The 288,358-nt window shown below is 41.8% G+C and overlaps 8 protein-coding genes across 24 annotated transcripts in view; 7 read left to right on the top strand and 1 right to left on the bottom strand.

The window, feature by feature from the left end:
* Positions 1 to 1,316, top strand: part of sike1 (suppressor of IKBKE 1) — a 6,953-nt gene extending 5,637 nt beyond the window's left edge. Inside the window, exon 5 of the mRNA XM_030055626.1 lies at positions 95 to 1,316. Within this exon, the coding sequence (XP_029911486.1) occupies positions 95 to 235 (141 nt within the window). The 3' untranslated portion in view covers positions 236 to 1,316. The remainder of the gene's footprint in view (positions 1 to 94) is intronic.
* Positions 1,317 to 2,421: 1,105 nt separating this feature from the next.
* Positions 2,422 to 4,376, top strand: micos10 (mitochondrial contact site and cristae organizing system subunit 10). Its single transcript, XM_030055627.1, has 4 exons — positions 2,422 to 2,556; positions 3,475 to 3,522; positions 3,906 to 4,012; positions 4,150 to 4,376. Exons 1-4 carry the CDS (start codon positions 2,493 to 2,495, stop codon positions 4,156 to 4,158), a joined length of 228 nt encoding a protein of 75 aa, XP_029911487.1. The 5' UTR covers positions 2,422 to 2,492; the 3' UTR covers positions 4,159 to 4,376.
* A 1,504-nt stretch (positions 4,377 to 5,880) lies between these two features.
* Positions 5,881 to 10,557, top strand: htr6 (5-hydroxytryptamine (serotonin) receptor 6). The gene is made up of 3 exons (XM_030055628.1): positions 5,881 to 6,909; positions 8,576 to 8,710; positions 10,201 to 10,557. Exons 1-3 carry the CDS (start codon positions 6,004 to 6,006, stop codon positions 10,555 to 10,557), a joined length of 1,398 nt encoding a protein of 465 aa, XP_029911488.1. The 5' UTR covers positions 5,881 to 6,003.
* A 372-nt stretch (positions 10,558 to 10,929) lies between these two features.
* Positions 10,930 to 22,898, bottom strand: tmco4 (transmembrane and coiled-coil domains 4). The gene is made up of 14 exons (XM_030055624.1): positions 22,468 to 22,898; positions 21,725 to 21,875; positions 20,481 to 20,655; positions 19,761 to 19,788; positions 19,531 to 19,660; positions 17,629 to 17,726; positions 17,045 to 17,188; positions 16,804 to 16,923; positions 15,520 to 15,684; positions 15,142 to 15,278; positions 14,778 to 14,862; positions 14,416 to 14,533; positions 13,743 to 13,860; positions 10,930 to 12,373 (listed from the first exon to the last, which is right to left on the bottom strand). The coding sequence occupies exons 1-14, from the start codon at positions 22,505 to 22,507 to the stop codon at positions 11,702 to 11,704; spliced, it is 2,181 nt and encodes a 726-aa protein (XP_029911484.1). The 5' UTR covers positions 22,508 to 22,898; the 3' UTR covers positions 10,930 to 11,701.
* A 13,652-nt stretch (positions 22,899 to 36,550) lies between these two features.
* Positions 36,551 to 45,573, top strand: vwa1 (von Willebrand factor A domain containing 1). The gene is made up of 6 exons (XM_030056800.1): positions 36,551 to 36,902; positions 40,725 to 41,282; positions 42,244 to 42,573; positions 42,765 to 43,040; positions 44,378 to 44,653; positions 44,907 to 45,573. The coding sequence occupies exons 1-6, from the start codon at positions 36,818 to 36,820 to the stop codon at positions 44,933 to 44,935; spliced, it is 1,554 nt and encodes a 517-aa protein (XP_029912660.1). The 5' UTR covers positions 36,551 to 36,817; the 3' UTR covers positions 44,936 to 45,573.
* Positions 45,574 to 87,151: 41,578 nt separating this feature from the next.
* On the top strand, positions 87,152 to 118,921 carry ralgapb (Ral GTPase activating protein non-catalytic subunit beta). Of its 11 annotated transcripts, XM_030055162.1 has the most exons (33): positions 87,153 to 87,305; positions 88,328 to 88,548; positions 89,531 to 89,733; positions 90,313 to 90,479; positions 91,969 to 92,155; positions 95,065 to 95,196; positions 96,452 to 96,630; positions 96,895 to 96,963; positions 97,477 to 97,628; positions 98,643 to 98,874; positions 100,358 to 100,559; positions 101,333 to 101,500; positions 101,980 to 102,094; positions 104,173 to 104,320; positions 104,454 to 104,518; positions 104,628 to 104,772; positions 105,400 to 105,530; positions 105,908 to 106,090; positions 106,868 to 107,016; positions 107,324 to 107,511; positions 108,326 to 108,429; positions 109,142 to 109,297; positions 109,426 to 109,491; positions 110,143 to 110,352; positions 111,446 to 111,604; positions 111,842 to 112,010; positions 112,600 to 112,722; positions 112,853 to 112,989; positions 113,105 to 113,213; positions 114,102 to 114,180; positions 114,763 to 114,911; positions 116,624 to 116,860; positions 116,902 to 118,921. In XM_030055162.1, exons 2-32 carry the CDS (start codon positions 88,372 to 88,374, stop codon positions 116,815 to 116,817), a joined length of 4,647 nt encoding a protein of 1,548 aa, XP_029911022.1. In that variant the 5' UTR covers positions 87,153 to 87,305; positions 88,328 to 88,371; the 3' UTR covers positions 116,818 to 116,860; positions 116,902 to 118,921. The 11 variants fall into 11 exon arrangements, with proteins under 11 accessions (XP_029911024.1, XP_029911029.1, XP_029911022.1 ...); XM_030055164.1 differs by lacking the exon at positions 116,902 to 118,921 and having other exon boundaries at positions 87,152 to 87,305; positions 109,145 to 109,297; positions 116,624 to 116,817; XM_030055165.1 differs by having other exon boundaries at positions 105,409 to 105,530; positions 116,624 to 118,921.
* Positions 118,922 to 121,597: 2,676 nt separating this feature from the next.
* prex1 (phosphatidylinositol-3,4,5-trisphosphate-dependent Rac exchange factor 1) lies at positions 121,598 to 228,959 on the top strand. Of its 2 annotated transcripts, none has more exons than XM_030055520.1 (40): positions 121,598 to 122,223; positions 147,021 to 147,086; positions 147,711 to 147,833; positions 155,552 to 155,656; positions 158,118 to 158,219; positions 159,003 to 159,164; positions 163,210 to 163,343; positions 164,120 to 164,235; positions 166,528 to 166,677; positions 170,820 to 170,967; positions 176,016 to 176,116; positions 177,684 to 177,787; positions 179,216 to 179,265; positions 182,168 to 182,243; positions 183,733 to 183,805; positions 190,226 to 190,371; positions 195,219 to 195,311; positions 199,131 to 199,279; positions 199,381 to 199,466; positions 202,115 to 202,254; positions 202,417 to 202,564; positions 203,192 to 203,367; positions 204,410 to 204,571; positions 205,672 to 205,882; positions 208,313 to 208,598; positions 209,279 to 209,497; positions 212,984 to 213,072; positions 213,761 to 213,843; positions 215,208 to 215,298; positions 215,458 to 215,586; positions 215,706 to 215,747; positions 217,431 to 217,648; positions 218,685 to 218,787; positions 221,400 to 221,543; positions 222,204 to 222,318; positions 223,325 to 223,391; positions 225,242 to 225,417; positions 225,633 to 225,735; positions 226,469 to 226,536; positions 226,636 to 228,959. In XM_030055520.1, exons 1-40 carry the CDS (start codon positions 122,080 to 122,082, stop codon positions 226,676 to 226,678), a joined length of 4,941 nt encoding a protein of 1,646 aa, XP_029911380.1. In that variant the 5' UTR covers positions 121,598 to 122,079; the 3' UTR covers positions 226,679 to 228,959. The 2 variants fall into 2 exon arrangements, with proteins under 2 accessions (XP_029911380.1, XP_029911379.1); XM_030055519.1 differs by having other exon boundaries at positions 202,402 to 202,564.
* Positions 228,960 to 230,181: 1,222 nt separating this feature from the next.
* LOC115361976 (potassium voltage-gated channel subfamily KQT member 2-like) lies at positions 230,182 to 257,297 on the top strand. Of its 6 annotated transcripts, none has more exons than XM_030055714.1 (18): positions 230,182 to 230,480; positions 241,644 to 241,734; positions 241,979 to 242,105; positions 242,487 to 242,662; positions 243,688 to 243,813; positions 244,055 to 244,165; positions 247,238 to 247,333; positions 247,443 to 247,537; positions 248,132 to 248,191; positions 248,596 to 248,625; positions 250,884 to 251,089; positions 252,273 to 252,320; positions 252,608 to 252,625; positions 253,533 to 253,638; positions 253,855 to 253,986; positions 254,686 to 254,754; positions 255,730 to 255,823; positions 255,927 to 257,297. In XM_030055714.1, the coding sequence occupies exons 1-18, from the start codon at positions 230,182 to 230,184 to the stop codon at positions 256,782 to 256,784; spliced, it is 2,742 nt and encodes a 913-aa protein (XP_029911574.1). In that variant the 3' UTR covers positions 256,785 to 257,297. The 6 variants fall into 6 exon arrangements, with proteins under 6 accessions (XP_029911574.1, XP_029911575.1, XP_029911576.1 ...); XM_030055715.1 differs by lacking the exon at positions 252,273 to 252,320 and adding an exon at positions 249,919 to 249,972; XM_030055716.1 differs by lacking the exon at positions 254,686 to 254,754 and adding an exon at positions 249,919 to 249,972.
* Positions 257,298 to 288,358: the final 31,061 nt, after the last annotated feature.

The following is a 288,358-nucleotide window of genomic DNA, read 5'->3' as shown; positions in this document are numbered from 1 at the left end:
CCGCTTCACGAAACAAGATTTATCTCATGTCACCCAAAAATTAGTTGTTTTTTTGTTTTTTTTTTAAGATTGTTATGTTTTCTGTGGTGTACAGATTGAGAACAAGGAGCTGCGGGACCTCATGACCATCAGCAGGAGCTCGGTGAAGGCAGCTAGAGATGAGAGCAGCCAGCAGCAGCACAACAACCACCACCTCCCCAGCAAGGCTCCAGTCAGTGAGCAGAGCAGCCTGTGAGCCGTGCTCGCAGCAGGACCACCACACAGGGTCTTCACCTCTGTTCCTCCACCTTTCTTTTCAACATAAGCTGGGATTCAGCCAAACCACAGCATTGCAATATATATATATACTTTTTTTTTTTTTGCAGTACAGGCCACTTAAATGTGTCATTCTGGAGACTGGAAGCGTCTTCCTGCAGATATCTGAATGATAGCCGTTGTAGCCGAAGTTTTTCTACGTGTTTTATGTGCCTGGAGTGAATTCCAGCTAGACTATGTCGATTGACGAGGTGTATAGCGCCAAAAAGATATTTCAACCGAAGTTAAGAATAAAAAGCTATGTTTCACACAGGATAGGATTTTTTTCATTGTACTGAAGGGGTGGGAACATTTTTTCCCCCATTTTTTTTGGCCAGAGAAGCACACACTTGCTTTTAAGGACACAGTTTCTACCTCTTTGGTGTCCCTCTTCTGTTCACACGCACACACACACTCACACACACACTTGTGTAAAATGCTCATAATCAGCCCTGCTGTGACTTCAGTAGAAGTCCAGTGGAAGCTCGGCTCTGAGTGTGCATCATTTTAAAGGAGAAGGTGGAATGCAAGCCTTACACTCACTCTGGCACCAAGACGACTATTGGCTGTTTGACATCAATAAGTCAGTCTCACTTGTCTGTTGAGGAGTGACAGTGGATTATTTTTTATGTAAATGTCTATAATTTTATGTATTTGATACGTTTTGTGGAAATCTGTTTGTAGAGTTCATATGTAACATGTTTTCCATGTTCAGTACTTTGATAACGTGTGTCTAACACCAGTTTTCTAGTTTTCAGATTTGGATGCAGGGTAATCGAGTATCCCAACTGGTGACATGTTTTTACTTAATTTATGGTAACCACAGTTTGCCAGAGTATGCCAACTTTTTTTGTCGAATAAATAGCAAACATTTGGGCACTGTATGTAGTTTGAAGTTGTAATGTCATCTCAGGAAATCAGTGTTGATAAGGTGAACATGCTGTAATAAATTCCATGACACTATATTGATTTGTGTCAATTAAATTTCATTCAGAAACTTTAAAATAAAATTGCATTATGAAGTTGTGCGTCACTGGGAGCTTTTTATTTATTACATTTATGTACAATGTAGATGAATGATAATGCAAAGTCGCCCTGCTTCTTGAGAATATTATTATCTTACCGCTTGATGGCGACATTGTTCTCCGTGCCGGACATATCGCGAGCTTTTCATTGGTAGTAACATTAGATGCCTTCAAGGACCCTTCGTAACGTCCTGTTTCTACTAATTTCTATACATTTCATACACATTTCTACTGCTGTTCAGGTGCTCCGAATTTCATTCGCTAGCAAAAATTTATCATTTTATAATATTTGTTTTTTGGAAGCTGATGTGTAATTTTAGATAACTAGTTGCACAGTTTAATATTGTGTTGCATTACTTATAGCATTAGTGCAATAACATAAAGTGAAATATTTTTTTGCTTATTTCAGATGCTTAAAACTTTATTTTGACCATAACTGTTCGTATCGTATTTTTTATCATTTGCATGTATACTTCTGTGCATAGGACCTCACTGCTGTACACAGGGCCATTGCAATCCCCCAATCGCTGCTATTAACGTGTACCATTTCTAATTATACTGTGTATGTCTTGTTATAACAGGTTACAGAAAACATGTATTTTTACGTATGTATTTTAAATTTTCATATTGAACCTTAAATAGTTCTTTAGTTTAACTCTTAGTCATTAGTTTTTAATATTTTATTCTATCTTTGGTGGGGTTGGGGTGGGCTGGGGCGTGGTGGGGTGTATGCCTGGAGTGTATGCATGTGTGAAATATGTTGTACTTGTGTGTGTGTGCGTGTGTGGGTGAGTATGAGGGGGTGGGGGATTAGGGTTGTATGTATTTTAATGTAAAGCACTTTGTGTTGCATTTGTTTTATGTATGAAAGGTGCTATATAAATAAAATTTGATTTGATTTGATTTGATAATATTTTATTTTTTTAGTTAGTTTGAACTCTTTCTATTTTTAATGACAATTATGTGTGAATATACCGTCAGGGGGACTGCTACTCAGTTTCGCTTGTACCTTATGCAGTAACAGTAAAGGACCTTTGATCCTGATATCGTAATTATGTCTGATGGGTCGTTCTTATGCGCTCAAAGTCGTAAACGTCACATTTCCTACTGTCCCTGAAGGCAGCAGCAGACCTGCATTTGACATTTGTAGCTAGCCTCAAGCTAACGTCCGGCATGTCTGAGAAGGAGCTGGGGAAAAAGTGGGACCGGTGCCTCGCAGACTGTGCCGTCAAAGTCGGTAAATAGTCCAACATCATGTGCGTGTAACGACACAACAAGGACGTGAGACAGCCACCAGATAAGCTGCTGTCTTCACGCTAGTCCACTGCTGTCATTGACTTGGGAGAGAAGCTAACTAGCTAGCCATTCAGAGGTCTGGTAAAGGACGACTGAATGGTCTATCAAATGGAGTAACCTTAAGTTACCTTGCTGTCCTGACAGGTAAACCGTGGCTTCGGTTTGTTGCAGTAACAGCATGCAGCTTGATTCAGGACTGCAACCCCGCTATTTTATGCTCTAACATTACTCATCATCATGGTATCTAAATTATTAACGTTGCCTGGTGTGACATTTTACTGTTTATTTTTTAACGGTAAAGTTCACATTACCCAGAAAACGAAGTAAAGTGTTTTTTTGTTTGTTCTGTTTTTTTGTTTGTTTTTTTAATGACACAGGTTGAACTTTTAGAGTGTTCCCCATCAGGACAACGTTAGACTATGGGCGGCAGCGACCACTGAGAGCCAAACCTAGAGGAGCTTACATTCAAACTAAGCACTGCTTACTGAGTCACTGCTCTGCCGAATCGAGCCGCTTGTCCCCGGATTTATTTTCAGTCTGAAATCACGTGACATAGGATGTTTAAATGTGCCTAAAAGCAAGGTAGATTGAAATTGCCATTTTTTAAAAATGGAGCCTGGTTAGGCGTTTTCCCCCGTTAAAGTTGAGGCAAAGAGCAGCGCGCGGGGTTGGCTCATGTTTCAGAGAAGGCGTGTTTTGACTGTTTCTTTACACAGTTGTGAATGGATCTGCACAGAGAAAAACTAACGGGGGAAACATCATTCTTCCTCCCCACTATCCTACTGTATGAATCAGAGAAATCTACACTGGTATGATGTTACACCGCCTTCATTTTTAAATGTTTGCTCTCCTTTTCCAGGTGCTGGCCTCGGGTTAGGAGTCGTGTTTTCTGTTGTGTTCTTCAAACGTGAGTACTTTGGGACTTGATGCTCCACTGCCTGCTAACCTTTATAACTCTTAGGTCCCTGTTAGGTGATGCAGGGCTGGATGCCATTCTCTGTGTGGCCAGCCACTGCACCATCTAGGACTACACATCTCCCTCTGCCAATCAATGAAAACCTTTTCTCATAAAAGTAAAAACACATCCTCGTCTTGTAGAACACATTCATTCGTCTATAAATACAGTTGATTGAGCTTTTTTGTTGTCATACCTGCCACAAAAACGACCATCAGGACTTGGCATTTAAGTTCAAACAAAAATGTCACCGATTAGAGTGGAAAAGGGGTTTTTCCACAAGTGCTTTTTGCTCTCTTGTCTGGAAGGAGATTAAATACACGTTTCATTTGTAGGACACACATGGCCGATTTCATTTGGCTTGGGAACGGGACTCGGCATGGCATACTCCAACTGTCAGAATGACCTGAGATCACATTATTTACTGCACAGAAGCATGAAGGTTGGTTGGTTTTCATGTTTGTTTATTCTATTCAAAAAGACCAAAGAAAAAAAACTTCAAATTAGAATAACAACTATGTCACTGTTTTTGGAGATCAAGAGCTTCTGTAACTGATTCCTGTTTGTCTTCTTCAACAGGAGCAATAACTGCATGTCATCGAGGGACTGTCTTTTTTATTTTATTTTTGTTGACCTGTTTTATTTTTTTCTTTTTTGGGGGGGGATTGAGCACTTTCAGTATTTGGCATTAGATTTGTCTTGCTGTTGGACAGTCCCTTCCCTGTATCGTTCAGTATGCTTTGTATGTGCCTGAACAGGACAGTCTGTGTTTGTTTAATAAAATAATTATGAGGACAAAACAACAATGAGCTGGTCATTTATTTGCAAGTTGAATATGTGACATAACTATAAAAGTATGTGACTCCTCAAGATTTCATCTTTACAAAGTTCATTATTTCGCAGTCAAGTGCTGTTAGTGGGAGGTGAATAATTAGCCCTGTCACAGAGGTGCCTGGGTCTGCATACATATGCAAAACACAATTTTCCAGTAAACCTTGATTTTATCTTAGGCCTTTTGTGTGTGTCATTATTCAAAGCCCAAATTTTCATATCACAGTCTTCTTTAGCTTAAACAGCACAAGAGCCAGGTGAAATGACTGCGTTGCTGTCTGGTAACTGCTACACAACTACTTAACTTAGCTAATTGTAAATAAATGAGTCATGGTAACACTGTTGAGGTTAAGTAACCTTCAGTTCTTTCATTCTGATTTTCACTCATGTACCTCTGCCTGGTGCTTGGAGGTTTATATATTACTTATTTACTATCTGTCTATTCATGCTGTCAATTAAAAATGACTTTCCACTAGTACAAAAAACAAGAATCCCTTAAAAGAGCCTGTATTAGAATCTGCAGTGCTTTAAATACTCACTAGATCCTTAATTGCACACGTACAAGGAAACTTTACAACATCAGAGAAAACCCTTTAACATATTGGCCCAACTTTTAAGAGAATGAAGTTGTTTTAAATGCAATACAAAAATACTGTATTGGTTGTATACCAATAGTAACCATGATCAAACATGGGAAAAAACCACCCACACTAGTTCTTATTATGTAGAATTAGCATTTCTTGGCTGTGATTGTGCATGGTTATGCATTAACAGCTCAATGCTTTGACACGCTCCCTCTCAGAAGCTGTGCGCCCTGGCTGGGAGGCGAGCTGGAGTGGCCGACACAGGGATTAACAAGAACGAGGGATCTAATGACGGCGTTACAACAACCATAATACCTGTAAAGCACTTGTGAGCAGAGCCTTGCTTACAAATGAGAGCTGCACAGTTGTATTTGTTCATTTCTGCCCCCCCCCCCCTCCGTCGATACACAAGCCATCTAGGCTGTTTCCCAGAATTAAAGGACTTGTGAAAGATGGTGTGGTTCCAGTGCAGCAAAGGAGCCTGCGGAAGTTGCTCTGTGCCACTTCTGCGAGGTGAGGCAGAATTCTGAGAACTGGTCCTCCGCATCTTCAGTGGTTTCTCTCTCTCACTGGCACTGCTCTTGTATGCCTGGTCGAAGCCTACCTCTCTGTTTTCCCTCCCCCAGTGACTGTCATCGTCGTGACATGCTGCTCTGAAACCCACTGTCAGCCACCGAATGGCTCACTCGGGCTCTTAGCTGTGGATGAAACAGGGACGTGCTTGGCAGGATGGAGAGATGGAGGAAACTGTGTTTGTAATTTTGTTCGCTGTAGTAGTGGCGGCGGAGGGAAAAGGTGGACGGGACCAGGAGGTATTCCAATCACAGGGAGATGGCTCTTATGACCCATGGGGACAGGCACAGGAGTGGATGGCTTCTCAACACAAGACCTGAGCGGCTTCTCTTTCTTTCACATTCTCCCTGATCTGAGAGCGGCGTCTGCTCTGGCTGGAATCAGTCTGTAACATTTGGTGGTGCCTTTCACACCCTTAAAGAAGACGCAGAGTGCTGTCAGCACCATGGATAACTCTCCCTTGCCTGGCTTGGATGGAGCCAGGGCAGGTCTTGAGGCCGTCACTAACAGCAGCTCTCCCACCTCTAGTGCCTGGAACATCAGTGGCAGCGGCCCGTGGTTGCTGGCGTTCATGCTGACTGGCATCATCCTTTTGACAGCCTGTGGCAACATGCTGCTCATCGCCTTGGTGTTCGCCCATCGCTCTCTGCGCTGCACCTCAAACTGCTTCCTGGTGTCGCTGTTCCTGTCGGACCTCATGGTGGCGCTGGTGGTCATGCCCCCGGCCATGCTCAACGTGCTGTGCGGGGCCTGGGTGCTGTGGCCCGGCTTCTGCCCCGTGTGGCTCTGCTTTGATGTCATGTGCTGCAGCGCCTCCATCCTCAACCTGTGTGTGATCAGCCTGGACCGTTACCTCCTCATCATCTCGCCACTGCGCTACAAGCAGAGAATGACCCCACCCAGGGCCTTGCTTCTGGTGGGGGCTGCTTGGGGGCTGGCAGCGCTCGCCTCCTTCCTGCCCATTGAGATGAAATGGCACAGCTTAGGCCATGGGGTCAGCAGTGCCAACATCAGCTCCTATTCTGACACACTGCACCCAGCATCCTACTTTCAGCTGTCACCCTCTGGGGGCCTTTCCTTCCAGTGCCGCCTGCGGGTCACCCTGCCCTTTGCTCTCGTGGCCTCTGTCCTCACCTTCTTTCTGCCTTCCAGTGCCATCTGCTTCACCTACTGTCGGATCCTCCTGGCAGCCCGGCGGCAGGCGAGGAGGGTGGCAGCACTCAGCCACCCACCGTATCCACATCACTCTCTTGGGGAGCCGTCCCGGCCTCCTTCACCCGGGGCTGCTGTAGGACACCAGGATGCAGACGACTACAGTCACCAGGAGCCTCCTGTATCTCGCAACGTACCGGTAAGGAAGAGTGAGGAAAGCGTAAATTAACAAGGCTAGAGCAAGTATGAGGATGCTCAAAGTAGGAGTGAGGTTTTTCTCAGCGTGTCACTGAAATACTACAACCAATGGTGTTAATGCAGAAACAGCAGATTGCCCCTTTAAGAGGAAAAATATGTTAGGTCGGCGGGCATGTCAGTGCACAAATAGAAAAGTATAGCACTGAGATCCCCATTTATTATAATATTTAAAAACGACAACTTTATTCTTGTGATTTTCTTTGCACTCTTTGTAGCAGCATCCCTCACCATTCTCTTACAGGACTTACAGGATGCTGGTGATTTTACATGTTTTCCGTAGGATCTACAAAATATAAAACTTCACCTTTCTGCTACGCTTCTCCCAAAGCAGTCAGTCATATTTTAGAGCTCCGATATCATTTCTCCTCTCTTTTATCCAGCTATTGGTTTCCGTTCATTCTACTAAAATATGAAAATGAACTTTCAGAGACTTCAAACTTTCTTTGCGCTAGTTTTCATTGCTGTAATAAAGTCCTCCCTATGAGTTTTCCTAAAAGCAGCAGAACTGTTGTGTTTTGATGACTTGAAATTGTGTGGAGTAAAGCGGTGCCTCCACCAGAGAAAATAGTCTCCGGGGAACGCTCGCTTTACACAGCAAATTATCAGTTGTGTGGTTTGTGATTGTGGATGACTTTGTCAGCTGCAGAAGCACAACATTATAAGGTGGTGGCTGTTTCAACCTAAAATTAATAATGCGTGTTTTTTGCAATGTAAAATGTGGGTAAACTGTAGTAAACAGACCAAACATTCGAAATTACTGGGATGGTCCTTACCATTTGTCTACGTTTAAAATGTCACCCTAAGTTATGGATGATTTGGTCATGAAAGGAGGAACAAGTCTTCCCTTTTACAAAGAGGTCTGCTTGCCTTTATAGCTTTTGTCAGTTGTTATTGTTAATCCAGTGGGATGAAAAGAACTGGAGTGTGGCCATTAACTGAAAGAGGATTTAAGAGACTGAAATAAGAATCAAAGCATTTGGAAGGCAAAGTAAAAACCGACAGGAGCGGTTAAACCATGATGAAAATCTGTGGGACAGTAAAAATCTACTGAAGTGTTTGTGTGTCTGTCTGCAGTGAGTCTTGTCACATCGCCAAATGAACAAGATGTTAGACCTTAAGAGACTGGCATTTTTAATACTGACCTTAACTCTCTCGGGAAGAAGGGAAGAGAAGAGCAGAGAGGTGACTCATATTTCCAATAAAAATGACGAGCAGTGAGATTCATTTTAAATCAAAATGGAAACCTCTGAAATGAGCATCTTAAGGAGAAGAGTTAGAGTGCTCACATTCACTGGCTGCAAAGGTGGGGGAAAGGTATTCTTTTTATGAAATTATACTTGGAAGCTTTATTATTGGGCTGTAGCAAAGAGCCAGTAATAATTAGAAGTCATGTTTAAAAACGCTATGGCTGGTACATCAAACACCTAACCCTAAAATGGTCAAGGAGGCCATGCCAAAGGTCTTGGAATAGCTGTCTCATGCCAAAAATCTTGAAAAAATACCAGTCTAGGGCATAGGAATTAGAAGTTACCTTATCAATCAGTGGGTGATGTGCCAATATTTCTGTAATTAACTGTTTATTACTTGGTGTGCTATACTGTCCACAGCTGTCAGTGAACAGTGAGCGTCGTCTGGCTCACAGACAGGGTCGGAGGGCTCTCAAGGCCAGTCTGACACTGGGAGTCCTGCTGGGTCTGTTTTTCAGCACATGGCTCCCATTTTTCATCACCAACATGGCTCAGGTCAGTACGTGCAACAGAAACAGACTCGACACGGAGACATGGAGCTGTGGTGCAGTGGAATTTAACTTGTAGTTTCAGACAGTCATAACTGCTCCGTGTTGGTTCGGAAAGAAATAACATTTCACAAATGCCAACACATTGTTCTCTCCTCACCATAGATGGCATTTACTTCATCACTTTGAGGTTGTTACTTGCCTCATTTGGAATCCCTATCTCATATAGCTCTGTGATTCAGAGGGAGGTTTGCCAATTTTCACACTCTAGTATATTTGTGCAGCAGTGGTGTTGTGTGGTTGGCCACTGAAAGAGTGTGAAATAAATGGGGAGAATCAAGAGACTTGGATACCAGTCTATTTTAGCATTGTCCAGCCTTGGCGTCATTTCCTGGCTAAGCTATCCAATGAGGAAATAGACTGGGTGGCTGAGTAATTTCAAGACAAGAAAACAACACATCAAATTAGCATTTATAACTGAGGTCAGGTATTCTAGTTTTGATTTGATTAGACAGAAGATAAACTCATTAATCACAAAATGAACGGTCAAAAACATGTAAGGCCACGAAAGAGGTACATCTTCACGAGTAAATAAATGTAAAACAGCTTAATCTAAATTGGTAATTACACTTGTCGTGCTTTTCATGCTTTCAATGATCCAGTCATTCTGATTTCCCATCTGTGCCCCCTCACTTCTCTACTGCAGAGCGCAGAGCACAGAGACTTGACTATCTGCGCTCTCCTTCCTTTTCACAGTCAATGTGGTGTGTGAATGCACCCCTCCCCTTCCTTACCCATTCCCACCGCCTCCCTGTCTCATCTCAGTAGTATTGGAAACTCTCCTCTAACAGCTGTCTCCTCCTTCGTTGTCCCTCTCTACTCAACCTGATGATTCTGTTCCACATCGGCAATTCAAACATACAAATAGATTTACAAAATCTATTATGGGATAATATGCCTGCATACTAGAGCCATCATAACAAGAAAAAAATTACAAGGGCCAGGGGAGGGGTGTAATATTCAGAGATACAAACTCCACTTCCGAGATTAAAGTTATATTTACAAGAAAAAAGTAGAATTAGTAGAATTTGATGAGGTGATCGAGCCTGATATACGGCGAGCAGCAGCGACTGCAGTGTGAGGCTGATCCAACCTCACAAAAACAAGCCATTTGCTTCCTTGAACAAAAAGTAAAAGTTTTTTTTTCCCATAAATTTGAGACTTTATAGCCTCAGAATCTTCAAGTTTTTTTCTAACAAATTTGAGCTTTTTCTTGCAAATACACCTTTAATCTCAGAAATTGAGTTTTTTTTTTTTTCTCAGAAAACAGTTTTCTTGGCATTTTTATGACATTTTTTTTAAAGTATTTTCTAGCATTAATGTTTCTTCTTTTTTAAACTTTTTTAAAACTAGTATTTCTACTATTTTTGAAAGAAATACATTTGCTCAGGTTTTAAAGGGTGAATACAAACCATTCTCTTTGCTGTCTTCTATCAGGCGGTGTGTGAGTGTGTCCCTCTTGCGCTCTTTGATGCCATCACCTGGCTGGGCTACTGCAACAGTACCATGAACCCCATCATCTACCCCCTGTTCATGAGAGACTTCAAGCGAGCTCTGGGGAAGCTCTTGCCCTGCTGTTCCTCTCGCTCTCCCAGAAGACCTTCGCCGGCGCTCTCCCTCTCCCTCCGCAACTCAGGGGAGCCCAACATCGCCAGCGATCCCCATTCACTGCTGGCCTCCGATCCCGCCCATCCCCCTGTCACTGCCACCGATGCTGTCAACCTGTTGGATGCCGAGCATGCTGGGATGGAGCTGCCTTTGCTTCTGCCTAATCAGGTGGACACGCTGGACTAGGTGTTGGATGCAACAGCCGGGCAAAGAAAGTCAACTGAGATGCTGTTTCACAAGTCAGGACGCAAGGTGGACATTTGATTAAAGAGAACTGTTGAAAGATAAGGATTTATGAGTTACTCACCACAATTTAAGAGGTTGATGTGAGATAAAGGAGGGAGAAATCTGAACTGCTTCCTGTTATGAAGATAGCTAGGAAGTGTAGAAAAATCTAGATAATCTAGATATGTCCCTATCAACATAGTTCACTTGCACCCCTTCAAGTACCCAAATGAATTACACTTACTGGGAAGCAACCATGTTACTGAAAGTAGTTGGAAACCCCGGAGTTTCCAACTAGTTGTTGGAAACCCCGGGGTTTCCAACTACAACCCCGTATAGGGGTTTCCAGCTTCTAAGTGGTGTAAGTGATAGGTTAAGACAGTTTCCTGTCAATATACAGAGTAAATAAGATCTCTCAATCCTCCTGAACACAATGTTATAAAGTGATGCAGGTATGGCATCTTGCATTTCAGTACAAGTACAGGCTGGCTCTTCCCACTGGTAGGGACTGAATTAAGAAGAGAAGGGACTTACAGACCTAAGACTCACACTGAGTGAGTTGATTGCCACTGGCCTGATGGGAATCATATTGCTGTGATAATATCCATGGCAACCAAGCCAAGATAGGAAATAAAGATGAAAGGAAAGAGGACGACACCTGCTTTGTTGCATCCACTGAAATCTGCAAAATATATGAGTAACATTTACAATCTTTTGAACTAACATCCTTATTTACAGGGTAAAGGACAGGGGAAGGCAACAATGTGCCACGGAGAGCCAAGAGTCTGCAGGTTCTCAGGGGATTTCACTGATCACTTCAACTTCAAGCAGAGAGGAGGAACTAATCAGTAAAATCGCCTGCAGTGCAGTTTTTGGTTGGAATGAAAACCCGCAGACTCCCGGCTCTCAATGGCACATGGTTGTCTGCTACTGATAATGGACAATACTGGAATAAATTATTCAACACTGCTCTATTTACAGTTTGTAAAAAAACTAATTCATTTGTAAAAATCTAAATTGTGTTATTAAATTGATAAATGACTCTAAAAGCACTTATTTGGGTTAGACAGTTGAGTTTGACATGAGTTAATTTAGGCACTTTTCTTCAGTCTAAGTTTCCATTTGTGTCCTCTGATGCCTTCACTGCGTCTGGCATGTCACATTGTTGAGAAGGGAGCTGAAATTTTCTGTGAGGCTTTGATGCTGAAGTATCAAGTTTAGAGGAAGAGATTTTACAAAGTGGCAGCTGGTCCTGTAAAATTTGCTCTTTACAAGTTTGGTTGCCTTTGTTTGTGTGTGTGTCCAATGTGGTCCAGTGTGTATCATCCCAGCTCCAAGATCCATGTTCATTTTCTCTGTCAGGCTCCTCTGCACTGTCGCGCTGGCTATTAAAAGCAGTAAACGTGTCGTTGTTAGAGGCATTGTTGTCACAGCTAAGAGGCAAATTATTCCCAAGGCCTTTTTCAGCTGCACTGTCTCCATCATTGAGGGAATCCAGAAGGTCTGAAATATCAGGGATATCCCAACCGTCACCCGTGGCTTCTGTCTCTACTACCTCTTGTGTGCAAGTCTCATCTTTCCCACCTGAGCTACATTCAAGGTTTTGTGTCAGGGTCACTTGCTGTTTGGGTGCTGCCCCAGGGATGTCCACTATGCCTGTGGTATTTGTTACAGCTTGAAGAGCAGCAATGGAGGCTCCTGGGACTTCTCTGGTGGGAACTCCTACTGCCACCAAGATGGTGTCCATCTGACGCATGTAGTCCAGGTGACCTTTCACCTGGACAGCAGAAACAACACAGTTTAAATCTTCTTTACAAAAAGAGTGGCATATATTTCAGTGTAAATGTTCAAATTCTTCCTTTCTTTTTAAAGATATTTTTAGTGTTTTGGGGGAATTTTGAGACCTCTAATGAATTTTACTCATCAACTAAAACATCACCTTTGTGTAAGGTGTGTGTAGCAGCTGGACTTGGCAGTTGGAAACCGTGACAAAACATCAATTACGTTCTAATTGAAGTGAGGAACAACCACAAAAACAATCACAGCTAGGTCAACAACTGCTTCAATGCAAGCAGCAAAGCTACAGCTATTATAAACAGAAACATCTGACAGAAATGGCCTGGTATATAATATCACTTAATAATCAGCCACAGGAAGTTTGGGGTAAAATGGTGGATAAAGAAGTCTTGTGGATCATCATTAATTTTAAATGGTTCTGCTACAGCATTTCTTTGCCAGTTTGGCTGTGTAAAGATGGCATCACATTTCAAAAAATAACTTACAAGCTCATTTTCAATGCAACATGATCAGTAATTCATTTATGTGAGCAGTCACTTCCTACTGTAAGCTAATGTCATTTTTTAAATTGAAAACCTGTCTATTTTGACTATTGCTTTTTCACTTGTAGTTGCTGTTAATGATCACTTTCTTCATATAAAATTTTCAACTTCACATATTAGTGGTATTTGTTCTGCTCTTAAAATTGCACTTTTTTTAAATACATATGGTGCTTCACACATTTTAAAGTTCTTTCATTACTGCTCAGTTTATAGGCTCGTTAAAGCCCTAATGCTTTGTGTTTAAGTGTTAAGTTTCATATGGAATCACACTGTTTTATAGGGTGGCAGAGAGGCTGAGCATTGCTGTAAACTTCAATGGAACCAGCAGTGGCCTTATTATACTGTATAAATATTTTTTCCTCTTTTAATGTTATTCAATTAATTGAACTGTCTCTTTCTGGTGCACTAATAAAATTCAACATTTGATAATATCAAATCCCAAAATATCTCTTTGGTGCAATATTTTAATCACTGTTGTCAATGCAGAATTTTGTATTTATTTACTAAAATTCATTTCATTAAAAGCAGCTAGACTTGGGCATGAACATGGCAGAGCAGCTCCAGAAATGAGATACAACCTACTGTATCTCCATTTCCCCCAAGGCCACTAAGGAAGATACTGCAGCGTTTAGAGAACTGGTATTATTTGTTGTGTTGTTATTCACAACAACTGGGCACTGATCCTTTGTAAATACTAAATGTGTCAGCCTTTACGTTAATTTCTTTTCTATTTACATTTAACGTCTTGTAACTACTGAGGGGAAAAACTTTTTAGAGGCCCTATTGTAAAAATGAGAGCTGACTCACCACAGAGGAAAGATCCACATTGATTATGCGCCGATCGTTGGCGTTGATTGGCTGTAGCCCAGCAACAGATAGCTGTGCAGCTGAGCTTCGGTACAAGAACCCCAGGAGCCAGTCCCCTCTGGTAAGTGGACAGTTCAGAAAATCATTACATTCGTGGATCATTCCACCTAGGAAATCCTGCATTCAATCCTGCATTTCATGTCAGATTTAAAGTGTAATGATTCCTCCTCTTTTATTCTTGCTCTGCCTAACTGGCTCGTTTGAAAACTGTGATTCTCTGGGCAGAGAGAGCAGCAGCAGAAGGGGAGGAAGAAGCAGCTGTGAAATCAGCCTGACATTCACCTTCCTCAAATTTTATCTGATAGCAAAACCTCCATAATTGTTTCAGGATCACTTTAAAGACCTGGTGAGGTGAAATAAAGAGGTTTTTTGAGTCTTGGAGTGACTGATGCAATATTTTGGTAGTCCAAGAAGAAGATAAATAAAAAAACATCAATCAGGAAAAGATGCTGAAATGCAGTATTCGCACCCAAACAGCCAGTAGGTGATTTTTTTCTCCATTCTTTTCTGTAAATACACTGACTGCCACAGTAAGGTTGAACCTTTGAGTCTATTATGCAGTAAAACTATTAGCAAATTTTTACTGCAACTCCACCAGTCTCCTCTATCTTACCTGCAGTAACCGTTTACTATCTTGCCAGCCACTACTTTTGCCATTTTTTCCCAGGCCTTCTCGGAGCCATCCACTGGGGCCCCCAGCAGGAACACATCCTCCACCACTCCTTCACTGCCTGGGAAAAACAAACCATTCAAAAGCATTTCTTCATCTACTGAAACCCAAGAACCTCACATCTGATAAAGAAAGCATTTTTAGAAAATCTAACCGATTCAACTGTTCTGGCAGGGTTACAGATGAGTGCAATGAAAACCCAAGCATGAATGTGTTCCTGTTACAATATGTAGTCCCAGTAAAATTTTTCTAGGGAAATAACAAAAAATATTGTATTCTAATAAGGTGATTGTGTATAATCATACCTTGGTCTTTGGCAAGCTCCTGTAGACAGAAGTAAATGACTCTGGCCCCAAGACTGAAGCCTATGAGACTGACAGGGCGCTTCCCCTTGGCATACCAAAAGATGGAGAGAGTCAAAGACATGCACCACTTTGAAAAATAACCTGCATTTCATCCTTCTACTATTTGGTTCCCATTGACATCTTTCTAGGAAAGAAACCTGAGCTGAATCAACAAAGATCAGAAATATCATAAAGGTTGAAGTGAGACAGGGTTTCCCTGTGCATACAAAGATCACAGGCTGATCTTGAATGAGAAGTGAAGCATAAGTGTGGTACACTTCAGTAAACTTTGTGTTTGCATTTCTTAGAGGTAATACGATGATACCTGCTGTCTGCTTCTCAAAACCTGAGCCAGATGTTTCCCCACCTCTGCTGAGCGGCTCAGGCAGACACACCAGGGGTTGTCAATGACACTTGCTGCAGCCAGCAAAGATGCAGGCCATGTCAGAGCTGTCACAATGCCTGGAGGGTGTACAACACAGTAGCTGAGTGACAAGAACTTACACCCAGCAGAGACACAGATCAATACAATGGAGGGACAATGGCTAAGTGAGATAGTTTGGATTGATGGAGAGCTCTTTAGAAATGGCCACATCTTATATCACATTACCTAAGTGCAGAACAGAAAATTTATTAAGACACAAGCACATACACACACGTGTAAAGGTCAGATTGCTCCTTCATTACCACAGACCACCTCTACCTGAGAGGATGGTGTACTTGAGAGCCTCCTGTGCCACCATGCTGACAAGCCCGTCCAACAGAGAGGCCATGGCTGAGCCCAGATCCCTGAGGAAGCGCGACTCCCACACGAGGCAGTACTGCTCCCCACTCTCCCCGAGGCTGCACCACGGAGCCTGGAACGAACCTGAGGAGCAGATTCAGCACGTCTTACACCTCAAGTGTTTTGTTTTCATGGTATATGACAAACACTGGGCTTGTTTTGGTGGAGGAAGAGAACTACAACACTCAGGACATGATGGTCAAATTAACTGTGATACCTTGGTATAAGTGCCATGAGCAAATGAGACCAAACAACTGGTGGCCTCTATTATATTTCATTTCATTCTTGTTAGTGGTGATTGTTCTGAAAATTCATACACATTTCTTGTGAAGAAGATAAACATGTTGCAAGATATTTTGTTCATCAGTCTTTCATTTTTTCCACTAATTTCAGTTACCAGAAATGCTGAACACCTCATCTCCATTTGTACCTCCCTCTTCCTATATCACACTGAAAATCAGATTTCCTGCAAAATCTGCCCCAGTGTGCAAAGGGTGGCATGATGGATAATGTCACTGGCCACTGGCAATGAATGGAATCTATTAGCAATCTCTATATTCTTCTTGATGTCATGACAGTTTATTTTGGGGGAAAATCTGTGCATTTAATGGACACTGGAAACGGACTTTTCTTCAGTTATTTAGGCCTATTTCTCTCCTATATTAACTAGCCTGCTGTGAGAGTTGTTGTAGTCAGTGAAAGACCAGCAACATGTATTTGTTTATATTTTCAATATATCATTTCACTATGTTATCAGTTATGTAACCCTCCATCTGGTTGTTGGACAGTTTTACACAGGCAGAGGCTTTAACAACCTAAGGGGCTGAGGGCAGACATGTGTGACACCTTGTGGCTAAGCCTTGTCATTGTAATGACAGACGTTAAGATCAGCCATCCTGAATGTGCAATAACAACGGGACAATTTCCCAACATTTCAATTAACAATAACCAGTGCTCTTTCTTCTGCAAAGTGGTAATAAAGGAAATGCAAAAAAGAAATAAACAAAATATAAAGCAAAGTGATGTAATGTAAAGGTGTTTTACACTCTTAAAGTCTTAACGTTCAGGTATCACTACATTATGATGACTGAAGATGAACGCTTCTGAATGCAACATGTTGGTTTTATACAATTATGATGCAATGCAAAAATATATAAATGTAACATTATTTGTGATGAATGTTGTAGAATGAGGCTGGATTACTATATTTGCCGCTGCATAGCCAACCAGTTACAGCTATTGTCAGATGAAGATGCTTCACAGAATTCAATGGACGGAATTCAAATTCCTCTATTGCTCCAACACGTTTGTTCATCTTATAACCTGGAGAGAGAAAGAAAGAAAAGGAAAGAGTTGAAAAATCAACAAGACAAAAAGCATTTATTACATTTTGAAGGCAGCAACTTATTGTCACACATAATCCTCTGTCTTCCAGTGTTCTTACCGGTCAGTCCGGCTCCTGCTGCTCCAAACAAGGAGGCCATGATAGCAATGCCGGTGGCTGAGCCCAGAGCTGCAGCTCCTCCGGCCCCCAGCACAGCGCCGGCCCCTGCTGCCACCAAAGGTGCTGCCAGCCCACCTGTCACACCTGGCAAGGGAGCAGGATGTACAGTTGGTACAGAAAAAAAATGGGCATTTGAAACCACAAATATTTTAAAGGGAAAATATTATGCATGACTTTTAAATGTGTGTGCTAAAGAGAATTGGAGCACCTGCAGTCCGTATTAGTAAAAGCCCACGGTATGAATTCAATTCAGTAAAGAAGTAAGATGCGTCACTGTATGTTCTTTGGAATATTACACAACAATCTATCAAAAACATTCAATCAATAAATTATCCAATCAGTTTCAGCAAAGAGGGTTCACTTGATTAGCCTTTGATTATAGAACATGAAAGATTAAATGTTCATGATATATCAGCATATTTATTGAATCAATGTACAAACGTTTACACATAAGAAAGGTTCAAATGCAGTTGTCTGGATAAATTACTCACAGGCAAGTCAGTGGCCAGGGCAGTAACACTAACCTATCACAGTTCCCCCTCCCACTGTGGCCAGGCCGATGAGGAGGTAGCGCCGTAATTTCCGTCCTCTCTCCCTCCTCAGCCGCCGAGATGACTCCTCTCTAATGGATGCAGAGCCAGACAGATCATCAGAATGAGCTGCTATGATCTCATATTGATTTGCTCCAAAAATAAAAGGTGCTCAAAAGCCTATGCGGCTAGCACATTGAGGGTGGCTTCTTGAACACACAGAGCTGCTTGGTTGTAAGACAGAACTCTCTCTGCTGTGGTTTTGGATACAAGATGGAGACTCACTGCAAAGCTCTGTGTGTTTGTCTTGTTTCATTAGCCTTCAGTCTGTTGAGAAGGGCAGCAAATATTAACTGGACAGAACATATAAAATGAGGAATTTTGTGTTGGAAGAGCACTTGCAGCAAACTAAAGGCTACATGAGAATCTAGCATTAGAGAGCATTTATGAATTGCACTGGTCGAACTTCTTATGTGAAAATTCACACCTTCCATCAGATTACATCAATAAAAATCAGAGCTTTAAAATATGACTTTGCTTTGGGAAAAGATGAGATGTGAAGTTTACACATTTTGTAGATATTTCACTACACATGAAAATCACTGGTCCTGTAACAAGTTAACAGATGATGTAGCAAACACGTCCATGTGGACATGGTGCACTGCAGACTAATATGAACTTTTGTGCCCTCTGTTATTCACTAGAGTGCCAAAAGGCAGTTCCAGAGATTACTTGGTAGAAAACATATTGACGCATGCAGACAGTGCACAGAAATACATATTATTTGAACAGCTATCTCTTGCCTTTTGGGCCAGCAAAGTGCCAAAGTGCCAAACTCAGTTTAGAACAAAACAACATGCAAAACAACAAAATTATGTGTTGTAACAAAAGTAATAAAATGTAGGAGCATTTTAAACACAAACAAAAAGACTTACGGTTGAAGCCAGTCCTGATTGAAAGCAATAACATAAAGAGACACAAATTATGTGCTATCCATGCAAAAACATCACTCTCTCAAATGTATACATATTGTTAAGGGGGGGGGGGGGGGAGGGGGACAAATAATTCACTTAAGTAGCGCAATTCTTTCTTTTTTATTTTAAACAATTTTCTAATTGATTTTTTTAATCACTGATTGATTTAAGTAAAGATCTTGGTATCATATGAAAGACGGCCTAGGCGATCTAAGCAATCTATTGGTACCAAGCATGTCACGCTAGATTGTCGACAAGGGGACTAAATATTGCTCCAGAGACTATATTTTTTCCAAAGGAAAAACTGGCATTTTCATCAGGGTGCCTTGACCTCTGACCTCCAGATGTCTGAATGAAAATGGGTTCTCTGGGCAGCCACGGCTCTCCCCTTTGCAGACATGCCCACCTTCTGCTAATCTCATGCAGTTTGGGCCACAAACCCTGCAGTCCACATGTGTTCTTGTGGCCTGTTGTAAAATGGTGTGTTTGTGCAGACTGGGGCCTAAACAGTCTTGGAGCTGCATCAGTTGGCTTTGACTGGAAAGCTGAGACTCTTGTGGATTCAATGAACCACATTTGATTCATGTATGATGGTGTTAGCCCCAATAGCAGCCATTTCACTGCAGTCAGAGCATTTTTTGAAACTTCGTATCATCGTATAAAATAACCCATTGTGACCCCTAGGATAATCAGTTTCATGAAACTACAAACTAATTAATTCAAAATACAAAAACTGTAATAAATCATATTATACATAGTGAATTGACGCCCAGGTATCATGATAGTACTGACTCAGGAGATAAGCATATCATCCCAGCCCTACTAACTGTGATTCCACTCTTCTTCCACATCCCAACCCATCTTCACCCTCTCATTCTCTCACAGTCACATCTGTCCATCCCAACATTCATCTGTTGCTTACTCGCTCTCCTCTCCTGCCTCCTGCAGCCTCTCTCCCAGTGTCTCCTCAAACTCCTCCAGCCTCTGAGGAGGGACTCGCAGCAGACAGCTGACATGACGGATCAGCACTCTTGCTCTGGCATCATACTGACCTGAACGTGCATGACAGCACAGTTTATGAGCACAGGGTTGTATGCTTTCACCACAAACTCCAACGTTAAGTTGTAATCATTTCTTACAAAGGACTCTTACCGTCTTTGACAGAAAAACACACCAGGTCCTGCAACACAAAGTGAGAACCAAGTGCAGTGGGTATGTCTTGACAATTGAAACACAAACTGAGTAACCAGATTTCATAACAGACAAAGCAAGAAGGTTTATTTGTGCTATAAACATAATAAGCTATGCAGCAGGAACACCAGTTTACAAAATATATTTGTATTTAGTAATGCTTCCCTCTAAAGAGCCACATCATTTTGTAGAAGTAACTGAAAATATCTGATAATGTGAAAATACTCTTTTACAATGCAAAACCTAGACAGTGCCCGTACATATTTAAGTGACTGATGCTGCTGTAGATGTAATGCACATTTCACACATCCTTTATGTTTGCTACTAATAGGTCCTACACTGAAGATAGCTTGATTTTATTGTCGATTTTAGCGCTGTGTATAACTCATCTGTTTATATTTCTCATATTTTCTTCTTCTCTGTGTTTCTATGTTCTCCATATGAGATGTAGTTAATTATTTTCATTTACATATTTCTGCTGCATACAGATACAATTCTAGTAAATATGTAAATCTCATTTGTGTTATATTAGCACCACCCATTTGTGCCAATTAAATTGCTTGTATGCATTTTTCTTTGCTGTATCCTATTACTGTTGCAACTGTCTGTACATCTCAGTACAGTACATCTCTACAGTATATCTCTGTACTGAAATTATTTTAATATAAAGGTGGGTGTTACCTGTATGATGGGGGCAGCCCCTGCTGCCAGCAGTGGCTCATCCTTGAGGATGGAGAGGAAGGTGTCTGAGCCCTCGAAGCCCAGGCCTGACAGGAAAGCCCCCATGACAGGCATCACCGACTCGTCCAGGTCCAGCCAGCAGACCAAGGCCTCCAGGTACTGCTCCCTGAACGCCCTGGACAACAAACAACAATTCATATTGAAAGCATTATCTTTAATCCATGTGTACGGGTGTCAACTGAGAAAGCATGGTTTGGTACAAATTACACCTTCTTTGAATCTCCTAACATCTCTCTTCAACTTACATCAGACAACCTTCTTTCCTGTAGTTTCCTCCTCCCCCGGCACACCAAACAAGAGGAGAATCACATATTTAATTCTTTATTTTGATTTGGCTGCAAAAGATCTCGGCACCCCCTCAGTCTTGTCAGAGGAACTGCAAGATGAGACTGTTTTTACCTGATTTTACTGAAAACTGAGCTTGCATAGGAGGCTTTCAGGACTTAATTGTTGGCACTCATCATTGCTGGTTCCTTGCAGCGTCTCATTGGTAACTGCTGCTCGGCATCCACCAAACTTGTCTTTACTTTACACTACAACAGTGCAGCAGATTTTGTGTCAAACATCTTTCCAAATCTCTGGATGTCTGAGATGGTTTAAAAAAAAAAAAAAAAGGGTCAGACTGCCTCTCTGTCCCACTGAAACTTCACAAGCTTCAGTGACAGCTGCACGCACTGAGTTGGCTCTGATTTAAGGATTTTGTCTCAAATCCCAGCAACTTGTCTGGGACAGCTAAACCAGGCCAAAAGTTTTATTGTGCGCATCTGACTTTAGCCCTAAATTTGACTTGACATTTTTTTTATCCTTAAGGAGGAGCAAAGGTCAAGCAAAAAACATCCCCTTAAAGAGGCATTCAGGACCAGTGTTCTCTTGATGGTGTGTGTGTTTAGTGACCTAGGTCTGATATTCATCACATTGGCCAAATAACATCTTGCCAGTATGTGCTTCAGCTGCCCACAAGAATTTAATCAATACATGAGGCTTTAAGTTTTGATGGTAAGTGATTAGATGCAGGGTCTCTGCCATATTTCAGGGTGGCACTGGACGCAGGTGAAGATGGGTTCTCAGTTTTCCTGAAACAAGAGCTGGAGCAAGCACTATTTGAAATTTGAAATAGATGTTACAAGGACAAAACAGTCACAACCAAATGCTCCGACAAGACACCATCCTGCAAGACTTGTTACCTGTTTTCAAGCCCAGGAAACAGCTGGCCCAAGGAAACCCCACACAGTGCAGCATAGGCGAAGCGGCCTGGCTCAGTCAGCTGTTTGCCAATCATGTCCTCTGGGCTCTGATCACATGGGCCAGCTTGTCTTGCTCCTGCTCCCCCTGGGTCTGGGGTGATAATGTAGATTGATGATTAACTTAGTAGCAGTTTGATTCAGCCACACAATTCAACACTGCGAATACACACTTGGCACACGAACAAGGTTTCAAAGACACATTACTTGCAGAAAAAATGTGGTAATGTGTTAGTTATGTTTATCAAGTATTCTAACACTTGGCTATGAGCAAAACAGCATCAAACTAACTAACAGATTTAAAATAGTTTGTGGTGACGTCTTCTCCTTGAATGTATTAAAAGTGCAGCTAGAGGAACTTGAACGCTGCAACACTCCTCACCCGGCCCTTGTGATGAACGGACAGTACGTTCACTTTGACAGGCGACCGAAACAAAAACAGAAATAGCAATAGACATGGAAACAGATGTGCTTTTTAACTTTAGTCCTCCATTATGCTTCTGCATGCTGAGGAACCTTGACTGACATAATATATAAGCACTGAACCACTTTCCCCTGACTTCTGCCGTTAGTTGCCCACAACAGCTGGTTGTTGTTAGCCACGCTATGCTAGCTAAGCAAGTAGTTTTATGATAAAGTTCGTTTATTCACTGTAATACCGCCACCGAGAAATGACACAAACATACCTGGAGTAAAATTTTCGTCCGCACTTTGTTTTTTCTCCATTGCTGTTGTGTGTGTGTCAGTGGTCACTACTCTGAAGTCTGAACTCGTGCTGCCTTCCGTGTTATTCGGAAAATATCCAAGCGGACATTACGACGCATGCTACGTTCAAGTACTTTTGACAGGAAATAAGACAGTGTGGTAAAAGGCCATTTGTTGACTAGTTTTGGAAACTGTTGTCGTATAAAGTTTTGAAACTATCAATCGGCTGTAGGGTATCCAAACTGTAACTTCCCGGTTCTGTTGACCAGTTTGTTGGGTCGCTCATGCTGCTTTTCTTACAGTCCTTGAAGACATCATATGTTTGCAGCTTGTGTGTGACGCGGCCTCCACGTACGCTCCCTTCAGGACGCGGCGGAGGGCGCGTTCAAGATGAAAACGTTTGGGAAAACGTTTTTGTTGAGAGAAATTGCCGATTTGGAATGAATATCTTCAGCTCACGGATGAGCAGACACGTGTCTGTACTTTCTCATTCAAGCCAAAGGCGACAGCAGCTCATTTCTCTGATTATTACGCCTGCAGCCGGAGAGGAGGAAATTACAGTGAAATCAGCTGATCGCAAACGTTTCAACTCACAGCTAGTACCATAAGTGGCCGCTAGGTGTGAGTGTAACATCCTTTATTTAGCACCATATCTTCGTGTCAGGTCTCCCATCCGTCTGCGAAGCCATGGTTAGTTTCTATTCTAGGTGATATTATATTGATTTCCTGAATTAATATGCTTTTCTACTGCAGGTGGTCTTGGTTGTATTCTCCTGTAAGATATGAAATTGTGATGCAGCCATTCATGCCCAGACAATATGATTATTTGTCTTCACAGAAGGACTTCAACTTAGTTTGGTAAAAGTATGCATTTCTCGGTCTGCCAGCATGTCAGTCTGCTCTCCTCTCTTTCAGATTTATCACACACAGGGTGACTCCCTGCCAGCCACTCCAAAAAAAAAAAAAAAAGACACTGTGCAAGGAAACACATTGAAATCATTTGACCTGGTGTTACGAGTGGCTCCGAATGCAACAGAAAACTCCATTGTTCAGTGGTTTGCACTGACTCAATGAGAAGAATAGAGAGGGGAAAAAAACAAGAAGGAAGTGCCTAGAATAGAGAAAGGCCACATTATATTAAGAGCAGCATTTGATGGGATGCAGAGATGATTCTATGATCATAACTTCTGAAAAACTCTAATAGTCTCAGAAATTAGACTTTAGAGTGAGGTCATATGAGGTTAATGCATTAATGTGGGGGGAAAAGACAGCTATGTGTGATGGACTTTACATTTCTGGATTGATTGTGTTGTGTGGTGCTGTTTTTCTTACATAAGACAACTGGTCAGAGGTAAATAATGCCATGTCACATTTCTAGTGTATTTACAGTTAAGCTTGGTAGCAGAAAAAGTTTCAGCAACCTGAAAAAAAAATATTATTTTGATCTCTTTCCCTCAGAATCAAAGACCAAGGGCTTCTTTATACAGCTCTCATATTGCGCTGATGTTTTTTGTCTATGACTTAAACTTCATTGAAATTTTCAGCTGCCGTGACAAACACACACAAAAAACCCATTGCCCTCTATATATTACAACACTATTAGCCAAACCATTAACACAACAATAAGGGGAAACACATATAAATAAATTCCAGTAATAATAACACATACCACATAAAATATATAACACATCAGTAAAATCTGTCTGCTCACCATTATAGCAGTTTGGATTGACTCTGCATTTTCACAGTCGTTCTCCATTAAAAGATCTCCTTGCACATATAACCTGAGTCTTAGCACTGTATTGTTTTTTAGTAATTTTCTGTACGCATATATGGATTTTTTTTTCTCCAAAACTCCTGTATTTGGGGTCACTGCTACAAAACATGAGTTAGAAGAGTTTTCAATTGCACTGATGTTTTTCAGAGAAATCCACTTTATAAGAGACCTCAATAGACCAGATTGTAACACATGTTTTGTTTTGAGTACGGGGTGCAGGTCTCTGCGGGAAATGAAGGAAACCACTAACTGAAGCAGTAGAAGATGAGGCAGATTGTGGCCACTCATGAAAAACAAAAACAAAACAAAAAAAAAAAACAACCCACCCTTCATCACCATATAACTCCTTGAGTGGAGTGATCAGTGTCCAAGGATGGATTTGTCCTTGAAGTGCACTTTTCATGTGGCCATTCAACGTGTGATTATGAATTCTCAGAGAAGGAGCCACTGTGCTTCAGTCAGCATGTAGCTGTTTTCCCCAATAGACATCAGCCTTTCCACATCCCCTTAATTCCTACTGATTTTTGACTTTTGCCTGGCTATTTTCAGCCTCCCCGTCTCTTTCCCACTGTCTTCCTGTCTGCTTCATCAGCTCCCCCTTAACTACTTGGCACCGCGCACACACACCCTCACATCTTCCAGTCTGCATTCTGTACAATGACCAGAGTAAGGCAAACACAGGAAAAGTGTGCGGGGGCGGATGAAACTTCCACCGGGCCTTCATGTGGAGGGACTGTTAGTACAACCTGGGTACTTTGTCAAAATAATATCCTGGCCTTGTCACAGAGGAATCTCTGAGTCTACATGTGCTGTGTTTGTCTGTCTGAGCGAGGCATCCTGTTTATGTCGCCTACTGTTCACAGCCTAGTGGATCATAAACACATCTCTATATGCAGCACAATCTTGTGTACCATAAATAGTGATTTATGCAGCAAATATAGCCTATAAATATACCTGTTTACACCTGTGTGATATGTATATAAGAGGAATAAGTTTGAACTGAGTATTGCTGCTGCGATGAATTTTCCTTTTATAGTCTTGACCTTTTCATCTTGCCTGGACTTGTGATGAGGGAAACATTAAAGCTGCGAGTCTGACTTTGAAGACGTTGGCTGCTGAAAAGCAGGGAGAGAGATGATCATTCAAGGGTTTCCCCTCCCATCCCTTGGCAAAACTCACCTTATGTATTTGTACACCTGTGCACAATTCCCCACGGGCAAACAGTGGTTGGATTCTCGGGAGCTGTTATCATCAGCGTATTGACTTCACTCCTGTTTGCAATGAAGGATCACATTTTTGGCATCATCAGCCAAATCAGCACTCTGGATAATCCAAAACCGTGCTCTAATATATTACATCACATACTTCAATATTGCTTGGTTTTCCACATTTGCAAAAGAACTGCAAAATATTTTTTATGCAGCAAACTTATTTTCATTTGCAGATGCATAAATCCCTTGCTTAAAGTATTTTTGGATTATGTCCAATGTAGAAGTTTAAACTTTACTCATTTAAGTTTCTCAATAGAGAATTGTAAAATTGGGGAAAGTAGGGAAATTCATGTTGATAATGAAGCTACATCTCTAAACAATGTCAGAAACAAGCTTCTCTAAAGAACCCAACTGCCTGTCTTGTTTTCCTGGTGTTGTCCTTGTAGCTTCAAAATATATACATAAATGCATACATCCATAAATAAATTAAATAAATTAAAAACACCCAACACATGCAACCTCCTACTCAGTGGATTCATTTTCATTTTCGTTTCCACATCATCATGTTTTATTTACTTATTTATTTAATCATTGAAACACACAATATCTGAGTTTCTAATAACTTTTACTTTTTTATTATACATTTTATATATTTTACTCATACATTTGAACCATCAAATAGTTTTGTTTAGTTAAGCTTTTTTAGTTTGAAATATTTTCTGTATTTAATGAAGTTTGTTATGAGTGAATGCACTGATTGCTACTCGAATTTATAATCCTTTTGTTCTACTTATTCTAATTTTGTACTTATCTATCATATTTTATTATGGTTTGTTTCTGTGCTTCCCTGCTTTGAAATTTAACTTTGATTGTATTTAAACCTAAACATCAATCCTCAGCCTTTTATTTCCCTGCACACAAAATACGACCTTTAGCTAGACAGTGTCTGCAATGCTCAGGTGTTTCAGAGAAAAGGCAAATTCAAATGTGTTGCAGCTACTGAGAGATGAAAAACTGGTAAAAACTGTATGCATATCTACAGCAACGGGAGATGTGGCATTTCAAAAGTCGCTGGGGGAATTAAGTCATGCAAGACTGTGACATTTCAGTGATTTACAGTTTTTGAATGTAATAGTGCAAAAATATTTTGCTGATGTTAGGTTATTGCCACAATCCACATTGCTGATACTGGGTGGAAAACTATCTCCAAAATGTCTATTTTTCAGGGACTCAGAAAAACAGCTTTATTCTTAGCATGACTGCCTTGCATTTTTTTTTAATTTACCCAGTGGGTTTGAAAGGGTGCCATTAGCCCAAGAGGACAGATTTTTTTTCAAGCCACAGGAGACCATATGACCCTCCAAGTGAAGCAAAAACATGAAAACTGTGAAACTGAAAGGAAGTTTGGAGCTTTTCACGTCACAGCAGGGGAGAAATACAGAGAGACTAGGGTGGGAGACTGATAAACAACTTGTACAATCTCTTAACAGTTCTAGGTTTATAATAGCCTACTCCCTGGCCGCCGTTATCAAAACTGGTTTTAATAAGTTTCTGTTTCATACACACATTCCACAGACTTCCACAGAAGCTTCAGCGCTTTCACAGGGATTTTCCTGAAGACAAGACAGCCTCTTTGACCTCAGCAGAAGCCTTCAAGTCCCAGCCATCGCCCATCGATCTCCTCGGGGGTTGAAACGCCTCTTCCTCTCCTGCACTTGAGCTCTGTCATACAATCTGCCACAGTGTGTGTGTGTGTGTGTGTGTGCGTGTGTGTAGCCTTACAATGGATTACTCATTGAAAAACAGACAGGCCGACAGGTTGAGCTCATGGCAGACATGTTCAAACAAGACCCCCCCCGGCCCCCAATACCATATCACTAACAGACAATGTCAGGTTTCTTTTCACTTCTGTCACCTTGACAGTTGACAAGAGGGGAGCTGAGTGAAAATAAGGCAGAGCGGACTGCCTGACCTCTGGGCATTCGTGTGTGTGCTTAAGGTAAAACAAGGCAGGAAGTAGGAAACGGATAAAGGAGAGAAACTATGTGTGTGTGTGTGTGTGTGTGTGTGTGTGTGCAAGATTGCGTGGAAGTGAAACGAAGGGAATTACAGGTGATCGTGTTAACAGGCAGGATGGGCTGGGCGGCGAGGCTGTCATCTGTCTGTCGTTAAACAGCAGCGGGCTGTTCGTCACATCTGGTGAGGCGCATGAGCTAACGGGAGTGCAGAGCTGCACACACACATTCACGCATATACACACACCGTTCGCAGTTTTTTCCACCATCGCTAGAGTTGAGCGCAAATGTCAGCGATGGTAATCTGACTCAGCCAGGTGTTCATACCCGAGCTCAGGAACAATATATGAATCTTTGTGCTCAGTCTGCCTATATTTGTGCACGTCCTTTGAGCGAGCAGATATAAGATAGTGGGTGGGTTGACATACTGAGAGCTTTGACAGGCTGCCCCCCACCCCACACACACACACATACACACACACACACACACCCCACCCTCCTGCACTTCTACCTGCCCTAACAGATTCCACTGCGGATGCACTTATAATTACAACACATCCCTGCCTCTTTAAACCTTCAGACACAGCACAAAAGTGACTTCAGCCCCCTTTTGTGTGTGTGTGTGTGTGTGTGTGTGTGTATGCCTGAAAGTGTCCTTTTGTGAGTGTGTATGCATTTGTGTCAGTTTACTTGTGAGGGCCTGCATATGCGCGCACATGTCTGTGTGTATTTGTATAGTGTTCATGAGTGTTACTAAGGGTGGGAGGCGGCTGGAGCTGCCAAGGGAGAGTGTGTGCGTGGGGGATAAAGAGCAGCGAGGGTCGCACGGTCATAAAGGGGGGAGTGAACGGAGAATCCAGCTGCTATCAAATGTGGCCAAAACACACTAGAGAGGCATCTGAGGGGAAGAGAGAGGAGAGAGGCACATGACAGAACAGACATCAGTATTACCAATATTGAAAACAGTTGGGGAGCGAGAGAATTTGAATATATTAAACCAAAAGGGAACGGGTAGAAAACAAGCTACTGAAGCACAAGAGGAAAATGTGGAAAAGATGAGACAGAAAAAGAGCGAGAACACAGAGGCTTATTGGAATCCCTGTAATGCGTTGATACAAACAGCCTTTAGCCCAGTATTGAACTGTGTGTGTGATACCGAGGCTTGTTCCATCCAGTGAACTGTACCAGCGTCTTTCCCACAGGCTGCCTCAGCGGAGCCACAGCTCGCAGAACTCTGACACCAATGAGTCACTGCTAGTGACCTTTCTCTTGTGGTGACTGAATAAGTGGGATTTAGGACTTCTCGGGTTTTATGAGGACTGTGAGCTTCTTTGGGGAGTTTATGCTTTCGGATGGACGTTTTTCAATTCATACAGCGCAAAGAGAGAACATTTTGGGCACAATGAGCCTGCGAAAGGAATTTCCTTTTAAGCTTTGGTGAACTGTAGTCACCACACAGAGAGGAAATTATTCCCACAGACAGATCAGTTCCTGTAATTTGTTTTAAGCTCACCAGCTATGTTATTATCAGTGTAAAATCTAACGGAGATCATTCTAAACTTAATTTAGAAGACGCTTGACTGAACAGATGTTACAAAGTTCCAAAATAAACAAATGAGTCGATGCAAGCCCGATCAATTTTAGATGCTAAGATGGCCTTAGGTGTGAATGTGCGAATGAATGTGTCTGCCCTGTGATGGATTGGCGATTTGTCCAGGGTGTTTCCCCGCCTTCCCCCCAGTCAACACTGGGATAGGCTACAGCACCCCCCACATCAGCACTCTAATTAGAATAAGCATCTTGGAAAATGAATGAATGAATGAACAAAAGACAATAAAAAAGGAGAAAAATAATACAAGTAGCAATACTGTACCCCATCAGTGTTGCCACCCCCAACTTTGATCAGAGGAAACAGAAAGTCAGTAGAGTTAATAGGTCCAGTCCATGATCTGTAATAAGGAGCACAACCAGAAGTGGGCATGGCCGTGTATCAACCAACTTGTCAGCAGCGACAGCCTGAGTAAAAGGACACCCCACAATGTCCCCTCTGGAAAAGTTGCAGAAACAAGACTAGGTGAACCTAGCGCAAGCCATGGCGCTCAGAATTAGGTGCAAAATGTAATAATTTGCATGTTCAAATGTGCAAATGACCATGACACAGCACCAAGATTCACTAGTGTTGCTGATTTATACCAATTACTGTTACCACTACTGCTCCTGAGATTTCCAGCTCTGGAAATAGCCAAACTGGCTCAACCACTGCGATCTGTTCTGGGGTAAAACCCCTTCCCTCTGCTCCCCAGCACCCACACATAGCCAGGCTGATGCCGGCTTTGTGGGGCAGCGAGTCTGTTAGAAGGCTTTGAACTAACACCGATACAGTAGAACATATGCTAAGCAGTGTATGTGTATGTGTGTGGTTTGTGTATTTACCAAGTTTGTACAGATGACATCATTTAGTGGTCAAAATCATGTACTGCACCTTTTTCAACAAGGTGGAGTCGGTCAGTCTCAGTCCATTACATCGAGAGATTGAGAGCCGGCATTCTTATGTGGCATGGCTAAAAAAAAAAAAGAAAGAAAAAGAAAAAAGAAAAAATGAAGTGGGTGTGGCTTTGGAGGACGTGGGTGTCAAACAACTTATGTGAGAAGTTAATATGTTGTTCCTTAACCCAAGACAAACCTTGCATCAAAATTGTGAGGTGTTATGTTAGTCCGTGACTTATGTTTGTAATATGCCTCATCCCCTTTCGATCAAGGGGTGTGAAAAGTCAGGCACTTCATCCCTCACCCATGACCAACCTTCCCATTAAATTTGGTGGAAATCCGGGCATCTGTTTGGAAATTATGCTACTGTGACAAATGAATAAACACACAGGATGCACACTGTTTTATAGTCCCCACCTTCTGATTTCATCAGCTGAGAGACTTGGGAGAGATTACAGTAAGGATTAAATAATAAGGATTCTCATAATAAGGATTATGAGATTTAATTTCAATTTAATGAGCATCAGGCAGCGATCATAAAGGGTTAAAAGTCCAACATGTAGTTAGAAGTCAGACGCTGCTGTTTGAGAGAACATACAGTGTCTACATATTTGAACCCAGTAGCTGTGATATGCTGTGCTGATTCAGAGAGCTTGATCTTTGTAAACTGTACGACTGCTCTCCGCACAGTAGACACAATTGCATGTTTGCTGCATGTGAAGCTGGTTTGTGCTTTTAATGAGCCAAAAAGATGAGAACATTTATCCTCAATCTGCAAAGATAACGTTGCTGCTGTTCCTCAACACAGTGAGAGCTTTGTCTGAGCCGCCAGCAAGAGAGAGAACTTCCATCGACACAACTTGGCAAAACCAGAGGCTTTGACATTTCACTGTGGAAACTTGCAGTGGGTGTTGGCCTCACCAATGTGGAGACTCAACACTGCAAAGCAGATGTTTTTGGATCGAGCTGTACCCATTTGCCCAAACAGAGAAAGCAAATGCGGGTACTTTTTTTTTCTGCATTTTGTTTGTAGTCCTGGGTTTAACTGGACAGCTGGCTATGTTCAGTGTAAGTTGTCATATTTGTTTAGAAAAAGCAGAGATAGAGTGTTTGCCTAAATGTATTTGTTAACCCCTTTGTGTGGAGGAATAAAAAAAAATCTTGCAGTGAGTGAAAAAATAAGCATTTTATTGTACATTCCATAGGTCCCAGGTTGGAGTTTCCTCAGTTACAGCCTTTGGAGCAGCTTACTAACACTTTGGAGCACACAGGGAACTGTAAAAGTTTGGGCAGTAACTTTACAGGCCTTGTAACAAAAGCTGCAAGACAAGATCCACCATGAAAATACACCGGATGCCGACCAACAGAGAGCAGGAAAATGCCAATGCCAATGACGCACAAACAGAGAAGTCGGTGTTGGTCAGGAAGGCAGTGGGCACTTCAACACACGCCAGTGATGGGAAATCCCTCTGGCGTCCCCCTCTGTATTTTTAGTTTACCTTAATAGCTTTTGTTTATATCTGGTGTCCAAATCCAAAGCTCAGGACACAAAGAGCGTTCTTGGCACTTGCCTTTGTGTTTGGGCTGCTCTCATTTGCCTGCAAAGTCCAAACATGAGTTTTGACAACTATTTTGTCTATATTTCGCTCTTATCCAGCGTCCTTTGAATGCATCTCCATTTTTATCACTCTTCACCCACATCTGCCTTGTCCCTGCCCTTAATCTCTTTCATCGTTATGGATGCTCAGCCTCCCCTCTCCTTCATCATCTCTCTTGTGCGTTGTTTGGGTTTCTTTCGCCGCGACCCGAATAGAGAGAACATTTTTCCTTTTCCTCCACAAATCTCTGCAAATGTATGATACGCTACAAACCAAACCTCGAATACCATAGACTGGCAGGAACACCGGCAAATATAGAACTGTGGAATTCACTTAAACAGTGACTGTGGTGTTGCAGTACGGTGCCAAATCCTCTGCAGCCAAAGTTTTAATGGGTAATTACAAGTAGGCCCCTGCTATGGGTAAAAGTTACAAGACACTATATATGAGCCTATTACCCGAGCTGCTAAACACTGTAATCAGTGTGTCGGTGTCAGAATTCATCCTCCTCGTCCCTGTTTTTCTGTGTTCATGTTATCACACCCTTAATATTATGATGAATAAAATGTCGTAAACTGCTCCTTTCATGCCTTTCCACAACGCCCTCATGTTCTTCTCTCTCCTCCCTCCCCTCACACTCCCTTTGCTGCCTCGCCCGCAGCCAAAATGGCCAAGTTTGTAATGTCTCTCTACCTTTTCCCCACTCGGCCTCGACTGGGCTAAAGTCTTGCATCTCAGAGGAGTTTTAATTGTCATTCCAGAAGGGCTGTGATGGTATGTGAGCATAAGTAAAAACAGATCACCATTTTGGTTGCATAACCTGATTGAGACAGTTGTGCTGACATGACGTGTTGGAAATGGAAACTGCTGGCAAGAAAAGGATTTTTGAATGTCAAATGCAAATGTGCAGTATGTAGTATGTGGGCTGAAACACTTTTCAGTCGTTCGCCCATAATTTACATGCAAAAACTCATGGCTGCAGACAATATATACAGTAATGTGCATACACCCAAACATGCGCACATGCACTGAGGATATTGAAATGTCTGCTGCAGCATATGCATTATACTCATACATGTGTCACCGTGTACTTCACTTCATTTCTCTCTCTCTCTTTCTCTCTCATGCACATAAACACACACACCAGTTGTTCCAGGTGGGGGTACACTGTGTGTATCTGATTTACAGCTGACTGACTGGACTGTAAAAAATAGCACAGGAGGAGAACTCCCGTCTGCAGAAATATCCAAACAGCGCAGTGTCCGTGACCACAAAAGTGCATGTTAAAACAGGCTGAGTCACCGGAGAAGGGCGCATGAAACAACACAGAAATTAATGTTGCATGTCCAGTAATCAGGGCGGATGTAAATGGATCATGAAGAAGCATGATCTACCAGACATTTGGACATCTCATGAACTACCAGACATTTGGAATTCACTGTTTTGCACCAGGACACGCAACTTCACTTTTCATTAATCAGATACAGATTTTGATGTGTTCACTGCCAAAACAGTTTTCGGAGAGCTGTTTGAATAAAAGGATGGCTTAAAACTTAAAGGGATAGTTCATCCATTTTGAAAAATGTGATATTATTTTACTCCCCCCCCCAGCTGTTCTGTAGTGGTGCTCTCTTCCTCTCATTGTTACTGAGTGCTGGATACTGACTGTATTCTCCAAATGCTAACTGTTAGCCTCTTGCCATTGTGGTGGACTTCCCCCCAGCTAACAGTCTGAAAAATAACAACTTAATTCAGTCAAATTGTTAAATAAACAAGGTTTGATGATGTGTAGCATAATTTATACACCCTGACATGGTGTAAAAATGTTGACCCTTTTCCAAAATAAAAATAAATAAATAAATAAATAAAAATTATTGTATTTTAACAAAATAATGATTTTCTTGTGGTCTAAGCACTCTGTGCTGGTCCTAAGTTGCATCAGTGGCTGGCAGGAGCCTGAAAAGTAAATGTCACATGTGAAATAGAGAGGAGGAAAAGAAGAAGCTAGCAGCAGTATTACCTGTCAGCTATCTTGTAGTACTCTGGAGAAAGTTGTTATTTTGTCCTCCAACATGTGAGCATGTGTTCAATGAAGAAAACAAATGATAGCAAACTAAAGGAATCTACTTCTGTCTCTGTGGTGGCAGCTGCTCCTCTGGGGCAGAGGGATACAGAAAGTGCAGAAGTTACCAGAACTTTCTGGATGTTGAGATCATGAAAAGTACAATTTTAAATAGTAAATTGAACAAAACTATCATCTGTGTGCACTCCATAGTCATATGAGTATTTTAGTTTTGGTAACTGACACTTGCAAAGTGATGTTGAACCATCTTTGAGCAGATTAAGGTGGTTATTTTTTAAGAATGGGGGGAGCTGGGGGGAAGTCCATCTCAATGTCAATTAGAATTTGGAGCATCCAGCCTGTATTCAGCACTCAATAATAATGAGAGGAAGATAGCACCACTACTGTCCTACATCAACATACAACATACATACAACATACAACTAGAGGGGGAGTGAAATAATATCACATTTTTTTAAATGGGGGAACTATCCCTTTAACAGTCAAAGTCATAGTATCAGTGTTGTACTACAGTGTTGTCTAGTAATTTGTTCTAATTTCCAAGCCTGTTTGACAGAAGTCTCCGTTTGATTTATTCTTTATAATATGGAATATAGCTCAAAGAGAGTCACCATAATACACATCAAATCCAGTGAGTGTACTGCAGTCTCAGTGTTTAGTTACTAGGTGTGTGTATTAGGAAGGGTGTGTTTATTGTCAATGTCTCACTGCAACAATAGAAGTATTTGGACATGATGTGTCACAGAGGAATCCAGACCTTTGTTAGATCCCACTTGAATTCCAACTTCCTCTTCCATCCAATTACTCCCTCCTACCCCATGCTCCCTCTTTTTCTCTCTATCCCACACAGACACACACACACATACACACACACACACACACACAAAATATCAATAATCCTCATGCTGAATAGCAGGTCCTGTACGACTCTGTACCATGCAGCTGTCCACTTACAGCTCTTCATGTAAATCATGCTTTATCTCACGGCCCAGAGAGTGGATGACCTCAGAGAATGGTTGACATGCAAGCAGTTGGCCTTTAGCACTCTGTGTACTGTATCATTTGAAAGATGCACTCGCACTGGTTTGAATGCTGCAAGTGTTTGTGGCGCTTGGTGAGCCAGAGATTCTCTTAATCACTCGGATAGCTGAAATTCTTGGCTGTCTTTAACAGGATAAATATCCTGAAAATTAGAGTGCAACCATACATAGAAACATTTTTATTCTCATGTTTTGTATATGCAGATTATTTCAATGGAAAAATAAAACTGTAGCCACAGAATATATCCACTAACCCATGGTGAAGTCGTGAATAAAAACAGGTGGGTTAACTATAACTGGTGATCATAAATCAATTAACCTGACATTGACCATGACATTCATTTTCCAATAAGACCTAAATCAACTGGGATTACTGACTAAAATGTCTATGTAGCTATCAGTCTCATACACAGTACAGGATTGTGAGAAAGAGGGAGTTTCAGATGGATTCTTTCTCCCCAGTGTCCTTGATAACAACCTGAAGACTTAAATATTATGTTGGTCCATATCCAGTGGGTTGATGGCAAAGCGCTGTTTACTATTTCTACTGGGAGGACTGGAGAGAAAGGGGAGGGGTGAGGTAGACGAGTTGTGTCAAGCCAGCCACAAGCAGCCAGAACAATTTAAAGCAATGTGCTTTCCAAAATAATGCACAAGTTCTGGCTGCTATTTCAATGGAGGCTACTGAAGCTAACATTTTCTAGTATTTTGGCACTATTATGCCACTGAAACCGCTTAATATAGATCATATCAAGGTGTATGGTAGCTGTGTAGTGTGTCTTTTGTCCTTGAGTCTTTCTGTGTAGATTTAGCAAGCAAAGGCGAAGTCACTGCACATAATATTTATTATCAGATATTTGAAACCCATTTATATGCATTAACCCTTTGGCAACAACATGAGCCAGTGATCATACAAGATATTATTCAGTCAATGCAATAAATTATGTGGCATATACAGTGACACTGATCCTGCATACTCATCTAGATTTATTTCCATCTTTGTTATTTATTATAATAATAAAGCAACAAACTTACTATGGCAAGAAAACTATGGTAACTATGTTTGTTTGGTGGAAAGTAAAACCATGGTTCTGCTCTGGTTTAACTGCTGTTTTTCTACAATATTACAACCAATTAATCATAGTTACCATGAAATCCCTTTAAAAAACAATGTAGTAGGCTACTGTGGCTAGACTATGATTCTACTTTGCAATGGGATTTAGTAACAAGGAAATCCTGCTGATTTTAGCCCAGAATCACAAGATTGTTTTCTTCTAAATCGGCACATGTCATGCATTATCTCTTCAAAGTCCAGATGCTGATGAGAAGATTGTGATTCTGGGCTCAATTCACCAAGATTTCTTTCTTACTAAATTTCACAGTAGAAGAAAAACTATTTTTCAGATTTTCTCATAAATTTGGGAATTCATAATCTCAGAATTTTTTAGATTTTCTCATAAATATCATTTTCTTTTTTAAATATCATTTTCTTTTCTTTTTTTCTTTATAATAGCCCTAGTACACCATTGTATTAGACAGTCACCATAAAGTACCATGGTAAAACAGTTGTAATACCATGGTTGAGAGTACAGTAATCATAATGAACATAAAGCACCATAGTAGAACTAAATAATAATAAAAAAAAAAACTAAAGAAATCTCAGTGACTTGTTGTAGGGGATATACTGGACTGGTTTATTCTCATTTTATTCTCATACACACACAAAAAGCATTTAATTTGAAAGTAGCCTACAGCAGGGAAGTGAGGTGTTTTCTTGCGGCTAACTTGACTCTGGTGTCTGAGTGAAACCCTACAAGCGGATCCGCACTTGGCATTGAGCGTCCGGACTTTGCGCACCGAGGAGACGCAGCTTGCGCAGAGAGAGCGCGCTGTCGGCATCAGTGAGCCAAGCTGTGGATAATGCTCGACAGAGTCAACAAATAGAGTCAAACTGCGGGTTTGGTGTTAAGCTTATGAATTATGGTAGTAAATATTCCTCAGTGACTGGACTGGGAGTGCGCTCCTCCGGGATATGGTGGATACATGGTTGAATCAAGAGCCAGAACATTTGTGTTAGAATTTGCGTCTTTGGGATCGAGTCGTAGCCGTCGCTCGCAGTGATGGAAAGTCGCGTTTTGTTGACATGCGTGCTGGCCTGCGTGCTCCTGCGGCCATCGGCTCCACAGAGCCCCTTACCTGAGGGAGGTAAGCCCTGGATATGGACATCATGGGCGTTAAATGGCTGGGTCATTCTCTATGGGTTACTCTAAGCAGAGTACAGGTTTTATCACTATAATAGAGAGCAAAGATGGAAGAGGGAAAAAATGAAAGGGAAAAAATGCAGAAATATGATTGGAAGCATCTGGGACTAGTTTATATACTTCAACAATTTATCACAGCTACCAAACAGTACCTGGCCAGGCATCAGTCACAGCTCCAGAAATGTTATATATTATGTTGGAATAGATTGCTTTTTTCATGTATCTGACAGTAAACCAATTGAAGGTGATGTTATTATAATATAAAGTCAGTCTAATATAAAGTTTTGGTGGCAAATCAGATGCAGAGACTTTTCCATAGCCTCTGTGTTGCTGGAGGTTGAGGAGCCGTGTGGGATCAGGGTGGATCAGGGTGGGGCTGATACTGCGCCAGTGTTCTCACTGAAATGGCATGACTCCAGGTAGAGAATTGACAGTTGTTGAAATCCCATAGCCTGCAGCAGTGGTTCCCAAAATGGGGGCCCGGGAGCACCCAGGGGCCCTGTAGAGGACTCCAGGTGGTCCTCAGGTAAAGTAAATATTATTATAAGTTGATGAGAACTCCGGGCCTCACAGCAACAAGGGGAGGACTAGGTGGACCCTAAATACAATAAGGAGGAGTTAAATTTTGCGATTTAATTCAGTAGCGTATTAGTCTGATGAGAATGGAAGAATGGCCAAGACAGACTGATCAGAGCTTTCAAAATGACTGGAATCTCCCCACCTTCAGTTTTTTAAATACTGAACTAAATCATATATAATTATGAAAATCTCCTCCTACTGAAGACAAAAACTGGGACAAAATCTGATCTAACATGGATCTGTGACTCAGTTTGAGTTCCTTCACATTAAAAGACACAGATTACACAAGACACAGATTAAAAGACACAGATTACAGAAACTGCAGGAAGTTTCTTTATCTCACACCCATGAATAATTAACTGACTCTTGGCAATCACACGTTATTAAAACTTATTCACCGAGTTTGTAGGCTGTTTTTGATAGTAATATGCCATTAGTCAGATAAGTTCAATTGTGATACGTATTTGAATTACCAGCACGGCAAATTAGATTTCATAAGCTGTTATGAGTCAGTGCCTCATGCGTGCAGAGGAGCTCATGAGCGTGAGCCGTCTGACAGGCTAAACTTGGTGGTGTCACCACGGAGTCTGTTAGTGAGAGCGGATCTTTCTCACTTTGTTTTAAGATACTAGTGAGTGCATTGCTGTCACTTTGCCATTTCCATAAATAGGAACGTGATGAGAATCAACCAACTTAGCTTACAGTAATTGTGCTTCTTAAACATAGACTTGCTTTTAATATTGATGCCCTAGTAAATCAAAGAAGGCTCTCCGCCCCACCCGGCCCCACAAAATAAGTCAGGCCACTGCGTCTCTGAAGAGGCACACAGTATTTTGCCTAGGGCTTGGCAATATGGACAAAATCATATCACAATCACAATATTTTTGACTGAACACTAATATTGATAATGTGGCGATATTAAACTGATGACAACTGGTGCTTTTACAAAAATTTTACATTGAGATTTTTGCTAAATTGCTAAATAATCACTTATGAGGATTTGATGACCAAGCAGGTAGAGGTAAACCAGGAAAAGACAACACTAATGCCAGATCATGAGATTACAATATCTAAAATCTCAGACGATACGCAGTCTAATATCATGATATCGATATAATGTCGTTATATTGCCCATTATATTTCACCCATTTTGTGAGTTAAAAAAACAAACAAACAAACAAAAAAAACAAAGTCTCTCTTGTTGACTCCATTTATATTTCTTTTCCTAACGCTTCACTGTAACAGTATAATTCTGTGGTGACAGGAATTTTTATAAAAGCATGAACACTGTGAGCTTTACACTCCCTGCTTTTGTCTTTTGATGATCTAGTAATTCAAAGTGTTCTATTATTGCACTGCATTGTCTTTGAAAGCATCTGAAATGTCAACAGTATGTCTAATCCATAAGTGTGTGCTCACATTTGTCCATGTGGCTACACAATATATGGCAGAAAACACATTTGTGTGGACTGTTGTGTTCCAGTGTGTGCATTTGATATGCGGGCTGCAGGACCTGCTGTGCTCCCGTTGTTTTTAACAGAGGCCATACGAGCTTTCACGCTTCATTTTTGCACTATCACATCATTCACTGGTACGTGGTGCTAATAGTCGAGCAATAAATCTTCTTAGTCATGTTGACAATAAAAACTGATTGTATTTAAATGCAGAACTTCTGCAGATAGCTTGTCTCCAGACCCAAACGTGTGCTGCAAGATAAACAAATACCTACACAAAGGCAGAGGCAGGGACTGCATGGAGGCCATATGTGACATGGAGCAGCCCCCTCGCTGCTGTGCAAAGTCCAAACAACAAGACAGATGTAAGAAATTCTTTAGGTAGAGAGAGACACAGAGAGAGAAAGAGAGAGAGAGAGAGAAAGGCAGTGTGTGTGTTTTGTGTGTGCATGTATGTGTGTGTACACTCCCCTCTCAGCTTTCAGCACCGTCACCTCTTATCAACACTACCTCATCTCACGTCTTAAACATTCGGATATTCATCTCAAATTACTCAAAGGAACCAAATATTTCTCCAAATTTGTCATATCCAAACAATGCATTTATAACTGAGTCGGTGCCTTTAATCCATCATTTCTGTGCGTCTGTCTATCTCACGTATTCTCCTTTGTTCTTCTCTCTTTAAACCTTACTCTGCAATTTCAATAAAACTGTCAGTTTTCAGGGATTAGTGCACGATGTAAAGATCTACACCTTAAGATTGATTTCTCCAGCTTCTAGGTCTGTCTCTGCTCTGAGCACGTATGGCCATCCAGCATTCCTCTTAGTCTCTCAATTGGAACTGCCAATACACCCCCCTCCTTTTCTCTTTCACGCCCTTTATTCCCTGTTGCCCGCCTCCTTCCTCCCTCCTTCCCTCGCTACACTAATACCCAGCAGCTACTGTTTTCCCTCCCTCCCATCTTTCATCCTGGCATTCATTCGTAACCTTGCTTCTGTTACGAAATATCGCAAATAGGGGAAATGCTTTGCTCTGCTCAACGTGTTGCTTTTATCCACACCCCACTTTTGAAGTTGTGATGATGCTGGCATCGCTCCACGTGGTCTCATTTCATTTATCGCCACTGCGATCACTGTTTTATCCCTCGCTTCCCCCTTCGTATCCACTCAGATTTCTCCTCTAATTTCTCGCTGCTGCTTTCTTGCTCAAACCATTCCCTATAAAGGTTTCAATGGCTGTGTGACTGAGTTGTTCCAAGGAGGTGGATGGTGAGAAGCAGGGAGATTCCAAGTGAATGTTTGTGTGTGCGTGTGTGTGTGTGTGTGTGTGTGTGTGTGTGTGTATGTGAGTGAGGTATGAGAGGGGAGCTGTGGAAAAAGCTTCGGGAGGGGAAAGGAGAGTCCCTTGGAGAGCGAGATTTGGATAAGTGTCTTGTTCAATGACTCGTTCTCCCATCAGCAACACAAGGTTGTAACCAGTGGAATTGTAATTATCCTTTTTCATGGCTTTTGCATATAGTGACTTCACCACAACTGTTTGTGAGCACATAAATACCCCAATGTTTCCTATTCACCCAAATAGTTTCTCATTTCTGTCAAGTGATGGTATTGTACACTTGGATAATGCAACACAAACCTGTTTTTGATGCGTATTTTGTTTCTTTTGCTGCGTATTTAAAATGTCCCTGATGATGCCTGTATGTGTTGTTAACGGTTTTTTTATTCTTGCCCAGTGCTGAACTGCTGCGAAGGCGATGTCCTCTTCCTACTGGACTCCTCGGGCAGCGTCTCATCCTACGAGCACTCCCGCATGCTCAACTTCCTCTCCGAGCTTCTCCTCCCCTTCTCGCTGGGAGAGGACCAAGTGAGGGTGGGACTTCTGCAGGTGGGCACCGAACCACGCCTGGAGTTTGGGTTTGACACCCACGACACCCAAAGCGGCCTCCAGGGGGCTTTGAGGAACACCAAACCTCTCAGAGGGGACACGAACACAGAAGTGGCTCTGAAGATGGCAAAGGACTGGGTGTTGCGGCCCGGGGCGGCAGGCGGGGCCCGGGCGGGGCTACCAAGGGTTCTGGTGTGGCTGACGGACGGGGTGAAGCCGGGTGATGTGATCGGACCGATGGCCGAGCTGCGTGACGAGGGCGTGGCCGTGCTGGTGGTGTCCACCGGGCACGGCAACTATCAGGTGTTGCGGGAGGTGGTGACCCCGCCCGTGGAGCTGCACCTGTACTTTGTGGACACTGATGACATGACTATCATTGCAGATGACCTGCGGGATGCTATCATTGGTGAGTATGAGCTCTGGTATGTGTGGTGTGATGGCAAGGGCGGGGTGATGATTAACCAGTGCATCTTGGGATTTATAACGTGTCACCACCCAAGATGATGTAGTCCACATCATGACATCATCGATACATTTTCCGGGCAGCTCCTGTTTGACATACTCGCCAAGGATGCTGTCAGTATTTGGATTTAAAGCAACTTGGCCTGTTCCAGCTTGAAATCATTTAGATTTAAAGATAAATTTCATGAGGCTGACAGATGAAAGTCTCTGTTCTAAAAGCAGTCACTGCTTCTCTCCTGCCACTCACACCCCAGAGGTATGTCTCTATGCTTCTCCCTAATGCCACACATGCTCCTGAAGGCTTTGGGGCAAAATAGGAAGCCGGGACAGTAACAGTGTATGTGCATGAGTAAGATTCACTGTAATGAGATAGGGGATCTATTCATGGATTAATGATTCAACTTCCCCTGCTCAATCTTCCACACTATGCCAGATGAAGATATATTTATATATATAGAAATATATATTTAGACCGGGGGGTAGCCTGTTTCTCCAGCCAGATTGGGTAACAGTCTTGACACTCGCAAGGGGCTGCTCGTACATTATTTAGTGCTCAGAGTAAATATGGGTTGTTTACAACACAGGAGAGATGCCCCAGTCTTTTTGCTGGGTGCTGGGATTCCATCACCGGCACGAACACCCCTCTTGGGTTTGTTATTTTGTTGCAGGGCCTAACTAGGTTGGCTATTTGAAGGTGTCTTATTGCAGAGGTTATGAATGCATTTGGAAACCCAAGTCTGTCTGTCTACGTGGGTGGCTGTCTGAAGGCATTTTTAGCACTCTGTTGAGTATTCTTGCTTCTCCTTGCAAGGCTTGAACTTCTTTTTTCATCTCTCAGATGGATGCATAATCCTCACAGTAGTTGCTGGAACTGAATGCCTCTCCTTGCTGTCGCACCCCAATAGAAATCATCCGGGCCCAGCGACTCCACGTCCGAGACGTCTCCACCGACTCTGCCATGCTGCACTGGAGACCCGTTTTGTCCGGTGTGACAGGCTTCTATGAGATCCGGTTTGGGCCACTTCCATCAGGAGTGGGAAGCGGTGGTGTAGGCGGCACTGGTACCAGTCCAAGCACCAGTGGCAGTCAATACCAGAGACTAACCCAACCTGCAGATTCCAGTGCAGTCAAGCTAACGGGCCTGAAGCCTGATACAACCTATATTGCCACACTGACACCAGAGTCAAATGAACAAGTGTTGAACACGCTCTCTGTCAGCTTTACAACAAAGCCAGGTTGGTTTGTGTGTGTTTTAATGCCATTTGGGTTTCACTCAGGTGCACATTTTGTCACAATCCATAACATGCTCTTAGCAGATTCAGTCAAAATTATAAACGAGCCCTATTTGTCTCTAATCACATTAGCTTTATCTGTTGCTGATTTTTTTTCTTTTCTTTTTTTAACCCTCCCTCCACTCTTCTAACAGAGGTCCTGAGCCCTGCTGTGGTAACAGTCTCAGAGTCGGGGTTAACCAGTGTGAGGGTGAGTTGGGGTCCCCTCCAGCCACAGTCAGTCAAAAGTTACCTCATCGAATACTCTGCCTTGCCCAGCGGCCAACTCCACACGGTCACAGTGGACCAGTGGCAGAACTCCACGCTCCTCCAGAACCTCCAGCCAGACACCACCTACTTGGTCACTATCAGCGCTCGGCACTCCTCTGGCAAGGAGAGGGCCATGTCTTTGAAAGTATGCACTCAGGAAGGTGAGCTGCAGGGTGGTAAATGTGCTCTAAAATGGAAGTCAGAGATCTGTTTGCTCGACATGGATCCTGAACTTTAACCAAAAGTGGGCGGAGTGCACAGTCTAATCCTTTTTTTGGCCTCCCTTCTTTTGAGTTTTCTTCTCCTTCTGTTTTCTTTTGAAATTCACTCTGCGTCATTCCTGGGGATGGGTGGTATATTAATTGGAAGAATTTGAAATGCATATTTTAATTACTTTTGAATAATTTGGTATCGGTATTTTATCAGCCTGAAAAATATATAAAATAATTTGTGAAGTGTTACCTCTGGGAGCAGTGTTTTGTTTTTTAAAATACTTAAAAAATTATTCATGCAAAGACTAGACTTGAGATCAAAGAGTTTTTTTTTTTTTTTTTTTTTTTAGCTGCATTCATACATAAAAAGAAATTGTTTTATTTTTTATTTGAATATTGCCCCTTAAAGCACTGAATAATACAATCATCAGCCAATGATCACTACATCCTGTCTGGTAGTGCACATGTGCAAATGTCAACAGAGATGGGACGGAAGCAAGATGTCTCACTCGTTAACTGTTTTCATCATCAAAACTGGAAAAAACAATGTTTATATCCAAGTGACATTCTTTAAACCAATAACTAAATTCAAAACAATTTTATTTTTTATTTTATGGTATAAAGTATAATGGTAATACAGTATTCTTGTTACTTCACTGACACCTGTATACACTCAGTGGCCACTTTATCAGCTCCACCTGTACAGTCTAATACAGTTCAGGTCAGCAGCTCTGCCATTAATTCTACCTTTTAACAAAGTTTATCATGTTCAGTTTGTGCTGACATTGTAGAGAATGTGTTAATTTAATTCTATGTTTATTATTGAGGTTGTAGTTTGCAGAGGTCTGGTATTGGGCTAGATTATATTGAGAGGTGTTTCTAGTTTTTTGTCCTCCATATTCATATACATCAGGGGGACAGAATATCAGAAACAGCTCTCAGTAAAATGCAGTCCAGTCCAACAGCAGCACTAACTATGAGCTCAATGCCAAACATAGAAGTGAATGAACACCTCTGTTACTGTGACAACAAGAAAAGCTGAGCATTATAGGCAGCAGGAGAGCAAACTTTATGGCACAACAGTTGGATTGGGATGTATTGAACTGTGCAGGTGGACCTGATAAAGTGGTCACTGAGTGTATACATGAATGAGTTTTTTGGTATTTGAAAATACAAAACACATGTATTTTAATTAAATACATTTTTGCACCAGTATTTTTGTGAGGATGAATTTTGTACAACATGCTGGATCATGATGTGTCTTTGCCTGTCCCCTTACTTTCCAGTGACCCCGGCCTTGGCTGACCTCCAGCTGACTACAGTTGGTAGTGACTCAGTCCAGGTTGATTGGAAGGGGAGTATGGCTGGTCTGAAGGGCTACTGGCTCACCTGGGAGGGGCAGAAAGGCTCTCTCCCCAACCAGCGTTCCTCCCGCTATTTGCCCCCCAACTCGCTGTCAACTCGCCTCACACACCTTCCCCCTTCCACCCGGGTGTGTGTGTCACCGGTCTACCGCACAGCGTGGGGAGAGGGACTCTGTTGCACTGCACAGTTTCACTCAGGTGAGCGGTGACATGATATGTGGCCATTTCAGCCGAGACTGATATTTTTATGCTGTAGTTGGGGTCATTTCATTTTAAAGCGGAAACTGAATTCTGATTAAAATTAAGGGCAGGAACACACGTTTGTCTACAAAATAGTGCCTGACTAGTGTTATGTAGCTCCTAGTGGATGCAATTTTAAAGAAAATATGATATGTAATAATATAAATGTAGTGTAATGTCTCAACAGCTGTTTTCTCCCTCTGCCCTCCAGATGCATTAGCATACGGCTACAGATCATAGCTGCCCTGGAACTGAAGGTGCATCATACCAAACATGGAGGGCTAATGACAAGAAGAATGCAGACTTTGATCCATAATTCTTTCTTGCGATCCCCTCTGTGGATATCATCCAAAGGATATGTGTGGTTTGGCTTACTGAGCACTCATGTGGAAACCATAGACTCTTATGAGTGGTCTAGGACAGTATGGCCAAATGCTAATAGCTACAGCCTGCAACACAGAGGAGTATTTGCTTTTCCCATTTATTGTCTCACCGGTTTTACACTGTGTAATCAAATTGTACAATGCTTTAGTTTGTTTAAGATACAAGCTTAAGATAAACAAAAGATAACTATTAGGTCTGCTTTTCAGAAATAAAGTAGGGCATGCTGGGAATGTTGAATGTTTTATGTAGCCCGTTTTGGAGAAAAGCCATACACCATATGTGGTTCTCATGCCTAAATGAGACAAACACACACAAACAACTTGTGATTTACACTTATGACTATCCAGTTATGTTCATTATGACTTCTCTCTTGAGGTATATATGCTTGGTATCATTAAATATGTGTATGTGTGCAGAAAGGGTTGCTGCAGCAGGGCAAATGAACACACGATCCCTAATAACAGAGGATCTTCAGGATTGCTTTGAACTTTTGATAAATTAAAAACAGACCAACCACATGCCTTCAAAATATAGCGAGATGCTACTTATGATGCCAGTGTCTGTAGCTTAAAGTCATTTTGCAATGGTCTCTGGATTTAGCTCTGTTCATTCATATTTACTAATCTATGGACATATATGGTAAGGATTAAAAAGTTATCCTTGTGTACTGTCCATGCTGTTCTCATCAAACGCCTGTGACTGACTTTAAACGAGTCTCTGCTGCCCTCTGTGGGAACTACCCCCTCGGCTTCACAGCTCAACTCTCACTTTGTTGTTACCCTCCCATAGCAAATCTGTATTGTTCTATGGTTTCAAACCACTACTGAAATTTAACTTGAGCTTGCAAAGAAGACCATTACTTATTATAGTTTTCTAAACATGTGGGACTCACTTCGCTAATTAAGAGTTTTGCTCCATCTTGTTAAATGAATTCAAGTTAAAGCTGCAATGATGACTTGTTTTCACAATGCACATTTTGGAGATATACACTGAATGTATAAAAATATTAACACCGCCCTCTGCACAATGAGTATAACTTCATTCGCTCCATAGCTCCCCTTCATGACTAAAGTGAATAATAGGCTAAATCAATAATGAATCATAGCTTTCACACTGATTTACCTGATTAGGGTATTTTATGGAACATTTGGTACAAATATTAACATTTAGTAAGTTTGATTAATATAGAAAATAAGTTTCTTTGTAAGTGCTTGTACCAAGCAACCAATAAGAGCTGGCATTTGTTCTCATTCAGTCCTATGTGATGCCTTTCAAAGGGTTAGGGTTATCACTTACAGCATTAGGGCAGCCCTAGAGGGACACTAGATGGCATAGTGCATTGCATTTTTGTAACACAAAGGTCACTAAAGGTCCCAAAAAGAAGCTGGTCAGTGGGTTTGGGTTTGCTTTTTAGGGTGCTTGTTGCAATAAAAAGTTAAACATAGTGGCTTACATAGTGCTTATGCAGTATCACTCTGATTTACAATGTGTCTGTGGTGCTGTTTATTAAGACCCTCTCCTTTAGTTTACAGCCTGTAAATTACATAGTATGTATGGGGTACTTATGGGTTAAAAATGAAATTCCAGGAATTAAGGGGAAAAAAATTAAAGTACTGACAGACTTAACAGATAAAGTGTAATTACAGCAGAACTCTTTCTCCCCAGTAACAGGGTGTGTGGGCAGTAAAATACAGTGATCCTTGTAACCCAAGTAACTATAGGGTAGCTACAGGGTGTGTGAGCTGTGATGGTAGAAGGTAACAAGTCTGCCCCACAGAAGTAATTTACCAGTGAATCACATCACCAGTCTGACTACCTCTGCAATACAGGGAAAGACATTAATGTCACAATGTAGCAAATGCAAAGGACATGATCATGGGAATAATGCATGGTAACAGACTTTTTTTATATTATTTTTTTTATTAATTTACTTTTGTTGTTTTTTTAAACAGATATAACAAACAACTTAAACAATTGACAATTATAGACAAATAAATAATTGTTGGGGATGAGTCCTGATCACAGCATCCTGGGTTTGATTCTGACCTCAGGCCATTTGCTGCATGTCGTCCCTTCTCTCTGTGCTGCCCTTCCTGTCTCTCTCTACTGTGACTGTCAAATAAAGCAGAAATGCCAAAAATAAATAAATAAATAAACCTTAAAAAAAAAAAAAAAAAGGCAAAACTGCTGAGTATCAATGTTGCAGGCCTTTCAATCTTGCATGTTTGGCTTGATGTACATCCAGCTACATTATCAATGTGAGAAATTACCATCAATTTATCCTTACAAAAGGTTATTCAATGTATTAGAAGGAAATTTAGATGAGTTTGTAAACGAGTGGTCCCCCCTCAGTATGCATTTTGAGTAGACTGAGCTTAATTTTCTCATTAAGCACTTTCTTATTGTGAATTTCTTCCCCTTGTGTATATATGTGTTCATGGTAGGACAGCAGTATAAAAAGACTGAGCTCTCTGGTGGGTGACCAGAGAGCTTGACAGTCAGGCATGTAAGGTCCAGTGGCCGGCTGGAGCACAGGGCAGAGGGAAAGAAGAAATCCAGTGACTGGGTGCAGCACTGGAGATCAGGATGGAGGCGATCAGGTGGGTGCACAAATAATGAGAGACCAGGATGCAGGACCCAAGGTCAGAGCAAGTGTGGAAGGCAACCAGGAGGCAGGATCATAAGGGAGGGTAACTCTGGAGGATAACCTGAAGGCAAGGGGTGCAGACAAGACAACCTTGGGGTGTCTACTAAGTGAGCAGGACCGCTCTGGAGGTTGATGACATAGACAAGATCATGCTGGAGCCGGTGGCATGGGCAGAACCACTCAGGAGGCTGGTGACATGGGAGGAATTCCCCTAGAGGTCAACCAGAAAGGCAGCCAGAATGCAGAGGATACCGGTCAGGGACCCTGGGACTGAGAAATCAGGAACTGGACTAAGAGATAACCAGGGGCTAGACCTCTGGACGCAGCTCAAATTTTATTCACTAGTGAAATAAAAAATATTCATATATATGTATCCCTTGAAATCCACTTTCCTCCAACGCATGCATACAAACTGATTCGTGAAATGACATGACTAAAACAAAGCGCTGTGTCCCCTGATGTAACAATTTGCAAACAAAGTTTGAAACACTCAGCTCTGAAACAGATCAGATGTTTCTAATTCTAATAAACAAAGATTGTTACATTAAGCAGCATTAGGTGATGCACTGATTTTGTACCTATTGTACACTTGGTGGACAGGAGCGTAAACCAGGGGGGCCTCATCACAAAATTTGCTTGGGTCCCCAATTTGGCCAGGGAGAGGTCTGGTTACATCCCGTCTTATCTTACTGCGGGTGACAATTGTTACTAGGAAGTGGAGAACAGACATTAATTAGTATGAAGTTAGTCTCGTCTTATCGCAGGTTCACAAACCTTATGGCTCGATTTGGCTTGTTTTTTCCGAATCTGTATCCTCAATATTCATTCATTTGTACCATCCACTGTATCCTTTAACTCTGCATCAGAAAAAAAGCAAATAATTTTCAGTAGACTTTCCTGGCTTTTAAAACAGTGGAATCTTTCCTTGAGTGGAAGGATGGCACATTGTGAAGCACTCCAAAAAATCACCTTCATTCAATGAAGTTGAAAACAGGCAGTGATCAGTTAGACATTGTTATTAGAAATACTTTGGTTGCATGTGTTTAACTGCAGTTAAAATAAATGTTTTCTCCCCTTCTCATCTTACTGCAGGTGAGTGCAGCCTTTGAAATCCGCTTTCCTCTGATGCATGCACACAAATCGATGCGCGGGCATAACGTGTTAAGCCTCTCCTCCTCCACAGAGGAGAACGGAGGTGGGTGAAAAGCCACCAGCTCCACACTGGGGCATCTGTAAGCTGATTCCACCACTTTAGACCTTGGAGAGCCCCAGGGCAAACTGTAAGCAGGACGGACGGATGGACAAAGCCTGAAGATCACTCACCCACTTTGCTGTAGTTAAAGCTAAAAGCAGTGCTGTTTTCAGAGAAAGAAGCTTCATCCCCGCCACCTCCATAGGCTCAAAAGGGTGGTGAGAGAGGGCATCCAGCACCACGGATAGCTCCCACAGGGGCACCAGGGGTCTGGAAACTTTAGGTTACTTGCGTAAATTGTGAAAAATTATGGTTGCCATGGCGGCGCGCATTGACGCAGCGGCTACAGCTCTCCACTCTCGGTGCCGTATTATATGTTTTTGTATGTGTGAACGGTTGTGTTTTTAGCTTAAAACACCACCTTATGTTGGGCAATGTACGCGTACAGTCGTCAGCACCTTTTGAGCTTGGGATTGTGCTGCGAGGTACCATTTTCGCCGGACTTTCATCGCTACCAGGACATTCCGGAGGATGCCGTTAGAACACCGGGGTCTCCGTGGATAGTTCTTCCCAGTGACAAGTCCAGGAGGAAACGTAAACAAGCAAAGGAAACAACAGTTATCAGGACCTTTTGAGCTTGGGATTGCGCTGCGGGATGCCAATTTCACCGGACTTTCGTCGCTGCCAGGACATTCCGGAGGACGCCGAGGCTGCAGGGCCGGTGCGTTGACACGGCTGAAAGGACAGCCCTTTGGGCCGCCGCCTCCCAGCTTTTTCCAGCGCCAGGTCCATGGCGAACACGGGATGACGAACTGTGCTTGCACATCCAACAAGTGTTTCCGTGACTGTTGCATTTTTTCTGATATCAGAGACATGGCTGCAGCCATCTATTACTGGACTTGGCTATTCAACTAGCAAGATGCACGATGCTTTCTATTCTCCCCTGCACCGAAAGGACTGAGCCCTAATTTCGTTGCATTATTATACGTATATGATTGTGCAATGACAATAAAAATCTATCTATCTATCTATCTATCTAACCCCGGTTCTCTGAGTAGCATGAGTGAGTGTCTCACATTGGGAACGCCCTCGGCATGACCTCATCAGAAGCTCATATAACACTCTGCCAGCCAGGATTGGCTGGGACTAAACGTGTCAGTGTCAGGAGGGACAAAGCCACTGGGCTTGCCACTGCGCTGTTGGTCATTCAAAAAAAACGATCACCTCTTCCTCGCTACAAATGAGCAAGGAGGGTGGTCTGGTGAGACACTCACTCATGCTACTCAGAGAACCGGGATTACGCAAGTAACCTAAAGTTCTGTTTCATAGCATTCGTTTCGTGTCTCACATTGGGAAATACTGACTCCTGGATTGCTGTGCAGATGTTACCAAGGGACCAATTGTTCCCACAACTAATTAAGCCTCTACGGGTGCAGCCACATTAAGCACCAAATGGGCTAATTGGGGGGCTGTAACATCGAGCCTATAGAACCTGGTGAAGGTGTGCGGAGAACCCCAACTCGCCGCTGCACAGATCTCCTTAATGGAGATCCCTCCCCTTTGTAACTGATCCCCTGAAAGGCAAATCTGAGATACTTTCTGTGTGGCGGATATATTGGGATGTGGAAGTAAGCGTCCTTGAGGTCGATTGATGTGAACCAATGCCCCGCGCGTAGTAAATGCAGCAGAGGCGCATGTGTCAGCATCCGAAATTTGTATTTCCTGAGGTGCTCGTTTAGATCTCTGAGATCTAAAATGACCCGAATGCCGTTTCGAAAATGAGCGGCTTCGCCTACACCCCTGAACTGCGGGAGCTTTGCAGCGAACTGCAGTCTGTATCCCCTGCTTAGAGTTTTTAAAACCCACTCTGATGCTGTGCATTTTGACCAGCTCTCTATTCTCACTGACATAGGGCTGACAGGCTGTGACTCTGTCATACGTGGAGTAAGGGCGACCTCTTTTGGTAGAGGAGTGCGGCACTTCCTGTTGGCTACTGGGTGTGTGCGTGACGTCACAGTCACTAGAGACGTGTAGACCTTGGGCTGAGTCCCTCTATCTCCTTTAGTTTTTAATTTGGTATTTCCCCATCAAGGGACTAGCTAATTTTGCCAGTATTGTGTAGATTAGTTGTTTATAAAGCACACTATCAAATGTTTTGAACGCAAAAGTTGGACATTTTTAATATAACGTAGAAAGAAGTTCACAAAACCAATCTAAAACGTTAACCAATCAAAGCTCGCCTAACTGTAATGTGAAATTCAGTTGGCTGATCACGTTCCTCGTACCAGAGGAAACCGGAAATCCTATGACTGGCACTGTTGTAAACAAGAAGAAAACCGAAGGTAAGATAATGTGATGATTGTTTAACATATTCTTATAACAATGAATGCAGACTAGAGAATGAGCCGTGTTGATGATAGCACACATATAATACTAAGCATCCATAGTTTATCATTATAACGTTAGTGAAATGTTAGAACGACATCAGACAACATGCTGGAAAGTTTACCAGAAGCTCATAATTTAGCGAAATAACAGCTGAAAATTGTTATGATACCATTAAATATTGACCAATCAGTATGCACCCCTTTAGAGAGCTTGATCAATATGATTGGTTCTGCTATATATGGTTTAATTAGTTTATTGATTCCTAACGTCCACGGCCACATCGGCTATCAGTGGTCATTCAATCCAGTTGCTGTGCAGTGCGCTACAAAATATACCATAAGTTTGTGGTGTTTTATGTTGAGTTGCAGTTGGTTATTTGTTCTAACTCTCTCTTAAACGTTTTAGGCTTAAGTTAACAGTTAATGTAGATTGTTGGGCCAGTTGGGTTTGTATAGTTAAGTTTGTTCGGGGAATCGGCTGTTTTTCACTCAGATTTTCTGTCGTCTGCGTTAGGCTGCATTCCTTATTCTGTACTTGTTTAACTGTGTAATGTGGACAATGCTCACATTTGTGAGGTTTTGTATATGGTTTAGACGCTATTATGTCGGCGTTTTCTGTTTGTAGTAAGAAGATGGGTAAGAAGATGAGCTACAGCAGGTTAGGTTAGCAGACGCTAACTATTAAGTGAATTAATACCACCAGACAAAATGACATTGAACCAGAATAACTTTATGTTTAAAGTTATGTTTAAAGTTACATTTATGCAGAATTATGCTAATCATATGTTCACATATTCTTATGTTTCTTGTCCATCTGCATAATTGGAGCATTCCACACATTGACACGTCTGTGCATGGTAGGTCGTTCTGTCTACATGTGCATCTCCCCTGCACACAATGTGTTACTTTGCACTGGCAGTGCACTAGCTCCAAGACACTTTTTGGTGCTGGTGGAAGTGTCATCCAGTTGATGGCAAAGGATTCTTCCTCAATCGTCCATCCGTGCTGCATTGGCGGAGGTATGTCTGGCTGGCTTTGCAAACTTCTCCTGTATGAATGAATAATGAATATGAATGGATGAATTATTTTATTTTCATGTCTAAACAGAAAATGCGTGCGTGCATGCGCATGCACGCATTTCTAGTGCCAACATGCCAACACCAAAATAATAAAGTAAATGAATACACTGTATACATAAGTGATTAAAAGTACAGAGATAGTCTAGTAGTGTAATTGTCAAAGTGGAGAGTGGAGGGCAAGGGAGACAAAGGGAAGCAAAGACAATAAAAAGATAGAATAAACAGATACCTGTATATAGCAGCCTGGTTGTTTGCTTGCTGAATATGCAAATACAGGGAGTCATTATTTGGTCGAAGACTTCTCTTCAGACACTTTCCTCTTTTAAACATTTGCCACCTTGCTGTGTTGACATCTTTAAGACCCTTGCAATCATACAGCTCACAGGTGAACGCTTCTACTGCCTCATACAGCTCTTTTGTCATGTTGAAAGTTGTGCCCAACTGTCTGAATGTAGTGCAGTATTGTTCACGATTAGACAGGAGTGTCTTGACAGCCTTTACCTTTCCTATTCCATACAGGGAACTCACTGTGTCACAGCCAGAGAAGCAGTGGAGACCAATCAAGGCATCACAGACGTCTTTATCCAGGTGGTTGTGGACCTGTTTGACATCCACTGTACGAGTGTTGACTCCTCTCCCAGTGTGAAAGTACAGTAAGCGCCCAACCTCTCTGTAAAATGCAAGGGCCAACACAAACACATCAGTGTCAGGACTAATGATGACAATATGTTGACTGTAACTGGCAGCATGTTGACAGTGTAGCATAAGTCTAGTGTCCGCCTCTTCCTGTATTGTGAACAGTGCCGGTATTGGAAACACCTCCAAATCACCTGTACTTTGATCTTTTCGCAGAGCATGGCACTCTCCTCCATGCCCAACAATCACAGTGAGGTCCTGTATAAGATCCCTGCCAGACTTGCTCCATCTCTCAAAAAAAAAAAAAACAGAAAAAAAATTGCAGAAGATTTTCTTTATTTTCACCACGTCAAGAACTTAGCCCATTGTTTTGGAGTACTCTGGTCGTCAGAGTAGATTTTAGTAACGAGGGCGCCCTTCACAGCACGTCTAGCTTGTTCTGCATTCTTGATGCTCATGTTTCTGTACGTGTCTGGTATAAAATGGATTACCTTTGACTTGCTTGTTTTTGCTGTACTAACGATTGACCTCAAAGCACTGTCTGCAAACATCCCAAATGTTGGTTGAGGTTTTAGGACTTGCACAAGAGCCATTGCATCCCATACTCATTTTGAGCCCTCGGGAATTTTCTCAACTGTTGCTGGTGGGTTGACTGCTGCTTCCAGACAGCTCATCAGTTTTGCTTTATCTGTTTTCATGAGGGAGCCATCAAAATGAGCCAATGATGCAGGTAAAGGCCCCAAACTGTACGAGTAGCTCACTCAGGTCAATTTTTCACACAGTTCCAACTACTATTAGTCTGGCAAATAGATCACAATCTGCTTTTAGAGTGATCTCTCTGCCTTTGTCTTGGTTACTGATGAGATGGCAGTGTCCTTGAAGCTCTTGAGCCTCTTTTCGCAAAAGGCTAAAAAGGCTTCCTCACCACTCTCTTTTGCCTTGAGCACATCGGCAGAAATGACATCTGATGCCACATGACCTGATGTGATGTGATACGTCTCTCTCAATGGAAGGATCAAAAGGGTTGATCATATGCTGTATACGACATGATGCTTTTAACATCCGTCTCATCACGTCCAGTACGCGTGTCATCCAGTTCAGCTCTGTGCCCTGTTGTGTTATGTCCAGCCATGTCCCTGCACTCCATTGTGATGGCTGCTCGCTCATGGTGAGTGAGTGTCCATCTGTGGACTGCCCCTTTGTTGAGCGAAAACCCCATTAGCCCACCTTTCATTTTTGAGTCACGGTTGGCTGTCTGCTCAATAACTTGGTCACATGCTATGTTGCTTTTGTTGTCTCTGAGCAACAAAATCACCTGATTGAAGCTGGTGGTATATTTCTGGATGAGTGTCTTCCAGACAGCTCATCTCCATCCAGTATGTAGACAGGTATCGGGCATAGTTGATCCCATCATAGGCAAAGAACCATGGCAAAATGGAACGGACACTTGAGAGATGGAGACTCCAATTTGCCTCTCGTGTACCTCTAATGAAAAGGAGAAGGTCCTCTACCATACTGATGTATGTGCTCCAAAAGTGAAATGTCTTGTTTGTGGTTGTCTTTGATGAAGTTTTCATACCCTGTCTTAATCTTGAGGAATTTCTCAGACATTATGAGATTGTCAAACTCTTCACCAGGGAAGGCTGTCTGCAGATCAGTGGCAATTTCCATAGCAGCTTCATGGTCCTCTGCTGAAAGGCTGTCAAGATATGCCTGCCATCGTAGTCTCTGAAGTGCTGCACACATTAACTTGTGGGTACGTATGCTTCTGTTGTAATGATGTCCACTTAATACCCCTTCTAGAGACCCTGCCGCCACAACTTCAGCTTCAATGATCACATCTTGAAATCCTGCATCCCTGAAGCGCTTCCCAATACAGGACAGGTATACCATTGCTGTATGAAACTCCCCCATTCTCAGAACGAGTCGCTCCATGAATGTAGTGTTCATCCAACGGATTTCTTGAGCTTTAGCGTATATAGCCTGATCCATTCCTAAATCTCTTTTAGTGCGAGTTTGTCAGCAATTTCTATGGAACAAGTGAGGATGGTGTGTACTGTGTCTAGATCTGTTGGACTGGCATCAATGACTGGCAGATAGACGATGCTAGACTGCGGCGGAATCACACCTCTATGTGGCAGAGTGTTATGGCCAGTCCCCCCAGATAGAGCCTTGACGTGGACTTCTGGAACCTTCATGAGAAAGTAAGCACTATCATGTCTTTGTGCAGTGTCCTACGTGTGAATATATGTCCAAGTTCAATGTTGGATCCAAACGGTTTAGGACCAGTCCTTTTCTGTCTTATGTATGTGTCAATGTGGGCAGGAGGTGGCTAGAGAGACCGCTCCCGTGTTCTCTGCAGAGATACCGTCACAGGTAATGGGCCTTTGAATTATGATGCCATTCATGTTGTGTGTGGTTCCCTTCCCAAATAGTGTTTCCACACCCAAGTCATTGTTGTTCCAAACAAGTGTTGCCGGAACTTGCGCTGTAATGTTTTGAGGGATGTATGTATCACCTCGAAGCAATTGGAGCTCTGCTAGAGCTGTGTCACGTTCTAGAACTTGTGAGTGTGACGAACAGTGGCCAAGACCACTGAGCATTCCTATTAGCTGTGCTGATCCGGTCATATGGCGTATAGCCATGGCCAAGGTGGAATGCTTGGGATGAACCAACGTCCTCTCATCGTGAGGTTCATGACATCCTGGCAAGTTGACACAATTTTCTGACTGTCCTCCGCACTAACATTGACACGTAAACCATCAGTAGTAAATTCCTTAGTCATACCTGCTGTCCAAGCAATGAAATTGTACAACTCATTTGGCATCACATTTGTGGCAGAGTCCATCGTTAGGTCTTGTGCTGTGGGTGGCCATGGCAGTTTAGGAGTGATTCTACACTTGGCCTCTATGATCGCCTTAAGTGACAGGGCTGCATGATACAGCTGTCTGGTGTCTGTGAAGAATCAAGAGGGATTATTGTCACTATTAATAGAGGTACAACAAGTGAAATTAAGTTGTGGAAATGTCTGCAATAATGTGTGATAACTATAATGAAAATAACATAAGATGCATATAATAAACAAACCTGTTATTGCAGGGTTTCCTCTATGTTGATGCCCAAGATGGCATTCTTCAGTACTGTCTTCCCTGTCGTCCTCGTCTGATGGCAGTCTAACTTCATCAGCGGTTAAGTCCTCAACATACACAAACTTAGTTGTTGCCAATTTGAGAAACTTAAGAAAAGCGTGTGATTTTTGAAGTCTAGCTGTCAAAGAAGATGTCTTGTAAGAGGAAATGTCCAGTCCTTCCTTATCTCTAACAATGTTCTTGAAAAGGTCATTTAGATGTGACAGCCTTAAAACTTCACAGTTTCTCAGCAACCTCTCTTCAACCACTGTCTTGCAGAACTCTGTGTAGCCTGCCTGGTAGGGATTCATTTCTAGATTTTCCTCTTCATCAACTCCTTTTGGATTAAAAAGGCATCTTGTATACCGTTTGTAGCAGCTCCGGGGATACATGGCTTCTGCAGTGACTAGATCTCTTCCACGTATCTGAATTAGCAGACGTTCATCCCTCTTTTTCTCTACAGCAAGAAGTAATTTACCTGAATAAGAATCAGAATCAACTTAAGTGTCACAACAGGGAGGAGAGAAAGATCAACAAAATGATGACAACATATTTACACATGTTATCTATCCAGTCTGTGTATCTGAATGTGTCTTAAGGTGCATGAGCATTGCAGCAGATATATACTGTGTACTGTGTACATGATATGGAGTTGAAAGAAAAATTTCAGCAGGTTGTACCTGCAGTTAGTGTTTCACACCGAGATAGTTTTTCCATGGTCCTTTTTCTGGTGAGACTGTTTGTGATTCGCTGTTTTTGCTGATCAGGCATCCAACTGGCAGGAGGTGTGAAGGTCTTCTTGGGAGTCCAGGGTCATCTGATGAAGAGCGCAGAATACGAACATTGGATGCCGTGACGACGCTGACATCGTCTGGCGGTGGTTCTTCTAAACATGGTAATAGTGGGACATGTCATTAACAAAGAATGCATTGATACAGTAAGAAAGGTAATTTCAAGGTGTTTTTATTCTAACACAGTATTGACTTAAATAAATCTACTGAGCCCTCTAATGAATATTTGAACAGAACATCTGAGATTAATATGCTATAAAACTAATTAGTTATGATTATTCTTTAGTGACTATAGATGTCTGTGTGTTTCAGGCTCTGGAGTGTAAGCTGAGAGGAGCAGGCGGTGACATATGGATCTGGGAAGTTATAATGGTGGATGAAGAGAAGTGGATTGTGTCAAAGGAGCTGACATTAGTGAGCTGGAGAGTACCATATAGTCTTTTTTCCAGAGGGTGGCATTCCCCTCCTGGTTCATTTCCCATTTTACATGGCTTCACTGATATATGACCAAGCTCTTGGTCTGCAGTTTTATTTATATTAAATGTTGCAATTGCTTTTTCTGTGATTGCACTGAAGAGGTTAACCCATTGCTTCATGTGTTCCATCATCCTATTTACAGTCTGTGGTGTGATACCATGTGATAATATTCTTTGAATATAGCACTCTAAAAAGTTTTATTTCATCATAAATACTTGCTAATATGCTTTGCACTGTTGAAAATGATGCATTTTGACCCTGGTTATGTCCAGCTTTTTAGTAACAATCTTGATATGGTGTTAACTATATGCATGAAACTTAAAAATATTTCATGTATTTTATACAAACCTTCATCTTCTTTGGCTGCTTCTTCTTTCCTCCTATGTGCCCTTTCAATGGTATCCTTATTTGTGAAGCGCATGTAGCATTGTATGCGGTATCCCACATTGCTAGGCATACCAGGGACATCTTGGTCTTCATTTATGTTAAAAGTTAAAATAGCTTTTTCTGCAATGACACTTTATGCAGTGTTAAGGGTCACCCATTGCTTAGCACATAGCACAAATTTTTCCCAACTTTTACTTGAAAATTTTATTAATGAGGTTTTTGCATCAGATGCCACATGCATACAGCACTCCACCTCTCCACGCACTGCTTGCATACGTATGTGAGCTGGGTCACTTCCGATGTTTATTTTTTTGCAGGATGCACAGGTGACAAGAAGAAGATGACCAGAGGATAAGGCCAGCATACTGGCCTCTAGTGGTGCAATGATTGATATATTGATTGATTGAATGATAGTTTTACTAGCTTGTGATGAAAAACAGTTAATAATACAGTACATGTTCCATACAATTGACTATCAAAAGGATACACTTGAGATAAGTCATGCAACTTGTTTACATCAGGGTCCAAGGTAATCAATTCATCGTGATTTAGAGACATACAATTATTCTATGCTAAGCAATAAAATACATCGCTTATGCATGCATACTTCTAACTTTAATGTGGTGTAGCGTATAGATGAGACACAAACAGTATGAATGCCAACGTACATTTTATTTGAACAATCACTTGACATTGTAGGTAAAAGACACTTTCATGTGATAAACGTACCCATGTAACAACTGTGCTGTTGGAGTGAAAAGACAAGAATGCATGTCAGCGTTACCAACCCTTGAAGGAAATAGCGTGAATTTTCGGTAATAATCGGCAACACAAAAGTAGCCCTACAATGTTAGGAATTAATTATTTAGTAGCCTATATTATACCTTTAGCAAGTTTGTGGGGAAAACATATATATTATGCTTATTTTAAGTCATTTAAGAGCTGGCATTTCAGCCTTGTAGATTGTAAACTTCCTGGTTGTCAAGGAGACCCTGTTAGTAGCCCGGTACATTTGCCTGCTTAAAATTGTTCCCGTTCATTAATGTCCATGAGTCAAAGTGTAAACATTTGTTTACAGTACTTGTAAGAATTTTAACAGTCTAATGTGAAAAAATGGTGTAGGGCGGGGAGTGGGGAAATATGAAATTCACAATTCCAGCCCTCGGCCCACGGCCTAGTGACGTTTACACGATGCACGTGGTTTATTCCCGAGAGAAGTGTTACTCCCTCTGGGAAATAAGAAACCAAATTGTTTTTCAACATTTTGTTTTTCATTGGGTTTAGCTGTGCCCTTGGCAAACTGCCTGGATGCAACATCTGTGAGAACTTTATTGTTTTTGTGTAACAATGAGAAGTGCTTATGAGACATTCCACGGTGCCGCTGGGGCAATCCGTCTGCTCAACACTGTCTCTGCTTCTCTCCACGGGGTGCTGGGGCAGGTCGAACATCTCGCCGTCCATGCGCCGAACAGAACCGAGCTCTGTGAACCTGCTCGTTAACGGGAACGTTGGGGTGAGCGGAGCCAGAGTGGGGAGCAGTGCCATTGTGCTCACCTTGTCCAGGGAGGCTGTTAGGCTGACTGCTTCTTCACCCTCCCCGTGTGTGGAGGCGGGGGGTGGTTGGTAAGGCCGAGTTGCCTCCTAGGGAGAAGGCTTCCTTAACCACGGGCCCTTCGTAGCAGATGCTCTCGGAGGAGGCTGGGATGCTGCTTGAGCTTTGAACGAGGGTGGGGGTTGTGCTGCCGCCTGAGCAAAAGATTGGCGTTGAGCCGGAGGGGGAGCCGTTGGAGCCTTCTGTGGCAGGCACAACTTCAGCGCCTCGTCTTCCGTCTTTTTCCCCTCACACCTCTTCTGCATAGACATAACTGCCGTCCCAAAGAGGCCCTGGGGTGTTATGGGAGTGTCGAGGAGGTCTTCCTTCTCCTTAGTCGACAAGGTAGTGAGGTTCAACCACCGAGCCCGCTCTTGCAGGACCATAACCCCCTGGCTCTGCCCTGTGCCTGGATTGCCACCTTATGCAGATGGAGACAGTGGTCAGTGATGGTGCACACTTCGTCCCATAACACCTTATCCGGTGGAGCCGGCATTTCCTTCTCCAGCTCGGCTTGATATGCCATAAGGAGGGAGCTGGCATTGAAAGCCCGGACTGACAAAGCAGCCGCCGTGTAAGCCTTCTGAGTCAGACTGGATTGGAAACTGTCTGCTTTGGATGGAAGTGTGCCCACGCCTGGCGAAGTCAGGGATGTCTTCGGGTGGAGATGCGCAGCCACCACCTGTTCCACCGGTGGGATGTTGCGGAGGCCATTGTTTTCCATGCCTTCACAATCAAGGATGGAGCTGCCACAGGATGTTTCTCCCTGTGTGGCTTGTTGCGCCAAGAGAAAGACAGGTCCTCCAGTTACTCCGGGAGAAGCGACAGGAGTTGTTTTCCCGTTCTCTTGATTTTGGGTAGCCTTTTCCCCTCAAAGAGAGACTGAGTCCCCTCAACTTGGACCTCAGGCCACTGGATTTGCAGGCTTTTGGCTGCGCGTTTGCACACCTCCAGTAAGTCCAGGTCCTGACCCGAGGAATGCTGGTCCCCGCTAACCACAGCCTCCGTTGGGAGTCTGGGTTTTTCAACCTGATGCGACAGTGACAGGGAAGTGTTGTCGTCCTCCTCTTGGTCGGACATGAGGAGTTCCGACCCACCCTCCAAGCCGCAGTCTTCCTGCGCAGCCAGGTAATCGAGCGGACCCTCCGTGTCGGAAAGAACCCGGGTGCAGTGGGTCGAGGAGATCAAGCTGATCCCCCCAGCTCGGTACAGCTTGGGCGGCAGGGGCTGTCGCCTCAGAGAGCTGCATGGGTCCCTGGGTCATTGCCGTGGATGCCAGGACTGGATTGTTACCTGACAAATTAGTCAAACGAGTCAGCCGGCAGCGAAGCACCTTGAGGGTTAGCTTGCCAGAGTGAGAGCAATCCTCCGACTCAAAGGCCGCTTGGGCATGTTTCAGCCCCAGACACATGACGCACGTCAGGTGAGTGTCTCTGCTTGAAATATTATTCCCACAGGGACACACCTGCGCCGGTGTCTTCTCCTCTGCTGTAGTGGTAACCTTAGCATCGGTCATGATGGCTAGCAGGGCAGAGCAGTGAAGTTTAGTGATACCGACTTGGAGTGTTGTGACTTCCAGGCGGTATGTATAGCGGGAGTATTGCTACTCTTTGTGTGTCAACATCCTGAACGTGTATTTTCTTAGCTGTCTGTTTAACACACAGAGATCTAAAATGGGACGCAGGGAAGAGCTCCCCTTTTTTGGAATGCGGAAGTATGGAGAGTAGAAACCCTGCTGAGCTTTCTCGCTTGGTACGGCTCTGACTGCCTGTTTGTTTAATAGGGATGTTATTTCGTCCTGTAAGACTCGAGCTGCATCCCCTTTTGCTACTGAAATTACCACACCGTTGAATCTGGGTGGTTTCATGGTGAACTGTAGTCTGGACCCTTGAATAGTAGTGGACAAGACCCACTGATAAACTGTGCATGCGCACCACCTTTCCACCTTGGCAGGAAGTGGACCCCTGTAGTCGCACTGAAGTGACATCACATCCTGGGCTTGGAGGGATTTCTCCCCCGTCACAGAGGGAGCGTGAGCTCCCTCTGTGGGAATTAGGGGCATATGGCAGTTTTTTTATTTTTGTTTTGTTTTTGTTTTTGTGTGGGGCATTGCATCTCGCCCTTGGCTCTGGGCCTGGCTGCGAGGATAGCATCTTTATTTTTGTTGAACAAGGTGGGGGTGCTTGGTGGCACCAAACTACACTACACCTGTGTTTACCCCACAGCTTTGGATTTTCAGGCCAAGGCTGTCCGCTGGCCTGTTGTCCGGCTGCTGGCCTGTTGTCCGGCTGCTGGCCTGTTGTCCAACTTAGAGTAGCTCTTGGTGGGAAGCTTACTCTTAAATAGTACCTGCTCATCTCTTTCATACAGGCGGGCACTGGTGGTAGGAGTTGTTTTGATGGCGACTGGGCTGGTGGAAGCCTTTCCCATCATACAAATCCCTCTCTGCCCCTTCAACGTCCTCAGCTGCCAGCCATTGTGCTGCAGCCTGCAGATCTCGTACAAACTGCTGTTACACGGACACTGAGGCCCTGTGTAACAGCAAAATTACTTCTTGTTTTTTTTTTTTTTTTTTTTTTTTTATTTACATTTTAATTTTAGCCACATAAAACAAAACAACATCAGCAACAACAAACAAACAAACAAACAAACAAAAAAAAAAACACACAGTACTAATACACAACACAAAGACATTTCACCAGGGATTGCAAACTACTAACATAAAGAAACATAATAGACTCAGGGAATCAGTGTCAAAACTCCTTAGAGAGGATTTTGATTTTCTACCTACGAGGTTCACATTCATATCATATCCTCAACATGTTATTAAACTAAGTTGAATTTCTCACATTTATATATTCTTTAATGAGTGTCCATGGCCCATCAAAATCATGTCTATACAGCTCCTGTAAAGCTGAGGCTGCACGTTCCATCATTATTAGTTCTATGAAGTCTTTCAGCCAGTTATTCAAACAGAAACAATTAGGTTTCCGCACTTTCCAATTCATGAGGATAATCCTTTTCACAGAAAGGTATGCCAGCGTTAAAAGCTGTTGTATTTCTTCAGATTTTACACCATCCATTTTAGCTCCCAACAAGCACACTTCTGGGCACATTAGTACATCATCATTTATAATTGAGCATAAAGTATTTTGGACTCCTTGCCAAAATTTTCTTATTTCTGGACAGTGCCATAGCATATGTATTAGAGATCCTCTTTTTCCACAGCCGTGCCAGCACAAGTCTGATGTCTGAGGATTCATTTTATTTGTTTTGTATGGGGTTATATATGTTCGGTGTAAAATCTTCATCTGTATAAGTTTATATCTGACACATTTTGATAAATAATTTGTATGTCCTATAATAGAGTTCCATTGTTCAGGTGGTAGGTGTTTTCCGAGATCATGTTCCCATTGTTGTTTGACTTTATCCATGTTACTGCAGGAGAAGAGAGTTATAAGTTTGTAAAGTTTGGATACTGTACCACTATTTGTTACAATCTCTCTGAATTTATCATCTAAGTCTTTATTTGACGCCATAGTGGTACCCTGAGATATAAATTTCTGCAGTATAGATTTCAATTGTAAATACTGTAGGAAACATGATTTATTCAGATTATAATTAGCTTTAATTTCATTAAAGGACATTATTTTCCCCTGCTTTACAATTTGTTCAAGTTTCCTAATATTGTGACTATTCCACTTGTTGTTTAAAAGAGTCTTCCCTCCTGCAGTAAGCAATGGATTCCTCCATAATGGGCATGAAGGCAATTGTAATCCGTTTATTGCACATTTCTTGTGTATGACCTTCACAATGTCACATGAAAAATTAATAATAGGGTTCTTCAAATTTGTATTTAATTTTGTACAATACCATAAAGCAGACAAAGATGTTTGTTTTGGGCTCTCATCAATCATTTTGTTTTCAAGCCATATCCAGCTGCCAGCCTCATGGTGTTCATAATAGGCCCACAGTAAGGGGTATTTGCCATTAAAAGCCAAATAATATGTATATATATCCGGTATTCCTAACCCTCCTTTATTCCTATGTCTGACAAGCTTACTGAGACTGATTACTTCTTGTGAAGTACTTACTCAGCAAAATCCAGCCGATACTCGGAACTGCATTCAGCGACGCAGACCTAAACAGGTCATCTGTGAACTGTAGCAGATCCAAGCTAGTGTAGATAAGCTGAGGGAGCTTTGGAGGAGTTTTCTTCATGGGAGGAAAGCGAAAATGAGTTGAGAGGGACCGGTCGGCTGTGGTGATATAGGACGGCGGGGCCCCGGCATAGCTCGACCTGTCTGTTACTGACAGACATTGTGTCATTGGAAGTTCCGTAGTTGGTCACGCCCGAGGCGATTCCCATACTAAAACACCGAACGAAGTTAGGAAGAGAACCGCTTTCCTCTGACGCATGTACACAAATCGATATGTGAAATGAGATGGCTTAAACCTCCTGGTGCCCACTGATGGGGGTCAGTGGGACCCAGAGACGAAGACAGCAGGAGGGTTAAATAAAGTGCCACGTCCCCTAAAGTAACAATTTACAACAAAAAGTTTGAAATGCTCAGTGTTGTCACAGATTCAAATGGCATCCGAGGAAAACCTTTCTGACCCTCTTTCCTTATCGCAGGTGAAGAGACTTCTTGTTCACTTTCTCAAACCTGATGGCTCAGTTTGGCTTCTTTTCCTAATCTGTATCCTCAATATTCATTCATTTGTATCCACTGTATCCTTGAAATCTGCAACAGAGAAAAGTGAATCATTTTCAGTAGACCGTCCTGTCATTTGCAACATTGGCACAAATAACTTGTTGAAACAGCATTACATCTTCCCTTGAAGTGGGGGGGTGGCACATAGTGAAGCACTCCAAAAAATCACCTTCATCCTATAAAGTTGAGAACAGGCAGTGATTAGTAAAAGTTTGTCAGAAATACATTGGTTGCATGTGTTTAAATAGAGTGAAACGAAATGCTTACCTCTATTAAAGGGCGTTGAAGTGACTGCAGAAACAGCCATGCTTCTTAAGTAGTTCCATGTTGATAAATATACATGAAATTTCTGGATAGCTGACGCAGCTCAATTTTTTTTTCAACAATGGAATACAAAATATGACGTGGTGAAACCATATCACTTGAAATCCGCTTTCCTGTGACGCATGCACACAAATTGATGCACGAGATGAGATAGCTTAATTAAGCACCATGTCCCCTGAAGTCACAATTTGCAGCAAAAAGTATGAAACCGTCAGCTTTGACAGTTTAAAACTGCATCCGAGGAAAACTTTTCCGACCCTCTCTCCTTATCGTAGGTGAAGAGATTTCTTGTTCACTTTCTCAAACCTGATGGCTCAGTTTGGCTTCTTTTCCTAATCTGTATCCTCAATATTCATTCATTTGTATCCACTGTATCCTTGAAATCTGCAACAGAGAAAAGTGAATCATTTTCAGTAGACCATCCTCTCATTTGCAACATTGGCACAAATAACTTGTTGAAACAGCATTACATCTTCCCTTGAAGTGGGGGGATGGCACATAGTGAAGTACTCCAAAAAATCACCTTCATCCTATAAAGTTGAGAACAGGCAGTGATTAGGAAAAGTTTGTCAGAAATACATTGGTTGCATGTGTTTAAATAGAGTGAAACGAAATGCTTACCTCTATTAAAGGGCGTTGAAGTGACTGCAGAAACAGCCATGCTTCTTAAGTAGTTCCATGTTGATAAATATACATGAAATTTCTGGATAGCTGACGCAGCTCAATTTTTTTTTCAACAATGGAATACAAAATATGATGTGGTGAAACCATATCACTTGAAATCCGCTTTCCTCTGACGCATGCACACAAATTGATGCATGAGATGACATAGCTTAAATAAAGCACCACGTCCCCTGAAGTCACAATTTGCAGCAAAAAGTATGAAACCGTCAGCTTTGACAGTTTAAAACTGCATCCGAGGAAAACTTTTCCGACCCTCTCTCCTTATCGTAGGTGAAGAGATTTCTTGTTCACTTTCTCAAACCTGATGGCTCAGTTTGGCTTCTTTTCCTAATCTGTATCCTCAATATTCATTCATTTGTATCCACTGTATCCTTGAAATCTGCAACAGAGAAAAGTGAATCATTTTCAGTAGACCGTCCTGTCATTTGCAACATTGGCACAAATAACTTGTTGAAACAGCATTACATCTTCCCTTGAAGTGGGGGGGTGGCACATAGTGAAGCACTCCAAAAAATCACCTTCATCCTATAAAGTTGAGAACAGGCAGTGATTAGTAAAAGTTTGTCAGAAATACATTGGTTGCATGTGTTTAAATAGAGTGAAACGAAATGCTTACCCCTATTAAAGGGCGTTGAAGTGACTGCAGAAACAGACATGCTTCTTAAGTAGTTCCATGTTGATAAATAGACATGAAATTTCTGGATAGCTGGCGCAGCTCAATTTTTTTTCAACAATGACATACAAAATATGATGTGGTGAATCCATATCACTTGAAATCCGCTTTCCTCTGACGCATGCACACGTATTGATACACGAGATGAGATAGCTTAAATAAAGCACCACGTCCCCTGAAGTCACAATTTGCAGCAAAAAGTATTAAACGTTCAGCTTTGACACAGTTTAAAATGGCATCCAAGGAAAACTTTTCCGACCCTCTCTCCTTTTCACAGGTGAAGAGACTTCTTGTTCACCTTCTCAAACCTGATGGCTCAGTTTGGCTTCTTTTCCTAATCTGTATCCTCAATATTCATTCATTTGTATCCACTGTATCCTTGAAATCTGCAACAGAGAAAAGTGACCAGAAGCACCCCCAGAAGGCTGTTGTTAAGATCTGGTCCAGTGAGAAGGACATCATTTGGAGAGACTCCGTCATAACAAGCACTTGAATCGAAACGACGTGGATCTTGCAAGGCTTTCTGAGGTGATACACACCAAATGATGGAAGATACCAACACTATTTCTGATCTTGCAACGATGGGGCCAATTCTGCATGGTCATTATCCAACATCTTCTGAATTAAGTCCAAGTAGTGTGCCTTCATTTCAGGGTTTTTCTCAATAGTGTTGCAGAGAGTTTTAAGCCGTTTGTAGGCGTATACCCTGTTGTTTGGGAGCCGTCTCCTAGGTGTCTGAAAGGGCAGAGAAGCCACCCAATTTTTTGTGCTGTACTTGAAAACCTCTCTGTCCATTATCTGTATAAACTTTTGCTCATCAATAGATGGGGCTAGCTTGCTGTCATTCTTGGTGAACAAAAAGACTGACTCACCCACATCTTCTCCTGTGGAAGTCTTTGTAGTGTTTGGGGAGTTAACTGTTTGAAGCTTCCCTTTACCTGAACATGACTTTCGCAGGGAGTCAGATAGCTTGGTCGGCCACTCTCAAGAACACATGTCCTCAAGCTGCTCACTGTAGATGGCTTACGGGCTTTACCAAGACATACATCCCCTATGACCACCCATCCCAGGTCCAATTTCTGGGCAAATGGGACATTATGTGGGCCATTAATCTGTTTGCGCACCTTATGGACACGGAGAATGTCTCAACCCAACAGTAGAAGGATGTTTGCATTAGGGTCCAAAGGAGGGATCTCGCTTGCGATGGCTTTGACGTGCTTGTGATGGGAAGCTGCGTTTGGGGTATGTATTTCTGACCTGATGTCTGGGATCTCCTCACATTCAACCAAGGTAGGGAGTTGTAGGTTGACTTTGACTCAACTGTATACCCACATGCTCTTCTTTCGGCGGTCTCAGTGATGCCTGCACAGGTTTTTAGAGTGTATGGAGATAGAACACTATTGTCATTAAAGATGTTGAAGAACTCGAACCTCACAAGAGAGCAGTTACTTTGCTCATCGAGGATAGTGTACATCTTCCTTGCTGCGTCGTGGTTACCGTTGGGGTACACGTTCAAACATATCTTCGAGCAGGAGCGAGAGCTCATCCCTTCACCACATACCTCTGTGCACCTCGGTGACACTTCCTCCTTTGTCTCATCCTCTTCCCCGCCATGGTCTGTATTTGGTGGAGGTGGCTTCAGTTTCCAGGGAGCAGGGCTTAGATGCAGAGCTGCAATATGCCTGTCACTCCCACACTCTATGATCTCCACACATATGATCTCTGCTTTGCAGTTTTTGGCTATGTGGGCTGTGGATGCACAGCAGCGAAAACAAATTGCTTTCTCCTTAATGTACTGTCTCCGTTCCTCAAGAGGTTTTTCTTGAAAGCCTCTACACTTATTGAAGGATTGGGGCTTCTTATGAAGGGGACAGTTCCTAAGTAGGTAAGCAGGTGGTTTTGTTGGAGACTGGTCGCTTTGGTCTGGAAGAAAGATCTGGGTCCTGTGGACTAACACCTGTGACTTCATTTGACTGAAGCCATCGTCGGGAAGCTCTCTTCTGGATGGAGTGTGACTTGATGAAGGAAGGATGAAACTTGGGTTGTTTCTAGCTTTAGCTTCATCATAGATGAACTTGGAAAACACAACAAATGGGGAGAATGACACCTGGTGCTGTTCTTTATATTTGGAACCATAGGATGTCCATTTGTCTTGGAGGTGGCATGGGAGTTTTTCGAGGATAGGATGGATTCCTCTGGCTGTGTCCAAATAAGATAATCCAGGTAAGAAGTGATCCTCCTTAGCTGCCTCCATCTCTAATAGCAGGTCTGCCAAGTCACGAATCTCCTGTACATCTCTGTTGGATATCTTTGGGAAATTCTCCAACCTGGTGAATAGAGCCCTTTCAATGACTTCAGGTGTCCCGTAGCATTGCTCAAGTCAGTCCCATGCCATTTTCAGACCAGCTTCAGGGTGCCTGATGTGGACAGATCTGATCCGGCGTACATGTTCTGAGGACTCTCTCCCCAACCACTTTACGAGCAGGTCTAGCTCCTCAACTTCAGTTACATCAAGACCTTCAATAGCATTGGAAAATGAAGACTTCCATGCCCAGTAGTTTTCCACCTTATCATCGAACTTTGTTAGACCTGTGGTGACAAGCTGACTTCTGGCGAGGAACTTAGCCAGGTCCGTGCAGGCAGTAAGTTCGCTGTGACCACCCCGATCATAAGACTGATCCACTGCTGTATCAGTATTGATGTTTTGGCTATGGCGATATCCATGTCTTGTTCCACTACCCTTCCTCCTAGGACTGCTACTGGGAAACGACAGGTCGTGGTATATTGCAGTTGGCTGCTCTACTGGCAGGGAGCTAATCTCTTCTTTTTTAACAAGCTGTTCACTCAAACTAACCTTTTCAGCTTGCTCTGTATGATCAGTGGTTTGGTCAGGCTGTTTTTGCTGAGGGAGAGAAGCTATGGGTTCTCTGACTAAATTGCCCTTGCTGCCTCCAGTGCGGCTGCCTCAGAAAAGGCTGCTTCTTTTTCCTTTTCAACTTCCAATGCCTTCTGGATTGTCTGGCAGGAAAGGTGGGGTCCTCCTCTTCCTCCATCTTGTCCACGTTGAGGAGGTCAGAGTTGGCATCGCCCTCTGCATCCTCATAGCCCGGCTCCACCTCGAGGAGCTCCTCGAATAGTGGAGGCACATCCGGGCACTCAGCATCCATCACGTCGTCCCAGTTCGCAGTGACTCGCAGCTGATGGGTGCTGGTTGAGGCTTTTGGGGTGGCACTTGACAGGCATGGGCCTTGGCTGTTGGCCACCACCACTCAGCCTTCTTTCCAGGGTCTTTTCTGGCATCGACGCACAGTGGGTGCATGAGTGGAGGTTGGCCAGTGATGCTTGAGCGTGTTTAGCGCCCATGCAGGTTATACACATGGGATGAGTGTCCCTGCCCGAGACTGAAGTTCCGCATGATGCAGAGCATGGGCAGGATGCAACCTCTTTCGCCTTTGGTTCCGACCCTTTGGTGGGGGTGGTGGCCGAGGACATGTTGCCTGGAAAGGGAGAATAATGGTAATATCCTGCCGTACAGGGCTCACAGTGACACGTTAGCCCGTCAGTTAATAGTGTTAGTGCCGGGGTTTAGCCTGAGCTAGCCGGGTACCGCAAAGTTTGCTCGCCGTGACATGCAAGCAAAACTCACGGTACTCGGTTCAGCCAACGATTAAATGTTACTGATCCCTGGTTGACTCACCGTGATGCATTAGTAAGAGGGTTATAAAGTAATAGTCATCGACTACACCGGTGGGCTAATACCGTGTAGCTGGACACATAGCTCGCTGTGACGCGTTAGCTGGTGGATAACTGTTACACGGGTGCCGGCTACGCCGGTAAACTAATACTGGGTAGCAGGTGAAGAGCAGCTTGCCTTGACGGGGACACTGAGGCCCTGTGTAACAGCAAAATTACTTCTTGTGAAGTGCTTACTCAGCAAATCCAGCCGATACTCGGAACTGCATTTGGCGACGCAGACCTAAACAGGTCATCTGTGAACTGTAGCAGATCCAAGCTAGCGTAGATAAGCTGAGGGAGCTTTGACATAGTTTTCTTCACAGGAAGAAAGCGAGAATGAGTTGAGAGGGACCAGTCGGCTGTGGTAATATAAGGGGGCGGGGCCCTGGCACAGCTCGACCTATCTGTCTCTGACAGGCGTTGTGTCATTGGAGCTTCCATAGTTGGTTACGCCCCCGAGGCGATTCCCATACTGAAACACCGAACGAAGTTAGAAAAAGAACTGCTTTCCTCTGACACACAAATCAATATGCGAAATGAGATGGCTTTCGCTCTGGGTCCCAAAAGGAGCGAAAAGGGAGCGGGTCAGTGTGACCCGGAGACAAAAACAGTGGGAGGGTTAAATAAAGCGCAACGTCCCCTGAAGAAACAATTTACAGCAAAAAGTTTGAAACGCTCAGTTTTGTCACAGATTCAAATGGCGTCCAGGGAAAACCTTTCTGACCCTCTCTCCTTATCGCAGGTGAAGAGACTTCTTGTTCACCTTCTCAAACCTGATGGCTCAGTTTGGCTTCTTTTCCTAATCTGTATCCTCAATATTCATTCATTTGTATCCACTGTATCCTTGAAATCTGCAACAGAGAAAAGTGAATCATTTTCAGTAGACCGTCCTGTCATTTGCAACATGGGCACAAATAACTTGTTGAAACAGCATTACATCTTCCCTTGAAGTGGGGGGATGGCACATAGTGAAGCACTCCAAAAAATCACCTTCATCCTATGAAGTTGAGAACAGGCAGTGATTAGGAAGAGTTTGTCAGAAATACATTGGTTGCATGTGTTTAAATGGAGTGAAAATAAACGCTTACCTCTATTAAAGGACGTTGAAGTGACTGCAACAACAGCCATGCTTCTTATGTAGTTCCATGTTGAAAAATCGACATGAAATTTCTGGATAGCTGACGCAGCTAAAATTTTATTCCATAGCAAAATGCCAAATATAATATCATATATCCGCATCCCTTGACATCAGCTTTCCTCATACACATGTATGCCAATCGATATGCTAAATGAGATGGCTTAAGTGCTTTGTCATCTGAATCCACAATTCACAGGCAATAGTTTCGAGCAATCTGCTTTGTAACAGATTAAACTGTCGCATGGGGAAAACCTTACTGGCCCTCTCTCATTATCACAGGTGAAGAGACTTCTTGCACAACTTCAAAAACCTTATGGCTGAGTTTGGCTTTTTTTCAAATGAATGTCCTCAAGATTCATTCATTTTTATCGACTGTATCCTTGAAGTCTGCAAAAGAATGGCATACAGTGAGGTCCGTACATATTTGGACAGTGACACAATATTCACAATTTTGCTCTTGCACACACCACAGTTGATATGAAATGGAGTAATCAAGAAGTGAATGAAGTGCATACCTTCAGCTTTAATTGAAGTGAAGAGCCTTCTTGTGCAAACGTTATGGCTTAGTTTGGCTTCTTTCTTCCAAATCAATATACTCAATATTCATTGATTTGTATTGACTGTATCCTTAAAATCTGGTTTTGCTCCACAGATTTCGCTGTAATATAACTGTAATGTAGTATGTAATGTAGTTCACGCTAAGTGAATGGTAACGTCAGTGCACAAATTAACATCAACTTACTTGACGCTAACCTGGCTAGCTAGCAGAGTAGCTTGTTATATTATCATGACTGATATCAATGTTAACTTTACTCAGTTACAATTTAGCTGCTCTCTGGTTTCTGTCATCCTGCCAAACGTGCTTCACTTAACAGTATTTAACCACCCTTTGGTTTGGACTTGTCATATTCGCTACTAGCTATATCTGTAATGAATACCCAGTCCCACTACTAAATGTTAGGATTAGGGTTAGAACATTTCAATGCAGCATTAATAAGTTCAACACAATTAATAAAACATAGTCAACTTTAGTAAAATCCGAGTTCCATTTTGTCCGCTGTATTAATTAAAAGAAAACCTGTGGAGGTATTTTAGCTTGCCTCCTGCCTCTTTTTGTAACTGGGAAATCATTAGCCTATGCAGAAATGAAAAAGCCTTTCTTTGTATCAAAGTGAAAAAAAGATGAGGTCATGTTCAAACCTGCCTTGATTCACGACGTGACACGCTTGTTGTGGCGAACATGGCTTACTGTGACACCATCAGGAGGTCATGACAGTGTGGATACCTGACAGAAAATGACACTGAATCCACATTTTTGTGAAGATTTGGGCTTTTAAAGGCTGTGGTCTTAAACTTTTGATCAGCTGATGAACAGCCTATTTCAGTTTAATGGTTGTTTGCAATAAATTGCTTACTCAAATTTTTTTTTGGTCTCACTCCCATTTCTTCTTTTTGCATTTTGAAGCTCTACTTAGAACCTTTTTAAGATCCAACAGTGCAAAATGTAAATTCTTGCAATTTTTCAACTGGTCTTAAAATTTTGATCAGGAGTGTATCTTATATCTAGCTACAGATTGTGTTAGTTTGTACAACTCAACTTAAAGTTTTATTTAATGAAATATGTTTCTTAAGCACAAATGTTCGGCAAGGCAGTACTGAAGTGTGTAATAGGCTAAATATTGAAATGTTAAGGGGCATGAGATGTGTTCTCAACCTCTCAACCTCTCAACCTGTCTAAAATTTACATAGGCTACTGTACTGTTGGTAGTTCTTAAAGGAAAAAACATGTTTTCTTCTTTCAATTGCTCTGAGAATTTAAATATTTATATTTTTGTATTCTGGTTTACTTTTTATTCCCCTTTATTTTATTGAATGCTACATCTGGTATCAGAATGCATTATTTTTGCACTAGTTAATTCTTCTTAATTGAATTTTATTTTGGAATTTGGAGATTTTAAGAGCAGGGGTTGTATAAAAAAATCAAATAAATAATGAAATGTTAAGAAATTAATGTTTTATCATTGATATACATAATATACCATGTGTAAATTGCTATATTAACCAAATAATGGGAAAATAATCCCTAATTGAAAAAATAATCATTTAGGTAATCGAAAAATGAATCGTTAGATTAATCAAATTAATCGAAATAATAATCGCTAGATTAATCGTTTAAAAAATAATCATTTTGCCCAGCTCTACTTTTCGCACACACACTTACACACCGATTGATATACTGATACGTTCTTTATGGAATGGGAAGGGTGAATATGCACCACTTTACCTGAGGGAGCATGAAAATGGTAAATAATAGAATCAAGATGAAGCAATAATACATTACTAGTAACCACTCAGCAAAATGCACTTTACTTTGTGTCCCCTCAAGTGTTTAGACCTACTTTACTTGAGGGAACACAAAAGTAGTAACTAAAATAGTTATATAGTAGAATGTAGTTATATTGCTTTTTCCTTCTTTTTCCTTCCCTTTCCTGTTCCTTTTTTGTTTTTTGTTTTTTTTTGGACTGGTATCTATAGCAATATATGTAGGCTGGTTGAATTTTGTTGTTGGTCATCATTTTATGGATATTTCAAGTTGCTATTTGCACTGGAAACGACATTTGGAATCACAAGTGAAACAGCATTGATTTTCTGGTGTGTATTACTTGTTGGTGAATGTGTCTGTTTGCTGTTGCGTTTTAGCTCGGCAGGGAAGCTTGCTGGTTTTGTCTGTTTGTTGGTAACGTAACGCATCAGCTAGAATATTGGTTGGACCGTTGCCATGGCAACGGCCTATGCCCGCCAGTCAGATCAATTTATACTGATAGCACTGGCGGGCCGATAGGTTTGATTTATAAAGTGTTGAAAATTCACATGACAGGGACATTTGCGATTTTTCGCTGCATCCCTAACTTTAGCGCTCTCTTGAACACCATAATAGAAAAATTATATTTTTATGAACTGTAAATTGTGAACTTCTAAACACTTATGTAGAATATATTCAGAGTTGATACAAATGCACTTAGCTTTAATACATTAGATAGATAGCATACACTTTACGTCAAAAAGATTTATGACTTTGACCTTTGACCTCTGTCACTGAGTTGAACCCTCCCCCCGACCCTCCACTCCACTGAAACAGAAAGAAGAGCTCTTTCTTTTCACACACACACTTACACACACACACACACACACACACACACACACACACACAGACACAGGCGTGGTATGGAAAAACCTTAACTGTTTCATTGGATATTCTGCTTAAAAAAGTAATGCGGTTAAATATCGCACCCATTTATTTTTGAATGGCAAGTCTTGGCAAAGATTCACCGTCCTCCTCCCCCACAGGAAAAAAGGGTAGGGAAGGGGGTGTGTCGAGCGTCACGCACATTCCTTTAAGGCGATAACGCGCCAGTGTTTCCTTGCGTCTCTTCTCAACACGGGCCTTTGTCCAAAGTGCGGATGATATCCACAATATTTTCCATTTGTTCCATAGCCGCATCTCTGTCTGTGTTTCCGCCTGAGATTAAACACTGAGTGACACACTCATCCATGAGCTGGATTAACTGATGAGGATGACAATGTGGTCTTTCAAACACTTCTTCCAATTGCTCAACACATTACCCATGCGACCTCAGATGGAAAAAGACTCATTCGCCTTTCCAGCACTCGGTGACCAATTGGAGTTGTTCTGTCTTCCTCACATCCTGTCCAATGAGCTCGTCTTACATTTCATGGATGGCGTCGTGGATCTTCCTCACTGCTTTTAGCTCTAGCAAAAGAGTCTCTGCCACGGCTTTGACGCTGACGTCGTTCGTGCAGATGTGGCGCAGGGTCAGCTGGTGATGAATGGAGGAAAGGAATCTAGGGGTACAAAGTCTCTGCGTCAGATTGTAAAAGTGACCCTGGCAGAGGTAATCCTTCTGTGTTGGACCCTCTGCCGCTGTGTCTCCTTTTAAATCGTATGGGGTGTGGCGGGGTGTGGTCTAAAAGGATAGCATTTTTCTCACCGCCAACACGTCAACCCAGCAGTGGCAGATGTAGGAGAGGCTCGAGATTGGTTCTTCTATTTCTTCCATCTTTTCCAGCCAAAGGGCAAGCGGTATGGTTATCACTGCACAGAATACAACACTGTAGTGTTTCGGAATTGAAACACTACAGCACAAAGTCCTCCTCGGGTGTTCTCTCCTTGTATGTCCAGACAATGGCGCAATTGCCCGGACGGCACTGAAAAGCCTCTTGGCCTCGATCAGCAAAGTCTCGTCAAAGGGAGGGTCCAATTCTGCCTGTTTAGCACATGCTGGCACTTCTTCTTCTACTTGTCTTCTTCACACGTGGGATGGACTGTTTCATGTGGAACCTGCTTCACCAGTTGCAACACCATCTGCAACACTGCCCAGTCGTTGGACGTCAGCGTTGTTACATTGTTCAAAGATCCCATCGTTGCACCATCCTCTTGCTGATAGAACCAGAGCTTGCCTATTTCGTACTTGAACATGCACCCCCAGTGTCCACGCAGCCAGCAGGCCTCCAAAGACCATTCCTCTTGCAGAGAGTCCAGCAGGGCCACCTGCGTACGACACAGGTACATGGTGCTCTTCCTTGGAGGATCCGTGATCGAGTTCACTTCTCGGTAGATGGTGACGGGTGTCTCACAAATCACCGTCCTGACTAGCGTAATTCCTCTTTGCTCGTATGAGGAACCATGTGCTTGCGGATGCTACGTTTCGATTTAGACTTTAGCAGAGGCATGGTGAGTTCTCTCTCCTTTTTTCTGGTAAAATGCGACAGTCCAGGGTCGGCCTCTTAAAGAAATGCTCAACACACCCCTTTCTCTACCCTTTTTTCCTGTGTGGGAGAAGGATGGTGAGTCTCTGCCAAGACTTGTCATTCAAAAATAAGTGTGTGTGTGTGTGTGTGAAAAGAAAGAGCTTGTGTTTCTGTGTCGGTGGAGTGGGGTGTCCGGGTGGGGAGTGAGGGGGGTAACTCGGGGACAGAGGTTATAGGTCAAAGTCATAAATCTTTTTGACAAAGTGTATACTATATCTTTTTAATGTATTAAAGCTAAGTGCATTTGTATCAACTCTGGATATATTCTACATTAACTGTTTAAAAGTTCACAATTTACAGTTCATTAAAATATATTTTTTCTTTTATGGTGTTCAAGAGAGCGCTAACATTAGGAATGCAATGAAAAATCACACATGTCCCTGTCATGTGAATTTTCAACACTTTATAAATCAAACCTATCAGCCCGCCAGTGCTATCAGTATAAATTGATCTGACTGGCGGGCATGAGCCATTGCCATGACAACGGTCCAACCAATATTCTAGCTGATGCGTTACGTTACCAACAAACAGACAAAACCAGCAAACTTCCCCGCCAAGCTAAAACGCAACAGCAAACAGACACATTCACCAACAAGTAATACACACCAGAAAATCAATCCTGTTTCACTTGTGATTCCAAATGTCATTTCCAGTGCAAATAGCAACTTGAAATATCCATAAAACGACGACCAACACCAGATTTCGACCAGCCTACATATATTGCTACAGATACCAATCCAAAAAAAAAAAAAAAAAAAAAAACATAAACAAAAAAGGAACAGGAAAGGGAAGGAAAAAGAAGGAAAAAGCAATATAACTACATTCTACTATATAACTATGTTAGTTACTACTTTTGTGTTCCCTCAAGTAAAGTAGGTCTAAACACTTGAGGGGACACAAAGCAAAGTGCATTTTGCTGAGTGGTTACTAGTAATGTATCATTACTTCATCTTGATTCTATTATTTACCATTTTCGTGCTCCCTCAGGTAAAGTGGTGCATATTCACCCTTCCCGTTCCATAAAGAACATATCAGCATATCAATTCTAGTTATCAATTCACAAAGTTATGAGTAGGAATGCATCATTACTTCATGATTATCTTACCGTTAGCTACTCTAGCCTGCACAAGTAAAAAAACGAAGGTAACAATCTAAATAAACAAATGAGCAAGCAAGCACAACAGGAAAAATATATAAAAGATTTTGTACCTCTAAACCACTGGCACAACAGAGCAGCATTAACATCATTACAAGACAAAACACATGTAAACATTTAGAAAAAAAGAAGGTGGGTTTTTGCTATACGCACATCGCCATGGGTGCTGTGCTAATGAAAAGTAACAATGGAAAAGATGTAGAGCCCGCACAGCAGTACTCCGTATTAGACCTTTATTATTAAAACAACATTTCGATCAGTGTGTGATCTTTGTCAAGTTCAAGTCAACAGTGTGTTCTGGTGGCCTCCTATATGGGTTGATTCTCTCCACCAGGTGCAGGCCATTGCCATAATTAGGTTGCCTGCATTGGGTGGTGGGCAGAGCCCTTAAATGGCCTACATTGAAAAACACTGAAAACATTTACAGAAGCATATAATACATTACATAGTACATTCGGAGCATGACCATGAATGAACTCCAAAACAAGCAAGCAATACCGCAAGTCACCGGACATCAGATATGATGAATGATCACCACAAGTACATGAAATTCATGATTAAAATGTTGGGTATAACTCTGTCCACAAGAATGTGCAGGATATATTACAGAAAATGCCTGATCTGATTTTCTTGGTTAAGGCCTGATGGGTGCAGTGTTTGAAGTGTGTGTATGTAGTAGCTTTCTCGTCTCAGAAGGAGGTTGTCTATGTTACCTCCTCTCCTAGGGACTTTTACATGTTCTATGCCTATGTACCTCATAGCAGCTACACTGTGGTTTGCTTCTGCAAAATGCACTGCTACAGGGCTGGTCTTGTCCTGCGTCCTGATCTTACTTCTGTTTTCTGCAATTCTTGTCTTCAACGGTCTCGTAGTCTTACCTACATAAGCCATATTGGGACAAGAACAGGTAATTAGATAAATACAATTTTTTTTTATTACATGTTATCATGCCTTTAATTTTCATCAACTTTCCTGTGTGCAGGTTTTTGTAAGACGTACATTTTGTCGTGTAGTTGCACTGCATACATGATCCACATCTAAAATTTCCTTCTGGAAGTCTGTCTAGAAAAGTCCCTTTCCTTATGGGTAGAAGGTCAGATTTCACCAACATCTGCCTGAGGTTGGGAGGGCGTTTGTAGACTATCTTTGGGGGGGTGGTAAACACCTTAGATAGCTGTGGGTGTGTACTGACTATATGCCAGTGCTGCTTCAAAATATTCTCAAACTCTTTCCCTAGGGGTGAGTGCTGTAGGAAGCAACATGTGTTGTCCATGGGAGCTCTCTGTTGGTTAGAGGTGAGATATTCTTCCTGTGTACGAGCACTAAACTTTTCTCTGGCCGCCCTGATCCACTCTTGTGGGTATCCCTTTTGTGTGAATCTATTGTCTAATTCTTCAGCTTGTTTTTCATAGTGTGTCTCTTTGCTGCATATCCTCCGGATTCCACTGTATTGGCTGATAGGTAGACTTTTTTTCAGGTGTGTGGGATGAAAAGAGTCACTGTGTAAGTACAAGCATGTGTCTGTCTCTTTCTTGTACAGGTCAGTCACAAAACCATTGCCTTCTCTTTTCATGAGAATATCAAGAAAACTGATCTCTCTGGGATCATGGTTTATGGTGAAGTTTAGATGCTCATGACATCTGTTAATGTATGCATAGAACTCATTTAGGGCATCTACAGATCCCTGCCATACCATAAATATATCATTCACATACGGTTTCCACACTCATTTTGGTAAACAGGTTTTCAATGTCCAATGTCCATTGTCTCAGCGGCCCTCACACATTTCCTAAGCTAAAGGCCCGGTGATGTTGTACCAAGCACACAATGCATTAAAGATCTAGCAGAGATTGTTTTAACTAAGAATGCTTTTATGTTCGAAGATTCCTATTTTATCCAACAGAAAGGCACCTCGATGGGGAGCAAAATGAGCCCCCAATTCAGTTCACTTTATGTGGCACTTTTTGAAAAAGAATATGTAAACAACCCTGATAATCCATTCTTCCAACACATTAAAGTGTGGAAACGGTATGCGGATGATATATTTATGGTATGGCAGGGATCTGTAGATGCCCTAAATGAGTTCTATGCATACCTTAACAGATGTTATGAGCATCTAAACTTCACCATAAACCATGATCCCAGAGAGATCAGTTTTCTTGATATTCTCTCCTGATATTCTGACCTGTACAAGAAAGAGACAGACACATGTTCGTACTTACACAGTGACTCTTTTCATCCCACACACCTGAAAAAAAGTCTACCTATCAGCCAATACAGTAGAATCCGGAGGATATGCAGCAAAGAGACAGACTATGAAAAACAAGCGGAAGAATTAGACAATAGATTCACACAAAAGGGATACCCACAAGAGTGGATCAGGGCGGCCAGAGAAAAGTTTAGTACTCATACACAGGAAGAATATCTCACCTCTAACCAACAGAGAGCTCCCATGGACAACACATGTTGCTTCCTACAGTACTCACCCCTAGGGAAAGAGTTTGAGAATATTTTGAAGCAGCACTGGCATATAGTCAGTACACACCCACAGCTATCTAAGGTGTTTACCACCCCCCCAAAGATAGTCTACAAACGCCCTCCCAACCTCAGGCAGATGTTGGTGAAATCTGACCTTCCTCCCATAAGGAAAGGGACTTTTCTAGACAGACTTCCAGAAGGAAATTTTAGATGTGGATCATGTATGCAGTGCAACTACACGACAAAATGTACGTCTTACAAAAACCCGCACACAGGAAAGTTGATGAAAATTAAAGGCATGATAACATGTAATCAAAAAATTGTATTTATCTAATTACCTGTTCTTGTCCCAATCTGGCTTATGTAGGTAAGACTACGAGACCGTTGAAGACAAGAATTGCAGAACACAGAAGTAAGATCAGAACGCAGGACAAGACCAGCCCTGTAGCAGTGCATTTTGCAGAAGCAAACCACAGTGTAGCTGCTATGAGGTACATAGGCATAGAACATGTAAAAGTCCCTAGGAGAGGAGGCAACATAGACAACCTCCTTCTGAGACGAGAAAGCTACTACATACACACACTTCAAACACTGCACCCATCAGGCCTTAACCAAGAAAATAAGATCAGGCATTTTCTGTAATATATCCTGCACATTCTTGTGGACAGAGTTATACCCAACATTTTAATCATGAATTTCATGTACTTTTGGTGATGTTCATCGTATCTGATGTCCGGTGACTTGGGGTATTGCTTGCTTGTTTTGGAGTTCATTCATGGTCATGCTCTGAATGTACTATGTAATGTATTATATGCTTCTGTATATGTTTTCAGTGTTTTTCAATGTAGGCTGTTTAAAGGCTCTGCCCACCACCCAATGCAGGCAACCTAATTATGGCAATGGCCTGCACCTGGTGGAGAGAATCAACCCATATAGGAGGCCACCAGAACACACTGTTGACTTGAACTTGACAAAGATCACATGCTGATCGAAACGTTGTTTTAAAGGCCCCATGGTGTACACTTTTTCAGGGTTTTATTTTAACTGTTGATATCCCTAGCATGATGCATTTTTGGTTTTGAGTACCTGTGGTCTGCTAAATATAGTTTTACAGCTCCTCTCTCTTGCCTTTCTCCTGGAGCTCTGGCAGCACGGTTCAGATATCAACAGTTAAAATAAAACCCTGAAAAAGTGTACACCATGGGGCCATTAAAACAACATTTTGATCAGCATGTGATCTTTGTCAAGTTCAAGTCAACAATGTGTTCTGGTGGCCTCCTATATGAGTTGATTCTCTCCACCAGGTGCAAGCAATTGCCATAATTAGGGTACCTGCATTGGGTGGTTGGCGGAGCCCTTAAACGGCCTACTTTCCTAGGGATTAGGCATAGAACAGATCAGGCATTTTCTGTAATATATCCTGCACATTCTTGTGGACAGAGTTATACCCAACATTTTAATCATGAATTTCATGTACTTGTGGTGATGTTCATCATATCTGATGTCCGGTGACTTGGGGTATTGCTTGCTAGTTTTGGAGTATGTACTATGTAATGTATTATATGCTTCTGTAAATGTTTTCAGTGTTTTTCCAATGTAGGCCGTTTAAGGGCTCTGCCCACCACCCAATGCAGGCAACCTAATTATGGCAATGGCCTGCACCTGGTGGAGAGAATCAACCCATATAGGAGGCCACCAGAACACATTGTTGACTTGAACTTGACAAAGATCACACGCTGATCGAAACGTTGTTTTAATAATAAAGGTCTAATACGGAGTACTGGTATGCGGGCTCTACTTCGTTTCCAACATTTAGGTAAAAAAAAAAATAAGAACAATAACAAGAAAACAAACAAACAAACAAAAAACAGTCACTACACAAGTCACAATGGCCTTTGCAAAAACAGTAACACTTCACAATATTGGTACATTAAGCTCCAAGTCATTTTTTGTCCACTAGGGGGCAGCTCATGGGTGCAGGTTGTCCCTGTAAGAGTAAGTTTCCTCCAAGGCAGGCATTTTGCATGCACCCTTAAATCCATCTGTCACAATCAACCCTCTTGTCTTAATTTGACAGCAAATGTCATTTTCCAGAATAATATTTAGCCACAATAAACAGTGATTAAGCCTGTCAACAACAATAATATTAACAGTAATAAAAAGAACAACGCTACCTCAGCATAGGTTGGAGTCATGTAGCAGAGGAGTTGAGGTGATTAGACAGTACAGCTTTTGTACACATCTTGGTGCACAATTAAGTATGGTGAGCTCTTGGTGCAACAGCAATAAGGATTACTGATGGTTATGCAAAACTAATCAGCATTTCCTCTGCCCAGTCAGTACAAAGTGTTCATCCATATGATTATATTTTAAATAATATATAAACAGATTATGTTTTGAGAGCAGACTTCTTGTCATATCATATTTCCTGTAGCAACAGTAAACTGAGCTAGTTTGGAGGAAAGTGGCAGAAATACACCAAAGTTCACCTTCTTTTTCAGGCAAAAGTAACAGAGGGAAAACAAGGATCAGTTGAGCCTACATGTTTATGACCTCTGATTATTAAAGTGGTGGCAGGTTTCAATCTCCCTAATGAGATGACAACACCCATATCCCAATCAGCCAATCAGGACAGTGCTGTTTGGCACAGTCAAATATATACATACTATGTTTTAGGCAACAGGATTTAGTGTCAATTTTAAAAAATGAAATTGTAGAAAGATAATGCCATTAACGTGAGTAACCAATTAAAAGTCTCAAAAAAGCTATAAAGATTGTTTTCTTATAGGTCATACCTTTCATCAGATAAATACATGTTACACAACACACTTGATCCATAAATTAAATGCCAATATATGTGTTTTAGATAAGAGCACATATTTAACAATTCCTAAATGATACCAAAAAAGTTGGATATATCAAAACCAAAAGACAAAGACCTATTTCCATCATGCAGCATTCCATTTTCAAAAAAAAAAAAAAAAAAAAGCCAAGCAGAACTGGAATATTTTCACTCAAATCCTATATATAAATGCCTCCAAAATATGTGACATCTGGTCAGAACAGATGTACTGCCAGATCGGCCCACTCATTTTCTGTCAGATACGCCACATAGGAACCACAAATGTGGACAATGCACACATGTAATCTCACTTTTAAATGTCAGGCATTCACACTCTGGAAAACAATTCAGAATTAACCGACTTTTTTTTTTTTTTTTTTTTTTTGAGGTCAATATTGTATTTCTGATGGGGCATTTCCATCTTACTTTGACCAAACAGCTGCATATATAAAATTAAGACAAAAAAGCTGCAGTGACACAGTGCCTATTTGACTTTTTGATGAATCTTACTTGTTATGACACCCTGGTGAAACATGTTGGTGAGTGATGGCAATAAATAATACACTGTATATGGAGAGATGCAGTAAAGAGAATGGAATGGATGCCGTGCAGTGGAATACTATTCTCAGTTTTCTATGTATGTGGTATTTCTGTGAAAAGCTCTATGTGGATGTTAATAGTGCAACAATAAAATAATAATTTTTTAAACCATCAGGAATTGAGTTCTAGTAGTAAACTCACCAGCCACACCATATAATGTACAACTGGGATTACAGCCACTTAGCTCCTCTCAGCGGAGGAGGTTAACCATGCTCCTACCTGACCGTTTGTGGAGCAGCCATTCCTCACCAGTTCAGACAGTGTAGCTCTCACCATCACCTTGTCCTTCTCTTCATTTGAAGCTCCAGTCTCTTTACTCTGGCCATATGTCCCACTGAAAAATAGATTATTATTTTACAGCTGACCTGGATGGAAGAGGAGGGCTGCACTTTGATTCAGGTTTAGAGCTGATTTAAATGTTTACTGTCATTTTAAATAATCTTACTGATGACACTGATTGATTGAGGTGATATTTCTGCTTATTGAGGCTTATTAGTATTGCTAATCTTACATTGAACCAGTACTTACCTCTGACCCCAAGATTGCGCCCCCCCTCCCCCCGCTCCCTATTTAACAATAGATTAAATTATTATTATTATTTTCTTTTTAAATGTAAATTACTTATCAAACAGACCTAACAATTCAGCTACCAATGAATGAGCTGTAGTGTGCATGTGATAACATAGATTGAAAAATAGGCCGAAGTGATACCTCTTCTCTGAATAGACAAGCTAAGCCAGTGTGCTGCTGTAAGACAGTGAAAATAGCGCGGAGTGGCAACTCTTCGCTTTGTTACACAATCTATGTCAGTGCGCTGCTGTAGCCTGGAAAGTTTCTTTGCCTTTTGGACTCATATGGTGCCGGTGCAGATGTTGTAATGTTTTTTCTTGGTGGTGCAGGTGCAGGTGAAACCACTGGAGGGATTGTGCCCCCCAGATTTGCTTCCCTCCATGTAATTTTCCCCAGACATATGTCCATATTCCACACAAAAACAGCATTTCATTCAAATTATGTCAAATTCGGTGATATTCCGCGTTAAAAAATAGATTGCGTTTTATATGGCAAATTTCGTGATCGCGGAAATTATGGGCCCTACAATGTTAACATTAACGATAACATTAGGGTCGTTTTCACAGGCTTGACCAAAAAAAATGGATTAAATTTAATCTTGCCTAGGTACCTTTCTCTTGCCCTTTTCTCTCCCTCTGCGAGCACAGCAGTAATAATCAAACAGGCGGGTGATGACTAAAGTTAACTGCAGTGTAATGTAACATTTCATGATATTTAAATTATCATTTCAAACTGATTATAATAAGTATATTTGCGCAAATTAAGGCTACATAGCCTATATATGTGTATATATATCCATTTAAAATTGTTTTAACATCTGGAAGAAAAAAAAATCATCATTCCGAAGGTGTGGCGGCTTTTATTTTGCCGTGGCGGTGCGCCACGATGAATTACATGTAGTGGAAACCCTGATATATCATACATAGCCTTGAGGGTCTATGCCTTCATTTAAATATACCATAACAGCTCTTCTCCTCTGTGTGTGTGTGTGTGTGTGTGTGTGTGTGTGTGTGTGTGTGTGTGTGTGTTGGGCTGTTCGCTAACAAAGTGTCAAAGAGGTTACACTAGCATCATATTTTGCTTAAGACTTGTGAACTATGCTGCCATTTCAGTAATTATTTTTTTTTTCTCTTATGCATGTTGCTCCTATAGCCTACACAGCCATATTTTACCTCCCTTTGAATTGTACAATCTCCCCCTGTGACAGTTTTCTGATACAAAAACAACTAATACTACAATACATTTTGCAAGGATATTAAGACAATTGTCAAGACATACAGGATAATCAACTCCCTATTGAAATATGACATAAATATTGGTGAAATATATATGTAAAAATACCACAAAAACAGAAATTGTATGAGAAGATAGGTGGCAAAAACTCTACAAAAATCCTTTAACAAATACATTTACATAGACTTCCATTGTATTTATAGGCTCTACAGCTCTACACAGAAGAAACTCCATTAATACTTCTAAATGCTCAGTGTGAAAAGCTGATCAAACATGCAAACTCTCATACTGATGTCATGTGTGGTTTATGAGTTATAAAATACATGGAAGTAAATTATGCCCCATCCACTCCACTCATAAGTCAGCAACTGTATACAGTATAAACCCCATTCAAATTTCTAAATGATCAGCTGCTGATAAAACATGCATACTCTCATATTTGTGTCATATATGGTTTAGGAGTTATAAAATACATGGGGGCCAATGGTGCTCCATCCACTCCCATTGATTTTATAAATCAGCAACTGTATACAGTAGAAACTCCATTCAAATTTCTAAATGCTCGGTGTGACATGCTGATTAAACATGCACACTCTCATATTGATGTCACGTATGGTTTATGAGTTATAAAATACACAGAAGTCAGTTAAGCCCCATTCACTCCCATTGATTTTATAAATCAGCAACTGTATACAGTAGAAACTCCATTCAAATTTCTAAATGCTCAGTGTGACATGTTAATTAAAAATGCATACCCTCATATTGATGTCATGTATGGTTTATGAGTTAGGCTATAACACTCCCATAGTATTTATAAGTCCGCAACAGCACACAGTAGAAACTCCAATTAAATTTCTAAATGCTCAACCTGAAATGCTCATAAAATATGCACAACCCCATACATGCATGGTTTATGAGTTGAAAAAGGTGGACGGCGTTGACCCGCAGGACCTTTCTGTTGCAGGGCAGACACGTGAGGCACACACACACACACACACACACACACACACACACACACACACACACACACACACACACACACACACACACACACACACCTAGGGACAATTTAGTGCATTCATTTCACTTGACTTGCATGTCTTTGGACTGTGTCAGCTAACCGGCGGAAACTCACGCAGACACGGGAGAACACTAAATATTTGCCATTCAGTGAAAAGAATCACCTTTCCTGTTTTAACGTAGCCTACTGGAAACTCGTCATGGAGAAACGAGAGGGCTTTAAGTTTGTTTGTGTCAAAGTAAAAAGGATTTCAAGTTCAAACCTACCTGGGCCATGCGAGGTGCCTCCCTACTCCGCGATGTCCACCCAAATGCGCACCTTGCGACTGAGATCACTGAGGCCTCTAGAACCTGCATTGTTACGTAAGAACGTAATAATGAACTACGCAACAACAGCCTATAGCAGTATTAGCATATAGATCTATCATAGGAGATAGCACTACCATATAAGGATATAGGCCCATATCAGACCATGAATTCACTGCTGAGAGACACAATACAGGACACAGAGGAGATGAATCGCGACTGAGTGATTATAAACTCCATGGACAGTTTTGCAGAACAACAATACGGACCATATAGTGACCTTAGTATAGGTTAGACTGCGCTATAACGTCTATGATGGACCAGACCAATAATATTCCTACTAGATATTAGCCAATAAGTAGCCAATTTACGAAAAACAAACAAACAAACAAACAAACAAACAGACAAACAAACAAACAGACAAACAAACAAACAAACAACAACAACAATAATAATAACGTGTGTGTGTCTCTCTCTCTCTCTCTCTCTCTCTCTCTCTGTGTGTGTGTGTGTGTGTGTGTGTGTGTGTGTGTGTGCAGATCTGATGTTTGCATACAGCAGTCACAGTGATTTTTCAGTGTTTGCTTTTTTATGTAGGCTATTTATGGACGCACGCGTGTGTGTATGTATGTGCATATGTGCTTTAGTGACATTGCCACTAACAGTGAGAGTGCCAGGGCTCTCAGTTAAATTACTGTAAAGTATCTTTAACATAGTGCGACCAACATTTAGAAAAAAGTTTAATGAAATAAAGCCTTTGCTGACCCTATTATTGATGAATGCAATACATTTGTCCCACTTCAAGTTATCGTATAGGACCTTTCCCAGATTGGCTATTTGTAGTCAGTGATAGGCTCTATAGTTAAGTTCAAGTTTTCTTAGAGCTTTATCACTTTTACTGTCTCAGATGACAGCCCTTTGTTAAAATTCAGACATACTGAATGCTCTTTCTTGAAGCTAAATGCCTCATATCTCATTTATTATATTTGGAAACATACTATGGGACATGCTATAGTATGTGAAATGTATTATAGCCTACATACTGAACATCTTTAAAGCCTGGTGCATTACTCTGTGGCCTACAGTACAGTATCCTGTTGACATGCTGCCTTCCGTGTTGTCGGAAAATAAGATTTCGAAATGTAACGTTTACGGGGTGTGAACACGGACGCCATGCAGCTGATGTCAAAGGTGATGTCCATGGTTTGTGCTATGTAGCGCATGTTATTATTAACTATCGGGCCCTGAAAGTAACTCTGTACTTTACATAAAGTAGCTACTAGAAAACTGTTTTTGCTGCAGTGTCAATATTGTCATTGTTTCCGAATGAAAGCTCCTGTGTGTACAAGTCGCATCGACGACCTTCAAAGTCGACTTACAAGGAGTACGTGAACGCTACATCAGCTCCGTGGTGCAGGTTCAGTAACAGCTCAATAGGGGGCGTCAACCTCCGGGATTTGTTCCCCCCGTTACAGCCAACCAAACTGCACTATCCAAGCCTTGACATTGCGAAGATGGAGGCTGTTGTGATCTAGACCGGGATGCAATAGCAAGCACGATTTACGAGTTTCAGATACTTGTTATGACAACAGTCCCAGCTGGTCCAGGTAAACGGCAAAACGCTTGATTAGTCAGAGAGCTAAAGCTAGCCTCACTGCAAAGTTGGCTAGCACAATGACAGCCAGCTCTGCTAATGTCAGCAAACAAGCTAGCGAACATTAGCTAATGTAGCTGCCAACGCCGAACCCACTACAGCGTAGTTAGAGGTAATGGCTAACGGGCTCACTTCTGGTTATTTTTGCAACATTTGATACTTTATTCTCATGTCCAGAGAGGCAATTTGTTCACACAGCAGCTAGCAAACAGCTAACTTCAGCTAACGTCATTAGCATGATTAGGAAGATGTGGTGATATCGACGTTAGCTAGCTGACCACTAACGTTAGCTTTTCAAGAGCTGTTTCCTGGTTGTGATTGCTCAGATCTTGTTGTCGACTCGACGTTGCAGCTACAATATGGTCGGCATAGTTCAGTACATTCAAGAATTACGAAGCATAGAGCCGCTTGTATAGATATATATTCATGCCAGCGTTATGTTTCAGTCTTTCTGCTATAGAGAACGTCACGCAGAGTCCATGAAAAACTTGGCAGTTTGATTTGCGTTTCGTTTTGTCCTTGTTTACTGGCAGAAGTACACACCTCACTGCTCATAACTTTGTGACCTTTAATGAATTGATTGTATGCACCCTTCAACACAGCATGCGTTCACCACACAGTAAACCGCCCGCTAGTACAGTTTCGCAGAGCAGTCGGAAAAACTGCTTTTCCGTTTTAACTCCCGTTATCATTCTCTGCCAAACAAACAGTGTAAGGCGGTGGCAAGCAGCATGAAACAACTGCAAAAGTTGATGTTCTTGAAATAAAGCACTTTTTGGCAGAAGAACCTGACATGTTGTCTAAGCTCCTAAATCATGTTGCAGGAGGGACCCACCTTTTTTAAAGTACAAGACTCTAAATTATTAGATTTTTGAATGGAGCTTGGATGACAGTCTCACCACAAGGTATATCCTATGGATTGCTTTCCTAGTGTGCCTTGTTAAGTTGACTAGCTGGATTTGTGTGTGTGTGCAGGTGGAGGAAGGAGGTGTGAATAGAGTACAGCAGACATCAGCAGCATGTACTCTGAGTGGCGCTCTCTGCACCTGGTGGTGCAAAGTGACCAGGGCCACCTCAGTGTCCTGCACACGTATCCCGCCAGCGTGGGCACAGAGGTAGCCAATGCTGTCGTGAAGCCCCTGGGGACAGCTGTCAGCCCTGTGGCCACGGAGAACATCCTCAAGACAGACAAGGAGGTGAGGAGGGGGGCGGGTCAAGAGAGTCATTGTGTACAGGACAAGGAGGCAATGCTGTTGTATAGAAGGTTGTGTTGAAGTTTCAGGGTCCACAGGGTGCTTATTATGCCCCTGGTCACTTCAGTTCTTCATTAAAAAAATTCCACCAACAGCTCAAGATCAGGAAGTGTACATGGAATGTCGAATCTTGATACGTTTGTCTGTTGAATTGTTGTGCACTTCTTGATCTGGTTGTGGGTTTTTGGTTTTATGTTGGCTGTTTTTTGCTGTTGATTGGGAGTGGGCAGGTCAGTAGTCTGCTGACTAAGGGCCCTTTTATAAACAAGTGCAGACTCCAATAAGCCAGTATGTCACCACCCACCTGAAAGCCCTAAAAAAGTCTGCCCACTAACTCACAGTCACCGTTAGTATCCAAGGTGCTTAACAGTATTATGTCAAGTTTCATCTTATGTAAGGCTGTACAAGGGCTGAGCGATATATCGTTACCATATCATTATCTAGATATGAACCTAAGTGATATTAATATCTCAAGGGCAGTGATAGGGCCAATTGGTCTGTTCTGATCAAAAATACTTTGTGAAGTAAATGCTTTTTCTGTGTCCAGATGGTATTATTATGCTGTTTTTTTTTCTTTTGAAGAATGCAAAATTTTCACTGTTGCCACACTTAAAAATTTCAAATAAGTGTGAACCCATAGTTATATCGTATATCCTATCACTGAGATATTTAGTGTAAATATTGCTCGCATTACATGGGCCAGTCACAACCTTTTGAAGAAGTATGTGACATGCACCATATGAAGAGAAGTTAATGGTACAGATGGAGTGAGCCTCGGAGTGATAGAGACTGAACAGCGTCACACATAGACTGTCTTTAGGCAAATGTAGCCTGATGCTACATTTGCCTAAAGTTCCTACAACACAGGATTATATGTTCTTTCCCATGATTGTGCAGCCCTAATGAAAATGGTTTTGGCTCCCAGGTGAAATGGACCATGGAGGTGCTTTGCTACGGTTTAACGCTTCCCCTAGAGGGGGACACTGTCAAGCTCTGTGTGGATGTGTACACAGACTGGATGATGGCCCTGGTGTCACCCAGGGACTCCATGCCTCAGCCTGTAGTCAAAGAGCCCAATTTATACGTCCAGACCATCCTCAAGCATCTCTACAACGTCTTTGTACCAAGGTACAACAACGATAGTCATTAAAGCTGTTCATCTGTCTGTCATTTGCTCAGTCATTCCATTTCTTCTCATTTATTTGCAGCTTCTCTTTCTTACCCCCTCTTCATGGTAGTAATTTTGGTTTATTAGCTTTAAATTAGCTTTTTTAATTGCTTTTCATGTAGTTGTTTTTTCATATTATCATTTTCCTATATTTTGTATGAACTACCTACATTTTTGTTAATTCTGATTATATTTCATTGCTTGGCACATGTGTTTAATAATAATATAATTCATTCAATGCAATTGTATTGAACATGTTTTGGTGTTGTAACTGTCAGGTATGTTTAATACTTTTCATTTGCCCCAATCTTATTTACATTTTTATTTGCTGAATCTTATAACTTTATGCTTCTGCAGTGACCAGATTGGCTGCAGAGGTCTTTAAATTTAAAATTCATCTCTTGTTTTTCTGGGGTGTCTCACTGTTGGACTGTGTTTTCGCGTCCTCCAGCCTTCCTGGACATCACTCACAATGCCTGCTCTCCCCTGTACATTTCCTTTCTCTCCCAACTCCTCCTGCACCCCCTCTCCTCCTCCAGGCCTGAGCAGCATAGTTTGAACCACATCAGGCTTTGCCAGCAGGTTCTGACTGCAGTCCAGAAACTGGCACGAGAGTCTGTTTCTATGGTGAGGGAAACATGGGAGGTGCTGCTGCTCTTCCTGCTTCGCATCAACGACACACTGCTGGCCCCGCCCACTATTGGAGGTAAGCCTGCACCATTTTTCCACAGCCCCACTTTTAAAGCGAGAATAAAAGCAGAGTGAGGGCCATAGTTAAAGTGTTTTATAGTGGCAGTTTATCTTTGGTGCTGCTGAGTGCTCATTGCTTTGGTGTTCCTGCACTGCACTTCCAGAAATCACCTGTCAATCAAACACTGTGGGCAGTACTGTGCAGCCTTGCAGCCTTTTTCATTAGATGTTTTTTTGTAGATGAAGTTTGAGTTTCTGTCGATGGTGCTCTGTTCTTTGCCTGCTCAGCCAAGGTAGCCATTGCTGGTCATGCTAGCTATCCAGCTATTCTTGTGTTTAAATAAACAACTGTTGCTGCAGGAAATGTAGAACGCATGACTTCCTGTGCACTAAAGAATTTTAGTCAGGAAGGACCTACCAGACACTGGATATTTAGAACAGCAATCATTGAAGCTTTCATGAACTCACTATAGATTGACTCATTATTCTGGTGTATGTTTCATTATTAAGAGTAGCATACAGAAATTTATTTAATTGAAAATATAATAGTTTATAAGGAAGACATTATGTTGGTGGTTCCACATTTGGGGTTGAAACCTTAAATACATAACTAGGCACCTGTCCAAAACATGCCAGAAGGATTAAAGGTAAATTCTAACATTTGTGTTAAACTTTTATGCAATGAAACAACGAATAGCGACACTTTCAAAGCTGAGATCTATATGACATAAAATAAACCTGCAAGTGAACAAATTTTGCATCATTCATTCTATGTTCCCAGTATGGATATAGGCGAATGGGATCTGGTGACGGTTTCTCCTTCATGTGATTAATGTTAATCCCTTTAGTGCAAGAAAATATTCTTGTATGCAACTCAGGCTCATGTCAGTATATGGTGTATAACTTTTGATGATACTGCTTTGTGTCATGCCTAACAGCGGCTTCACTTCTGAGTTGAATGCAGTGCAGTGTTGCAGTCAAATGCCTGTCTGCAGGTCATTAAGCAGTCTTAAATTAGAATTTACGAGGTCTTAATTTTCACAAACTGTTTTATCAAATATAATTTATCCATATTTTAATTTCCCTTTGTCAAAATCAGTAAAGCTCTACTGCATGAAATTCAACATCTCTGATGTTACAAAACTCTAAACCTACCGCTGAACCGAATACTTTCTTTACACTGACATTCTACTCTTGGGTGGGCAAATGCCTGCTGTAGATTAACCTAAACACCCTTTTCACTCACTCTCATATGTACATGCGCACAAGAAACCAGACTATTCACTTTAGCATCTGTAGAGAGAAATCCACAAAAATCCTTGGATTTGCGTATCATCTAGATTAGAAAAAGATGATTTTTTCCAAAAATCAGTATTTGGATAAATTTTACCTTGAGTAGGTCTTAAAAAGCATTAAATTGAACTCTTTGATGCCTGTAGACACCCTGTTTCCAGTCTCTGGTGAATACTTACCCTCAACCCCCTCATATGTTCACCTCTATCCAGTTGGCGTGGCAGAGAAGTTGGCAGACAAGCTCATGGCAGTGCTGTTTGAGGTGTGGCTGCTGGCATGCGCCCGCTGCTTTCCAACACCACCCTACTGGAAGACAGCAAGGGAGATGCTGGCCAACTGGAGACACCACCCTCCTGTGGTGGAGCAGTGGAGCAGAGTGGCCTGTGCCCTCACCTCCAGGTGAGAAGATCATGGGGGTAATAATCCCAGTTGGGGGTATTTCACTCAAAATAATTCTATGTTCATATGACACTTACAAGATTTGGGGTTAGATTGAGTTTTTAAGTAGTATTTCAAAATAACTTCATATCCTCTTATGGTGTTATAAGTATTTAGCAAGTTTGGATGGCGAGGCAATTTATGACCTGCTTTGTCTATCCTGCTCAATTTCAGTATTTTGCTTAGAGCAGCTGTGTTATCAATTAAGAATACTAGAGATTCAAAATCCTCTGTCATATGCTCTGAACCTACAAGATTCAATGTCTGTCATGTGATTTGTCGAATTGTTTTGTTGTTGTGTGTGTGATTGTTTGTCAAAAATGTCTGTAATGTGTCATTTTTCCTGTTGCCCATGAAAAGTATAAATCCATTGATCAATTTACCCGTCAGAGGCTACAAAGTGTTGTGTTGTCCTATCTCCCACAATACATAGGCTCCCAATATTTTCAAGAATCTGTCCTAAACACGTCAGCAGTGTACTGTAGATTTGACTAAATGTAATCTGTCATCAGCAAGTGTGCAGTGCACCTATCGCTGAAACAATCGCCACAGTGATCTGTGTTTGTTTTGTAAGCAATGTGGTGCGGTAGTTGAGGAGAGGGTTGAGGGGTGTGTGTGTGTGTGTGTGTGAGCTGAGGAACCTTTGAAACTGCCCAAACAGCTTGTACATGCCAGTGACTTTTGTCCAACAAGGGTTGTCGTCTCTGTCATGTCTTATCTTAGCATCAACTAATAATATGATATATTTCTGTCCAATGTATTTTTAGTTTTTTATGACTAAGAAAATTAAATTGCACAATTACCTGTCCTGACAGTGTGTCACAAGGCCGGGGAAGGCCTTCTGCTGTTCAGTCCTACAGGGATTTTATCCAATCCACATAATTGTGTAGTTGTAATTCCTTACTCAGTCACAAGAGACCTTGGGTGTGGAGATTAGCAATTTAGAAAAATAACAACAACAACAATACCAAAAAAAAAAAAAAAAAATGAATCACTGCCATAAACACAAGATGTAAGTTTTGTTTGAGAGTTCAAATCCATTTCACTAAGATATACCATAATACAGCCCTATTCCTCCCATAGGGATAACTGAGTTAGGTGGGTAAGTTTGTTAACAATTTGACACAAGCCCATAAATATCTGTTTATTGAAGCCAAATTAAAATGTAGTCCTCTGGTATCAGAAGAAAAGCCAAAAAAGCCAAAATGCAGGTTTAGTCAAAGTTGACTGGTTTATGGTTGTGCCTTTTTAAGCTTACCCCACCCATGATCTCATTTCTAGATATTGCTGTGACTTGGAGAGGAGCCAGTAGGTGCTGCTATAATTAGACAGTTTTGAGATGAGAGAACCACATTCCTTTGGTATTTGAAAAATTTCCACAATGAAAATACTTAAATATCTACACTTTACTAAAATGAACACTGATGGTCTTAGTTTTTAAGAAAAGTATTAAGTGAATTTTATCAAAATAAACACAGTTTCAGCAGAGTATGGAAAGGGTGTAAATGTGCCCTTGTTAGAGGTTTACCATACTCCACTGTGCACATAGCGATATATTAAGTAAAAATATTACAGATTCAGCTATGAGGACTAACAAAATATTTTGTCAGAGCTTAATAACTTTAAAAAATTAATACGTTTATTACCCTCTAAGTAGTGGTTTGCAATATAGTCAGTATTGTGCACCATGTCACCTCTTGTGCTTGTCACGTTCTCATATGTACTCATGAATAAGTTGCAGTAATTTAAGAAAAAATGCAGTACTTTTGCTTAAAGCTCAGCATAATGTTAGAAAGGCAGCAGCATGTCTCATAGCTTTTTTTCTGTGGATTTTCAACAATGGGAGACTCTGGCCTCCGGGGAGGTCGTAGCCCATGACTGTACATGATACATCAGCAAGTTTCATTAAGTGGTTCTCAGCCTCAGGATCTGCATTTGTCTTCGTCATTCAGTCACAGCCCACACATAGGCTAACTTAACAAGAATTGTTTTATTTCACAAAATGAAAAATTCTGTGATCCACAGCGCTGTCACGCACCAGAAAAAAAACATTGAGTGAGAAAAATAAAATGTAACTCCAACAGTTACTGGAGATTAATGTAGACTTCTGAAAGTAGACATTAGTAATAGAATAATAGGCATAACTTTAACGACAAGAGGACAACAAACCTGTTTGGCCATGCTGTGGAGATAGTGAGCTTCCTCTCAGTCAGTGAAGCAAGTCACGCTTACATGCAGCAATGTGAAACATTAGTTCAAAATTAAAGCACTGTACGGGGCACCCTGGTGGCATGTCACCCCCCCCCCCCCCCCCCCCCCCCCCCCCCCCCCGCTGCCTTTCCTGTCTCTATCACTGTCAAATAAAGGTGAAATGCCCCCCAAAAAATCTTTAAAAAAGAAATAAATTAAAGTGCTGTGAATATTTTTTTAAAAAAAAGTTTATGATGAAATGGATTCACACATCTATGATCCACTCAGAATCAACTTGCAGTCTACTGTTACCTGCTAGTTTAGAACTACTGTCATGGTCAGTAATGATTATTTTTTATTTATTTTATTTATTGGTTTTTATTTATTGGTCATGGACAACGCACATTAATCAGCTGTGAAAGGAGAGGCTAAATTTCATCTGTTGACCCAGGCCAGATGTTAAAAGCCACCTTAAAAATGTAGGAAAAAATTAATAATAAATAATAATTTTAAATATTTTTTAAACATGCTATACAGGCAGAAAATAAGTGAGATTAAGCAAAAAACATAAGGCAGTGAACACAACGGTTAAAATTATGAAGGGCAAAACTTTACATTACATCCTGTAATGTGTTCAGTGTGATAATGTGTCCATGCCTGCCTCTCTTATTCAATCCTAGACTGCTGCGGTTCACCCACGGCCCCTCCTTCCCCCCTTTTAAAGTTCCTGACGAGGATGCCAACCTGATCCCAGTTGAGATGGACAATGACTGTGTAGCGCAGACCTGGTACCGCTTCCTCCACATGCTCAGGTGCATAGCTCTGCAGTACTAGAGCAGTTTTGCTGTCTTACTACCTGAAATAGAGATGTTCTTTCTCCATCAAACTAACCTAGATGCCTAAAATGGCTTCTTTGTTTACATGTCCTGGAAGGTAGATTAAGAGCTTCAGTATTTCAAATGTAGAGAGGAACTAAAGAAATACCTTATGTTGCTGTCTTCCCATTAAATGATTTCCCCTTTTTACCTACTATATTTCCTCTATGTGAAATTAGAGGGCCAGGAGCCTCTTGTTTTATGTGCTGTCTTTCTTTCTGTCTTCATTTTTGTGACCAAGACTGCTTTTCCATGAACGGAAACACAATAAATACACTGTGGTCCCATCCTGATGCACCAGATGGTTTGTTACACAGAACCATCTGAGAAGTCATCATTGGAAACTGTTTAGAAAAGGACAGGCACTTTCAAAAAAAGTACTTGGCTGGATAAGAGCGCATACCATGTGTTATGGCTGAGTCCTGATTGCAGTGTTCTGGGTTCGACTCCGACCTCAGGATATTTGCTGCATGTCATCCCCTCTCCCTCCTCTGCCTTTCATGACTCTCTCTACTGTGACTATCAAATAAAGCAGAAATGGCAAAAATAGTACTTGGTAGGTAATTGGATGAGCCATCTGTCTGTCACTGTTTATCATGGGCTAACTTCAACCAATCACATCAACAAAGCATAAGATGTAGTAAGAGGCAACAACAACATGCTGCAGTCTGATAAACTTTGACAGCTAATAAGCAGGTCATTATAGCTTTGTAGTTAGCCTGTCAGTACACAATTCTTGATGACTTTTTAAGGAAAATTTGTGCTTCCAGTTCTGACACAGCTGATGCTGTAGCAGCACCCAGCTGACCTCTTTAAGAGCTGCTGTTGTTATCACTATCATCACACAAACCGTGCTCATAGCTGTCCCTGATTGGTCGAAACCACTGTGGCTCAGCCAAAAGTACAGAACTTGAAGCCCGGCAGGATGGATTCTTGCATGATGTTGCGGATCCAGCTGCCTCGCAAGGTGATTCTAATCCACTCCAGTCCAAAAATGTTTCATACAGTAGGGCCAATCTTTTTGATGATGACAAATTAGCCATGTGTCATGCCATTCTCTGTCTTAGCCATGGAGGAATGATGTCTGGTCCTCTTAGGAAATGATATGCAAACTGGCAGTATTGGCATCTGTAAGCTTTTTCTTAAAACTATGGATTCTGGCAACTGTTACTCCCCCTTCTGTGCTTTCTAGTAACCCGGTGGACCTAAGCAACCCGGCAATAGTGAGCACCACCCCAAAGTTTCAGGAGCAGTTCCTCAACTCTAGCGGTATCCCTCATGAAGTGGTGCTGCATCCTTGTCTGAAGCAGCTGCCTCAGATCTTCTTCAGAGCCATGAGGGGTGTTAGCTGCCTTGTGGATGCCTTCCTGGGTAAGAATGGGATAAGGAAAGCATGAGTCATTGTGGAGGGATTTTTTGAGCATCTTCATCATAGATCCGATGAAAGGGGTTTATTTCAGACGGAAATGGTTAAACTCAACATCTTCACGGCCATGCCAGGCATCAGGAATTGTCAGTTCCAACTGTTAGAACAAAGTTTTAGCAATACAGTCAACACTGAGTAAAAGTCAGGAATACCTGCTTGAATATTTGAATAGAAACATGTCGGTGTGTATTTCTCTCTTTACACTGTAGGTGTCTCTGTTGAAAAGAGAGATGTACGGGAGAGGGTGTTCTCTTTTTGTCCAGTGCTGCTCTCTCATGGTACAAACGTCAGCTGATGCACCTTATAACAAGATGGGCATATGAAGTGGGCCATGTTTATGGGTGGTGATGAATGTTAACACCTGGGTTTAGTTTTGTGATTTAGCATAAATTCCTTGTACTGGCATTTCAGACAAGCTAAGCTACAAGATCATCATCAAGGTGTCTGCTGCAGACACAAAAAGTAAAAGCATTTGATCATGGTGGATAAATATCGTGGGTGATTCATGTCCTAACCTTTGTCTTGCATGAAGGCCTGGTGTACGATTATGGTCTATGATCAACTCACAGGTTCTTAAACCACTCCCTTTTCTCCTCTTTACTGCATAAACATGGTTCAAAATGATTTCATCCAACCAAAGCACATGGTCTGTCCACTGGAAGAGAGAAGGGACAAAGATTTGATTAGTTATGAGATTGATTATTTGCCAAGTCTAATTAGACTTTTTTCCCTTGGAAATAACTGATTGTAGTACACCTCTCATTTCACCTTTCACCATCACCTCTAAACAGGCATATCACGTCCCAGAGCTGACAGTGCCCCGCCCACCCCCGTCAACAGACTGAGCATGTCCCCGCCTCCGTCTGTCAACAACACCACGCCCCCTCACAGCCGCAAGCAGCGGCATACTGTGGTCACCAAAACCACGAGCAAGAGTTCAACAGTAAGTCCAAGCATCACACGGCCATGACCCTTCCTGTGTGGAGTGTGCATGGTCTCTGTGTTTTTGTGGGTTTCCTGTTGGTGCACTGGTCTTCCCACACATTACACATGGCAGTGCTGGCAACTGACAGCGACGCTGTAAGGAGCTTAGTTTATTGTCAGTCTCAGTGCAGATACTATTCTGAATGATAGCTAATTAAAGCAGTAGTTTTGGCTTTGTAGCCTCACAAATGTGTGAATTTTTCACTGCCAGCAGTGAGCACCGTTTATTTTACTATGGGCCATGGAATTGGTGAAAAGATAGAAGTAAAGTGGGCAGTCAGGGACTTTGCTGCTCTCGTTCAAACATCAAACAGGATTCTGGTCTGACGGCAGTGAGTTTGAGCCAGAAGCTGCAGTGACAACAGGGAATGGTCGTGCATGTGCGAGTCAGGCTTAGTTTGTGTCTTTAGACTAGCTGTGCAGACAACAGAGAGTAACAATAAACAACAGAACCGAATTTATCTAGAAAACCAGCAGCGTTCTGGCTCTTGAAGATCAGAATTGAGAACCACTGGGAAAAAAACATCAACGACTAAGCTGGTAAACATGTGGGTCAGCATAGTTTACAGATGTAACATCATATGATATCTGGCTATTGGAGATCTTTAGTTTAATTTAACAGTTAATTGGATTTCCTGTCACTTACTTTTTGTATTACTTTGCTGCTGTCGTTTTTCTCATGGGGCCTATGCATAGTCGCAAACTTATGTTCTTTTGAAAATAGTTTCTATGCCAATTTTCTGTTTCTTTATTTTGTTTTATTTTTTAATTGGTCTTCAACTCAGTAATGAGGTAGCACTGATAATATCCCACTGTAGATAGTCTGGCTCTCTCCATGCCACAGGTACCCTCTGAATGTCAAACACTCTTGTGACTTTTCTTGCCTGAGCACTCTGTATTTTAAGGGTGTGGGATACATCAGCCACATCACTCCTGTGTTCTGTCAGCAGCCTAATCACACATCCCCCCACAGGGTAGTGGTGGACAACCAACCAAAGCGTCCCAACAGCAGCAGCAGCAGACGTCGTCCTCTCCAACCTTGCTGTCAAGCCCCAACCAGAGCAGCTGGGAGTCCCGGCCCCTGCCGGCCCCAGCCAGGCCCAAGGTCAACAGCATCCTCAACCTGTTTGGCCAGTGGCTCTTTGACGCCGCTCTGGTCCACTGTAAGCTCCACAGTGGCCTCAGCAGAGACCCCAGCATGACTGGTAAGGAGACAGCCTCAGACGGCGGCTAATAGCTTAGCTGCTGTAATATGTTTAGGCCGACATTTCATTTATGCATGGGCAGGTGGGTGTTTTGTTGCTGTGCTCATTAGTATGTGTTTTTGTGGAGTTATCTGTGTTTTCAGTGTTTGTGTTTTTATTGTATGTTGTGCAGGATTTTCTTTCTTTTTTTTTGCCATTTTCTCTGAAACTTTCTTGTGCTTTTGTGTGAGTGGAGGGCTTGGTTAGAAGTGGCCGGGTATAAGATTTTAGTATCCTCATACTCGTATTATTAATTATCTCATAGTGTATACTCATTAGTGGAGCAGTCAGTGACAACAACATAATTATGCCAATAAGATGCAAGTATTTGAAGAGAAATTGGGCATATCATTGGCTATCCATTTATTTTTTTCTCTTTTTGGTGTAGTGTCCTGCACGTGTCTGCAATGTCTGAGTGATGTTCAATAGTTGTATCGGGTCAAAGGTCATCCATTGAGGAGAACAAAAAGAAAACAATTCATGCCTGATATGAATTGACCCCAAAATATTGGATCTGCTTTGATTTTGTGTCTCTCCACTATTTCTGTTATCTTGCAGCCTCTTTTATCCAAATTCTCCTTTCTTATAAATCTTGTAAGTAGGAACGGCAGCTTTTTTTCTTCACTTGATTCGGTTCTTGACAAATTCCAGCTTTTAAGTTCATTTCTTCATGATCATTGCCATTGTTTATGTTTTGTTTGTTTTGGGTTTTATTTCTGTTTCCACTCCCTGTCATATGAACGTTCACCAGCGTTCCCAACGTTCTCCAATGGTGATGAAATGGGGTCACCGACTCACCACTTTTCTCGACCATAACGTTGCCAGTTGTGACTACGCCACCATATTTAAAGTTTTCATTTCCTTTTCTTTGGGTCACACTAATCTTTATAATTTAGCCTCAGACCCCCTCAAGTTCAGCATCAATATTTTTTATTGTGTTTTCCTTATGTATTGTCTGTACACCTGAGTTTGGATTTTATTGGTTTGGTGCCTCAATGCATGAAGTGAATGGTCTGTACCTTGAGTGACAGTGATGTTGCTGCAGCAGCAAGGGAGCTGACACAGGGATTTTGCTTTGTGATCTTGCAGTGGGGAATGATGGTCACATTTCAATATCAACACACTACACTTGTTCATGCTTTGTGCCACTGATAGCTACAACTTTTGTAGCAAACTCTTTGTGTCAGAGGTCCCTTTTTGTATGCCTGTTAATGGTATGAGTGTGTGTTTGCGGTTATTGAAGTCTTTGTGCTTCCTTGTTCTGTGACCTTTTTCTGCTTTTGGATCTGTTTATATTTGAGTTGGCGTTTTTACTATCTTTTCGTTGCAGCGTGCATAGTAGATATATATGTTTGCCTCTGTTTTCTATACATGCATGTCTGCTGACGACCACGTTTGAATTCAGGGTCCTTTCATTCTTTGTCTCTTCCCCATTCTGCTACAGCCATAGCCACTCAAGTGGGTCTGGAGTTGAGGAGGAAAGGTTCCCAGATGTCCACAGACTCCATGGTATCCAACCCCATGTTTGATGCCAATGAGTTCCCAGAGAGCTATGAAGCAGGCCGAGCTGAGGCCTGTGGGACTCTCTGCCGGATCTTCTGCAGCAAGAAAACTGGAGAAGAAATTCTGCCTGTCTACCTGTCCAGGTAACATGGTCAAGTGTTTTAGCATGCTAAAACCTAATTCTAATCATAATAAACCTTTTTCACAGGTGATTTAAAAAAAAAAAAAAAAATAGCATACCGTGGGTATAACTCACAGAAGCTGAGTGGAATATAACAGTCTTTCCCATTCAAATCAACCTACCTGGATGGTTAGAGCAGCAGCCATTTTTATGTGTTGTTGCCATGGTACCCGGCTAGCTTTTGTATAAACCAACTTCAGGCAAATCACAACTTGCTGAGGTTAGTGGTTTCGTAACGACGTTCAAAGCATTGGAAAGACGTCTTGCCTTTCAGGTGGCGGCCATTAGAAGTTTAAAGTTAAGACACTTGTCTTCTCCGCTAAAGTTCAGCAAAACCACAACAGTTTGTAGCATTTAAGGAGTTAATATATTCAGTAAAAGGTTTATTTGATTATACTGACCTGCTAGGTTTGCTAGTTTGCAGATGCTGCTACTAGGAGAAGCACAGTCTTACTAATGTTATGCTAACCTCATAGAACACACCAGAACACAGATTCAAATGTTCACTTCTTTTAGTAATTTCTGCTTTCAGGGTACAGCAACAGCCATTTTATTGTGTATTAGCCAAATGACCACATCAAACAGAGCAATGACCGTTCTACTCCATTAAAGTTCTGTGGTATACATATTGGTGTTGTGAGGCATTTAAATTCAAAAACAAGAAGCAAGGACAGTTACAGTATTTGAATTTTACAAGGTCTCAAGGGCAATATTTGTTTTTTTTTTTTTCTGCAGGTTCTACATGGTTCTCATTCAGGGTCTACAGATCTCTGATTTCATCTGTAGACCAGTCCTGGCTTCCATCATCCTTAACTCCTCTTCCCTCTTCTGCTCTGACCTGAAGGGCATTAATGTAGTGGTGCCATACTTCATAGCTGCCCTGGAGACCATTCTACCAGACAGGTGAGAGTGGTAGTGCTTTACAAAATTGTAGAAATTAGTAATATATTACAGTGTTTCCCCTACATTATTTTCTGGCATGGTGCAATGCATTTAAAAATTTGTGTTTACTTTGTTTCTTGGAGACTTAAAGTGATCACAAAGAAAGGAAGTTCAAGAAGTTGCTCTTTTAATGCACAAAAATAGGTTGTAACATGTACAATAACATGTAAAATCATGACTACTAAACAGTAGTCATGAGATACACTATTCATACTTGAAAAAAAAAATCTTGAAATCCAAATGAATGGATATTTGAACAGCACACCTGTGTTTTTGTCATCAGTGGTGTTTTTGTCTTGTCCTGCTGGTCTGCTAGGCTGCATGATGCAGGGGAAACACTACAAGTAGCATCTGCTTAGCTGGTTAGCATGTTCATCTATCAAGCCACCCACCAAGCTTCTGTTCAAGAAGCTTAATAATGTTGATCACATTTTCCTCAGGGAGCTGTCAAAGTTCAAGATGTATGTAAATCCTACCGATCTGAGGAGAGCCTCCATCAACATCCTTCTAGCCATGCTGCCTCTGCCACACCACTTCGGCAACATCAAATCAGAGGTACAGCTTTGGTTCCTATTTGTCTTTTTTCCAGGCTAACAATACAGACTTGGATTCCATTTCAACAGACATTATTTCTAAGCTGACTGTGAGTTTATTTTTAATATATCATGGCCTCTTGTGGGCTATGAATTAATTAATTGTCCTTACCTACAGTGACGATTATGTGTCCAGTGGAACCTAATGGTGAACTGACACTTTGGTACTTTCGCACTGCGCTCATGTTAGCTTTACGTTTGCACATTGGGCAGTGTTACATCTCTTCATTTAAGAATATTAAGCTGTTGTTTACAAACACTGTTCCGAGAATATTGTAGAATTTAAGTTTCATTTTGGCTTGCTGACAGCAGAAACTGTTGAACTACTACTACTGCTGTCAGAGCTGTCCCTGGCCAAATTGGGGTTCTAAGCAAATTTTGTTATGAGGCCCCCCAGTGCATGCTCCTGCCTCCCAACTGTACAACAGGTACAAAATCAGTGCATAACAAAATGCCATTTAACATAACAATCTTTATTAATAAGAGCAAACAACATCTTCAATAAAAAAAATAAGTAATCAGTTAATAGTTCCAAAAAATATCCAACTATATTAACATTGGGATGTGCAGATAAAGGAGTTAACAGGAGATTTAATGAATGGTGATGTCTGCCGCTGGAAATAACTGAATCTAATTGAATATACAGAGACTAGACTGCTCTTGTGGTGAATCGCAGCTGAAGTGTATAATATGGTCAAAGCTTTACATTTGTACTTACATAACATACCCACCCTCGAGCTTCTTCTTGTGTTTGTTTTTTTTTTCTCCCTCTTGCTTGCACGGAGTTCAAATTGTCTCTTTGTCGCAGTATCTTCATCTGCATTAGTGCCTGGCTCTGTGCAGTGATTGGTCAGATGATGATTAGTAAATGACAGACGTCAACTGACTTGACGTGGTGCGTGTGGGCCTCGCAAGTGATGGCTTTGGGGCCTTGCCAGCTGCTCACACATAACACTGATGAGAGTAATGGAAAGGCAAGATTCTAAAATTGTGACAGTAGAAATTAAACTGTTAAAATAAAACTGTAAATTAAAATTCAATTTTTTTTACAACCTGGGTCTCCTATTTTTTTCTAGTTTTGATTGTGTTCAAAATTGTATCACTTACTTCAGTGTAGAGCTTTTTATACCTGCGGGTACCAGGCACCTTACTATCCAATGCACACACACAGGGCCAAAAAGCAATTAAAACACTTCCTTTAAACACAGCAACCCTCACAGTGTAGTCCCACACTGTATAACTATAAATAGCTGTGTAACTATCACAATATCTCAGTTATAGTTGTCCATTTGATACTAGCAGTGCTCTAACACTTCCTTATTTACTTTGCCTGCTGCCAGACTTCTGCTGTGTTCCGGTCATGTCTGAAGAAGCAGAACAGGATCTTGTTCCTTCAGTTTGAACTACAGAAGTTTTTCCCTTTTTGTTAATGTGGTGGATTGTGTGACTGTAACTGATAATTTTTTTTTTTTTTTTTTTCCAAATCATAGTTGTGTTGACCCCTCAAGCAATTTGTGATGCAGGGTGGGTGATATTGCAGGCTACCAAAAATTCCCACATATGCCTCTTGTAATTACCACCATCAGGTTGACAGGAACAGCAGTGAATTTGAAGTTCAAATTTGCAGAAGTTCAGATACAGCTTCAACAGTCTGCATTCCAGTTTACTTGCACTAGTTAGTATGAATCTATTGCAGTATGCACTGTAGATGAAATACTTGATATTATAGTTTAACAAATTATCATGACTCAAGTAGTCCAAAAGCTCAACCTGCTCAACTTTTGTGGGGTTTTTTTTTCGGCCACCTCCATAAAAATAGGAAACGTCCAAGCCCCCAAATTTGTGATAGGTCTTGCAGAAGGTGTTTAAATCATTCCCAGTCATGTCCAGACATGTTTCAAATAACTTACTCTCCTGAAGGTTATGTTTTGCTTAAATATAATCTGCACCTATCCCTGTGCCAAAACTTGCCCATGGGAACCTGAGCCTTTACAAAAAAAACAGGGTAACTGTTAATTAACTGTTTGATGTGTGTTTTAGGTTCTGCTGGAGGGGAAGTTCAGTGAGGAAGATGGATCTCCTCATGACCAGCCTGTGTCCTTCCTGTCCCTGCGGCTCCGTCTAGTCAACGTCCTGATCGGAGCCCTGCAGACTGAGACTGACCCAACTAATACACAGCTCATCCTTGGTATCTCTTGTCCTCCTTGTCCTCCTATTGCCAGTATTGATTCATTCGGTCTCTCCACTATTACTTAGGCCATGGTTTTGTTTACTTAAACTATATCTTTTGGATCATCCCTAAGTCTTTTCTCCCTTCTCAGGTGCAATGCTCAATATCGTCCAAGACTCAGCACTGTTGGAGTCTATAGGTGCACAAACCGAAACAGTAAGACTGGTCACTGCTGTCTTCATTGATAAATAACCAAACTTTAAATGCTGCTTGATCCAGCATCATCGGCTGAGCCTCAAGATTGTTGTGTTTTTTGTTATGGCAGGGCAGTATAGATGGGAGTCACATGACAGTGAGGAGCCAGAGCCACAGCCGCACCAGCAGTGGCATTAGTTTCACCAGTGGGGGCAGCACTGAGGCTACCAGCCCAGACTCTGAGCGTCCCGCTCAGGCTCTGCTTCGAGACTATGGTAAGGATGCACAGGATACTCAGCTACTCCATGTAAACTAAGCTGTAGTCCTAATGCATGATGGTTTTACACCAGTAGCTGCAATGATCAGCTGTGCTTGGATTTGGCATAACAGCCTTGCTAGTGGACAGCAGAAAATGCAACTCATTGGATTAACACTTTTGTTCTTCATAGCTAACGTGGTTAAAGTGGTATGCAGAGTTAAGAAGCGTTGGGTAAAATGCCTCTGTAGGTGATGCCAAAGTTATTTGCTGTGATGCTGTGCTACTGGACAACAGTTTGCCTCTGGGACAAACGGGTCTTCTACCCTGTGCCTTAAAAGACACAGTCTTGCCTTAAAAGACACAGTCTTTTAAGGCATTTTAAGGATTGTCTTTTTCTGGTCACTAATTATTCACTACATATTCTCTAATCTACCAGTTTTTGTTCTTGATCATGGTGTGCTGTGTTGGTTTAAGACTCTCTGCTAATGCATGATGTTTAATAGCATGAGAAAACTGGTAACTGGGGATCCAGGATCCTACCAGCTCTGTATATTTTAGCTCTGATGCACCAGCCTTGTCTCTTCTATCCTGCTCTGCTGTTTTCTCTGCGGTGGTTGGTATTTCGGGGTGTTATATGCTCTAGCTCTTCCAGATACAGCGGCAGGCCTGTTGGTACGCAGCATCCACCTGGTCACCCAGAGGCTCAACTCCCAGTGGAGGCAGGACATGAGCATTTCACTAGCTGCCCTGGAGCTGCTGGCTGGGCTGGCCAAGGTAAGGCTACAATGTCCATACACCACAGAGACTCAGTGTACGCTACCTAGGTCCAGTCTTCAATAACCTCTAGCTGACCTGGCCAAGGTAAGAATATGTCTTCCATGTTCCCCTACCAAGTCTCAAAAAGCAGTACCTGCTTTAGGGCCACCTCACCCAATACCCCAGTAACTTAATTAAACCCCAGAGGTTCACTGTTAAGTTTACCATTACCACAACTGTAACTTTTCCAATTTGAAATTTCTCAAATACTGAAAGACAGCATATTGTGATTATCACAGCACCATAGCTGATATAAATTCCTCCCAAGTGGATGGACCAGAGAGTTTAATATTGCACCTTTTTTGTTTTGTGTCTTCCACTTTTGTGTTTCGCAGGTAAAGGCCCAGGTAGACTCGGCAGACCGTAAACGTGCTGTCAGCTCTATATGTGGTTATATTGTTTACCAGTGTAGCCGCCCAGCTCCTCTTCAATCCAGAGACCTCCACTCCATGATTGTAGCTGCCTTCCAGTTTCTGTGTGTGTGGCTCACAGAACATCCTGATATGCTGGATGAGAAGGTAAGCCTTAGGGATAGATTCTCATTTGGCCAAAATTTTACATCAGATTAGGTTAGTTAGAGTTAGTAAGTCCAACAGATAACATGAGTCACACATTATCTACTGTCGTGTCCAATTTACTTGTAAATGGCCTTTCAGTATTTGGTATGGACATGGGTTTTGGTTAGGCTGGACAGTATTACATGGATAGAGTTATGCCCCCCAAACACGTTGCTTGTAAACCTGTGTTTGCATGCCTCAGTATCCTGGATAATATCAGAGTACATCAGGTATTTCATTAAGGCTTTTCATAACTGAGATACAGGCTTATTCAGGATACTGTAATTGGGATATGGTTTTTACATTTGACAGTTCAGTGATGGAATACTTCACTATCCCATCTACTGATGAGATCTGAGTGTACACAAAAGGCAGTCATTGTTAGCAGTTGTCATTGTAGTTATACTACTAGCAATAAAGTTGTGATTTTGTTTCTGGCTAGCAGAATCCATTGGTTTGAATGAAAAATATTAACAGTGCTAACATGCTGTTTTTTTTTTTTTTTTTAATTAACTCAAGTGTGAACATATCACATCTTCAACGTGGTGATAAAAGGTTGAAGAAAATGAAAGCGCTAAAATGCAAAAAGTTAAGGTATTTCTTCTATAGGAACAAATTAAAAGTTAATTAGAATGTGATTAGCATTTTCAGTGATAAATTCAGGATCTGAATGCAAAGAAGAAAGACTTCAGCCAAATTTAGGTGGTGCACCAAGTTTTTTTTCCCCTTCTTTTGCAGGACTGTCTGGTAGAAGTCTTGGAGATTGTGGAGCTGGGGATTTCTGGTAGCAAGTCTCGGCAGGAACAGGAAGTCCGACATAAAGGGGAGAAGGAGCACAACCCAGCCTCTATGAGGGTGAAGGACGCTGCTGAGGCAACTCTGTCCTGGTGAGAGTCTTTTTGTGCTCCAGGCCCATATCTATTCTTACAGCCCAGCAAAGAGACAGCTGGGCTGTAAGATTACATAGATTACATAGAAACTGCAGAGACAGACAGCATAATATTCTCAGTAAATTATCTCTTTGTTCTTTTTTATCTATAGTGTATCTTATTGTGCTGCAATGACCCAGTTTCCTCATAATGTCCGTAGAGCACACAGACAACTGTTGGATAGGAGCTAGGAACGCCTGCTTTACCTACTGACCCCACTTCTTCACATTTATGTCCCTCCTTGTGTCGGTGTGGTGTTCCCCAGTATCATGCAGGTGTTGGGGGCCTTCCCCTCTCCCAGCGGGCCAGCCTCCACCTGCAGCCTGCTGAATGAAGACACCCTGATCCGATATGCCAGACTCAGCGCCACAGGAGCCAGCAACTTCCGCTACTTTGTCCTGGATAACTCTGTAATCCTGGCCATGCTGGAGCAGCCCCTTGGCAATGAGCAGAGTGAGCAGACATTGACAGACATTCCGTAAACATGCAGACGTCCTTGAAGACCACCGTGCACTCTTTCTGACAGCAAATCAGATCAAAGCAAGACTGAGCATGTGTGCCAGACTGCTTTCTTCAGGGTGTCTGCAGGTCCTTAAAAAGTCAGACAATCTCTTAAATTCAATGTTGCCAATATTAGACCTTAAAAGTCATTAGTCTTAAATTTGACTTGAGGTCTTAATTTCAACATAACATTTTTATAATTTCATTTAGATGTCTGTTTCTTTTGTTTCTTTTTTCTTTTTTTTTTTTTAATGAATCAGGTTTATCTGTATTACAGTCAACATTTCTGATGTTATAAAAATCTCCTGAACCTGTAGAGAGAAAATCCTTATACTATATACACCTTAAACTTTCTTGGTTTAAAAAAATGGGTGGATTTATCACAGTACCACCTACTTTAACACTTATAAACTTCTAAAAATTCATATTCCTACCAAAAGCTGACCTCTGACCTGGACCAAATTTACAGTACTTAAAGTACTGTGTGTTTACCTGCAGTACTTATTTGAATAAGAAATAGTTGAAAAAAGTATTAAATTTAATTCTCTGATACCTGCAGACACTCTCCTCTTATAATTTGGAAAAAAAAAAATAGTGCAGAAAATAGGTAGGTTGACATAGCTCCAGGAAAAATGTCTATTAATCATTTTGGCTTGTGAAGATTATTCTTGGCCTCTAGCATTTTTTTTAGTTTACCAGCTTGTGGCTCACTAACCAAATGGCCATCTTCCACCTTCATAAATGATGATGAATTCTGTCCTCACAGACCCCAGTCCATCAGTCACGGTTCTGATTCGAGGGACAGCTGGTAGGCATGCCTGGACCATGCAGCTTTTCCACCAACCCAGAGGAGCTCGCGCCAATCAGAGGGTGAGATCACAAACCATAGCTGTGGACAAAAGCTCCAACATAGCAGCCATTTTGACATGAACAGCAGGGTAAACCCAGGTGTTACTAATGACATTAATGAAGGCCCTCTTCCCAACTGGTATCAACATCCATCCTGAGAAATCCGATCACAAGCCTGCATCTCTAAGTTCAGGTGTAAACAGCAGCGTCCTCAATGCGTCCTGAGTGATCGGATCTCAGGACGCCTTCGGAGGTGGCCTGCAATTTGCATTAAAGTGTCTTCAGGCCTGGGCCTTTTGTCTGCATCGCACTAGAGCTGTCAGCTGATGGATCAAATGCAAGCAGAAGTGCAGGTCAGCTATGAAGCAGCTGGTTAATGAATGAAAACTCCCCATAAGAAGACATGAGCTCCCCTAAAAACATGTTGCAAGAAATTCTGGGGATGTCTCTAAAATATTTATTGACAATGTGCAGTGTTTTTTCATCCACATAGAATTCGGAGGCGGTGGCCTTAAATTTTGTGCCGCGGCACGAATAAACACATTGTTTGTAACCCGCCATAGAGTTACTATAGGAATACTACAGACAAATTGTAGGCAGCCGTGGGAATACATACTCAAAATGGCTGTGTTCATGTTGAAAAAGATCATATGACACGCTAGTACTTACCTTGATGACACTAAACTATTTTCCATATCTGTCCATTTCCATTCACTTTTCTCCTCCCATACAGCAGGTGTTTGTTCCTGAGAGCCGTCCGGCGCCCAACAATGACGTGGGTATCAAGTACAACGTCAAACAGAGGCCTTTCCCTGAAGAAGTGGACAAAATCCCCCTTGTCAAAGCTGATGTCAGCATCCCTGACCTGGATGACATTGTCAATAAGGAGGTGAGAGAGCCTCTTGTTGACCCCACCATCACCCTTTTGTTTCGTTGTATTGTCATTATATCCACTTATTTTCAGATGAACTTGCAGCAAATTTTTCATTGATGTTATTTATTATTACGCTAACTCAGGTGTGTTGTATGGGCTGGCAGACTGACATGAGAGCTACAAATACACTGAAGTGTAATGACCCACATGTGAGTTTTTGAAAGGGGTTCAGAGTTCACCTTGGTGTCTATTGGGGAAAAAAGGCTTTTCATAACAAACAATTGTTTGTTATGAAAATTGTTTTTCTTGACCGGTGGCAAACATTTGATGGTGTTTTTGGGGGTTTTCTCGCTAGGCTTTAACTGAGACACTACTTTTGCATCCAGTGCTAAAGCTCATTACCATTAAGCATATTGTCCATAAAAGTGGAATTTTGTACCTTGAAAGGTTCTTAAATGTAGATCTAATGGAAAATTTCCAATCTAACAACAACTTTCTCACCTCTGTATGATTGCTGTTTCAATTACTCCTTTTTTCTGTGGATTTACTATCATGTAACAGGCACTGATAAAAACTGTAGACATAAACCATTACCATCATTATGCTTTTTTCTAGTTTTCAATTGAAATGTTAGGGTGCAACATCTTGAACACTGCTGCTCATTTGACAGCAATGGAGACTTTAGCTCTGGTGAATCTGTGCATTGGCTTTGGGAGGTGGAACTCTGGTATTTGGACTATGGGACATAACTCACTCTTTGTGCATTAACATATAGCTCATGCAGTCAGTCTATCACCATTCACCATCAGCTGCACCATCTTCCACACTGTAAGACATGTCCTATGCCCTGCTCCTTTCAGCTGGAGGTTCAGCATGACAGACTTCGTAGCATGATGACCAAGCAGATAGAGTATGAGAACACCCTGGAGCGCCACAGCGAGGACCTGTGGAGGTCTAAGCCTTTCCCCGACCCCCAGACAGACTGCAAGCCCCCTCCGCCCTCCCAGGAGTTCCAGACAGCACGCCTCTTCCTCTCTCACTTTGGCTTTCTGTCCCTGGAGGCACTGAAGGTTATTAATTGTCTATTGTTGTTACTTGTATATTGTAGTTAGTTGTTGTTCAAACCATCTGCTATAATTCACTGAATCTGATTTTATATATTTAGAATTCAACCAGTACAGGGTTTTCAATGCAAGTAAGAATATTTTGGATCAAAGCTGACAGTTTAAGTTTTGTGTCAGTATTTAGTTTGTTTTTTAAAAGTTGACAATTTCAATGCAACAAATGTCAATTTTAGTGTCTTTCCCCAGATTTTTATCCTTGTCAGGTTGGAAAGGCCATTTGAACAGCATTCAGCACTCTGCTTTGAAATGCATAGTAGTAATAATAATGAGCACCTGTACATGCATTATCCAGTTATCATCCAGTTATCAAAACACCAGGAAAATTTGAATTGGAGTTGTATAGTATCACGTGTATGGAGGTCAAATGGATTAAAAAACACAATATCCACGCTTTGATCAACACGTCGTTTGCTCTCAAACAACATGTTTGCCTGCTGTCAAAACATTTGTGCATTGTTAGCTTGTTATTTGCATATTTTCTTTTCATGTATACAGTAACAACATATTTTACAATGCAGTGCCACTTTATCCATTTTGAATCATTTTAGGGTGCCCATCTTTGAGCAAAGGCTAACATATGTATAAGTCATTGAATATGTCCTTCCTGGAATTCCTGGAAAATGACTTCCCTAAAAGAGTGGGATCCCTGTTACTCCTTTGGGTCAAAATGTCATATTAGAGTCAGTGTGAATCACCAGATGAGACATAACCAGCGTGATACTGATCAGTTATTCAGTATGTAATCAAACCATGTATCCATCCAATCCCAGATGAACAACATTGACTCTTTTAATCAAAGGCCACTGACCACGTTAGTACTGTATCAGTCTAAACCGAGTCCTGCTCATCACACAACAGTACCCCAAAGTGCTCCAGATTGGGTATTGGGTAACTGTCTGAGCACTTTTGGGTACATTGGGGTACTTTCTGGTAACTGAACATTTTGGGGTATTTTGGGATTCTTTGGGTGATTGGTAGAACCTGTCTAAACCTGATACGTCTCTTTGTGTTGTCTGATTGATTGATTGATTTCCTAAAGGAACCAAACAACAGTCGTCTACCTCCTCATCTGATTGGCCTGGAGTCGTCCTTGCCAGGATTCTTTGATGACATCAGCTACTTGGACCTGCTACCTTGCCGACCATTTGATACTGTCTTTATTTTCTATGTAAGGGCTGGACAGAAAAGCAGCCATGAGGTGAGGAAATATGTTTTGACTGATTCCAGCAAGACAACAAGCATAAACTAAGATGTGAAAACTGACAAATTGGTTGTTTGAGTGAGAATTAAAGTAAAATTATCTGCTTAGTCAAGATCAAGCAAATGTGTTAATGGGTTGTCTAATGGTTAGTATGTTTGCACGGGAACACCCTATCATGTAGTGTTTTTTGATGGATGGATCTTTGATGCATGGATCTTTGCTTATGGTGGTCAGATCCTGAGGAACGTGGAGTCGTCAACCAGCGTCCAGCCCCACTTCTTGGAGTTCCTGCTGTCCCTGGGCTGGCCCGTGGACGTGGGACGCCACCCTGGATGGACAGGACACCTGGACACCAGCTGGTCCCTTAACTCCTGTTCTGACAGCAATGATGCACAACAAACAGGTAAGCTGCAAAGCTCAATACAGCATTCAGTCTGAAAGCTCTGTGTAGCCCCCAGGCATGGTTTGGCAAAAGAACTGATTTTAACACCACTTTAACAACAGACTAGTGACCTGGGAAATGTGCAGGTCAGTCATCTATCTCCAAAGGTGCATCTGGGTCAGGGGGTTCTGCAAGACGACCCTGGTCAGCTGTGGACAAGATGAGACCTGGGTCAAACTTTGGGTCAAAATTCAGTGTTTATTCCTTGTTGCTTTGTATCTGGAACGTCATACCAAATACAGAATGGAAACACATCTGCTTTTGATGAGGTTATATCATAACAACCCATATGACATTCCCATGTATGAAGTTTGCTGTGAGTTGTCAGCCACATGGGACTGATTTGGATCTGGATACTGCTGGTGTTCATGAAAAATGTGAGAGCTGGGCTTAAAATGTAAATGTGGATAAAAATAAAGATGCCTTGGGTCATGTTTCACACGATGTTTAGCTAGAGTGATAATTGGCCCAAAGGGTATTGCAGTAGCCCTTAATGTTTGAGGTATACAAGTACACGTTAAACAATGTGGATTAATTTTTATATCTGCAGAAGAGGCAGCTACTCCAGAGGACACAGGAGGTTCAGTGTTCAACGGGGAGAAGAAAGTTTTGTACTATGCTGACGCTCTGACCGAGGTTGCCTTCGTTGTTCCATCTTTAACTGAAAACTCCGGTCAGCATTTAAAATTCTTGAAATTTCTTTGTGGCGTTGAATTTCAAGTGCATTTGATGTGTAATAAAAAGCAGAGCATGGGACTCAACATAATTTAGAAAGCAACCCTTTTCCCTTTGGTGTTTCCCAGAGGAATCGTCTGTGCACAGTGACTCCACAGTGGAGGCTGACACCAACGCAGACCTCATGCCTAGTTTATTGAAACAACCCAATCTCACACTGGAGCTGTTCCCCAACCACTCTGACAACCTGGAGTCTGCCAAAAAGGTAAACACGGGATTGTGTATGAACAGTTTGTTGGTCGCACTGACTATGATTGCTAATCAACATTTTTTAATATGTTTTAGGGGCTGTTGAAACCTAACCTCTGCTCTCTCTTTAGCTGAGTCCTTTGGTGAAAACCAAGAGGTCATCCACAGGAAAGTCGTTTCCTCTGCTGGGTCCTGAGACAAAAGTGTTTGTGGTCTGGGTGGAACGCTTCGATGATATCGGTAAACACACATGGCCTCCACTACCTCTGCGTTCCCCGTGCAGTTTGGGACTGCTACTGGTGGGGAAAAAAAGCTTTTCAACTATTTGTTTTCCTTGCACTTTGTGATCACATGAATATTGTGAGGGCACTAAGCCCCTGACCTTAACACTCTTCATTCTTGGTACCTTGTAATTTTTGGCATCCAGGAACTGAAGTTCATTCTGCTGTTTCAGTCATTGTAGGTCAACCTGATTAAGACTGTAGAACCTCCAACACCACATGTAGCATAAAGATCAACTTTATGATAGACCAACACATTTCAGCTTGTGGCCTTCCTCAGGGTCATGATCATGCTCCAGGTCAGTCAGGTCACCCTGATTGAAACTGTCAGCTAAATTCCCAAAATGGGAGTTGTTTAGAAAAAAATCAGCATCTTAATTCTTTGGAATGCTGTGGGTTTTTGAGAAGTCTGCTCCAGACAGGGAAACCTGGGGATTTAATAAGTTGTTATTTAATTCTCTTGGAATATCATGGAATTATGTCAGCTTCAGTAAATCAAAAAATCAGTAACTAGTTATTCACTAAACCTTTATGTTCATTTGTAGTCATTTTATATTAAATTACCCACAGAATAAATTAGAATAATGAATTTAAATAACATCAAGTGTTAAATTTTTTTATTGGTCACAGAGTTAAAACATTTTAGTCACAAAGTGATTGAAATGTCAATGAATTTTAGCTTTAACTGAGTTGGAACCCTGTATACTGGTGTATCGATTGGCTTTATTGCTGTCCTATACATTGTAGTGCTAATGTCAGACCTGTTGCGCTTTTGTGGGTCCGAAATGACCTGAATTCACTGAGGCTTGTAACACTATACTGAATCTTATTGTGTTTTGATTTCTAGAGAACTTCCCGCTGTCTGATCTCCTGGCGGAAACCAGCACGGGCTTGGAGGCCAGCATGAGCAATAGCGCTTCCTGCAGGTACAGTGTCGAGCCAGTGGCTAACTGAAAGCTACATGGATGCTAGTCCCAAAAATAATTGCTCAGATCTAGTAGACAGTGTATGCTTCTGTGAGGAGCAGGGGACAACCCTGCACTGCTTAACAGTTACAGGCCAATCTCTAACTGTCTTTTGCAGCAATGGCTCCTTGAGACTCCTAGTCATTAGTTGAAAGAATGTTTCAAAGAGCAACAGAGCTTGCTTACACCGCTTATCAATGACATTATGCAAAGTCAGTACAAGACCACAGGCAGTTACGTGCAGCAGCCTCGGCGACCAGAGGTGTACAATTTATGCTTCATGTTGTTCACATATCTACTATGACTCGCTCCAGTGTTCAGCCCAGGATTCAGTGAGTCAGAAGATCATTGGGACTGCAAGAGTATCGCACTGAAACCTGCTTATGTTTTTATTTTGTGTTGAGTCCATTTTGTCGCATTGTTTTTAGGACTGTCTTTTTTTCTCAAATACTTAAAGATGTTTTCGTTGATTCGATTACAACTTAAATTCTGCTGCAACCTCTTCTCTCTGTTTTTGTCTTTCCTTTGTTGCTCTTGCTCCAGGTCAGGGTTACTAGAGAAGGATGTCCCGCTGATCTTCATCCACCCTCTGAAGACAGGCTTGTTCAGGATTCGGCTGCATGGAGCTGTGGGCAAATTCAGCATGGTGATTCCCCTGGTGGATGGCATGGTGGTCAGCCGCAGGGCGCTAGGTAATGCATGACATGGCTCCTTCGGTCTTTGTCCATCCCTACCTTTATCCCCATTTCCTGTTTTTGCCTTGCCATCACAGGATTCCCACAGGAAATTTTGTATGTGCCATTCATTGCAATAGGATTGAGATCATTTTCTGACATTGCTATTTAAAGGCATAGTTCATGCATTTAAAAAAAAAAAAAGATATTATTTCACTTCCCCCCTTGGCGGTTATGTGGGACAGGAGTGGTGCTATCTTGCTTTCATCACTGAGTGCTGGATACTGGCTTTTAGGTTGGCTTCACCCCCAGCTTACATTCTTAAATATAACTAGCTATTAATCACGACAGTTAAATAAACAGTTTGAAAATGTGTTTCAGAACTGATGATAGAGTTTGATGATGTGTTGTAAAATTTTTACTTATTTTAAACAGTGATTTGAGCGAAACTATCATCTGTGTGCACTCGGTAGTCTAGGAAAGTAACACTTGAAAAGTGATGGTAATCCTTATTTGACTGGATTAAGGCAATTATTTTTCAGATTGTTAGCTAGTAGTCCAGTCATTTTATGAAAAAACCTGGACAAATTGCAAGAGAAGCAAACTCAACTGATTTTGTATCCTCAGTATGTCCTGAGTGAGGGGAAAAAAAAGTCCCAAGGAATCCCATTGGTGGAAAGTTTTGAAAATCACCTATTTATGACCACATATTACCAGAAAACACCCTTTTTAACACACAGGTGAAAGGGGGTCAAAATTTTACTTTCAGATATCACTATAAAAATTCACAAGTTGATTACACACACAAAGACAAGAAAAAAGTCAATTACAAGTTCTTTGAATTATTCTGTTTACACATGCATATCACACACTATCTGATTTGATATGCGCTAATAAGGAATAAATGCCAGAACAGATATTTAAACAGTGAATTAAAAGGTTACTATACATATAGTAACCTTGAATTAAAAGGTTACTATATAACAGTGAATTAAAAGGTTACTATATATGTAGTAACCTTTTAATTAATTTAATTTTAATTAATTTAATCATAGGGGCGGCGTGGCTCAGGAGGTAGAGCGGTCGTCCGGTAACTGGAGGGTTCCCGGTTCAATCCCCGGCTCCTCCAGAGTGTGTCAAAGTGTCCTTGAGCAAGATACTGAACCCCTCACTGCTCCTGATGGACAGCTGGCGCCTTGCATGGCAGCCTCTGCCATCAGTGTGTGAATGTGTGTGTGAATGGGTGAATGTGAGGCAAAAACATTGTAAAGCGCTTTGAGTGGTCAGTAGACCAGAAAAGCGCTATAGAAATGCAGTCCATTTACCATTTACCATTTAATTCACTGTTTAAATATCTGTTCTGGCATTTATTCCTTATATTTCTTATTAGCCCTCTTATTACCCCTTTCACCTGTGTGTTAAAAAGGGTGTTTTTTTAGTAACATGTGGTCATAAATAGGTGATTTTCAAAACTTTCCACCAATGGGATTTCTTGGGACTTTTTTCCCCTCACTCAGGACAAACTGAGGATACAAAATCAGTTGAGTTTGCTTCTCTTGCAATTTGTCCTAGGTTGACCCCAATTTTGGCGTAAAATTACTGGACTATAGGGGGAAGTGAAATAATATCAGATTTTTCAACATGGGTGAACAATCTGTTGAAAAATTTAAATGTTGTGACATTTGCTTACTTTTAACTCATGAGCCTCTTCGTCGGCGTCTTCCTCCCAGGGTTTCTCGTGCGTCAGACGGTCATAAACGTGTGCCGAAGGAAGCGCCTGGAAAGCGACTTGTACAACCCGCCTCACGTCCGTCGGAAGCAGAAGATCACCGAGATCGTCCAACGCTACCGCAACAAGCAACTGGAGCCCGAGTTTTACACCTCGCTGTTTCACGAGGTGGGGGAGGGAAGACTTCACCTCTGACCCCCCGTCTTGTCCTAACACTGGCTCACAAGTGCACACAGGAACACCCACCCACATACATTCTCCTGCACACATATAGAACATTTACATACACACACACAAACAAACACACACACACACACACACACGCACAGAATCTCTATATTTATACTGTACTGTTTTGTTATTTATATCAACACATATATTAACACTGTCTGCCATTGACTCAGAGAGCAAAGTGTCAAAAACCATGCCACGGTGCAAAAAGCTAAATTTCTACATTGGCTCAGCCACCCATTGAAGCTTTGGATGGCTGAATTTCAGCAGTGACTGTCTATCCTCGTTTAGGTTCACGCTTTGTGGCACGGGATTCTGCTTCTCTTTAATTGCAATAGAACAGTTGACCTGTTGGCCTTTCTGACATGGTAAAAAAAAAAAAACAAGTTACATTTGGCCTTGAAATCCTGTGATAACAGTGAATTTTATCATGGTTAAGTAATGCAGGGAGTTGTATCTAAAACCAGATTCACACATCTGTTTAACAAAACAGGCAGATGGTAAGCAGATAAATTGGGTAGCATCATAAAAACATAAGAAACATGTTTGTTATTGCAGCTGCTTTAAGGTAGATGGCTTCAGTGGAGTGGAGAAAATGATTGACAGCATAAACCAACTGTCACATTTTACAGCAAGTTGTCTTCTACACCCAGACACCTGTCCCAAGTCTTCCTTGTGGGATAATAGAGTTGGCCATTGCGGCAACAGACTGAGCACACAGATACTTGTGAAATATTTTTTGTCTGATTTTCCAGCTGATTTATAGGACTCTTGTGTTGTTTTACTGTGTGCCGATGTGATCTTGACACCTGAGATGTCACTGTGCCAGTCTGAAAGTCATCCCATCTCACTACAGCCACTACAGTGTGTGTTTGTGTGTGTATGTATGTATGTGTGCGCGTGTATGCGTGTGTGTTTGTATGCGTGTGTGTGTATGTGTGTGCGCGTGTGCGCGTGCGCGTATATGCTTGTTAAGCTAGTCAAAATCATTGACACTACAGGGAGTCACAGGGACTCCTCAGAATCGTATGAAAAACAAATTGGTCACTTTTAACGAATCGTACGTTACTACACCTCTGAACGTTTCAATCTCCTGATCACCTTAGAAGTTCTATACTCTTGAGACTTGCTAACGTTTAGGTTTCCCGATTGAAAGAGCAGTTACAGAACTCATGGGCTACTGCTTGGTTTTTGCAGGGCTGAGGTGATTTGATCACAGTGGCATTTTAACTTTTGAGTCAGTTTTCTGCCAAGACCCAACACAACCACAGCATCCTGCATTTCCAAACAATTTTTGGCTAATCAAAACTGTCATTTTTAATTCTGAACCTGGAAAGAGAATATTAGTCCATCAAAATGATTCAGTTTGAATAACAGGAATTTGGTGAGCAAAATTTTTTGGTAGCTTTTTGCTTCACTATTAGTTTGGCCCATTTTTGTTCTCTCACTGTATTTTGGTTTCAACGCAAGCCCTTTTACTGTCTGCCTGTAACAATGTGAATTTATTTATCACAGAGATGGAACAGGACAAACACCTCTAGTTTCTTCGTTATATTGAAAAGTCTTAATGCACTGAGCACATTTTTCATTTATTTTCTATTCCATTTGGTTACCTTACATGTCGTTTTGTACTTGTCTGCATTTTGAATGAAAACCCTGCTGAAGGAAGAGTTTTATCTTGTGAAATATGAATGAAGAGGAGGCATTGTCAATACGTTTTTAACCTGTCATGTCTAATCCATTGTGTGACTCACTTTTTAATGACCGTGCTTTGTGCACATGCCTTTTTTGAAGGAAAAGTACATTAAATATGCTTCAAAGAAACTGCATACAATCAGTCATGCATTGTATTCTAAATTACTCATTTGATGTTTGGTCATATTTAAGGATTTGCCATGTACAGAAACGGAGGATGATATGTAAATATATGATAGTGTAAGGCATATACAAGTTGTCTGTTGCATTCCTCGGTTGAAATGGCAAGTTATGTATGTATGCAATGTGTGGGAGCGTCACAATGGGTATTGAATGTAACATGCATCAATTAAAACTCTTAATGACCTTTTAATTTCTCCCTATCCTAATTGACTTCATTGTTTACAGGATGTTCATAAGGAATAAAATGAAGTTTCACTTTTATGCTTTTTATATTACCATCTCAGCCCTGGAGTTTGTACCCAGTGGAGCCAGTGGGGGCAAAAAAAAAAAAAAAAAAAGTATTATTTTGAGATAGACAGTTTCTCCCTGGAAACAACAATTATTTTCTGACACAGTTCAGAGGAGGAAAAGGAAAGTGTTTCATAGAATTAAATGGCACACTGTTCAAACAATTTGGATATTTGCAGCAGGCATGGGAAAGATGATCTTTGTAGAAGTGGCTTGTGGTGTTAGCTATGCTCCTGTTTGGTCTGCTGGCAGCCACACAGACAGGATGTCAACTGTCATACAGGCACCAATGAGTTGTAATTGATGCTGGAGCCTAACGGCTTCTTGGGAGGAGCTGCTGAAACAGGTGTGTCCCCTTTTTCCTCAAGCTATGTGGAAACATTTACATAGTCTAACTGAAAATCGAATCCACTGGCACATTACTCTGATTTGTATTTGATCCTCCGTAACAACTAACCTTGAAATACTCGTTTTGTAATATCGCTAAGAACTCTGTCACATCTATCGACGTGCTCTTCCACCCTGCTGGTCCTTTTGGTGGGTTCATCGTTGCTGCACATCTCAGCTTTGTTAAAACCCACAGAACTTTATTTTAAATTCTACTGGCGACCCCAAGGTTTTCAAACATACCAAACATTCCCTGCTGAATTACAAGGGAACCAGTCTAAAATGATGCACAAGGGGTGTCCAATCATGTGCCATGGAGAGCCGAGAGTCTGCAGGTTTTCATTCCAACCAAAACCTCCACCAGGTGATTTCACTAATCACCCCACCTTCACACAGAGAAGAGGAACTAATCAGGCACATGGTTGTCCAAGCCTGCACAAGACATTACAGTTACTATTCTTTTGTATTTTTCATTAGTTGTTTTTTTTTTTTCCAATTCAACTTAGTTTGTTAGTTTCCAGAGCAGTTTTGCTAGTTTCAGTTTGTTTTTATTCGTTTCAGTACTAGTTTTAGTTTTTTTGTTTGTTTTTTAAAATTATTAAATAATATTAATAATATAGGGGGTGTCTGTCAGGATAGGTATTAAACTCCAGCACTTTGTGACTCCCAGTCATGTTGACGTCCCATTCAACATCAGCACCAAGGCCTCCTGAGGCTGCTTGTGCTCACACATCTGACCAAACTGACTCAAACTAAAGACATTTTCTGTTGATTTTTACTTTAGTTTTGTAAGTACACAATATAATTTCACTTAGTTGTTTATTTTTATTTTTATTTCAGTTCACTAAAATGTTTTTTCACACCAAGTTTTAGTTTTTTTGTTTTATTTTAGCTATCTATAACAACCTTGCAAGACATACATTTACAACCAGCAGATAAAGAATAGCCTATGTATGTGACACTCGTACAATAATAATAAAATAAATAAATAAATAAATAAATTTGAGGCTACTTAAAGGGACGTTTAAGGGAAATGTGAATTTTGGGAGCCAAATCATAAAATACACAGGAGTAATCCCTTACACTGTTTGCAGTACTTAGCAGAAAAAACATAATGTAACATAGGATGGGAAAAGGTCGAATGAGCATCCAGTAGTGGCCGAAACCAAGTCGGAACAGGCACGAGACCGTGACCAGCACGAGCCAAAATCAGCACGAGAAGGCCAAGTTGTGGGAGAAGTGGTCTCGAGACCGGCCTCGAGCGGATCAGCACGCGGTTCCTCCTCTCCAGCAGGATGAGGCGAGGACGGCCTAACAAGCTGCAGCCTCGCTGACACACCGAGCTGCACCTGCGACTGGACGCCAGAGGGCCCTTTCTCTTTAAACTTACTAGGGATTCCTCTTCGAGTGTGTGTGTGTGTCGGTGTCGGTGTTGCATTCATTTAACTTCATGTGTTCATGTGTCAAGTACATTCCGTGAAATCCAAAAAATTCCTGACCTAAAAAGAGACACTTAAAGTGTGCTTGTGCTGCTCAGATTACTGACCTTATTACTTTTTGTCTTATGTGGCATCACCATAATAATATTAGAATAACCTTATAGGGGTTTGCATGAATGGTAAACTTACATTTTGTCTCATATATGAACATATGCCCCTATACCAGAGAAATATCATTTATTATATGTTAAGTATATGAACTAAACATACAACTTCTGTATATGTACTGAATGTAGTCAATATATGTGCATATGATTACAATATTGTTAAATGCTTGTGACAAAGAATTGAGGAGGACACATAAATTTGTATTATTGTTGGGCATGCAGTTTATGTCTATATGAAAGTGTGTGAAATGCTAATACTTAATATCTGGGTATTTCATATGGATGCATATGCCATATATATAAATCCATATTGTATTTGTGTTTGAGATGGTACTTTTTCTACCTTCTATGGTAGGCTATTACATTGTATGTGATATCATTTTTCACCTGTGACCTATTAGCTGCATGTTAAAGGTTTTCTGTTTTATAGTATTTTATCTACAGGATTCCTCTGTTTTTTGCTCATAGGGGTCGTTCAGTCTGTTTTAGGGACTGTGGTGAAACTACAGCAGTTCAACGTTAGTTTGTGTCCTGGTGGTTAGGGACAGCCCCTTAGCTTTGTTGTCACATTTAGTGCGCTCCGAGCAGCGGTGGTCGGGGGAGCTGTGGCCCCTGTGTGCGATCTGTGCCACTGGCTCCGGTGTGTTCAAATGCTCAAACACACTCTGACTCCTCACAGCCGCCCGGCTCCTATGTGTGTTTGATTTATCTCTTCTTTTAGAAAAGTGTTTGTTGCTGATCCCACTTCTCTTTTCGGAAGACAGGATCCCTCCTCCTCCTCGCCCTCATCCCCTCAGTGTGAGCTGATCTGCTGCTGGGTTTGGGGCTCAGCTGGTGTCGCGGCCGCCGCGCAGACTGCCAGCCTCTCCGTGTGTTTGCTCTTGGCTACTTTTGGCGAAGTTACTTGATCTCCAGAGTGTGGCGCATTGCGCATCACTGACCGGGGGCAGCTTTCGGGAAACTTGCCGCTGCAAAATGGACTGAAGCAACAACTCTGCGAAGTGTGGATACTTTGGAGAAGCACAGTCTTTCTGAGGAGCAACCTTTCAACGGGTTGAATAAGCACCATGGAAGAGGAAGACGGGCATCTGGAGAACGGTATCCACGCCGCCAAGGACTCGGACCGACAGCAGCGACTCAGGCTTTGCGTTTTAAATGAAATACTGAACACCGAGAGGGATTATGTTCGGACACTGCTTTTCCTCCAGTCGGTAAGATTTGACATTGTGTTTTCACGTTGCGTGTGCTGACCTAAACCCCTCTCTTGCTCCGTTTTCTCGCGCGGGGAGACACCTGTACGCCAAATGTCATACATAATTATGGCACTTTAACGTTAGCTTGCTTATCGGCAAAGCTGCACAACCTCGAAAACGTGATTTATGAGATTAACAGAAACAAGAGGACACACTTTTCAATCCGGCATGTATTTTATACGTTAACCCGAACGTATTAACAATAAAAATTGAACTTTTGTAATTGGTTTGCCTGTTATTCTCCCACCAAAACTCGTTTGTAGCGGGCGTCGTGGCAACCACTGAGAGCCTGGTTTAAAAGTTGAAATTTCACCGGAATAAAGTGCTGCTTGGTGGACTATTCCCATGCCGAATTTTTGTATAGACCCTGTAAATTGGTAAAACGTCTTAATTCATACTTTACGTAATGTGGCTTTGCTGATAAACAAGGTAGCCGCAAACTGCCAGGCTTTTGTGGCTTAGTTGCCTCTCTCAATATGACAGAGCGGACAGTGAACATTATGACAGTAACTCGTTTCTCTCATGAAGCCGTTAAGTAAGTTGAACAGGCAGCAGGGGATGGAGACAGTATGCTCACGTTTGATAGACATATACTACATATAGATATAACATGATTTTCTCTTGTATGTATTGTTGACAGTTTTCTGCCGTGCTTCTCATTAGAGGGCAGCGCTGTTGGCAAGTGAGCAGACTTAACTGTACCCAGTGCCCATACTAAAATAATCTAGTAAATTTACATCTTTCCCTAATGTGGATGGAGACATCAGTAGTATTGTATTCCATCCCATTGTACTGAAGCTCTGATTACAGTCACATACCTGGGTTTACAAAGGAGAGTGCCCAGTTTACACTTGTTTTGCATTTTAATTGATATTCATGAGATTTCCGCTCCGCCCCGCCCCCTCTCCCCTGCAAACATCCCACTATTCGTCAGCACAGTCACTTATTCACACATTGTGTATCAGCAGGCATGATAAATGACTGTCCTGGTGATTTTACACACTACTTTAAGTCATCAGCACAGGACCTGGGTAGCTGGGCTCCCACCTGCAGGCGCCTCTTCAGTTTGTCACCTTCCCTTGTCACATCTCTTTGTCTTTCTCCTCCCCCTCCCCTCCTTCACCTTGTCATCTCTGTCACTCTGTATGCACAGTGCAGGTGGTTTGTTTTCCCTGCTGAGCCACTGCATCAAGCCGTTTGTGTTAGCCACGGTGACCCGTGCATCTTTGACAAGAAAGGCAATGACCTTGGTTGCAAATTCTGCAAAATAACAATATTATCCTATTATCCTGTTGGGAAATTCTCTCCTCTCTTTCTCCCCTTCATAACAAGTCAGAGGTCAGTTTAGCTGGTGTTGATTCAGAGTACCTCCCCATTCGCTATGCCACCCCACTGCTGTTCTAACAGGTTTTCCCCTTTTATTAAGTTACTGTGATTATAGGGTGCTTCTTGCGAGCGTGGAGATGATTCTATGCATTTCAACATCTGGCAAGCATTTACCGGTCAAGCGTGGTCACGGTTTCCTCTCGTGCTGTCGTGTGTGGGAACTCCGTCAAAGTTCTTTACCCATGAAATAATTGGGTTCATCTCTGCATGAAAACAGGTCTCGCTGTAGCGCCAAGACTACACTTTTAGGTTCAACTGACCTTTCAGCTGTCAGGGATCCTTTTTCAAAACTAAGTGCATAGGATGGAGCTCTGGTGCCAAGGCCTGGGCAAACTCACACAATGAATTTGAGGTTTACATTTGTGTTTTCAAGTCAAGGGAAAGCAGAGTTTAACACCCGGAGGCCAGTCTGGGACCTTCAGGGCACTGCTTCCTTTCACAGTTGCACAAGAGTCAGCCGGCACTTATCTTCCGCTGCAAGACAGACCACATGTTGTGACCCCGCCACCCCCCCAATTCCTGTATATTGATAAAGAAAGAAGCCAAAGATTCAGTGAAGTCTGGGTTTCCTCTCCTGTGGAAATTTGGAGGCAGTCGGTGCCGGTTTGGAGCTAGTCTGCCTTCCACCATTCTCCTCCCCATCATCCCAATTGCTTGATGGAAGCCATACTGACCTGAGGAGTAATATGGAAAAGTGCCAGACAGACTTTGACCCAGACCCTGACAGTTAGAAAGAATGCATGTGAGATACCATTTCTGATATCTTTGCAGTAGCTCATAAGAGAGGTTTAATTGGTAACCCACTCAGCCACCAGTTGTGTGAGTACATAAAAAAAGAGTCAGATTTCGAAAGCGGTTACCCTCTGAATGCTCCCCTTTTTTAATGATACTGCATGCCCTGCAGCAGTAAAGCATAATTTCAATTGATAATTTTCTCAAAGCACTAAGGAGTTTGGAAAGTCATGAATAGATGCCAGATACATATCAGCTTTTAATGCCAAAATTAGCTGCTTTGTGCACTTGTACTAGAATAGTATGTGTTTAGTATGTTGGAGTATTGTGGCTTGGTGGTGTACATTGTTAAAGGAGTCCAAGGACGTTTAAAAAAAGAAGAAAAAAAGCCCCATCTATCCCCCATTGCCCAATCCTCTACTAATCCTTCCCATGTTCTCCCCTCCAGGGTCCAGCCAAGCCAGCTCCCCTTCTCTGGGTGGGAGCTGGGGCTTTGTCACCATGCAGCTCACTGTGGTGTTGATAAGGGGAGCCAGGCTGTGGGAGCTTGCAGAACATATGGTTTCAGTAAAGATATAGGCTGGCTGGGGGGTTGAATGTGTGTGGAGGTAACCAGTCCCACTGTCTGAAGACGCTAAAGCCGATAATTAGGGAGTGAAAAGTGTGTGAGTATGGAATCAGAGTGTGCTGAAGGAACAACCCGCTCCCTGATCCCTTTACATTGTTTCAAATCATTGACCTGCAGTATGTGATGCATCCCAGAAGTTATTCTGTGATGATGCAGTGTAATTTATGACTTTCCTTTGTCCTGCACGTCCCAGACTGCCTTTCAGCCAATAAGAGAAAGGGTAGTGAAGTTGTTGCCTTTGCTTTTGGGTTTTCGAGAGCAGTAGTGACAGTGCGCGTCATACCCTGTCTGTTCTGTTTGATTGAGGCTACTGTCAAAGGAAAAATTGGCCTCTTTGCCTCTTGTGTGATGAATTTCCCCCTGTATTATTGTAACATGTCGGTGCAAATTTGCATCTCTTTGATTCCTGGGGACTGACAATCCTGATGTTTCATATTGATGCTCTAGATAGCTGAAACATTTTCTCTGTGGCAGCTGTGATAGAAATATCTCAATGCAACGTCATGCTCTCAGTGTTTGTCTTGGTATCCATGGGAATAAGAAAATGCATCACCAAACAACAAAATACACTCAGCAATGCAGGGTGCTATTTATAAGCAATGGAGCTGAACAATATGGTAAAAAAACCCACTGCAATCAATTTTACAGATATTGAGATGTGATTTACTGTTTTAAAAGGAGTGATAATTCTTGCAGTATGCATGTAATTTTCACTGAAAAAGGTGTTAAAATGATGATGGTGATGATGGTGATTTATTTTTTTATTTTTTTATTTTTTTTAATTTTTTACACATCTGGAAAATACAATTTGTAGGCCAGGGTGTCTCTGTAGCACACATTTTACCTTTTTACCGATTTGGATATTGCACTTGGCCATATTGCGATTTCAATAATGTTTTGATCACTTGTTCAGCCCTATTAAGCAGTGCGGAATTGTTTTGGGGTGGATTTTTTTCCCCTTTAAATCCGTACAGCTTCACCTCGTTACCAGGCCTGATGGGTTTGTTTTCCTCAGTCATCTACACCCTATTAGGGGCTTTCCCTCAGGTCTAGGGTAGAAATCAACAGTAGTTGATGGAGAGACAGCCCACTGTTGACCGCCCACCCCATTCTCCATTGCCTTATTGCTGATTTAGTTTCCACCTCCCTTTTGTGCTCTGCCACAACCTCTTGTATGTTTAGCCTCGTGCGGTGGCGCCTCTCAATCGATAGGCGAACGATCGCAATGACACACAAAAGAGACGCTTATCCGGCTTTGGCATCTCAGCTCTTCTGCATGTCCCTCATCCCCTGGCAATTACCAGCGCCAAGCAGCTCATCCAATGTGCTGCAGGGGGAAACATGTAGGGTTAGAGGGAGGAGGAGAGGTGAGAAGGGGGTTGGGAGTGTGAAAAGACGGATTAGAGGATTCATTTCGCTCAGCGCTATCATTTTGAATCTCTAAACCAATTGCCATTTCAAGTAGTGAAAGCAGTCCCTCATCTGAACAAGCTTATTTCTGTTCGAATTCCACGTATATGGCGATAGCCGCTCTCCGCAAGCTTTTGTGGCAACGGATCCCTTGTTTGTGTTTGAATTGGCCATGTCTTTGTGACATAAATCAGTGGGCATTTTCTTTAGGGTTTAGCGTTTTGTTGACTTAATCCAAGCAACTGGATTTTCCCTACCATGATCCACCAAAATGTAGGCTATCTATGACATGAATATGGTTAGTGGTGTCATACTTGGTAGCCATGAGGGATTTTCCTTCAAAACCATAAAAATGGGGTTTGCCGTTTTGAGAGCTGTTGGTGTTTTTAAAATGAGTGACCATGCTGACCCACGTCTCTCTGCATCATCCTGCCCGCTAAAGACAACACTGGAATTGTACAGTCAATGAGTTAGTCAGCTTTTAACTGTCCCTCATGATTCCCATGAGAGAGAGCGAGACAGACAGAGACAGAGAGACAAATGGACAGACGGATGGACAGAGAAACAGACAGAGAGACAGGGAGAAGAGAGAGAGACCAGGAAGACTTTGCCAGTGCAATGCAATAATAGGAAACATCTGGAAGTCCTGCCCTCCCTGACCTTTGCTTATGGCCACACACACGTGTGAATTCACACATGTACATATACATAGTCTATATAAGATGTGCATGTGTGTTGGCATGCATCAATACTAATATTTAATACTAATATTTATGTGTGCAGGTGTGTTGCCTGTACATAGCAACAGCTTCTTCACACCACTCTCTCCTTCTGTTGACTGTAGTCTGCATTCATCTGCAGTTACTACTGACAACGCCAGCAACAAACAGGGTGACGCATGTACACGCACAAACACACACACGTACACAAAGATGCAAAGTCTCCGACCTGTGCTCAGGAAGGTAGACGTGCAGGAAGCCTCCCCTGAGCTTCCTCTCCAAACTTGAGCCTCTGTCTGCTCTCTTCCTTTCTTCTTTCCTCTCTTCCACCTCTCTGTCCGTCCACACTCAGTGGGAAAGACCAGCATCAGGTTTCTCTGGGCAGGGGGTATAAATAGCTGCCGTTTCTAGCTCTTATCCTGGCCACAACGCTGGTGGTTTCAACTCCCTGCAATCTCAGACCTGCTGAAGTCATACAGACACACCAGTACACACACATATAGTGAGAGTGCAGGGTAAAACAGCGCATAGAGTCTTCACAGCGGCCTTTAGAGCAGTTACTATGGCTGACTGCTGGGGTCTTGTGGGGATTTTATTGTTACTGGGCTCTAAAACTTGCTGCTGCTTAATAAGACTTAAGAGGCAGGACACGGAGCCTCATCATGTACCTCGTAACTCCCACATTAACTAGCCAAGGGCTGCAGGCAGCATCCAATCAAGACAGATATGCTGTTGTTTTGATGAAGTGCAGGAAAAAATAGATGAAAAAAGGACTCTGAGACTGAAAATTGGACACCTCTGTCCCATCAGTCATTACTGATGCTATCTCCTTTAATTGGTTTTCATTGGTCAATGCATTGCCTGCAGATTGAGTGAAATGTTTTAACCTCTGTGCACCCTTCCATCACAATCTGGACAGTTACTACGTCTGGGTATTGCCATGGCTCCAGTGCCAGCCCTTTGCAGCATATTGTTGCATTAAAAGGGAGAGAAATGCCAGCTCCCGGTTCGGTCATGTGTGTTGATAAGCCATTTTTCCAAGGCATAAGACTGCACCAGGAATTTTTGGAATTCAAGTTAACAAGTCTAAACCACTGTAGCACCCGGAGGCATACATGATGTCAACCCCCCCTTGCTTTTGCTGCAGCAATGTTTTTTTCACGTGCTATGGTTCATATTGTCCCTATAGTGGGTGTTCACAGCAGTCAAGTAGCCTGGCACAGGAGGGAAGTGATTTTAGCATTTAGAGATTTTGTTAAAAAATTCTAGAAATGTAGCCTACATTTGATTACAGTTCTTTATTTGATTAAATTAATATTTGTTAGCTGTGCTCCATAGGTGGTTGATTAGAGAACCTATTCAAGATCGCAGCCTGTGGAATCTGAAATGTGTTATATCAGGAAATCTTAGTCCCTTAAAACTGAAGGGCAGCACAATATTGCTGATTTCTCTCTCTCTCTCTTTCTCTCCCTCTCTCTGTCAGATTTCAGACTATGCTCTGTCAAGAATGCAGAGCAAAGAGACTATTCATACGTGCTGTTTGGTTCACACGGGGACATTTTAATGACTGGAGGAACTGGTAAAAAACAGCCCCGCAGCAGTGGATTTGAAAAGTCCTGTGAAGTGCTTTTCAACAGGCTGATATGTGATACAGTCCGTGACCTAGCCTGGATTGTTAAAGTACAGCAACATGAGATCGCTAATGTCACCTTTGGGATCATGACCCAAGCAGAGTCAGGACCAGTAGCGAGACAGTGGGCGCAATAATTGTGCAGCAAAGTCTGTTCAACTCTTTTTTTAGAGTTGAATAGCGAGGAAGTATGCTGAAAAAAAGTCTTTGCAAAGTCTCCCAGGAATTAGCATTGCCTTCCCCAGGGAACTGGCCTATTATTTGGTTTAGGGACACACGCAGTGGGCTTCCAACGTTTGTTCGCTTTCTCAAATACAACCACATGTGTGGGTTCTTTAGGAGGTCAAAGGTTATTTGCCCCACTGGGAAATACTAGCCAACAAAACAAGCATAAAACAGCATTCCACTCTTCCTGCTGAAGCACAGGTGATAGAGCGGACATGTTCAGTTGAAGGTTTGGCTACAGCACTACTCCAGTGTACTGCCCTGGTCATGCCCGACCATTGCTAACACTTAGAACTGGGGGTTATGGACAAAATCAAATGTCACAATACCTTTGACCAAATACCTTAATATCGATATTGTGACAATATTTCATTGGTGCTTTTTTAAGATATTCACACATGAGAGTTGTGATAAACAGTCATTAAAAGTGTGCATCTGATGACCAACGAGAAACAAATAACAGAGCTAGAATTGTCTAATAAGTTGAGAAAATTGAACACTTGCAACACTTATGTCAGATCATAATGTTACAATATCTAAAATCCCAGACAATACCTAGCCTCATATCCCAATATGGATATATCGATATATTGCCCAGCCCTAACAGGTGTCCTATTGTTTGTTTCTTCAAAGTACCAAGGCTATAGCCTAGTGTATTTTAAAGTGTCATTATTACAAAGTTAACATTACTGAATATTTTTGCATGAAATTGCTTCGACTTAATTTTATGTCGATTAATCCAGACACATTACCATTTTTATGAGTTAGCTGATATCAGATAGTGTGGCAACTTAGTGGAATTGGAAATCTTGCTGATATAAACCTTCTTTTAGAATGGCTGCTGTTGTTCAATGTGCTTCTCTTTCCATTTTCCTTAAGTTTATTCCCTTTTTCTTTCTCCGTGAGATAAATGTCCTTTGGCTGTTGCTGCCAGGTTGACATTTCACTCTTGATGAGTATTGGACTGCATCACACAGCATAAGCCTGACCAGAGTGGGCCAGACAAAATCAAATATGTTAGAAAAAAAATCGTGTCAGGTGAAATGACCAGATTCTCTAGTTTTCAGCCCTCCCTGGAGTCTGTAAGGTCCAGTCTGGCTTCGAACCGGTGTCAAAATCGTTTTGTGTGATCTATGCTTAAGGCCGAACTCTCGTCTTAATGTTAACCTTGCTACCGCAGGTCCCCTGGAAGACAAATGGCTGGTGTGTGTGTTTTGTGACAATGGTGATGGATGGGGAGTGTGTCTGCATCGTTTGCGGTTCAGCTTAAGAATGCTAATAATAAAGCATGCTGAGTGTGTACACACCTCCTTAAGAGCACAGCAGCCAGCCTGAGGAGAGGTGGAAGAGCAGCGTAGAGGTGGTCTCAACCAGCTCAGCTCCATTCACACATGGAATATAAAACAACACCGCATTAACTAACCTGTTAACACAACCAAGGGCTGCTCTCAAAACTGGCAGGGCTGAAAATAGGGACAGCATGTGGTGATTTTTTTTTTTTATCATGATTGTCAATTTAAAAAAAAAAAAAAAAATAGTAGCTGTAAGGTAAAAGATTTTAGTTTGGTAATTATCTGAGATTTCATGCTTTTACCCCCATGGGTTAAGGAGGCTGACTATTCTGTCATCATTGCATTAACTGCCCTTGACAGCTGCTGACAAATTTTGTGTGCCTGGATGCTGAAGGGCTATTATTATGGCATGGGTCCAGTGTGATGACATTTTTGCCAGCTAATACTCTGTGTTCAATGCTTGAGTCATACATGCTTGAGCTGTTAATGCGATGGTTTTGTTCTCGCATGTTGACATGAAACTTTAATGGAAATGTTACTCGGTTTTGACATGGCAAAGTCCCAATTTTTCCGGATTTTGCCTCTGGCTCTTATTTTCCATAACCCGTAAACACAACAGGTCTCTGACATTTCTAAATAAAAAAAAAAAAAATCTGCCTGTGTGACTGAATGGGGTTGTTAATAATATTGTTTGTTTGGCTGTTTCGTCGTACACGTCACGTGATTCGGGGTCATGGGTCAGGGTCAGGTTGTACACTGTCTCGCTCTATTTTGGTTTGCGCAGAGATACATTATAGTGACACCAAAGTGATCCCAGAAAGATCACTTTTAGAAGTGGTAGCTAACATTAGCTGTTGTCATTCGCATCAGTTGCTGCCACAAAGAGAAGTTGAGGGAGAAATATAGGTCATCTGTATCTGTTTTCAAGGCTAAAAAAGAGGCGTTTGTGACAAGGTGTCGTCTAGCTGCTGTCTGGCCTGTCCACTGAATGCAACTCCCTGGATCAGGTTGGTCACCATCTTCTGTTTGATGCAAGACCAGTGGGTGCCGTCTTTGATCTTCCTCCTGCCATGTCTCATGGCCAGCATAACATGGTGGGGTGCTAATTCAGCTCCTTAGCACCACTGTCTTTGTGTCCGTGCCCATGATGCTGCTTGTGTCTGCCTAGTTGAATACCAAGTGTGGTACTTTATGTGGCTTGGTACCAGTGCACACTGCAATAGTGTGGCATGCCAAACACACCATACTGATATATATATGTATATATATATATATATATAGTTGTGTCATTTCATCATTGGACCACATTAACCAGTGGCTAATCTTTCTAAAAGGGAACAATCAACCTTAAAGCAAAGGGTTGATTTTTTTTTTTTTTTTTTTTAATTTCCGACAAAATTGCACTCACGGTGTCTTCTCAAGAGTTCTCTCCTTCTTGTGAGGATTCATTTATCCTACACTGTGAACTCGTCTTCACAGGTCAAAAATTTGCAAGACAGAAATTCTGAGGTCTGCGTTCAAATTAATGGATGTGTACAAGTCAGTGTATTATCATGAATGCAAAATAAAACTTGTTAAAAGCAACTGTTTTTAAGTGGGCAATTTCAAAATGTATTCGACTGTACTGTGATTTTCCTATAATCAAAAAAGACATTTTCAATGGTTAGAAATGACCTGTTGGATTCTGTTGAAGGCTAGAAAGAAAGTACAGCAGAATGGTAAGTTTCTCATCAGCCAAGCAGCCAGTGAGGATGTGCTCTGAATGGTTATAAATGATGAATAAAAAACATTTTAATATGGCCTAGGTTGAAAAATACCAAATCTGTCTTTTTAAGCAGAGTAAAAAAAACAGCTGTTAGCACTGTGCCTTATATAGTGCTTATATAGTGCCTTATAGTGATGTATAAAATCAAACGTAAACATCAGGATTTGGTGTCAGGCCTTGTCTGATCCTTGGCGCTCTCCAATGCTCATGAGCTAAAAGGTTGACCAGGTTTATTTGTATGCACATATGCCTTGTTGTTGAAAGGCATTCAGTAAAGTGTAGGAAAACACTAATTGAGATGAACTGAAGTACACCAAAAAAAGCAAATTATTAATTTGCTACAAAATAACTCCTGGACTACACTGAACCGCTGAAATTGATCAGATCTAGCAGTGTAAGAGGATCGGGATATGGATTTGTCCTTTAATAACCGGCTCTGCTACCTCTTCTCCCTCATATAGTCTCTGGTCTATATTGGAAGCTCCACAAGTCTCTGATGGCTCACTCAACACCACACTCTGATCCAGTCTGTGATCCCTAAGTCTGCCACCACTGAAAAGCACACGTCCAAACGTCCAGATGGCCTCTCCAATCTGGCCCGTGATGTTATCTCCAGTGCACCACATGTCACCGCTCAATGGGACAGCCGCTTTGAACAAGGCCTCGCAGACAAAACTGCGTTCAGAGTGTCATAATTGGTAGATATGAAATTAGGTAGCTATTTCGAAGAGATGAAACTTGTATGACAGCATGGAAAATAGGCAAATATTAGTTATTTATTAAAAACACTGTAGACAAAACAGCAACGAAATCGAAAGACACAGCGTCCTTATTGAGCGGTTTTCAGGTTTACGTGTCTGCAAATGTGCATCACTAACTATTCACATTATGTGTCTCCGTGTGCAAATATCTACTCACAATATCATTACCAGAAGGTCTGTAGTGAAAGAGAGTCTCCCAAGCTTCTGCAAATCTGTGTTTTGTGTGTTTTGTTCCTATGGCTGCTTGATGACTAAGGTGACAGTGTGTCTGTGATTATGTCGCAGAAGCTGCCTAACATGAAAGAGCAGAGGCATCATAAAGGACATTTATAAGGGATTCATTATATGTGCCGGAGCACCTAGCTAAATGAGATGGTTAAAAAAAAGGGCCCCTCCTCAGTTTTACATGCTTTATGCCAACTTGGCCAATAAAAACAGGGCGGGTCAGAGCAGAAACCAGGCTTCATCATTACGGAAACCAAGAGGAAGTCAAACGCCGGGACTTCTCACTTGCTTTACTTTCGTCATGCCGTGTTGATACATCAGTTGCTCAGTTGTTTTATGTGTTGGCCTTGTTTCCTTTTGCTCAGTTGTTCATTTAGTTCTTACATATACCAATATGGGTTTTTGTTGGGCTGTACTGATATTTTTGGATTACATCTGCCAAAATAACCCATATTTTGTGCCAACGTTTAATGTCTTTAACTGTGAATGTGCTCATGCCAAAAAATACAAGAATTTAGTGTTAGTGTTTAGTGTCCCTAAGAATTTTAATCCAAGCAGGATGATGGTCCTGACCAGGCTTGTTTTGCTGAGCCAGTACCAGGCTGTGAAATGTCGCACTATGGGTGTCACTGAAGATTTGTGCACTTGGCGTAATGAATTTGTATCATCTGTTCATGAATGGAACAGAGTTGACGTGGGCTTGATGAGCAGGCAGTCTGGCTGCTGTGTTGTCTTAAACAGGAAGTCTCTGGTCCGGTCCTGCCTGCCTGTCTGACTTTGAGAGCTCTCTGTGGTGGAGACACTGTCTCATCCCCCTGTAGAGCTCCGTTTCCGCCCATGTGAGCCACTCAAAGAGCCCTGAACTTTAAAGTCCTTTAAAGCGGAAGTGAGTGAGTGAGGGGAAAAAAAAAAAGCAGGACAAGACTCAAAGAAGACTTTGTGTTTTGGCGATGGGCTCTGCCAAAAAGGGTTTCTCTTGGAAGAGAGAGAGGGATTGAGGGGAGGGTAAAAGGGGGAGTTGAGGGAGTTTTTGGAGGGTAGGGGAGAGTTGTGAATTACGGCTTCAGAGAGAAAGAAGCCTGCTTGGGTTTGCTGGGGTCCCTCATTGTGGCAGCGCCACGGGCCTTTCTCTGGCTCCGATGCGTCCTGGCCACAAAGAAGGGATTTCTTCATTTATTTATTCAATTTCATGCCATGTCGACCCCAAAATGGCCTCCATCCCTTCTCCAAAACTGCCCTGTCCCCCTCTTTGGCGAGCCAGCCCTATCCCCTCTTCAAAATAAAGAGGGGCCCTCAATGTTTTTAGCTTGGTGTTGTTTTTTGTTGGAGGTAGGGGGGCAGAGAGTTTGGGGCTGGTGACCTGAGAACTTACATAGAAAAGTCTTGAATCTGTGGATCTGCGATTCTGTGTAAGGGTTTTTTCAGTAGGTGTGGGAACTGAAGTGAATTGAAAAGGGGCTCTCAGGGCCTGGTAGAAAAACCTTGACAAGTATTAGAGCTGTTCCTGATACACGGGGGTCTCTTGTGAGATGGCCCAGCCAGCACTGAGTCGAGTGAGATGGCCCAGTGTCGCTGCTGAATGCTGATGTATAGCCGTGGACAAACAGGAAAATGGGCTTGTTTTGCAGTCTCAGCCCTTCAGTAACACTCTCTGCAGTTTAGTCATGGAAAAGCTGCTGGGATGCCCGTCATCTACTCCCAGAAAAGTTTGTCCTAATTCAGCATCACAAAGTTTATGATTTAAGCATTGAAATAACATGTGTCTGATGGGTGACTGAAATGTTTGCATAGACACAGAAATGAACAGGTTAATAGAATTGCTAGAATATGCTTTTCTTGTACTTTAAGATGATTTGCACGGGACACTTTCAAACAAATGGTGCAAGGACGCATTTGACATGCCAGTATATCATCTTCATATGCATTTCCCATATGTTTCCTGTAAATCTGCACTTGTGCCTTTGACAAGCAGGAAGGACATCATCGGGCAGGTCAGTGCCACATCTCAGGATTTCCCTCTCATGATTAGCTTATAGAACACACTTCACGAACACAGGATGATGAACGTGAGTGAACTGATGGAAAAAGCAGTTCCACTCACTAATATACCAAAAGGCTGCTCATGTATTTCTTCAAACTGATCATTTCCGTCAGCAGAACATTTCATTGGATCATGGCAGCATGATCCAATATTGGGACACCAGAAGCTGATGAGATTTGTTTTGGGATCGTTTTATGCCACAGGCTGTTTCCACTCCACACGGTCACTCATTGCATCATAACCTTCACAACTTCCAGAGAAAAGGCCATGGTGTGATTCATGGTAACAATTAATCCCAGAAATACCATCTGACCTCTTTGACCTCTACCACTTACTCCTAAGTCATCCCCTCCATTGTCCTTGTAGTGTCACCACAACAGCTGTGCAGCCTCTTTTGTGACTCCTGCGTTTTCTTTTGCCACTGCGGCTCCCCCTTCCTGCTCTTTAGCTTGAAGCTCTAGAGGATCTGACTGTCAGCAATTCAGAGGCGCTGTGCAAAGTGAGAGAGCGTTTAGAAACGGACTCAGACGCTCACACTTCCCTTTATGTAACCCTGACATGTTTGTATAGCTTTGCTACTTGCCCCCACCGCAAAATTAGCTGTATGAAGTTTTTTTTTTTCCTGTTTTAGTGCAGGATGTCTTTATTAACCTCCTACATCTACAGAGAACCCTTGATGGATCTATCCATCAAGGCCCCATGATCAAACATGTCCATAATTAGGCCATGTTCTCATGAGCCCATTAATCTTCCCATGAATCTCTTTTTAGTCTGGCTAACCTTTCCTGTAACATAAACACACCAATTAAAGGGATCCTCTCCTCATGACTGTATGTGAAGTGACCCTCGTGCAGCTCTGCCTGCAACCAACATGACAGAGGCTCCGGCAGCTTTGACACAGTGTGACTGACTGAATTTACTCCCCTTTCGCAACTTGACCCAGTTTGAGAGTTGTGACATCGCTTCACTTCTCTCTAGTTCTTTCCCTGTTGACGTTTCGTGTTGTAGTTATGCTCATGTAGAGTTTCCCATGTTGAGATATTGTGTTACTCATTGCCAAATTGTGATGTGACGAGAATGCTTGTTCTACCTAAATCCTTGGGACTGGATGGTATACCGTCTTTCAAGGTATACTGCTGTGAAATCTTGCAAATGTATGCTCTCTTACAGTACTGTTATCAGCTGCATTGTATTGCTTTTTTAAAAGCCATTAAAATGCATGTGGCAGCAGTAATATAAAGGCATTGCATGTATCTCTAATGTGAATACACTATCTTGAATGAAAGCCGCATCCTGACGATAATATTCAGAATCAGAATCAGAAATACTTTATTGATCCCCGAGGGGAAACTGCAAATGCTCAAGTTCTCAAGAGAATATATTATAACTGTAAGTGAAATTACAAGAAATAGAAAAGAAGTAAGATTAGAAATTTGTAAAAAATAAATAAATAAATAAATAATAATAATAATAATAATAAAAGAATTATATGATATATTATTGTATTATTTATATTTTATAATTATTTTATATAATATTCTTTTTGTCACTCCTGAAAATATCTGTGGGTTGCATCAAATCAGGGGGAATTTCTGTGCTAACTGTCCAGATATTTATTTTATTTTTTAATGTATAGTGTTCAACATTTTTGTTCAAAGTAGTGCAATTTGAACTTTTTTATTTATTCTCTATAGGGCTGCATGTTATATCGTGCCAGCATACTTATCACATATGTGCAATAGTCACATTGCCGGATGTACAATGTCAAGTAAGGCAAGTTAACTCAAACACGTCATGCTACAACTTGCAAGTTTCTCATTTTCTGTGACTAATCCACAAGAAAAGCCCGACTGATATAATGTAAGTGTTGCTTGAGTTTGTTGCACAGCGATCGGTTCACTATGAGCTCTGGTGAAAGGGTGCTTTCGATCAGATCATCACACACCCAAAGCAGTCCCACTAGTCACCGACCACAACCTGATAATGAGCGCTGCCAATCTGGGTTGTTTGATAAACTGCACGAGAATGACTGTGACTAGTGATTTGCTGTGTGTGCAGAGTCTGATGTCACCGGCCTGTAAACATGCACGAGACGCGGTGGCTGTGTCGCCTGGATGCCACAGGCAGGTGATCAGTGAGTCATCCCGGAGCTGGTTAAAAGCAAAAACATTATTGTAACGGGGCTGGTCTGTCCCCTAATGTAAGAAACACTTAACACACACACACAAAGCTTGCAATATCCACACTTATCTGCATACATATATATAAATCTGTTGAGTTGGAGTTTGAGAGGAGTTTGAGATAATGATCCTCAGCCAGGAGGCCTGTTTATCTTCCAGCAAACAGACAATTAAAGCATACAATTGAACATCATTAGAAATGGTAGATTACATGTAAATAATGCAACTGAAACACATTTGTCCATTTGTAAAGTTTATCAAAACACATATGTTACTTTTCTCAAATACCTCTCCACCTGTTGCCTCTCCACTTGTCCACGCCACTGTCGGAGTCACATAGAGAAACCAAAAGTGGAGGAGCCCAAATCCAAAGGAGGTTTCTGGAGGGGTGGCAGAGGGCTGAACCAAGTGTGGTAGAAAGCAGAGGGGGTTTGTCTTGTTGTCTTGTCTTTAACGTAGCCTCATGATGAAAATTCTGATTAATTGTTGTATATCTGTACAATTGCCTGTTTTTTTTTTTTCCATATCACAATATATATCGCAGAAAAAATGTATCGCAATGTTTCCAAAATTGTGCAGCTATAATTCTCTAATTGTTATTCAGTGTTATCTATTTGTTTAAGGATTGATTTAAGTGTCATGAACCTTAAAGCTGGAAAAACCTGACTGATGTACTTTACTTTAAGTGTAATTTAAATTGGAAAGCCAAGTGCTTTCAAATATGGTGATAAATCAAAAATCTGAAAAATGATGAGATGATATTATAGCCAGTTGTCTAGTCCTACTCTTGCCTGAGCTTTCACAGTTTCACAGTTTCATGAACTTAGAAAAGGGTGTTAAACTTGGTTCTACCAAAAATGTAGCAGTCAGAGCCATGCCAGCTGATGAAAAGTGGCCTTCCATTAGATGTGGGGAACACGCTGATGTGATCTACTCTTAGATCATGTATGCTGCCAGACTGGCTGCAGGTAGATGGCTCTGTTTAGAAGCAGACGAGGCAGATGCCAAGGCAGCAGGCTTTTTACTCACTGTCCAGTGGAGCGAATGCCGCACCCACACCAGCATATGGACCATCTGCATCTTCACACCTCACTGTCTGGCCCCTATTCGCTTCGCTAATCTCAACAATCAGCCAACCCCACCAACCCGCAGTTGACCCCTCGGGTGTTGATCATATGGGACGTGGTCTTGGTCAGTGCTGATGCCAGTTCTTGGTGTTGAACGAATGGCTACTGCTCTGTCTGTGGTGGCAGTGGACAGTGTTGTCTAAACCGTGGCAAAATTTCCCAGCCTGCCATGTGCTATGATGGGCAGAATGTGTAAATCTGTGGTCTCAACTGGGCAGGGTCCACACATAGGCACAATTAAGAGCCAGTCAATTTGACTTTGCAAAAATAAAATGTGTAGTAATCAACATAGTATTTGACTACTTTCACCCATGAAGATTAAAATTTTATTAGTCAGAAACTGTAGTCTCAGTTTTTAGTGTTGTTTTTGTTTTTTCCCACAAGTTCAAAATAAATCCGCTGTACTGATAGCTGCACTTAAGAATGGTTTTCTGGCAAAGTGGAATCCACTCAGAATTGACCTGGAGTCCTCTTCTGGATTGCGACCCACCAGTTGAGAACCAACAGTGTAAATAATGAAGACGTCTTGTCATGTATTTCTGTGAGTTCAACGGAATCCATTGTAATGACTCTTTATATTGATAATGATGAGGCACAAGTCATTAGGTATTCTTTGGTCCGCTGAAAAGAGTATGCTATGACAAAACTGTTGAGGATAAAGTGCATGCTGATGGAAAAATGATAATTTTACAACAACTAGTCAAAGATTTGACATTTTTTTTTATATTTGGGCACATCATTTGCATCCTTCAATTTAGAGATGCATTAGTTGCCAACTACTTTGATAATCAATTAATCAATCTGAGTTATTTTCAAGAGGGAAATTTAAAAATTCTGTGATTCCAGCTTTTCACATGTGAATATTTTCTGGTTTCTTTAGTCCTCGATGACAGTAAACTAAATGTCTTTGGGATGTGCACTGTTGGTTGGGACAAAACAGTACATTTGAGGACGTCTCCTTGGGCTGTGGGGAATTGTGATCAATATTTTTCACCATTTTCTGACACATTATGGGCCAGACAACTAATAAATTAATTAAGAAAACAATGCAAACTAATCATGTTAGTTGCAGCTCTATGTCAGTTTGCACAGTTTGGTTTGCAGCCGTGGTTTCAGCCGTGTCAGACGAGTTGGACACTTCCGTTTGATTTGCTGCTTTTGCGTCATGGGGCTGTACATGTAGTGTTCATTTCCCCTCCCTGCTCAGCTGAGCCACTGCCTTTCTGCTGGGAAGGATAAAAAAAATCTTGCCAAATATTTAGACGTCTCAATAAAGTGGCTTTTTTTCAATCTTACGGCTCTGTTTTCACTTCCTGTTTCAATGCTGCACGCATAAACACGGCAATAAAGACACGAATTGCAAACTTCCTTTGTTGCAGTTTCGGATTTTTTAACCTGTCCCCAGTCTTTGCAGGGCGCTCAGGCATGTCAATAGCTGCAATTAAATGAATGGTGACTCTCAGGTTGTTGAAATTCCCCACCCTAACGTGTTGCAACTCCGGCCCTCTGCACCATTCAGCAAGTGACACATTTGACAGCTTGTATGTAAACTAATTGACTTGTACAACTGTTTGTAAATGAGGGGGGGGTGTCGGGGATTGTGAAAATGCTAATGAAAAGCTAACATGCAATGCAAAGCTCACAGGCTTGTGTCAAAGGTTGTATGGGATTGGCTCTCACTGTTTGAACTAGATCACTCAGCCTCTTGAATGGATCTGATGTTCCTTTTCAGGGAACGTTCAAGTGCACACAGAAGCTCAAAGCCTTCATCCTTTAGATGTCTGCGGCAGTGCACAAATTCTGCATTTCAAACCTGAAGCCACACATCATTTAAGGATGCTAAAACAATTGATTCACTTAGAAGTCACAATTTTTTTTTTCGCCATGCTGATTCAGAATCAATATTTTGTCTTTGTTATAAGGTATATTTAATTTTATTTAAGGTGGAAATAAGCGAGACACATAAGTCCATTTGTAAAGCGATATTCTAGGTTTCCACACACACAGCAGGACTTTGTGTGTGGAGACCTGGAACAAATATTTAAAAGCTCAAAGTGAATTTGACTGACTTGCTTATGATTGTCATTGGAAGTGTGATTCAGCTTCTTATAGTCCAGTTTTTGAAAAAAAAAAAGTGATTCAAAATCGCAAGAATTTGCATTATCGAATTGCAATGCTTACTTAATTACAGATTCACATTACATATTGAATCGGCACTATCATTTAATACACATGCAACTAACACATACATGCATTTTCTCCAGGACCTGGTGTCTTTAGATATTGCCAAGAAATAGCGATTTTAATATCAGGTGACATTTTCCTAATATCTAGTTATTGCTGTCAAAATTTAATAGTTTGCCCCTGTGGCGACTCCTGTCATGTAATGGAGTTGAAACGAGCATGCTTTCGAGGTTGAGAGAAAATGGAAAGAGGGAGGAGGGAGAGAGAAAGAAGAAAATGAATAATTCAAGAACAATTACTGTGCAATAAAAAAGAACTCCAAGTAAGTTCTGACAGGGCTGTCAATGCCTCCATCGCCTACAGTGTTAAGTATTAAAGCTGTGAAGGCCAGGATGAAGAGGGCCCAATACCTGGAAGCCATTAGGTAGATGGCTGACTAATTAAACATTAATCAGTCATTAGTTTGGTGAATCTCCAGTTGTATTTAGCGTGTTGTAGGCATTTGCTCGTTGTGGACCAGGCTTAGCAGGACCATTAGCTGGATCTGTGTGTGTGTGTGTGTGTGTGTGTGTGTGTGTGTGTGTGTGTGTTGGGTACTTCTTTTCACGTTGTCTTTCTGCATACTGAGTCTGTTCCAGGCATGTTTCACATTCAGTCAGTTTGCCATAAAGTCCTGGACTAATTAATTATGTTTTCTGCCACACAAACACTGATAAGCACCAAGAATATGGGACGTGCTCTTGCTATATTACTACTTCATGGTAAATGGTGCTGATAGCTCAGTCTGTGTGTGAGTGATAGAGCTGAACAATGAGGTTACTTGTATATCACTATTTTGATTATGTTTCCAGGATGACTTGTTTTGTAATTTGTTAGACAGTCCCGACAGCCTTGGACAGGAAAGCCCCTCTGTCATTTCTCAAGATGAAAACATTTTTCAGTGCATAGGTCATGATAACAGAGAAAACAACAAACGTGTTGCTTCTTTGAGAAATGCGTGATTGGAAAAATGAATAAATAAAATTCATCTTATCATGCTAACATGCAATAATAATGTTTTCTCAAACCAAGGCAAATAATTGTGATTAATGTGTTCAATATCACAATATTTAGTCAGATGATTGGGATTATCATTTTTGCTGCAGTTGTGCTGCACCGGTGACTGATACATTTTGATATTACAGCAAAAGCTCAGCGATCAAAAGGCGTAATACATGAACCACGCAGGCCTCCAAAAGAATATTCTACTCGTTGCGCATGAACATGCATGTTTGATATTTTGACATGGATTTTTCTCATATGACACATAATTTATTGCTTTGACAACTTTAGCAGCCGAAGGGTTCATATTTTCAGGATTTTGCTGGACTGACATCTGGGTGGTATAAGTCTGCATTAGTGTTGTCCTCGACAGATGTTTTGTGGTCTTTCTTGGAGGTCCAGAGTATTGCTACTAGTCTCCTGTGGGATTGCAGCATGAGCAGTTTCCCCATAACAGCCCATCACCCCCTGGCAAGAGACCGTCATGTGCAATATCTCTGTTCCGCTCCATGCAGCAGCTGAGCCTCTGTGCAGCCACACTGAATCATAACTATGAATCCAAGGCTATCGAAAATGAATTTGTGTCCCATTTGACAGACTATTATTAACACTTTACGTATTGATGTCCTTGCTGAATCGAGTTATTTTTACATATCTGGGAGGAAATGAGCTGTTCATGCACACAATGTAAGTTGCCCGGGGCAACAGACATAGTTATTTAGGGATGGACACAATGTATAGCTTTGTTTTATCAGTGGAGATTTAAGATCTATCCTTTCAAGGACCAAAAGATTTTCTTGAGGCGGCGCGCCTTCAGAATTAATCATCTCCAGGTTAATCGCTCTCAACAAATTCCTCACCAGCTTTGGATGAGAGCTGTGGCCTTCAGACTGCTTTTGTCCATTTAGATGCTCAGAATCTGATTTAAGGCAACATATCAGCCAATTTCTTCACCAGTCTGAAAGTGGGAGTACTCATCAATGGAACATCATGTCCTCCACTTACCTTACCTTGTTTATTCGCCATCAACCGGTGAGAGCTCACACTGAGCTTAGAACAAGAACACACCGATGACGGCGAATTGACGTAGGAAAACAGGCGGAAAGGTCACCTGAGATGTGGGTATGAAAATAAACATGTGTCATCCGTAACGTGCTGCCTCTCTGCCTGCTGATTTGGAAGTAATGAGCTGAATTTAGTCATTCAAGAACTGTGTCCAATGGCTAGTGTAGAGTTGCAATGCTCGCCATGACTACTGCGTTTATTGTTCTTGATTGATCTCTGTCTTTCCAGTAATTTAGAGGGCGGTTCCTTTAACACTCACCTCTCATTTTTAGACATGCATGCGGCTGTGCCGGGTGGCACCGTCTTTCTGTTCCTCACAGATGGCTTTCTCTGACTTATGATGGGCTGAGGGCTATCTGAGGCCGCAGTCACACCTACAGTTGAAGAGTCATCTTTTCCACACTAGAGTGGAAAAGGTGACTCTCTTGCCTTTTTGGTGTTCTGTTGGTTTAGGTTCACAGTGCCTAAGAACAAATGAACTAAGCCTTATAAACAAAAGTGACGTGACCCATGAGAGGCTTGTTTATGGGGCAGAGTTTTATCCTTTCATGCCACAAGACCTGATTCCAGTCCGTGTAACCTACAGACATGCTGGACTGTGCTCTTTGCCATAATTTACGTTGTCCAGTGTTTCGACCAGTTAAGAACACACGGGGAAGTACATGAGCATCGAGTCAGAGTGCAGTTTGTTCATGCTGGGCTTACCAAGCATGAGTAACTCTTAGCTCTCAGGCCATGTCCCGACTAAACTGGGTGCATTCGAAAAAAGCAGTTTTGGCCTTGCATCCGCACTTCACCACACTACCATTTTCACAGCATTTCAGACCCTTTTCGCAAAGGCCTGCCATACACACTCAAACGCAACACAACTTCTGCTCGACAATGTGGAATGTGGAAGCATTTGCTAGATCACATGAGGATCTTACTTACTTACTTACTGTCTTTCAGAAAAGTCCATTTTCCCCATCCACATGGCAATACCAGGCCAGCGCTCTCAGATTTACATACCTTGGAGAGAAAGCTCTGTTTTTGGTGGGTAGAAAATGGTGTGGATGAAGGGCTAAAACTGAGGGGAAAAAACATGTGTTTTCAAATGACCTGGCTGAGTGTGGACATGGCAACACGGATCCCCTTCTACACATCAAACCTTGTGTTTTGGGGTTGAATCTTGTCGCTGGTTTGGATTACAGTCTCTCTTCTAATGAACTTTATTAGTTCTTTTCTTAGAGGACTTGCATTTTTTGGAGTGGTTATTTGGTACCATCTGAGTTTGAATGGCATTTTTATCACCTGGCCCAAACAGACAAGCGTGCTGTGGCGTGAATGCCCCTTGTTTGTGCCGTGTCCTGCCGTCCGGTGGCTATCTTGCGATTGAGGAAAGAGAAAGCTTCCCCTTTCCTCTTCAAATAATACGTGTGTGCTTTGCAATGGAACAATGCAGACAGCCAATACAATCCTGGGTGAGAAAGGCCATGTTAGAGCAAGCCCAGGACTGAAAGGACCTCTTTGTTGCTTCTACCCACCATCCACCCCTGCTGACCTCCTCACTGCCACATCTGTGTGGCACATTTCGTCTGGGGAATGAGTCTCTCCTGGACGGTAGCTGTAGTGGCTGTCAATAAGCCATGACTCTAAGGTCTGGAGACTTTGGCTTGTGTTTACCTCACCTTCTGTTCCATCCAAAACAGCAGCATCACTCTTTTTTCCACTTTTTCCTTCTCATCCCTTGTTCTATTTTTCTTGCACTCCCGTCTCACCGCCACGACCAACGTCCACCCCCCGCTCCTCCATCTGAAAGGGACTGAGGAAAGCCTTGTTTCCTGGCTCTTCTTGTCTTCCCTGCCAGGGGGCAATCTCTCACATGAGTGACTCCTCCAGTGTGGACATGGTACAAGTTGCCATATGGGAGATTTAATTAGTGTACGCCTCAAGCGCTATCAGCTCCCTCCCAAAGCCAGTCAAGAACACTACAACTACTACTTCCTTTTATAACCGGCTTTAATTAGCAAGGTCCCAGTGCACGGCTAAGGACCTCTGCCTTCTATTTTGGTTCAACCTGCGTAAATACTAGTTTGGGAGGACTCTCTCCAGTTTTTTTTTTTCTGCTAAGTGTTAGGTCTCAGAGGAAACAATGACAGCTGCCTGGCTGTCTGGTTGGCTGTGCTCTATCTTTAGAGCCAATGTGTGATTATAAATGTCAGTCTTTCATTATAGGCAAGTGAGTTAAAGGACCATAGTGGTGATTTTGCATGTTTAGTGTAATACCTACAAAATGTATATACGTCATGTTTCTGCTATACTGTGATGTAATTTTTCCTACATTTTACCCAGCCATTGGTTTCCATTCATTCCATCATGACATGAAAATACACTCTGAGATTTCAAACTTTCTTCACAGCAGTATTCCATCACTGTAATAAAGTCGTCCACATTAGTTTTCCTAAAAGCAGCAGCACTGTTGCATTTTGATGACTTGAAACTGGGACAGAGTGAAATGCTCCCTCCACCAGGGAAAATAGTCCCCAGGGAAACATTTGCCCCACACAGTGCATTATCAGCTCCATGGTTTATGAATGGCGACATCTTCGTCAGCCACCGAGGCAGAACATTTCAAGATGCGGATTTTAACCAAAAATTCATATTTTAAAAGTCGAGGGATTTTGATTATATGTTGTGAAATCTTGAGTACCCCACATGATTTGCAAAATGCTGCAATGTAAAATGTGGGCCAAACGTTCAGAATTGCTGGTATGGTCCTTTTAAATATCGTAACACTTTTATAGTATGTGGATGCTTATTGTGGCTTTGGGCTGGCAGGTGTTATGCAGGATAGTGGCCCACATAGAACAGCAGCGCTCTCGCAGCACCTATTGCATTAGAGCCACTTTACATTTCATCATTGAGCCATCTTTTTTTCTTCGGAACACACTTCTTCCACGTGGAAGAGTTGAGACACTGAAACACAGGCAGAGACAGGCGAGAGGAGGAGACTGTCAGACAGAGCAGGCAAGAGGCGTATAGATGTAGAGACTTTGGGGATACATACAGTTCGTCCCCCCCCCTCGTCCATTTTTTTCCCCCCATCAGTGTCTGGAGATGAGGCAGACAGTCAGGCCAAGACAAGCTCAGTCTGTAGGCCACCAAGAGAGAAACAGTGACAGTGAAATGGGGAATAGAGAATGAAAGAAACTGTGTGCAGATTCAGTTCCCTTCTCTCCAGCATCCTTATATATATATATATATATAAAAAAGCAAATCAGGATTTTGAGTGACAGGTTGAAGAGCCTGCATGTACACTCACATACACAGACATGTAATGCTCAATTTGACATGAGCTTATTATGGTACCCTTGAGTGAAATGGTGTGTGAAGATGCCACAACACTGAACCAGTTATTTCAGATGGTGTCTCACAGCTGAATGCACAAGTGCCTCGGCCTTCACTACAACAGATCTATGCACCGGGCGCCTATAGTGTCAGAAGACGATGAGAAGGCGTCTGTCATATAGTGAAAAGTCCTAGGCAAACATATCTGACACAGTGAGGCCTAACAACATTGATCTCTGCTTCCAAGCAAGGCAGGTTTTTATAAAATATGGGAGTGCACTTTCACGTGAGTCTCTCCTTGCTCATTGGCTTACGCTCTTTTGTGCTGCTCTGCTTGTATCTGTGTGTATCTACTCCCTCAAAAGCAAACAGTACAAATGTGAAAGGATCAGGAGGGAAGAGACCACAAAAGAACACATCACAGCACATGGGGAAGCTCAGGATTTTCAAAGCCTATCTTGTTGATCAATCCTCAAAACCGTGTGAGGGCATTCAAAAGAATTTCATGCTTTCAATACCCGTCAGCACGAAGCTGTGAAAAACGGCAGCTTTTCTCGTCAAAACCGGCAGTAACGCAGCTAAGAGAGAAATAAAAATATCCAACGTCTCAAATCTGAAATCGCCATTCCATGTGTGGATTAGCCGGTGTGCACCGATCTTTTCTGACGATGTGTGGCATGGGTTGCCAGGTAGCGCAAGAAAAATTAAGCGTAATGAGTGAAGTAGATTAGACAGTCTCTCAGTTTTTATCTGGCAACACAAATTTCACACAAAACACTGACTGGATTGGATGTGTGTGTGTGAGAAAATGGGAGATCAGTGGGAGAAATGAAAAAATGGGAAGAGGTTGGGGAAAAGGGTTTAAAAAAGGGAGACTTCACAGGCCTGGATTTCATTTCTGAGAAACTGTCATCAGCTTTATTAGCGTCTGTTAGAGCAAATAAATGAAATGGCCATTGCATGTACTGATGCTTGCATTGTTTAACTACAACTGCCTTGTTTTGTTTTCCCCTTCAGGCTTTTTTGCACAGAATCCGACAGACTGCAGACGATCAACAGTGTCTGTCACCTGAACATGTCAAGGTACGACCCGCTTTTGTGTTCTCCTCTAATCGAACGCTTTTGTTGTGCGGCCAAAATTTCAGCTTTTTCTCCGTTTTTGGGTCACCAGAGGATTGCACTGCAAAAACTCAAAATCTTACCAAGATTATTTGTCTTATTTCAAGTCAAAATGTCTTATTTCTAGTCAAAATATCTCATTACACTTAAAATAAGACATGATCACCTCAGAAGTAACTTGTTTTTAGACAATTTTCACTTGTTTCAAGTAAAAATTCACTTGAAACAAGTGAAAATTTGCTTGTTTCATTGGCAAAATTTGCCAGTGGAAAAAGTGAAAATTCACTTGAAATAAGTGAAAATTAGCTAGAAACAAGAAACAAATTTTTCCAATGAAACAAGCAAATTTTCACTTGAAACAAGAGACAATTGTCTAAAAGCAGTTTACTTCTGAGGTGGTCATGTCTTATTTTAAGTGTAATGAGATATTTTGACTAGGAATAAGACATTTTTGACTTGAAATAAGACAAATAATCTTGGTAAGATTTTGAGTTTTTGCAGTGTGGGTATTACACTGAGTTGAATGCACAAGCTAAAATGTAGTATTTCCCTCTCCACGCCGCCCCCCGCCCACCTCCCTCCCAACAGATTTTGTTTTCCAACATCGAGGACATCCTGGAGGTGCACAAAGAGGTGCTGTCTGCCGTGGAGGCCAATCTGCAGCCCGAACCCCAGCCTCAGCATGCACTGGGACACGTGTTTCTCAAGTTTGTGAGTGACACACGCATGCACCCACACACACATAAAACAACACATGCCCTATGCAAGCATGCAAAAAACACACACACGGGCAACATGGGCACGCATGTTGCAGTGCACAGAGGTATTCTTCTTCCACGCAGACGCGCACACAAACTCTTTTTCATGGGATTCCCGTAAAACGCAGATCTGGGGGAAAGCGTGCAAAGCCTGCTGTGAATGTACCCCTTAATTCTCTCATTCTCACATGCGTTTCCCCCTCCTCTCTCCTGAGTGCGCACACACACACACACACACACACACACTCACATACACACACGCCGACTACCTCCACCCCTTTTCCTCTTTTTCCAAACAAGCCTGCATCCTGTCAGGCAAAAAAAAAGAGCCTCTCTCTTCCCCCCCTCCCTCTTCATCAGCCTGTGCTAGGCTCTGTCTCTGGCATCTCCTCCTCTCCTCTTTCTATCCATCCCTCCATGGCTTCCTCTCCGCTCCGTGCCCCCACCCCCCATCCCCACTCCCCTCTGTTTGAACTCGTTTGGCCCCAGGGAACAAACAAAGAAGGGCCTGTGTCCGGGGAGGAAGAGATGGTGTGTCACTCGGCAGAAGGGACAATGCTTCCACTGGTAGCGCTCAGTCTCAAGCTCTCTCGCTCTCATTTGCTCACTTGCTCTCTCTCTCCCTCTCTCTCTCTCTCTTCCTCTCGCTGTCCCCCCATTTCTCTCTGTTTCTCTCTCTCCCTCTCTGTGATAAACTCTCTCGCATTCACTTACACTAAGACACACAAACTCCTGACAAACAGCAGGGCATTCCACCTCGTTCTGCTTCATCAGCCACTTTCTCAGTGCAACATTACTTGTAGATTGGAGTTTTAGTTGTGCAAACCTTTCTTCAATCTCATTGGTTGAATTAGGCGAGGCCAAAGATTCCCGTTTTTTTCTGAGTCTAGCTCATCTAACCAGTAAAACAATATAAGTGGTGATTACTTCTTTTTTTTCACTTACTCATGACCATAGCCTTTAGAGGTCAGATGTAAGGCTGACTACAAACCTTTGCCAAATATTGAATTCTGGTTTCAGTGCATTTTCTCTTTGAGGCAAATACATGGGGTTTTCACATGATCATCCCTGTCTCAGTCTTTTTTTTTTTTTTTTTTTTTTAAAAAAACCTGGACAATTTTATCTGCATGTTTCTCTTTTAAATGCATACACTGCAGTCTGCTGCTGCTGTCCAAATGAAATATTTTTTTTAAACGTTGCCAGCAAAAAGCTAAAACGGCGCTGCATAAATAAATGGCTGGCTGTTCTGCTCCAGCTTTAACCGATAAATTTACCACAAGAATCACCCTAGCTTCCCGCTGGGCAATAAAAAATGGTTGTTTAGCTATCTTGGGTGTCTGTTTCTTTGTCTGATCTGTTCTTTGTTCAAGAATGACAATGAAAGTATTTAGAGATGGAGAATTATAGGAGCATGTCTGTGTTCCCGGGGTCGTGTGTTCCCCAGTTCAATATTCTGTGAACACACCATAACCCCTTGAATACAGAGCTGGGAAACACAGGACACTGGGAACATAGGGAAATTAATCCAGAATCACTAGCTACAACATTTTTTTTATATATACAAACATCCAAATGTCATATTATTTTGAGAGCGGTACCCCGTCTGTTTTTTTGATCTGGAAGTTTCAAAAAGACAAATGACGACATGACTTCTGGGGCCTATTGCATTTATGACGTTTGAGGATCTGCAGGCAAGCTACCTAGATAGCTTTGGACTTTCAGGGCCAGCTAGACTTATCAGCTTCCAGAGCAGCTCCACCTCCAACAAATGACTAAAACTCAATCGGTGCACCATTTGCTCAATCAGTTCCCCACAAATAATGCTAAATAATCAGCATTGTTCCATTTCCCTGCTTGTTTGCATGAATTACATTTACTCACATTGGTGGATAGCTGTTGACTTGGCTCATTGCAACCCACCTTCATGTGTGTTAGGGGCGTCATGGTCATTCTACACAGAGTCTGCCGGGCCAGGGGTCAGGGCGGGGAATTGATTTAAGAAGCGCAACATGGTTTTTCCATTGCTGGGAGGTCAGACTGGGAGATAGAGAGGTCAGACTGGATGGGTGATGGGGAAGCTGGCGGTGCTTCGCTTTCTAATTGAACCATTATGTCTGAATGAAATTGTCTGGATGTATCCCTCTTGGACGGTGAGTCCACTTCAAATCTGCTTTATTGCCATAACAGGGAAAAAAAAAGCTTTGCTGGCAAAACAATATAACACACACATTCTGATAATAAGCATCAGCCAATGACTAGTAGAAATTAAACTGTGTCATCAAAATAGTATTGTTAGTAGTAATATAATTAATTAAATGACATCCCAATACGTGCTCAGTTAAGTTATGATATACATCCTGTACAGATACAAATGTTTCTGTGACTGTGCGTGCATGGATGTCATGCGTACCACTGTGTTTGTGACCTTCCCACAGCCACCATCTTTGTTGCTGTGTATCCATTACACTTCCCTCTCCCACCCATGACCTTTCTTTACTTCAACACTGACACCTCTCAGCCAATCGGCTGCCCCCGCTGGCACCCTCCGACCTGTAGCCCTTGACCACGGCCAGAGGTCAACACCATGGCTGAGACTTGATTAACCTCCCCGCTTTGTTCCATAACAGACTGTCTGCCACTTGCAGGCGAGGAAAACAGGAAGATTTATTTCCATCTCAAGTCAGAAGTTGCTGAGAGGGTTGAAGAGGAAGTGGGTGTAAAAGAGAGAAAAAAGCACCCTAAGTATAGATTTGAATTCACCAGAGAGATTGGTCAGAAAATTACAGAAAGACCTTATTTTCAGCAAATATTGTTTTAAGTTTCAAGTTTTGTCTGAAATTTGTTTTTAAGGTCATTAGAAATGTGTGTGTCAGATTCATGATGTATTCTTAACCCTGGAATGGTTTGCACCTGTGTTTTTATAATGATGAATCCTATTGTCCTCCTAAGTTGAAAGTGCATGCCAATTGATCGTAATAAGTACAGGTAAACGCCCTGCCAAGCCCCATTAAGAGGCATGAGACCGCAGGACTGTGTGCACACACACAAATCACACAGAAACTGATCTAATGAGAGAAGTCAAGAATGCTGCTGTGGAAGTGTAAAGCCTAAAGAGGGTGGAGCACTGCACTTCAGACCTCAGTAGGTCTGAGGTGGAGGTACCGCTGCAGGAAGTGAACACCAAACAACCTGTCATATATTTTTTTTTATTGTGCAATAAAATGATTACTGAACAAGTGATGACAAATACAGAGATACATAAACAGCCAAAAGAGATTACATAAAGTAAGACAAAGACAAGTGACAAAAACAAAAGGGGCAAAAAGAGGTATCCACCACCACCAAGGGAGCGGGCACCACAGCGGTGCGCCAGGGGAGCAGGAAACCTCTAAGGTGCAGAACCCACAGCTGTCATATTTAGCAGCATCTGTAATGGATATAAAGTGACAGAAAAAAGATGTATGAGGCAGATGCAGATGCTATGACATGTTCAATGAACGATGTGAATTGAAGTGTTAGTGCAGTGTTCATTTAAAAACGCCAAGTTTTAAAGACCATAGTGGTTTGTAACACAATGAAAATAATGATCAAAAATATTATGAATTATATAGATATGATTGTAATTCAGTGAACTGAAGAAAACGCAGTAGCCAATTATTTTCACATATATTTCAGCACTCAAATGTGCATACGTGTGCCCTGAGTGTGCATTGTGTTTTTTCCTACCTAAGAACAAATCCCAATTGAGAAAGCACTGCTGTCAGAGTCTTTGTGAAAAGTGGGTTTTAAAGGAGAAATTTCCTCAGAAATGTTGGTGAATGAGGCCCAGCAGTCACCTTAATGACTTGAAGCAGGAATGCTGAATCTGTCAGTGAACACACTAAACCTCACAGATGTTTACTCCTCAATTCAACCTCACCGGCTTGCGTAGGATTATGCAAACTCTCTAAAAAAGGAAAGTTAAAGGAGAATTCATGGCCCTCAGTATTTGCTCTGTTTCTGGGTGTGTACAACCAAGGGCTGTATGCAAGAAGCAACAGTCATTTCATTCTGCACCTTCTCAACTACACCCATTATGCTTTGACTCCTCACTGTTTGATATTTACCTCTCACCTTGCCTCCACCATAATGTTCCAGTGATGGAGCATTTAAAAAAGAGAGACGTATATTTAGCAGAAGTACAAACCCAGTCTTTAAGCTATTTCGGGTACAAGTGATGTCCTTCAGAGCAGTGTTGGTGCTTAAGGTTGACCGTGTGGAAATGAAAGGGTCACATTTAGGTCTTGGTAGCACATGTAAACCACTTAAAGAGTACTACTGAGTTGTCATCACGTGAGGTAAGGCCATGCCTTGAAAAAGGTGCTTTGGTTACTAGTAAACATGACTGTAAAGTGGTATACTGGGGCAAATTAAAGGGACAGTTCACCTATTTTGAAAGAAAAAAATGCAATATTTGACTATAAAAATGATGTTATACATCATCAAATTCAAACTTGTTTTATTTAACAATTTGAATGGATTACGGTTATTTTTAAAAGTGGTAACAAGGTGGAAGTTCACCTGATTGGCAGTAGGTTAATGGTTAGCATTTGGAGCATCCAGACCATAGAAACTGAATGGGTAGTACCGGTACGGTCCTTTGTTTCATAGCAGAGTATTTCCAGGTGGTTCACCTTGCCATAGCAACAGCGGTAGTGTTCACTGATGTCACCACATCAGCAGAAGAGATTGTTTGAAAAACTTTATTGAAATTTCCATAGTGACAAAACAAGCACCTGGCTGTTTGGTTGATTTCTCTGTGCTGAAGGGGTAAGTTAAAGTTAATGCACAAAATTAATTAAATAATTAATTAAAATAATCTGTGTGCACTAAAGTAATTAAAGCTAAAGTAATTAAAAGCTGCGTTGTTGTTATGGCAAAAAACAAACAAACAAAAAAAAAACAACCTACCAGGTAAGGCTTAACTCCTCCCAAAACCAACCTTTTTATTGTTATAATTATTTTAATCAAACACAAGAGCCACAAAGTTATTTTCACTATTCTTTTATTCATTTTCTTGTGAAAACAGAACAGGTCTCCATGAGCCATGCATCAGTTCTTCCGACAAACAAACTCTTTTGTTGATGTGGCGACATGCGTTGAACGTGTACAGCTGTTACCTTGGCAACATTAACCATCTGGAGATACTCTAACTTGTGGTGAACCAAAGGACAGCGACAGTTCTGCCCATTCAATTTCTCCGGTATCCAGCACTGAGCGGAAGATAGCACCACTACTGTCCTACAGAACAGCCAGGGGGGAAGTGAAATATTCGATTTTTTTTTTCCCTAAATGGGTGAACTATCCCTTTAAAGTTCATTTTCAGGTGTGATTTGGAGTTGTAGTAGTTGGGGTTGTAGTACTTTGGGTTGGAGTAGTAGTTCAGTAACTGAACAAGTTCCTGTTTACTGCTGATTTTTGTAGTCTTTGGTGTATCTGCAGCTTGTTTCCTTTGCTTGCTAAACTGTTGATAAGAGAAGACAGGCAGGCAGAAAGTTTGTATATTTATGAGTACGTGGATGTAGGTGAGCAGATGATTGAAAACCCATAAGAGCAGTCTATCCTGTACAGGACGTTAATTAACTGGGATATGAGCCAGTGTCCTGAAAATGTAGCCCCTGTCAGACTATTTATAGTGTGAATAATTAGCTTTGTTTGCTCCATTGTTAGTGTCGATCAGCCGGTACGTGCACATTTACAAGTCCTGACCTTCCTGTCACTGTCTCTACTTCTAGCTGTACAGTGCATTGAGTCAGTTTGACAGGATTTGGGGTCTCACACCATATGCTGGCCCAGCTGTTGCTCCCAGTGGTGCTTTGGACTCCCTGCCAAACATGGCTCTGAGTGTGTGTGTGTATGTGTGCGCCTCCCTGTGTGGTAAAAGCTGCCAGCCATTTACAGTGTGCTGCACGCTGTTGTTACACATCTACAAAAGACTCTCAGCTCCCTGGTCATGGGAACCAGAGGGAGCAGAAATGTGGAGTTATATATAAAGACCCATTAGCTTTGTTTGGCTGCTGCTGTCACCACTGCTGGGTTGCCTTGTGAAACCGACACATGCACACATACATTCAGCAGTGGCATATGTAATTTATTGTGTGTGTGTGTGTGTGTGTGTGAGAGAGAGAGAGAGGAATGTGGGTGAAAACCACTTTGTATTTCTGTGGCACTTCCTGTACAGGATGCTTGGTAAACATTCATATTTTTAAAGGTGCCTTAGATGGTGTATCATGTTTTTTCTGACTTATAAAAATGTTCACAGATGACACCCAACTCTTCAATAATAATACTGCCTCTTCACTATCAGTCTCAATAACTCATTATTGATTATTCCTGTTTAGAAAGATGGCCCAGCAGGTTTAAATGAAAAGCCCTCAAGCAGTAGAGATTCAGTCTAGGTTGCTACCCAGGCGCCTGCCGTTTTGGATTTCACTTAGTGGACTGTTTCAGATGACAGTTTCAGTTTCCTGATCCGAAGCCTGGTACTGTAGGCCCCTTATTGCACACGGTTTCACATCTCAATTACTGTCATGCATAGTGAAGAATACACAATAGGTTTAAATAAGCTTCAGGGACTGTAGTCTGGTGCAGCTGTGTTACTGTGTAGACATTGTTGTCTACAGTATGCTGTATGAATAATGAATTTCAACCTATATTCACTGTCCCAGGTGTCGTATTACGAATTCAAATGAGGAACTCCCTCGGTGGCAGAAGGCTGCATCAGAAGAGCTTGGGCATTAACAGGAGGGTTGTTCTGTGTTGTTGTGCAGTATAACGCTACCAGTGGGAGAAAAAAGAGGAAGTCTCATATGCTGGCATGCTATTCATTTTGCTATAGAATACTTCCTGAAAAAAAGAGAACTGTGACACCTGATTTCTATGAAAACTAGTACAGAGTGATCTTAACAGGACAGAAACGTGTCAATGTCAGCTTTTTTCTACTCTCTGTGTTGCAGTTCAGCTGTGTCATGGTATGTTAGACCAATTAGTACCGCTGCTGTTTATGTCTGTGTACGTTCTCAGTCGTTCTGGTCATGGTTATCCACATAGAGATGACTCAAGGTCAACTGGATCTATTTGCATATTCTTGAAGACGTTTCATTTCTTCAGTTCAGGACTGAAGAAGCTTCTTGGGTGAGGAGTGAAGCGTCTTCAAGAATCTACAAACAGGTCCAAGAATATAAAAACAGGTCCAGTTGACTTCAGTTCACTGCTGCTGCTAATAATAATAATAAATAATAAATTGCACTCTGCCCTGTGATGGACTGGCAGCCTGTCCAGGGTGATTCCTTGCCTTCTACCCAATGAGCGCTGGGATAGGCTCCATCACCCCCTGCGACACTTACGGATAAGTGGTTTGGAAAATGAATGAATAAATGAATGAATAAATAGCAGTAATACTGTAAATAATAGTAGCTGTGGAACTGCAGCCACTGTACTTGCAGGAGTGCTACCAAATCCCACTGAATTAACTGCAGCCTTCCCTCCTCTTACTCCCCTACGCTGTCAATCTTCTGTCCTGTCAGCTGCCTCAGTGGAGTAAATGCTCGAAGGCTGCCTGTTAGCCAACACACTGTAATATCAAGTGCACTGTCTGAGATTCTGATGTGGGTTTTTCCCTGTGTTTTTCAGAAGGGGAGCTTCTCGGTTTATGGCGAGTACTGCAGTAATCACGAGAAGGCCTTACGACTTTTGATGGAGCTCAACAAGATCCCCAACATCAGGACCTTCCTACTGGTAAAACACCCCAGCTTCTCTTTCCTCCTTCTCTTCTCTTCTCTTCTCTTCTCTTCTCTTCTCTTCTCTTCTCTTCTCTTCTCTTCTCTTCTCTTCTCTTCTCTTCTCCCCCTTGTCTTCTCTTATGATCCCACTGCTGCCTTGCTATGAGTTTCCTTTTTGCTCTCTGTTATGGCACCCCACACTCTCCTTCTTAATTCTGTTTAAATTTCCCATTGTTTCATTATTTCATGCCACATGGGTCTAATCTATCTTTTCCTCACACACTTGTGTGAAATGTAGTTCAACTCTTTATCCACATCTATCTGTCACCCCTTTACCTTATTTTCTTCCTGACTGCTCTACTGCCCCTTCCTTTGCCCCAGATCCTTTTCCTCTAGTGTGTCTTCTCTCCCTTGTTTCCTCTTTGTCTTCCCCTTCTCCATCCTTCTCCTCCTCCTTCTTCCTCCCATCGTATCACCTCTGTTTCCATGTTAACACTTGAATAAAGGGCAGGAACCATAACAAGGTCAGAGTTTTCTTCCCACCGGGGCAGGACGCAGCCGCCATCTAGGTCACTTTTTGTCGGTCTTGTAATATTTCCGCCGCCAGCTGTTTCCTTGTTTTGATACCCAAGCCTTCAGGCCCCGGACACTGAACTCAGGACGGCAGGGGGGCTTTTGAGCCTGGGCCCAACCAGTGAAGTCATCCGCAGATCCTGGGCCAGCCAGCTGTGGAGCATTGGCAGCCTTTCTGGAATTGGCGGAGAGATCTGAGGCCCCGTGTCTGTCAGTGCCTGATGGTTTTCTTCCATGGCATTATTCTGATCTACAGGACTTGAACAGTGGGATTGCATCGCTGCTGTGTACTTGTCTTGTTTTTTTTCTTCTTCTTCTTTTCCTGGCCCAGTTGCAAAGTGGTAAATTGGTTTCTCTGGCAGTTAGGTAGCATCAGTGTGTAAATTTACTCCACAACAGCTGGATTGACCCACTCATCATCTCAAGCATTGGACAAAAGATAAATGAAATAAGAGGGCTCTGCTTGAAAACTGCGATCAGTAAATCAAGCGTGTTGTTTCTGATTGAAGTCAATAACCAGCGCTTATCAATAGCCCATTCAAGATATTGACTCACCAAAGCACACTGCAGATTACTTTTGCTCAGGTTCGATGCGTTTTGAAAACAGAAGAGCACACCTAATTAAAAATAACAGTCCCTTTTGCAGCTTCTTGAAATGAGGACCATTGTGAGTCATTGCCAGTGTAATTAATGGTAGGGTGAAATGTATTGCCATTGGCTTATTTCATTGCTGTTAAATTCCACTGGAGTTTTGTGGTGGCTTAAACTATTTCCATGCTAATTGAATCATACAGTGGAGGGAACATCTGAAATTGTATGTGTTAATCTGGTTGGAGGAGAAGAATGGAGAGAAGAGAAGTGAAAGTCGGCTAAAAGGAGGTCAAAGTGAACAGCAGAGGGAATTTTGGCTTTAGGCTGGCAGATTACAAGTAAGCAGCAGATGAGAGGAAGGAGAAAGAGGAAGACAAGAGAGATTTAGATAGAAATAGGGGTGACTGAAAAAAAAGTGGAAAGGGAAAGAGAGAGCGCAAATGCAGCCATCTTGACGAGCTGTTTGGAATCCATGGAATCCTACTTCTGCAGTCGTCATCGGCTTCATTTTTACTTCTCATTCCTCTCTCCACTGTTCCCCGAGATTTCCCACTTCTCATCACCAACATGCTGCACAACTCCCTCCATCCCTTACTGCTCTATGTACAGTTGAAAGAAATTGGCATATGATTATGCTTGCCCCCTAAACGGATCTCTGCTGCCTTCTTATGCAGTAGAGAAATCCTCCAGTGGTGTGTCTTGCTGCTTTTGCTGGCTGCTTTTGATCTTTGATCTCATCCCTTGAGCTCCTAGCTTTTTGACAGGCCATGTTCCTACAAAATAGAAGGCATAGAGAAGATATTACTGTAACTGTAAGCCTCACTTGTGAGACAGAGAGAGGGGGGCATTTCCTAAAACCTGGCACAATAGAGTCAAAGACGTTTTGTTCAGGGATGGAGCACAACAAAGCAGTTGTGGTCATCGAAAGAGCTTTCTTTCTAAATGCGAAATCCAAATGACACTTCCAGTTACAAAAAGGATCGCTGTCATCACAATAACATTAAAGCTGGAAATACGTAACTTCAGAAAACCAAGTGTATGAAAATAATCTTGAGACTAATGGAGCTTTCAGTTGACTGTCTGTTTCGACGTCGGAGGTAGACCTTCCCATGTCTGTGCTGAATGTGTTTCATTGCAACCAACACGGACACCCACGAAAAGATAGAAAAACGCTGATCTGTTCACCGACAGCAAATTTTTCCAGTATCTAGCATGTCTAGGTGCACAGTTGTTAATTAATATGTAGTATGTATTCATGTAATAGATCTTGGTGCACAGCTGTTGGTTTAAGTCTGTTTGGGTTTCCTCTGCAGCACTGTATGCTACTGGGAGGGAAGAAAAGCACAGATATTCCCCTGGAGGGCTACCTTCTGACTCCCATTCAGAGGATCTGCAAGTACCCACTCCTGCTGAAGGTACTGTAAGGCTGCCGCACTAACACCATATCCCACCGTAATGAGATAACACCATTACTGCATGGACACCACATCCTGTTCAGGCAACCAAAGTTTAAGGGGCTTGCTTTCAGCCTCCAGATGGAACATGAATTAGGATTGCTGTGAACTAGGTGACTATCAGAATTATCATCATGTGGCTATAGAACATGTCGCTGAAGAAGGTAATGAGTCATGTTTTTCCCGCTGCACAGCACAAAATGACCATAATATATCTACAGGGGATGATGGGGTTATTGATCAATACCAATGACTCAACAATTTCTTAGCCAGGCGGCAGAGATTTTCTGGGTTTCACAATCATGCTCCGGCCTGCATTTGGCCTGTTTTGGAACACAAACTTTCCACCCGTTGGCATTTCAAGAGACTCACAATCTCCTCCCACCTACTCGCATTTGTATTTGATTAACAATGGAAGAGGATGGTATTAGTGAGCAAACAGCCCAGTGTGGCAAAATTTTGCTTTTGAAGACTAAAACACCTTGTTCTAAAAAAAAAAAAACCCAAAAAAACAAATGATAAAGCAATATTATTATTCCATTATGTGCCTTGATGATTTATTACCTTTTCTCTAGATATCTCAGCGGATCTCTGCACCAAATTACTTCTTACTGTGAAAATGTGACTTTATTAGTTGTGTCAATTAAAGGCTACCGTGTCTCAAGGGTTTAATATACGCTTGCTCCTGGAAGATCCTGGGAGTCACAACTCCGCTCACTTCCTCTCTCCCACCCCTGTCCATAGGAACTGCTGAAGCGAACCCCTAAAAAGCATGCAGATTATCCAGCAGTGGAGGAGGCTTTACAGGCCATGAAGGCTGTCTGCTCCAACATCAATGAGACCAAGAGGCAGATGGAGAAAATGGAGGCGCTGGAACAGCTGCAGTCCCACATCGAGGGCTGGGAGGTGAGAAAGAGAGGGAAGAAGAGAGGGGATTTAAGGTATGAGAGGGGAATAGAAAGCAGACTGATGTGTCATTACGAGATAGAATTGGGGAGGAATAGCGAAGAGGAATTGTTTGGGAGCTGGACCACTGAAAGAAAAAATAAGGCATGCAGAGAAGGGGGATGATGGCTGGGAAGTGCTATGACATTTAAAGGGGAGAATGTGAAGGCAGGAGAGGGGAAGAGGTAGAGGGTGCTGGAGAGATGGGAGGGAAAGGTCTCGCTTAATGGACTTTTAATAGTGCATCCTCAAATGCAACACAAGCACGAACCTGTCACGGTTTCTGCAAAAGAAAGAAAGGCCTTTAACACAGCTGTGACAAAAAACAGCCAGGCTTCTTTTCGAAAAAACCTCAACCACTTCCCTCTTCATTTATCGTACGAGTTAAGCGCTATTGCAGGCAGATCACAGTTCGCAGCGCAGGGGCCACAGACAGGGCTTGGGAGCTGAGCAAAGGGCCCAGTGCATTTTTCACGCCTCCCTCACCCGTCACAACGGAGGCCTTGTCCTCACGGGCACCGAAGGGACAGTCTGCCCACTTAGGGTGCCAAGGGGGATGCCAGCGGGCACTCTGCCCAATCAGGAGAGACCAAGGAGGCAAGGCTCTAGCCTCACATGCATGGGAGGGTGAGGAGTGTCAGAGAGAGGGGATTATATGAGGGAACTTTTGAAGGGGAGGAAAGGAACAAAAACGGATTGGAGGAACCAGAGTGGGCCCCTACTGGGGCATCCCTCTATCTGACTGCCAAAATGGACCCCTTCTCTCCTCCCTCCCTTTGAGAAATGTCACCATTTGACCCTGACAATTGTTCGTCCACCAAAACAAGAAGCCATTGTTTATTTTTCATGGATACATTTACACCAAATATGTTTTCTTTCCTTCTAGTGATAAATCAGTGACATGTTGCACAATTGTGTATTTTTTCAAAGCGAGGGATTCTGTTTTACTGGATAGTTTACAACGGAGAGAGACAAGAAACATGCCAGAGAGAGAGAACAGGATGACATATGACAAAAGTCCAAGGCTGACTTTGAACTCAGAACATCATGCGTACATGTCCTGGTATGCACTTTGGTCAATCAAGTCACCATGATTCCCTAATTCTTTATTTTTGATGACTCAGATGTAATCCACTCCAACATCAAGTAATATTGTTATGAGTTAATCTCTTTCAGATTGGTGCTGGGATTCATTTTGGCCTGATGGTCTTTCACATAAATGGTTAGTCTGTTGTGAAAACAGCATTAAATTTATGGCTATTATTCCTCAAAATAACACAAACCATTAAACAGACCAGCTTGCTATGATGGCTCAGAGCCAAAATCTAGTGTTTCTTCAATTTACCCCTAAAACAAACATTCATTTGGATGAAGACATGACAGACAGTGTTATTTTTGCCGTTCAACACTGCTCATTTCTATTCTCCCTGTCAATAGCTTGGTGAATTGTTTGCAAAGGCATTTTTAACACCCACCCGCCTCTTCCTCCCCCCATGAGCCTCCATCCTAACATCATTAGTCTCACTCTTCTCTCCTCTCTCTCTCCAGCCACTCTGCTGGTTAATCACCTCCAGCCCTAATGGAAGAGGCTGCTGGTAGTGCCGAATCCGGCTTGAACGGCACACAGACACATGCGGAACGCTAGACATATATATTCATGCTCACACTATACGACATTATAAATGCATGAAAGCGTATGCATGACTACAGGCACACATGCAAGAAGTACCAAGCACTAGTGCTCTCTCATACATCTCTCTCTCTCATCAACACAGAGAGGCATGCCCAAGCCCAGTTCAACTCAGGGCCGATAACATGAGATTGAATCGATTGTCTGAAACAGTATCCGCTGCCCAGGCCCTGTCGGTATCCACCTTTAGAGAAGCTCAGAGAGCAGGGTTTTTTTTTTCTGCATGAACTCCGAAGCCGTGGACATCCATCATAAATACATACTCATGGCAATCAATTATGGATGCTTGAGAAAGGGGTGTGGTGGCTGGAGGTTTCTGCAGGTCTCTGGTGGACTCATGTCAGAGACATCAAAGAGAATGGGTAAAGTCCAAATGTGGTGTGTATAGTGTGTGTGTGTGTGTGTGCATGTGTGTGTGTTGAAGGGCGGGGGGGAGGGGGGGGGTTACTCCAAGAGCCAATAGGGAGGTTGTCCCAAGTCCACACATGGGTGTACTTAGTTCCACATGATTTCGAGTGGAATGATCCATTTAACAATGAAGAATTATATTTTTTTCGGTGGCCCTGCTGTGATGTGCTTTTGTGCTCCACATCTCAAAAGTTACTTGTGTTAACTGAAACCTTTTCTGTTTACTGGATTGCTTCAGACCAAACATCAGACTGAAGCAGCAGCCAACTCAAGGTCTTATTCACAGGCCTGTCAGGATTGTGTTTGTGTCGTGTGTATGTGTGTGCGTGTGTGTGCTCATGCATTCATCTGTAGCTTTGTAGGCACGAATGTGTATCTTTATTTCCAGTAGCACATTCATGACCTCGAGTTGGAGGAAAAAAAAAACAACCTGGAAATGACTTGGTAAATTGATGCCTAAATAACATGAGTAATTGGTCCGTAAGTTCAGCCGTGTTGCGAAAAGGTTAATTGGATGCTGTGCTGTGGTGAATCAGCATCTGACAAGCCCAGAGTGACATCAGCAGCCTTGTCATCGGAGGGCACAGAGTGCATGCAACAATGAGAGAGAAAACCTTTTTAATGCTGTGAATCTCAGTTGAGAAAAAAGCACTACCTAAACTGATCAGCATAATTCAGAAAATTAATCTCTGAGAAAAGTGTTGCAAGTTGAATGGATAAACATTGTAGGCTGTACAACGCATGAGGTCTGACTTGTAGGGTGTGAAAGCCCATTGTCTTATTTCCGGAGATAAAAGGAGCCTGTGGTCTACGCAGTGGGCCTCTGCATGTCTTCTGCAAGAGCAGTTGCTCCTTTTTTTATGCTGTAACAAGTTGTAGTGCACTGCATAATTCATTAGAAATTGCCTCAAAAAAGAGCTGATCACATGCTGTGACGGTGGCAGGCCGTAGATATAACACTAATATTAATTTCCTGAAGAGGTACAGTGGATTTGAGGAGGCTTTTTTTTAATTTCCCTTTCGGTCACAGTGGAACAAAACATTTAGATGAGGTTGCACTGTGAGGGTCAGACTAAAACCGAAGCGCTCACACTCACACATTCTGCCAGAGCATTGTGGAAACTTTTGGTAATACTACCATAACACATGATAATGTCAGATAAAATGTCTACACATTGTCATGATTCACGCCACGAAAATGCTGTCAGATTTAGCGTTTTTATCCCTCTTCCGTGCACAGGTTTGTATCTGTGCATGCAGGAATACATATATTTATTGTGCTTGTATGCATAAAAACACATGATTTTGTTGTATCAGGAAATGAGAATAAAAATCATTTGTTTGTATATAAAACAGGGGTTCCACAGGGAGTTGTATCTTGGCAGTTTTTCCTGTTTAGTGTTTCACATTACCTTGCACACATGAACTTGCTGAAAGCTCCAGTTTGTGTTGGGAAGGTCTCCAGCAAGTATGTGTTTACAACACTCAGGGTATCAATATTGAGTTTAGGTTTTTACTTGTGGAAAGTTCAGGGATTGGATAGGATTAGGCTAACTGTGTGTGCTCAGTGCTCTACTTTACAGGCTTTGCAGCAAGTAGGAGTAGATTAAAGTTTGTGTGTGTGTGTGTGTGTGTGTGTGTGTGTTTGGGTGGGGGGATTCTTCCTATCATTGTCAATGGAATGAAAACAAATTCACATTGTTCACACTGACTTAGCTGCATTTCATATTGTTTCGCTGAGGTTGTGAACTCTTCAACTCGTGATAGAGGCGATGTTTTCATTGCGTCTCCTTAATTTATACTGTGCCAAACACTATCAGAGTTTCCATGCAGCGTGGCTGGGGCACGTGGTCATGACGGCTTTGTCTCAGTGGCGGATTTCCATCTTGCTCTTTGTCCTTTCCTCAGGGAACCAACCTGACAGATATCTGCACAGAGCTGCTCCTCCATGGAAACCTCCTGAAAATCTCTGCAGGCAACATCCAGGAAAGGGTCTTCTTCCTGTTTGACAACCTCCTGGTCTACTGCAAGAGGAAATCCAGGTGAGAAATGCAACATCAGGGAACCCATAGCTACCTGTGGAACCTGTCACAGAAAATGAAGACATTTCTGAAGAAGGTTTTTTTTTTTCCATTCTTTTCCATTCTTTGGCTCCAGGCTAACTAAGTCCTGGGCAAACTGTAGGTTAGTGTTTAGATTAGCTTCGATTCACATTTATTAACCCAGGACTTAACCCAGGAATTAACAGTTTGGCCTGGGAAAAGGATTCACACTTTTAAAGTTCAGTGTTAATCTCTTCAGAGTACTTGCAGTAATTTCTAACCTTGATTCACACTGCAGACTTTAGCTCTGCCCTGGACTGGGGTTTTGTAAGAGCTGGGGCCAAGAGTGAAGAAATCCCATATTCTAAGTTGCAAGTGTGGAAACACCATCAGCCCAGGGCTAACAAGGGTCTTAAACCAGGTTTAACTGTAGTGTGAATGATACATGCAACCTGCACTCAAATTAAATTTTATTTCAGCACAGCACCTACAGATGATGTGCATTTGAAGCTGTTCTTATTGCCTGGAGAAATGGCCTCCTCCTAGCACGAGCCAGACTTGGAAAATTTGAGCTAATGTCCAAATTCCTGTTTGTGTAGACAGATAATTAATATGCAAGCAAAACAAAAAGACCTACGTGCATGCGCAGCCCCCCTGACCACCACCTGTATGAATGTGCGTGTGTTAAAGACACAAGTCCGTTCTTACAGTAGCACTGGCAACAACGGATATTTTCCCTGCCAAGTGGAACCACAGTGCTGTGTCTCATTTCCTAGGGTTTCTGGAAAGAAGTCCACCAAGAGGACCAAGTCCATCAACGGGCCCCTCTATGTGTTCCGAGGCCGAATCAACACCGAGGTAATGGAGGTGGAAAACGTGGAGGATGGAACAGGTGTGTATTTGCCAAGCCAAGCAGAGTTACCTTTGGAGACCGTCTGTATGTCCATTCATCCATCACTCTGTGTACATTCATGCAACCATTTCTTATTTGTCCCTGATTATCCCCATTGCCACACAAGCCAAGCTCTTGACTTCCTCCATTTGAGATTTCAGTTGACATAGAAAATACCACAATAATGATAATTACTGCCTCAAAAAGGGCTTCTCATTAGTTTAATTTTATTGTAATGTCTGTGTTCATGTTGTCACATGTTCTCAAAGTACCTGATAGATGTGCTTGAAGGGTAGATGAAAGGAATCTGGTACTTGTTGACAGTTTGGGTGGAGTAACCCACTTGCACCTCGTTTCACACAGGATATAGCAGCAGCCTCATCTACCACCTTCTGATTTCAGCAATCCAGTTTTAGGTTAGGGTGTTGATAAAAATCAGATGTGTACGAGCAGGCCACCCCTGCCGACACCTGCGTTCTTATCTCGTATTTGCTAAGACAGTGTACGAAACCTAAACGTCTCACCTTTGAACTGATGGCAGTGCAGCCATCACTCAGCTCATTTTGCTTTTGTGGTTTCTTGTGAGGCACCATGCCCGGGTTGGTTAGTGTTGGCCTAAGGGGTAAAAACATATTTCGTCTTCCTCTCTCTCGCACGTTTCCTTTTTTTTTCTGTTATGTGCTGGCAGGATTTGAAGCTCATATGACCTTTTTTTTTCTGCCTGTCGGCTGTTGCCTGTCACATTCAGGCGGCTGAAGGGGAAACCACAAAGAAAAACATGCCTGTTTCGCAGAACTCTGAGGTCCAATATTCACGATGTGTTCAATTGTGTACTCTCAGCTTACAGATTATCAGATTTTTGAGTGTGAAAGATATGACTTCGGTGGTAGTGGTTGGAGTTATTTGCTGAAAATATTCGCAGAAACCCAAAGTTCGTGGCAATGTCCACTAACTATACACTGAAACCTTGAGATCCACATACTGATAAGTGTAACAACTTATAACATAGTCATATTTTGGACCTGTTGTTATTCATTTCTTGCAAATAGAGCTATAATGTCCATGGACCCTCACCAGACCTCAGTGTGTTTGTGTACCTACATAACATTTGCCAAAATCAGACTCAGAAAAGAAAAAAAAAAATCCCTGCTCCCCTTGGACAGCAGGAGTTGGCCTCTTTGGGGTCTGTGATATCAGATCTATTTATATGACCTTTGAGCGTAAGACTAATGCCCCCCATTACCCAAGGCCATTCATTATTCAGTAGATATTCACCTGCAGCCAAATGGATGATAAAATTAGAATGGGGTTGAAAGGGAAAGAGGAGAGTTTTTGTTGTTGACTCAGTGGAAAAACAGTCTTTTACTCCTCTCATGGTGCATCATGTTTATCTTTAATTAGCTCATAAATCCTTGCTTTGGTAGTAAACCCTTCATGAGGTTTTCTTTTATTGTTAATTTATAAGGCGTTCAAAGTGTGATTTGATTATGCTCATGACTGCGTTACAACTGAGGTTAGTTTTTACATGGTGTATATGTGTTTTGTCTTGTTAAAAAAAGGACTGGTTCATAAGGGTTATTTTACAATAAAAATAGTCAGCAGCAGCACTGTTATAGAGGTGACTGACAGACAAAAATATCTAAAATAACAAGTACTTTGTCATAAATAAAAGGAAAAATAAGAGATCGTGAGAGAAGTAGGTCAAAGAGATGTGAACCCCAGAGAATTTGCAGTAGATCAACTTGCCCAGAGTTGTGAGTGTAACTATTTTTAATTAGTTTTGATTTAATTAGAATTACTTTGAGAGTAACTATATCTCTAAGTCTCGCAATCTCTCTGCTTGATGTTTCACATGGATGGAACAGAGAGTTCCTGATGATAAAGGTCATCTAAAGCCAGATGAATGTCTTGACTAACAGTGTGAGTGACCAGTGTGTTTTTGAAGGCTGATTCCAGTTTTTCTGGACTAAAGCTGCAAGTCGGTACTTTGTGTTAATATTCATGCACCTCTGTGCATTTTCACACACACACACACAAAAAAAAAAATTACAAAATGTAAGCACTGCATGTTTTTTTTTCCCCAGAGCCCTCAATTGAAACATACAGTGCTATATTTATACATAGCTGTGTGAAATCTGATTAAAACACCAGCGTAGTGCTATAGTGTTCTATGTAAATATGAATGTAGACTTTACGAGAAGGCCAGAGTAGGCCTGATATATCGTCAAGCTGATACATTGATGTAAATCTATTGCATGTATTTTTGATGACACCTGTTTTTTGCCTTGGCAGCGGACTACCACAGCAACAACTACACAGTCACTAATGGCTGGAAGATTCACAACACTGCAAAGAACAAGTGGTTTGTCTGCATGGCCAAGAACGCTGAGGACAAGCAGAAGTGGCTGGACGCCATCTTGAGGGAGCGGGAGCAAAGAGAGAGTGAGTTTGTCCTGTATTTTCATTGGTATTTAACGTTCATTGCTGTGCTGTTCATGCACTGCACTTCCCAGAGACCACCTGGCAGTCAAACGGTGTCCGCCGACGTCTTTCTTGGATTATTTGTTGATGAAGTTTGAGTTTATGTTGGTGGCGCTTGTTTCTATGTCTGCTATTGCTGCTCGTGCTAACTACCCAGTTCCTCTCGAGTTTTCTCGAAACAAACCAGAGGTAGAATGTGTCACATTCTATGAGGCAGAGGATTTTTCTCTGGAAAGTCCTACCAAATACCATATATCTAGAACAACAAATGTGAATGCTTTCTTGAATTGGCTGTAGGTACTAATCATTATTGTGATACAGCGAGTTAGAAACAGCTGTTTATAGGAAAGCATAAGGGGAAAAATCCTTTCTATTGCTCTCCTTAGCTTTTCTTCCATTTCTTTTCTTAGCACCGTGCTCTCACATCACCATTCTATGATCACAATATTGCAAAGAGACTAAAGCGTTGGCCTTTGCGCCTCTTATTTTTGGTTGCCTGTAATTTCGGTGATACAAGTATTAAAGCTTCTCCATTTGCACCCACTCTAGGCTGCTGCTAAATATGTCAGCTTAATGTCTCCTACAAAATATAGAGGCTCCCTCAGTTGGCACATAGCGACTGTGGATGTGGTTATGACCTGGATTGTAGTGTTTTTGTCCTACGGTTGTGTCCTACCTTGAACACGATGCCCAGTTTTGTTTCATGAGTAAGAGGCTTAGGTGACACGACGTTTATAGCTGGCCTGGTCATCCTGTGCACAAAGCAGAAGCATGGTGCAGCATTGTCTTGTTTACATGGGAAAAGTCAATTCCTGCTTACAATGCAGCAGAAGTGTTAGGCTAATCAAAGCCCCGAGTGAGAAGTGAGTGTTCAATCACACCTCCCATTCACAAACAACAGAAGATGTGCTAAAAACAGCATCTTCGATCTTGGCCAGAGCTTGAAATAGACTTGCCTTTGATTGCCAAAGAACGACGCTTAACAGGGGAGGATGACACTGGAATTAATTAAAATAAGGAGGATCTATTTTTACTGTAATTTAATGCTTGTTATGTTGCTCATGGAAGGTGTAAAAATATTTTGATTTGAATGTGCGTGTTCGTGGAAGAATGCATTTTCTTTGTTTTGTATACAACGGAATTGACAAAATAAATGACAATAAATTAAATAGAATAGGTTTAAACATCAGGATTGGCCTTGGAGCACTATTGTGTTTGTATATGTGTGTGTGGGATGGGGGAGTTAATTGTAATTACACCCAAAACATCATTTGAAAGGTAAGCTCATCATTCACTGATGCTTCAAAACTCCTGCAAAACCGCCCACTTATTTCCACGTCTCTGAAATACTTTTTCAAAATGAAATGACCACAAAAAGATTAAATGATAAGTTGAGGAAAAAAGACCACTTTCTTTCAGGCAGTGATGTCAATGGATATTCTTGTTGCTCCTTGGGTTGTTTTCCCTCCATAGTTAGACGTCCTGCTTTTGACTTTAAAATGTGTTCCCACCTGTTCAGTAGTGGCCATCTGTCTTTGTTATTGTGTGTGCATTAGAGGGTGTGAATAAAGCTTGAAAGGCTTTTGGTGGATTTGGGGCTGCAGGCAAAAAGTCACCTGATAGCATTGATGGTGAAAAATCAAGTCCCCAAGCGATACGAACATGACTTGGCTGAAAATGACAGAAGGCCCGAGAGCCCAGCTACACCTGTAGACTGGCGGAATACAACTGTCAGCTTCAATATTTCAAATGTTGTGAATTAGCCTTTGTAATTTGGAGTAGACTTAAGTAAGTGGTCACAGCGGAGTTCAAGGGCATCAGCACTCGATCTGCCAGTGAAAGTGGAGGATTGCAGAGTAAGAGGGAGTACGAAGGTATTGGGTTACAACCTGGCGGAAATTGACCTGAGGCTAACAGATGCCTGATCAGTCACAGTGACCAAAGCCCCTCCTTACCGAGTCTAAGCCATTCTCCGTGCTCTTACCTTACTCTCAACTGTCTTTGCCCCGATCTGGACAACCATACGATAATTATAGCAATACATCCCAGCAACAGTTTTCTCCCTTGTCTCCCCTAATGCATTGTGGTATTCTCTTTTCCTGACACACCTTGTTCAATGTGACCTTTTCCGTGTATTGCTGCTGGTGGTTCCTTCTATTGGACATTTTGCTCTCCACAAACGTCCCAGAGGACTTCCATTGTTTGAGAACTGCCAGCTGGCCGTGGCAAGGTTTTTATCTCATCAATGTTTTCGTGGAAGTTCAGGGAAAATGCGTGGGTCAGATAATGTGATAGGGCACTAGCTTGTGCCAAATAGAGTGGGAGGATGAGGAGCAGTTCTAGACAAACTCTGACAGCTGGACTAGAAGCCGTGGGGGCCTCTGCGCTGGACAAGCCCCCGTCTCTTGTTCAATGACACTCATTGTTTAAATCCAGTCCAGCTGCTGTCAAATGTAATCTAACCCCCACCTCCATCAGAGGCTGCCAGCGTAGAGCCCACCATTAAGGAGTCGGAAATGTTTGAGTCCCACACTGAAGTACAACCTCCTCCAAAGCTTCACTGGGGAAAAAAATTGGGTTGTTAAGCTACAATATGCAACTTTTCCCTTGAGGCAGGAAGTCTAATGGTAGTTCCACCTTTATTCTCATATAGATTGCCAAGGTCATGCCCAAACACATGCAGCGTAAAAATATTTTCCTTTGCTAATCTCATCTGTAGTGGATAGTAGACAGTAGACTCAGGCATAGACAGGACAGTATGCAGCAAAGGTGCCAGGCCAAGACATTGCATTATGCACCTTTGCCAACAGTACCATTGTGCTGATGGTCCTATATTATTGCAGATTTAGGTCACCTTTACACCTGCCATTTTTAGAATCAAACCTTTGTGTGTAGTTCAGTCAGTTCCCCTTGGTGCAGTTCATTTGGGTTGGTGAGAACTCCCTAATCGCACCCTGTGATACACCACATTTTCAAACTAGTCTGCTTGAAAGAGATGGTCTCACAACGGTTCCAAGCAAAGTCTGGAGCAGCTTATTTGAAGTGAGAAAGGCAACCACTCTAACGCAGCCAAATTTGGGTTGAGAAAGTTTGTAACTTACTGTACCTGGTTGGTATCCCTCGTATAGCAGTTATTACTGGTAGGCTGTCTCTAGGCTTCTACCTCAGTAGCGGAATCCGATTGCAGTGTGTCAGACCAGTATCCTTACCGTCATATCAGTCTCTTGCATTCCATTCCATTGCATTTCATTAACTTTCCCAATACTCTTTGATCTTCCTTTGATGAGCAGACAAAAGGAGGATGTCTTTCGTAATTGTTAAGGTTCATACCATTGCTCATACCTGTCCCTGTTATTTTGCTGGCTGCTGGTTTTCTTCTGCATCCCGGTGCTATCAGAAAAAGCAGAATAACAGGTTTTCATTGTTTTGTCATGTGAAAGCCAAGTGAACCAAATGATAAAAGTAACAATGTATCAAACAATTTGTTTGTCCAGACTACACAAAGGCACTTTTAGGTATGAAAGCGATTCTGAAAACTTTATGGTGATGAGTCTGGCAATAGAGTTAAGCAGCTCAGAGTCTCACAGTGCATCTGAGCTGACCTGACCAAGTCAGGAAGCCTAACTGTGCAGCTCCAGGGTTCATTGAGCCCCACGATGGAGCTAAGCAGCTCAGACAGAGCACTACTTGGAGAGGTCTTGCCAGGGCGGGGTGCCTCACAATGGAGCCTCTTACGTTCTGCCTTACAGTAGAGAAATAACAGCCAACAACTGCCACAGTGCACTGAAAAACACTTAGAAACAAGACTTGTCTCGGAGAGATTGACATCTGGATTGATTGCAGAAGGTGATGGCAGACTGGAGCCGCCATGCTCCATTCCTGTCTGCCATCTGCACCATACCAGAACACGAGCAGTCCAGGCAAAGGCTTTGTCTCTTGGAACAGCCCCGTGACAGCCTTTGCCCTTGGGCTTTGACATATATGGATGTCTGAGGTTTGCAATTGGAAATCTGTGTCCTGAAGTGGCCCTGCTGTGGTAGAGTATATAACTGCAAAATTGATAAATATTTTTGATCTGATTTGTGATTTTCTCTTATTTGCAGGTCTCAAACTGGGAATGGAGCGGGATGCCTATGTGATGATCGCAGAGAAAGGGGAGAAGCTCTACCACATGATGATGACCAAGAGCCGACATCTGATCAAGGATCGACGCAGGAAGCTCAGCATTGTGCCCAAGTGCTTCATGGGAAAGTGAGTTTCTTTGCCCCCTTATCTCTTGGTTTGTCAAGGTTCCAAGAATGTTACCTCAATGCAATGCTGTGAATTCTTGTTTCCAGTCAACCGTTCATCACAAGGGTATCCTGACAAAAAGTTATTACGTAAGATTAGCAGGCACTCCAAAGAGCGGGTATCCAATTGCCCCAAGTCCTGGCAAAATGCCTAAACTGTTTTTATCACCACATCCTCTTGTCCCTAATGAGCCACTGTAATCACCTCTCTCTAGCTATATAAATGGCTACGCAGCTCCACACACTCGTATCATCAAGCCTCAGTCCTCAGTCACATGTACACACACATGCACACACAGCATCCCAAGGACCACTCAGTTGAGGACGGAGACTCAAAATGATTTCCCTGTCGGCTGCAAGCCAAACACTTCATCATGGGGCTACACATTCATCCCTATCAGGCCCAGACATGTGTATACTGTACATAAATACACACACGCACACTCACTCACACGCACACACACACACACACACACTCTTACACACTTTCATTAGTGGAAGACCATTCCATTAACTGAGGCTCTGCAGTGAGCCATTCCCCTTTCTGTCCCTCAGTCTTTCAATGCCATGAATAGACAATGAGGGCCTTGCCTGAAGTTTTCCTCTTCCCCCCCAGTAGCTCTGCATGCACACCAATGCTTTTGAGCTCCTGAGCAGCAATTAAAATTCTTCTTAGCACCATTTTGTAGAAACAGAAAATAAACTAGACAGAACGGCGACGATGACTGATGAGTGGTCTGCTAAAACGACACCAGGGTGCACACCACCCAGTCCCCCCCACAAATCATTAAAACCATCCCTCAGGTTAAATCATGAATCCTAGGGTGAAATATATAATGGACGACAACAACTCATGTGACTACCAAATTTGAACAGATCCTCCACTGCCAAGAAGCAGATTTAATGAATTGCTTAAATATGTATCGGTATTTTTGGGAGACACGCTCCGTCTCAGTGGCGTCACGAGCCGTGCTTGTCTGGGTGTTTTCCGCTCTTTGCTTGACGGGACTCGGGCCGGGCTAGACATTCTGGATCCTAAGACCTTCCAGGAAATGCACTCTGCTACACTGTGTGTGCATCTGCCCTATGCCGGGAAAGTGATCGACATTAAGATTGGAGGTTTTTGCAGCACTGTTCCTCCTTGTCAGCACTTACTGTATTGCACCAAGAACACGATTAGAATATGTAATAATCTCCAGAGGGAAATTCTGTTTTCTCTTGCTTCCTTCCACATTGAGGTCAAAAGTCAGGGCCAGTTATAAAACAGCACAGGGAGCTGGTGGGGATTTAGTGTCTTGCCTAAGGACACTTCAGCATGGCGGACCTTTGCCAGCATTGACGTCTGAACCTGATTCCTCTAGTTGAAGGGCAGTCTCTCCTCACACTAGCCCCCACGGCCACCGTCAGACCTTCATTTGATCTATTTTGTTACCCTGGCTTCCCTGTATCACTCAAGGAGACTATAAAGAAGGAGGGGACAATATTTTGTGGCAAAAGTTTTCCAAATTGCCAGACATTGATGCCACTAATATTTAACTCAATTGGATTGGCATGGAAAATCCCACTATAAACCACTATACCTCTGCTGTTTGGACTTTGACAGGATAGAGATTCAGCTATGTAACAGTAATAATACTGTAAACTAGTGAGTTTTTGTCCAATGGGTACATTAGTTGTCCTTGTTATTGGTCTCAAAACATCAGGAGTCTGCCAAGGAACTGTATAAAGCCTAGCGTTTAGCCTAGCTCTAACCAAACAATGGTAATGTTAGCCACAGGCATATTTAAAATGTATAATCTGATACATGAAATATGAGCTAGTTAGCAACGGATAAATTACTGATAATTCCAACATTTGGCTGGGACACTAACCTGTTAAATAAGGCATGAACAGAGGGGTGGCAAACCCACTCATAACAATGACAGCCACATCAAATTTTTCCACATTCAGAAGCACCACATCGGGCTCATGCACGATGACATAATGTCCCCTCCATCTTTATACGTTCCTTGGTTTCACTCCATCACTTGTTATTTTGCCTCATCTGTTATAGTTTTCCTCCAATTTGTCTGCCTCTTTCACCCCACCCCTTCCATTACTCCTTCTCTCTCCTCTTTTTAGCTTTCCACCTTCTCCCTCCTTCTCTCCCTTCATTACTCAATCATTTCCTGCTGATGAGCACAGCCTGCATTAGCGCTGCATTCTGCCATTCTGATGAAATTATCAGCAAGCAGAGTTTCAGAGGCTATTGCATTAAATGGAGATACTGAGTGCTGGGTAGATCGCACCCTGTCATCTTGATAGCATAATTCCATCATTTGTCTGCTGTCCACCTCAGAAGAACGTCCGTGTTCTCTTTTAACTCTCCTTGCATTTCCTTATTGGATGATAAAGGTTATGCCAGTGCTTATATCATTATGGATCTAAAGTGGAAAGATACAAGAGCTGCCTTTTTTTTTCATAATTTTGTCTCATTTTTTGGTACTGAGTGCTCGTTGTTGTGGTGTTTCTGCACTGCACGTCTTAGCAATCACCTGTCAGTCAAATCATTTGTCCAGTAATGTGATACCTTCTTTGTTTTTTTGTTTTTTTTTTAGCCATGTATAGTCTAATGTTAGACTGATAAACAGCTGTACCAAAAATATGCAGAGAAGTCCTTATGTAGACGTTAATGCTTATCTTTGTCTCATATCTGAGAAGATGTAGTCAAAAATGTATGCATCTACTAGCCCTTACGCCTATAACATGTCGACCTCTGCAAAACTGCTGATCAGTATGATTTTGCTCAGTGGGTTGGGACTCATGAATATGCAATAGAGAGCAGCAAAACATTTACTTATTGAGTATGTTACTTTTTACCTGAAAAAGCAGCATTCTCGTATGTAGATTTTATTTGTGTGGTACAGTTGTCCCTCGCTATAACGCGGTTCACCTTTCGTGGCCTCGCAGTTTCGCGGATTTTTTTTTAGTGCAATTTTGCATGTTTTTTTTTTTGTTTTTTGTTTTTTTACTGGACTTTTTCTACGAAGGTTTGAACTTTGAGAGTGTTTAAACAAGAGAGAGAGAAAGTGAGAAAATGTTAATGCCTGTCTGAGAAAAGTGTATGAAGTGTGTAGTGAGGGGTTTTACAGCCTTAAAACATCTAGAATAATTGTAAAAAATAAAGCTGACTACTTCGAGGATTTCGCCTATTGCGGGTTATTTTTAGAACGTAACTCCCGCGATAAACGAGGGACCACTGTAGTCAAAAAGCGAGACTTTCCCTTTTTTGTTTGTCATCGATTGCTCAACTGTGCGCACTGCAGAAGATGAAATCTGACTGTTCACCAGTGAGCAACCTCTCTAAAATGTGTACCTGGAGCTCGTTTTTTTTTTTTTTTTTTTTTTTTTTTTCTTGGAAACGGCGAGGCCTCAAGCTGAGACAAGAAAGAATGGGCCCTCAACCGTTGACTCACATATTTCCAATAGTTAACTGAGATGACATCATCAATCGTGCTTTTGCAAAGGAATGCGTGAACAGACTTGCTACTATTGCAGAGCTCGAGATACAGCTGTATATACATGTGTTTCAGATGTAAGAATGTGCTTCACCAAATTACCACCATATATCCCTGCTAAGTATTTCCCCCCCCCCCGCCCCCCACCACCCTCTGTTCATATTAATTTCCATAACGGCACTGTATCCAAAATTAACCTGATTTTTACATAAGAACCACACACAGAGAAATAAAATCTCACCCAGCACTCCTCCATTTCCAATCCAGTCCCCTGTCACTGTCAGTTAACAGCCTCTGGCTTTTACAGAGGGACACACACACACACACACACGCGTGCAGAGGTCTTGGAGTGCAGTTGGCAGGTCACAAGGAAGGCTCTTATTAATTATGTTAAAATATTCCTTTTGTGTTTCGGCCAGACAAAAAGTAGTAGTGGCAGATGGCTCAAGGTGTCCCTGAGTCTGCATGAACATACACACACAGCAATGAGATGCTTTTGGCTTGACTTCACACACACACACAAGCACATGTGCACACACTCTGTGCGCTGACACACGTGTGCTTTTGCATGCAAGCCTGTCTGATATCACATGTAAATGTACAGACACGCACACACACACACACACACACACACACAGACAACAAGCAGTTCAAATCCATTTCCAACATGCTTGCTCAGTCTCAGCATTCACAATCACACTCAGACACACACACACACACACACACACACACACACACACACACACACACACACACACACACACACACACACACAGAGCTTTTCTTTCATTCACTGTTCATCATTCTCTGGGGAACTGATTTTGCTCAGCAGCGTGGAAGAGGCAGCAAGGGAGAGTGTAATTTTCTACTTCAAACATTTGTCCAGCACACACCGGGTTTCCAAAGAAGAGAGCAGCATGGACGTGTTTGAGTTTGGAGGGTAAAATACATGTACGAAATTAAGTCAGAGAGATATTTGTAGCATGAGACAAGAGAAGGATAAATTAAGTGGAGAGAGAGAGCAAGGAGGTGTGCTGCAAATGAATGAAAAGATGAGAACAATTAGATTTTATTGTCTTGTGTTTTTATGGAACCTGCATTTGACATTTAAGTGGTATTCATTTATGTGCTACTTTTATGATCTACGACGGGGGTTTTCAAAGTGTTTTTGAAAGAAATCAAGCGAATTCTGCTCAGGTTTCAAAGAGCTAAACAAACCAATCCAAAAATATCCTTTCTTTCATATCAGGGTACCTAGGACAAAGTCACTTCAGATAGGGCTCTGTGGCTTTAATGACAGTCAGCCTGTGGGTGCGGAAGATGAAAAAGTTTGAAAACGGCTGATGTGCAATATAACCCCTGACATTTTGGTGATCTGTGGGAAGTCCAGTGCAGAAACACCACCTCAGTGAGTGGTCAACATAAAAGATGGAGACGAAATACAAAGAAACTCATGGATCAGCACTTTAAGAAAGCAGAGCTTATGGTTCGTGTCTCTGTGTTGTGTCCTCAGTGAGTTCGTGTCATGGCTCATAGAGAGCGGAGAGATCAGTAAACCTGACGAAGGGGTCAACCTGGGACAAGCTCTGCTGGAAAATGGCATCATCCACCATGGTGAGAGAAAACAAAACCTTGTGTTTTTTATTCTCCCCTGTCTCTCATTCTGTATCTCTCTCTCTCTCTCTCTCTCTCTGTGTTTTATATTTCTTCTTATTTTTCTGCTATTTTGACTTGCAACTTTGCCATGTTTTTAGTCACTTCATCCTCTTTCTCTGGCGCTTTCTTACTCCTCTATTCACACTCACTGCTCCTTCCTTGATCTTTTGACTCTTTCATGTTATGAATTCACTTCCTCACTTCCCACCTATTGGAGCGCGCATTCTAGGGATGGTCCAAGGACGGGATAAGTCTGTCGTTATTCTGTAAATGTTTCCCACATTCTTTCCCCTCTCCTGATTTAGTGCGGAGTAACATTCACAGGTGCACCTGCCAGAATTATGCAGTGAGAAATGGAAGACACACACACACCTATAAATAATGTATGAATGGAGGTTGCCAGTGTGTTGCTGAAGGGGCTGTTGGCCATGGTAATTGCAAACCGTCGTTGAGATTTACTCACAGCACCCTCTCCGGATAATACTGAGACCCAGTGTTCATATTTCTGACACTGAATACCTGTGGAAAATCCCCTGAAATCCCCTCTCACAGCAGCCCATGAGCGCAGAGGACACAATGATGAAACACGGGGGTTTGTGGGATCGCACTCAGTGGGGGTGACTCTGGCCCCGCAGCGACAGTGTAGTTGTCACCAATTAGTCAGTGGCCTTGAGCACTGGAGGCATGGTGATAAGAGAGCGGACAGAGAGAGGTAGTGTGACAAAGCGGCAAATTGGCGCTGGGCATCTACCAGTGCTGAGCAATGCGTTAGTTTGTGAAAGTCACAGTGGGTAGAGATTACAGCAACACCGTGCAAACTTGGCCTCAATCCAGGACAGTCAGCAGAGCATGTCTGAGCCAGTGAGGTGCTCCACTTCATACTCATTTTTGTGGTTTTGACATCTCTTTTGCTCCTCTCATAATTGAGCATTATTTCATGCGCGGTAAAGGCCATATTTGACACTTCACAAAGGCTGATTTTTGTAGTGCATTCCGGCGCTTTTATGAGGGCATATTACGTCTAGACTCAAAACAGCTTGTTTGAGCCCCCGCCAGCTTGTTGTGGTGGAGCCAAACTGCCTCTGTTTGGCAGGTAACCCTGCTGGCTGCTCCCACCGCCAGGTATTCGTGTACTCCTTGGTCATTTTCCATGCTGGATTACGTTGTTTATTTTTTCTGAGCGTTTTTTTAGCTGCTGGTTTGGATATTTTATGGAGATTGGTGGTTGTCTGTGTTAAATAATGTAGGTGTTATGGGTAACCAGACACAGATGTGGATTTTCAACTGGGTTTCCCTGTTACCACACAATGCTAAAGGAGCCCATCTCTCTACTGTTAGCTACGCTCTTTGCCCACAAAATATACACAGCAAATTAAATGGACAAAGGAAAGAATATCATGGTTTTTAGATATGATACCCTTGTTTATTTAGGAAATTGAGAAATCATCACTTGTTTCCAACGCAGATCATCTTGTTAACTGGAAACTAGCAGGGTTAACCGTTTCTTCTTCTGGTGATGTTTCAGTGTCGGACAAGCACCAGTTCAAGAATGAACAGGTGTTGTACCGCTTCCGCTATGACGACGGCACCTACAAAGCCCGCAGCGAGATGGAGGATATCATGTCTAAGGTAACTCCCGCTGGTTTGGAACCTTCTAGACCATATGTTTTGAGACACACAAGAAAAAACAAAGGGAAAAAATAGAGAAATGTGTTTCTTCATGGTATGGCTCTTCCTTTGGAAAAGAGATTAGTGACTGCAGAAATTGTGTTTGAGCAGCATAAATTTGTATTCATCATCCTCATATTGAATCGCTGAATTGGTGAAGAAATTGATTCAAAAATGGAATTTATCAGAACTAAATTCATCCTTCAGCTATAATTTCGAATTTGGTTTGCTCACCTCAGAGTCAGTTCTGATACAGACATTCAGTGATACGGACAAGCAAATAAGCTAAAATAACCTGAATAGATCTTTTCTTGCGGTGTATGAAAATCTCAAATGTACTCCGCTTCGGATAAAAGCGTCTGCCAAATGTGAATTGTAATTGTAACCGCAATAAGCGATGATTCAATCCAGTAATGCCAGGTGTACAATACCACTGCTGCCAGGTTTCACTAGCTAACTGTCAGATTGAATCGTTGCTTGTTTGCTTTTTCCAAATTCAACATGTTTCTCAGAGAGCACAATCAGAACACTGGAGAAAACAAATTGAAATCGAGGATCATTTCAGTGATGATCACATACAATTTTCACGCTCTTGCCCAACGTCTTCAAGTCAAGTTTATTTCATCCATTAAAATGGAAATTACAGCGCTTATACCCACCGTCATGCCCCCACAAGACCTCAGTTTAAAGGTAAATACTGTGTGCATGCCTATGGTTACAGGCCTAGTTAATACATTAACATCAAATTACTCCCGCCTTCATCAGGGGTAAAACAGAAAAGATTTGGAAGACTATGGAAGACATTTCAAGGATTCCCATTGGATAATTACAATATTTACACTTTCACATTGCCTTTGAAGTTCACTTACATTGAATACACTGAATACATTGATTACATTGACACATCAGTTTTATCAAGGTCATCATGTGGGCCCAAGAAAGAAAGAAAGAAAGAAAGAAAGAAAGAAAAATAAAGACATTATAAATCATTGAAACCAAAACCCATAAAAAAGGAATATAACACTGAAAGCTGTTGAGGTGTGTCTTTTCCTTGATTTCCAGTCAGCATTCTTAGTTCCTCGCTCACTTTATTCCTTGAGATCAACTTTCGTCTCGGCTCGCACATGCACATGTATTTCAGATAATGAGCTTATGATAAATCAGTTTAAAATGCGTTTACCGAAACACCTAAGAAGCAAAAGTGACTGTATGTTGAGACTGTCGTGTTGAAATTCCTGTTCCCCAGCAATCGCCTCGGGTTAACTCTTTTCACCGTCAACAGCCAAATCTCTTGTCCTGAAGCCATGCTTGTACTTGTTTACTCAGGGTGTGTGGGTTATCAGCACTGCATGCCCTGTGACTCAACAGCCCCACTCCTTTCTCTTGTAGGGCGTCAGATTGTACTGCCGCCTTCACAGCCTCCACACGCCTGTCATCAAGTAAGTATCTACCTCCCTTCCCTCCTCCCTTCCTCCCCGTATGTTAACGTTCCCTCTCCCCAGGTGCATGTCCATGCATATTCATGAGGGATTCACACTGGCCACACCATGCTTTTTTTGTGACTGAACAAACAGCAGTGTTGCCAGGAGTGACACCTCTCACACCTTTCTCTTCTTCAACCTGGCAGCCTAGTCTGGCTTTTTCGAATTTGCTGCTCACATATGAAGACTCAGGCTGAAAGGTGTCGGGGGCTCATGACTGCTGAGCCACTTTTTAGCCATAGTCTGTTAATAATTGCTTCGTTATGGGTCAGACAAATGTGTGTTTGTGCATGTAGAAGAGTTTTGCTCGACATTGTCCAAATGACGACAGCATTCCGAGAGACCTGAAAGCAAATGAGGACGACCTAAATCCTCTTTTATCTCTTTCACAATCAGTCTCTCCTTCTGTCTCTTTCTCTTTCTCTTTCTCTTGCTCACTCTCACTCTCAATCTCAATTCTCTCACATAGACAAACATATACTTGTTTGTCTTAATATTCATGTGAGGACCTTCTGTTGACTCAAAACTAAACATAATCCAAGAAGTCGAAGAAGACAGAGATGACAAAAATGACCTCACAGAGCAAAAATGTCCCCAATCCAAAGGTCTAAACCTCAAACTTGTTCTCAGAATGATACACACACACACACACACACACACACACACAAACACATTCTGGTGTCTGCGGCCCTCTCATCATACCCCTCCGCCCTCCCCCCTTCGTCTCTCTATCTCTCCCTCCATCTTTCAGCCACTGATTGAAGTGCCCGGGTTGCTATTGGCGCAAACAAAAGAGCTTTTGGTCTGGGGATAAATCCCATTAACACACAAAGGCAAACCCTCCAGCCTGACAGCCAAATATTATGTAATATTACCAGAGGCTTTTTGTTTGTTTGGTTTTTTCATATCTGTTAGAGCAATGCCATTGCAAACCACAACAATTAATTATGCTATATGGGTGATGAATGTAATGCACTATCATCAATCTTAATGTTCTCAGTGTATCCATGATAGTTGTGAATCATTTTTGTCTTTGTCTCACGTTATACTGAAATTTTGCTGACTGACAAAGTCCAACCGCAACTCACACTACTAAAATGTGGCCATAATAATGATGATAATAATAAGTAAACATGACGCTCCTCACCAATGGGTCACCCCCCTGCCCCACTTTGATCCCATGTGAGGCAGATGGATGGAAAAACCTTTTGTTGGTAGAGTTTCTCATTCACTCAGCATGGTATGAGCTGAGCTGATAAACAAACGAATGAATGAATGGAAGTCAGTAGAGCTCATTGCTCCGGTCCAGAAACTGTAATAAAGTGCACAACCAGAGGTGGATGAGGCCACGTGTTGACCATCTTGTTGGCAGCTGCACGCTGAGTTAGAGGACACCCAACAAACAGATGATGTGACAAACAGATGGACACACTGATTCATAGACACACACCCTCCCCTCCCGTTTCCCCCCCAAGAGATAGAGACATGTTGGAGGATATTATGTTTACAAATAAAACAGCCTGGGGCCTAAAATCAGGCCTTGAGGAATGCCACAATAGTTCCACTGGTGCTGATGATGCAACTATCAGTTTCAGCAAGGAGACCACTGGTAACTTTAAGGAAGGTAATCTGTATTCTTTGGTGTGCTCCTAAAACATTTCTGTTTTCTGAATTCTTAAAGATGTAGCTAATATTCATAAGTATTATCAGCTGAATAGAAATCATTTTCTGTAAAACACAGGATAAAATAGGCAGACAGGAGGTAGGGCTATAATTGCTAAGGGCCACAAATTGGCTTTCTCCAACAGGGGTTGAACTACACCATAATTAAAACAACAGGGGACTGAGCTAGCAGGCACTGATAAAATAATTGAGCCAACTAGGCCTTAAAGGCATGCTTTTAGAAATATAGTTGAAATTACATGAAGCGTATAGGGCATGGATGTCATATTGGATACAGTTTCCTCTTAAGCCAAAAGATGACACAAATCAGAGATGACAGGAAGATCCTGATTGATGAGGGAAAGCCTGAAGCCTGATATTCTCTCTGTTTTCTGTAGAGCATTTTTAAAAACTTGTCACATTTTTTCTGGAGGAGCTTAACTACTGAATGATAGGCCAGCAAAATAATATGACTTGAAACAGGATCCTACACGTACAGCAATAATACAGGTGATGAATGCCGATCTCCAATATCCTTACAGTACTTTGACATTCGATCTTTTAGAATGTTAAAGGAGATTTGTAATTAACTGGCCCTCCATTTGCTCTGTGCTTGTCTGCACTCTCTCCCTCTTGTCCTGCATGCTGATGAAGCCAAACTCACGCTGTGTAGCTTTTTATCTCGAAAAGGACCGGTGCCACTTCGGCTTTAAGTGTGACGACTGTCGCAGTTAACAGTATGGGTGGTGCAGAAACAGTCAACAACACGCTCACCACATCGAGACGGTAGAACAAACAGAAGCTTCTGTTCTTTTCATAGGCCTCGTTACACCCGTCACGTGTCACATTAGCAACCACACATCCTCACCAGCATTTCCTGTTTCACATCACAACTGATTGCTTACGCTGTATGAATTTTGCAGGGGACATTTGAGGAAGTAAGAATAGATACCCCCTTTCATGTCGTATCCATGAAATGCAGCTTTTACAAAACGTGACATAAACATAGCACAAGCTTTTTTTTTTTTTTTTTGGACTCTTTGGTCAGTTTGACTTGACGCTGTTAACTACCAAGACGTTGTTCTTTGTGTTCAACATGTGTGCTGTTGCTGTGTGGTTGCTGACGCAGCGGTTGCATGTGCTGTGCATATCACTGTGAAAACCACATTTTGTGAACCCTTGTTGTTGTCCCTTTCAGGGACAGAGACCACCATTTGAAAACCTTCAAATCCGTGGTTCCTGCCAGCAAACTGGTGGATTGGCTTCTTTCACAGGTAAACTGGATGTCTATTATACACTGACCTTAAAGGTGCACTACACAAAATTGAGGATTGATTCAAGTAAGGACTGTTTAGACTCAACCAACCTCAGAACGCACTGGCTATTGTCTGATAACAGTTAACAGTAACAGCAATAACCTCTAGGGGCCACGGCCAGTTTTTCAGAAGTCATGTCTCTTTCTGTTTCTTTTATTACACAAGTTAAACATTTCTCCATACAGCACTCAACTATTGATATTTTTTGTAAGTATTTTAGGTCCAGAAGACATTTCTGACAATGTGATCCTCCTCTTTCACTCCCCACATGGACTTTTTTACTTTCATGAAACCCAACTCTTGCATTAATAAATAAATGAATAAATAGAGAGAGAGAGAGAGAGAGAAAGAGAGAGAGAGAGAGAGAGAGAGAGAACCATGTCGTTATTATATATATATTTATTAAGATTAAGACTCAACTTAAAATGTGGAATAAAGCACCTAATAATAAGCACAGTGAGTCATGCCAACTATGAGAACCATATAGACTGAGTCATCAAATTTTGTGCTTATTCCACATTTTTGTCAGTGGAGTCTGAATGGTCATCACTTCAATACAAATGCATGAGTGTACCTTTAAACCAAACCCATAAACTATTTGCCTGTTATGTCCATGAAGAGAGACACACAAAGCACCAAGGATGTAACAAATTGCTTTTACTCTCATGATGGTATTTGGGTACCTTTTTATGTAAATGATCATAAAAGATTATAGGGGACTATAGTAACAATTTAATCCAAGCACAGTTTTAACCCCTGAACTTTGATTTTCCCAAGATGCCATTGTTTCATGGCTGCATCACATCATGTAGATAATATCTAGATGTCTCGTGCATCATTTAATACACATTTCCCCATAATGCAGCAGGACATATTTGGTATCTCTGGAAACCTTGGGATCTCTACTAGTATGTAAAATATAACAAAGCTCAGCTGCACAGTATGCATTTGTAATGATGTTGCCACCAATGTGAGCTGCAGGGTTGAAGAGGTTAAATGGCATACCTTTATTTTTAAGTAAGGATAGATGTACTTATATGTTATATATAATTTCATATATAAGTGTATATACTAGAGTCAGTTCTACCGAAATGCAGTTTTAGCAAACAGTATTTCTATGAGAGTAGGATATTCTGGTACTTCTCCATCCCTGCAGTACTGATCCACCGTTTCATCATTCTGTCTTCTTCCTGTCTTTGATTTTTTTTGTTGTCTTTTCTTCTGTCTCTCCTGTTATTCAGTCATTCTTTCTTTTCCATTTCATTTTGTCGACAGGGGTAATGAGTGTTACATGTGCAGGCTCACGCATTCCCATCCTCACTCCCAACACGCTCACACAGCCGTGCACACATCAGGCCAGCGGTGCTGTGATCTGCTGTGTGCGAAGGTGTAAACAAGCTTTGTGACTGACTGACTGACTGTGTGCGTCATGCGTTTGGTTTCCCAGGGAGACTGCTCGACCCGCGAGGACGCCGTGACGCTGGGGGTGGGACTCTGCAACAATGGCTTCATGCACCACGGTCAGTCACAGTCTCTCACACACATACACATACACAGATACACAGATTGGATGGTGGACAACAGACCGATACGAAATACGACTGACAATTTCAGATCAGTGCAGATTAGCCGACAGTCTCACGCTGTGTGATGCACTTCCACAGGACACATGAATGTTGCAGTGATCAAACCTGTAACTTTCCCAGTTATTCAACAGTCTCTTTATCTAGGCTACTTTGACACCCCCAAACTGTACTGACAAATTTGCATGCACTATGCTCTCTCTTGTCTTGACTCAAATTATTTCCCTATGGTGTTTTTTACACCATTCTGTCTCTGGTTTAAATTTCTTTCAAGCCGGTTACTGTTGCTTCATTTTCTGTTTTCTGCGCTGCGTGATTCTCTCAACACACATCCCACCAGCCCTCGCTCGGTTCCTCTCTCCACTCTAAATCACTTTAATATTGCCCTATCCTCTATTATGATGTTTAGTCACAGGTTGAAGCGGGGGTCATCCTGTCGCTGCACGTGTCCATGCCAGCCAAGTCCCAGTAACCCCATTCACCACAAAGTTGTAGAGTGGTTTTGGTTCCAGGCCAGCGTGTTGAACGTAAACAGCATTAGCAGTGTACCTTAACCGAAGCTGTTTGGCTTAGCGACATGGCTGTCTGGGTCAGGCTGCTGACCCATGACCACCGCTACAGTCCTGAGAAGAGCTAGATGACATTGTCCAGAGTGAATCGAGTGACATTGCTGCCCTGAGCCTATGAAATGAGAACCAGGGTCATCTGTATTTGCTAGGTTTGTTCTATCGACAGTAAAAAAACCAAAAAAAAAAACGCTTAATAGAGTATAGTCAGTGCTCATACACAGAGGCATTTTCTGATATGCACACAAAACTTCTCTGCCAGCATTAGTTTCATACAGGTCAGCCTATCAACAAACCACAATAGATAAGCTGGATTTGCCAAAAGGGATTAAATACAGCACATACCAACAGAAAAATGGCTTGGCTAGCTCCGTGTTGATGTTGACGTTATGCCAAAGTCATTTGCTGGAACATAATCACAGTAGTTTTAAAGCAATCAGTACTTTAAAAAAAAAAAAAAAAAAAAATTAGGGCACATGGCGGCGGGTTTGCTCAAAGGGATAGTTCACCCATTTTGAAAATTTTGATATTATTTCCCTTCCCCCCTAGCAGTTCTATAGGACAGTAGTGGTGCTGTCTTCCTCTCATTGTTACTGAGTGCTGGATACTGGCTGGATGCTCCAAATGCTAACTGTTAGCCTCCTGCCATTGAGCTGGACTTCCCCCCAGCTAACACTCTTTAAAAAAAAAAAAAAAAAAAAGCAATAGTTTTTGTTGGAGAGCACAAATTTGTATCTTAACAAAAAAGTACAATTTCTTAGTTTTTTCTTTTAAAATGTTCTATTTGTTCTTTTGAGGGTTGAGATATTTTATTTTAATTTATTTTATTTTTTTTTGGCAATGTACTTTGTAAATAAACAGACTTGGCGCAGAGGGCTAATTGGGATAATGTTACAACATGACATTAAATTACTACACTAAGGCAGAGTATTAAATTACCGCAAATTAAGCCGTTCTTCACTTTGCTGGGGATGCAGTGCTGGATCCCACTGAGGATCCCACTGCTGCAGACTTTACATAGTCAGTATCACTGTTAGCTTCAGCCTGCAGTGTCCCTGCCTGAGGAGTCTAAGTAGTGCAGAGGTGCAGTGCAACTATATTATAATAGTAATAAATTACATTATGATGGATCTCGCTAGAGCACAGGTATTATTTCAGAAGCTGCATATTGACTGTGTGTCATGCAGAAGTGAGTTTGAGCGCTAAATTAGAACAGATACTCGGGTTCAGAGAGTACACGTTACAGGCGTGTAAATCTCTGTCTTGTGTAAATACTGTGTCTGCTGTTTTTCCCCTCTCTCGCTCAGCACATGCAGAGTACATGCAGGTATCCATACAGTGCTTTGTCCTTTTCCACTTCTCTCATGTGCACGGCACACGTGAAGATCATCCAGTAAGAACATTCATTTCCTAACCACAAACTTGAACCGTAAATTTCAACACTGCATGTCGAACCTTCATCCTTGCATAACATAAATGCAATTCCAGATTTAACCCTGGCCGAAAATCTAGTACCAACCTGATCTCAACTTCAACCCTTGCCCTAACCTGGACCTACTTTCCCTACTCGTAAATTGTTTTCCTAAACCCAAATCCTAATCCTAATCTAGTAGGTCGGGGAAGTGAAGGGTAGCCATTGTGTCCAGAATCGCAAAAACAAGAACAAAAACTCATGCACATCCTTTTGCCATCTGCTGGCTTGCGTCACGTATTCTCCTTCACTTCTCTGTCCTCCGTCCTCCGGGGTCACGACCTCTCCTTTTCATCAGTCTCTCTGCACTCTCACCTCTCCTCCAGTCTCTCCCCTCAGTCCTTAGTCAGCACATCCACTCTTCACCTGCTGCTCTCCTTTATCCCTTTGAATTCACATTTCATTCTTCGCTTCTTTAATGTCTCTTCCTAAAGTGTAAGCAGTTACATAATTCAGTACCTGATCAGCAACAATAAAAATCTTCCAGTGTGCATCCCTGGGACAAAATCCCATCAAATGGGTTTGACGTAACATGTGCCTACCTGGGGATCCGCGATATGAAAATGCAAACCCCAGGTTGAAGGCGCAGGCGTCATCATTTCTTGTTATGTAACACTCAGTGGAAACTGGCTGCTCCTCTCTGACCAGGCACTTCATTATCCTCGTGCAAAATCCTCGCGGAGTTGCACATATTTTAAGTTATTTATTTCAACAAAATATTTTCAGCAATCTGGCCTTCACCGGCGTCACTGAAATCTAGAAATGAACACCTCCTCTCAGTCGTCTGAATAAAAGCTCAACAGAAAGACACAAGGCAGTGTTTTTTAGGTCCCTTGGATGTTGCCAGCTGCTCTCAGCGTTTTACTCTGTGACGATGATGTAGATTTGAGTTGCAGACTGTGGTTTGTGTGTGTGTGTGTGTGTGGTGTATGTGTGGTGTGTGTGGTTTGTGTGTGCACGCGCTGGTGTCTGTGTCAGTGTCTGGCTCAGGGCCAGAGCAGGAGAATTTCTGGCGCAGTATTCCCTCCAGTTGAATAAGTGGTATTAAGGTATTAGACGGCCACAGCCCCTGTGACTCAGAGGAAATAACTTAAGGTCAGGCTTTGTTTGAGTTGGCATGAGGCCAGTGTGTATTTGTGTGTGTGTAATCAGTTTGTGAAGGTTTTTGTTCAACTTCGACTGCCAGATGCTCTCCATCCTCTAAACAGCTGGGTACCTTTAGCTCTGACTGCTGCCCATGCAAGCCCCACTTTACCCCTCAGACACTCTCCACTCTTACACCTACATGTAACGTGTGTGTGTTTGTCTTGTATGCATGCCTATGCATGTGTGTGAGTTTGAGGCCGGATGTCTCTCCTGCCACCTCCTTTGCGATGATCAACATGATTGATATTTGACTAATTCTACCCAACGCCATAAAACCCGCCACCCACATCACGGTATTACCCCATACGTCTTCCCTAAGCCAGCATTAAAACACTTCCTGAGGCATAATGATGTCACTGTCTAATGTCAAACCGCATGTAATGGTGTTACCTTGAGGATCACGTTTACACCTGGCACAGTTGGATTTGGCACTTTCACGCTATTCAGATTGGAAAATACTTGTGAATGTATCATCTGTTTAAGCAACACTTCCTTTGACGCATTTCATACCATGCAGTACGTTATGCAATGTTGCTCGTGTGCAATGTTGCAGACAGCGTTACAAAATTAGGATGGCGGTGACAGGATGCTTTCTTGGAAAAAACATTGTTGTGCACGTTCAGTTTTCTACACTGTAAATTGTCTTATTTCAAGTCAAAAATGCCTTATTCCTAGTCAAAATATCTCATTACACTTAAAATAAGACATAATCACCTCAGAAGTAAATTGTTTTTAGACAATTTTCACTCGTTTCAAGTGAAAATTCACTTGAAACAAGTGAAAATGAGCTAGAAACAAGAAACAAATTTTGCCAATGAAACAAGCAAATTTTCACTTGTTTCAAGCAAATTTTCACTTGAAACAAGAGACAATTGTCTAAAAACAAGTTACTTCTGAGGGGATCATGTCTTATTTTAAGTGTAATGAGATATTTTGACCAGGAATAAGACATTTTTGACTTGAAATAAGACAAATAATCTTGGTAAGATTTTGAGTTTTTGCAGTGTAATTGGCGTGTCATGAAGTGTGTTTTAATGCAGTGGTCTGTCCAGGCTCAGAAAACTGACGTGACCGGAGAGGCATCCATAATGTGCTCCACACCTGTTTGAAGAACCCCATGTGTGAGAGCGTGGGCTCAGCCCAACAATGGGATTTACCCACATACACTTGGCTTTGAAGTGTTGAGCGCACACACACACACACACACACACACACACACACACGCACACACACACACAAACCCATGGCAGACTGTTCCTTCCATGTCCTCCAGAGAGCCTCGCTAGCCCTAGTCTGTGTTGGATGCGACCCAGATGTGGTTTGGCTCCAGATGTTCGTGCTAGCGTCATTAGCTAATGAGCTAATTAACCATTCTTTGAAGTTACAAATGACCTGCGAACAGAGTGGCTGCACCATCTTGGGAAGTGTCAAAACCGAACACACTTAACATTACAAGGTCCAGTTTTCCGTAAAGTCCATCGGTTTTGTCCGTATCGCCTCAAATGAACCTCTGATTAGCAAAGATAAACATCTCCTGTTCTGGGTATGCAGTTTACATCTAGTTTTTTGTGTAATAGACAATTTCTGACATGGCACATAAAGCTGCAAGTCCATTTCCGTTATCGAGCGTGCAGCCAAGCCCCGTCGTGGTTGACGCTTAATGCCTCTTATTGTTTTGCACTTTTCTCAGCATCACTTCCCCTTTGTTGAGCAACCATTAGCTGACACGACTGGAATCTGAGCTGCAGCATTAACACCGATAAAAGGCTGAGGAGCCAGGAAAACAACACTTACTGCTTTTCTAGCACCAGCTCGGGTGTGTGTGTCTGCCCAGTCTTGGTGAGCAGGATTGGCTCTGAAATTTGAAATACAGATATGATATATACAAACTGGGATTTCTAGCTGCTGTTCTAATATAAACACTAATTAATCTCTTAAACTTTGCACTGCAAAAACACAAAATCTTACCAAGATTATTTGTCTTATTTCAAGTCAAAAATGTCTTATTTCTAGTCAAAATATCTCATTACACTTCAAATAAGACATGATCACCTCAGAAGTAAATTGTTTTTAGACAATTTTCACTTGTTTCAAGTGAAAATTCACTTGAAACAAGTGAAAATTTGCTTGTTTCATTGGCAAAATTTGCCAGTGGAAAAAGTGAAAATTCACTTGAAATAAGTGAAAATTAGCTTGAAACAAGAAACAAATTTTGCCAATGAAACAAGCAAATTTTCACTTGTTTCAAGCAAATTTTCACTTGAAACAAGAGAAAATTGTCTAAAAACAAGTTACTTCTGAGGTGATCATGTCTTATTTTAAGTGTAATGAGATATTTTGACTAGTAATGAGACATTTTTGACTTGAAATAAGACAAATAATCTTGGTAAGAGTTTTTTCAGTGTGATTTTTCCTTAAATTTCCCTTTAAAAAACGTTCGATCTTTTATGACAATGTCACATACATATTTTGTATCTGCACTGGTGGCATCACATAGAAAACATTGAGATGTGCATAATTTTATACACATTTCCCTGCAATTCAGCAGGACATGTCTGATATCTTTGGAAACCTCGATCTTCACTATCATTCACAGTAGAATTTACCAAAGTGCTGCTGGTTTGACCAGAGCATGACCTCACAGCATGCATTGTTGAGACACTTTGGGTAAATATTTCTGTCTGACTGTCAAGTGAATCCCCTAACTTTCAACACTTTCACCTAACTAAAACATGGAGAATGGAAAGTCTTTCTAGATTAGATTATCTGGCCAGGGGTTGATGGTTCCTAGTTTCATAATACAAAGATTAATAGAAAGGAATGCATCTGATTATATTCTAATGCTCAAACTAATGCCCATTTAGTCATGATGGATGTATTGTACAGACATTTCAGGATATGGAAACCCATTTTTGAACTGTTGTGCAATGACTCTGAGTCATTTGTCAGTCTTATCTTGCCAAGCGTATGTCATTATTTATTCAGCGAGTTTCCATGACTATTTATTGCATCATTTGCTCTTGACAATAAACTTTACTGCCTCCAGCAAAAGCATGAACATTGCTCCAATACAGCTGTAATTTCAATACAAAATTGCAGTTTCTATCAAGCTCTGTTCATCCGGATTGAAACCCAGCTGCGGTCTGATGAGATTTTGCCCTGTTTTCCCCTCAGTCCTGGAGAAAAGCGAATTCAAGGACGAGTCGCAGTTCTTCCGTTTCTACGCGGACGAGGAGACAGAGGGCACCAGCACCAAGAGCAAGCAGCTTCAACGCAACGACTTCAAGCTCATCGAGAACATCCTGGCCAAATCCCTGGTGGTGAGCTGGCGGGCACACCCTCACACACACTCACTCTCAGACTGCCTCACCGTCGCTCACACACTTTTCATTTTCGCTCATTCAGTTTGTTACCCTGTTCTTCTTTCATTCTCTATCTGTCCCTCTCTTTTTGACACACACACACACACACACACACAGTGCCCATAATAGGACTCAGTATTACATAATGATTCACTGGACTGCTTGGCGGCTTATTGAACTGGCATATATCCTCCACTCCAGCATTGCAAAAACTCAAAATCTTACCAGAAATATTTGTCTTATTTCAAGTCAAAATGTCTTATTTCTAGTCAAAATATCTCATTACACTTAAAATAGGACATGATCACCTAAGAAATAACTTGTTTTTAGACAATTTTCACTTGTTTGAAGCTAATTTTCACTTGTTTGAAGTGAATTTTCACTTTTTCCACTGGCAAATTTTGCCAATGAAACAAGCAAATTTTCACTTGTTTCAAGTGTAAATTTTATTTTAAGTGTAATGAGATATTTTGACTAGAAATAAGACATTTTTGACTTGAAATAAGACAAATATTCTTGGTAAGATTTTGAATTTTTGCAGTGAGTCTGTTTGCAAGTGTGTGTGTGTATGTGCACATACACATGCAAAAATGTGAGTGTTCTTTCTAATCTCACAGCAAGATGTAATTAACATCATTGCGCACACACACACACACACACACACACACCCCTCCCGCAACAGTCTCCTCTTCCTGCAGCTTTGAGGACAACAAAACGCCTTTTGAATTTGCTGATCAATATGCATCGTAATGAGTGTTGTCTCGTGGAAATGGAATCGACTGTAATGACGGTGATAGAGCGCCGCACGCGCTGCCACGGAGACGGCAGATAAGACGAGCGTCCCGGGAAGCACTCAGGCGGATGAGGGGAGGTCTGAGATGACTGCTGTTAGTCTGATACACACTCATCCTCATTTGGCTCCATTTCATAGGATGGTGACATCTGTTAATCTGTTGAATAATTGAATTGAATATGATCAAGATGATACAGGGCCTAGTAAAAAACAGTAGACAAACGAAATCTGTGACAAGGATGGAGCCTAGTTTTGGTTTCATAACACCTCTCTATAAATTTGCAATAGCGTGCCAGATATGACTGTAACTGTACTGTCGCTGTAACAGATTGAACGGTTTTAGTCGACCTGCTGCTAAATGATCTGATCCGAAACGCGACAGTATCAGTTTTTCCCCTTTGAGATGCTATCCGTTCCTCCACTTGCACTTCAGTCCTTTGTCACTTTGTCGCTGTGGTGACCCAGTGACACACTCAGTGGTGACATTTGACTGCAGGTGCTGGGAGGAGTGAGTGGAAAGGTCAAACCCAGAACAAGGAGGAAAAGCAGTTATCACTCAGACAAAACAAAGCGTGTTTCACTCCTGACCGAAACATATTGCCCCTCCCGCCTGTCTACCTTTAAACCTCATGCCAGCGTTTTTTACTGTAGCTCGTGGGAAGGTGCTGCTAGTCAGATGAAGCTGGGCCTGGCTTTTTTTGATACAACAGAGTGCTGTCCAAAACTAGAAAGTATCTAGCAGAACACATACCTCCATTTACAGTATAATATTGCGGTAATGTCAAGATATGCCAGGTCAACATGTTGGATATTCACTAAAAGTTAGTTCTGCCCACCTCAATCCCCTTTGGCCAGTTGTTGTGAAAAGTTAATCACTTCTCCCTTGTCCCAAGATCAACCTTCCCACAAAGTTGCATGCAAATCTGTTCACAACTTTTTGAGATATCCTGTTAATAAACGTCTAGTAGAAAAATGAGATGGGGTGGAAAAACCATGACCCTTCTCTAACACCGTTGGTGGAGGTAATTAAGTGACGCTCAGCTTTTTAGAGACCATATTAACGTTTTTTTTTTTTTGTTTTTTTTTAGCCAGCAAACATCCAGGGGTAGTTTCTGCAAAGAGAGGCAGCTACTGCAGCTAGACTTTACAGAAACAGTTTTTGATTAGCATGAAATGAGGGTGAGGCAGCAGGATTTAATGGCATGGAGGCAGCTGATTGGCTCCTTTATCTGCATCACCAAAGCCAGCGTCACATAGAAATGCAAAACGGTGATACACGAGACGTACGTGCATGTAAGCATTTCTCATTTAAGTAAATCATTTCACGCTTGGCTGATTGATTGATTTTTCCAAACAAAATCAAATTAAACCACTGATGACAATACATTTTGTTGATCAGGCGGTCCTGTTTCTCTCATACATGCCATAGTATGGTGACTTATGAAATAAAAAAATATCGCTGAAGAAGGTTCACATATCAAAGAATATATCTTAAGACATTAGATATTAGCGTGAAGTGTCAACAGGTACTGAATTAAAGTAGTTTGATACTTGCTGAGGAAACAGTTTTTCCCTCTGAAAAGCCTTTCCAACAAAAGCTGATCACCACATTTGTTTTTTACATGTGCACAGTGTGCACAGGCTCGCTGGTCAAACTGGTTGAATTTTTAGCACAGCAGCCCCCGCCATGTGACTGTCTGAAAACATCACATGAGTGCCCTGCAGAAAGGCTTCTCTTTTCCTCTTTTGATTCATTGCCTTTGTTTGCCTCTTTTCCAGCTTGTCGAGAGAGTAAAACGGCCTCTTGAAACTTTCCTTCTGTTGCCTTTCATTCTTCTTCTCCACAGCCATTGTTAATGTTTTCCATGTTTTCACATTACCGGATAATGTTAACCGAGGTCTTTCATTTCGAAAGGTTTCACTTCAAACTCTTAACAAAAAACACTTCTTTTCTTCATTCTTGTGTGTTTCTTGTTTTGTTTTGTGTGTGTGTGTGTGTGTGTGTGTGTGTGTGTTTTAACAAGGTTTTTGTAATTTCATGGTCATTTTGTGGCAATTTTCTTTTTTACTTTTCTTAAACTAATGTTTGCTGATCTTCTGGTCTTTTTGGTTTGATGTTCTGTCATTAATTTTTGTCTTTTATTTCTTTTTTTTCTTTCTTATTTTACAGTTTTCTTTTTTTGATTAATTTTGTGGTAGTCTTCTTGTAATTTAACTTTAGATATGTAATGTTTTTGAAAGAAATGTGGGTGATTTTTGCTGAGGTTTCAAAGAGTTAAGTCCAGTATATTATGGGACATCCAGAAGCTGTTTTGGCTAACATTGCTGCAAAAGTACTCATTTAGCATCTCTGTGCATATCAAAAGGGGAAGTGCTGTTTGGCTCGCCACCATAAGTGGGAACGCCTTTTTCCTTGATTAGCAACAATAATCCTCCCTCGTGGCCATTATTAAAGTGACAGAGCTTATTCTCTCGCGCTTGCTGCAGGAACTCTTTGTTTACCCTAGCCATATCCTCAGATGGTACATTAGAGATCCCGTCTTATCGGGGCTGTGCAGAAGGAAGATGGCCCCAGTAGCTTACCTAATTGTAGCCAGCTAATGGCGCTCAGTGATGACAGCGCTGGGCTGAGACTCGCCCCACAGGGGAATACAACCAGAGAGGCAGAGAGCATCATCAGAGGCCGCACACCTGACGCATGATGACATCTGAAAGTCACAACATGCAACCTACAGCAGCAAAGCCATTACTATGTGTTGACTGATCATCTGTAAGATCATTGACCACCTAGAAAAAGTCGTGATGTTACCATTTGATAAGATGATAAGAAATTGGGTCACTGCTGCAGCAACTGATAACAGATACAGCGAGGAAACAGACTACAATGAGCAAATGGCCCGTATTAAACATAATACAGCTGATTGCTTAATGTAAGCCATTTAGTAGAAATAATGTGCAAAGTAACAGTAACATAAGGGCGACACAAACAAAATGAATTGCAGCTATGTACTTGAATACATCATGACAATGCTTTTGAATTTGCTGTGAACTTCCCTTCAGTTTTCCTGGGAGAGCTTCAGATTTTCATGAGGCTCCCCTGCTCGTCTCCCAGAGTCTTAATTTATCCCCATTTTCTCACATACTTTGAACAAATTTCACAGTCTAGCCATTTATTACATTTGTTACAAACAGCCACACAAAAAATCTCAGACCTATACAATTGCTGTTGTTGCCGAACAGCCAGTAAGAAATGCCTGTTACCTCAATAGCCGTGTTTCCCTCAACCTATTTTTATGCACATTTTGAAGTAGAAAAGGTTGGAAACGGCCAAATAATGCATAACATACTTGATGGAAACCTACATTAATTCACATTTCCTGTACTGAATATTCAAGATGTGCTTAAAAAATGCGAAACACTTTGGATGGAAGCCCAGCTAATGATGCAGTATATTATATGATTTAAGAAATACATTTTAAGTCATATTTAAGGTCTTGGTAAGTTACATATAGCAGCATGTGATCCATCACGTCTATTTTTTTTTACTAGAAAGCAATTTCATTTGTCAGTATATCTCCCATTTGACACATGCCTTGTATAATAATTTGGTCATTTTAGTCATTTGTAGGTATGTGTGAGGCGAATGTGTTACTTTTCATTATTGTAAAGGGCCAGCATGATGAAATCATATACTGTTGTCTGAATTTTTCAATTGTTCAAAGTTGAACAGAATGCAAGGGATAGGGCTGGTGACGTGACTGTCAGTGTTGGTGCGTGGTTTGTGTCAGAAGACTGAAACTTTGACTGTGAAAGTGACAAACTTAAGATGCAGAGTTTATTCCTGTGTGTGGGAGTATTTTGACTTTCTTCTTGAAGATAATTAAGGGGCCCAGCACCAGAGCCTGAGAGGGTTTCTGGAGAGTCCCTTTTTGATTGTTGCTCAGTTCAGTATTGAAGGTGACCAGAGTAGGTGGCCGTGTGTCAAACTGATTCATTTCTCTGTGCTCTGTAGATCCATCCTGAGGAGGAAGACTACGGCTTCGAGATTGAGGAGAAGAACAAGGCCATTGTGGTGAAATCTGTTACCAGGGGCTCACATGCTGAGGTTATTGTCCACACACACACACACACACGCACACACACACACACACGCACACACACGCGCACACACGCACACTCAAACCAGGTGGTGTGTATGGGATGAATAATGATAATGTAATGGATGCAGCCACTCCTTTTTCTCACTCTTTCTGATTCATGGGACACTTGAAACACTCAGTCACACACACACACACACACACACACACACACACTTGTCTCGTCACTGCCCCAGTCCATTAGTCCCAGTAGGTAATGGCTGTCTACTGTCTCGATGGCCGCTGTCACTCTGTCTTTGTTCCCAGTAGGACTTCACTCTGATTGGCTGGAGAGCCATTAGACATGCCTACTCACATCACCTTCAGAAACCATATACACCCCTGCCTCCTGCCCACACACACACACACACACACGCACACACACACACACACACACACACACACACGGTCTACATTGTATTTCATGTATTTAGCAACACGTTTACCTAGAGCAGCTTACAATGTGACAGTTGGATGCAATGAATGAATGAATGAATGATACTTTACTGATCCTTTGCAGGAAATTACAGCGTCACGGCAGCTTAATCACTTCAAAACACATGAAATTTCACAATATAATAAATAAATAGATAAATAAATAAATATACATCATGTATGAAACAGATCTAGGGTTTTTGTGCATTAAAAAGTAATGTAACCTTAATGTAACCAATGTAAATGTAACCTTAAACGTTTTAATAGGACAAGATCTTTTTTTTTTAGTTTAGTTTATTTAGCAGAGAGTTGAAACATTGAAATGAACGGTAGTTCATTAATAGTTTAAAATAATGCTAATAATAATTACAATGAAAAAACAACCAAAGCGTCCACTGACTGTAGATAAGGTGTAGGCTGAATTCAACCCCCCACCCCCATGACTATGAACAGTTTCCCCTCCACTTGAATGGAAAACAATACGAAACAAAACATAAACCAGAAGGCGCTTGACAGCGATTGTGAAGATATGACAGTTCCACATGTTGGATGTTCACCAAAAATTGATCATGCCTGCTGCCGCCCACCTGCTTTTGGCCAATTAGTGTGAAAAGTGAATCAGCTCGTTGTTGCCCCATGACCAACCTCTCCGCAGAGTGTTCACGAAATCTGTTTGGAAATGATATACATTTTTAAGTAAAGCCACTGACACGCCTCTCCAGGGCCAGTCAGTGCGAAAAGTTAATCAGTTCTTCCTTCCTTCCCAAGTTTCATGCAAATGTGTTTGTAACTCCATAACCCCTTTCAAACAGAATGGGGTGGAAACATAACCTCTGTCCAACTCCACTGGCGGAGGTAAAAAAAAAAAAAAAAAAATAGAAAAAAGTACCAGACAGTTGGTTTCAAACATTGTTCGTTCCATTTTATGTTTGTTTTGCTTTTTTTATGGTTGACAGCAGCATCCTCAAAATATGTTCAGAAACTATGTCACAAAACTACTACTGGGAATTGTTTTAGTTTTGTTTTTTTATGCAGCTATTTCTCTTTAAGTAATTTTATCTGTACTCAGTCTCTCTCCACGCTGCTGAAAGACGTCATTTAGGTCTGGCCAGTCTGACCTGTGGCGTGTATTGTAAAACTAGTTTTCCAGTAACTTCTCTCTTGAAAGCCCAGGAGGTTGTCCCGGTCATTGAGTCCAGTGGGATCTTCCTTTTTTCCACAGGTTCTATGTGCTCTGTTTCTTTTATGCTACTCTGGTTCAGATTTCCTCAGCGCTTTTTGTTGTTTTCCTCATTGCGATGCTTTCCCACATTGGCCATCACCAATTCCCTGCAAAAACAGGATTGCTGGTTGTGACACAGCCTCGGTGTGCCAGCTCAGTGAATGAAGCTCAGCTGATTCCCATGGGGGCTCTGAAAAGGGCTGAAAGACAGAGAGAGAGAGAGAGAGAGAGAGAGAGAGAGAGAGAGAGAGAGAGCACTCTTTCACTATATGATACTATTATAGAACATCACATGCACAGTCACCCATGCTGTTTTGTCTCTCTCTCTCACACACACACAGACACACACACAAACACACAAACACACCCTTCCACATTCAGTCGGCCGTGGCTCCTCCCAGTCTCTCCTCCATCCACCCCGGGCTGTGCTCCAGACTGAGAGTCTTTTCCAAGTCAAGGCCACCCCGCCGGATCGGTGCCCGGGACACTGGACAGTAGCAGCTTTATTCTAACAACGTGACTGAAGATGACTATATTTGAGTGACGTGCACTGTCTGCTGCTGCATGTCATTTCTGAAGGGGACTTTAGAAACTGATATCTGTCACATAGCTGAGGGCGCTTGGGTTTTTTGTTATGAGCATGTTAGTTTGTCTTATGACAGTCTCATGTATGGCCGTCTTTCCATGTGACAGTCATCCTGGGTGAATGTCACAAATGCCCTTGATTGTTTTTGGCCAAGGGAAAAATTTCATAAAATCCAAAAATACATAATACACTAAAGGTCTAATCAACCATGAGAGATTTGGCATTAACAAGTGAAAATAAAGCACAGCTCTAATCAACATGTAATAAAACAAAACCTCTCCAACCTGGAGAAAAAGAAAGAGAAATTCAATTCATGTTTGTCAGTATAGTGGATATGTATCATGTAAACAGGGCATGAAAAACCTGGCATAAGTTAGATAGATAGATAGATAGATAGATATACTTTATTGATCCCAACCAGGGAATGTCTGGTGTTCCAGCAGCAACAGTAGAAACATATAATAAAGTTAAATAAAACAGAATAAAGGCTAAATATTTACAATTAAGACCATAAGACTAAAAACTAAAAATATTCAATAAGGGCTAAACCTAAGAAAAAGAGATATGGGATGTGAAATATACAGATGGTAATGAATATGAAATGAAATATACAGATGGAATTGAAGTATATACATGATTGTATAGATAAGGAGAGTTAGCATGAAACCTCGAAACCAAGAACCAAGTGGCAGAACCTGACGCCCGGTACTGGGATTCAGGAACTAACCGACTTGATTCAGCCTCTTAAGGAATCACCATTTCCCCTCCAGTCTGAAAAACAGTGTGAATGTATTAACCTAGGATGTAATATATAGATAATAAATAATAAATAAACAGTTAAGGTGCTGAGTAGTGGAGTGTTAAAAAAGAACTATACAGCAGACAGTTGCAAGTCTCTGTCTGACAGATGTTATTTGTTGTATAGTGTGATGGCTTGTGGCAGGAATGATTTCAGGAATGAGGCTCCTACCTATAAAAAAAAACTGTTTTTTAGTTTTTTTTAATCTAACATGATAGTATTTCTCCTCATTTGAAACAATGAACTTGGGTTTTACTGGCAAACTCAGAGCTTCTGAGAAGTTGAGTAGCTTTTTCAGTTTATCAAGGTAATGGTAACAAATGTTCCTGCAGAAAACTGTATCTTTATTGTCCTGGAGGCATACCGCACAGATAAACAGTCTGTGAAAACACCAGATAATGATAATGGCAGATTTTAAGCAAGCCACTTAGAGGGGTCATAGATGAAAATTCCAACTCACATTACCTACAGTATTTCAGTGAAGACAGAGCTAGTCTGGTAACACGAGTCCCATTCAAAACGAATGATCAGGAAGTGACGAACTGTAAAATGTTATATGTTGTATCTGGGGCACCAGTGATGGCAGAGAATTCATTAGCCCATGTGAAAGCATTCCACAAAACGGAGAGGTTGGCGGATATTAAATTAATTACATGAGGCTCCATGCAAACAGGGTTTTCGAGAGAGCTAAAACAAGCTGCAACCTGAAAATAACCCCACCATGTGCTATCTATGTGCCCGTGCAGATGGCTGGGCTGCAGGTGGGCAGGAAGATCTACACCATCAACGAAGACCTGCTGTTCCTCAGGCCGTTCTCCGAGGTGGAAACCATGGTCAGCCAGGCTTTCTGCATACGGCGCTCGCTACGCCTGCTGGTCGCCACCAAGGCTAAGGAGTGAGGGACACACACACGCACATGCAGGCACACACATAGGCACACATGCATCGCTGTGGGTGGCTAACACACGTTGGTTTGGCTGGTCTTTTCTGAACCAGGATTGTGAAGATCCCTGACAACCCAGACAGGCTGTCCTTCAGACTCTGTGGCTCCGCCCCTCCTCATGTGCACGCCGTCAGGAAAGGTGAGTGACAGTGGAATTACTTGGTTCTTACAACCAGTTTGGTCATCACAGTACTGGATGTTGATCAGATAGAGTGATCAGCTGCTACAATTCAACATTGACCATGACGTCCTCCAGGCATCGGCATTAGTCACCCTGTGAGAATTTACTTATTTATTTTTGCACCTGTGATGTGTGAAGCTTATTGTCCCATTGGCCTGTTGGTGGCGCTGTGGAGTGCCAATCAGTTTCATTTTGTGGATACATATATAAAAACACATCATTACCCAATGTTCATCACATGTCCCAGCAGTGTCTGAGGTACTGATGCTGTTTGATTCCCTCATTATTCTTATAAGAGGAAACTGACTTATTCTCAAGTGTGAGGGCAAAAAAACGGTGCAGTCACCAATTTTGTGGGTGTAATTGAAAAATAATGTGACATGTAGTGCAACAAATCAATAATGTTATTTCAAAGTAATGAGTAATATTTTACTTTTGGGATAACAAACCCAACACTGGACATCCCCGAGGGGATTTGAAAGAATGCTAATGAAATTTTGGAAAGGCACTTTGAAAGTGAGAGTTAAGCAATTTTGAAAAATCTGATATTATTTCACTTCCCCCCTGCATTAAGTAACATTAAGTATAAAGAGTCTGGGCAGCAAACTGTAAACATTAATTAGGAGTGAGTGTTAAGCAATGACTTCAAAGGCACAGGCAGAAGAATAATGCAGATATATACCTGTCCTACATTCTTATCAATTTAAACTGCTTTCCAGAAAAAAAAAAAAAAAAAAAAAAGAGTTGGAGCAGTAGCCCCAACAGAGACTTGAGTTTGCTATTGTTGGCGTTCTTAATTTAAGAAGCTTTGTCAGGCATCATGAAACTCAAATGTTGTTTTATTTAACAATTTGAGTGGATGAAGGCAGTTATTTTTCAGAATGTTAGCTGGGGGGAAGTCCAGCTCAATGGCAGGAGGCTAACAGTTAGCATTTGGAGCATCCAGCCAGTATCCAGCACTCAGTAACAATGAGAGGAAGACAGCACCACCACTGTCCTACATAATAAGAGGGAAGTGAAATAATAGACGTTTTTCAAAATGGGTGGACTATCCCTTTAAATGCTGTAGGCAAGAGAAAAATAACTAATTGCGGGTGAATTCAAGGGTGAAGATGAAGTAACATTAGCTTCTAAACACCTGTTACATTGTGTTCAGCTTTAATTGAGCCTCTATTAGGTTTTTTATGGCCACCTGTCAACCAGGCAGCCTGAGGTCAGAGTTCAAAGCCTTAATAGCTCGAGCGCCCCTTTTAACACATACACACACAAAGGTAATGCGATCAGAGCACAAACTGTAATAGGTAACTAAACTGCCACACACACACATTGTGACTACCACCTGGCCCTCCCTCTTCTCTTTCTGCTCGCGAGCCCCTCAGCCAGATGTTTATATTGAATAGAAAGACTCAAAAAAACATCAAGATGAGCGATTTACGACTAGGCCAGTTAGGGATGAATCCAAATGTGTACACCAGCCAGGGGAAGGAGAAGACACACACACACACACACACACACACACACACACATACACACATTTCCACCAGTGTGGAGAGGAGCCACCGCTCAGTGCTTCTGGGGAATGTGATCCCTCGGTTTTACTTTTCTTTATTATGGCTCAGGGACCGCTTATGTTCCACAACCTCTCTGCCTTTCACTTTTGTCTGTTTACCTCCTTTCCCCTCTTTGTCCCTTTTCTCTTTTCTCTCTCCGTCTCCATTTCCCACTCGTCTCCTCTCCCGCTCCCTCCTCCTCTTGTGTTTTCGGGCTGAATTCAGTCTCCAGTTGTTTGCTCTGCTCTTAAATTGGTCCCTCAGCGTGATCTCCATGCAAGTGCGGGGCAGTCCTGGAGATGTAGTTCGATAATTGCTGGGATCCTGTGAGGAAGTGATGCCAGTACATGTATTTTTAGACAAGAGAGGGAAACGATGAAGGTGTTGATTGGACTTCCAGGCTGTTAAGTTGACTGGGACGGCGTCTCACGGCACTGAACCGAGTCATTTTCATTTGTCTTGGAGACACTTGATGGGCGGGGTTATGTGCAGATGTGGTAGTTGGACCCAAGAGTAGGCTATTTAAATTCAGCTAGCAAACAAAGGAAACCCTTTTGGGACTCATGAAAGGTCTTTAACAAAAATGGAATTATTGAGGAATTTTTACTAGACGAGTTGTGATCTTGACAGTAAGAGTTATGCTTCCTTCTACAGGTCAATGCAGCTTTCTTGTTTTGTTTTGTTTCGTGGTTTGACTGTTGAAGCCAGTACATGTTGATTTTAAACATAATTGTTTTTTGTACAACAGGATAAATGCATTTTTTTCCTTCACTTTGATTTGCTATAACAGACTTTTTATTTTTTTCTCCCTGAAATGGAAAATGCATGACACAGCCATATATAAAAAATTTTTCATTATGCATCCTTCTTTTCCAAGACTCAAGTTAAAAGTTTTCATTTATAAACCCATGTCGAAATATTCTCTTTTGAATGTGGAGTAGCGTTCATACAGTATATTAAGTATTTACCAACATGTTGCATGTATAGTTTAACTCCATTTCTACCATTGTGCACCTTATAACCTCTGACCCTGAGCCTGCACTGCCTCACTTGCAGGCTGGGAGGCAGCGGCAGCGGGTCTCCAGCCCGGCCAGGTCATCCTGAAGGTCAATGGCAACAACGTCAACCGCAGTCAGTACCAAGAGGTCCTGGAGCACTTTACAGCACAGCACACGCAGCAGGAGCCTTCCCATACGGTGAGCGACACATGGCAACACGTCTTTCACCTTCACCTCTGTCACTCAACACCCGCTCACTTCCTGGCTCTTTTAGTCCCTTAATTCAACCACAAACGTTGCTTTTTCAATGTTACTGCAATGCTGACTGTGACTGTTGAACCCTAGTCTGTGTCCTCGCAGTGTCAGTGGGTGTACCGTGCGTTTGAGGACGTGGAGGAGCAGCAGCAAGAAGAAGGAGGTACGGGCGAGAAGGAGGAGAGCCCTTTCAGGCCTTATCCGGTAGAGAACGGCTCTGACCGTGAGGAGGGGAATGGCACGAATGGAACAGGTGAAATTCAATGTAACATCCTCTAAAATTGTACTGCTGTTATATAATAATGTCATTTTGTAAGTGGAATTGTATACAAGACTGTGTTAAAAAGATAATTAAAGCTTGAAATGAAATCCCACAAAAGTCAATAACCCTTTTCCTTTCGCATACTAGTACAGGTTTTTTCTGACCATTTTAAAATGAAAATGGAAAAGCTGTTTGACATCTCATTTTGAAATGGAATAATTGAAATGTGATATAAATATTGCAGCCTAATTTCATTTATACATACACTATTTAAATTAAAATAAAGATTTTGATTGAATGATTCATTTTCATTTTTGCCAATTTCCTACAAAAAATTTGAAAATGAAAATGGCATTTAACTTCTTACTCTTCTGTGCAGTGGACAGTGTTCAAATGATAATTCAAACATAAAGAGGCAATCACACTTTTTTGCAAATACATATCAACACTCTCCATATATTTGCACATAAGCATGTAGTGTGTATTTTCAAATGATACATATAAAGTAGAATCGAACTTTTTCTGCACTCCTTGTTTTTTTTTTGTTTTTTTTTTAAAGAATTTGAAAATGTAGACACCACAGAGTGTGTACTTACAAGTGAGCATTGTCCCGTGCAGACCACAGGCTGGCCAGGCTCTCTCTCTCTGCTGACCTGCCGCTGGTCAGCCTGACGGTGGACAACGTGCACCTGGAGCACGGCGTGGTCTATGAATACGTCAGCACTGCCGGCATCAAGAGCCACGTCCTGGAGAAGATGGTGGAGCCCAAAGGCTGCTTCAGCCTCACCGCCAAGGTACTGAGCTGAGACAGCTGAATTTATCCAGGATCTGATAAGCGGGATATCATGTGTTTGGCTGTTTAGGAGTAGGATGAAATTCTGATGCTGCCCTCAAGTGCTCCTGACAGCACAATGAAGAATCGAAAATGCACATTAAATGTGTAATTGATGTTTAAGCAGTTTGTTAAGTAAATGCATAATACATAACTTTTACAGTTAGTGGTTGACACTGATTTCATGATCTACGGTACAGCTGCCTGCACTGTACGTCACATTTCTGTCACTTGGCTATAATGGAAAATCCAAACTTGCCCAGTAGTATTTACCACTTAACTGGGTCACTCATAGGTACTTAATGTGTTGTTACAAATTTTATGACAGCACTTTAAGGCAACTAAACATAACATAACATAAGGGAATTGTAATTTCAGTTGTTAAAACCGGTTACTGCTGCTAAAAACATAAATTTGAGGGTCTGATGGGAAAAGGTGCTCCCCAGTGATGCAATTTTCAAAACTCTCTGAGAACAAGTTTGTCTCATAAAGTGATGTATGATTAGTCCACCAATCACAATGAGTCTCACATGTGCAGCAGGTTAATAAGAGGCTTGGAAAGATCGTCTGAAATTAGCTTTATACTCCAATTTCACCAGGTAAACCAATGATATGAGTGTTTGAAATCACTGCAGGGGGTGTGGTTATACCTGTTGCACAGGTGACACTCATTTTAGTCATTGGTGTCTGGAAGAGTTTCGAAAATGACTCAAGTCAACTGGAAATCACAGGAGGGGGTTCTTTACTCAAGGGTTTCGACTGTGAACCTCCACTTGAGAAAGATTTTAACTCTCATGTGATGAAGTTGTTGTCTGTCCTGAAACTGTGTGATAGTAGTACAGAGTGTAAAACCTCTGATCATAATAGGTTTTGACTGGACTGAAAAACACTGCACTGATTAAGGCTAATTACTGTGGTTGACTCTAATCCCCTCCTCTCAGTGAAGATGTCATTTCATTCTTGGAGTGATCCATCCTCTCTGTCCGTGGCTTTTGTCTCTGCAGATACTGGAAGCATTTGCTGGTGATGACAACCACTTTGTGCGTAATTGTAGCCAGCTCATCTCCCGGAGCGACCGAGTGGTTTCCATGCCTCAGTTCGAGTTCAGACAAATCTGTGACACCAAGCTGGAGAGCATCCGACGGCGTATCAGCAGCTACCAGCAGGTACCACATGAGGAACAATCCTGCTATCCCTGCAACACATGTTCTGGTATTTTCTCTCTAAAGCTGACCAGGCAGCTTCGGTTAGTGCTAGCTCCAGATGGGAATATCCAACACCAGAATTTCATCTGGGTAAATCCGGCACATCTCAGTAAAAATGGGATGTGCGCCTCTGTTGCACCCCTACTTTGCAATTTAGTGCAGCTTTAATGTTGTTTTGAAAACTGACAGTTCTAAACAGCTGAGTCATGTTTAAAGCCTTTCTAAAATACCCAATAAGTTAATACCTTTGACCACAGACCTGCTTATTTAACTATTAATCAAACAATGTTATAATATATTAACTGTCACTACACAATAGTTTAAATAAATACTAACTGATGATCATCACTAGTACCAGTGTTATTATTGGTCAGAAGACTGTTAATATAATTTTTGATTTAAAATAAAAGATTTAGGGTGTCCTGGTGGGTTTTGGGGCATCCCAGTCAAGGCAAAAAGCCAGAAAACATAATCTTACAAAGATGTAATATAAGATAATAAAAGATTTATTACCTATTCTTAAACCTGATCCCTATTTGTCAAATCATGAAATTTATTGTGGCTGTGGTGGTTCAGAGGAATTTAAGCTGTGAAACAGACAAAAACACACTGCCTTCTCTGTGTTATTGATTCGCAAGTCACAGAGTAAATAGCTTCTCCAGAACCGGATTATGTTTTCCTTTTGAGTCATATGTCACTCTCTATTAAACACACTGGCACACACATTAAAGCATTCTCATATATTCCTTCAAGGAAATGTGGTAGAGATGACTGGATGCACTGTAATGCATGGATGGCCATATCAGTTCACCATAAATTTTGTAAATCTGTGAACTGCCAGCATCTGTAAATATGTCATTAGTCAGTTCAGCAAAATCTGCAGTATCTCGAGCCAGTAGGAACTGCAGGGTGAAGACATATTTCTAATTTTATGTATTGTATTTTTATCTGTATCCAATGCTTTGCTGCTACAATGGCAGAGCTGTGTGTCAGGCGGCTTGTCCTTTCCATGAGGCGCCTCTATGTCCTGTTTGGCATCATTTCTCCTTCTTTCCACTCAGTTTGCTCTGGAGCTGAGGAACAAGGCATGGCCCACCTTCAAGCAGGCAGGTGTTCGCCCTCACCTGCTGGGCTGCATGGACTTTGTGCCCACCAACTGCCACGTCAACCTGATGCAGGTCTCCTACCCCAAGAGTACGACCTCCGCCGGCAGGACTTTCAGCATCCGCTTCGGACGCAAGAACTCGCTCTTCGGCCTGGACCCTGACCAAGGTAGAGCACAACCGGAAGAGACTCCGACCTGGAGGATTTCGACATTAGCACACTCTTTCTCCTGTGTGCCTACCTTAAACTCAGCTTTGTTGACACTAAGAGCCATTCACTTTATGATAATACAGCTTAACCCGCTTAACATCAGCACAGTGATCGTTGCGGCTAATTACCCTCTATGACCAATTAAATCCCACAGCTGAGTAGGAAACGTTAACCCCGCCCCTCCCACATTAGCCACAACCAGGATTCCCATTGTAAATTATATTGGTGGTTTGCCATTAAGACTCCATTAGACTCCCAGACAATTCCCATGTTACTGTCATGAGAAGCGAATGAGTGATGTCATTAGAAATGGCGCTTCAGGGCTTTGAGTGGAAGAGATAGCGAGAGCATTCTTACCTTGGACTTATTTCAAGAGAGGCGCACATCGTGGAGGATTAGATTTATTTGTTAATACACAAACAGCGTCATCACCAACATGGCGGCCCCACTTTGCGAGATCAAGTTTGAGACACCAGAGTGTTTTTGGGCCTGTTTGCTGGCTGATGATCTCGCTCCACTCTCAGGAAAGAAAAAAGATGCAGTCCAGCTGTAGACAGCAGACAGCTAGCATTGTTCCGGGCTGCTTCGTCCTCATCTTTCCTTTCAGCGCTGTCTGTCATTCAGACATCTGCTCGGCAGTTGCACCACAGAAACGTTCAGCACTGATGCTCCTCAGTGTACACTCGGCTTGCTCAACCAGCCACCAGCCAAGGAAGTGACGTGCTCTCGGGGTGTAAATGCTTCAAGTTTTACAACTCCCATATTGAAAGCTTCATTGCGTCGGTGGTCAGAAAGTGTTGAATTACGAGGGGTATTTTCTTAGGTGATGCAAAATTGCCTGTTCCAGCAAACACACCATACCATAGCTTTGTCAATGCTGAGGGATGTGTGGAATGCACATAAAATATATAAGAGCTCCTATACTTAATGTTAGTGTGCTAATGTTACACCCACCGGGCTCGTCTAAGAGCTTAATCCGTCTGCAATATTTGAATGTCTGAGAGCTATAGAGGATTAGTCTGGCATTTTACCCTAGTAAACAGTTATACATTTTACTCTCACATAGCATATACAGTCGTGTAGGTGTCTTTAAGGAGTTTTTTATCATCAAGTCAAAATTGAAAGCAGACTAGAGTGTTACTTGACAGTGGTTGAACATCTGGTGTAGGTATGGATGTCTGAGAGAGAGAGAAGTCTTGCATTCAGCTCCCTCCTTTCGTTTATACTGCCTCCCTCCACTCTGTACTCACCATCTATTAGCTTCAAATGGCCTGTCTTTGTTTACTCGCTTCCTTTCTTAACAGCTGATGTTGTTGCCCTTGAGCAAAGTACTTAACCTCAACTGCTCAGGAGAAGCTTCTCGGTGACAACGGTAACAGATTGGGATTGCGCTTTGCAGATCTCAGGTGTGTGTGTGGCTAAATAGCAGGGTGTTTCTAAAAATGAGTGTATGTGCACATATTCACTGATCCAGCCCTAAGTAAACAAAGGTTGGGCCCTTTCCTCTAGGACGGTGATACAGTACTTACTTTTATAACTCATTTAAAAAGATATTACTTCTCCCTCTCGGCTGATACAGCTCAGTACATTTACTTTCCAGAGTTTTTCCAGTGATCCAGCATGAACAATAGCAGGGCCATAGACCTAAACGGAACAGAAGCCGCTATGGAAATGTCTGTTAGTGACTGCATCCTTAGCAGTTTAACTCCCTTCCCTGCTTTCATATTATACTTGTCATATTATTTCATGTTTCAGATACACTGCAAAAACGCAAAATCTTACCAAGATTATTTGTCTTATTTCAAGTCAAAAATGTCTTATTTCTAGTCAAAATATCTCATTACACTTAAAATAAGACATGATCACCTCAGAAGTAACTTGTTTTTAGACAACTGTCTCTTGTTTCAAGTGAAAATCTGCTTGTTTCATTGGCAAAATCTGTTTCTTGTTTCTAGCTAATTTTCACTTATTTCAAGTGAATTTTCACTTTTTCCACTGGCAAATTTTGCCAATGAAACAAGCAAATTTTCACTTGTTTCAAGTGAATTTTCACTTTAAACAAGTGAAAATTGTCTAAAAACAATTCACTTCTGAGGTGATCATGTCTTATTTTAAGTGTAATGAGATATTTTGACTAGAAATAAGACATTTTGACTTGAAATAAGACAAATAATCTTGGTAAGATTTTGAGTTTTTGCAGTGTATAGCATTGATGTCCAGTGTTCTTGTTGCTTTTGAATAAAGAAATCAAAGTAATGCAAATCTGTCCACCCACTAAAGGTTCCTGCCATTTCTCATCCAAGCCAATATAATATGAGAATGTGACTTGTTGTGTTTAAACTAGTTGTGATTAAAATGAATAAGAATATCCTCTCTTCTCCTCTCCAGCCAATCTGAACCCCATGTCCCACACCCAGCACTGTGTGACCAGTATGGGAGCTCCCTCCTGGAACTGCACCGGCCTGGAAGGGGAGGAGCTGGATGGCGAGGGCGATGTGAGCATGGATGGGAGCGAGGGGTTGACGGACAGCAGACGGGGTCCCCACGGGGAGGGCGGGCTCAGCTATCTGCTCAAACAGGAAGACATGGAGACCCAGGACGCCTACATTCGCCTGTACAACCGCCTGGACGTCGCCGTGAGGGAGATGAGGCAGTACGTCGCCCAGATTGATGTGTAAGTGTCACAGTCCATAAAAGCCGAAGGAAGCCTCATTCTCGCATAATATACTGCATGCGCATATTAATGTGCAAACTGTGAAGCCAAATTTGACGTGCCTATAATGCATCTTTCTTTATATTTCTGTCCCCATGCCCTCAGAAAAAACATGGTATTTCAGTACTTACTTATATTCATTCAGAAAATATTCTGAACTATAACAGCTGGTGCAGAGATCAAATATTGACGTTCCAGCGGCGTGTAGTATATCTGAATAGACTATTTTCGTAGCCTTCGCATTGACATTTAAAGATCTCTGCATAAAAAGCCAAGAACTGTTATCCCCAGACGAGCCTCCTGAGGCTATTCGTCAGGCCTCTCTTTGTCTGTCTGCCCTTTTCCTTGTTTAAAGCTGAGGATTTACAAAAGGAACATTCTTCTGGCCCAAAATATTTATGGGCCAGGCCCAGTACTGGAACAGGGAGTGAAGCCAGAATACCATTGAGAGAAAGAGACACGTAGTGTGTGTGTGTGTGTGTGTGTGTGTTTGTGTGTGCAGAGGAAGGGGAGCGAATAGTTGTATGTGATTATGCAAGCAGGTATGCACACCATGAAGAGTGAAATCCGTGGCATTATTCATGCAAATGAGCTCTGAACTAACTTGAGTCTTTTGATGACATGTCTATTTTCTCCCATAGCCTCTTATCGTCCATCACTGAGCCCACAGAGCTCCAAGGGGAAGGGGGGGAGCCTCCAGTGTATGAGCCCAGCCAGCCGCCCTCTCTGGCCCCCTGTGAGGAGGGCTGCGACCAGGACAAAGCTGAGCACGGAGGCATTAAGAGAGTGTGCTTCAAGGTGAACGAGGAGGACCAGGAGGACTCTGGCCATGATACCATGAGCTACAGGGACTCGTACAGGTGATTGCTCAATGCCACCACTAAATCATTTGGTTATTTTTTTTAAGTTTATTCTATCAGGAACCATGTTCAAAATTCATTAAACTCAAAGAGAGAAGATGCCAGATTACCAGATGTACCAGATTTAGCTGAAGAGCTCATATCCATCTGCAGTCGCAGGGCAAGTCCATGTTAAAAACACAATAAAATCACCAAGCACAAGCGTACAACACAGAAAGACAAGCACAAATGTACAAAAGGACTGAATCAGTTTACAAAGAGAGCAGTCTTGGGTTCTCGAGCTCAAAATGCTGGAGAACGATCTCTCAGTGCAGACCTCGGTAGCTTAAAAAAATAGAAAAATGTTATGTCTGAATGTTTGATTCCATGCAATCTCTGTTTCCAACTTGTACTATTTTCGTGGAAACCTCTGACTTTAACTCATAATTATGTCAAGGACTAACGTCACTCCTCTTTTTTTCAGCAAGCTGCCTCGCATAAAGCACGATGACTTGTCAGCTTGAAGAGAGAAAAAAAACAAAAAACTTTATTTACCTGGCAAAGCAACAGTCCATTAAAAACAACAGCGGCGTCATGGGATACCTCTGTCTCACACCTGGGGTTGTTTTAAGTCGGCGGGCTCTATAAAACAGGAACAACAACATCCAGCTCCCTCTTTGCTTTACACAACCATAACGCTGCTCATTTCCCCCCCTTCGGAGACTGGAATTTATTCCAGATGTGCATTGCAACCGGGATGGAGGGCTAAAAATGTCTTCAAAATGTTTTGGTCAAACTTGGTTATGTCATTTGCTCGTTGCTTGCCAGCGAGTTCATTCAGATGTTTTTCTGCCTGTGTGTGTGTGTGTGTGTGTGTGTGTGTGTGTGTGTGTGCACACCCGCAGTCCCCTGGGTTGTGCTCCACAGAGCCCCACCCTCCACCACCCACTAAGATGTAGTTATTGGTTGTTGGTGTGGTGGGCTGGTGTATAATAGAGCCAAATGATCAGGGCGCGGCCTCCTTGCCCACTCTGTCATTAAGGCCCGGCCACGCTGCGCGAAACACAACTACCTCACTGGAATGTAATGCAAATATAGGTTGTTTTGTGTATATTGCACACATGCACACACACATATACACACTCTCACCGTCTGTTGAGCTCGCCGGGCTTTGAAAGCGAGTGCATAAAGTACCGTAGCCGTATAAAGCCGCACACAATAGGCACGGATGAATCATCCCACGTGTGGCATTCAAAGGCTCTGGGGCGCTAAAGGAAAGTGCTACTGTGTTTCAGGGGGCAAATCTCTCTTTTGTACCGCTGCAGAGAGAGACGCAGACATGAAAGCCCGAGGTGGCACAGCAGAGATCAGCGGTCAGAGGTCAGCGGCTGTGTACAGCCTGTGAGGAACACTGTGTGAAAACAAGGACAGGACACAGTGGGCTCGCACACAAACACAAGCGGGAAGAGGCAGGGAGAGGGGCGTGCGGAGAAAGCACTGTCCCCAACTTCTGGTACATTGTGTCTGTCGCTGAGCTCTGACGTTCAAGAGCTTGTGTGTGTGTGCGTGTGTGTGTGTGTGTGTGTGCGGGGGGGGAGGGAGGAGCGGGTGCTTAGGCCAGATCCGTTACCAGAAGCAGGATAATCGTCACGGTGGCGCTCACACTTTTGGCAAGAGGTGTGTGAGGCTAAATTTGGAAACCACCTCTTCAGAGGCATGTGTCTGAGAGAGACAGAGAAAAGCAAAGGGGGGGGGGGGGGGGGTGATGAAATAGAAAAACAGAAAAACAGAACAGAGGGATTGCAAAGACAGAAACTAGGGCTGAGTGATGCTTTTAAAAAAAAAAAAAAAAGAAAAACACTGCAATTGATTTTACAGACATTGCGATATGGTTCACGGTTTTAGCTGCTAAAGTAATGATGGTTTGACTTTTGCTGATGTTTTCCCTACATCTGGAAAATACCATTTGTAGGCTATGGCACCGTGATGCTGGATTTACAATGAAATATCACACATTTCACCTTTACCTTGAAAAATCGCAGCTCGTGTGATTTAGATATTGCACTTGGCCATATTGTCATTGCGCTCATTTTTCGATGAAGCGTTCGGCCCTCACAGAAAGCTGTTCACTGCAAAAACGCAAAATCTTACCAAGATTATTTGTCTTATTTCAAGTCAAAAATGTCTTATTTCAAGTCAAAATGTCTCATTACACTTAAAATAAGACATGATCACCTCAGAAGTAAATTGTTTTTAGACAATTTTCACTTGTTTCAAGTGAAAATTTGCTTGTTTCATTGGCAAAATTTGCCAGTGGAAAAAGTGAAAATTCACTTGAAATAAGTGAAAATGAGCTAGAAACAAGAAACACATTTTGCCAATGAAACAAGCAAATTTTCACTTGTTTCAAGCAAATTTTCACTTGAAACAAGAGACAGTTGTCTAAAAACAAGTTACTTCTGAGGTGATCATGTCTTATTTTAAGTGTAATGAGATATTTTGACTAGGAATAAGACATTTTTGACTTGAAATAAGACAAATAATCTTGGTAAGATGTTGACTTTTTGCAGTGTTTGGATTGATCGGTGCAGCCCGTGCCCTTCCATATGCACACATGTCAGTGTCATGGTGTGTTGTTTGCTTGCGTGTCAGTGTGTCTGTGACCGAAAGCCAAGGGGGGGGATCCAAGCCAAACTACCGACTGGAGGTTATATAAGGTTTGTCCCTGTACTTGTGGCAGCTCTGATGTCCCCTGCCGCCTTCTCATCGAGGACCACAAAATAACCGGGCAGGTGATATCTGCCCCCTCCACCTCCCTGCATTGTCACCTAGCCAAGTAGGTTAGCCGCTCGCAGGACATTTGTCATGGCAGTTCGGCTTCTGAATCACAGAGTATGGCTTTTGAGGGGGGGGGGGAAACAGAGAGTGCGCTCACTTCCACCGGTGTATAATTTGAGCTCCATAAATCTTCCACACGCTCACGGTAATCATGTTGAATCACAGAGACGTGCGACTGAAAATACCAGACTGAGCCGTTCCACCAAACTGTCTCCAACACACGGCGGTGCTCCGTGCAGCAGCAATAAAGGAATGAATCGACAGCTGAGGTGGAAAGAAAACACGTCTATTTGATTTTTACAGTTGCACAGTATGTTACGCGGTGTGCTCCCGCCTGATGTTTATGTCTCATGCTGTTTCACGTACACATTTTATCATCTGCTGAATGATTTGGAGTCCAGCTTCACCCGCACGTTGCCGTCTCTTTCGCTTCTCAGTGCGTCTCGCTGGTTGTTGTTGTTTGTGAGAGCCGTTTAATTAGCCCGGGTCTCACATAAATCAGAGGAGGCAGTTACAATCAGAGGGATTATTTGACAGTATAATAACAAGACACAGCCTCCAAATTCTCTCTCTGTGGTTTCGCAAGGGAATGAACTCGTTGCTCGATATTGGATTTTAACTCTGCGTGCGTGTGTGTGTTTGTGTGTGCGTTTTTTTTTTTTTTTTCAGTGAATGCAACAGCAACAGAGATTCAGTCCTGTCGTATACCAGCGTACGAAGTAACAGTTCTTACCTGGGGAGCGATGAGATGGGATCAGGTAAGAGAAACCCCCGAAAGGAAATTTTGGTTTGATGACCCACATAGTGCAACTTAAAGGACATCTATCCGTCTTTAAATGTGTGTGTGTGTGTGTGTGTAAGCACAGTATAAGCAAATAAGATGTTCTCATCCAGGGCCCTTTACACCACAATAGCTCATTTTTCATGAATCTGGCAAGTGCATTTGGATCGAACTTTGATTCTAAAAATCAAATCTGAACTGGATGTGCTCATGTGAATAAACAGTCTGCCTGTCTGTGTCACAAAAAGACATTCAGAAGAAGAAAAGACAAACTCCTTGCCAGCACAGTTTGCCAGCGTGTTTGATGTCGTCTGAATTCCCAAACAAAGACATGTGCTTGGCAATATTGTAATACATCAACTCACGGTCACTGGCCAAAACAGGGCCTTTTGCATGGCAGGGTGTATGATACATAAAGGAGGTCACGGTGAACACACACCATGACCGTGACCTTTCCCTCGCCATTTATTGTATAATGTGTAAAACATTTCTTATAATAGAGACGGCATTTTATTGGAATCTGCCATTTTTCGTCAGCCTCTTTAATTTATGATGCATGATCATTGTCATAGAAGTATCTGGATGGACTCACAGTTAGTAGATACAAACAGTGGAATAAGTGAACAGTGACGCCGAGGTAGCTGACCTCTGGTTGTGCCTGCCAGGAGACGAGCTGCCGTGTGACATGAGGATTCCCTCGGACAAGCAGGACAAGCTGCACGGCTGCCTCGAGCACCTCTTCAACCAGGTAAGCAACCGGAGTGTCACCGCTCTCAGAGGAACCTGCACTGTCCACATTCATTATCCTCACCCGAACCTCCTCAAACCGTGCTCATCCCATCGCGGGGTTCATCATCACACATGCATGCTGCACGGTCAAGCTGTGTTCAAACTCACAAAATTACCTTGAATTAAAAGGTTACTATATAACAGTGAATTAAAAGGTTACTATATATGTAGTAACCTTTTAATTCACTGTTTAAATGTCTGTTCTGGCATTTATTCCTTATATTCCTTATTAGCGCATATCAAATCAGATAATGTGTGATATGCATGTGTAAACAGAATAATTCAAAGAACTTGTAATTGACTTTTTTTCTTGTCTTTGTGTGTGTAATCAACTTGTGAATTTTTATAGTGATATCTGAAAGTAAAATTTTGAACCCCTGTGTGTTAAAAACAGTGTTTTTTGGTAATATGTGGTCATAAATAGGTGATTTTCCAAACTCTCCACCAATGGGATTCCTTGGGACTTTTTTTTTAACCTCACTCAGGACAAACTGAGGATACAAAATCAGTTGAGTTTGTTTCTCTTGCAATTTGTCCTAGGTTTTTTCATACAATGACCGGACTAAAACCCAAATACTAAATTTCAAAATTGTAATTCTAACTTGAACCTTGAGCGCAAGTCCTAGCTGTGAATCACTCCCTTAAGGAAGTAAGGAAAGTGTCCTCACGCCCAGTGGTAGCAAAACAAGAGCATACTCACACTCACATACACACAGACACGTGCACACATACACAACCACCAGTATTGTAACCCCCCCCCCCAAAACCATTTGGCATAGATTATTGTGATAGCAATCAGTCAACATCTGGGCTGAGTTTCCTTGTGGCGCTCTTGCTCCTCTGTTGTGCATCCCGGTTTTCTGTCTTAGCTTTCACTTGACCTCCTTTTCGGTTTCTCGCTTCTTCACACACACACACACACACACACAGAGAGAGAGAGAGAGAGACTTGCGCTGATACACTGACTCAGTGACTCAAGTTGAAGAAATGCACCCAAGCTCCTCATCTCCTCTTACCGGGGTTTAGTGTCCTTTGACCTCCTGTGCTGTGGCTCCTGCAGCTCTCTCTGCATGTAAACAGCAGCTCATGGGGCCCTCAAACACCAGCCGTAGGGTTGTTGATGCTGACAGACCTAAGCCAGAAGCGACCTGGGGGTGCTGTGTGTTTATGTGTAGCAGCTTTGGTATAGAGAGGAAAAAAGGCAAGACAGAAAAAGGGAGCTGTGCAGAATTTGATGGAAAGAGCTCAGTGCTGCGAAAGACTGATTGATTATCTGACAACCATTGTGTGTGTGTGTGTGTGTGTGTGTGTGTGCACATGCAGGTTGACTCTATCAACAGCTTACTTAAAGGACCTGTAATGACCAAGGCCTGTGAAGAGACCAAGCACTTCCACCCAGACCACAGCCAACCAGGTATGTGCTTCTGTTGCTGTGCTCGTGTGTATTTGCTGTGTGTGTGCGCTACTTGCTTTCATTTGTGAGGTGACGGGGTGTGTCGTCAGGCTCCCATTTATGTAGCCGTTACACACCAGACACACACACTCACACCACTCGTGGGCTTTGTGTGAACAGAGTTTCGTCATACAGAGGACTGGACGGTTCGCTGCCGTTACATCATCCACAAGAACATCCAGGAGGACCCGTGGAACCTGCCGAGCTCCATCAAAACCCTGGTGGAGAGCCTGCAGAGATTTGTGGATGGTTCGTGGAGCACACACACACACATTACACACACAAACACACACCATTCCCAGCAATGTGATATATATATATACAGTTACCCACCGCCATTACATCATGTTTTTCTTCCGCGTCCACAGATGGAAAGAACCAGCTCCTCCTGGCTCTGCTCAAGTGCACAGGTACTGCTATTTCTAACATGACTGCATACAGCTGGAGCTTATTCATATTCACTTTGAGGTGGGGGCGGGCGGTCAGACCTAATATAACCCGGTTCAAGTCTCCGTGCCGGTACTGTGTGTGGTGTCAAGACAGGCTGTGTCATCAATCAGCGCACTGCCGTCTCAGGTAGCAGGAAAGGCATCACACCTTAAGCATTTCAGATGATTCCGCTGCTATATTGCTGTTTGCAAATGAGATCATCCATCATGCTGGAAAAAGTACAGCCAGTCCTGCCTCAGCATATCCGCACACCATTAACAAGTCTGGAAAAAGTCTAAAAAAAAATATTGAAATATGTGGTGTAAAACATTAGAATGTCTTAAAACTGTTTTTAAAAGGCCTCAATAGTTCACCAGGTAATTTTAGTTTAGTTTAGTTTTTTAATTTAATGGCCTTTTGATGCAAATCTAAAATGAGACTTTGATATTTCTTGGCATTCACTGATATGTAGTCAAAGCAGAGTTGAAAGTAAAAAAAAAAAAATGAAATAAAGTGAATTTGATGAATTTCATCAAAATATAAATCCATCCAGCAGTAGGTTCTTTTTTTTTGTCTTCACTTTTATCAGATTTTTTTTCCAGCTGGACAAATTCAATATGTGTGTCCACTCTTAAATGAATCAAGAACAGGATAAGCACAGTGATTAGTGATGAAACCAAACATGTCTTGTTTTCATCGTGTCTACTTTAAATTGCCTTTAAATTGAATTCCTGTTAAAGTCAAATGTCCAAAAACTAATAATTTTACCTTCCAATTTTTTTGTGTCAAGTACTTTTTGAGCTCATTTAAAAACAAAAAAAAAGTGCTTTATGGATAAGGTTTTACTTACTTGCTTATGTACCCTTTGTCTTGCGAAATAGTCATGAAATTGATATTCACCGCTCAGTTTTCCAAACCATTGCCGCCATCATGGCATCCAGGTCTTCTGGGTACAGGCTCGAGGCTGCTCCAATGTGTTTGTACAGGAAAAGGGGGGAAGGTGTTGAGGCAGGAGGATGCTCCAGCCACTTTGAAGTGTGCAGAGTGGCATATGGTGCTGCTTAATGGGAGATATCCTCCCGGGGGGATGCAGGCTAATGGAACATATTGGAGCAGCTCCAGGCCATGTCTTGACTAGAGAGGATACTGAGGCAGGTTGGGAGGTTAGGATGCTCTCGGTTTCAGTTAACGTTGGAAAATGCAGTTCAGGCTGATTGATGATGAAACTGAACATGTGTAGAGGTAGAGAGGAGGACGATTCAGCAAATGGGTGGTAAGAAGAGGCTCAAAAGTCCAAAACTGACGCCATCGCCTTCGCTGAAGCTCCATATTAGATTGAAGGTCAAACGTTGGATTTATATCCGGGAACAACACAAACTCAGTGAAAAATTACATATTTTACTTTACCATCCCAGATTTTTTTTCTTGGTCACCCCCTGTTACTTGTTTTTTAACTTCTCTCTTTTCTTTCCTCCTCCCTCAACCCTCTCCTGTCCACTCTGACCCCTTCACCTTTTTCACTTCATCATTCCCCTATACCTTTTCACCTCTACCTTTTCATAACCCGGCCTCCGCGTGCTACCCTCTCCATATCCCCCCACCTTCAACCCCCTGAACTCCCTCGTCCCTCCATCGCCCTCCACCCCTTCCCTCCCCAACTCCAGACACGTCTCTGCAGCTGCGGCGGGACGTCATCTTCTGCCAGGCGGCCACAGGCGCCCTGTGCACGCTGGCCGAGCAGCTGCTGGCAGCGCTGAGGGCGCGCTTCAACAACGCCGGCGAGTACCAGGAGGACAGCAAGGAGACAAGCCGCAAGTGGTTGGAGCAGATCTCCGTCATCGGCGTGCTGCTGCACTTCCAGGCCACGCTGGCACCACACCTGGTGAGGGACAGCATGGACTATAGCGGTGGTTGGAAATAGTAGTGTGGATGACAGTCTGATCAAGAGATCTTTAGGAAATACAGTGCACAAGCACCACAGCAACGCACCAAAGACTGAGATCAAAACAAAAAGTCCCTGTTAACTCCCTGTCTCTGCATCGGCTCCCCCAGGCTGTGGCTGTAAAGAAGAATTTAGTCTTAACTTGTCCAATTAAATAAAGTTTGGTAAGATTAAAATGCACTAATCTGTTTTTTTAAGATTTGCACTGCATTTTGCATATTTGAAAATCCTTACAAGTGCATGGACTGAAGTCTCTTTTGGCCCGAGAGAAGATGAGAGTGTTTTATTGATAGGTTGAATAGATGTGATATGTAGATATAGAATATATAATGATTAAATAGTGGGTATTTATACATATATATTTATACCTTCATAGATAAATGTCTAGAAGTACAAAGCTACACAAAAAAATGTACCCTAAACCCCTTTATCCTCCCTCAAATCCTCCCTGTCCCCTTATCTTTCTTTCCTCTGACACCACCCTTATCCTTCCCCAGTACACACACACACACACACACACACACACACACACACACACACCCCACCCTCCACCCTCCTATCATCTTAGGTCAACCCAGCCTCAGAGGTAGCAGTGGCCTTCCAGTCGGCCCTCTTTCCCGTGTCTCAGGAAACTGATAATAAGAAACTTGAAACTGAATTGGAAAAAATGTATTTAAAATTGTTGCTCAATGGTAAAACATATAAACATCCCATTCTTTTAAGCCACCGCATTCAGTTTGTAATTGTATTCAGTTTGGTTTTCAAATTAATCTGTTCAGCGTATGAATCCAGTGGTTCAAAATGCGCGTCACCATTTCACATTCCCTCAGTTCAAGTACAATCTCCTCTGTCACTTTTCTGTTTCCAAACTGTGGTCTCTAAATCAACCGGGTCTTGAAGGCTCATCTAGCCACCCAGCTGTCCTGCTGTCACTACGCTGATATCTAAACCGTCACTCTCCTCTCTTCTCTGGCAGAAGGAGGAGCGCACCATGCTGGAGGACACCAAGGCAGCCCTGTTGGACCTGGACAAAGTCACTGTGTTCTTCAGGCAACTGGAGGACGAGTGTCTCGTCGCAAGTAAGAGACAACCGTCAGTGTTGACTGGCAGGCCCTTTCAAAGCAGACTGCTGCGAACGAGCAGCTGTACGGGTCGGCCTCCGCTGAAGAAAGTTCCCTTATGCAGATACATGGTCGCTATTGAGGGCGAATTTGCCCTTTTGGCCGTTGCAGATTCCATATTCTGTTGGCTGGAGAGCAAATGAATGGGGAGTTAAAACAACATTACAAAGGCTCCATAAATCATGTCAAACAAGGGCAACGCACGCTGCCTGCTAACGTCCTCCTTGTCCTTGTGTTAAGAGATAAGATTCTTCTTTTCTCTCTCGCCTGCGCAGGGCTTCCTTTATGGTTTTGTGCTGTTTTCACATACATTTAAGGACCACACCAGTGATTCTCTAATCTTCTCTCAAAGCATGCAGTTATATTTGAGATCTGCAATATCATTTTTCCTCCCTTTTATCCAGCCATTGGTTTCCATTCATTCCAGTATGATACAAAATTGAACTTTCAGAGCCATGAATCTTTCTGCACACCTTTATTCCATCACTGTAGTAAAGTCGTCCACATTAGTTTACCTAAAAGCAGCAGCACTGTTGGGTTTGATGACTTGAAAGTGGGCGGAGTGACACTGTCCCTGCACTGGGAAATAGCCCCCCAGGAAACATTTATTTTACACAGTGAATCATCAGTTCTTTGATTTATGAATCATGATGATGCAGAAGCAGAACATTATAAGGTGGTTGTCTCATTGTCTCATTTTAATTAATGTTGTGAAATTTTTAGTACACGTGCATGATTTGCAAAATGGTTCTTATGCACATTCAAAATCACTGGTATGGTCCTTTAAATTCTTGCACATACACATGCATACTAAATACACACACATACTAATATATTCATTATGTAAAATTCTTGCATCTACATATATATATATGTGCTGCAGCAGAGAAATGTCCTGTTGGAACACAAACACGGCTAAGGTGATGTTTGCCTCTGTGTCCCGCTGACGCGCTGAAGGTCGGAGCAGTGCCTTTATTTTCGAGTCAGCGTCTGTGTCGGGCAGGAGTGTGAGCCGAGGCCGCTGCCGGGGTGATCAGTGCAGCCGGTGCGGGCATCACTGACATGACGGTGGATGTGGTTTAAGACACCTGGGCATTTCTGTTTTTAATTACCTCAGTATCTGCATTCGTCGAAGGTGCCCCCCCGGCTACCAGAGGCCTCAAAGCCAGTCGATATAAAGGCCTGCATCCTCAATCAGCTCTCTTTTCAGCAGCCTCAATGTGGCCGGCAGAGATTTGCTGCTTAAAGGAAATGCACGGCACGCATTTCCCATTTTCACAGGCAAAGCCACGGACGAGGCAGAGATTTGCTATTCTAGGTTCGCGCTCGCCTGCAAAAAGTATACACACGCGCCTGTTGTACACATGCATGCATTACCACGCATGAGCACACATACACATTCATAAGCACTGCACCGCACATATGGATAGAGTGCATATACATATGCATACACACATATCCGGCCCAGAAAGGCCCAGCTCGGACTGCTGCGGTGCAGACAGACCGTCGCTCTCTGCTCAGGCACATTGTTTGTGGCGGCTGCATACACTTGACAATATTGATTTGCTAAAAGCAGCTTGAGCGAGCTGGGTGCTATAGTTGTAGGTAAAGGCATGGAAGCACTATAGTGTCTCTGAGGTCAGCCTCCTAAGCAACTCAGCCAATTCCACAGGATTATGGCTCGATGCATTCTATAGGAGCGCTGACCCTAAAGGCTGCTCGGGAAAGGTCAGCTCTTCCATTTCCTAATGTTGGAAACCATTAGTTAAGGGAAAAATCAGCACCAGTCAGCTAAAAACATACTAAGAAGTATTCCTAATGATTTGCTGTGGGATTATTAAAGGCCACTCTTGTGCTTGTAAGTGCATTGTAGCAGCTTCCAAAGACTTTATGGTGTTTATAGTAGTTGGCATGGCGTGCTACATCTGTGCAAAGCTAGAGAATATTCCAAATAAATCAATCTGTGAAGCTTAGTTAATTAGCGTAATGAGCTTAGGTTAATTTATGTTTTTAAAGTTGTCCAGTGGCAGAATGATATATATCACATCTGGGTAGAAAATGGCACTTTATGATCATTTCCCATATATAATGGAAAAGTAACACACACCATGGATTATACTGAGGTGCTGATTACTGGAAGTATCCTTTTACTTTTTTTTTATGAAAGAGAAATGCATATGGAGCCAGAGTATGCAACACTTTTTTCCTACTTTGATGATCATTCCCCAACAGGTTTTGTAATAAATTCAATAATAAGAGTGAATCAGTTCATTGGTATCACATTTTCCAGGGTAGTCAAACTGTTAACTATAAAACATAACTACTGGTGCCTTTTTTTTCTCTGGGAAATGAGTTACAAAATGACAACATCTTCGTGATTCACAGTTTACTCTGAAGCTGGCTGTCATAAAATAGACCCACTTCTGCTTAATAAACTTCATAGCTCTCATAATTCTCAGCAAAGCCACCAGGGAGCAAAGATGTGACAGCAAAGTCATGTTAACATCTCTCCTGTGTCTGTGTCTGTGTCTGTCTGTGTGTGTGTGTGTGTTTGTGTGTGTGTGTTCCAGACACTCCGGTGTGTTACCAAGTGGAGGGCAGCCGACAGGCCCTGAGGGTCACCCTGTACCTGGACAGCTGTCACTTCAACGAACTGCCCAGCCGGCTGCAGAACGGAGGCAGCCTCAAACTGCACACCGTCCTCTTCACCAGGGGTGAGCAGCTGGGCACACTGGGACACAATCACATGCATCAGGCTCATATTAGGTGTATTATCAAGATTATCAATAACGACAGAAGTTCTTTAAAAACAATCAGAATTTTTTTGCACTCCCTGCAGCGTCTTAATTTCCTCAGAAGTCATCGGAAAGTCTCACCCTTCACCCTCTCCTATCAGTCTCTGCTGGGCCAGTATGCATGCATACCATTATGCATCATTCCTTTAAACCAAATAAGCATTAATTTTCCATAGAAAAGTGCCAGTTGGAACAGCATATGAGCAGATGAGAGAGCTCATACTGTTCTCATGCACTTCAAAGAGGAGGAAAGTAATGCAACACACTCCTTCACGGTGATTCATGGATATCTGGATAAACATCGCCACCTACAGGAAAAGAGGGTGGCTTGCAGCCTGGGGATAATTACAGAGTAGCTGGTGATAACTGCAGATGCTGAAGTGTGTGTGTGTGTGTGTCTAGAATGTAAGCTTAAGAATACCATAAGGCCTCGATAGGTTTAAGATTAGCCATGTAATGTCGAGGGTTTGGAAATCAAAGTAATGAGCTGAATTCCTCGAACACTGTAAGGACTAAAGTGTGTCTGTGTCCGTGTCCATTAAACTAAGTGCTGCCTGTGTGTGTGTGTGTGTGTCCCAGCTCTGGAGCGTCCCGAGGGAGTGTCCCAGCAGGACTACACCGCCATGGAGGAGTTCCAGCAGCGCATCAATGCCGTCTCACTAGAAAGGGTCAAGGCCTACTACCGCAGACTCAGGTACACCGTGCTCCACTGCATCGCAGCAGCTTAGTCACTCACACTGTGGACACAGTGCACCTTAAAGGGAGAGTTCACCCACTGCTGTTGCATAAGCCAGCAAACACTATGCTGGGACTGGCTGCTCAGCTACATTCATGTCATTCAAGTCAAAAGTTTTCTAAATTTGGGTAAAGTATGATTGATTTAAGAAACCCCGCAACAGCTGATAGGATTGATAGGATTTTGGTGACTAAGTGAATTGTCTGCAGATTTCTCAAATAGCAGGGAATATTTAACTCTGTACTCCCAAACAAAGATAGAAAGAAGTCAGCTACACTTGTTTATTTGTAATTTCTTTCCTGAAGTACACAAGTGATGTGGTTATTTTTAAATGTACACTATGGTGCACTGGAAACCATATCGCACCAATCATATTCTTTAATGATGTACAAAATTCAAATTTTGATTATCACATCAATTAAAGTTACAATGAACAATGCACTCATTCGTTCAGTTTGTAAGAGGAAATGGTAAAAAAAAAAAATGCATCTTTGCATAAATGGTTTAGGGGAATTTAATATACTGCATCTCTGTATCTCTTTTTTTTATCATTGATTTTCTTTTTTAATTTCCTGTTCATCTTATATCTATTTATTTCACTGTTGTACTCCGCCATGTGCATTATGCTGAGCTGAAAGGAGGGTTTCAAAAAAACTGGTGTTAACGTGGGTGTGATTTCAGACTTGTTTACGGATGTGCAGGCAAGAAGTCGTGCTATATGAATCTGAAAGAAATGATATGGTGGTAAAAATAAAACCCTTAGTCAGCTTAGATGCTAATGGCTGGCAAGTGTGTTAATCGAGTGAGAGGCCCCAGCCCTATATGAAGCAGAGCGGGCCTGTGAGTGCACGGCTCTGCTCGATGACTCAGCCTCCAAACAAAGTGAGTCAGAGAGGCCACATCTACAGATTATCGAGCCATACGAAGACACACACCAGAATAGACTCTCCTTTTGTCTCAACAGGGCTTTCTATTTGGAGAAGTCCAATCTCCCCACGGACTCCAACACCACAGCTATGAAGATTGACCAGGTAAACATCCATATATTCTGATTTCTGACATTTCAGAGCATTTCGTGTTGACTGCTCGTGCTGTGGTTGTACATCCTGTGCGTGGTCTTCTGTCACGGAACGTGTGTGCTATACTTGTAACGCAAGACACTTTGCATATAATTTTGTTACTGAATATAAATGCAAGCACAGATACTGGGCCTTGAAGTTAGAGACCTTCAACCAAGCATTTCCAAAGTAAGACGTTCTGGCACCGGAAATCCCTGCTAGTTCACTGAGATTCCCTCATTAACCCAAACTAACCTCAGCACTTGCATGTAAATAAAAGCACTTCAACATAAAAAAAAACCCTCTCCCATTTGAACAAAGAATAGTATATTCATAGCATAGAATACATATTTTAGTACTCCAAACTGACTCTTGTTGAAATAGTTCAATCACACAATCTTAAATCTAGTATCAATATCTAGATCCTACGTTTTCATTATCTGCCTTTCAACAAAAGTCCACAAAGGCTTCCTTTCAGACCTCCTCGTGTTATCCTCGATGATTTCCCACCTGCCTGTAATCACACACTGCAGCAAGAATCCATGTTAAAGCAACGCTGAACTTTAATAGAGTGTTGGGTTGTCTAGTTCCCTGGGTGCGATACGGGTCCACATGGTAGTGAAATCTCCTCATTAGTTGCTCTGTGCTCCCCTGAGCTGCTAATCCATAAAACTGTATTTGTGTCTCCGTTCACTTCCATAGCAAAACAGGTTCCGAAAATATCATTTTTAGCACATAACAGAATGTGAACAAAGTGGATTACAGTTGTCCCTCGCTATAGTGTGGTTCACCTTTCGCACCTTTGCCTCGCAGTTTCGCGGATTTTTTTTTTTTTGTGCAATTTTGCATGCTTTTTTTTTTTTTTTTTACTGGACTTCTTTTTCTACGAAGGTTTGAACTTTGAGAGTTTAAACAAGAGAGAAAAGTGAGAAAATGTTAATGCCTGTCTGAGAAAAGTGTATAAAGTGTGTAGTGAGGGGTTTTACAGCCTTAAAACATCTAGAATAATTGTAAAAAATAAAGCTGACTACTTTGCGGATTTCGCCTATTGCGGGTTATTTTTAGAACGTAACTCCCGCGATTAACGAGGGACCACTGTATTTCAGTTAAAAAAAAAACAAGTTGTGGTACCCCTTTTTTTCCAATCAGTGAAAGTACTATGAGGTCATTCTTCATGGCACAAGGTTGCTGTGTGACGTTTCCTGCAGATGCTACCTTTCCATTTCAAACAAGAAAAGAACAAGAAAGGAGCAGTTTAATTTCCTTAAAAAATGGGTACCGGGACTTGTTGTGTCTTATATTGACGTCACCTGCCTTTTGTTGGTGGTGAATGTGCTAAAGGTGTTATTTCGGGAGCTGTTTTCAATGGAACCGGTAATGATACAACACAGCACTCTACCAGAGGTCAGGTTTGCTTTAACAAGTGAGTTAGTCGAATGCTGAGTATTCAAATCTTGTTCGCCTTAAAAAAAGTGAAAACATTTTCCAATAGAGTGAGACAGTCTCACCTGTTTCCTATACAAAGCAACTTGCTTCCTTTATTTTCCTTACTGAAGTGACTGCATTTTATAACCTGGAGTTTGTTTGTTTTTTACTGCTGATTTCAACACTTATTTAAAGAAAATTCTCCAAACAGGTGAAACTGCATCGGAAGCATGTTCTCTTTACTTGTTTTAAGGAAACAGAGATTGGACTGTAAAACTCTGCTGTGGACTAAATGACTTGTTTAGATGCCACAAATAGTTTCTGTGATATTGTTCCCTCGGCACGACTTTATTTGACCACTGAAGCTCCTTCCCCTGCTATCCACTTTCTCCTCACAGCTGCTGCGTCCTCTCAACACCCTGGACGATCTGTGCCGGCTGATGCAGTCCTACGTCAACGTGCGCCCCAGCGCCCAGGGCCACCCGTCAGGTGTCAGCGTGCTGTGCGTGTCCTCGGAGCTGTGCAACCGCCTGGGAGCCTGCCACATCACCATGTGTGGCACTGGCATGCAGAGGTCAGCCCGGCACCGCGCCGCACATAAAACAGCCCGCGTCGTATCGCAGGACTGTCAGCCCAAATAAAGATTTACACGGTGCAGAGCTATGTGTGCCTGAAATGCACTCCCGCACCTCAGAAGCACCGCCTTGCCTCATTTTCAGTCTCCTGCCCTTCATACTCTGGTTCTTTTCGATGCACGCTGTTGATCTTTGACCGCCGTGTTCCTTTCAGATGCACCCTGAGTGTGACTCTGGAGCAGGCCATGATCCTGGCACGGAACCACGGCCTCATGCCCCGCTGCATCATGCAGACCATGGACATCATGCGCAAACAGGTACATCTTACAGCAGGTTTTCTCAAAGTGGGGTCTGCAGTGCCTCAGGGCCTCCCCAGCAAACACATAGTTTGATTTCACCATGGTTTCCTTAAACCCTATCATCTCCACTGCAGTTTCTCCTTTCATTCATAGGGAAAAAAACATATCACATGGAGGTCTGTGACATCAAAATCTATCACATCCTCCACTTTAGGATGTCTTGAACATTCTGTGCTTTTTGTTGCTTCACTATTCAGGGTGCTAGAATTACAACCTTGTCTCCTAAAAATGTATGATCCCATGCAACAAAACTGCATTCTTAATTCCGTTTAGTGGTAAGCGTATTCTGTCCTGGATTATGTTTGTTTTTGATGTATCACAAATACGTTTCTAATCAACATTTTCATTACTTTGGCCACCAAAAGCACTGGGTTAAGATTAGAGAAAGGTTACATTTAGGTAGAAAAACCACTTGATTATGGTTACAGTTGCTTCACGCTGGACCCGAAATCAGGTCACATGGGTGAAGGTAGGTTGCTTGACCCATCTTGACCACCCCACCTGCCTCCTCGCACGGCCTTGAAACTAAGAAACATTCTTGTGATACAACAGAAATCCGTTCCCCTCAAAACATCATGGAGAATGCAGTTTAGTCGTATGTGAACGTACGTTTTAGGAGACGGGGCTCTAGAATTAACTGGACTTTTGTTGTTATGGATGTCTTTAACAAACCAGTTTTCTCCTCTACCAGGGAACAAGAGTTGAGCTCTCAGCGAAAAATCTCAAGGTGATGGACCAGATGCCTCCCTCAGCCCCAAGGTACTGCAAGAAGCCGTTTCCAAGCATTTTTCATTCGGCGGTGTCGGTACAGTTGCATCTTCTATCCCCCCATCATTTAAACCTTCTCTGTTTCTGCAGGCTCTTCAAACTGTGTTTACCGCCCTCAGATGGAGAACTCTAAAAGCAGCGCCACTCCAGTTTTACCCTAGACCTCTTTTGTTTTTACTATTGATCAACATGAGCCTCATCAAGGAGAGGGTGAACGTGGAAGAGGAAGACTTAATGTGAGATGCAAAGCGAGGAGGAGTGGAAGGATGTTCTTGCTGCTCCGAGAGACGGTGACAACGGCGAAACCCTCGTCCCCCCCCCCCGCTATACAGGGATCATTCCAACATGGCAGCACTCGAGTCTTCTGCGCATCATGTAGGTCAACTCCTCTAGCTCGACGAGACTGCACAGCCCACTGATGTCCTGTCACATACCTGGCAGCGCCCAGTGATTCTGATGTAGCCCAAATAACTGTGCAGTCATGCTGACAAGCCACCGGAGAGTCGCTGCTCTGGGTGTCTGTCAAAGATGTCACCAACGACTTGCAGTCAGCGAGCCGACAAACCATCAAAAAAAAAAACGGTTCACAACACTCAGAACCCAAGTGAAGAGGAGACGCCAGCTGTGAGGCCTCGTGAGGAAGACATCCACGACGATGATGATGATGATGATGCTCATAGCAGAGCTGTTATTAACTGGATTAACCAAACTACCTGTAGCTGACTCTCACCCGAAATGCAAACTTTATCCATTTTGCCTTGGACTGCAACTGCAGAGAGCTGTGTCTTTCTCTGTTTGGGCTGCTGTTGCTCAGTGTTTAGAGCGGTGACGTAGAGCACCTGAACACAACAGGTATTTGTGTATGACGGCTGGCTGAAGGGTTACATCAGTAGTCAGAGAAAGTGAAAGAATAGACCAAGGGATGGAAGTAGGGATTGAGGGATGGATGAAAAGACGGATGGTAGGGGGCTGCTCTTGCTTCGACCCCATTGCATGTGGTTAATGTGCAATTACTGTAGGTTTAGTGTGAGTACTGTATTACTGCACTATATGAAGGATAGCTATTTATTGTGTCCGGAAGGAGCATTTTTATTCCTCACTTATATCAGGTATTAAAAGAATTTAAAAAGCATTCCAGCCTACATATTGAACAGTATTTAAAGGACCAATGGCATGCCATTTTTTTTTTTTTTTTTAGATTCAACTGCTTATGTATTTCATTTTATTTATGGAAATTTGATCATGTCAGGACGTGTTAAGCTTCAGGGAGCGCAAGGGAGAGAAGAGGACTAGAAGCTAGCTAATCAGAATCAGGGGAAAGGAAGCTATAGCTAACTATACAGAGCTGTTTCTGTTTGCCAGTGGACAGCTGAGTCAGCAGGTTGGGATATGGAATCATTGTGAAGTCATTAATGTGTTAGTTACTAGTATTAGTTGAAGGATTGCCTTCTGTTAACTTGCTGATTTTAAATTGTCTCTTAAATTGTCTTGAGACCATAGTATTTACTGTAGGTGTTGAAAAAAAAAAGCACAATGATTAGTCCAATCACATTGCAGTGTTAGCAAAAAGTACTGTACGCAGTTTGTGGATGATGTAAACAAAGGGACACAGTAACCTTATTTTACTGAAGATTTTATTTTCTTGTACATACAAACTGTAACAATGTCTGCCAGCGCGGGGAAAAAAACAGCATATGATTTATGTCCTGGCAGCAGAGTAATGCTATAATTTAAAATTGGATTATTTTTATGGAGATAATATAGTATGTAAAACATTTTAAATTCTTTTTGTATTCATGACTGTACATTTGAGGAGAAGCTGTTTCTCTCGGCCAAGCGTAACCTCACTGACAATGTTGTCGATGTTTTGGACTGTTAAAGCGGCTCCACTTGCATCTCGGCGTGCTTGGAATCTGTCGACATGCTGCGTTCTCTACACACATCACTCAGCCCTGTTTTATTTATTTAAAAGCTCCTGTCAAGCCCCCAAACGTGCATGTTTCAAGCATCTCCACACTTCCCCCAGCACAAGCATGGCTGCTGTGAATTTGTAGTCCCACAGTGGCATATAGTAACAATCAGCAGATATTTGCATTTTTATCGGCTCTCAATCTGAGCACAAACTCTTATTAACTCAAGAATGCAGCATTAGTTACTCTTAACTCGATCTTAAGTGCTCGTTACAGTTTTAATCTAGCTAATGACTGCAGTATGTTGGTGTACCTGGAAAAACATGTCACTGATTACTCATTTATTTACATTATTCTAATGTTTCATCACTGTATATACATTATTTGCAATGTTACGTTGCCTGAAAATAACTGTACAAAGGATTTTTTTGAATCTTTCTAAAATTATCATTGTAAATTGAACCTTAACAAGCTAGTAAATAAAATGTTCATAGTATGACAATGCTTTCCACTCCATGCATGCTTTACTATTCTGCCTACTGGTGATTAAACAACCTGGACATGACATGGTAATGCCAAACACAGACAGATGTGTGGGTTTCTGAGGACTCTTGGTAAGCCCTATCTCACCTCCATATACCATCTGCTGGTCTTTATTTCCATGTTTTCGAGTGTGCCCCACCTTTAACCTGCCTTCAGTCGACATACAGAACAGTTTCACATTAATGGTTCCAAGAGAGAGGAGTGCCTGTGTTCTAAATGTGCACCACCGAAACCTTCAACTTATTTTTATTTTTTTTTTTCCTGTTCCACTTATTGCTTTGTTTGGCATCATAGCACCCAGGATCACACCCTCCTTTCTACTCTGACCTCATGCTTATTATGACAAATAGAACTCAGTCAAAACATACCTTAATATTTTATCACTATCTGAAATGGATCCATTCACCAAATGACTTTACTGATATTGATCTACATGGCTTTCATTGACCTGTCAAGTGTTTGCAGGCAGCCTCAGCTCTTCCATTTATTGTGTTGTTGATATTTGCAGATTTTGGGAAGCCTGTGTCCATTACCATCACCGAAGCAGCACCAACAGCCAAGACCAAGCAGGCAAACATAAAACATGTTAGGCTGACACAGTTTTTGGTGTCCATTATCTCCACGAAAGCTGCACGCATGAATATTGGATGAACACGCATCACAAAATGAGAGCCTTCCCTACAGCTTCTCTCTTAGGCTGCACTTTAGTGGGAGGGTTACTGTGTCGTGGGATTGCTTTTTGGAAACAAATGAACTTCATATTCTAAGTGATGACACCCTGCTGTCAATCAGCAGCTTACGGGTTTGACAGGGATGTGTGCAACCTCCTGTTGACCAGCCAGACTATTCGCGTGAAATTGCAATGGTCGCATGTTGTATTGAACGTGTCATTGTGAGTCAAGATTTCTGAGCCATTAGAAATAAATGCAGCTATTTGCTGATGCTCTCCGCGGTGAGGCTACAGATTGAAAAGCAGGTGCAATTCCCTCGTTGCTGTGTTTGTCAAATGGCCGGAAGGGGCTAAGGTAAAAGCATACACATTGCAGTTTCTCGTGCTTATTGCAATTGGTTTTCTAGGGGGGACCGACACCGACTGCATTCACCAGCACACACCCCTCACCGGTGATGCATCCCCGCGGCAAGGGCACGGAAAACTCTTGGTTGGAGTCGTGTCGACTTTAGAATGGTGCAGAAATCTCTCAACGGCGGGGTTTACCCAACTCAAGCCGGAGAGAAGAAGCACAAAGTCGGATTTGTTGGTTTGGACCCCGGGGCTCCTGAATCCAGCAGGGATGGGGCGCTGCTCATTGCGGGCTCGGAAAGCACCAAGCGGAGCAGCATCCTCTGCAGACCGAGGTCCAGCATCTCCGCCGGGAGACCCAGACCATCAAAGAAAAATGCCAGCTATCGGAAACTACAAAATTTCCTCTACAATGCACTGGAAAGACCGCGGGGATGGGCGTTCGTCTACCACGCTTATGTGTAAGTGCGGCTCAGGCTTGGCACAAAGCATGTTGAATCTGTCATCACGGCCTATTGCTTTACTTTGAGATACGCCGCTGTTATTATGCCATGGTTATTTTGGGGTGTTGTGGAGTTTTTTGGGCGTACGAGCTGTTCTACATTGATGTTGATTTCCACACAGCCATGAACGGGTTAAACAGTGGCATGTTGTCTTCAAACCTCTGTATGCTGAATATGGGGGTTAATTCTTAATTGTTCAGCATGAATTCCTTCAAGTAACTAATAATTTAACCCACGGTCACTCATGCCAATTTCATGTTGACAGTACATCTGCTGCGTCGGTCGTTTTTCCATGATGCAGGCCAAGATTGATAGGGGTAGTCTACATTTGGGATGCACCTACGTTTCTCACGCCGTTGATTTGTATTGATGCTCTGTTTGAGTAGTATTACCATAGCGTGTGTTGCGGCAGGGATGGGATTTGGTTTCAGCACCGTGGTCTGTGGACAGCTCCGCGCAGCGTCAGTACTTTCACTAATTGACGCTGCAGTCATGCATCGCCCAGTGTGTCCTGGACTCTGAAGCCTAACTACACATTTTTGTATGATTAAAAAAAAAAAAGAGAGAGAGAGAGAGAGAGAGAGAAAGTGTTGTAGGTATTACAGTCAAGACAGCCCATGCAGCGTCTGGTAGCTAAAAAAAATCAGGTTGCTTGAAACAGCCCAGTGTGTTGCTTTACTGTGATGTGGGTTGAAAGCAAGTCATTGTCTGAGTCATGCAAGAGAGTTAACGCCTGAATCCAGTGATGTGATGCTGCATAAAAAGGTTGGTGATCTGTGACCTCAAGTCAATGGTCAGCATGAAGCAAGCAACTAAAATTAGACTGAATAACTGAAAAAAGCATTCATTTGTGTTTTTTCCTTAAAAGACCCAGCCATCATATGTACTCAGCTTCAAAATTTAAGTTACTTCAGTCTGATATCATAATGTGTGTTATGAAGTAAATTCAAAGATGTGTGTGAACTCGATTTTGCAGGGAAAGAAGGGTTAACTGGAGTTAGGCGTGTTTACCCTCCACCACATGCCTGCTAGACCGGTTACCCTTCTGATCTGAAGAGGAAGTTTGCAATTGAAGTTGGCGTGAGTGCAGAGCACAGAGGTTCACTTGAGGTGCGCGAGGAATTGAAATGGCCACATTGTTAAGGAATTCAGTGTACAAAGCATATTGACTCCCCCGAGACAGCTGACTGCCCAGAAGCCTGTGCTTTAATGTGAAATTGCACATGCTCATACAGGCCCTCAGGGTCTCCTTTAAATATTTATTGAATACTATGCCAACCAACTAAGCTCCTTCTTCACTCTCCATCATGCTTGTTGAGGACCTTCATTCACCAGTCTAGCTGTTACACTGAGCAAGTGGTGTTCCACCACAGTCAGCAGTGACACTGTGTTCACGATAATACATCATTTTGAGCCAAAGTGGAACAATAAGCCCAATTACAACCAGGTCATCAGTATATATTGCTGCCTGAAACCACAAATCTAGGAGTCAAAGGCAAGTCATAAATTAGTGGTGGTCCATGCCGTAATACAAAGACACCTGTTCCAAGAAAAGCACCAAACATTTTGAAAGCCACTCTTGATACCTCTTTACTTCCAAATGCAGGGGTATCCTTAGCAAACTACAAATTGAGGCACTGAGAAGTTCATAATATGCCATCCTCCCTGCAAGAGAGTCTGTGTAGAGAATAACTGTGACTCTGCCTCGATCCCGTTCTGCTCTATACATAATTCATAGCCACCACACTTCATTTAATCTCCAAACTCTTGTGTTCACTTCCACCCAGTTGATTTATAACACTGGCATGTGCTGACTTCAGTCAAAGCTTTCCCTGTCTTACTTCACCATTTTTCTGTTTTTACCACAAAAGTCAAGGTAGAGAAAAAAAACAAACAAAACAACAACACTGTTGCCTTGAAATGAGGCAAAATGCTGCAAATCTGCTTGTGTTTAGGCTGCAGTTATGTTTTGTTGACTGGTATCCTCAGGAAATGTTAGGCAGGTGTCTTGTTCCATGGTGTTATTTGTAATGCATGTGTGATTGATCGATAGGTGGAACATGAGTACCTATGTGTACAGTATGCTCTCTCTCTCTCTCTCTCTCTCTCTCTCTCTCTCTCTCTCTCTCTCTCTCTCTCTCTCTCTCTCTCTGTCTCTGAGCATCCCTTCATGTTCCAGCAATGGTCCAACAGCAGTCAAAGGAGGTACAAAAAGGAAGAGGACTTGTCTATAAAATAACTCAAATTTCCAGAGTGCAAGGCTTCTAAGAACTGAAAGAGAGATCCATGAAAAGACCTTTTATAATTTGTAGAGGTCTGCTTACAGCAAAGGCTTTTCCCCTCAGCATTCCCTGACACGGTCTCTGTAAGGCAGAGGGATACTGGTCTGTATTAATGTCCAACCATCACAATCACTTAAAATCATGCACCAGATCTCAGTGTCAACACTTAAACATTTCTTTCAGTAGGTCTTGAGTGGCTTAGGAACAACCTGGCATCCTTAGTTAGTCGAGCTGGGCTATAAGTAAGATCCTGTGTTATTTGTACAACATTAAAGGCCTCTGCAACTGTTCTGTAAAATCAACAAAGTGTGTCAGATCTGCACCAAAATGGAAAACAGGGCATCCGACTGTACATATTGAAAAAAAAAAAGTGCAAAGAGAGGTGGGCAAAACCTGGAAACAAAACAAATAATAGAGTCCAGAAAATGAACATGCAGAGAATGCAGAAGAAAGAAGAAAGTTTTCTGTAAAACTTTCTTCAAGAAAAAGTTCAAGAGAGACAGATTGAGGACGTGATCCAGTTCTTCGGTATTCTGTGGCACTACATTGAGTAAATTGAGACTAAGCTCATTAGGCAATGGAGGATAAAGTGGAGAAGACATAAGTCTTGGATGGAGGCATCATATAGTTGGCTGGCAACCTACTGACATGTGATCCAGGGGTCTACAGTATGTTCTATGAAGGAAAAGGCCTCTGGTAGGTACAAGCAAAGTGGCAGATGAGAATCTGGAAAGGGAATATTACATGGAGTACTGCCGTTGGGTATTGGACATTGATTGCCAAGGGATGGGGATGAGACTGTGGCCCATGTTGGACCCACTGCTACTTGATGATCAGTCTCAAAACCCATCAGCTATCATCTGACAATGATTTTAGCCTTTGGGAGCAAGGACCAATTTTTCAGGTTTAGCCAGAAACAAGGCAGAAACAGCTTCCACTTCTTTTATCACACAAGTCAAACATTGTCAACACTGTAGGTGTTTTAGGTCCAGATGACATTTCTGTTAATGCATTCTCCCTGTTTCGCTCCCCACACAGACTGTTTAGCTGCATAAAACCACTGGAACTACAAATGACGTCTACTCAAACTACAGTGGAAACGGCGGTGGAAACCAGAACACTTCCGATACCAAAACCTTGTCCCCAGAGGCTTTTTATAGAGATTGATGATAAGTCTCAGAAAGCCAAGGTGTATTAGGACCATCCTTTCATCATGTTGATGCCAGGTCTCCTCCTTCCTACTTTCATTAAAAGGCTTTATTCATACTGCACTGGTGGTCAAGGAACTGATGGGAAAGAAAATACAGCTTCAGAATGTTAAGGGTCATGGTTGTAGTGTAAATGTAGTGATGCGCGCATTTGGGACAGTTTTTCTAGTGAACTATTTTAAAGGGAAAAATCTGTAACATAAAATCCCTTTTTGCCCAACTGCATCATTTAAAGAGTGCATGCACCCCCCTGATCTGACTGTTAATATAATTTGGTAGTAATTTTTATGGAATTGTGCTCTTTTGGATTTCTCTGAGGTTAGCTAATGAGCTCCTCTGTCTTCTTATGTGAGTGCCATCTTGTCAACCTTACCCATCTCACAGTGTGATGCAGTTGCTCCAGGTCTGCTTCCTCACAGGTTTACACTGAGCTGTAAAGCAATATTAATCATTTTAGTTAAGAATATTCAGATTATTTGAGTAATCTCTGTTATTATATGGAACTAATTCAACTGGCCTCTACACCCACAACTTTGGATTTTTCAGACCCATGTAATGCTACAGTGGTCATTGTGTTAATATTGATACTTGGCATACTTTTTATTTTATTATTTCTCTTTATTTTTCTTTGCACATCATCACTTTGAAAAGTATAGGTGACAAGGGGCACCCTGGTGGCTCACTTCATATTATGGCCAGGGCCCTTTGTTGCATACATGATATGTGTATATGTGTGTGTGTATAAGTATGCCAATATATAAGTACACACACACACACACACACACACATGCACATACATGTATAGTCCTTTTTACGGAAACACTGAGGCAACACTTCTTTGTACTTTGTCCCTTTGTACAAGGCACTTCAGGGGCTCATATGGAACACACTGACAGCAGCTAGCTGGGTTAGCATGCTCATGTCTTTATTTCACAGCAGATTAGTGCTCCAGAAGGTCATCATCATCCTCAGCTTCCCCTGAGGAGCCCATGGAGCGAAAACCGCAGTGCTGGCACATGGTCTTCACCAGCACTGTTTGCTTTGTGAAAATCCCTTTTTTCTCAGTCTCTCTCCTCAAGTTCGTCGCAGTCCAAATTTAGCTTGATGGGTAAGTCTGGATGGGCAATGTCTTGCTGAGCAGAGCAAATCAATTTTTCTTTATCTGCAGCTCACGGAGAAACGCATGCTTTTCTGCTTCCAGGAAATGCCCCCTCATCGTGATTGATCAGTGGACACGTTTCAACAAATGTTGTCTGGACCTTTCTGGCAACAAGTGAGCCGGTGTCTAGGTGCCCGTGGCAGAGTGACAAATCCAAGAGTGAATGTGATTTTCACTCTAATTGAGTTTTTAGTGGGGCTATAAGTGACAGCCTGGATGAGATGGTGTGGAAATTGAACTTTACTGAGGGATGTGTCTGTGTGTGTGTGTGTGTGTGTGTGTGTGTGTGTGTGCGTGCATACACTATTAAATCAAGAATTCCTACATCAAGAATGTCTCAATCAAACAGTCTGCATACAATCAGAGGTAATCAGTCCTTCTGATTGTGGGCGAATACCACAAATGAATGGCAGTTAGTAATAATAATGTAATAACACTGTTCAGGATATTGTGTTATGTTGGTTCTCTTGCTCTAGTATATGAACTGATGAAATCAAAGCACTTCTTAAATTGTTGTGGAGGCTATTTGTTGACAGTCAGCAGCTTAATGCCACTGGATAGTTTGTTGCATACTTGCAGTGCTGTCAGTTCCTGTGGATTGCCCACTATGTTGTTCTATATTCGCCTGACTAGACAAGACTTTATGTATCATACCTGCAACCTACAACTTTTCATAACTATATCCCCCTGTGAGTCCACCTACATTGACTGTTATACATAGACGAGTGCAGCGGAGGGGTGTAAAACAATCTTCCGACGTCACAGCCTTTGGACCAAGCCTCAGTTATCCGCTGACTCCTAGCAGGGATAGGCAAGCTGATCCGGGGGCTAATTGTTTGACTGCTTTAGGTGGCAAGTTTCGTGCTCGTGCCCTTCATTAGCAAATGTCCTCATTAGAAGCTACTGATGAGTTTGGCAAGGTCAAGTCAGGAGTGTCGCATAAACTCATGTCTAATTAGGCTTCGAGCCAGCCAGCCTCCTCCTGTACCACACTCTGTGTCACTGTTTGTGTTTACTTGGGAAATACTGCGAGCCACAAGAGGCGTGCTTTACAGAGATCTGAGAACGTGTTTATTTGGTGTTTTAAAATGTCCTCCAATGTGACTCACCAGTCAGAACGGAGAAGCAAATGTATACAATACTCTGGCTGCTGCGAAGAAGCAGATGTGATTCATGTGAAATGTGGATGTGAAAGTTCAGTCAAGGTGTCGAAGTGGTCTACTTTCTCTGTGGTCTACCCAGGTTTATCTGTCTGTACCAACCGGCAATATCTCCATCGCCATAGATCAGACATTACAATCATTCTAAGTCACATTTGCTGGTCAGTGGATGAGTTCATCTCAAAAGGTGATGCATGACGGTCCTTATTGACAGAGGCCATTTTGACACAAAGAGCAGGTAAACACAGGTGTCACTAATCAGATTATTACAGTTCTGTTCCATGTCAGAGTAGCACAGTCTCTCCAGTAGCCCTGATCGACCCGCTCACATGTGAGACTCACTTGCTGAGACGAACTGTTTCAGGGCGAGTTTTGAAAACGTCTGAGGTCATGAGATGACTGGCCTTTCACACTGAACTGCCTGTATCTTACTTAGAGAAGGATATGACAAAAATAATCCCTGGATTATGTGTAGAGCAGGAGGAGTTTGGCTGCAAATCCAGACAAGACAGACTTAAGACATAAACCCCTGAACCCATATGCGTCCTGAATGTAGGAGGTAAATCGTTTTCTACGGTAAAAATGCAACGGTTGTCAAGTTACTTTGACAAGAACAAACTCGTTCTCACATTCGTGCAAGCAAGTTCTGATTTTGTACGGTCCCATGGTGCATCTGTGGAGGTGCAAGCCACAGCTCGATGGCAAAATATTATTTAAAAGCACATTGCAACAGTGCAATTGTCAGTGTAATTAATGTCAGGGCTGTGAACTTTTGGTTGAGACTGACATGTCTTGGTCTTTTTGTAGAGAAGGTGTGCAATATGTATCCATGGAGATTCTTCCTCAGATGTGACATGATGTCAAAGAGGATTATTGGAGTTATGGGGAAAATTGTTCTCAAATGCCATAGATCCTGACAAAGGGTACACAGGAATACCAAATGTGCCAAGAATTAAAGAGGCACGATTTGGTAGTGAACTCAGTCAGCCAAAGAACCGAAGGCAGTGCCCATGTGGTATCCACATTATTCTCGCATGCAGACCTTCACTGATGTGGCCACTGATATGTATGATATCACAACAAACAGGTAGGTATTAGAAGGTAGGTAGGAAGGTATTAGAAAATGCTTAGCTGTATAAGAAGTGGATTCTTAAGTTATCAAAGAGTGGAGGTAAAATGTGCAAAAGTAGGACTGACACTGACAGAGTGCCAAGAAACAACAGTTCTAAGTATTAACACCAACTCCATTATCTTAACCCCTGAGGAAGCAGCTCAGCAAGCACAGTTATGTCACATATATTTAGGGATATTGCAAATCAAGTGAAATGAAACCATGGAAACTTTGCCACAAGGAAACATGTATGGAATAAAGGAACAGGATTTTTTTTTTTTTTTTTTTGTAAAGAACTTGTAGTACAGCAAATACCTTCCCAGAAGGAAGGAAAAACAGTTTAGCAAAACTGAACTTTGCAGGAGTGCTGGGTGTTGCTCTGTACTCCCCTGGGCCGCTAATCCACAATACTGTATTCATATCTCGCCACTCTCTTCCATAACAGCAGAACAGGTCCCAAAATAACACTTTTAGCACATAGACCTATGCCAGCAAAGTAGATTACACCAATATATCAAGCTCTTGTCTTGCTATTTTCCTATTTGAATTGTAAAGTAGATCCAGCAGGTAGTATCTGCAGGAAGCTTTCACATGTAGCCTTTCATCAGGAGGAAACAAGCTGATAGTACTTTCACAAATAATTGGAATTACATCAAAACAACTGGTACCAGGCAATGTTTTTTTTTTTTTCTCCATATATGTTGGCATAATTTGTTCACATTCACAATCTTTTAGGAGCAGTTTTAGCACACCATGGACGTGAATGCCCAAAGGAGCACCTAATAAGGATATTTCACCAACATGTAGATTTATGTAACATCCAGGTAACTATATTACCCAGCCTCTACCACAGTTCAATTTTGCTTTGAGATAAAACTTCAAGCAAGGTATGAACTTTGAAAAAGTGTTGATGGGACGAACTTTGGAATATGGAGGCATCTTGCTTTGGCTTCATCATCAGAGCAGTAGCTGATTCACCCCAAAATTTCAGCCAGTGTCTTGGTGAAGATCCCAAATGCATCTACAGTATGTTCGCAATAATGCTTTGACACATAAGGTGTAGGCGCAAAGTTAGTTTTAGAAATGAAAATAGACAGGCTGGAAAGCCAGGGTACACAACATGGAAATTGGATGCTACGGCTCTGTGGCCACATCCACTAATCTGCTTGGGGAGAAGGCAATTTGTGATGAGGGCTTATTTAAATAGATCAGCACCACGCTCTCTGCATTAAAATAAATGTTTTCCTAACAACCAATTATGAAAAACAGCCAAGAAGGCCTTCATCAGAGCATTTTTGTGACGGCACCTCTGTCCCTGTTGCCAGAGCCTGATTTCTTTTCTGATCTTTTTTTTAAGGTATCACGCCTCAGAGGTAAACAAAAGATATTGGGGCCCATAATGTAGAAATCTGTCTCACAAAGACAGGAGCCTCAAGTTATCATATGCTGGTGTAGCTGTTGAAGCAGCAGTAAGTTGGCATTGATTGCCTGTAGTTTCTGGCGTCATTATTTTTCCAGAGTTAAGCTTATAGTTTGCCATTGCAGTGATTATTCTGAACTCCTGAGCAAACTATTTTAAGCCAGAGGGGACAGCCATCCTTTAGCCCATATACCTTTTTCAGCAATGCAGTACTGGAACTTCTGAGCAAGGCTGTTTCAAGCAAACGTTGTGGGTGAAGTGTAAGCCTCAGGGTCAGTATCAGAACTGAGAGCAGATGGTTGTGGGAACTCACAGGTGAAACTTCTGAAGGTTGACCGCTCAATATGAGCCGAAAACTGACGTTGCATCTGTGATGGGAGTCCCCCCTAATTGAACATGCCATGACCTTCCCACTCTCACCCTTCATTTTTATGCTGACATCCGTTTTTCACATATGCCCTCATCTTTGTTTAATAGCACAAGGGAAAGCTACATCTTCCCCTATGTTTTGGCAAATGACAGCAGAGTGTGAGAAGTTGAAAGTGTAATGTCTCATATTGTGCTGAGAAGGTCTTTGCTGTCTTTTCCCAGTATCTCTATGCAATGATTAATGTTCGTTGCACCTGCCTCTGATAGCCTCTGCTTAAATCCCCTCACTGTCCCAGTATTATATTTCACTAGGCGTTCTCCATTAGCTTTAGCTCTGCATTGGATCCTGTCCAGAAGATCTCTTCTGAAGTCAGTCCCTGAGGACTGATCCAACTGTTGGATGAGGCTCTCTGCCTCGAATCGCATGCTACCTCATTCTATTAAAGCTTTCATCTGATGATGTGCTCGCCTGATGTCCTCAACCAGTCCCATGAAGGACTTATTTTCTAGCCACACCTCCTCAATCTCCCCTTGTATCACATCAAAACATTGACCATCACTTTCTATTTTACTCAAATGAAATGACAAATTTCACTGACTACGCTAGGAGGTGTTTGGTTTGATTTAGACTTACTATTATTAGTATTTGCTTGTAACTGCCACCTGTACTCAAAATTAAAATTTCCGATCAGGTCAAAGTTGGTCACAGGTTTTGTCCCATTCCATTCTCACACATATTAGCACTATGTCACTGATGTCTTCTCCGGAGGACATCACCGCTGGCCTGCCTGAGGCACTGTAGGCGTTTCAGCCTACAGTGAGCAACAACAACAACAACAAAAAGATATAGAAAAAAGCAAGAGTGGAAAGGTTTAGATTTAAAAGTAGTCAGAGTTTTTGCTTGTCTAACATCATCTGGGAGATTATTCTAAGTCTGTGCTGCACGGCAGTGAAACACTGCTTTACTGTGTTTTGTTCTAAATTTTGGGACAGCCAAAAGATCAGTCCCAGATTATCTAAAGGTCTTTGAAGGTTCATATGGCACAAGGATGTCAGAGATGTATTTGGGCCCAAACCCACTGAGACATCTGTAGAAAAATGTCAAAAATTTGTAGACAAGTGGCAAAATCTATAGGGAGACGGCCAACAGACAGCATGGTAGTCAGATGAGCTGCTGACTGACAGAGCTGATAAATACTGTCCATCTAAAGAGTCTTGGCACAAAGACGTAGGCTCACAGCAATGTTTGTTGCTTTGGCTCTGCATTCTACCTGCACAGGTCATTGGATTTACTGCACAGTTATTTGCAAACATATCACACTTAGCATAGACTCAGTTAAGGTTTAACATATGACTGCTTCAAATGATGTGATTTTCCTCAATGATGTGAGTGAATTAAAACTTATTTGTATCTGTCTTCTTATCTGTGCCCACCTTCCATTCTTCTTTCCTGTCTTCCTCCCTCTTTGCTCCCACTCATTCACTCATTTAGTCCCTTTTGTTACTTTACAGTGCTGTCAACTGCTGTTTATGTAAATGTGGGCTCTTTTGGTGAGGGCAGCACCACACCCCAATGTCCGTAGCAATCAATACACACTCACTTCCCACAGTAGCCACTTTGGCCTTAGATATTCATGACCAGATGGTATTTGTTCTTCATAGTATATAGCAGTTGTTGGAAAGTTGAAAGGAATGACATCAAGCCACCTGCTTGATGTTGAGTTTTCATAATTGATATTTAGTTTGACACAGTGACAGTGGCACACTTTAGATAGGAGAGACAATGACTGTGTTGTGCAGGAGCATATCTATGTTCCCAGAATCCTAAGTTTCCAAGATTGTATGTTCTCAGGGTCCTATGTTCCCAGGGTCCTATGTTCCCAGAGTCCTATGTTCCCAGGGTCCTATGTTCCCAGAGTCCTATGTTCCCAGGGTCCTATGTTCCCGGGGTCCTATGTTCCCAGGGGCCTATGTTCCCAGGGTCCTATGTTCCCAGGATTTTAAGTTCCCCAGGTCTTATGTTCCCAGGGGCCTATGTTCCCAGAGTCCTATGTTCCCAGAGTCCTATGTTCCCAGGGGCCTATGTTCCCAGGGTCCTATGTTCCCAGGATTTTAAGTTCCCCAGGTCTTATGTTCCCAGGGGCCTATGTTCCCAGGGGCCTATGTTCCCAACGTCCTATGTTCCCAGGGTCCTATGTTCCCAGGATCTTAATTTCCCAAGGTCATGTGTTTCCAAGGTCCTATGTTCCCTGGTGCAAAATTCTGTTAACACACATTAATGCTTACCCTTTAATTAACTGTAGCTCTAACACTAATGCTAAAACCAAACCCTAACCTACATAAGACCATGGGAACATAGGATCTTGCCAACATATGAATGACTCAATTTGTTCCCTCTGCTATCTCTTTCAGCTTCCTCTTGGTCTTCTCCTGTCTCATACTCTCAGTCTTTGCCACCATCAGAGAGTTCAAAAATAGCTCAGAGAGTGCCTTGTACATCCTGGTATGTATTTGCACAACATCTGTAGCCCTCTATTCCATTAAAATTCAACACTCACTGAACCGTTTGAACTGTTTTTTTTTTTTTATACAAGTAAATTAAAACACTGGGGAAATGCAATACCCACCATATGTCCTAAATCTTATTACATATACTACATACTCTACATACTGTATAGCCTAATATATCAGGGCCATGCCTAAGATTGCAGTACAAAGTAATGCAACCATTTTGGTTTGTTCCCCAGGAAATCGTGACCATCGTTGTCTTTGGAGTGGAGTACATAGTGAGGATATGGTCTGCTGGCTGCTGCTGCCGATACAGAGGATGGAGGGGGAGGTTGAAATTTGCCAGAAAACCTTTCTGTGTAATAGGTGAGGAAATCAGATCAATGTGTCATAACTCACCTGACTCTCACCTTGCTTTCACTCTCCCCAAGTTTCTATGAAAGTGCCAAGAGTGTACACACATTGCTGCATTGTTCTTTTTTTCCTATTTCCTCATCATTTCCATTGTTCCTTCTTATCCAAACACAGTTTAACGATTCCTGTTACTACTTTAATGTGATTTCTCATATTGTCTTGAAATGAGGTTAGTTATCAGTTATCTTTTAACAGGAGTGGAAACATTCACAAAATTTTGGCTGATGCTTAATTGTTCACTGATGCTGATTTGACCAGATAACTAAGAGATATATTTCTAGCTTTCCCTGAACTTCCACCTTTTTTTGTGTTATTGCTTCTCTCACTTGCCAGACATTATGGTGCTGATTGCCTCAGTGTCAGTGCTGGCGGCTGGATCCCAGGGCAATGTGTTTGCCACCTCGGCCATCAGGAGTTTGAGGTTCCTTCAGATCCTCCGCATGCTGCGTATGGACCGCCGTGGAGGCACCTGGAAGCTGCTTGGATCTGTAGTCTATGCCCACAGCAAGGTGACTTTGTTGTGGGGGAGGGAAGTGTGGGGGAAGCTTTCAAGTGAAGTAACACATCCTATAGCAGGATCAGTAGAGGTCCTCAGCGTGAAGTGAAAGATGACTAAACAGACAATACTGACTTTAAATGTGCAACTGGTCATTTCAACAGAATTCATCAGTGTCTTATTGTTAACATGTCTGATGTGTACCCTAACCAATGGTAAACATATTCATGTTCGACATGAATTATCTGAATACATTTTTTCACCATGAACTAAATTATGCAACAATATTACAGACTGGACACACATCACTTGTGAAAACAGTAGAAAATGGTTAAGTCTAAGCAACTTTGGTTAAGGGTAGGAGCATGTATAGTCAAATAAACCCTCTCTAGAGTTGGCAACTAAAGCAACTTGGTTTAAGTTTTGGTCATACGAAAAGCTTTTGCTAAAAATGAGTCACTTATAGCAGAGAACTGGTTTGGAAACTGAACCTGGGTCTTTCAGTGGGAAGTAAATGTATCTGCCCTTCCACCACCCTAACTTTATTTTCCTCCATGTTTTTTCCATTTCAAACTACTCATTTTACATAATTTCAGGACACCAGGCTTCAGCTAAGGCCAAAGGGGCAAAGGCTTAGTACAAGGAAATCCACCTCATATTCACTTTTACTTACAACATTACTGAGCTGACCTATTCTGACATCGCAGCAATATTCTTCTGTTTTTCCTTGCTCGGTTGCTAGGGTTAGAGTTATTTACACATCATTTACATACAGCTAATTCTCTGATGGACCTCCTTGATGCCACCAGCTGCGGTTGTATTTGTGATGTAACTCAAAAGCCTTTAATGTTTCTTTCTGTTTCAGATAGTAAAATAGATAGGTTTCAGAAGTGATGCCAACTGTGTCTACCTTAGAGGCTGGAGACAAGTCATTTGTATGAGTCCACTGGGGTCTCGTCCCCTTTGGCAGCATTCTGGATGATACTTTACTATTACTTTAAATTCCTTGATATTTATTGCCATGTTTTTCCCCTGTAGGAGCTCATCACTGCGTGGTACATAGGCTTCCTGTGCCTCATCCTAGCTTCCTTCCTGGTCTACTCCGTGGAAAAGGACTTAAACAATGAATTTGAGACGTATGCTGATGCTCTTTGGTGGGGGCTGGTGAGACTGACTGCTTTAATTCTAAGCCTAAACAATTTTCAGTGGCTTGTCTGATTCTTCAGTAAACATCTGTGACAAAATATCATACTGTGATGTTATTATATACATTTTATTTCCATTATTTTTGCTATTCATTACTTCCATCACAGAATATCTTAAACTAGATAGCTTTCATTTCTTTTCCACTCCATAAAGCACCACACTGCACTCACATAGTGGTTTTGATATATCCTTCCACTAGATCACTCTGACAACTATTGGCTATGGTGACAAGGTTCCCAAGACCTGGAATGGACGCTTGCTGGCTGCCACATTCAGCATGATCGGAGTGGCCTTCTTCGCACTTCCTGCTGTAAGTCTGGCCACTCATCAGGGGGGCGATGACTGCAAAGTTTTGGTCAGGGCATTGATTAAGTTACAGTTATATTTTAGACATTAGGCAGCTATCCACCACAACTTGCAATGTGCGCAATATTAGAGTAAGCTTCATCTGCAAGTGCTCTTTTTTCAAATTTTATCTCCAACTAGTATTGCTGATAACTCATTGCTGTGGTGTTTCTGCACTGCACCTCTCAAAAATCACCAGTCAGTCAGTGTGGGCATAACTGTGCCTGTCTTACCTTGGCTTTTCTGTTGACTAAGTGTGAGTTTCTGCAGGTGGTGTTCTTTTCTTTGTGGCAATGTACTGTACAAAAGTTAGTAAAACACATCACTTCTTGTGTGGCAGAGGATTTTCCAAGGGAAGACCTACCAGACACTGAGTGTTTCGAATAAATATAACACTTTCATGAAGCAAATAGCTGAGCAAAGTCAGTTTCTATAAAAAATATCACATAATTTTGCTACAGTCCTGAATGGTCAGTATAAGGGGACAATAAATCTAAGCAACTGCAGCAAAAAGTCAATACAGGTGGCATATTTCTGGGCCCCTAGAAAGATGGAAAGCTGCTCGGTAAACAAATTCCAATGGAGCAAAAAGTAGGGAAGTTTGTTTTTGTACATGAGGGGAGTCGAGGACGAATATATGGGAAGGGGAAGTGCAATATATGCCATTAAGCATCTCAGGCTCATAATAAATAGTGTTCTAGTTTTGATGATGCTGTTTGAGTCAGAGTAATACATTAGAAAAGTGAGTCAGAAAAGCAAGAGCTCTTAGTCATTCAGTTACATTAAATTTGTCCTCCTGGGGACTTGGACTGTAGCTAAAAGAGACTTTTGCATATCTCTCCTGAATTCTCCCTCTACATCCACAATGTTCCTGTCCTATGATGTTGTAATTACACTGATGTGTTTGCCAGTGGCTCTTCAGTGGTCGGGGACTCACATGAGATTTTCTGAAGTCAGCATTGCGCTTTGAGTAAGCAGCTGAGATCTGATGCAGGAGAGTTTGGGATATTGTCCAAACTGCGTCTTCGCTCAGCCACACATTGGGTCGCCTCAGGACAAGATTAGTGAAGTCTGCCGTTTTAGCATTCAGTTAACAAGAAAAACACATTTTCACTCCTAACAGCCTGGAACACATCATTATTTTCTCTCACATTTCTGTCACTTATAGACTTGGCAGAAAAGTCCCATTGGAAATTCAAATAAGAAAATTTGTTTTAATCTATTTTCTTTCACTTTTGAATGTTGTCCCTTTAATCTAGTAAAGGGCTAAGTTTGGTTATTTTCAACCTGGGCCTTATATTCCTGTTTTTGTCATCATAACAACAGATTATGTTGAAAATTTCATCACCTACTTCAGTGTAGAGCTTTTGTACATCCCTAAGTGTTGCTATCCAACACACAGGCACAGGGTCAGTGGGAGATCTCCAGCTGTAAAATCCACAAAGTGATTAAGACAGAAAATACTAAGGTGTTACCCAGGACATTAATCAACGTTCTGTTCCCCTGAAGTGCACCAGAGTCTTTTCTGTGAGGCAACCTGGACATCTGGCTCTGTTAGACCTGAATGTAATGGAACCATATTTAATGTCATTAGTCAGACCTGTGTAACCCTGCTACCGACTGCTGTGTAAAGTCTTTAACATTCACGCTGCAGTAGGACCTGCCTATATCCAGTGTCTGATCTGATTTTGTAATTTTAACTAACCTGAGCTCATTGGCATGCAGACCTTTAATGCTGCTGACATTTGATTTTCTGTTAATACAAACTAATGACTGTGGAAACCCTCCCACATCATCTTCCTAGCAGCAAGTGGAAGTAGAATAGGGGGGAATTTTTGGTAGGTGTGAGCATTGAACATATCTCCCATCTGGAGCTGCAAAAATACTGTCTGTCATTACAACATATGTCACCCCTGAAAGCCTAGAAAAGCTTCTTTCTCAAGGTTGCTGTTTGCCGAACAGACAATAAATTACACTGCACCAAAAATACAGTCTCCATGGTTACCTTTGTAGCGTCTTCATAGAAAACACACAGTGCTGGACGACTGCCTCTACTTTGCCTGAGATGTGGAAGATTCAGTATGCTTGATTCAGACAAAATAATATCTAAAAGTCTTGGTAAACTACAGATGTCAGTGTGAGATCCATACAGGTCCATACAGTTGTGGTCATGTGTGAGATGAATTCCTTCCTTTTTCATTAAGGGCCTACACAGATTAATGATATACTGTTTTCTGAATCTGTATTCTTCAAATGCAATAAATTACAGCCCAGTTGCCAGGAAAAAACATTGCCAAACGAAGGATGCATTAAACTGTCACATTTTCAGGTTTGGTGGCATATGAGTCGAGTGAAAAGCGCTGCATTGGGGTGGGGTGGGGTGGATGGGACAGGGGTTTGAGTCCTGGGTCAGCTAACATTAGCTAACTATACAGCAATGAGCATTAGTTGAGGTATCATAAAATTAACCATGACATTTTCCTAACCTTAACCTTGACAATAAGCATTTTCCTAACCTTCACCATGACTCTTTCTTAACCATAACCAAGTATTGGTGACTAATGAAAGTAATGAATCAAACAAATGTGGCTACAGTAGCTAAAGAGTGAATGTCAGCTAGTGTTTGTGCATGTATTGATTGTTGACATATTGGCTATAAGTTTGAATGTTGATAGACAACATATTTTTGGTTCAGAAATGTTGACATTTCAACTATTTGCTGATTTGCAACGACACAAAATGGCAACAATTTATTCTGGAAAATGGATTGATTCCAATTCCTACAGGAAATAAAAAAAGATGCTGTTTTTTTTTTTTTTCGTTCATAATTATATGCTTAAAACATCATCAGAATGCAAGAAACATCAACCTTTGCAAGTTTGATCATACTTGAAAGTGAGTGCTCTGTGCTGGAGGAAACACTTGTGCTGATGTTGTAGTTCCTGCTGATTGCTGATAGAGGTTAATAGAGGTCATAGGTCACTTAATGTCTCTTTTAATCATATGGGCGGTCTGGGTCACCCTCTCTCCCACACAGGGCATCCTGGGCTCTGGCTTTGCCTTGAAGGTCCAGGAGCAGCACCGGCAGAAACACTTTGAGAAGAGGCGCAACCCTGCAGCAGGCCTCATCCAGGTACATACACACCCCATCTGCTGTATGACAGCAGTGTACTGCGCCGAGCAGTGGAGGAGAGATAAGCTCTGTTTTGTGCTCCTAACCAGACTTTTATATCTCCAACTAGGCCGCTTGGAGGTTTTATGCCACCAACCTCTCCCGAACAGATCTGCTGTGCACTTGGGAGTTTTATGAGCAGACAGTATCTGTTCCAATGTACAGGTAACAGACCAAATATAATTTAATTAATAAAACTTCATTTTCATTACTCATCATTTCCAATAAATTCCACAGTTTGCCATCCTGTTAATGCTGTGGGGCCAGTTGAAAAAATGAGCCAGACTACAGAATATCCTTGTCTTACTGTATTTCAAGCTCCATTTACCAAGCAAAAATTGCCATGACTTTTCACTTTTAGTTTTAATAAGGCTAATTTTGAGATTGGGCGCTGGTGGTGCCTTGGCAGTGCCACCAGAACCCTTTTGACAAAAACAGAGTGCCAGCTACTCTATACAATCAACCACTTTTCTTTGCTGTCCAAGCCTGCGGATCAGCAAATTAGCTGCTTGACTTTTAAAAAAACAGATTCCTGCTCTTTATTCTTTGACGAGTCATCGGTACGCTGCTCGCCGACTCTATTTGGAAATGGTTTCACGTTAGATTTCGTTCCAGTGGTAGTCTGAGGTGAGAGGTGGATGGCTTGCAGACCAGGCGGCTACTAAACGAAATGTAATTAGCTTTCAAGGGGCCCAGAGGCCAGCTCTACCCTTTCAGCGCTGAGATGGTCAAGTGGGCGTCATCTTTTTCTTTTCCCAGACTTATTCCACCCCTGAATCAGCTGGATCTGCTGAGGAATCTGAAGGGAAAGTCATTCAGGTATGACTCTAACAATAAAAATGTCTAAGCTGATGATGATGACGAGGGGGAAATGATCTCATGATGATGATGTAGGGATGCTGATGATTATAAGGTGGTATCCAGTGGTGAACAGTGATATCAAGAGGACATTTGTTGTTTGCCAAGTCAAACTCAGTAGCCTCAATGGCGATTTAACAGACTTGACTTGACATTTCCCCTGACCTTTTTCCCTCCTTATTGCTTGACAGTGATCTTTGATGTTAATCCATCTTTAGCTTAATGACATGCAGCAAAGTTGGCCTTTTTAAGCATTCACTATGGTGGTGGGTACTACCTGGTGACATATAATGAATGATTACATTATGTATATATGTGTGTGTGTGTGTGTTTGTGTCTTTCATCTAACTGTGCTGTCCACACAGGAAGGAGTCTCAGACAGAAACCTCTCCCAGGTCTGTGATCTGATTGGTCTCTATCACCCTTCATCTCCCCTTTGGCTTCCCTTCAATTCTGCTCTTAGCCGCTGCTGAGGCACTCTTCTTGGGGGAGTGTGTGTGTGTATGTGTATGTGTGTGTGAGTGTGTGTGTATATGTGTGTGTGTGTGTGTGCACGAGGGGTTACCGTAAGTCCAGGAGTAAGAGGATCCGCTGATACTTCCCCCTTCACGTGTGTCAGACACCGATACGGCTGTGTGTTTAAGTGCCTCCTTCAAGAAGGGTCATGCTGCATTTGCCCACATGATGCACAAAGATCAGCTCACTTTGGCCTCACTACAGCTTGATTAAAAATTCATTGCTGTTCTTTGATACTCTAGCTTTCAGCATCACTTGGAAAAATGTTCATGAACATCAAGAGCCCTCTGCAATTTTTTTTTTTAATTATATTGCTTATAACAAAACCTTTTTTAAAAATTAATATCTTTTCACTGTCCACTAATTTCCAGTGTCATTCTTTTGACAATGTGAACACTTTATGAGGACTTCATCATTTGTAAGCCATTTGCAAATTACTTGTAGACATATTGACAACCGTTCATTAACTCTTTGACTCACAGAAAAGATAATATTTAACCCTCTGCACAAAATGACTTGTTTTATTTTTCATTTTTTATTTTTTATAGTGACTTTCTTCAATTTTGTTTTTAATACATAATACTGACAAGCATTTTTCTTGGTCATTTTTTAAATGACCAAGCTAATTTAGCTAATTTTATGTTTTGTTTTGTTTTTGTAACTTTTTTGCTTTTCTTGGTGATTTTCCGATTTTTTTTTTTTTTTTTTTTTACTTAACTTTTCCAGTTGGTCTCTTTTTGGTTTTTAAAAAAGGCACCTTTCTTTCTTTCTTTTTACATTTTTTGAGGGTAATTTTCTGGTAATTTTCTTCAATTTCATTTTAAATATATCACATTTGCAAAGAATCAAGTTTCAAAGGGTTAATGAATATCTGCAATCATTACTAAGTTAATATTAGGCATTTCAAACCTTTAATCCAATGTAAAAAGTAACATACATGGTTTGCACAGCTAATAAGCTACACATGTTTTGGCTTGACTGTCTAATGGATTACAAATGAATGATAAAATTCAGCTGTTATAAAGTGTTACTGGCATCACGGTATGATATAATCTGCTATTTTATTTGTAAAAGGCACTCACCTTTTTCACTGCTATTTTATTTGTGAAAGGCACTCACTTTCTCCACTGCTATTTTATCCTTTGTGTCTCCTCTACTGCCCACCACTGCAGTAATGAAAATGCACACAAAGACAGACTTTGTGGGTGCTGTCCAAGAACTATTAGGTATAGTTGTTGCACAGATACTAACAACCGCATTGCAAGTATTTGAGTCTGTGTGTCTCCTTCCATTCCTGCCTCTGTTTCTTTCCTTCTTCCGACAAAGCGAAAGCCCAGTAGAGGAAGCACAGAATTAGACTATTGCCAGAAAGTCTCCCAATGAGCCACTGAGCATCACCTCTGGGTTTCTAGGCTGTAGTTTAGATCTGCCAATTATGTCTACCAGAGCAAACATTTTGCTTTAAATAGACACTGAAGCTAATCAAGCCTCCACCTCGTTCCTTTTTTTCTGAGAAAACTCAGATGTACGTCGTTGTTATTTGCCCTGTCACAGTTGATTTATGGTTTCTGTTTAGTAATGTCTTTATGCAGTTGATTTGCTTGCTGCCTTTTTTGCTGAGTTAGCTGCTGTAAACTTTTGTTCAGCAGGCAAATTGCATATTGCTGAGTACCTAACAATGCATTTCCTTTGACCAGTTCCCATGTATTAGGTGGAGCAAATGATGGTGAATCTTTTTTCGCATGATTTTGTTGTTTACTTTTTGCATAGAGCGAGACCACAGCTCTTCCTTTTGAGGCGTGCAGTGTCACTGTGCTTCACATGCATGCTTGCTTGTTGCTTCCTGCTGCTTGCCTGACCCACTGAATGCTCCACTATGTTCGTACATGGACATGGCTCCTTCTGCTGTAGGACATTGCCCATTTTACGTGTCTGCAGAGGTAAGATTTACTATGAAACCAGAGCTGAACATAGATTACCCTTAAAAATACAGCATCAGGATAATCTGAGGACAACATTCAGTTACAGACAGTTATGTGGCGTTTCTTAATAGTGAATGACACCATAAATAGTGCTTAGCAGACAAACGGTTCTTATTATTTGCTCACTCGATGCTGTGCTCCCTGCCTCCCTGTAGCCGGAAGGCCAGTTTGAAGGACAAGGTGTTCCCCAGTCCTTCCAAGGCTCCTGGGACCAAGGGGAGGGCGCAGTCTCCCGGGGCGGAGGACGGGGCTGAGGGAAGCCCCAGCAAGGTCACCAAGAGCTGGAGCTTCACTGAGAAGAACCGAGGGCCCAAACACGCCTTCCGAGTCCGAGGCAGCACCTCGCGCCAAAACTCAGAGGGTAAAGGAAGTCCACATTTGAATGGCCTCTTACAGTGTGCTATTAATAACAAGTGACAGACTATTACAGATCAGGGCTCGACCAATATGGGCTTTTGACGGCCAATAGTGACCAGTATATTTGTGTCAAGAAATAAATAAATTTGACCCTTTTCATGGCAGATAATTGCAAGGAACCTCATTCTTGTCAGAGTGGGAGAGCCTTTGAAACAGCATATGTGTCATGATAAGACACTGAAACCGATGTCAATGAAATTCTTTTAGGGTTGGCTCCTTAGCGCAGGGTGACCCAGCCCGTTTTGTTAATGGCACTGGAACTCTAGGAACCTTCACTCTATAAAAAAAGAAGAAATGATTTCCTTAAAACATTAATAAACAGCTAAATGAACACAACTATTTTCATGTAATTGTGGTCAGACAGAAAGCTCCATCAGAATAGCAGCAGACAACATAATAGGCTGATTTCAAATATTTGATAAAAGAACGATATTAGGCCAATATGTTACACAATATGTCACACAAAGCATCTTTATGGATAATTGCTGCTATGAATGCTGTTTTTCAAAAGCCGTATTGATATCTAGATCACTCAAAAGTTATTTTAACTGTTACTGTTGATGAAATAGCCCATGTAGAGCAGCTTACTTGACTAGCATTCACTGTGTTGATACCAGATACTTTTCCTCAGCTTTATATGCAGTGGATGTGGAAGTATAGAGTGTGCTCGGTGGCTCCTCGCCAGCTCTTGTCCAAGAACTCGCCAACTGTGTGTTTTTAGAAGGACGGTGTTGATGGTACTTAATTAATTACAACCAAGTGTCTGGAAGATGCACTCATGTTGCAGACAGTGCACATGCAGTAATTACTATGCAAATGTTTTGCAAACAAAGCATCTACTTGCGTTTTTCCTGCATGTACTCCAACATGTGAGGCAAAGACGGACCTTTTTTTCCTTGGTAGACTTAAGCTGATACTCAGCCAAGGTCGATTAATCTGGATGTCAATCTCCAGTCATCATTTACCGCTAGACAGCCCAGCTGCATCCATACATCACCCAGGCCACTGTATCACTATCGACAAATATAATCGATCTCTCCTTCACCATTTCTTTGTCTTTTTCTTTGGACTATTTAAACCAGTTCTCATCAGTTGTTTTTCTTCTTCCGCTTCATGGCATGTTAAAGTGCTGATTGAAATGCAGGATGAAGACTTTGGACTGAAGAGTTCTCCAGGTTAGACAAGTCCTGACATGTCTTAAATCTAGCTATTGCACCATTTTAATATGTAGAGTAGATGTATATTTGACCACATTTCCAATATGTTGTACTAGTTACATGATATAGACAGTGGGTAAGTGTAAGCATAAGAGAAGAGAGAGCAGCCCTTTCAAACATGAACCAGATACCATGCAGAGGACTCCATAAGTTCCCATGTCTGGAATTGATTTGTCTGCCATTGTCATCATGCTAGAATCCATAACAAATCTCTTTCCATGTCTCTCCTCTCTCTCTTTTTGCAGCAATTGAAGGTTTAATAAGTAAGACATTGGGATATTTTGTTGGTTGGCTTTTATGGGGGAAAAATCCAAAGACAACAAGTCATCCTCACCGGAGTGGGAAACATGCATGCCTAGATCCGCTGAATTTTGCTCACTTGACATGAACCCTTTTTATTGTCATTTTTTTTAACATTTAAAGTATGTAATGCTGAAGGCCCTCGAGGCTTAGCAGCATTATTTGCTAATGCTGTTCTAGCTACTAGCAAGTGACTGTTTATTAGGATCTTTCACCTCCACTTAATTCACTAGTATACATATTTATTAGGATAGTGTAAGTATTTATACTACGATATAAATACTTGTATTGTACTACAGTTGTACAGTCAGTGGTAGGTGAAGTTAATAGTGGGTTCAAGTCAAGTGGTGCCATGAAAATATGAAAGTGAAACCTTGACAAAATGCCCAAAAGCCTTGCTGTACCTTGCATGAAGAGACCCCACTTTCCCTACCTGATTCTGATATTTCTGATCAGTGATGCTTAGGCCTAGATACTATTGCCTGTATGCGATATGCTTCAATTTATGACCCGTAGACCAGCCCTGTGGCACAGCGACACTTGCTAGCTGAGATGCTACTGTAGACTGTAATTGGTGGTGGGAAGAGAGTACTTGTCAATGAACGTTTCTTTAAAGCTGTAACCCATCAGCACTATCCTTCAATTCTGCACCGGTCTTTTTATGTTGTACCACAACGCCCCCCTCCGTCCCAACCAATGCTACGGTCACAAACTGGCTAACTGGCTTGAAACCAACTTGGTAATTCAATTTTGCATCTTTGACGCTGAAAAGGCCCTACACAACAATTTTGCTTTGCTTCTGCTGTTGACGCTGGTGGTATGGAAGCCAATGAATTATGCTTGAAGAGTGTCCTTGTCTTTGCTCTGCAGAGGCGAGCCTCCCAGGAGAGGACATTGGTGATGATAAGAGTTGCCACTGTGAGTTTCTCACTCAAGAATTATCGCCAGGCTTGAAGGTCACAATAAGGGCAATCTGGTAAGGGTTAGGTATTATATCCACATATATTATAGCTATAGAGAGATGAGCACTTATGTTCTGCGTTTATGACTTTCTTTTCCTGTGGCTCTGATTGTCTTTTATAGTATCACTTGGCCCAAGAAAAGGCTGTTAAATTTGCATCTAATGTATAATAAATATTTAACAGATTTCTTGTCACAGTGTTATATTTGAACGTGCACTGTGTCCCCTCAGCATCATGAAGTTTCTGGTGTCAAAGAGGAGGTTCAAAGAGAGCCTGCGACCTTACGATGTGATGGATGTGATTGAGCAGTACTCAGCGGGCCACTTAGACATGCTGTCTCGCATCAAGAACCTGCAGACCAGGCAAGTACACATTTTCTATATATATCTCCCCTTTTTAATTCAAGCCACATCCCTTCCCAGGATGTGTCACTTGTGTTGCAATCCAGCTTTCACCAGTATTTAATCGTAACACAAGGATAACCTACTCTGCTGCCACTTTTGCCACCAGTGCCCCACTTGTGAGGATAAATATCACATGCCATGCAGCATATAGAGAAAATTAATTAGTCAGAAGAGATGACTCCTTTGGTTATTCAGTAGAGTATTTGAGATGTCATTCAGTGCAGTGTTTTGTGGTATCACTGGATACACACATGTTGTGACAAATCACTGAATTGCCTGTCTCATTTGTCCAACAATGACATGTGTTGCATTCAGATTTCTGTTTTATGTCAGTGACCCCTGTCTGCATAGCAAAGTACGACCCACTGCTCCAGCTATGTAGGCCTCAAAAACTTCATTTTAAATACATCATTGGTGTATAATCGCCATTGTTTGTTGTACCTGTCTGTGTTCCACAAATAAACCCCACATATTTTAATAACTTGTAGAATAAATATATTCCACCAATGAAATGCATACTGTGTATATCACTGAGTAAGTCGGATTCACTGTATGTCTTATGGAATATATTGAGTGTTATTCTCCACAGTTGATGTGATTCCCATGTTGTTGCTTCATTTTGCATTGCACTCATATCGTCTCTGTGTGCCTTGCCAGGATAGATATGATTGTGGGGCCTCCTCCCCCATCAACACCTCGCCATAAGAAGTCCACTGAAGGTCCTAGGTTAGGTCAATAGACTGCACTTCTACTTAGTAACATTTTATTGACATTATGCTACTTTTATTGTAGTTCTAATGTTGAAGCAGCAACATGCTGCCTTAATATTTGGATTGACAAAACCCCTTTTGAGTTGAAGCCACATGACTTGTCTTGTGCCAGTTACTACACACTGACACAGACCAGTGTGTGAGATTTTATATTTCATCGTAGAAAATATCCAGCAGAATTAAGCTGTACGCGTATTCATTCTAAATGTTGCTTCTGGATTTTGGAGTATGAATGATTAAGTGGTTTGGGAATGGTGTGGCCTCCCATTCTGTTCAAATTATACTAATACCTCAAGAAAATGGTGGAAATGTTTTAAGAAATGTGTTGCTCTTTTCAGGAAGCAATACAATCAGCGCTAATTAATCTCAGACAAACAAAACAAGAGTGTGAAATGTCTGAAATACTCATGCTAATGAGGCACGTCATGTAGCCTCAGTCAACAGGGGTTTGACAGTGCTAGACTGTATGCTTGCTCTCACATTGGACAGAGAGAGGGAGAGCTCCCCCCGTAGGATGCAATGGAAATGAAGCATGAAGCATAAGCATGCCAACTGATGCATTTTGGCTTTGACAAAATGTCCCCTCTTATGACATTGTTTTTTTTTCTTCCCCTGAAAGAATGATGCTTAATTTCATAATGCATGCATACACACCATTCCCCTGTACATCTAAAATCAACACTTTGTCTGGAAATTCTCTTTTTCTTGTCAGAAAGTGTTAATCCATCATTCATCCATTCAGACCTTTATTTATATAGACGGTTAAATATTATCCACTCAAATGCTTTCTTTGCCAAGTCTCCATGTGAAAACTGCTGATAATATGCCATCACGTGACCTATAAATCATTTAAAGTTTACAAGAGGTTGAACCCATGTGCCAGAGCAGAGTTATTTTTTAAATGCCAGATATTACCTTTCTCAAACACTAGAGTTGACCAGATAGTTGGTAAGGGTCCTAAAGCTGAAGGAGAGACTGTTGAGGACCAGAGCATGATGGGCCGTCTGGTGAAAGTGGAAAAACAGGTAAGAATATGGGTGTCTTTGTTAACTCTGATGAATAAAAGTAATTTAAGTTGCTTCGTGTTTTGTTTTGCCTGCATGTTCATTCAGTTGTTTTCCCCTGCAGGTGAGCTGCATGGACAGGAAACTTGATTTCCTGGTCAATGTGTACGTGCAGCGCATGGGCATCCCTCGTTCTGAGACAGAGGCCTTCTTCAATTCAAAAGAGCCTTATCCCGCTCCACCCTACCACAGCCCAGAGGAAAGCAAGGATGAGAAGATGGGGAAAGAAGAGGTGAAAGAAGAGAAGGAGGTGAAGACATGTTCGGCTGCAGAAGTTGCGTGCTCAGAGGGGTCTCTGGAAAAGAAGGATCCTTTACTGGGTCAGTCTTTGGCTGGATCAGTGGGTACTCCCTCTGGCAGCCATGGCCGGCCCTCCACCTCCTGGCAGCACCAGCTGCAGCACCCCCTCAGCCAACCTGCCTGGAACAGCAGTGTGGCCAACACCCCCTCACCTGTTGGGGGCAGCGGTGACCATTCCCCCACACTGTTCCGCCTACCACCTCCGCCTGCTCCGGTGCACGACCGATCCTCCTCCGGGCCGGGCGGCAGCGGTCGAGACAGCGGGTCCCAGAGCAGGAGACGCCACAGGAGGCAGAGGTGTCAGCAGGAGGTGACCGCCGTCGAGAGCGACACGTCCCTCTCCATCCCGTCTGTCGACCACGAGGAGCTGGAGCGCTCCTTCAGCGGCTTCAGCATCTCCCAGGCTAAGGAGGACTTCTTTGGGCCCTCTTTCTTCACAGGCTCCGGAGGGGGAACTGCAGCAGGGACTGAAGCTGGAGCTGGACATTCACTCTGTGCCAGGGTCAGACCCTTCATAGCCGAGGGCGAATCAGACACAGACTCTGACCTCTACGCCCCCTCACCTCTGTCTTTCACCGGAGAAGCTTCTTCTGGAGAGAGGGGATGGCCAGGACTGAAATAGGCCCAGAGTGGCTGCTCTACCTGGCAAAGAGGCTCGTTGTGAAAGAAGTTGGTGGTTGGATTGCCAATACATCAAGCTGAGACCATGTAGCCAAACTGAGTCCCTGATGTTGCTGATAAATCTATTAGATAATTCAGACTATTTTAAATTAAAGGACAATTTTGGTATTTTTAAAGTTAGGCTGTACTTCTGACCCTGTACCATGTTGTGTACTGGTAAACACAGCAATGTCCCTGATGTCCCCTGCAGTGCCCCTGATGGAGAAACGTAATGCTATAACTTGGGTTCCAGCTGAACTATGTGGGGCAGTTCAGCCAATTGCGAGGCATTGCTGAAAAACACCCTAAAATGTCCTTTTTAGATTCAAAACGTTCACGTCTTCTGTCCATTAGTCCTGCTGCTAGAGGCCATGTTTCCTCGTCTCATCTGTCCTTGCTCTGTCCCCGCCCAGCTCTTGCTGTTCCAAATTGTTGTAACGTCATTCATTTATCATCAATAAGGCTGTCCAAGAAAATCAAAACGCTCCTCATTAGTTTCAAAATCTGTAATGTAGGTAGTTATTATCACTAATTTTGCCTAAGATAAAAAATGATATTAAGCTCAAATTTCTCTGGCTGTTTACATGGGAACTTGCCCTTGTGTCCCTTGACAGCCTCCAGGAAACACATCTTTCATTATGTTTTTTAATTTGAAGCACAAAAAATATGAGTCAATTATAAGACATTATTATGTGGTTTTTAGAAAGCCACTCATAAAAAAAGGCCTTTCTTGCATCAGTGAATTCCTGGTTTTTGTAGACAGGGGGCTGAAGATTTGTTCTGAGCTGACTGCTGTTCCCTGGGGGCCTCCAAAGGGACAGAAGGGCAACAAGAAGCAGAAGAAGTTGTTTCAGCTTTTTATCGTTTTTGTCAGTTGTTTTACCAGGATGAAAAAAAAATCCCCCTGCTTTCAAAGGGAAAGCATTGAAGTTGTTTTTTTTTTTTTTTTTTTTTTTTTAATCTTGGTAAAACAACTCGCAATGGCTGACTACAATCCAGATTTTGAAACTGATGAGGACTATTTAGGCTACATGAGCCAGAGTACAGTGTTTTCGGAAATGCAACAGATGGACGAGGACTGAGCAAGGAGAGAGAGGCAGAGGAGACACAACCTGTAGCAGCAAGGCTAGTGAACAAAAGCCTGAATGCTTTGAATCCAAACAGAAAGCTCAAGGCCTCAGTGCTACTTGGCGGGTGGCTTGATTTCCCTGTGTAGTTCAACTGGAGCGTTTTTCAGTACTAATGCTGTCAGTGAAATTGTTCTGTTTCATAATAGACACCATGGTAGAGAAGTCAGAAAAACAGCTTAACATCAAAAGTCCTGAAACTGTCCTTTAAATGGTGATAATGAGCAGTTTAGTACTGAACATGATCCTTCAGTGAAACAAAGGCATCACTCTTTATCACTTCTGTGTTTTTGCTTAGTTAAGTTACAGTGCATTAGCGTTATATCTATCAAGATCCAGATTCATTCATTCAAAAACTGCTAGCGCTATACTATTTAGGGACACCTCTTTAACTTGGTTGGAGACATTTTCTGCTCTATTTATTGGCAATGAAAGGTACATGATTGTTACAATATTCCTTTGCCGTGACAGTGTGACATATGACAAGTTATTTTGCACTGAACGTATACTTGACATTTATTTCTATGGAACATACAGAGAGCGTCTTCTTGCTTTTGTTTGTTCACGTAGTGAGTGCATTACAGCACCTGTTATGTTCAACACGCACCAGTTTAACTTTCAGAACACAGTGGGAATTAGTTATGTATTTCAGATGCAAGATTGTTAAAATCTTATCACATGGTTAGCGTAGTGTCTTGATAACTTCTATACCTTTGAATGACTTGAGGTGTTATGATGCCAAAACCCTATTTACGATAACCAATTAGATTATTACAGAGAGATAAAAAATATGCTTGTTTTTCAGCAACGGCAATCCAGCCTGGTGTTTCTAGAATACTACAAGATAATTTCAAAATATTGCAGATATTTTCCCATCAATAAACCAGTGAACCTCCTGCATGGCATGTTAAATGGTTGATTTAAGGACAGTGTCAATTTGGCTACGAACAAAACAACAGCAGCAACGATTCAGCAGAATATTCCATAAGGATTTCTCTTGTACACACACAAACACAGTGGTGACTAAAATAAGAAAATATGCATGCATGACTGGTTTCAAGCTACAATATATGAATTCTACTATGGGGCTTGCTTGAATTCCAATCATGCTAATGCAACCTGGGCTTGCTGATTTCAATGGCTCTACTTTTCTAGGCAGATATGTCTTCACGTTATGTACAGTTCCAGTACAAAAGCAGATATTTAATGCAACATAGCAACAAAACATGCATTGAAATGGAGATTATAGCTCACACATTTTTTATTGTTATCCCACAACATGCGGTCTTAATATTAGACTGAGAAAAGTGTATCAAACATAAAATCTGATGTTCTCCTATTCAGATCTGATGTGTCCTTTCAGTGTTTAGGCTGCGATGCATCAACTAGACCTGGGCCACACGGAATTACGAATCAGATTTCCAGCTGGTATGTCAGTCCTGGACTAAATGTATGAATTGCAATAAAAAGCAAGCAAGGCAATCCAGAAATATCTTCATCAACATTTTTCAAGTATTATTTAGATGACTCTGGCCTGAAAGCAGTCTAAGGTCGTGGTAACACGTGAATGCAACGTTTGTGTCTTGCCAGAAAACTTTAGACACCAATTAAGCCACCATTGGTGCTAAATGCATGGGATCTGTAATTTGCAAGGGCATCTGATGCATGTTGAACATTGATCAAATCACCTGAGTCATATTACATCAGCTGTATCAATTTATAGGATGTATTGTATCCAAAACTTGAAACATGCCACATTGGCGTCAGTGTTATTATGAATCCCACCAGAGTTCTGGGTGAGATCCATCCACTTGGTTAAAGTTAGGGTTATGGTGGGGTGGGAGAGGGCTACTGGGCAACGAATAGGCAACAGGCCAATACAATTTATGACGAATCACAGTGCTTGTGGGCACGTCTTACCCAGAACACTGGTGGGATCCATAATAACACGTGGCATCCGGATGATTTACATTTGTCCACTCTTAAACTGCTTTCACTCCAAAGAATCACCCAAATATACCATGAAAAATCAACTGAGACTGTTCACCTGTAAACGAAAACACAATCCATATTTTTCTTAAATGAAAAAAAGCTTGCTGGCATGTTTTCTACAACCCAAAGAAAGGACCTTTAAGGTTTAACAGGATACAGTAGCTCTGACGTCAATACCATCATGTAACTGCATACACTTTGTTCCTCTTCAATAATAAAACTTTGTACATCACTGAAAACACTTTCTTTGGTCTGTTTTTTCCCACAGTCTTTGTCTATACAGTAAAAATACAATGAGTTGCATTAAAGTCCCGCATTGCGTTGAACTCTCACAAACATATTGTCAGAATTGCTCTGGCAACATGGTGTAATGATGGACAAGTATCACTAGGTGGTGATCAAGACCTCCATTTGAAATAAATGTGAAGGTGAGGTTGAAATCAGTCAGGGATGCAAAAGTAACATATCCTATGGCTCAAACTAGAGAAAGCATCCATACAAGCTCCATAGTTTTACCTTATATATTTACAGCTTAAATGTATATTCTCCTATTCAAAGCAACTTCCACTGAGTGAGTGGGAAGCGGTTCAGTGCTGTGCTCAAAGAGACTCTAGATCAAATCCGAGACTCCTTCCTCTTTCTGTATGTACCAGTTAAATGTAGATTTATTTGTTGAAGGAAATGATTCATAGGTCATACGGTTCAATGCAGAGCCAGGAAGAGTCCATGGAGCTTTTCCCAAACCATATGCTCAAACTGAGGTCAGGCAATTTGTTGAGTGTTCTGAGGTCAAGTTTTAGTTGAAAGGGTGATACAAATAGGAATTGATTGGCTCATTAATAAAAGCCAGATGATGGCAATGCAACACCTCAAAGCTTATTTACTTCCTACACCCTCAGGGCTCTGCAGACATCTTGATCATCCAGTGTAGCTATTTATCTAATACCAAAAGATGAGCGATGGGCGTGGAGCATGCATAGTGTCTTTGTGCATAATAACGATCATCTCAGTAGTCAGGGTGGGGAATTGAAATTCTCAAAAAGAAAGTGCAGAGAAATATAATAACATTAGCTTTAATTTTTTTTTTTTTTTTTTTTCCCCTAGAGGCGTCTAACATCTCTCACATTTTAGATAACAGATCATAACAGAGTACCTCAGTGAAACTGGTGAAGTTTGAATGTTCTCCTGTGGTTCGCTGCTGCTCTCTCTGAGGTGGAAGTCATATTGCCATTCAATGTGGTGGAACATATCTGTCTTGGACATTTATTCAAAGCCCAGAGATTTGTGTTTAAACAATGTCATTAGGTAGAGGTTGGACATTGACCCTTTCGTGATGAATGATGAGGCCCAAGAATCAATGAAACCATTAGTGATCTGACTTGTACGAGAAACCTGTCAAAGGGGAGGCCTAAAACAGATGGACTGTATGCATTTTGGTAATGGCATGCGCACTGACATAATTCAACACTGATGGCACCGGAGACATGCAAAGCAATAGAAATCTAGTTTGTCAAGTAGCATCAGTGCACACACATGTGCAGCTAAACTATTGCTTAGTGCCTTTCCATCACTTCTGCTCAAAAGTAGCCTGGATTTGCCAGGATAACATTTGCATCTGAAGAGATTTTGTTAGAGATCTGATGAGGATCAAGGAGGCAGATTAGCAGTAGTGTGGTTTTGGGGCTGGAGAACAAACACTACTGATTGCCTGATTCTCTCTAAATGGAATATACTGTGAATATATGAATAAACGAAGTTTGACGCTGTTTTTGGTCTCTTAAAATGACCTCAGATTGAATGTGAAAGCGTGCATGGCTAGAGCTGACTTTCTACATAAATCGCTGAGACGAAACAATGCTGCTGTGTCCTTGGCCCCGGCTGTTTGTGTATGCGTCTGGTGTGGCGGGCTCCATGTAAACATTTTATTTATGTATAGTATTAGTTAACATCAGCAAAATGCCATCAATGGCCACCAAGGGCAGACATTGGACATTGGTGTCCTCTCTTTCTAGCTCACACACAGCACACACACACACATACACATGGCCAGGTCCATAATGACAATAGGCTTGTGCATTGTATGTAATATTGATCAGCTTATATCGCAATATATATTCATTAGTGATCCATTGCATTTCAAAGTCTTTGCAAAATGACCAGCAATTTGAATTGCTTTACTGCTTCATAAGTACTACATGAAGGGAATTGCCTTTTTTTGTTAGTGTCACATGTTATTTTGTCCAATTATAACCCAAACAGAAAAGCCATCATTTGATGTCAAGATATCAATGTGTAAAAGAATGTCATGTAGTATTTTTTTTACATTGTACTTGCATTCACATGGCAAAACATTTGCGCTGTTAGGCCATATAACCAATATGAAGGAAAAAAGACTTTCTACTTTAAGGGTGTGAGGCAAAAAAGAAGCATACGGTGATTCTCAATTACTAGACTTCTGCATTTACAACTTCAATATCACAGAGCCTTAAGAATTCCAGAAATCCAGATATTAGTTGCTGTAGATGTGGGAGAATAATACCTCCGACTAAATCTAATTCAGCACAGAGAGCTTATCATTAATCATCAGACAATTACTGAATTGAATTGATCTTAATTCCCTCTAGGCTTCTGCCAGAGGCAAATCTAGTCATCCATTTATCAGATAAAGGAAGGATATGGGAATTTTATTGATGTATAACATGACTTGACCAATTAGCCTGATACACTAGTTAGTAGACAGACAGGTCACAGTTAGGTGTAGTAACCCCACAGAACCTGAATTAATCACCTCAAACATTTCCATTTCTGTGTGTAACTTATCTTCTACCCGTACTGCTGTGTAAGTCTAATGTTAAATAATTTGTTAAATAATAATAAAAATCATTATTTGTTTTCTTCTTTGTTCTTTTTAAAGTCACAGTTTAAAAAGTAAACTTAACAATCAATTAAAAAAAACAAGCATCATGCCCATAAACAAAGAAAAATGAAAAAACAATAGAAGACACCCAAAGAGCGAAGGATGAGGGTGTAAAAACAAGTATATGAAAAATAAGTTTTAAGAGATTTAAATTTACTTCTACTCTCCTACAGTCCTCAGGCTCATCGCCCTCCTTCATTCTTAAGCCTATAGACTTTTAGGATGAGGATCTGGGGCTGGCTGCTGGTCCACAGGGGGTAAACTATCTGTGATACAGATTAGCCACATCTAATCATGTCTTAAAGGCAAAATCCCTAAATTAATTTGAAACCCAACAGGTAACCAGTGAGCAGATGCCAGAATTGGGATTACAGTGATTTGGATGCCAAAAGTAGATGCACGGTTTGTCTTGGATGCAGTCCATGAGTCTAAATCTGGTTCATGTTGGCACAACTGCCTCCTCATTGTTTCTTACATGCACTGCACTGCTTGAAACAGCAGGCAAAACGCTGGTGGATGTATGAGCTGTGTGCTGTCTGATGCATAGTTACAGGAAAATCCAGCTCCTTTATTATGGTAAATAAACTTCACCAGAAGGTAAGTATGTTAATAGGTATGTTTTTATAATAAGAGCATCACAAGTTAAAATCTTTTTTTTTTTTTTTTCCAGATATCAAAAATACTGTTTGTTCACTTGTTACAGTTCCCATTACAAGGAACATATTGTCATTGTCCAGTGAAAACCACAAATCTCAAATTTTGTTGTTTTCATGTTTTCACTTATTCAGAGAATTTGCCCTCTCCTCTATGGGCTCAGAAAGCTCTATAACCCTTGGGTTTATTAAAGCTTTTCAAAACTAATTAGATAAACTGAAAAGCGCACAGCCGCCAGGCTAAAAACAAGGCTGTTTTTCTTAGTTTGTGAGTTAAGTTGACATTTTGGAGATAAGTGGTTTTCATTGGACAGGAACAAAAACACTTTCCAGTATCAACAGTCAGCGACATGCCTAAAGCTCATGTTTAGCAGCCAAATGGTAAATATCTACATTATCACATTTGAGGCCTTTTTGAATGCATTTTCAGTGATTTTCAAGTAAATCATTTTTTATTATAAAATATTTTATATGCGTACAAAAATACTTTTAATGAGTGAAAAGATCGGATACCTGTACACTCTCTCCACTTGGTCATACTCATTTAATAATGCAACGTTTTCGTCATAGACCTGTATCAGGCCTGACAAAGGTCTTTGACCGAGACGTTGCATTATTAAATGAGTATGACCAAGTGGAGAGAGTGTACGGGTATCCGATCTTTTCATTTTAGATTACCTTATTTCACCTTGGCACCTGTCTGGGCCTAGATTCAGATGTGTGATAGATTTATTTCATGACAAACTAAATGGGCAAATTCATGACAAAATCAATGGGCAAAATAAACGGGCAAAGTAACCATAGATACAGAAAAGTCAAATGCAACATCCAAACAAAATTTTGCTTTTGTATTCTTAAAGGTCAACAGAGAGTAGCCATGTCCACTGGTCACTGATGGCATCTGTAACATTATTCATAACAGGGCAGTTTCAGAGAGATTTAGTGGGAGGACCAGGAAGGAGAGGGAAGGCAGGACTGCTCTTGACTTCCCCACGGCAGATTTCTTTTGAACATGAGAACGACAAAGTAGTCCTATATCTCTGCAGTGCAGTGTTTCAGTGTATTTGCATGGAGTAAGGACATCTGTAATGTATGGAGAGGCAAGAAAATGTAAGGTTTTGAAAGTTCAAGGTAGTGATTTTTAATTAATTTTCTCCAAATTTGTGAGCCAATTAAGTTCCGTGGTTCACGTAAGTTTTGGGATTTAAATAAAAAGTTACTATAGGGACAGCTGGAAAGTAATGCATTCTTGATGAAACAAACACATGAATCAGCATCTCTGTCAGAAAAGGGGAAAAAGAGGCTGATGAGAATGCCATGCAAATGCAAATGCAATTTTGGATACTGCCTTAATTTGATCACTGCGGGTCAAAGATAATTTGTGATTTATGGAATTCATAGATGTCCACTGTCTTCATATCTATATTTCTACTTGCAACAAAACCTCCAGTGAAATTCTAAACTGATCAGCTTGCTGTCATTGTTGGTCTAAAATGAATTTTCATTTTCAAGGCCCAGACTCATCTTTACATATTCATGGAGAGTTGCATTCAAAGATGTTTTCAGCTGGTACATACTTTCCATGTGAAGGTTTTTTCTCAGTTAGGTAACCATGCTGTAAAGAGTTGTTATACAAGGAGCAGATGACTAAGTAGCTACCTTTAAGACTGAATGAATAAAAAAAAAAGATTGAAAACCCTAAATTAATGTTGACAGCTAAGACTGGTCTTCATTTCACACATTAAAATTAATGATGTCTCACGCCAATCATGCTTACCCTTTGATTTCTTGAACACTCCACTTGAATTACAGATTGGTCATAGATATTAAATTATTTAACGTGGCACTTCATGCCCTCTGGGATTTTCTCATGTCTCAGATCTTCATCAGATACACAGCAGTTTCTTTACTGCTTCAAGGTTTGTGTATTCTGGCTGTTTTCATGCAGTTTCAGCCACTTAACAGCTGGTGTATATTCTCAGGAGGCTCCCTAGGCCACAGAAGACTCCAACATTTAATTCACTGTCACCTAGGAGGACGTTGTTGAGCTGAGCCATTAGAACAACACGACACAAAATGGTATAATACATAACAGCTGGGGCAAAAACACAGCAGGACCTGTCTCATCACTCACCATCACCACCACGACTAACTGTAATACAAGAGCAAATACTACTAATTCCACTACCACCACCACAACTACCTGTAGTACAAGTACACATACTACTAATACCACTACCACGACTACCAGTAATACAAGTACACATACTACTAATACCACCACCATGACTAACGGTAATACAAGTACACATACTACTAATACCACCATCACAACTACCGATAATACAAGTACACATACCACTAATATCACTACCACCACCACGACTACCAGTAATACAAGTACACATACTACTAATACAACCACCACGACTACCAGTAATACAAGTACACATACTACTAATACCACTACACAACTACCGGTAATACAAGTACACATACTACTAATACCACCACCATGACTACCAGTAATACAAGTACACATACTACTAATACCACTACCACCACCACGAATACCTGTAATATAAGAGCAAATACTACTAATACCACTACCACCACCACAACTACCTGTAGTACAACTACACATACTAGTAATACCACTACCACCACCACAACTACCTGTAATATAAGAGCAAATACTACTAATACCACTACCCCCACCATGACTACCTGTAATACAAGTACACATACTACTAATACCACCACCACGACTACCGGTAATACAAGTATACATACTACTAACACCACTACCACCACCACGACTACCGGTAATACAAGTACACATACTACTAATATCACTACCACCACCATGACTACCAGTAATACAAGTACACATACTACTAATACCACCACCACAACGACCGGTAATACAAGTATACATACTACTAACACCACTACCACCACCACGACTACCGGTAATACAAGTACACATACTACTAATATCACTACCACCACCACGACTACCAGTAATACAAGTACACATACTACTAATACCACCACCATGACTACCAGTAATACAAGTACACATACTACTAATACCGCTACCACCACCATGACTACCGGTAATACAAGTACACATTCTACTAATACCACTATCACCACCGCGACTACCAGTAATACAAGTACACATACTACTAATACCACCACCATGACTACCGGTAACACTACTAATACCACTACCACCACCACGACTACCAGTAATACAAGTACACATACTACTAATACCACTACCACCACCACGACTACCAGTAATACAAGTACACAACCTACTAATACCACCACCATGACGACCGGTAACACATGTACACATACTACTAATACCACCACCACGACGACCGGTAACACAAGTACACATACTACTAATACCACCACCACAACTACCTGTAATACAAGTACACATACTACTAATACCACCACCACGACTACCTGTAATACAAGTACACATACTACTAATACCACCACCACGACTACCAGTAATACAAGTACACATACTACTAATACCACTACCACCACCACGACTACCAGTAATACAAGTACACATACTACTAATACCACCACCACGACTACCAGTAATACAAGTACACATACTACTAATACCACCACCACGACTACCAGTAATACAAGTACACATACTACTAATACCACCACCACGACTACCGGTAACACAAGTACACATACTACTAATACCACCACCACGACTACCTGTAATACAAGTACACATACTACTAATACCACCGCCACGACTACTGGTAATACGAGTACACATACTACTAACACCACTACCACCACCATGACTACCTGTAATACAAGTACACATACTACTAATACCACCACCACGACTACCGGTAATACAAGTGCACGTACTACTAATACCACTACCCCCACCATGACTACCTGTAATACAAGTACACATACTACTAATACCACTACCACCACCACCGCTACTATTACCACTACTGTTACTGCTATTACTACAACTACTACGAAAAATACTACTAATATCATTACTAATATAATATTACTGTTACTACTACTACTACTACTATAAATACTACTAATATACCACTACAACTATTACTATTACTACTACTACTACTACTACTAAAAACACTGCTGATATTACTACTACTAAAACTGCTGCTACAAATACTAGTAATACCTCTACCACAAAAATACAAATACCACTGATACCATCACCATGACTACTACTACTATTACTAGTGCTAATAATATTAATATTAGTAATATCACAGTATATCACATTACATACATTGTTATGATTAATACTTGAGGGTACAAGATGTATCACTTTTTCAGTAGCAAACTGCTGTAAAATACAAGGGAAGAAATAAATGTATTCAGACGATCAGCTATAACAAAGGCAACATTTGCACTGCTGGCTCCATTAAGGTTCACAGCTCACTAAAGCCTACTCAGCAAAATTAAACAATGTAACTCAAAGCAAACAAATTAGCAAAGCTACAAAGAAAGCAAAATCCAAGTTAAAAAAAAAAGAAGCTTATCAATTAAATACATATTTATAAGAAATAAACTTTGATTAATAGTGTTCCATTTAAAAAATGAACCCTAACCAACCCTACAGCCAAAGGAAAGTAGCTGAAACTCAGCATGGAGCATATCCATATGAGAGCTGAAATGACTATCCTGTCCTACGTGAGGACGGTCTGCCCAGAAATGGACTGAAAAGAAAGATGACCTTCATGGCTGTCTGAACGAGACAGGCAAGCTTAGATTTCACTGTGACCGTCAGACTGCCAAACCAGACAGAGATGCCACATTGTGAAATGCTTTCTGTGACAACCTGGTAAAATGAGGGGCTAACTTTCAGGCCAGCTCCAGACAGTCTAAACCCAGGCAGAATGTAAAGGTGTTGTCAGGCTCTCAAACACACACCCTCCACATGGATGAGCCAACAAGTTTCGAGCCATTGTTCGCACCTAAATATTTACATGACAGAACCTGACACTGCAAATGAAGGTAATAGCGATAATAACAATGTTATGTGCTTTTTTTCCTGAAGGGAACGTCTCTTTTTTGAGGGAGTTTCAAACACAGATTCGGCTCCAGAGAAGCACCCCTGGAGCGGGTGAAGATGGAGCTGTCAGTGTCCCTGCTTGTACATTCATTAGTATTCAATATGAGTAGCTTGATAGTACTCACACAGTCTTGGGGGAAGGGGGGGTTACTGATAACCCTGCACTCACACAGGGCCTTGTTCACCTGGACCTGCTGGGTCCTGCTGCTCAGGAATAAGTGATAGAGCCTGATGGCAACAAGTACAGGTAGCTGTAGGGGGTTTAATGCTGAGCTGAAGTCTACAAATAACCCTCAGGAATGACCATGGTGCGACCTTTTCCTACGGTGCCAGAGTGGAGTTGTCTGAAGACCCGGGCCCTGATGTTTTGGAGGCGTGTGGGAAAGAGATACATGATGGTGCATATTTGTATTTGAATGCATAACAGTGTGGGTCTAGCAGTGCATTTACGCATGACTTGCAGTTATCCGCCATGATCCTTCCCAAACACATCAGCAGTCAGAACCACCCATCTGTGGCTTTCACTAGAGTTAAACTGACAAATGAAGCTGATAATAGCCTTTTAATAAAAATTAGATATTGACCAGTGTTTTTTGTAAACTAATTCCTCATATAAAGGCAAATACATATCCCAGAGTTTCCCAACCACTGAAGTGGTAAAGTAAGCTCTTGATAGATTGAAGCTCCCCTTAAAGACCATAGCAGTGACTTTTCACGTTTAGCCTAATATCTACAAATATATATATATGTACTTCATGTTTTATGCTAATCTATTTCCAAAGCAAGCAGTCAAATTTTAGAACTCAAAGTGTCCACAACAATGTGTGGTAAACATCCTTATCTGTTTTCTACATTTTGAAAGTATGGAAATACGCAGCTCCTGTCTGACCTTGGAATTACTTGATCACAGGAAATAACAAAATTTCCCAGTTTGGTTTAGTAAAGTACATCTATCTATCTATCTATCTATCTATCTATCTATCTATCTATCTATCTATCTATCTAAAAGTGCTTATATCAGAATACTTCTGCACAAACCTTGGAAATCGCAAGTTTAACAATGAAACGCTCTATAGAGAAGACAATGAATTTGCTTTCTACAGAGCTGTTTCCTTGTAGGCTGGACATCCGCCCAGCTACACTACTGGTTGCTCTTGTAAACAGTCTCTCTGGTGTAAAATAGTCCCCGGGGAAATATTTGCTTTACACAGTTAATTATCAGTTCTGTGGTTTATAAATGACAAACACTTTGTTTCCCACAGAAGCAGAACATTATAAGGCGGGTGCTTCAAACAAAAATTGAAATTTGAAAATCAATATGATTGTATGTTGTTAAATCTTTAGTTGATTGATGGTTTGTTGCAATGTAAAATGTGGGAGAAATTGCACTAAATGGGCCAAACATTCGAAATCATTATTATGATCCTTTAAGGCCAAAGCTGGGTTGCAATGACTTTTATACTGATAGTATACGTGTTATTTCATTTTTTTTTTAGCTCTTTTGTTTCAATTAAAACCTGTAAGACCTTTTGTAAGGTTTTGAACACTGACACAAATTAATTACTACCTGCAACTTTAATCCAAAAACATCTGTACTGTCTTTCAAAAAGCCCATATAAATGAAATCCCTGTGTTCACTTTGGGGAATGGAGTTATAATGGCTGCTGCTCACAGGAGTCCACAGGCCTCTGGGGCGCTGAGCTCAAGCTGGTGTGTGCGTCATAATCAGGACAGCAGAAATATCGATCCCGCTCTGTTACGTTATTAGTGCCTCTGTGTGAGACTCCAGTGACCCGTCTAGCTGTAATTTCTAAGCTGGTATCAGTGATTCCCACAGTAATAGTGTTAAACACATTATCACACTCAGCAGAGAAATCTTGTGAGCCTTATCTGCCTCGCAGGTGAGAGAGAACCAATGCATGTGTGCAATGTGTGGTACACGACTCTTATCATGTAGGTGTATGTGGAGCAGCCACACGTCTCCCTGCCTTCCCATCACAAACCCAACCAGCAGTGTGCTTCTAATAATGAGAGCACAAATGGGTCACTCCCAGCAGTCCAGTGTGCTCCATGCATGGCTGCTTTCCTGTGTTCATACCAAAGTTAATCTATATGCTGACACAAAGTGGGATTGATTATCACACTGGTCTTTGTTCTGCTTGATTGGTGCCATTGGGAATCATCCATATGTATAAAACATGTCAAGTGTGTGGATTGGGGTTGTTGATACCTGTTTGGTTTTTGATTGGGATTAGTGATGACTGAATTCATTTTGGCTGATCCAGGGACAGTGTCATGAAGACAGAGCAACAACCCGTGCTTGTTGTAATGCGTTAGACTACTCGAATTTTGTGGTGACTTTTCACAATTAACATTGGTGGACTTTTTGTGGCTCTGTGGTAGCTAAGAGACTAGCATCATTTTTAGAAATGTTGCATTTTTTCCTTTAATATGTTTCACCTTTGTTATTGGGAATTCACATTAAAAACTGTAGAAAAACATACAGTTCACAGTTGGTGAGAGTACATGAAATAAAGATGAGAACCGTCTGATGCTAGAGGACAAAAACCTTTTATTTGCTAATACTAGTGTTCAAAACTGAATAGCACTCCAAAGCAAAAATGACACAATAAACTGGCTTTGTGATGCACCTACCGTGTTGATTTACAACGGGTTTCAAGCTTGGCCAGAGAAAATTGTTACTGCAAATTGTGGGAATGAATTGTTACTGCCTAGGGAAGAGCAAATTGTAAGAAACATCAGTGGTCTAAATGAAATGTTAGCTGTCAGGTTTCTTACAAATAAAAGCTCACAGGGAGAAATCCTCTGGAGAAAACTGAGAGAATTCTTCTCTCTCCCCCCTTTAAGCTCCATTGTAGCCGCACTTTTGCGCTGTAGCTGTTCTCTGTGTGCATAGCATTCGGTGGCTTTACCGAGAGAAACATGGTGTCACACAAACAATAAAACGGCACCAGAAAATGGATATATTGTAATGTAAATTGCCAATTTAAACGATGTGAATATGTTTTAGGGGTGTAGCAGCTCCTTCCTTTAAAGGGTTCTGTAGGGGCTCCTTTAAAAGTATTTTTAATAAAGACTCATTTTATTACAAAGAATAACTGTGATGTGACTACTTTTCCCAAACACTGGCCACATGAGATTGATGAGCAACTTGACACCGTATCACCCATGAAATCTGGATTAGGGCTTGTTATTGTTCGCCACTGCCAACCAATAAAAGTTTAAATAGAAACATATTCTACACAATGTGTGTCCTCATCTTACAGTTTGGACCAGTCCCAGCAGAACTGTCCCAAGCCTTTGGTTCATGAGAGAGGGAGAGCAAAGACAAAATACTTGCTGGTCATGTCTGGTTATAAACTGAGAATTATTCCAAAGCAATCTCAGGCATTAAGGATGGATGATTTCAACCTTTCAAATGACTGAAATATGGAACGTTGATAACGGAAAACATCTTAACTCAGAAACTTGCTCAGTCTCTTTACCATTTTTCCCCCTAGCCATTAGTCATTGCTTTTAGACTGGAAATATTTTAACGCACCCTCCCAGAGAAAAATAAGTGTGATGTACTCTGACCTCTGATGCATTAGTGTTATTCAGGAGCAGGTTACTGTATCATATAAAAAATCCCAAGGCTTGAGGTGGGTTGGGTTTACACATATAATTATGGCAATTGGTCTTCCTGGCAAGGCAATACTTAAGAGCATTAATGCGCTCAAAGGACTTCAGAAATTGCTGTGTTGCTGAAATGTTCTCTCACTAGTCTGTTGGGATATTCTCAGGTGGATTGGGTAAAATTCATATGGAGCTAAACCTGGGGTGAATCCACAAGGGCAAACGCCACTTCCAAATGAATACAGTAAATTTTACTGACGTCAAAGTGGAGGCAAAGTCCAGCTATGACGTATTGGAGAAGAGAACACAACTTTCTCTGTGTTTTTAGGTTGGAGAAACGGCAAATTCGACCACAGTCCATGTAGAAAGTGCACTGAATCTGGCTGTAAAGGGTAGTGCTAATTGCCTGGGGCCAACAAGCTAAGTTGTATAGACCCACAATTCAAGTAAAACAGACAGCTCACTTCAGCTCATTATATCAGGTTAATATATTTCAAAACAAATAACACCCAACTTTATGAACTTTATCACGGTGGACCAAGCATACGATGGCAGTGCTGTGAAGTGTGCCTCAAACCACAGTGGGTGGTCAGCGATAGCGCAATCGCGAACCCCAGGAAGTCTTGTCAAGCTCCGCAACACAATTATCGCTCATCCATCTTTAATGTCCCATCCATCTTCTCAAGCTCCACTGACAGAGAGGTACTCACCTTGTAATTATTATCACAGCTGGCGTCCAAATTGGAGGAAACACATCTTCTACCCTGCAAAAATGACTGATGAGGACAACAAATGGACAAAGACAACAAAATACTATGCTGGGGTCCTTCATTGGCCGGTTTGGGGCTTTAGGGGTTGCCTCAGCGGTGAATGAGTTGAACTTTTGGGACAAGGGACTGAGTTTGTAACTTGACCTTACACTATTGGTTTGACATCCTATTTGTAGTGATTTCTCACAAGGTTTTGTTCAACTATCTGCACATTCAAGATTCACCTTTCGCAAGAAGTCCTTCTTTAGAAATGCAAAGCTGGCTGCTCATTGCACTGTGGGAATGAGGCATGTCTATAACCGTTAGCCCATCATGCCTGTGAAGCAACTTCTATTAAATTAAAAGTGCCAGTGGATAAGAACCCAAAGGCATGAGCGCCCAAGACTCATCAAACAAATTAGAAAGTGTACAGAAAGACCAAGGGCTTTGGTTAAACACCACTCAGAATTAACTGCACAGCAAAGTAACTTTGCATGACTAAGAATAGACCAGTTGGCCATACTTGATTATCATTTACATTAACCACTTATCTTTCTAATGTTAAGATGAGTTGAAGTTGCTAAATGCACTTAGCATGTGGACATTTGTCACTGAGCGATGTTTCTGTGTCTCAAGGGAGCGAAGACTAGTACTTATCTATAGCGAATATATTGAGATATTGACAAGAGCCCACCCCCATCAGACCTAGGCGGGTGACCTCAAAATCACTCAAGCAGCATTAGTCACTCAGGCTGCACTTAAGTATTCCCCATTTAATTAAGCCTATCAAAATGAGGTGGCCTTTAAGTCGGATAATTTGTAGGCAATGCTGAATGAGTCAAAACAATAGACAAGTTGAAATTTAAGCACAGCAAGTTATGAATTGGGGGATCCGGTAGTTCTATATTATTTAGGTGGAGTCTAACAGATTTTGCTACATTCACAAACATGTTTCTCCAGTGTAAATAAATTTGATGTAAATCTGCATCAGTGCAATATTCTCTTCAATATTCTCCACAGTCTTCCCTTTGGACCAATTCAGTCATCTTCAGGATATCATCCAAGCAAATGCATGTCTCAAATGTAAAAAGTGATTTAAAGATCTTGATTCCATAATGATGTACAGCTGAGTCCTCTCTCAGCGGTCAAACTCTATCATAATATGCATTCCACATAATATTATGGCAGGTGAGTCATACTTTGATTGTGGAATCAAAGGGTGTACATTTATTTTCTATTCAGATTTTTACAATGGTATATTATGTAATCAGAGATTTTCAGACTGTCAATCACTGAGCTGAAAATTGAACAGGACACAAGGGTCCTGTGAATTCAGACAAATGTAGTGAATTGCAGGTTAAGCCTTCCATGGCATGATGAACTGAAAGCAGGTAAGCCATTGTTTCCTGCTCAGATGACAGCCCAGTGAGAAGTTGCACCACAGTGATAAGTTCCTTATTACAAATAGTGACTGGTGAAGTTGTCATATGTACAATTTAAAAAATGGGAGACAACATTTAATGAGGTCTGGTCACAAAATAAGTGTTGTAGCAGAGGAACACTGCAACAGTTGTCGTGGATAAATCGACAAAAACAAGTACTGGAAAACCTCATCTTTTGTACGCACTCAGCAAGAATGATAACAGAGTTGCACCATTCTCTTATCTTACCTTGGCTTGGTGCCACAGGGGGGACAGCACTGAGGTCATATTCAGAACCATGACACTTTGTCTTTTTTTTTTTTAATTCATCTTTTTGCCTCCTACTTTCACAAAGAATGGACTGGCTGCATGTAATTCCAGAGGGACGTATCCTCATAAATAAAATATGTCCATGAAACAAACAAACAAACTAGGCAGTAGCTCCAACATTTCATGCCAAAAAAAAGAAAATGCTGACAGGAATACCCAAGACACTGAACTATGGACAGTGCAGTCACTTTGTAGTGTTGCCTCTACTGGTCCTGCTCGGCTCCGGTAATACGAAGGAAAGAACTAAAGGACTGCAGAGCCTGCAAATCTATCCTGCTAACTTCAGAACAGCAGGTTATAGGACAATTCAAAAGGTAAACAGTATATTAATTTACTGTGGGAACTCGTCTTCTGCAAGTATCCTGATACCTTCTCTCTAATTAAAGGGATGGGATAACCTGAACTCACTTGAAGACTGCAACAGCAGCTTGACATCACTTTGGAGTAAAAGGAGGCAAACTTCCTTTGTTGGGGAAAATAAATCATGCACCTTTGATGGTTGGTATACTCTTCTAGGCTTGAACTTTTGGATATCTTTAATAAACATTGCGGCCTGGTGTTGATCTATTGAATTAACTGTCACCTTTTGGGGCAGTTAATTAGTTTTTGCCAACATATGCAGTAGGTCCTCAGGCGGTGACTTTCCTGGCAAAACCCAGCATATAAATTTAACGAAATAACTAGGTTGTTGTGCATGGTGGGCATGGTCTTTCAAAAAAAAAAAAAAAAAAAAAAAAAGCTCAGTTCAGTCTAGGCAGCACCACCTTAGAACACATCTAGCACTATCAGGGTTCCTACACACCCTGGAAAACATGGAAGATAGTTAACTACTTTTCCAGTCATGGAAAACACATGGAAAATAAGAGAAAAAGCTAAATGCAAAATCCTGCGCTGTCCTGGAAAATTAATTCAATACCCTTTTATTTTCCTTTCACTGAGAATGAACCAGGCTGTCAGAGTCTCCCAACACAGGTAACATGGCCCTCTAAAAGGGCATATTCTGCTTGCACTATTAATAAATGTCTACTAGGACATTTAATTTGTTATACTGTATTAGAAATAATAACAATGATGATAATAATGAAGAAAAAAATACTGTTAGAGCTAGAACACAACCACTTGCAGCCTGCTCCTGCCCATCAGGGAAAAATGTATATATATGTTATACCAGATATATACCACAATTATACCAGAAATGGCAGTGGTCACAGTTTCTAATCATGTAAGAGATGATTTCAACGATAAGTTAAAGCCGTAGCCTGCACGTCTTTTAAATCAGGCCTCCACAGACAGGAACGTATCAGTTTTAGGTGTGATTCCTGTCTGTCATACCAGCTGGATCATTACTGGAAAAGGCCTGGAAAATGATCTACTGCTGTTCATTTGCTGTGAGGGCTTCACATGGATTTCTGTAATGATCAGCAGGGATGCTCCGATTTGAATTTTTGGGGCTGGTACCAATCACCTTTTTTTTTTTTTTTAAATTCTGATACAGTTTTTTTTTTCTTTTCTTTCCTTTTTTCCAGAAAAAATGTTACTTTTATAGTAATTTGCTAAATGTAAATGCCGTCTCTTCTAAAGAGGGGTTTTACCCATATTATTACACTGTTTTTGTTTAGGCCTATGCCAATTAAATATTCTTGTGAATTAGAAAACTAGACCCTCAAAATATTCTACACTATTAAATATACCAGATATATTTCTATATATATAATAGACATATAGCAAGTGACACATTTTGAAGTTGGCATCTTTTCTTTTAATAAAAACAGAGAGAAGTCAAACTGGCCAGCACAGCACAGTAAGAAATTTGCCTTCCAGGTGTTTTGTGACATCAGCTCATACTGTCCTGCCTATAATTACAGCTACATATCTCAGCAAAGGGTCTCTGTGTCTTTGCTCTCTGTTTGTGTGTCCTTCATAGCCTACAGAACATCCCTGTAAACAACGGTCAGCCATTAAATCAGTGGCATCTTGTTTGTTGAGCTGAGCCTGACAGACCCCAGCTGCATTTGCATGTGTAAATCAATTAGCCGGGCCAAAGCAAAAAAACAAAGGGACGTTAGAAATCCATTTGCAGTCAAAACTAATGTGGTTTCATTTATTTTTTTTTCCACTGATGCCAGGCCAGGTGCTTGGGATTTCATGCAAGCGGCTGGGGGAGACCCTGCATAGAGCTATGATCGCAGATCAGTCATCCAGATTGGCCAATTTGGAAAGCACCGATTGAGACATCTGGAATGAAAATTGGCCAATCTATTGCAGCATGCCTAGACTGATCTGTTTGTGAGAGAGAACAAGATGGGAAGGAGGACGTTTAAAAGGAGAATGAAGGTGGAGGGAGAGAGAGAGAGAGAGAGAGAGAGAGAGAGAGAGAGAGAGAGAGAGAGAGAGAGAGAGAGAGAGAGAGAGAGAGAGAGAGAGAGAGAGAGAAGGCAAACGGAAGGAAACACACAAACAGCTTTTTTCAGCAAGCACACACACATGTTCAGAAACTGTTCCTAATCTAGTTTCAATGAATGTTGCGGAAGACGTCTGTGTGTAGGAGACAGAGAGTGGGAAAGAGCTGGTGAAGTGGCATTTTAAAGTAAACAGCCTGCTAGTGTCGTCACTCCTTCACTGTCCAAGGCCACAGTGCTGAAATGTTTAATGGCATTCAGAGGAAAGCTATTCACAGTCAAGCACGTTAAAAAAACGAGGTGGGGGGGTGGGGGGGGTGGGGTGGGGGGGGGGGGGGGGGGGGGGTGCCCTGGTGGCTCAGGGCCCAGTCCCGTTCACAGCAACCGGGGTTCAAACCTGACCTCAGGTCCTTTGCTGCACATCATTCCTTCTCTCTTCCCTGCCTTTCCTGTCTATCTCTACTGTGACTGTCAAATAAAGCAGAAATGCCAAAAAAATAATCTTTAAAAAAAAACAAAAAACAGAAGGGGTTTGGTTATTCCTTAAGAGCGCAAAGATTCCACTATGACAGACCTTTCAGACTTTTTCAGTAATCGGTATTGTGATTTTGTTTTACATAATGGCAGATATGACAACCACCCAGACGCTGCCTCTCCGTCTGATGGCTACCAATCAGACATTTAAATATATCATTTTAATAATTACACATTTTTGTTATTGCTGTTATCACAGCTGGTGTCCAAATTTCATTGCTTTCTTGTTTGTTTGTTTTTGTTTTTGTTTTTTTTTTTTCAAATTTTCAGGTGATTTTTTTGGAGCATATTTTCTGTTGTTCGGTTTTTCAACATTCTCTGGAAATTTTCTTTAATTTTAAAAAAATGTAATTTTTTGTGTTTTTTTAAAACTAATATAATAATGTTAATTAAACCTTTGTTAATTCAAAGCAAGGCTTGTGTTGGGATTTCTAACTCTGAAAATTTTGCAATTTTTAAATTCACTACAAATTAATACTGGGCCTAAGTATTAGTTATCAGTGTCCTTGATTACTAATGATCAATATCAGTATCTACCCTTATAGTTTGCCCAGCTTCAACCATAAATACGGTACTACAGTACCTTTAACACTTGAACACAGTGGATGTGGAAATTGTAGACAACGAGCCTCCCAGCTGTTGACACCCCAAAAGGCTGAGCAGCGTAAACAAGCTCCCTGTCCATCTCGGAGGAGCTCTGCTGCCTGGAGTCAGCCAGCCTCTTCCTCTCCTATTATTATGCAGGACCAGGAAATGAGATAGTCGCCATTATGTTTATTGCTCCTCCAGCTGGTGAGCGGCTACTTGAGCTACATATCTGGTAATAAGAGAGGTGCTGAATATTATTACTTTTTATGTTTCACTGGAGCAGGAGGTGCGGTTGTGATGGGACATTATTGGGGATGGAGTTAAAATTTGCTAAAAGACCCAGTGTGATAAATATGCATCAGCTTTCATTGCAGCTTTTTTTTTTTCTTGAATTTGTTATGTGTTATTATAATGCTCTCTCTACAGAACACAGGCAGCAATCTGGGCTGATTCTGCCCATTCTGCCGAAGAACACACTCACACAACAGGCCTCGGGAGTCATGTCGTCTTTTGTCTCTGATTAGGTAATGTTTTTGAGATTTCTGGATCAAAAAATAGACGGTCTACAGGAGAAATTAATGTTTTTTAAATTCCATTAAAAGAATTTATGACAGTTGGACGTTTATTCGTACATGAAAAAAGATCACAAACAAGCTGCTAACGGCTAAAATCATAATGATCCATCAAACGCACAACCAAAGTTATACTGATTCTTGCCACTCTTGATAACATCCTTGAACAAAGGTCACAGTTAGGCCCAATAAATGGTCATGGTAGCTAACCAGGTATTTTTGCGGCCCCGCAGTCTGACTTCCGAGGCCTGTATGTGAGAAAATGAGCTGACCATAGGGGGAGAAGATGAAACTAGAGAAAAATAATGAGCTGTGAAATCAACAATGAGCACACACAGGGAGTTACCACAAAACTGGGCAGATGATCAGAAGGTTTCTTGTAGAAGGGAAGGCAGGGCAACAGCTCTGATCATGTCATTGATGGATCACCGTTTGGGAAAAAGCACCCGTGGCTTATTGGGGAACGCAGTAGGACACGCAAACAGGGATCACAGGCTACCGGTCGTAGACGTCGGCCCAGCACACGCTGCCATAGTGGGCTGTCATGTTGACTGGTGATGGATGAGGGTGTGTGTTCCAACATGTTAGGGAGAAGCCAGGGATGCCAGGGAATCTGATGTCAGCGTGGGGTTGCCTCAATGTGGCTAAGACAAATGAGTCTTATTATGCAGTGGTGATTCCCTGTAATTTGCTTGACATTTTGCAGATGTCTTGTTAATTCAGCATTTTATTCATCAACCAATTGAAGAGATTCTGCAGAGGCGATCGGTGCACTGAGAATACTGCAGAATACGGGAATATTATTGTGTAGCCTGCATCATATGTATACATTTCAATTCGAACCCTCAATCCAATCTTTGTGGTAATTCATTTTCACCACAGAATTTCCAACACCAATTATAAGACGTCTGGATTGTATTAAAGCGTCTGTGGGGTATTTGGTGCACATAAACCTAATAAAATAATAATCCCAAATTGAATATTCCCACACAGGAAAAAAGGGAATTTGTACCTCCACACTGTTCCCCCAAGGAGCCCCCTCAGCTGTTTATCTTGATATACTGCTGACGCGCCAGGGACCTCACACCATACTCCCCCACATATTACACCATCCTCTCAAAACACAGCCTCCACATATATCGCATTCTGCAGCCACATCATTGAGATAATGCTTGGAGCAATATTTATCATGATTTACTCTGTGCATTATGAGAATATTATTGGAAGGTGATGCATGGCCATACTGTTGGCTGTTACTTTTTATTGTTTTATAAGGCAATAAAGAAACATGAGGGACTATATATGAAATCCCCACATACCAAAACATGAATATGTGCAACTCAACCCGTTGCTGTATTCTTTTCATGCCGCTGCTTTTGGAACTCCATTCGAATGGATGTCTTTCTCCAATCCAGGCATGGGTTAAATAGCTAACAGTGCCACTGTCTGCTTCCCCCTTTTGAATGAGACTTGGCCCAGCCTTGGCTCTCTCACAGATACTTTGTGCGCCGGAGGATCTTTTATCCCTTGAAGAAAAAAGATACAGATAGTTGACAGAACTGGCTGACATCTCCCTCCTAGTGATCTGGGAGGGTGCATTCGAATCTGGACAAAATGTGATCTTTTTTTTTTAAATCCAAGATGACTTTCTAGTCAGGCTCTGCAGTTTATTAAAGGATAATTCCATTTTTTTTCCCCAACCTAATCCCCTTTTCCCCAGTTTTTGCTATCTTGATGATTGATTGTCTTAAAAAAAAAAAAAAAATGACACTTATTACAGAAGAGTTGGATTTTGTTGTTTCAAACTGAAACCACATTTAAAATAGTTTGTATTTGTGAACATTAAATCTACCATAAAAAACTGTGCATGTAAATGATGATTTAATTTTATATATATATCTCTTAACCTGTTGACATCAGTAGATTTTTTGCTATGTTAACCACTAGACACAGTTCCACCATGTGTGACTGCGGGTGACAGATATATTGAAGCCCTCATAACCTACTAGTCATTAGCAGGTTAATTTTGACATTAATATTCCCTGTACATCCCTGATGTCCCTGAACATCAGAGTACTTTAACATTCTAATTGATAAAGGTCACACCATTTAAAATATATAATGCTGTGATGTGTAGAGGTTTCAGACAATAAATAATTGGAAAATGGATGTAGAAAGGTCCCACTGCAGTGTGACTCATTCTGAAAACAATGTGTCTTTATGGGCAGCAGTGCTCTCCGAGAGCTTCAGATATGTAAAGTGAAATACAGTACGTGATGACATTTTGCCAACAAGTGCTCTGACCCATATGACCAAATAGGTTGTTTGTTTCAACCCACTGATACGACCCACAGAAGCATCTGTAATGCGACAAATACAAGCGTTTCCTAAGTTTCCTAAATAGGTTTCTTAGTGAGCAAGCGAGCCAGTTCACTAGCCACTAAAAATACGTGGTTACTGTTAGGATAAGATTTGTTGTAATGGTTAAGGTTAGGGAAAGGTCAGGGTTACGGTTACGAAGCTTGCCAAAATTCGCTAATATTATCTAGCTACTAAAAATGAACACTGCTGTCACCTGTGAGACAGGACTTGGGTCAACAGCGTGAAAGTTGTGCCAATTTACCCACACACCACCTCACCAGCCTGCTTACACAGTCGATGCCACTCCCTTAATACTACACCACCATGTCGCTCTGCACAGGACTGCTAGAAGTTGTGTAACTATAGGTTGTAATAAGCTGCTGTACAAACACCCTATCAGGTTGTTGTTGTTGTTGTTGTTTTTTTTTCCAAAAGGACATGTCTGTGCATATTCTCATTTGTCCAGGTCATAGGCATCTCAAGGAAATTGAATCAGGTCAAGTGGACTTAGTTATATGTCTAGAGGATGTTTCACCCCTTATCCAACTGGCTTCATCAGCATGAACTTCTAGACATCTTCTAGACATAAAGTCCAGCTGACCTGATTCAATTTCCTTGAGGTTCCAGAGGACAGTCTCCAATTTGAACACAATCAGTCATAATGATGGAATAAACAAGGGAATTAAAGTCCAGGTTGAACCAGAATTGTTATTTGAGTAAACCGAAAAGTATCTCTTTAGATTTATCGACAGCACTAGATGAAAACATGAGGTGAGACGGGAGGTGTGAGGGTTTCAAGTACATGGGACGTACATTATCAGACTGAGCCAGCAGGAAGGCTCCAGCACTGAAAGAGTTAACACCAAATCAGCATGTTAGTGGGTGGTGCTCCACAAAGACGGATGAACATATACCTTTGGGAGGACAACAATGGTGGCATGCTTGCAGTTGCCTCTCATTTCCCCTATGTAATTATGCTGTGCCCCAAGCTTTCGCATACTCACTATGATGCAAACATGTCTCATGTAACGCAATATTGTGTGTTTGACAGATTCTCCCCCCTCCAGGGCCACACCGGTATCTGAAATCTCAAAGGCAGCAAAGGAGAGAGAGAGAGGAAGAGGGAGGGGCATGAGTAGAGGGATGTTGTAATTAAACTCATTACACAATAGAAATTCATAAAAAAAGAAGTCAAAAGTGAAGCAACAGAGTTGATAGATTTGTCTGTCTCCAAACTTAAATGCACTTATTTAGCTCTGGGTCATGCAGACAGGGCTCCTCTGCGTGCGGTTCAACAGAAAGTAATAGCGCATACATCCCCTTGTATAGAAAGTACAGAGTCAGCAGAGGCAGCAGAGGAGTGTAAGACTCCAGTCTTTTGTATACAGTAATTAAAGTGTAATTGAATTTTGCTGCACCTACCGAGGACCAGCTGATTTTACTGCATTAGCTTAAATCTCAGGAGGCTTTTGAGTTAATCAAAGTTACAAGTGTGATGAGGATATTTGTTAATCCCAACACAACCAGAGCTACAGTGAAAGCCTAGATCTACAACAGGAATATTTTAAGGTGAGACAATAAGCAACTTAGTCAACAGTTATGCCGAATGCTATGTTTTTTTTTGTTAAACCTTTGTTCCACTGTTTCTTCAGGCCCACTACCACATTTTCATAAATTTTGTCCCATTTGCTTTTCTCTCTCCTAGGCCAGTGGTTCCCAACCCAGTCCTCAAGTACCCCCTGTCCAGGAGGTTTTTGTCTCAGCTCAACTCTTTCACACCTGATCCAATTAAGGCCCTTGCACCTTCATGCATGCCCTCTTCAGGTAGATCTGTTTCAGCCAATCAGCATGAAGCCCTTAAATGGGTCAGGTGTGAAAGAGCAGAGCTGAAACAAAAACCTCCAGGACAGGGGGTCCTTGAGGACTGGGTTGGGAACCACTGTCCTAGGCAACCATAGACTGTAGAAGAAGAGGTCAATATCGTCAGTCTCAGTTACCTCAAAACTTTGACTGTGTTTAAGAACCTTCTTAAAGGGTTGATTTTCAGCCATTTTGAAAAAAAAAAGAAGAAAATTAATTTTAAGAGTGTTGGCCGGGGGGAAGTCCAGCTCAATGACAGCAGGCTAACACTTAGCATTAGGAGCATCCAGCCAGTATCCAGCACTCAGTAACAATGAGAGGAAGAGAGCACCACTACTGTCCTACAGAACAGCTGGGGGGGGGAGTGAAATATCAAAATGGGTGAACTATCCCTTTAATGTTGGGGTTGCCAGGATGGGTGATTATTATTTAACAAACTAGTACGGCTTGTTGAATTTTAATCTAGTCTAATTCTGCCAGCTTAGTAATGGCTTGATTCTATTTGCTCAGCAGCAAGAGAAGCAGGCTTTACATGAGCTTCCTCCTGTCTCACTGCTTCCCTTTTTATTGGATTTCAGGTCAATGTTTCTTGGGCAGAAAAAGTAAACTAAAAGGAAAACTGGCAAACCGTAACTGTTACTTTCAGGGAGAGGTTTCTGTATGAGTACTGTTGACTAAAACACCAAAGACAATTAATTTCTAAGCACATTTGATTATCTTTTGGCAGGCTAGGCCATGCAGACAAAAGAATAGCAGGTGTGGGAGTTGAGGTAGATTTTTGGCTGTACTAGTCCTGAGTATGGAGTTGAATTTAGAAACAGCATCTGATTCCCTGACAAATGCATGAAGATTATTCAAAAGGGAGGGGGGGCCTGAAGGAGAAAGCTCTGCCCCTGGCTGTTATCTTTCAAATACGGGGAGTAAACTAGTCTTGCACTCTGTGTGAGGCAAGCTTGAGTAGGTTTATCAAGAGTAAATATGTGTTGTTGTGCAGCAAGGCAATTTAACGCAGTGGAGTAAGGACAACTTTCAGAACATTTCATTTTTTCGTTTTTCATTTTTCGAAGATGTGAACAGGTTTTCTATTAATGAGTGATGGATTGGTTGGTGGAAAATGGCGTGTGGCAGCAATCGCCTGTGAACGAAACAAGTGAGCAGAGGATTTAGATGTCATGACCTGAATGGAAAATTCCAGGACTGGGAGCAAAATGTGCAACATTTTCTGACCACAAACACAAGGTTATGTCAAAATTATATCAAAACTGGCAGCCTAAGAGATCACCAAGCTGATGTTTTCCATTAGCTCACTGAAAGAAATAAACCATCACAGAGCAAAAGTAATGAGCTCTAGGAGATGGGACATGCCGTGATTTGGCAGTATTTGTAATCGTATTGAAAAAGAAATCTCATAATTTTTGTTTGCCTCTGTCACATTTTAGAGGTATGCTTACCTGGCCTCATCTAAAATGCAGCACAGAACAACTTGCTGACATTGTTAAGATGTATCCTGAAACCAGTGGATACAGCCTCCTGCAAGCTAGAGAGATATACATATGGATAGGGAGTAGACTGAATGATGAAACTTTTATAAAAATGTGTTAAGTGTATGGCAAAGAAAAATAACGTGAAAATGTCAAGGTACCCCTTTAGAATTAGATGACATAAATTCATCATGGTTCTTTTTAAAATTTTAATTGCCTGCCCCATTTCTACTTAAAAAGTTTGAGAGTATGACTATGTTGGAAAAAATGTGGTGAGGAACTACCCAACTACATGTGATGCATTATTGTATTAATGTTTAATTCTCATATTCCATGTAAAATACACACCAATTTGTGATTCTACAAACTGAATAGATAATTTTACCATTTATCTACTATGTGCACAAGTTACACTGCACCATGAATGGTGTCACCATTGCACTGAGTCTGTACTAAGTGTATGCTGCAGCTGAGCTACTGCACATCTTATAACTGTCATTACTTTTGCTCTCTTCTAACATCTATGAACACCACTATAATGTGATTCATAATCATGTACATGATCAGTCCATCAGTGAAAAACAGTCAATAAAATGCAACACATCATTGCTTGACAACTATGTTGTTCATGGACATAGCATCATTTTCCTTTTAATGACATTTGTGCATAATGATTTTGACTGTCATCAGAATAATATTGATCTCAAACATTGGTGGCAATAAGCCACTGAAGTGGAAGATCAAATGGAGCATTGTCCCTGAATGACCTTGGACAAGATTTAATCCAGTTTGCTGAGGCAGTGTTGTGATCTGTAAATGGCACCCACCGGCATGCACAGTCAACTTCTGAATTCTTAGCACACCATCTCAATGGAGAAAATTTTCCGTGCTGTCTTTCAAGAAAAGTGAAAAAGGATTGCATTCATTTATATGCAACCCTTTCCTAAGAATTCAACAGCGATGGTACCCCCCTATGGCAGTTTGTTAAAGGCTGTGTGTATGTGAACAGATGGCATTCGCCCTGCAGATGCCCCGGTTTTGCTGGCACCTGTTCACTTGCCCATCTCAGATCACCCCTGGGCTGCTGCAGGTGGGTTCATGCTTGGCATAAGAGCATGTCAATATTTCCCTTTGCCCATTGCATTCGGGATGGTTTCAAACTTTAGTGCTGCAGGGCCCTAGTTCCACCAAATTTGACTCCATGCTTAAAGCAATCTTGAGAAAGCATGCCCTGTGACAGCAAAGGCAACAATGCTATGATTAATTATGCTCAGAGCACCTGCTCTTTTGTTCATGTTCATACAGTTCAGTAGCAGAAAAGCCAATGTGAAATCTCTTCATTTTATTTTCCAGAGCTAAGCCTGGAGCTGCCAAGAATTGTTTGTCCCAACTTTGGATAGATGGGACCATGACTGACAAGCAACCACAGCGCCGGTGTTTAAGCATACATGGGATGAGCCTGTTGAGCATGTGTGGGCTGGTTGGTGTGTCTGAAGGTGGATGTATGTCACTGGAACAAAGACAGGTGTGTGAATCACTCAGGCAAAACATGTGTTGTTGAGCGCTGGCGGAGCTGGAGAACACAGGTCCTGAGGCTGTTCCAGGGAGCGAGCCTGAAAGAGATTGGCCTCAGTGGGAGCATAAAGTGAACTGATCAATACCGCAGATGCTTCGCTGGGTTTTGGGAGCATGAATAATGCTGCCATTTTCACGTAAGATTCATTCCCCTCATGACTACTGTTGGTTGTCTGATTAACATGAAATCTATAAACTCACCCGTCCACTGTTCTTGTTATCATTGTATCTCTCAGAATAGGGCTGGGTGAGGAATGCGAATGTTGGACTTTATTCTTATATCGTCGCGGTTCCATTGTGATGCATCTAGTGTGCTTTGCTTGCAGAAAGAGTAAAGCTTTCCATCTTGATTCAGCTCAGCTACAATAAATAAGCTTAATTACACTGTCCTCTCTATACCCACAAGGCTATGTCACATATGGGAGAGCTCAAATATTATGGCATTAATGAATTATGAAAACTGAAACTAATGAAAAAGGTAAAGGTTTCCATGTAAGCGTTCAACTTGGTAGCAAACTTTTTGTACTCTGAAATTGTAAAAATGCGTCTTCTGCAACATGCTACAAACATGAAAAGCTACAAAATGCTGTTTTATTTACAGTTTAGACTGTAAAACGATGTAAGAGTATATACACGGTGCTTTTGTCAGTATTAAGAATGAAATGCTTAAAGCCATGTGAACTAGTCAGGCCTTCAACAATCGATTTTTCAAAAAAGCATGTCATGCAGTCTGTACTAGAGGGACCTTGTTCTCTGTCTCGACTATTCTGGAGACAACAATGGCTGAGTGAAACCTCCAATAAGAACTGCCACTCTTTAACCTTCTCTCACTGTACTAATGTCAATTGAATCAAATAACAGTAAAAATGAGCTAATCCTCATTTTGCAGGGGGCTCCTGGAGGCTCCTTAAGGACCTCAGTGTGGGAAACGCTGTTCCGTGGTCAGTGTTCATTATCAAGTTATTTCCTCTATGAAAAGCTATACAAGGTTTGTGTCTTGTGCCAATGATTAAAGCTCGTGTTCACTCTCAGACAGGAAGCCTATTGTTAGTCCCGCCCTCCTCCCCCACAGTTGGTCAAGTTCCCATTCCAACACTTGTCATTCATCTTGATGAGCTGTCATCTTGCCCGAGGCATCCGAACAGGCACCACAGCCGCCGATGGAGCAGATGGCAAAGACGGGCAATTTAAAAAAAAAAAAAAAAAAAAAAAAAATGTGTATGAACAGGTCTTGCCTGATGCATGTTAAGCTCCAGTGTTCTTTCATTTCTTAAAACATTACTGACAAAACAATTTCAGGCAGGTTCAGGCACAGACTGACTGATGATGACGAATATATCCTATTGTTATTTAAGTGTAAAAAAGTTGCATATTGTAGCTTTGTTAGAATTCGGCCTTATACAGGTATAACTGAATTCTCTGAGAATAACTGGTTTCCCAGATTTTCATTACCCTTTGCACCCAGGTTAGGTTAGAGCACAGCATTTGGGATTGCAACCATCTCCCCCCTTTCTCACAATTGTGGCCAGAATGGGTCAGTGAACGCCGTCCTATCAGTGCGACCTGATGTGGAGAAGGTCATAGTGCTTCGTCTCCGATCACCAAAGCCTTGCCACTATCAAGTCAAGTTGAATTATTAAGGAGGTGGCTGCAAGTGGTGAATACACAACCCCTCATACTCCCCCTCCACTGAAAGCCAGGGTGCACAGATGGCTTGCCTCATCAGCTGAGCTGGCCAGAGAGTGTGTTTATATGTGTGTGTCTCTATACAAGGTGTGAGATGTACTAGTGTATAAGTGTCAACTACCCAAGCCTTAATAGGGACATTTATACATCCTGTCCATTACTGGAAGTGAAATTCCCTCCTATTGTGGCCCCCTGCAGCTTTGTTGCCCCCCTTACAAACTCCTACAGGTCTCTTGTCGTCAGTCCTAGTAAATAATCGGTTATCAAGTCTGTGATGGTCAGATGCTCGCAGGCTACACCGCACAACGCATCTCCCCTGCGTCTCGATAACTGATGAGAGGGATCTCTTCATCTGTCAAGTAAGTGTTAGTCATCACCGGATCAAGAGAGCATGTCTTTGATTAGAGAAAAATCAATGTGTACTCTGCGGAGGCTTTTCTCTGTGTGTTCACAGTGTACTAAAAAAAAAAAAAAAAGTTAAATAAATACACATCTGACAAAGACATCCACCCCAGCAAAATATATCTCCACCTAGACCTCTT

The sequence above is a fragment of the Myripristis murdjan genome, chromosome 7 (assembly GCF_902150065.1).
Source record: "Myripristis murdjan chromosome 7, fMyrMur1.1, whole genome shotgun sequence".
NCBI lineage: Eukaryota > Metazoa > Chordata > Actinopteri > Holocentriformes > Holocentridae > Myripristis > Myripristis murdjan.
The sequence above is the reverse complement of the archived record's forward strand: the minus strand, read 5'-3'. Positions and strand labels throughout refer to the sequence as shown.

Bases quoted from the DNA above. Each gene is read 5' to 3' on its own strand.
- LOC115361976 (XM_030055715.1), top strand. From the start codon at position 230,182: ATGGTGCAGAAATCTCTCAACGGCGGGGTTTACCCAACTCAAGCCGGA. The intron at 243,814-244,054 runs GTGAGACTGACT...TCCTTCCACTAG, and splicing joins ATGCTCTTTGGTGGGGGCTG to ATCACTCTGACAACTATTGG. The intron at 253,987-254,685 runs GCAAGTACACAT...GTGCCTTGCCAG, and splicing joins ATCAAGAACCTGCAGACCAG to GATAGATATGATTGTGGGGC.
- tmco4 (XM_030055624.1), bottom strand. From the start codon at position 22,507: ATGGAGAAAAAACAAAGTGCGGACGAAAATTTTACTCCAG. The intron at 21,876-22,467 runs GTATGTTTGTGT...TTATCACCCCAG, and splicing joins GGACGAAAATTTTACTCCAG to ACCCAGGGGGAGCAGGAGCA. The intron at 19,661-19,760 runs GTAAGAGTCCTT...ATGCACGTTCAG, and splicing joins GTGTTTTTCTGTCAAAGACG to GTCAGTATGATGCCAGAGCA.
- ralgapb (XM_030055162.1), top strand. From the start codon at position 88,372: ATGTACTCTGAGTGGCGCTCTCTGCACCTGGTGGTGCAAAGTGACCAG. The intron at 88,549-89,530 runs GTGAGGAGGGGG...TTTGGCTCCCAG, and splicing joins TCCTCAAGACAGACAAGGAG to GTGAAATGGACCATGGAGGT. The intron at 92,156-95,064 runs GTGAGAAGATCA...ATTCAATCCTAG, and splicing joins GCCTGTGCCCTCACCTCCAG to ACTGCTGCGGTTCACCCACG.
- prex1 (XM_030055519.1), top strand. From the start codon at position 122,080: ATGGAAGAGGAAGACGGGCATCTGGAGAACGGTATCCACGCCGCCAAG. The intron at 221,544-222,203 runs GTGAGCAGCTGG...TGTGTGTCCCAG, and splicing joins CACCGTCCTCTTCACCAGGG to CTCTGGAGCGTCCCGAGGGA. The intron at 226,537-226,635 runs GTACTGCAAGAA...CTGTTTCTGCAG, and splicing joins ATGCCTCCCTCAGCCCCAAG to GCTCTTCAAACTGTGTTTAC.
- htr6 (XM_030055628.1), top strand. From the start codon at position 6,004: ATGGATAACTCTCCCTTGCCTGGCTTGGATGGAGCCAGGGCAGGTCTT. The intron at 6,910-8,575 runs GTAAGGAAGAGT...TACTGTCCACAG, and splicing joins CTGTATCTCGCAACGTACCG to CTGTCAGTGAACAGTGAGCG. The intron at 8,711-10,200 runs GTCAGTACGTGC...GTCTTCTATCAG, and splicing joins TCATCACCAACATGGCTCAG to GCGGTGTGTGAGTGTGTCCC.
- micos10 (XM_030055627.1), top strand. From the start codon at position 2,493: ATGTCTGAGAAGGAGCTGGGGAAAAAGTGGGACCGGTGCCTCGCAGAC. The intron at 2,557-3,474 runs GTAAATAGTCCA...CTCCTTTTCCAG, and splicing joins AGACTGTGCCGTCAAAGTCG to GTGCTGGCCTCGGGTTAGGA. The intron at 3,523-3,905 runs GTGAGTACTTTG...TTTCATTTGTAG, and splicing joins TTCTGTTGTGTTCTTCAAAC to GACACACATGGCCGATTTCA.
- vwa1 (XM_030056800.1), top strand. From the start codon at position 36,818: ATGGAAAGTCGCGTTTTGTTGACATGCGTGCTGGCCTGCGTGCTCCTG. The intron at 42,574-42,764 runs GTTGGTTTGTGT...CTCTTCTAACAG, and splicing joins CAGCTTTACAACAAAGCCAG to AGGTCCTGAGCCCTGCTGTG. The intron at 43,041-44,377 runs GTGAGCTGCAGG...CTTACTTTCCAG, and splicing joins GAAAGTATGCACTCAGGAAG to TGACCCCGGCCTTGGCTGAC.